At 41.5% G+C, this 288358-nt stretch overlaps 19 protein-coding genes and 2 non-coding genes across 50 annotated transcripts; 14 read left to right on the top strand and 7 right to left on the bottom strand.

The window, feature by feature from the left end:
* The first annotated feature begins 25651 nt into the window (after positions 1-25651).
* Positions 25652-27567, top strand: LOC108651952 (calcium uptake protein 1, mitochondrial). The gene has a single exon (XM_018101904.3). It carries the CDS (start codon positions 25712-25714, stop codon positions 27086-27088), a length of 1377 nt encoding a protein of 458 aa, XP_017957393.3. The 5' UTR covers positions 25652-25711; the 3' UTR covers positions 27089-27567.
* A 32870-nt stretch (positions 27568-60437) lies between these two features.
* Positions 60438-61987, top strand: LOC108649587 (uncharacterized). Its single transcript, XM_018098562.3, has one exon. The coding sequence runs from the start codon at positions 60531-60533 to the stop codon at positions 61887-61889; it is 1359 nt and encodes a 452-aa protein (XP_017954051.2). The 5' UTR covers positions 60438-60530; the 3' UTR covers positions 61890-61987.
* A 10423-nt stretch (positions 61988-72410) lies between these two features.
* Positions 72411-75332, bottom strand: LOC115562060 (uncharacterized). Its single transcript, XM_089256460.1, has 2 exons — positions 74954-75332; positions 72411-74004 (listed from the first exon to the last, which is right to left on the bottom strand). Exons 1-2 carry the CDS (start codon positions 74969-74971, stop codon positions 72691-72693), a joined length of 1332 nt encoding a protein of 443 aa, XP_089112586.1. The 5' UTR covers positions 74972-75332; the 3' UTR covers positions 72411-72690.
* Positions 75333-90475: 15143 nt separating this feature from the next.
* Positions 90476-120094, bottom strand: LOC108659285 (uncharacterized). Of its 5 annotated transcripts, XM_018112136.3 has the most exons (7): positions 101343-102139; positions 98524-99341; positions 97791-98400; positions 97550-97724; positions 93567-96353; positions 93085-93399; positions 90476-92411 (listed from the first exon to the last, which is right to left on the bottom strand). In XM_018112136.3, the coding sequence occupies exons 1-7, from the start codon at positions 102007-102009 to the stop codon at positions 92390-92392; spliced, it is 5394 nt and encodes a 1797-aa protein (XP_017967625.1). In that variant the 5' UTR covers positions 102010-102139; the 3' UTR covers positions 90476-92389. The 5 variants fall into 5 exon arrangements, with proteins under 5 accessions (XP_017967625.1, XP_017967626.1, XP_017967621.1 ...); XM_018112137.3 differs by lacking the exon at positions 101343-102139 and adding an exon at positions 119934-120094 and having other exon boundaries at positions 97791-99341; XM_018112132.3 differs by having other exon boundaries at positions 97791-99341.
* Usp12-46 (Ubiquitin-specific protease 12/46) lies at positions 113167-120091 on the bottom strand. Of its 2 annotated transcripts, none has more exons than XM_018112141.3 (2): positions 119934-120091; positions 113167-114910 (listed from the first exon to the last, which is right to left on the bottom strand). In XM_018112141.3, exon 2 carries the CDS (start codon positions 114593-114595, stop codon positions 113339-113341), a length of 1257 nt encoding a protein of 418 aa, XP_017967630.1. In that variant the 5' UTR covers positions 114596-114910; positions 119934-120091; the 3' UTR covers positions 113167-113338. The 2 variants fall into 2 exon arrangements, with proteins under 2 accessions (XP_017967630.1, XP_089120892.1); XM_089264766.1 differs by lacking the exon at positions 119934-120091 and adding an exon at positions 115013-115222.
* Positions 117147-118208, top strand: LOC149092035 (uncharacterized). The gene is made up of 2 exons (XM_089264792.1): positions 117147-117454; positions 117522-118208. Exons 1-2 carry the CDS (start codon positions 117443-117445, stop codon positions 118083-118085), a joined length of 576 nt encoding a protein of 191 aa, XP_089120918.1. The 5' UTR covers positions 117147-117442; the 3' UTR covers positions 118086-118208.
* LOC108649598 (uncharacterized) lies at positions 119016-119648 on the top strand. Its single transcript, XM_018098570.2, has 2 exons — positions 119016-119176; positions 119236-119648. The coding sequence occupies exons 1-2, from the start codon at positions 119085-119087 to the stop codon at positions 119513-119515; spliced, it is 372 nt and encodes a 123-aa protein (XP_017954059.1). The 5' UTR covers positions 119016-119084; the 3' UTR covers positions 119516-119648.
* Positions 120095-120538: 444 nt separating the features above from the next.
* Positions 120539-282621, top strand: Nepl15 (Neprilysin-like 15). 2 transcript variants are annotated; one of them, XM_018112140.3, is made up of 2 exons: positions 120539-122980; positions 282600-282621. In XM_018112140.3, exon 1 carries the CDS (start codon positions 120899-120901, stop codon positions 122954-122956), a length of 2058 nt encoding a protein of 685 aa, XP_017967629.1. In that variant the 5' UTR covers positions 120539-120898; the 3' UTR covers positions 122957-122980; positions 282600-282621. The 2 variants fall into 2 exon arrangements, with proteins under 2 accessions (XP_017967629.1, XP_089120884.1); XM_089264758.1 differs by lacking the exon at positions 282600-282621 and adding an exon at positions 148882-148902.
* Positions 123367-125541, top strand: Nepl14 (Neprilysin-like 14). Its single transcript, XM_018112139.3, has one exon. It carries the CDS (start codon positions 123416-123418, stop codon positions 125510-125512), a length of 2097 nt encoding a protein of 698 aa, XP_017967628.1. The 5' UTR covers positions 123367-123415; the 3' UTR covers positions 125513-125541.
* On the top strand, positions 126265-128843 carry Nepl13 (Neprilysin-like 13). The gene has a single exon (XM_018112138.3). The coding sequence runs from the start codon at positions 126378-126380 to the stop codon at positions 128676-128678; it is 2301 nt and encodes a 766-aa protein (XP_017967627.1). The 5' UTR covers positions 126265-126377; the 3' UTR covers positions 128679-128843.
* On the top strand, positions 134236-135768 carry rumi (O-glucosyltransferase rumi). Its single transcript, XM_018112142.3, has 2 exons — positions 134236-134503; positions 134570-135768. Exons 1-2 carry the CDS (start codon positions 134377-134379, stop codon positions 135661-135663), a joined length of 1221 nt encoding a protein of 406 aa, XP_017967631.1. The 5' UTR covers positions 134236-134376; the 3' UTR covers positions 135664-135768.
* On the bottom strand, positions 135819-137551 carry dgrn (degringolade). The gene is made up of 4 exons (XM_018112145.3): positions 137398-137551; positions 137088-137343; positions 136911-137030; positions 135819-136838 (listed from the first exon to the last, which is right to left on the bottom strand). The coding sequence occupies exons 1-4, from the start codon at positions 137443-137445 to the stop codon at positions 136381-136383; spliced, it is 882 nt and encodes a 293-aa protein (XP_017967634.1). The 5' UTR covers positions 137446-137551; the 3' UTR covers positions 135819-136380.
* Sec20 (vesicle transport protein Sec20) lies at positions 137562-138651 on the top strand. The gene is made up of 2 exons (XM_018112146.3): positions 137562-137773; positions 137848-138651. Exons 1-2 carry the CDS (start codon positions 137693-137695, stop codon positions 138448-138450), a joined length of 684 nt encoding a protein of 227 aa, XP_017967635.1. The 5' UTR covers positions 137562-137692; the 3' UTR covers positions 138451-138651.
* Positions 139038-140546, top strand: tex (THO complex 3 homolog tex). The gene is made up of 3 exons (XM_018112143.3): positions 139038-139263; positions 139343-139877; positions 139939-140546. Exons 1-3 carry the CDS (start codon positions 139174-139176, stop codon positions 140280-140282), a joined length of 969 nt encoding a protein of 322 aa, XP_017967632.1. The 5' UTR covers positions 139038-139173; the 3' UTR covers positions 140283-140546.
* Positions 163033-163104, top strand: TRNAT-CGU (transfer RNA threonine (anticodon CGU)). Its single transcript has one exon. It is a non-coding gene; the product is annotated as a tRNA-Thr (tRNA).
* TRNAT-CGU (transfer RNA threonine (anticodon CGU)) lies at positions 163439-163510 on the top strand. Its single transcript has one exon. It is a non-coding gene; the product is annotated as a tRNA-Thr (tRNA).
* Ktl (BTB/POZ domain-containing protein Ktl) lies at positions 168148-171422 on the bottom strand. The gene has a single exon (XM_089263871.1). It carries the CDS (start codon positions 171036-171038, stop codon positions 170346-170348), a length of 693 nt encoding a protein of 230 aa, XP_089119997.1. The 5' UTR covers positions 171039-171422; the 3' UTR covers positions 168148-170345.
* On the top strand, positions 177318-183767 carry Grik (glutamate ionotropic receptor kainate). Of its 9 annotated transcripts, none has more exons than XM_089265190.1 (14): positions 177318-177471; positions 177527-177688; positions 178572-178735; positions 178814-179420; positions 180152-180309; positions 180387-180608; positions 180691-180897; positions 181303-181387; positions 181452-181728; positions 181788-181989; positions 182051-182273; positions 182386-182501; positions 182620-182769; positions 183474-183767. In XM_089265190.1, exons 2-14 carry the CDS (start codon positions 177562-177564, stop codon positions 183696-183698), a joined length of 2763 nt encoding a protein of 920 aa, XP_089121316.1. In that variant the 5' UTR covers positions 177318-177471; positions 177527-177561; the 3' UTR covers positions 183699-183767. The 9 variants fall into 9 exon arrangements, 6 of the variants coding, with proteins under 6 accessions (XP_089121316.1, XP_089121317.1, XP_017969130.1 ...); XM_089265191.1 differs by having other exon boundaries at positions 177318-177476; positions 177533-177688; XM_018113641.3 differs by having other exon boundaries at positions 177318-177688.
* LOC108659213 (uncharacterized) lies at positions 188103-218308 on the bottom strand. 4 transcript variants are annotated; one of them, XM_018112043.3, is made up of 5 exons: positions 217590-218308; positions 189304-189563; positions 189052-189250; positions 188885-188991; positions 188103-188799 (listed from the first exon to the last, which is right to left on the bottom strand). In XM_018112043.3, exons 1-5 carry the CDS (start codon positions 217657-217659, stop codon positions 188668-188670), a joined length of 768 nt encoding a protein of 255 aa, XP_017967532.3. In that variant the 5' UTR covers positions 217660-218308; the 3' UTR covers positions 188103-188667. The 4 variants fall into 4 exon arrangements, with proteins under 4 accessions (XP_017967532.3, XP_089113369.1, XP_089113370.1 ...); XM_089257243.1 differs by lacking the exon at positions 217590-218308 and adding an exon at positions 204160-204272; XM_089257244.1 differs by lacking the exon at positions 217590-218308 and adding an exon at positions 191517-191540.
* Positions 191556-216748, top strand: hdly (hadley). Of its 5 annotated transcripts, none has more exons than XM_089257233.1 (8): positions 191556-191697; positions 209337-209509; positions 209578-209665; positions 209978-210359; positions 210431-210663; positions 210727-210774; positions 215639-215746; positions 215824-216748. In XM_089257233.1, the coding sequence occupies exons 2-8, from the start codon at positions 209357-209359 to the stop codon at positions 215985-215987; spliced, it is 1176 nt and encodes a 391-aa protein (XP_089113359.1). In that variant the 5' UTR covers positions 191556-191697; positions 209337-209356; the 3' UTR covers positions 215988-216748. The 5 variants fall into 5 exon arrangements, with proteins under 5 accessions (XP_089113359.1, XP_089113358.1, XP_089113353.1 ...); XM_089257227.1 differs by having other exon boundaries at positions 191637-191759; XM_089257225.1 differs by lacking the exon at positions 191556-191697 and adding an exon at positions 194084-194237.
* foxo (forkhead box, sub-group O) lies at positions 240877-280117 on the bottom strand. Of its 9 annotated transcripts, none has more exons than XM_089257287.1 (11): positions 279964-280117; positions 278386-278878; positions 269667-269941; positions 269346-269560; positions 252468-252760; positions 250688-250915; positions 250218-250461; positions 249951-250152; positions 249733-249848; positions 248984-249518; positions 240877-241435 (listed from the first exon to the last, which is right to left on the bottom strand). In XM_089257287.1, exons 3-10 carry the CDS (start codon positions 269869-269871, stop codon positions 249141-249143), a joined length of 1881 nt encoding a protein of 626 aa, XP_089113413.1. In that variant the 5' UTR covers positions 269872-269941; positions 278386-278878; positions 279964-280117; the 3' UTR covers positions 240877-241435; positions 248984-249140. The 9 variants fall into 9 exon arrangements, with proteins under 9 accessions (XP_089113413.1, XP_089113438.1, XP_089113420.1 ...); XM_089257312.1 differs by having other exon boundaries at positions 280063-280082; XM_089257294.1 differs by having other exon boundaries at positions 279737-280049.
* Positions 282622-288358: the final 5737 nt, after the last annotated feature.

The following is a 288358-nucleotide window of genomic DNA, read 5'->3' as shown; positions in this document are numbered from 1 at the left end:
CGCTCGATTGACGCCGTAGCCGTAGCCGACGTAGCCGTTGCCGGGGGAGCGACTTGACTGCCAAGTTCTTTCTTTCCTCCCCCACTGTGTAAATATTGAAATCGATTCAGTTTTCTCTCGTTTCTCAGCTCCAGGTGCAGCCTGCCGTCTGCCGAGATGTTCTGGCCAAGAACGGCAAAAGGCCAGGCCGGGACCGGGAGAGGGACAGGGACCGGGACAGGGGCGGCTTTCGTGGTTTCATCTCCTTGTTGTATGCTTCATGTTTGTGCCTAGCTGTTGTCGTCGTTCGCTCTCGCTCTCGCTCCGGCTCTGGCTGTAGCTGTTTATGCAAGTGGATTACGGTGTTTGGGCTCTGATTATAAATCATCTTTATAATCCGTAAATCGTGTTTGGTTAACATAATGGAATAAATTTATTTTATTTATTACAGCTGTAAGTTTTAATAAGATTTCCAGCTCTGACTTCATGCTGCCCGCCTTTAAAGGCAGCCGTTGAATGCATTGCCCGTTGCCCCTCGCTGTCCATTGCCCATTGCTCTCTGACATTGCTCCGGCAATTATTGTAAATTGCTCAGTGTCATTTACACACTTTCCACGCATTTTCACGCTACACATTTTCGGCGGCTGCGTTGCCAATGCCCTGAGCGGCTCTGTCTCCCTCTCTCCTCTCGCTCTATCCCTCTTTCGCTTTGCCTGTTGTCTGCTGCATTGTTCTGTTTCCGCTGTCTCTGCTGCTGCTGCTGCTTCTTCTTCTTCATCTTCTTCTGGCCTCTCAAGTGTCCCCCTACGGCCGTTGCGTTCACCAACCTGCCCGCAAAATGGCAGAGCCACAGCCACATTGCCTCATTGCCTCATTGCCTCACTGCAGCTCATTAAACGCATGCACAGCAAATTGCAAATATATATATATAAAGTAAAGCAGAGCGAGGCGGATAGTTGTGTAGGGGGCGTGGCAGACAAGGCCATAACTGCGGGCCAAAGTTGTTCACGCCACTTGCCATCGCCACTGCCATCAGCTGCTGTGCACAGTTTTCCTTTTTGTAATACTCTTTAAGAATAAGCTGCTGCTACCCTGCTCCTGCTCCTGCTACTCCTGCTCCTGCTGCTCCTGCTCCTGCTGCTGTGGCAGTCAGCTCTAAATTGTGTTAAGTCTGTGTTTGCCAATATATTAACACTTTAATGCCATATGCCTGCACTTTAAAGGTGATAATGTTACCTGGAATAGCTACCTCCCCAGCCACTAGATGCAGCCCATGTGCGCTTAAGCGGCGCTTGCTAAAACCATTTGGCCTCACATGTGAACTTAAGGTAAGTTCTTAACTCTCCTTAAGAGAGCTGACTAGCTTAAGGATAACAACTCTGCCTCTGATACTCTTCGATGTATACGTATGGATGTATACGTATGGAACTATAGCTTTTTCCGACCTATTATATCCTGGAGTGTTATGGAATAAGTTGTGGTAGTAGAATTAAATTCTATAAATGTAAGATTAATCAGAATGAGAAGAACAGTGGATCAGACTATCTTCATTAGATCGTCCTTCTGTCTGACCTCTTGTCCGTCCCTCTGTCTGTCCATGTGTCCGTTAATATGTCCGTGCTCGTATCTACCTTTCCGAGCATCCGTCTCCCCCTTTGGAACGTCCATCCGTACATCTACCGTCTATTCTTCCGACTCTTCTTTTGCCTATTCTTCCTTCTATTCTACAGCCTCTGCTTCCGTTTATTCTTCCGCCTCTTCTTATGTATATTATTCCGTCTACCAGTCCTTCTGGCTATCCGGCCGACTGTCCGTCCATTCATCCGTCTGCCAGTTTGTATGATTACAAAATTTAATATAAATTGATGCGAGCTTTTGATTGCAGAATATTTGCTGAATATCATTTAACTAGAAATCAAGTTCAATCGGTCTCTTATTGTAGACACCTTAGATAGTATCAGACAAGCTCACAGATAACTCTAGCTCTCCCGTACAGATTCACAGTATCATTCTGTCATTTCCCTCCGATTAGTTTACTCTTAATTGCTCTCTATCTCCCTTTCTGTCCCTCTCTGCTGTCTGTCCATTCCCATATATAAAGTTCCAAATGTAGTCGAGTCTCACTAATTCGCTAACGGACAATTAAGAATATGCACTCACATATGGTTTGTAAGCCAACAAGTTGCAAAAGAACTGCAGTTGGGCGAGCTGGAAAGTAGAAGACCACTTGCCACAAAATGCTGACGTTGATTATATCAAAAAGCCCCCCGAAAAAAAAGAACGTATGTAAAAAGAGTAAATATATGTATATGTGTATATATATTTTAGCAAACTTTGGATGGTTTGCTCTGTGGGTGCTCCACATACGCCCCGTTGGCTGGGCCAATTTATGGCTCTGTATTTGTCTGGATAGCATTTGGATTTTGAGCGCAATTTACCAGCAAATTAAAGCGCACTTTCACACACTGAAGCACCCACACACACACACACACAACCATACACCCAGACACATGTGGACCTAGCTGGCATATGGTTAGCCCCTTCCGATACCCTGTAAAGTTGGAGTAACTGAGGGATTTCATTTGGTAAGAATTTATAGCAAATCAGATTATAGTAAACTTGAACGAGTTTTAGTCTTTACTCAAAGTATTACACTAGGAATAGGGCGTGTGGCAGCTCACTTCTAGTACAGGGTATCTGCACGTCGATCACTGATACAGTTCGCGGCGCTGTTACTTGCTCTCAAATTGAAAAAGTTTTTGGCTTTTCCCGCTAAAAGTTATGTTGTGTGTGTTTCTATGCAATTTATTGAGAGACTACGCTCGCATTGACGCATATTGAGGAGAGCCCGCCGCTGCGGCGCTGATTTATACGCTCCTTAGCTGCAGCGAGGCTCTCGAATAAATATGAACCGCACACTCACACACACACACACACACAAGGGCCAAGGAAACGGGTCGCGACGGGTCGAGGCACTCTAATATCATATTTTCACTTTGAGTGTGTGCGAAACTAATTAAAAAGTATTTAATATCCGTAAACATGGCCAAAATAAAGTCGACTATGGCAAGAGTGCCAAAAAAAAGCATAGCTTAAAGTGGAATGATAGGCAGTGAACGACTAGGAGATGCCCTGGAGAATGGGTATGTAGACAGAGTCTGATATGGACATGTATGAATGCACACATGAGCTGCGCTGGCTATGCGGATAGCTCTTTACTATGAAAACTAGCTGAATTGAACTTGAGTTCTAGATGGAGGATTTTGATGAAACTTTGTATAGGCCATATAGGATATATAAGACACATAAGACATATAAGACATATAAGACGTATAAGTCATAAAAGACATAAAAGTCATATAAGACATATAATACATATAAGACATATAAGACATAAGATATATAAGACATATAGGACAAAAAAGATATAAAGGACATATAAGGCATATAAGACATATAAGTCATATAAGACGTATAAGACATATAAGACATATAAGACATATAAGACATATAAGACATATCGGACATATAAGACCTGTAGGACATATAGGACATATAGGACATATAAGACATTTAAGTCATATCGGACATATAAGGCATACAAGACATATAAGATATAAGGCATATAAGTCAAAAAAGGTATATCACATATAAGACATACACTCTATATGATTTTATTGCTTTACTTTTTGGGAGACAAGCACAAGGTAACTGACATCATTAATAATACCTGGATTAACAATAGCGAGAAAGCAAAAAACCAACTTAAAATTCTGGAAAAAACTATCAACTTACGTTCAGTAGGGGTCCTTTTATCATATCACCCCATTTCCATATGGATGGGAGAAGATCAACTCAGCTCACTATCTAAACATTTGCTTTCATTGCCCTCTCCGGCCTCTAGGCTAAACCAATATACCCTGTTCAGCCGTTTTTAATAGGTTTAGCGTATGAAAACTTTGTCATCGCTGTCATAAAAATGCCGCTTTTGCTATATGCCCGCCCCCATCTCTCTCTCTCTCTCTCCCCCTCCTTCTCCATCTCTGTATGTGTAATGCCAGCAGGCACATCATCAACTAGAGCAATGTGAAACCACTCAGTGATTGTCGTCTCATTGTTGCCCGACTGTCGCTCATGTTGCCAAAAAAAAGGGAGGAAAAGAAGAAAACTGTTGTTGTCCAGTGGATGATGGTTTTGGTTGCTCATTAGAAACATTGAAGTTGAAGTTGGCTGCCAAACGGCAGCAGAGGCCATTTGTTTGTCCCACTTTTGGCTCATTTTTCAGCGGAAATGCTTTGTTTTCGCCAAAGCTGAACTTTGTTCTCTGCCCTCTGCTGTGCAGTGCTCGTCGGGCAGTTAAAGGCTTTTCGCACCAGCTACAGCACAATTTGGCACCAAACATCGAATCCGAGTCCGAATTGCGGCTGGCGAGCTTTTTAATACTTTTGCTTTGCATATGCAGCAACAATTCCAATATGAAATGCAGTTGGCCCAGAGTTCTCCATGCAAAGAAGTGCGTGAAGCCACAAATACATACGAAATTGCTCGAACTTAGTTTTAGGTGGGGCAGGGGCATGGAGAGAGAGAGAGAGAGAGAGAGGGGAAAAAGTTTTCCCAGCTGAACGGATTGCAGTGCAGCAGTGGTGTTTCCAATGTGTAATTGTAAAATGTTTTTCTTTAACCAGCTGCAAGTTTATTATTCTTGAAAAGTGCCCGGAGTGAGCAGCGGTACTCGGACCCGGGCCAGAGACACTCGGACGGACATTTATCAGAGTGTATTTTTCGAACTAAATTGAATTGAACTAGGACTATTATTTTTGGTTAATATGTGGAACTTGTATATGATTATTTATGAGCTGGCAGTGCTCATGATGTGTAATAATAATAACGATCAGAGGAGGGAAAAGAAAAGAGCGATAGCGAATAAGATAGCAAAAGAGCACAGGAAGAGCAAATTTCAAAATAATAAGTGATTATTGAATAATAATATTATTGTATTAAGTATAACATTTATGCGATTATTTATTACTATACATAGTATAAGTATATTCATGCGATTTAACAATTCCTGAATTCAGGCTTATGTTGAAGAGCCCTGCTATATCTGTCTCAGTTTAAGATTTGCAAGTGCTAGCTCTTTCTTTGTTTGTGTAGGTAAGAAATGCAAGAACTGCATCACATTTTTAGAATATTCGAGTTGAAAAGCCTTGAAACAATTTGTTATTCTCAGTCCCTCAAACAATTGCTGAAATAATGATATCAGGAATAGACAGCTCTTGCTTGGTTCACTTTTTTCAACTTTTAAAGATTAAACGGCAAATCGTAATCAATATGGAAGCACTTAAATAATTATAATACCTCAAAAGACTGCTGAAATATAATTACTTGAAATGGTATCACAGTTGCTATAAGTATCGCAGTTGCTTGGTCTCTTGAAGCCCTTCTACTTCTTGACCTACTCACTGCATAATCTTAAGTTGACTCAACTGAAACACTCAGCTTTTCTACTTTACATATAAGTTCTCTTACATACAAGTTCTCTCTAGTGTCCATCTTGGGTATTTAATTTAAATGTTCAGCCCCAAGTCGAAGACCCGCACTTGAGAGCCCCATCAGGTTCGCGTTGAGTATTTGTTTAATTAGAACGCACTCTTATCGGCGAATCGGCAAATCAGGAAAAGCTGTGCAATTAAATGGAAATGCACGCGAATGAAGTGAAATATGATATATGTATGTATGTATATGCAAATTTGAATAAAATAACTGGAATGACAGGCGAGCGTACAGTAAATCTGCGACCGAAAGCAAGTATCTCATTAATCCAATTAAGCTAAATTAATTGAAATGCAAATCGACTAATGAGCCCGCTGCAGCGCACATGAATCCGAAGGTCGCACTGTACTTGTCTCCCTCTCTATCTCTCTCTCGCTCTCTCCTTGTGTAGGCGTGTGTGTGTGTGTAGTTTGAAGTGCATTAAAATATGTTTTAATGGCATGTCGGGACAAATTAGATGGCTGTGCGACACGCATACGCCGTGTTGTACATTGATGAAGCACTCCGATAAGACATCACGGCCTGCCACACAAATGCCTAGAGCGCCCATTCAGAGTCAGTGGAGCTCGTGCATGAGCGAAGTGGAGCACATTAATGCTCATGTGGAATGACCGCCGCGAGTTGTTAACAAGCTTATGTCCCTTGATTTATATATTGCATATGCGACAGCTGAGGCCAGAGCCACAGCCGAAGCCAGAGTCGTAGCCGTAGCCGTAGCCGTAGCCAGTCCGGCGTGCTAAGCGTATTAAAATTCCAATCAATTTATAGACACGGCTCAGCTAGGCATGCAATCAAGCACCCATTAGCAGTAGGTGGGCTATCCTTGATTTCTGTTATTATTATTAAGTGTCTGTGGTCACTGAGGACTTTTGATTTGTTTTTAAACCGTTAGGAAATGCGTTAATAGGGTATTTTGATTATGCGAGGTGCTATGTAACAAGATGAAGCTGTAGAATTCCTGAGGAGGATAAAAGGCTATAATAGACTATAAGACAAGCCTCCCTCTCTCTCTCTCTCTCTATCTGTCTGCTCTCATAATCTCAACGATCTCGAGAACTACAATGGTTAGGGAGCTGAAATTTTGTACATATGTCCTTAAATACAGTAGACTGTATAAAATAAATAATTTTATTCCTAATTGAATTTACTTTCCATTATAGTGATATTTTTATACAGAAGAAGAAATACGAAATTCGGCATATCATCATCATTAGAATACTCAAATAAGGGATACATATATTTTCTAATATTTCTAATAATAATAATAATAATAATAATAATTACAGTAAATAGTAGAGTCCTGATATGATATAAAAATAGGGATATGTATGCCCTTAAAGTGTCATCTCAATCGAACTTCTAAAGCCAAAATACAAATACACAGTAAAAACTGCTTTCATATGCATCTGCATACTTTCCCATGCAATCTAGCACTGAAGCAACCTCTGTCTTGAGCTCACGGTATCTCGTAGTCGAGCACTCCCTGCAACAGCAACTTGTGGAAATTGTGTGTTAATAGCAGGTGAGACATGCGGCTGGCTGGAGGTTATCAATTTTAAATCAACTTCAACTCGTTTAAATATTAACATGTTCCACTTGATTATTTGAGGCTGTTTTACTTGGCCTACGCGTCGACCTCACAAGAGGTTCGGCTTGACCTACTGACTTACTGTATGTTTATCTGTCTGTCTCCCTTTCCGTGTGTCCGTCAAAGAACTGGGTTAGCTCGGTCTCAACAACTTTCGGGCTAATAGTCCGATGTGAATCGAAATGCAAATAGTCAAAAACAAGCTGTGGGTCAAAAAGGTCCCTTATGATTATTAAATGCGTGCCACGCCTGCCGCCCACCTCGGGTCCGAGCATTTCACAAATGTCAAATGCCTAAATGCCTATTGAGCCTCCGCTTCAATCTGTTTATAGTTAAGGCAAATTGAATTGCTTTCAAATTGGCATGAAGCGAAAATCTGATATTAACCCATACTTGGGCTACTTTAAATATACATATATCTGTCGTTGGGCCGACTCTTTGATGCGGTTTACGATATTAATTAATTAGTTTACAGCTACGGCGTGAACACATCGAAGTCGGCTAATGGGATATAATGGCTTTGCTGTGACAGGAGACGTGTGCGGCAGGAGCTGGTAGAGGGGCTGGAAATGTCATATGAATATATCGTTGCGATGACATTCGATTGGAAAAGCGTTATAGAGTATAGGGTCTGCCTGTTCCATTGCCTGCCGGTTCTATCTGCCTATCCTCACTTTTATCTGCTTATTCTCATATGAAGTATTTGCAGCTAGACAAGTTGCTCTTCTCTTTGGTCTCTACAGTCATCTATGCTGATGAAGTTCGATTCGCATCATCAATCACATTTTGAAGTACCACAACATCGCTTAATGTCCTTATCTGAACTTAGCTTATCTGGGCAATCCCGAAAGCAAAGTAAGGAATTTTTATCTATAGATAGCGTAAAGATATGAACCATCTTTGCTTTTGGATTACCCCAAGAATTTTCTCAACATACCAAGGCGAGCTTAGCTCGAATTGCCGGGTATGTCGCAGTCGGTTAATCTAGCATTCACTTCTTGAGCACTCTGACATGATTCCCATTGAGTTATTTAAGATTTGTTGTTCGATCTCGAGAAAATTTATTTGAAATAAAAATAATATATAATAAGGATAGTACTATAATAAACAGGAATAAGGATAAATATATAAATATTTGTGCGAGGCTTGGAATAGGTCTATGTTCAAGTACAGAGATCTCTTCCTGGTTAGCTATGTATTGGTATACCTAAAGCATTTATCTAATAATGAATAGAACTATTAAGAGACACTCACTGTTCGAGCTACAGGGTATTTCCTAGTCAGTCAGTCGGACGAACAAGACACTCTGACTTGTTATTTATGTTTTCAGGACGTACGATTTAATCACATTAGCTACCCGCAGCTTTCGCTTGTTGTTGCCAGGCTACATGACTCGGCATTCTTCTCGTCTCACCTGGCTACACCTTCAAAAGGAAAATAATGACAGCGGATGCTGGATTTGATTGTATGCCAATATTTAATTAGGTTAAGAAACAGAAACCTTTCCACAGCCGTGCTCCGAAGTAATCTAATGAAGGCTTTAATTTTTCATAGCCAACTCATCGGGAAGGCTTAGCGGATTCAGCTCGCGCTACGCTTGGCTAATAATCGGGCGTATCTCTGGCAGCAGCTGCTAAAATATATACAAACAGGTGAGCCGAGGACTCTAAGCAGCAGCAGCAGCAGCAGCGGCAGCAGCTTGAAGCCGCCATCACACACTGTCATTGTTTCCGCTAAATCCGGCAAGAGATTTATCAGCCGAGATGTCACAGCGAGTGGATATTTATATGCGCTTCGCATGCGCCCGGCTGTTGCAATGGAATGAAGGCTGCGACAACTGATCGCTGGGGCCAGTGGCAGCTTCCTGCCAGCCGCACACGCCCACTTCCTCTCCTGCAACATGCGCAGCGTCTTCATCTCATTGAGGCAGAGGCTGAAGCTGAGGCTGGAGATTGGCGCTTGGGCTTGCGGGGGCTGCGAATTAGCAGGAATGTGCCTCACATTCCCATGACTGTCACTGAGCACTGAGCATTCCCCATCTTCTTAAGCTTCTCTTGAGCTTGCGAGTGTGTGTGTGTGTGTGTTTTGCCGCCTGCTGTCGGCTTCCGGCTTAAGCAACGCTCTGTCGCTTCCATTTTCATACCCAATGCCCTGCCAAACGGGAGTGAGTGTGTGTGTGTGTGTGTGTGCGTGTGTGCGTGTGTCTCTGTATGTGTGTGTATATAAATTAACATAATGTTTAAGTATATGTGACAAGCGACTTCTGCGATTCAGTTTACGTGAATTTATGTTCATTTTAAATTTATCTATGCATGTGTGTGTGTGTGTGTGTGTGTGTGCATGTGTGTTTCTGTCTCCTCGAATATCTTGCAATTAAAATGCTTTGGCTATAAAATGAAGCACAACAATGGTCCTCAGAGCGGACGTGCCTGACTGAGAGATACCTTGACTATCCAGTGCAAAGGGAGGATTCTGCTTCTTCGATTCTGTTTTCCATAACCCAACAGACTTTGCTGTCTAAGATATGTACATGTCGTAGAACTAAAGACTTTACTATTCCAAATGAGTTTATTGATTTAAAGTTCGTGTTGAAAGTGATAGAGGTATTCCAAATCAAAAACATCATTTCACTAGTCAAGAGCCTAAGCCTGGTATATGTAGCAAATCTTATATAATCATTCAAATGACTAAAATTTATTATGGATTTATTGACTTTAATTATAAGCAGGTTATATGAAATATTAAATTTTTTTATTAGAGATTATAATTAAGCTCAATTACAATTAAGGCCAACCTTAGAATTCAGCACTGGCAACTGAGAATATTTATTATACAGCTTATGGACAGCATATTTTAGAAGCATGTACATCCTGAATTTCGAGTGTCTTTAGCTTAGGAGACATCCAAAATCAGTCGGAGCACAGCATATAAGGATTATTGAGGAACACTCCTAACACAATGAAATGATGCTTCGAAGCTAAATTAATGAACCTAAGCAGCTTACGATATAAAATATATATATATGTTCATATATTCATTGTTCAATTATTTCTAGTACTTTGCTCCCTCGAAAGCAGAGCTCAGTCTGCAGAGTACGCATAAAAAACATTCACCTAGAAAGTTGGACTCAGTTATGACCCTATCATTTGACTATGAATCCATGTCTGTATCCCTATCAAATATATGTATATAGATACAATGTCTTCCCACTCCTTCTCTGCATATCACTTAAAAAAACCTAGTATAACCCGTTAGTTCTTTGAAAAGAGTATAAAATTGATATGTAATACAATTGGATGTCTCAATTGCAGCAGCAAATGAAAGAAAGCCTGTCGCAGATGAGTAATTGAGGCATAATCACACACGAGCTGGACAGCAAATCAATGCTCGGCATCAGATGTCAAAGTGTTTTTTACTAATTGAAGACTTTGCACCTTTTGTAATGCAGCACCGGCAAATTGCAGTGGCTGATGCAAATAAACTGGGCCTAGCTGCAGCACACGGCTGGCTGGCTGGCTGGCTGGCTCGTGCCACTGCCACATCTATGCCAACTGCCAATTGCAGCTCGAGAGCCAATTCAAATGCTAAACAGGATGGCAGGCAGCATCAGGGCCCTGCCGATGCTGGCTCTGGTTTCGTATCTATGCCAGCAGCGGGACTTAGTGGAGCTGATAAAATTTATTAGGCATGCGGCACGCGTATTTCATTTTGTTTACTTGTTTGGCGCGTTATTATCGCCCAACGTGGCGTATGATTAACATAAAATGACAGCGCCAATGCACGCTACCTGCGCTACATAGATATAAAGCGTCGGTCGGCATATCGGAATTTGGATTTTCGGCTGATTAACATAATTTTGTGGCGTATTACCAGAGAGCCAGATCGACAGCCAAACAGCCAAGCAGGCAGAAAAGCGCTAATGGCGGGGCTTCACCTCTGCAGTTGCCTAACCGCATGGCCTTCCGTCACAAGCATTTCACTTTTTATCATGCACACACACATACATATACATGCATAAATATATTTTACGATACGTGAACGGAATACTATCAATGTCTTCGATCATCGCTGTTCGCACTCCATCCCCATGGGAATGATGGAATCTGCCTTTGCCGAGCTCAATTTTTTCCTCTCTGCCAAATCACCTCAGCTCCCAGCTCAGGTTGGGCATTTAACTTTTAAAGACCCGCGGCACTGGCACTGGCACGGCCGATATGGGAGCGCCGCAAAGGCAAAAGCAAAAGGCGGGGAGCACGCATTGTTTTCCCAGAGCCGACGAGCAGGACAAAGCAATGACAAAATGAATGGTCGCTGCTGGGCAGCCAGATGAAGCCGCTGCCATCTGCCAAGACACAAAGGCGACCGTGGCGCGGCCAGACAATCAATGAGATATTGTGTGCGTATAACGGCGATATATGGGTGTAACTGGTATGTGTGATATCAAAAGGAAGCCAGGTACAAAACGCCATGGCCGGCACTGCCCGACCAGCAAATGTCCTAGCTGTTTGGACTGAGCTGAGCTGATGCATTAATGGAAAAAAAAGCCAATCATATACGACGAGGACGATTGTTTCTCATGGGGAACCCTATCTGATGTGCTTGTTGTTTTGACTGACCTTTAATATAAGGAAACGATTAATGGAACCTAGATTAAAGAAAATTAATATAACATTCAATTAAGTCTGTACTTAAAATGAGCTTAGTAATGAAAAATAGTCCCAACGAACTTGGCTTGTAGATGTAGGATCTTGCAAAAATTCTCTGATAAGAAATTCGATAGCCAAATGCATGTAATAACCAAAGCACAAGACTCTGGTGCTCAAATTGAATAATTAAACCGTTTCTCAATGAAAAGCTCAAGAAGTGTTTAAAAATCAAACAAAAATGTTAGTTATATATTTATTGCAAGGCCATACATATCAAATATTCTGCAGTTAGCTATAATAGTTTTCAAGTTATGCCTGAAAGTCGACAGTCGAATTAAGATTTATCTATATTAACAATATGTGAAGAGTTATCCGAAAAAAATAATGATGTATGTTACATTAGGTATAGAAGAATATACAGTTCATATTTGAGGACAATCGACCATATAGTTAACAAGTTATCTACATTCCAACCAGAGCAACGAATCGACTCAAGTTGTGCTCATCATTCAATCCTTCTCTCTAACCTGGATGGATCCTACCCAGTTTCATGCGTGCACATTTTCACCGGATTACAGGGTATCTCTAAAGCGGAAACTCAAACAAATTGCAACAAAAAGAAAGCAACGTTAGCTCGAGAGACAAAGTGCAGGCAACTCAGCGAAGTGGGATTTAAACATTGAAAAGCAATAAATTCCTAATTGAAGTCACTTGCGAGGCATTTGCTGAAAGTGAGCAAAGAGCACATAAATGTGCTTATACAATGATAGATACTTACGTATATCAAAGAACATTTGCTGATTTATTTATGGAGGCAATTTCAATCGAACTGCGAACTGCTCGCAGGCGATTTCAATTGAATTGGAATTCAGCATTTTGCTGAAACTCTCTGCAAATGTTCGAGGCGGCTGCAATTAAAAGCACTCGAAACCTAATCCCTGCCTTGTCTGGCCAGCAAAGCCAATAACTGACTTACAAGACATTTGAATTATGACACTGAATGCCTGATTGGCGGCCGTCTGGCCGTCTGGCCGTCTGGTCGTCTGGCTGGCCTAAAAACTGAAACTTAAACCTTTTGCTGCACTAATTAGCCGAGCTTGTGTAACGGGCTGAGCGATGCATCTGACAAAGATATGCCTTAGCCTCTTGGAGCTCAACTGATGACAGAGACAGATACAGAGAGAGAGAGACAGAGACAGGGAGAGCTGTTAGCTGAGCTGCTGTGCATTAATGCTGAGAGCTGGTGACATAGACAGCTCTGCCTCGAAGGTATTATTACGCCATTACGCATGCACTTAAGGCCTTCATTAGCCAGCAGATTGACGCTATTTGGTACGTAATTACGAGAATGAGGCATAGTCTGAAGTCCAGGCCGGAAGAGACAGACATGCATGGAGCTGGCACTGCACAAATCCAAATGCAGCTCAGAGGGGTGGCCGTCTCGCACGGCTCAGGGCAATCAGAGACTGCCAAAAACCAGCTCGAAAAGCCTCTCGACGACACACTCCCTGTTACTGGAAGTGACTTCCGTTTTGCTAGCTGCTCGCTCTCTCAATTGCCTTTCACTATGTTGTTTGCCAGTTGACCCCTCGAACGAGAAGGAAAATACAAAAACAAAAAAAAAAATCAAAAAGGAAACCAGAGGCAAAAACAAAAACAAAGTCTCTCCTGGCAGCAGCGTCTGCAACACGCAAATGCAATTAACACGCCAGCAGACAGAGCGGAAATGGAACTCGGCTGCTGGCCAATGGCCAGAGCCAATGGCCATCGAGCGTATGCCTCATATGGCCATTTCAAATTGGCCTTACTGCATTTTGCGTAGGCTTTTGACTTTCGTTTTCTGTTTTTCGTTTTTCGTTTGCTGTTTTCCGTTTTCTGTTTTCAAATTATCTGTCTGACGACCCCCAAAAAGTCAATTAGTTTGAAATTAACTTTTTATGAGTGTTTGTGTTTGCGTTTGTGTTTGGCCACCCAGCCCAGACTCAATTTGACCAAATTGCAGTTTTATAACCAACTTCTATTACTTAATCGCCGCAAATGCCCACAGAACTTCAAGCCTCGATGTGTGTGAACTTGAATTCCATTCGAATTGCATACGCCATACGTCGTTTGACTCTGTTCAAGGAAGTCGCCCCAGCCACTAAAGATCCTTGTGGGAATCTGCCTGAATGCATGCCAATCGAATGCGACTCTCACTGCTTCTCGAATTTCTTTTTCACTTTTTCCTGCATCGACTCTTTCAGCTCTTTTCACTTTAAAGTCCACCCGCTTAAAAGGAATTAACCAACTCTGAGTGCTCCAGTCGAAGCTGCTCGACTTGGAGCTATCCAGCTTATATCTGTGCCATATATATTCATACATTCATACATTCATACATTCATACATTCATATATTCATTCACTTCACTTATTCATACATTCATTCATACAAACATTCGATAAAGTTGACGAGAGAATGATAATTATAGAATGAGACTTAACATTTGATATAATTTGATTTAGTTCACCTTTATGAACTAGACAAGAGTCAACACTTAAGTTGTTCTTACCTTCATTACACCACACATACCGATGCAAGTCATACTTTCAGATCAGAATCAAATCAATTTTCTCTTTTTGCTATTTCATACATGAATAAATCTATGTTACATAATCAACCTACCAATGCGCCTGCCAGCTGATTAGCCTGGAAGTAACATCACACTAAATACAGTCGATTCAATCATCATTTAAATGCCATTTGAATATACTCATATACTCATTAAATGACAGCCCGAATGCTGAAGTTTATTAATTTGAATGTCATATTAAAGCGGAATTACCAAAAGTCATACTCGCATCGCCTGGTTCTTTTGCCCCAATCCACAACAAACATAACCGCAGTCTATCTCTCACTCTCCCTCCTCTCGCTCTCTCTCGCTCTCGCTCTATCTGCTGTGCAGATAAACAGAAAGAACAGAACACATGCACACAACTGCGTTCCTCATTGAGTGCAAAAAGCATTGTCCAGCACATGAACTATGTTGCAAATGACCAGACGTGAGCCCTCCATTAGCCCGGCACAGGCTGGCTGGATGCTTGTTGTCCTGCCACACCCACCCGCCCCCATCCGCACGCCTGCCTGCCAGCCTCGACTCCGACTCTAATAGAACTCTGTAAACGGCAACGGTGCGGGCCAACGAGCCTTGTTTGTTGCCTCATTTTTGATGGCTGTGCAAGCCCAATTGTTATACCCTGTAATGCTCTAGTATGATGGGTGCTATTAACTTGTTAGAGCGAGAGAATTCATAAAGAAATATCCGTTAAAATAGATTACATATAAAGTTAAGAGATATTCTCCCATTCCATATCATTACCCTCTAAAATAATCCCATTTTTAATCATTCATCAACTCAAATTCCTATTTCCCCACCCTCTTTGTGAACTAAAAGCGTGGTATCTGTTAGTCGTGCTCTTGCCTGTTTGACGACTTTCGTTGCTGCTGGCATCTGTTGGCCATGTCGTTCTATTGCTTCTCATATTGTTTGTTCCACTTGACCACTAAAGCATAGTTTTAGGCGCTAAAAGCTAAACACCAAAATTCAAAAAGCAGCTGCTCCATGCGAACGTACAGATGAACTGAGAGAGTGAGAAAGTTAGGGAAGAGATAGAGCTAGAGAGAAGGGGACAGTGCCCTGAGGCAAAGCACTTTGGTTCATAGCCCTGGCTGGATGATTCGGACTTTCTCAGGTGCCCGAAGCGGACATTCTGTGGCCCAAATTGCCCCAGCTGCTTCAGTTAACTCAATATTAATTGAAAATTTCCATTCACACACCATAACAGTAGCCATGCATTAAGCATGCGATTAGCTAGCCAAAAACTTCATTTTGGTTTTGGTTTGCAATTCAATTTGAAAAACCACTTCCCAGTGCTTTGATTGATCAACCAAACCCATATAACCTCTTCCCTTCTCCATGTGACATTGCAAATTGCGGCTGGGTCACAGCGCTTACACAGCCCAACAGGGTTACGCGTCTGATCAGCCAATCGAATGTGCTGCGAGCTCACGGAAGGCGCGCATGTGTAAGAGGAAGACAGACAGAAGTCGTCTCATTGAGTGAGAACGATGAAGATTTGTCACTTCGAGTATAAGAGTGTGCGCTAATTAAAGCAGCCAATCAAATGCTGAAAGTCGAAGAGGCGCTGAAGCTACACGATTGAAAGAAGAGTAAGAGAAGAAGTGAGCCAATCATAATCATTAGCTTGCGGCGCCTAGAGTATGCCGACAGCATGAGCAGCGTAGATTTAGTGACACGATGGAAAGAAGAAGAAGTAAAATGTGTGCGCATGTGGAAGAGCAGCGCCGAAAAGTAGCGGGAGTCTAAGCCGATGCGGCGACTCTACACGATAGAAAGAAGAAGAGCTAGAATCTGTGATCATGCGTGGGCCAATCAAAATCGTTAGCAAGCGGCGCAAGGAATGTGACAGCTGCAAGAGCGAAACAGAGCTAGAGTGACAGAGCTTAAGCACAGTGCAATGCATACTTACGATGGAAAGAAGAAGACAAATATAAATCAGTGCGTGTGTGTACTTTAAGACGAGAGGCAAATGTCTTCAATATGAAGGGATCCGCCAATTAGAACTCGTTGTGAATTGAAATTGCGAACATATTTAATATGAAGACGATCGTAATGTATTCTTTAATAATTTATATTTCGCTGATAAATAACAAATATTATTGGTATCACAGTTAAGCATTTGCCTAATAATTTCAGTTGAAATGTATGGAAATTATTACAATAGAATTATTTTGCTGTAATGGTATGCCTAATACCTATTCAATCATAACTCTGTTGACTTGTGCTATTATTGTTCAATATTTCGTATCTCTGCCCGTTGCTTCTCGCTGCTGCTGGCTTTCATAGCAATTGCAATTGACCACAATGAAATAAACCACTAAATAAATAATGCATAAACAATGAAATTGTGAATTCAATTCAATTGCGATTCCGATTGCGATTGCAATTGAATTGACGCGCAAAATGCCAAATGACGAACGAACCACCTTTGCCACGAACCACGAGCAAACAATTCGGCTGCAAACATGTAAATAGACCAACAAAAATTGCAAAATTAATTAAAAACACAAAAATGCGGCTCAATCACGGCGCCTTCGACATTCGGAAAACAATCAAGCGACAGCTAAAATAAATAATAAATTTTATTGATGCTTTTCATTAATTACTGCTAAAAGTTCAATTAAAACTTATTTATTGACACAATGAGGACATTAGTGCCGCCGGATGCTGCACGCTGTGAGAAAAACTCAGGTTCTATATTCTACATCGCTAACCGTTTGTTTTCTGCTACTAAAAAACGTAACCCCAATCGCCTAATGGCTTGGTACAGTAGTAAATCCCAGAAAAAAGTCTTAGAATTTCATCAGACAAAGCAACAGAGTTTCTCTTCTCAGCCAACAGTTTCTAGTTTGCAAATAGACCAGCTACCAGCTGGGCCCACGCACCAACAGAGAATCATACAATGCTAAGACTCACTTTGTGAACGAGCGTCAGCCCAAAGGCTGTCTCTGGGCGTAGCTTCAGGCCGTGAAGGCCGTACACAGTTTTTGCAAGTGGCCAGGAGCAAAAAATTGTTATTGGCCAACAGCGCAACAAAGCCACGACTGGATGGATGGATGGATGGAAACATGGTGGATGGCAGCGCGAAAATGTTTTGTTGATCTCAGGAGTGGGCGGCCTAATAGAAGGCACGGCCATCAAAGTGACTGAAGTTGACTGAGCTCTACAAAAAAACTCTACAATGGCTAAAGTGCGAATTGAAATTCACTTTGTATAACTACCTCGACTTTTGAATTATTTCGTTAAAGGTTTCATTGCTAACATACAAGTGAATGCGAAGCTCGATCTAGAATAGATACTTCTATAGACCAATTATCAATACCAAATACTTACAGTGCATTGTAAAATTAAATTACAGATTGCTGCCGATTACAACAACAAATCAATTCAAAATCAATATTCCTGCAGCAGTTGCGTGACTTCTGTCGAATTTGATGATTAATAATGAATTCGAATTCCATTTGATGAGCTTTTCTTGTCCACTTTTTAGCGACCTAGCCTATACCTTCCTTTTATGCAGCGTATATAGAGTCACTTCTAGGCCATCCGAGAAGCCCTAGAAGATTTACGTTCATCTGCCGCCTGACAATTATAAATGGCAAGCGATAGGCAACGACAGCAATTTATCTATGGAGTTGTGGGTGGGAGGCTCTGCCTAAACTTAGCTGCAGATAGAAGACCTCACCTTAGCTTACCTTAGCTCACCTTCCAGCACATTTCTTCTGCTTACCTCTACTCAGCATATCTCTCTCCTACCTTAGCTCTCCTCAGCTTAATTCTGCTGCTCTACCTAACCTCATTTTACCTTAACTCAGCGCTTCCACAATCTGTCAGCATAGAGGGTTCAGTAAAATATATAAAATTTATTAACGTAGGCAGCATAGATATATCTATCCATCCATCTATACGCCCTAACCACGCCCACGGCCCTGGAAACCAAACATTTGCGGCAACTTTGTTGGCAGCGCCTGCACTGATGAGTAGACGTATTAAATACGAGTGAACTTTCATTTGCTGCATAAAACGATGTGCATTCGCCCTATCTGCCGAGCTTCCTCTCTCTCCCCCTCTCTCTCACTCTGGCTGCCTGTTTATTGGCAAATTTAAGCGAATAACTTTCCGGGCAATTTCACAACATTGGCAAATGCTGCAGTCAAACGACTTTGCACGTCTCAGCTGTTTAAATTTAATTTGCTGTGCGTGCGGGCGGGGAGGTGGGCAGGCGGGCAGGCGGTCTTGCTGTATCCTTGCCTAGCTAAAGGTCTGTCTTTCTGCAGGTGTTTTTCAGGTCACCAGAAATCAACATTTTCTTCAGGGGAAGACGACGGCGACGTGCTGCAATCGAAGAAAATGCACTCGCCAGACATTCGAGCAGCAGCACAACACACGGAAGTAGTTACCGTCTTGCCAAATATGACAAATGTTGTTCCTTCTCTCTCCATTCTCCTCTGTCCCATGTCATCTGTTCCGCCTTTCGCCTTCTTTGGCACAACTTTGGCTGGGAAGTCGAGAGCAAAAGGCATAGCTGTAACGGCTACGACACGTAAACTGCATAAATATAAACGCAACATGGAAACGTGAGAGCTGCAAAACGGAAGCTGCTACCTCTTTCCTTCTCCTTCTTCTTCCTCTTCTGCTTCTTTTTGGCCAAGTTAAAGTCGGCAACTAGACCAACATCGAAATCAGACAGTTGAATTCCATCAAGCATGAATATTTTGTATGATTTGTATAGATCTTAGGAGAAGATCGTTTAAAAGACAAGGAATCCAGGAATCATTAACTGAGAAAGAACTGGGGTTCTACTTAAACTTTTCTTGGCCAAAAGTGGGAACCACTCCAGTATACATATACCTTAAATTTCAGTTCTCAATATACGCTCCCTCACATCTCTGAATTCGCATAACTGATTTTCCCCATGGTCTGCGTCTATTTCTGTAGAACCGAAAATGCGAATTGGCCTGGGGCAATGGGCTTGTGGAGCTTCCCTTGCGATGGCCATTCATATGCTACTGTGTTTCCGGCATGCGCATGGAATAATTAAAAATTAAATAATATCAAAATAAAGTTATGCCACGCTAAGACAATATTACAATTTGCGCAAACAACGGAAACGGAAGTGCAAAAGTAGGAATAAAAAGTGAAATCAATATGAGAGATTTCCCCCTGAGGCCAACTCAACAAACAGCATAGAAATGGGCGACAGACAGACGGACAGGCGGACGGACGGACGGACTGACAGAGAGAGAATGTCAGAGTGACAGAATGTCGGACTGTCGGACTGTCGGACGGACGGATTCTTTACACTCCGTGCTCGATACGGTCAAACGGAAAGAACGGCTGCCGGAATGGTTCGATGTATGCAAATGCTTCAAGTTTGATTAGCATTCGCAAGCGCCTGACGCCCGGCGCTTGGCGCTTGGCTTGGGGCTAGGCGACAAAACTAAATTCACTTCGCCAATTGACATGGCAAACAGATTGCGGTCGTAACTCGCCTCAGACTGTGACATTTGAATGCATTAACCGTAGCCCAAGTATAAAAGACGCATGAACTGTCTACGCTGGCCCTGGCAGACGTCGAGATACGCTGTTTGAGTGGGTGCTGGGAGTTGTGTGTGTTCTTATGGGAAATGATGTCAAGCATCACTAAGCTAGGCATCAAATTTAAAGGGAATCGTAATAACTGGAAAACTAATCATGATTGAGCTGTAATTATTATCCGAATTGATTCAGTAGGGCTAGAATCGATAATAACCTTAGTTATTGTTTAAGGACCTATTCAATCGGTATGAAAATATTTTATTATCGATAGAGTATCTCGATTCATAGTGTCTGGAATGATCTACTTGCAAATCGGCCGAATAGTAGCCGAGCTAGGCTCAGGCAAACTGCGATCATAGAGATAGAGGAATCAAGTATTGGAGAAATTATGGAATGAATGCAAATGAAATGTATCAATAAATTGCTAAATATATATTCTACTCTTAAATCAATTGAAATATATGTAAGCTATGGTTAGTCAGAGTTCGATACTGAAATATATAATATATATATAGTTAAATCAAACAGAAACAAAATAAAATAAAAACTAGCAAATTATGCGGAAAAATTTAATTGCAAATCTATAGAGCTGCTTTCCTATAGGTTATGGCATTTTTTAAGTGGATAAGAGCTACCGAGTTCGAGATATGTATAGAAATGCGTAAGGAAAACTTAGAAATAAATCTCTTTCGATTCAAAATTTTTAGATAACCTGTAGTACCATCGCTTCCCCGATACATTCCAGACGTTTAAGATGTCTTTCTGATATCAGACTCCAGTTGTTGTCCACTTAAATTCGTTTCACAGCAATCGAGTCTGTGGGATGAACTAAGAATTATTCATAGTTGACCGAATGTTGCCAAAAGTGCCGTTAGCCAAATGTGTAATGCGAGCATTCAGGCCCACTTACACCCAATCCATCATTCAATTCAAATGCATGCTGATTCTGAGGCGGAACTGATTATTTATGGCAGTCCGAGCCGCTCCGCACGCTCATTCATCAATAGGTATTTGGCTGTCAATGGCTAAGAACACTGGCTCGATTGCAGCTAGGCAACAGAGAGCCGCCTCGATTAAAGTCGATGGCAACTCGTCTCGATTTAACTGCTCACGCGCCATAAACTCAAAAACTTGGCCTGCTCAGCCCCGGTTGGGGCTCACGATTTATGCGTGCAATGCACAAAATTTAATCAAAGTGCGCAACCCTTTCAAGAAAACAAAACTCAAGCCGAAAAGTTTCATATTACAGCCCCGCAATGAGCAAAGTGTTTCAAATACATTTCACTCACTCGCAGTATTTCGGCACACACACCCACACACACACACCCACACGCGTGTGGGTGTAGTCAAAATATAAGGTCAGCTTTTTGTGATTTTCAAATTTTGGGGTGTGCCGAGTGGCTGCTGCACACAGTTTCAATGCCCATTCACAAGGTCAAGCGAGCATATTGGCTTTGTGAATCAAGTTGAAGATTTGGAAATTTCCTCTCAGCTGGAAAGTCTCTCACATTTCTCGCTTCTCTTATGAGCACAGTTTTGCCATGGCAGACGTGTATTGGACAGTCAGTCATACCCGTTCACAAGCTACTCACTTATTTTTAGCCATCGCCGTGGCCCCGAAATACAATTCACTTTGCTTATTTTCGGCGTGCGAATGCTGCCCTTCTCTCTCTCTCTCACTCTCTCTTTCTCTCCCTCTCTCTCTCTCACTCTCTCTCTCTCTCTCTCTCTCCATGCAACCAGCAAGCGAGTGAGCCCAGAGCAACAATAATAAAAATGTCGAAAACATAGTAAACATTAACGGGAAAACAATTTTCATAAATCTAGAATTATTACCACGAGCCCAAGCGAGTGCGGCACCAACAGAGACTTCGCTTACCACCAGTGTCCATTGGAGCAACAAATTCTGCGCATGAAAGATGCCCGAGAGTCGATTCTATGTCAAATGTGAAATAAAGACGACTAATAGATGCGCTGCCAAGAGCACTTAACGCACTATATCAGACTAAGAAGTGAGGAGCAATAAATGTGGAAATTATTCGGGTGAGCTCTACTTCGCCTCCTCTATCAATATTTATTTATCTACTACAACTAAATATCTGTAAGAGAGTTCAGATCAATGAAATTAAAGTAAGAAAAGCTTAGCGATTCTATTGTATAGAGTATGATGTTGTTGTTTGTTAAGAGATCTTTATATTTTGCATATAACATATGGCATACCTCTGTGATCCATCATTCCTCTTGACTTCATGAGACGGTCTACATATCTGAATAGTCTTCCTTATGCTAAGTTGACAAATATTAAATACTATGCAGATCTACATAGCTTTTCAGCTTTGGTTCCAAAGAGAACTGAGATTTACATAGTGTCTTTGATCTTCCGATGCTCGCCCATAAATGAAGTTCAAGCTTCCGCAATTCATAGGATTTCTACTCCCCCATCTCCTCTTCCGCACTTGACTTATAATAGTTCTCATCCACCGAAGTTTGTTAGCATCTATGAAATCCCTATGGTCTACTTATCGACCCCAAAAACTACTCTGACTTAATATATTAAGTTTTTCCCATATTCAATTATTATAGCAATGGAAATACTACCTCTGTAGAGTCTTCTGGAATCGTTGCCAATTGTCAAGTCTGTGATCCCCCTATGCGAATAACTTTTGCGTCTACAGGCAGCTGGGGAACGAAAAAAAAAAAGCATATTTACAACGCATTTAACAAACGATATTTGTTTCATATGCACAAGCTGTTTTGGGGTTGCTTCCAGATAAGTTCGCGGCAAGGGTCGATTCAATATGTATGTATAATTTTTGGAGGATTTGGCAAACAAGCTGCCGTCGCTGCTGCTGCTGCTGCTTCTATTGGTGCTACTGGACTGGGACTAAGCCAGCACATAAGTCACATAAATCACGCTTTGTGCTCGGCTGCAAGGCGATGGGGATGCGCCCCAGTTCGCCGTTCACTCTTCGCTCTTCGCTTTGCACATTGTCTTTTAATTCAATTTTGTGCAATCGGCTTTGGCTTCTTTGAAGTCCACTCAAATTTCAATAATTCCCTTTGCAACTAATATTCAAACAAATTAAAAAAAGGCAATAAAGGGGCGAAGCAGGGGCGGAGCCCGGAGTGTCGATTGGCTAAAGACATCAGCAGTCGCTGAAAAAGTCGGAGAGAGTCTATTGTCAGTCCACAGCGGGCGAGCGAATGCCACTTGAAAGTTTGAGTGCTTATAGACACACTTTTCAATGACTTATCAAAATCTTAAGCTGTCAACAATGCCAGACACAAAGCACGCAAGCACCAACACACACACACACATCGAAGACAACGGAGAAATTTGTTAGAGCTAAAGTGTGAAAAAAGAAATATTTATATATGAATTTTTCTTTGCCAGGCGAGGATTAAATGTACTCAAGGCTCTCTATGGCTTCAGCACGTATGCTCATGTGATAAAAGTACGGTAACTCAAACTAAAAAGAGAGATGAACAGATAAACAGATACTTGAGAGCTTTGTTGCTTCTCAACAGGATTGCCAAGGCGTATATGGATTGGCTTTACTATGAAAGGAGTGAGCGAACTGAAGAAGATTTGGGAAAATCAAATTAAATTTAGATACTGTAGCAATTAAAGCATTCGATTATATGATCAACAAAAACTTGGAATATCGATACTTATCGATGTTTGATAGGAAAACAGTTATCGATTATTTGAAACCTGCTAAAATACAAGTCTCTAGCTCCTTGAGGATGACCAGACCTACTGACAGACGGAATAAGATAGAGGCAGTACGGAGGGACGGACTTACAGGTGGTTGAACAGAAGGACTAATGTACGGAAGGACAAATGGATCAACACAAGAAAAGCAGGACAGATAGATGAACGAACTAAGAAGCAGATGATAAAAGGAAAGATGGACGGAAGATTTGAAGAACTGTTGGCAGAACTAGCGGGTCGGAATGACGGACGGATAGATAGATTTACGGAGGAATAATAAGAATACTCAATCACGTCTACATCGGACTCTCTTACTTCTCAGTTAAAATGAATATACCCTGAGTCCACACTTTAAATGGAATATACCAATATTTGTGGTCTTCGCTTGCATCTCCGATCCATTCAACTCTCCCACTCCCAACTACCTTCAAAGTAATTCAACTTAATCCAGAGAGAGAGACAGTGTGAAAACAAACCCTGCACAACCCCACACATGCCTCTAAACAGAGTATTCATCAAATTAGACCCATTCACAGTGTCAGTTGTCGAGCTGACGGTGCTGCAGTTGACAAATCTTTCATCTCAGCTCATCTGCTGGAAACTTGTTCGCCAGCCGCACTACAGCCGCACGGCACAAATGCTTCCGGATTTGCATATGCAAATCAGCGTCTTTTGTAGTTCATTAATTTTGAGCTTCCCGCAAAGTAGCCCTTCACCTGCACGTGTGCCAAACGATTCAATCCACCTCCATTATCCATCCATTTAGGCCTATGTGAGGCGAAAAAATCGCACAGCTCCAGGCTGTTTGTTCACAATGTGTTTTGCAATCAACTAAACAAACAAGTGCGAATGTTTCTGGCACGTATTAACAATATATGTATGTGTGTACAATACATGTGTGAACATGACATTTTTCCATGCCTTTCTGCTTCGCTAATTTTCAGCATTGTTATGCATATCTGAAATCGACAGGGAAGCAGATACAGGAACTGGCATGGGTGTTCATATGAGATATATGTGTGTGGGATCTTGTATTGTCAATAGAGCTAAAATAGTGAAATGTCATAGGCCTTTCTAAGCGAAAGTGGTGAAAAAGTAAATGAATATTATCTGTGGAAAGTGATGCGAGTGTCGGAAGTACTTTAATCTATTCAAGAAGAAGCATTTAAAACTTCAAAATGTGAAATATCCATTTAGCTGAAAATATTTTTGGACAGTGTAAGCGAAAATCGACATCTTAAGATATATAAAATAGTCTAGATACCTATAAGAATTTTAAATTGGTTTATTAAAATAGAACACATTATCGATGAACTGAAACTTGAGAGCTGTCTAAAACATTCCAAGTTAAATCAATCCAGACACCTAGATAGAGAAATGACAGGATGGGCGCATGGATAAACCTATTGATATATATACATATATGATCCAAAGAACAGGCTGAGTCAAAGATGATGCTAGATCACATGGACACATTGTTCAACGGATAAAGAGGCATGTTAACATAGTAACTGACAAATAAAAGGGAATGGAGGCATAAAAGCCTGAAAAGGCAGACATATGTGAGAATGGACAGATTGATGGATGAACAGAGGAACGAGCCTATAAAAGGGAATGATGAATGTACGTCTGTCCATTCCAACCGTCTGCTTGGACTAGCAAATAGTCCGATCTGCTTGATAAATAGATGAAAGGACAGACAGAAGATAGGATTGGATAGGATTGACCGGATGGAAGAGTAGACATGTGATCAGATGGACAGGTGAAAGGAAGGACACACAGACAGACAGAGATAAACGTACAGATGAATTGATGGACAGATTTACCAGTAGATAGACAGTGAATATATATAAACTCTCTATGAATAGCAATCTGGGATTTATATAATGTCAGCTAAAGTTAAAAGAAATCCTCTATAGCAGCAGCTTAGCCAAATACCATACAAATATTACAAGCCCTGGCTCAACTGACTCTCTAGATCCTCTCACGAGTAAATTAATTAAAATGAGATATAAAAGTTATTTGAAATCAATGTCAAATTCAAAATTTTTGGGATTCAAGCCCTAGGCAGTATTATGAGAGTCGCATGCAAAACAATTCTACGGAAATGGACGAATCAACATGGCAGCCATTGGCCTTTAGCCAAAAAACGTCTCCAAGTCCTCAAGTTTTATATGCTCCTAATTACAGCCGATTGCCTGAATTGGCCTAGAAACCTTACAAAGTCAAGCAGTGATGGGGGCGTTCTCCAAGATGAGCCATTGCCAGGGAGAAGGATGAACTTGATGCTAGAAAATTTCAAAAACCTGCTATTACTAAAGGCAGAGGCTAGTCACGGCTCAAGCCATTCCCATTTCCGCTCTCCGACAATACGGGACTACGAGAATCAGCTGCGATCCTACTCGACGCACAAGAAGATATTTTGCTACTTTGCCACGATCAAGGTGAGGAGTAACGCCGGCAAATGGATTGTCTATATGACGCCCAAGGATTTTGTGCGCTCGATGTCGCCCAGCTGGATGCAGCCGGAAGGCCTGGGGCTCAACAACTTTTTCATAATGCACAAGGACTCTGTGCAGCAGCTCAGCATCCGGGGCGTATCCAGGGACAGCGTATTCTACAAGCTTCGGCCCGACGGCATGCTCACGTACTCGGACTTCCTGTACCTGCTGCGGCTGGTGGTGCTGCCCGAAAGGTATTTCGAGATGGGCTTCGAGTTGCTCGATGGCGAGGGCAAGCAGATGCTCGACAAAAACGATCTGAGCCTGCTGCTCTTCGGCGCTTCGGACGGCCGCATGAGGCTCGAAACTTCGGTGAAGCATTATCTGTTCGGTGGCGATCCCGATCAGAAGCTGAGCCTGGACAGCCTGCTCAGGTTCAAGCGGCAGCTGTTCCAGGACATCATTCAGATCGAGTTCAATGCGCTGAAAAGGAAGTCGAGGAAAACGCAAGACGAAACATCTGATCGATCGGCGATCAGGATAAGCGAGCTGCGCTTCGCCAACCTATTGCTCGCCTACGCCCGGATGCCGAGACATCGGAAGAGGGCGATACTGCAGCGCACCTATGCGAGGTACGAGCACAACCGGCCTGGGGTCACGTTCGAGGAGTTCCTGTCCTTCTTCACGTTCTTGCAGCACCTGCCGGTCATCCAGACGGCGCTCAGCTACCACATCCTAGCCGGCGCAGGCGTCTCCCGCAGGACATTCAAGCGCATTTCGGATGTCATCGTGGGCGTGCCTCTCTCCGCGCACCTCATCGACATCGTCTTCACGGTGTTCGCCGATGAGCAGACCGGCCTCCTGTGCCACACCGACTTCATCGATATGGCGCGACAACGCATCTCCCGCTGCACAAGGCGCTCCTTTAAGCTGGCGCGAGTGCTCAAGAGCGTCTACAGGTGTGCAGAGCAAACGTTGCTCAGGTACCCCCAGTCCAAGAGATATTGTTGATACAACGCCCGAAATGCAATTTGCGCTCAAAACTCTCAAAGCCAAGGCAGCCACAGACAATGTAAAGTGCGCTCTCCTTCTCTCTTTCTTTTTTTCGCCCTCTCTCTGTCTGTCTCTCTGATTTGATGCACTTTTGCGAGCTGCTCACTTAACTCCTTTGAGTACAAACGCTTTTAGCGGAAAGAAATCTCAGCTGAAAGCCACTAACCGCAGTGGAGGCAGTCCTGGCCACGCCTCCCACCTACTCGCATATACATGTTTGCATTTAAGCCAGTGCAGAATGTAATTTGCTTTGCTTTCAGCGCTGCTAAACAAAGCAAACTTGTCCAAATCTTGGAAATTTAAGTTGTCTCTGCACTTGGAATTATACGAGTATGTCGGAAAGAATATTTATATATATAAAATATATGTCTGGTTCTGTTTGGGAGACATGCAAAGTCAATCAGTCAGAATATGCCATATAGATTACGTATTGATAATATCTAATTTTGTGTTTGGATAGAAAAGATCTCAGCGTAATCGTAAGAGTATAGTGGAAGATGTTTGAATTTATATGCATATATAAACGAAGCATATTCCAAAAGAAACGAGACAGCTAGAACCGAAACGACAGGAGCTCTGTACTGATTTCACTTTACGCACTCTAAATAGTCCATTACGGCCTCGATACACTCGATATAGGTCGTTGAGGGGAAGATCATTCAGAATGCTGATGGAAGTCCTTTGAATGGCCTTTACACAGAGACGCAAAACATTTTGCTTTCATGGCCAAATGCAATAGCATAAATCATACGGCGGCATATCAAGTATTACCTGCATAGATCCTTCATCGGGTACACGAGCTCGATTGATAAGAGGATGACCTATTTGTCTGAACGTCTGTCTATCTCTTTAAGCGAGATCTCTCTTTTCTCTGGAAACGGATATTATAAATTGGGTTGTATGTTATCATCAGAAGACTTTAAGTGGTAGAGGCATTACATTTGCGCTTTAAGTTTCTATAGTGAATAGATTGATTACCCTTTACTTCAATATACACGTAGCTTTCATAGTAGAGGTTTAATATTTAGTATAAAGGACACTTTTTCATATCATCATAAAGCTCTGAAAATGGCAGTAGCATCGTTCAACTAGCACCCAAGATCTCTGAGCTTGTTTCCTAAGAGGTATAAGCAGGCACATCCTATAGCACACATAGCACTGCACTTACATACGCTTGCATGTGTGTGTGTGTTCATGCATTTATAGGAAATGCCTAGCATGACTGTAAGCTTAACTCCTCCTTACTGAGCTCAGCATATCTGACAGACGTGGAGCCCCTCCTCCCTCCACTTTGTCCCTCACTTGTCTCACTTCCATTCGAGTCTGGTTCTTCGCAAACTGAAACTTTTAACCGCCCTGAAAAAAGCCACAAAATAAAATAAAATAAAATAAAGTGAAATAAAAGGGAACGAATTGAAAATCAATTAAAAGCGCAATGCAATAAACAAAATCTCCCAGCCATGAGCAGAGAAATATTTTTCTGTCTGCATTTGGCTTCGGGTTTAAAGACAAATGATAGAAGACGAAATTCTTGTTGCACAGCATTTCTATATTATTTTTTTATGCTAAATAAATTTGAGCCAAAAATATGTATTCAGTAAACTGCATAAAGTGTGCGTTCAGTGGGATTTGCTCACAAGCAAAATAAACAAAAATTTACAAACTTAGTGAACGAGGTAAACGGCATTTGGGTAAATCTCTTACACATGTGTAGTGAAATAATTTGGAGCTGGACTATGTGAGCCTATTTACAGTTGACAATTTCCGAATATTTATTGTGCTCTTGATATATTGAAAATGTGCAAGACTCAGGTTACCAAATATATTTATCTAGATACTAAATATATTTCAATAAATATTGAATCAAAGTCTGTAGAAAGTGAGTAGCCGAAATGTGGAGCGATCAAGCTGGGGTGAGATTATTTGCAATTATATTTCAGCAGTAGCTTAATCATATCGATGAGCTTAGAGTGGTAGAATAATCAATTTTATTTGCTTATTGATTATAAATATTTATATACACTCCACATATGCCTTAGGTAAGTAGACTGAGTTTGGTTTTGTTTAAGTATTGTAGCTATCAGCTCACTTTACCTCCAAAATGGTTTGTCCTTTGCCTTTCCTACATATTAGGCCTGCCAAATATATCGAAATAATTCATATTCCTATGCCAAGATTTAAGGTATACAAGAGATGCTATCTTAGAAATGGCAAAGCTGAAAAAAGATGAAGAAACTCAGTCAGCTTAATGGGGCAGATTAAGTTGCCTTTGAGGATTTTCAGTCAAGAAGTGTATCATTTAGATGTTATATGGAACAAGAGCTTAGCACTCTCACTCTCTCTCCTCTCTCTCTCTCTTCTTGCTAGTGCTAGTAGTCAATAGTTTAAATTCCATTTCAGATTAAATTTAGATGGATCATGTACCGCATAAGAATTATACTATGAATATATTGGGGCTTTCTGCATACAAACATCGTATAATTCCGACTTTGTATCTGACCTTGAAAGTTTGTCTAGAAGAACCGGAAGTCAACACATTCTCGTAGTGAAGCTCACGAACAGCTGCTGTATTTGTGTGTATGTGTATATATGTGTATATATGTGAATATAAGTATATAAGGAGAATCAGTAGAGAGATTAGAATATCAGCTCATTGCAGAACTCAGAGTGTCTCATAGTCGAGCATTATCTGTCGACAAAACCTTTAACCTGTCCTAAGCTATTTTTGGCGAATATGAAAAACTAAATTTTTGATTACAATTTAGGGCTACAATTAGAACTATTTCGTGATCAATCATCTTCTAGGCCATGAATGACCGAGTGCAGTGGATGCTGCATGCGGTTTACCTGCATATGAAATGTTCGCATGTGCACATATTTCGCATGCTCTGCTCGGCCAGAGCAATAAAGCTGCAATTCGAGTGTGAAAAGTGCAGCAAATTTATGCACACAGCAACAATTGTTGGCCAACAGGAGAAGAAGAAGCAAGGCTGTACACATACATACATACATATGTACGTAGGCTGTTTAAACCATTTTTTGTGTTAGATATTCAAGTTTTATAAATTATGAAATTTCATGGCTTTTGAGGGCAGAGCAAAATATTATTTCTCACACGTCTATGGCGAAGCATATTCTCGTGCATTTGCGCAGTTTGTATGGCTACGCTAGCCACGCCCACGCCCACTGGCCAAAGCCGAGACTTAGGCGGGTCTGCACTTAAACATAATTTACATGAATTTGGGTTGCCCGAAAATGTTCAGCTATCAAGGTTGAAAGTTGGCCAGAGCCAGAGCCAGAGCCAGAGCAGGAGTCGGAGTTAGGGCAGGAGCAGGAGCAGGAGTCGTTGGTGGAGCGCTTATCTGAGTTATGAATATGCAGGTGCTTATCGCGTGTCTGTGTGTGCGTGTGTGTGTGTGTGTAAGTGAACATAAGTGCGCTAGCCGAGCGAAGTTTGCACAAGATTTAAACACCTGCAAATTTTATTTATCATTTAAGCATTTTTGGGGGCTGTTGGCCAAGGCAAAAGCGCAACTGTTTGGCTTAAATGCCAGCTAAAAAGTGCTTAAAGAGAGCCCGCTTTGGCTTGATGGAGACAAATGAGCCCAGTTCGCGCTCATCATACGGCCAAATTATATGACCCCAATTAAGAATGTCAAGTGAAGACCTGTGCATCGTCTAAGCCTCCTTATCAATTTCGAGGCCAACAAATCCCACATTGATTTCCATTATCTGAGCCGTTTGTTGCCCCTAATACAAGATAATAAAAAGCGGAAGTATCTGCTCTCTCTCTCTCTCTCTCTCTCTCTCTCTCTCTCTCTCTCTCTCTCTGCTCTCAACTCAATTACCAGCTTAAACTTTGTCGTGCATGAAAATATACGCACACATATATAAATATATATAGATATGTATGTATGTATGTATGTGTTTTGACCTCTTTTATTGAGTTTCATAAAACGTGCCTCAAATTTCAAGTGACAATCAAAAGGGCATCACACTCTCCCTCTCTGATAGTCTCTCTCACTCTCTCTCTCTCACTCATAAGCAATAAATATTTAGTACAAATACATGAAAAGTATTCCGTTATGATGTAACCATAAAGAGTAATTGATAGCACTGTAAAACAGAAATGTAACTTTTGCTCCTTCACTGAAATAGAAACTTATTCGGAATCGGCTTTTCTCTTTAAGACCTTTCAGAACTTGAAATGAACAATTTTGTTTAAAGCGACTGTTATATGATTTTTACATGGCTAATATGCACAAGTATTACAGAATGCTTAATTTAAATTTAGTTAAATTGCATTCAGACTCGAAATCATATTTATCGACTCAATTACCAAACGGCTTGTTGCCTAGTGTAATTGGAATAATTTAAAATGCTTTTATATATATTTATATTTATACATATTTAAATACATACATATATGTATACGCATATTTAATTTAAATACTCTGCATATTTAATAAGCCGTCTAGTAAGCATGAGCAAATAAATATGTTTAATGCATATTTATTCCGGTTCATAATTAATTTACTTATTGCATTATGTAAATTAATCAAATGTAAATAATCAAATTATTAAATCGATTGATTTAATGAACTAAATGGGGGAAAAAAAGCATTTGAAGAGCTAAAAGAAACTTATTTTTATATATAAACTACAGAACTGATTGATCTGAACAAGAGTATATGTTAAATTTATATACTATTAGTATGATACACTTATTTCATTGGCATGTAAGTAATATGTGCATCGGATCTGCTTCAGTTTGACTCAGCTCTCGCTTTGCCGTCTTTCTTACGGTGCTTTTCTTCAATGGCAGCCAATTGATTCTCTTCGTCCAATGACAATCAGAACAAGCATGTCCGAATAGCCTCAGAGGCCATCTCGCTCTCGCTCAGCAACCTTAAGGCCTGCGTTCTGCAACAACTATATTTGTCCCTTTCTCACACACACACAGTAAGTATAGGAGCGCGTGCTTTGAGATGCAAATCACTTGGATGACATTCTTACATCAACTCAATGCAAGCTCACCAATACTATTGCAATATTAAGAGCCAATCATAAATTGGGACACATCAAATGCAGACTGTCTTGTTGATCTCACATAATCTCTTGATAATTACCATCGATACTGCTATACTCTATATAAAATAAATTTATTACTCATATATACTTATATATTATACTTATATATATATATATATGTCTATTTACTTATTTATTTATAGATATAAATCAGAATTGTCAACTTATTCTGAATTTTTTGATGCATGTTGGCAATTTTTGAAATAATTAAAAATGTATTTTTAATTATAGATTTTCGCTCACGCACAGGTCGAAATGTATTTGTGGCCAGGCAAATAATTGAGCAAATTTATTAAATGAAATGGAAAATATATTATTTCCGCAGAAAAATCGCATGCAATATATTGTCAAAAATATACATTCATATATATATTTGGCAATAATTGTGATTGAGGCACTCGAAATGGCGTTGACTTTCCGGCTCGAATCCGAAATTCGAAAATCGAAATTTATCTCAAATGAACCGCAGTTCTTGATGCAATTAAATAAATTCGTTCCGCAAACAAACCAAAGTTTGATGCAATTTTAATGAAGCCAAGCGAATTACAAACCAATATAAACAAACCTATTTGCTGGCATCAATTGGTAAATGCATAATTGATGAGCTCAAACCGAAACGGAAAGTTTATTTTAGGACTGAGAGAGGCAGCAAAAAGTACATTTCACGAATTTGCCGACTTTAACAAAGATCTGAGCGAATGATTAATGCTGTAAAATAAAAAATGTGTCAAGCGATTAAAAGCGACGCGTTTTATTTACGCCTATCATTTATCAAATACAACGTAAACACGTGCCAAAATCGAAAATGGCTCCGAATTCAGCTTTATTTGCCCGTTGGCTAAGCCCCGGATGTGTGATAATGCACAGCAGAAGGCGTTCGCCGCGCGCTCTCTCACTCGCACACTCTGGCTATCTCTCTCTCTCTCTCTCTCTCTGTGACTCACTCTCTTTCACACTCTTTTCCTTTCTCTGTCATATATGTTTTGCTGTTACCTATGTCAGCCCCTTGTCGCACATGGTTGCCTTCTGATTCGACTGACCTCGAAATGAACACAAAAAACACAGGTGAGATTTGTCTAGGAGGCACTGCACGACTACGCAATACCCTGAATTTGCTTTTCATTTACTAGATTTCATATAGATATATATGTATGTATATGCCTTAGCCCCCTCCATAAGGTCTTCGTTTTTCGTAGATATACCATCTAAATTTGAAACTCAAAGTATCGAGTACCAAGAGCATCGATATGAAAGACGTAAGATGAGATACCAAGAAAAACTAAAGAAAATTTATAGTACCCATTATACCAGTATATAGATTTCAAATTTAAAGTCTCTAGCTTTTGTAGTTCTCGAGATCGATGCATGCAAAGAGGACGACTCTGACGGATTCATGCCTCCCTCGACGCCTTTTCTCTGCTCAATCAATTTATATTCTTTATGAATTCTAACCCACTCTCTTTCAGCTGTCACAAGTATTTCGTCTACCCCTTCTTATCCCATACGCACTGCGTATAGGGCATATAAAAATGAGATCTACTGACGCACCCGAGTGGCCCCTTCCAATACACTTACCCGCACTCTCGCATGCACGGGTCATATGAAAAATGAAAGGCAAACTACGTATACAATAAATAAAGCCAGTGACTGTATCCGTGTTGCCATCGCTTTTCATTTTTTTGTGGCTGCGCTCGAACGACTGGCTGACTGGGTGACTGGCACATGTCAATCAGAGAACAGAGACATAATCTCTGCTTGACATGAACTTAAAAGTATTATGACAAATATTTCGCAATCTCTGCGCGCTGCTCTCTGTCTCTGAATTCACGCTACTGTATCAATTTTTTGCTGCCATTGCAAAGGGTTACCTCGACTATGCCGTGAAGGATGTAAGCTAAGGATGCTAGCTATGGAATAGATATCAACTAGAAGCATTAGACTAATATGTATAAAGCCAAAATAAGGATTATAACAATATCAAACAACGTGATAAGGATTAGCAGGGGAGACCTGTATTTCCATATTTTCTTTTTTTCTGTTCATATAGCTTTTCCTCTGTCTGCTCATCCTCTGTGTGCTTATGATTATCTATTCGATTGGTTCTGTCTCCGACCTATAAGAAACAGAGACCTAATTTAACTAACATTTAACATTTGCATATATGAGCATGCCGATAGAAAACCTTCTCTCGTAACAATCGATTAATATCGATATTAAGCTAATCATTTTAATATATTTTTCACATGTTCTCGAACATTAAAGTATATACAGAGAACAAGCATTCATTCGTCTATAATAATCGACTAATATCGACATTAAGCTTTACATATGTGAGTATATCTCTCTTTCTCTCTAAGTTGGAGGTATCGAATTCACTGCGTAAAGTACCCTAAACATTATACAGCCAATGTTTTCTATCGAAGATATCAACTTCATGCAAGCTCGCTAGCCCCGCATGTTCAGGGTATCTCCCACTTCGTTACTCTCATCTAGCAAACGTTAGTTTGTGGGGATAGCAGCTCGCTCTATTAGCTTCATATGAGCATAAGTGAGGGCATCATATCATGGGCATGCTCTCTCGCCTGCAAATCTGATGCCATCTGTATGTGGAGGGGCCATGCTGTGCAGCTCCCCATTGTTGTTCGGCTTGCGTCCTGCATTGTTGTGACGCTGGCTGGACCAATCCGTTCCGGTTAAATAAAAATCATTTCATTGCAAATTTTCTGTGTTTGACATGACCTTATTGTAGCCATGGCTGTAGCTGTTGCACTGCCTGCACAATACTTATCTAAAGGGCCACGCCCACGCTCACACGCTGAGTGGGCGGCAGAGAAAGGCGCGTCGAACGCATTTTCGCCCACAGGTAAGTGACGCATATCTCCTTTATTTTATTTTCTTCATTTTTTTGTTTTTTTGCTCTCTTATTTTTATTGGAGTGTGCGCCGGACATGCCGTAAATCAATTTTTTATTTATTATTTTATGAGCTGAAATCGGTTTGGATTCATTTTGTTCATTTTTGCCTTTTGGTTTTACATTTTACTCACTTAAGTTCGCATCGTTTGCATGCGTTGGCTGTTAACCGATTTAATTTACTGTGTCGCCCATCCACGCCCACAGCGCCGACCGTCGAGGCATCGCAGCACCGCAGCATCGGAGCAGCCCATCATCCCAGCACGCTTATCGCTTAATTGAGAATGTTTGCCCGGCAGTGGACGACATGGCACGTAATTTTGTGGTCATTACAACGAACGCCAGCAGCCGCAAAGCAAATAAATATGAAATATATTTCGTTAATGAATGTCTTTCCGCCGTAGCTCAAAGGGCAGACCACGGCCCCGGCCACGGCAACTATAATGCATATATGAAAGACCCAAATGTCAATGGGTCCTTTGTCCCGTGTAGTATATGCTTAAGCATACATGTTGTTTACCTGAGCGCCTCCTCCTCAGCAGCTGAGGCGCCCTTTTAGCCAGCTGCATGTGGGTCGGCGGCACTTGACTGGAAAATATTTCACGTGCATTTACAGGTAAATTTGTGTTAACACGCTCGACTGCCATGTTGATTGTTTGTTTGTTTGACAGTCGGTGCTCGTGATTTGTGCTGTGGCACACACTAACCAAATTTGCATATTAATTAAAAATTAACGAGACTCGATGGAAGAGAAACAACAAGAAATGAGAGCTTAATGCAAACGGTGCACGACTGGGAAATACCCTGAAAAGTTAGTAAGGACTCATACTAAAAGAGTACACTATAATAGTTCTTTCTTTAACTATCGCACTCTGAAATATGTCACGATTTAACTCAGGCTCTAGAGGTACGATCTTAGTGAAACTTTTAGGGATCTTAAATGATTGTACGAGTATGCTAAAAATCATGAATATACTAATGAAACTACCATTTAAATTCCCTAATTGTTTAACTGAACTCATTTCAAATTAGGTAAAGCATAAAATTCTTATCGATTACAAGCGAATGCAACGATTTATCGGTAGAAGGTAAATTAAACATTTTACTTTATATATATGAGAATCTGCATTGTAAATTTCAAGTCTCTACGTTTCGTAATTCTCGAGATATGAGCGATAGAGATCAACAGAGATGCACAGCCCAAGCCAGCTCTAGCTCTAGCTCTTGCTCTGCCTGTTACATAAATTTTGCTCGACTTCTGATATGCTCTCTCTGCATTATCAATCGAGTCAAGGTATAAAAAGCATCAAAGCCAAACATGCGAAAGCCACAAAATCATTTTCCCACACACAGAGAGGCACGCACGAATGGGCCATTCGATATGGTTAAGCTGTTGAGGGCTGCTGCTGAAATTGAAGCGTAAACTTGCCAAAGGACCTTCGATAAATGATTATTAATTATGTAAACACTCGTTATTTTCATAACGGCAAAACAACAACAAAACATTCAAAATTCATCCCCTCCATGTGATTTGTGAAGTTATAATTGCTTGGAAACTTTGTGTAATACTTTAGGCAAACGCATGTCGCACTGTTGCCGCCTCACTGGCTGTCTGTGAAAAAGTTGAGCAAATCCAATTTGAGAGAGGCGGCGAGAGAGAGTGGGGGAAATATGGGTAACGCATGTGGTTTTGGTTTTTGCACTGCGCAAAGTCAATCGAAACTTGGGGCGGGCACACGAGTCAATTGCATAGAAAACTAAAATCATCCTAAGTGCATGCTGCAATCAACTGAAAATGACTATGAAAAACTAATAAAATGCTCGGCAACGAACATTTGCCAATGCCAAACCGCAAATGTCTGGCAATTGATACGAAAAATTTAATAAACTCTCGCCTGAGCGAGTCTCTCTCTCTCTCTTTCTCTCTCTCTGTCTCTGTCTCTGCGAGTTAAGTAATTTGTGGGCTCATGCACAATTTGTGGAGGCAAAAACTGAAATTGGAGCAAAGTGCAACAGCAGGCTGTGGAGCTCCAGGGCCAGCCAAAGCCAAAGGTGGCCTCAAAGCTGATGCTGATTCAAGAGATATTTCCCATAAAGAAATATGAGGCATTCGTGGCCGGATTCCGGCAGTGTTCGCCCAGCATTTAGTTTGCATAGCTGCCTGCCAGTGGCATCGCCTCAATTCGAGAGCAGGCAGAACTAATTACTCGACTAATATTTGCTTAAGTACGAGGCATTTGGCCACGCTGACCAGACCACATAAATTCCGTCTTGGCTCTCATTAGAGAGCCACTGCAGCTGCTCACACGCACACGCACACACGCACACACACACATGAAGTGATGAGCCAAGTGAAGGGGCAAGGCGCTTAATAGGCCACTCACACATGCAGAACTAACAAATACATGACTAGGCTCAAGGCACGAATGGACAGACAGAGAGACATGTATGTCTATGTGTGTGTGTGTGTGTGTGTGGCATTAATACTGATAGATAGTTAGACAATGCAGCAGCAGCAGCAGCAATTAGCGTTGGCATTTTTGTCCAGCTTGGCCAAAAACTAAAGCTGGCTAGACAACTAGACAACTCGAATGAATATTTCAGCAAAACACGAAGCAGCAGCAGCAGCAGGAGCAGCAGCAGCAGCAGCAGGAGCAACAGCAGCAGCAGGAGAAGAAAAGAAATATTTTGTGCAAATCATTTTGTTGCCAGAGAAAGATAAATATTAATAACTCAGATGGAGCTGGTCAGAGCTCAGAGAGAGAGAGAAAGAAAGAGAGGTAAAAAAAAAGCAGAGCTGTACTGAAAAAAGGTGAAGGCTAAGCTGATCCCCATCAACGAGCTGCAGTCACAGCAGTTTCTGTATGCAGCTCAGTTCGCAGTGCAAACAAAAACCGGGTCGATGCTGTCACTGGGCAAACTGAGCCGAGAACTGAGCTGAGAGTCACAGCGAGAGCGAGAGAGAGGGGAGACTGAGCCAAAGCCTTTTAAATAATAAGAGCAGAGTGCGGTAGATATATATGTATGTATGTATGTATATACAGTTGAGTAAGGGCAAGACAAGTGAATAGTCGAATGGCTCTGTTGTTGATGACAATACGGCAATGAATGAAAAGCAATGAAAGGCAAAACAAAGTGAGCGCCAAATAGCCCCGGCGCATAATAAAGTATAGCCAAGGCTAAGCCGAGAGGTGAGCTGGGCGAGAGCAAATGTTTTATATTATGTGAGCGGGCGGGAGGGCGGTAGGGCGCGGCCACCCTTAGGTAGCTGGCTAACTGTATCTGTATGCAGAGCCACACAGTAACCGCCTAAACGGTCCGGCTTCACTGAATATTAAAATTCATACGCCATGTTGTACGGTCAAATCACTTTCAGACTATGGCCAACAACGGGCACGACAACGGCAGCGGCAACGGCAGCGGCAACGACAGCTACGACGATTTGAGTTTCTGGCAAACAGCAGCAGGCAGCAGGAGTAGCAGCAGCAGGCAGCAGGCGGGAGGCAGGAGGCGGGAGCATATTTTACATAAGACCGAACGAATACAGCTGCACTGAAACAATTGCACAATTTATGTGGCATTTAGCATTTGCACATCATTCAAGTCCAGCCCCACCCACTCGGCCCCAACCTCGGCCCGGTCACCTAATGCCTGCTGGCAAACTAACATGCTTCGTGCACCTCCCCAGCCCCGTCTGGCCTCAGTGCTGCCATGAAACGAGCCGTTAAGCATTAAAAAAAGAAAAATACCAGCAAGACTGGCATGGATGAGGGCGTGCCTGACTGGAAGATACCTGGTACACTGTATTAAAGGCTTTTGCTATGCAAGCTGAAACCGAGGACAGGCGCATTGCTCCCTTTAGGTATATGTAGTTGACGTGCTTCTTCTTTCCACACACCCATAATATAAAAAGTAGTTTAAGGCAACTCTGGCTGCAGATATACGATCTTAAACGAATTTTAATCGTAGAAATGCATGTATTTAATAGTCTGTTACTAGAAGTAACTTTTGTTGTTCAATTTTTCAAATAATGCCCAGTTGTATCTAAACCAATCTTATCTTATCTTACACGATAAACTTATCCTGATCTGCATATATGAAACAACAAACAGAGAGATGACTGTAGCTCGATCCGCTCAGCTCGTTTAGCTACAGTGCATAGACTCTTCCACCTTCTTTAATTAAAGAGAAGTTTCTATAGAGTCGGCCCTTTTATAAAATCTCCTGCATCAGAGTCAATTACTACCATAGAGTCTATCCCTTTATAAGGTCTCTTAACTTATTCCTCCTTGGCATTCCTCCAGCGCATTGAAGAGCACAATTCAAAAAGTCTTCACTTCGTAGACTTTTCTGTGAAATGACTCGTCTATGAACCTATCCAAGATGAAGAGCCTATTACATGATTGTAAATACATGAATTGATCACTTCGTAGAGTCTTCTGTCTAATATGTCCGTATGAGGAAACTTCAAGAGCACATCAAACTTTATGACCTTTCGAGTTTGATGTCAATGATACCTACCTATATGATCTATACTACATAGAATAGAACACGGCATAGAGTCTACCATTTTATAAAGACATCTGCTAATAAAGTATTAGAGGCTATACCCTCATGGAGTTTCGATGCCTCTACCTGCATATGAACTCTACCAACTGAAAGAAATCCCTTCATAAACCCCATCAATTAATAGATTCCCCTGCCTTTATGGGACCTATGTGCTCTACCAAAACACCCGACTGAAGGCATTTCCCTGCGATTCATGATGAGTTTGCAGGCCAGACACTCACTACAATTCATTTTCGAGCCGTTCTCAACACATGGTCGACAGCAAACTAACCTGCAAAAATATTACAAATTCAAAATGCTAAATGTGCATTTAACTTATGTATTTATGTAAATCCCTCGAAATTATTTTGCCCAGCAGTCCCCTGCACCCACACACAAACACACACACATACTCATACACACAAAGGGAAGCAACTCCAAGGACCAAGCCCAGCGCAGTCCGTAACACGGCAGGTTACAAAACAAACTGACGTCATTTAAATATACATATTTTCGAGGCTCTATGTGTTTAGTAATACTTTTTTGCTGTTGTCCTGTTTCTGTTTCTGTTGCTGTTTCTCTTGCTGTTAGCTGTCCTCGGTCGACAGCTCTGTCAATTGTCAGCATTTCAGATTGATGGCATAAGCCGTCCCGTCCCGCCCGTCCGTCCGTTTGCCAACTCCTGCGGCCAACTCTGGTCAATTTCCTATGCCAGTTTTTATATGATTTTTGCATTAGTTGGCAATATTTCAGCTTTTGTTTCATTTTCAATTCATAACTGTGAAGCCTCGCTCAGGTGTGCTTCGATGCTGCATATTTCACACACTCGCCCATTCAATTTGCACAATATGTGAGCCAGACCCGCACCGCCTCGCCCCGCCCCACACAGCCTCAGGTAGTTGCATATTTAAACGTGCTCGACTTCATTTCCATCATAATTTATTTACTGCCAAGCATCAAATAATTTAAGATAATGCAGTTAGACCAAAGTGCCAAATCCGATTTGGCCACACTGTCTTTGGCCTACAGTTGCATGCGAAGAGCATGCAAGTCCGTCATATGGAACCTGAATGCAAACAAACTTGGATGAATGCATATATGATGTGGGATATTGAGAGTGAGAGGGAGAGGGAGAGAGCAAGTCTTTAAGCTTAAATTTACCTTTGATTACCTGCGCTTTAAGTTTCACAGAGTTGCACTTTAATAGGAAACACTAGTCAACAAAGTTGAGTACCGACTGGGCATATGAAAGGGATCATATGGAACTTTCTTCAACCGATTCGAACCGTATTTGCCTCATCATACTGTGCTGTTTAATTAGCTGAGCGAATCCTTTAACCAACTGCCGACTCACTGAGGCACGACGTCTGTCCGTCCGTCCGCCCGTCCGTCCGCGCCGTCTGCCCTGTCTGATCCGTCTCGTCTGCGACGGGAGATAAAGCCATACAATGACGCGCGCCGTCCGCCATTGTTTATCCATTTTATGCAAATCTTCCGGGCGTCAACAGTTTTTTGCGCCGTTATCGCTGGACGGGCATAATTTGGCGAGTGAATTGAGTTACCTTTGGCAGAATCGAACACAGTTGTTGATGATTCCATTTAATAAGCCTTGAGCACGTGCTTAACGCTTAATCAAATAATTAAAATCTAAAACTATTCAAATTGAGTTTGTGAATTTTTACAGAGTCACCGCTCCAGATGCCCCAGAGCTGACAGCGAAGTATTCCGTTGCGATTCGGGGAATTTGCCGATTAGCAGTAAGCCGAAAAGAAATTAGCTTCAAGTCCCCTCCACCCACAGCCAGTGACATATGCGGGCAGGCAAAACTTTCACTTTTCGGCTGGATGTCGTGGGCATAACTGAAATTCAAGACTTTTGAATCGCTCGAGGCCGCACTGACACCCACAGCCAGTGGCCGAGGCACTCGCCCGGGCTGCGGCAGTGGGTAGGGAAGTAAATCCCATGCCCTGGGCTCTACACGACTTTGTCAGCCAGATTTTAATTCAATTACATCTGTAGCTGCAAGTTGTGTGCAAATATTATCATAGGAAAAATTAAAACGCAACCCCCTGAACCGTAAGCCCAGGCGCACCCGAAAAAAGGAACGGAATAAAAGAACTGAAGCACCCGCCCGACACCCCCCGGGCATGATGTGCGTGCGCCGTTATTTGCGCCGCTGCTCTCAGGCAGCTGTTTTCAAAGCAGCAACAAATTTGAGCAAAGCAGGAATCGAAACGGTGTGGGAGTGATCTAGTGGGGAGTGCACGACTAGCAGATACCATAGGGTATATATTTCAATATTCATGCGAAAGATAGTCAAATGGGATATAGATGTTGTAGTTGAACTAATAGAATATGTAAGGAGAGATGGGAGAGTGAAGAAAACTGAAGAGGAATGAAGACGATGAATAGATATGACATGGGAAAAGGAGAGTGAATAGAGACTGGAAAGAGTAGGGACAGTATATCAAGACGACTTAAGACTAAAGACAGCGAAGGACGGTGAGTAGGGAGTGGAGAAAGGTAAGTGAAGAGTGGAGAATTGATAGCGTAGGGAATTGAAAGTGTAGAGTTGAATGTGGAGAGTTGACAATGGAGAATGTAGAGTGGAGATGGAAGAGTGGAGAGTTAAGAGAGGAAAATGGAGAGTGAAGTTTGAGAGTTGAAGGTGGAAAATGAAGTGTGAAGTTTGGAGAGTTGAGAGTGTAAAGTTTTTGAGTGGAGAGTTGAGAGTGAAGAGCGAAAAGTTTGAGAATAATGAGTGGAGAATTCAGAGTGGAGAGTTAAGAGTGGAAAATGGAGAGTGCAGATTGGAGAGTTGAGAGGAGAAAGTTGAGAGTAAATAGCTTAGAGCGGAAACCTCAGAGCAGGGAGTAATAAGAAAGACGACAACAGAACATAGAGGAATGAGAAGATTGAGGATAGAGAAGAGAACTTAGCATTTGAATAATAGAAAATATAATAAGAAACTAGAAGACTAAAGTGGTATAAGGTATGAGGTAAGTGAGAGTGCGTACACAGGACCTAGTCTCCATCGAGTCATCTAATAATCCTGTTCCGTCACGCTTCTTCCTTAGCACTGCATATATGCATTTCAACAGCACGATATACCCTTCTCATCTATCTGCACTCAGAACTTTTCAACATCATTTCATACTCTCAAGCCGAGTTACAGCTCAACTTCATTTACAATACTCTTCGGTTGCCCTGGCATAGAGGTGAAGTGCTGCCCGAGCATGCTTAAGCTGCTTTTGTGTAAGCATACAATTTATATGCACTGTAACGATTCGCTACCACCAATAAATAATAGAGAGCAACCAACTAACCAGGTGCATGTTAGAAGTCTCTTGTTTTGGCAGTTTCGCAATATCTGGTGAGGTGACACCCATTAACATTTGAAATGGAAAACCGGCAGCAAGCGCAACAACAATCGGAATAATTAAAATTAACACAAAGGCGCTGAGCAAATCCGCCGCAAGTTGCCTGACGCGTGGGATAAGCAATAAAAGCGCTGGGAAAACTTCGCGCAGGAAATCGCTATGGGGCGAAAATCTGTAGCGGAAATCGAAATTTGTTAAATGGAGCAATCGATGAATTGCGTTGGCTCCATGACAGCCATGCCACGCCACGCCCTCCGCCCATCGTCCGCCGCCTCTTCACAGTTCGGTTTTACATTTTATCGCTTGTACGTTTGCACCATTTCAATTACAAACAATAACAATAAAATGTGGACGATGAAGAGCTCTGGGACGCAAACGGCTAAGTCGTTAAAGTTCAAGAAAGCGCGTTGCAGGAAAAAAATACGAATGAGCAGGCAGCGCTCGGGCAGCATCGACTGCAGCATGCTCGTTCGCCGAAGAAGATGAGAGGAATTTGCATATAAACCGGATCTGACACTACCTAACAAGCGAAAAAAATACGAGAAGGGTCCCAGGTGAGGCACTACCAAACGAGGGAAATACAAAACATTTGGAATATGTTTTCTTCATTTCGGATCTTAGCTCAATTATGAGATTATCCGTAGAGAATGTGAACAGTAACCCAAAAACCCAGTACAACTACCTCTCAAAACTCTGAGGAATACAGGGTGTTCTTACCTTACTAGGCTCTCAATGAATGTAGGCATACAACCTCAAGGTTTCATATATCATTGACGTCTATAAATATTTATTTTAAATTTCAGATCCCTAAAACCTAAGAGCCTCTCATGAGTGTGACTGAAAGTGGGAGGTAACCCAATCTAGTCTTAGGCTCTTACGATTCAAGAAGACGTAATATCTTGACATCATCAAACAGAAAATGATCTACAAAAGTTTATACATTCATAGTTCTCCCAATGGATAACAATCCCATGTTATTTCCAGTCTCTAGATCAGAGCGAATATGCCCTTCCAAACGCGCTCGAGCGCGCATGGAGAGCATAAAGAGTAGTGCAAGGGAATTAGTTCACACGGAAGTGGCTGTCAGTTGACCCCAGTGCCGAGGCGCCCACGCTGGTGTCCGGGTGCAAGGCTCGTGTCCAGGCGGGCTATTGGCGTACGTGCGGAAGGCAGTTAAAGGTGCGCAAAGGTAGATAAATATTATTGCAAAGCAAATTTAAATAAACATTTTTTCATTATCCGCTCTGGAGGGCAGCTTAAAGGGAATGTAAGAGGCAACGGAATTGCTTACATTATTTTTTGCCCATACTGGCAAAGTTTGAAGCGATTTGGCAGGACGCATCTCCCATTGATGGCCATCTTGGCTGAGCGGTCTTTAAGTCCTGGCTGTCTGCTGGCTTACGACTATTCATAGAACATGTCCACACTTAATATATGTCGACTCAAGCGAAACTCTGCGCACTAAACATAATTAATGGACCAAAGTTTGTGTGGGGGCGAGAGAGCATCTACTTTGCATTAGGCTGTCACAGTATGCCGACCTAAGAACTCGCTGTCCTTTGTTGCTGCAAGGACATCATGCAAAAAGCATACAACGCCATCCTATAACTCAAAACTTATTTCATTAGCAGTTTCCATCAACTCCCAAGCCAAGTCAAACTTGTATCGAGCCACTCGCCACTTACCACTCGCCACTTACCACTCGGACAATTGTGTTTCTTTTGCTCGATGCTCTGGTCAATTTAATTCAACGCTAATAAAACTTCAATAAAACGAAATTTGTACGAATTGCCGTTGTTCCTTGGCGAGTCCTTGGCAATCACCGCCGACGATTATCATTGACAGTCGCGCCGTATACGTGACAAACGCTGGCCGAGTGTTAATCTGGAGTCGTCGCAGCGCAGTGCGAGATTACAAGCAGAGCTAGAGTCTGTCTCCACAGCCAACAAAGAAACACGCACATAAATACATACCAAGAGCCAGCACACAAGCAAAACTTGGACATAAGACCGGGAAAAATAAATAAAAAATACAAGTGGAGCTGAGCCAGCGGACTGTGGGCGACTAGAAAGATACCGCAAGAGGTCCGCTAAGCGGGGCTTATGTTGAATTCCTAATGGTAAAAGCAATGCTCAAGATTCTTAGCTTAAAAATTCTGAGATTGGACGTATACAGAGGCGGACGAGCAGACGGACAAACAGGTGGAAGCCTTGCTATAGAGGGATAGATGCATTTGAAGATTGGAGGAATCGTTAGAAATAGACGGACGAAAGAACAGACGAATATCGAGGCTAATGCATATCATTAATCCAATTATTTATTACACACATACACACCAATGTAACTCATATACCCGCTTGGCCATTGTCAGGGCGTGCAGGGCATCAAGGAAAAGAGCAGTGAAAAACTTGATGGTCAACATTTTTAGTTGCGGTCGAATGAATAGCAAAGTGTATTTCGAGAACAACAACAGCACGCACATTAATACAGCTACTATCGACGAGGACACATACGTAGAAACAACTGTGTGTGTGTATATACAACAGATTTAGGGACTGCCTGGCAGAGGCCAGCGTTGCCTTGGCAACAGTTTCCTCTCCAGCTGAAAACCACTGATGGCCCCCTGGTTCATTGTTGACTCTGGGAGTCGGACTGGGACTCGCCTCACTTTTATTATTATTGATGACAATTTTGAGCGGACAATAAAAAGGCAGAGCGAACAATGTGTATTACTAGCACAGGCCTAGCCCGGGCACAAATCAAAATGGACAAACAAACAGAAGATTAAATACACTTGTGCTGCGCTGAAGCCGCTGAATTGCAAAATAATTCCATGTTTATGCATCAGCATGGACCAGAGCAGTTATTTGTAGAGAAAATCAATTTATAATCGAATATGCCAAAGGCAGCTGAAAAGATTTAGTTCAATTCTAAGCAAAGAGGAAGAGAGAGAGAGAGAGAGAGAGAGAGAGAGAGAGGGAGAGAGAAGGGGGGCAAGTTAAAGCTAGAGTCTAGGTGAGTTCATGGCATTGGGAAACTTTATCAATATCAAAGGAAAATTCATAATAAAAATCAGACTGAAGGCAAACCAACATCAACTACTGCGAACTGCCACTAGCTGGCACTTGGCTCTGGCATATAATCAAATAATGCGAGCAGGAAAGAAATCCAGATTTAGTGAAAAGAGAATTTCATTAAGTTGGCAGCAGCCGTCACATGAAACTGCGGAAAGTAAAATATAAAAGTTTTGCTTCTTCAAAAAATTTTTATTTATTTCCATAAAGCGATGTGTGGGAGCCAGGCCACAAAAAATGGCAAAGAAACAGAGCCACAAGGCAAGATAAATTACCGTGAAGCATTTATACATACACACATACATATAGTATATATGGGATAGGATAGTATGCTATACAGACATCTGTTGTCCTATTTGCCGTGAGCAGCTAAGATACTTTTGTAACGTTTTCGCTCTACAAAGTTAAGCCAACTCTGATGCAGCACATCAAAAAAGGGGCGCACACAGAGAGAGAGAGACAGAGAGGGAGAGAGAGGGCGAGAGAGAGACGAAAAAAATGAAGAAAATTTTGATAATTTTTGCTCCAGTTGGATACAAATGTCTGACAGGCACGTGCTCCATCAATTTTATACTTTATATTCTCCGCCTACTTAGTTTGCCCACACACACACATGCACACACGCACACACACACACACACACGCCTCCACATATTGAGCTGACACACCCAATTGATTAACCTAAGCCACACGCCATAGCAAAACTTTGCTGAGCTCAACCATGCAGCCCCAGCATGCTCCAGCTCCTGTCCCAGTCCCAGCTCCTGTCCCAGCTCCTGCCCGTGTCCCTAGCTCAGGCAGAGGCACCGGCAAGTTAATTTTGAATCGTTTATCAAATGATGCAGAGCTCAAAAAACTTGAGATGCATGTGCTGCCAGCTGCCAGACTCTCTGGGCTATGCAACTCTAGGCAGCGCGCCGCTCAGCTATCTGATAGCACATGGCATAATGCAAAATAGCAAACAGGTAAAAGCCAGCAAGTAAGATGATGCGATAGAGTGTGTTACACCGACTGATGCTCGCTCACGGTTTGCTAGAGCTACATGAAGAGTCAGCTTTTAGTTATTAGTTGTTGTAAAAGGAAGGATCTTAACTGAACCTATAAGAGTCATATATGGTTATACTCAAGCATGGTAAAGTTTCTTCTATAACTATTCTAGGACTACTAATTCTGGTATCTATATGAGTTGTTGTCTTAGAAAAATCCAGATCTTAACTGATCCTATAAGAGTCATATATGGTTGCACTCAGGCATTGTTAAATTTATTTCAAGACTATTTTAAGACTACGGGAATGTAATATCTCTTTAATCAACAGCACAAGCATACAATTTTCCCTTCTAAAGACAGAGATCTCATCAGAAAGAGCCCAAGATAAGTTTCAAGTTTAAATATTACCATGGCTAGTCGTTAGTAGAGCACAAAATTAGTTCCATGTCCAGTCTATGTGTTCTATGGTTAGTGACATTAACTAAGCAAACACATCATTGATTTATTTGCTCTTCCTAGACAGTTATGTCAAAGCCAATATGCCCCTTTCACTCCATCTCTGAGCGCGCATGGATGGTACATTTCAGAACTCACTGAACGAGAGTCAACATCATATATGAGGCTGGCAAATCTGTTGGCTCAGCTATTTGTTCAATTTAGGTTTGTTTGGAGCTACAGCTTAGGGACACGAGAAAAAAACTAGATGAGTTGTAGAATTTTCAATGGAGCCAAGGAGGAGGCCCCCGCCCGCCTCGCTGAGCTTAGCGGAATGGGAGTACTTGGGTAATTTGACAAGCGCTGATTTCTCACACAATGCGAGGGCAATTTAAATGCACTTAACGTGCGCTCGCTGCACCGCACAAAAGGAGAGGAATTTTTCATGAATTATCCTTGACACGTATATGCCTTGAGGCGGTGCTAGCTGAGCAGCCACTGACTGCTGAGGTGTAAACATTTGCCGCTCGACTGCAGCGCCCAATGAGGCGACACACAGACGAGTGTATAAAGCATCCGACGCCAGCGTGTGTGTATGTGGGGGCTTAGTTGGGGTTAACCCGAAAACAAATAACTGAAGTAGGGCCGAGCAGGAGTCGCAGTGACTGCGCTAGACCCTACCCCATCGGGCGCCGATTGGCAGAAGCAGAAGGCAAGCTGAAGGAGCATCGATGCCAGCTATCTCCAGTGGAACGCGAAGGCAGCAAACGTCTGACTGAGGCTTCTCTAATTTGCCATTAGGCAAGTGCAACCACAAGTCTGTGCAGCGGCTCAACTGCAGCCAGAGCCAGCCGTACAACGTGTTAAACAAGGCATCCGCTCTCAAGTGCGCGTATTTTCCGATTCATTTATCACAGCAAGAGCTCAGCTCACATTCAGCAGCAGCAGCAGCAGCTCAGTCGGGGCTAACAAAGCAACAGCAGCCTATAGAAGACCATTATAGCCAGGCCCGAGTGTGTGTGGGTGTGCGGAGTTTCAGAGCCAGTTAACGGAAAAATGCAATAAATGCAGCAAATGTGTTGCTTTGTGTGAGCTGCTGCTGTCGCTGCTGCTGTCGCTGCTGCTGCTGCTGCTGTTAAACGCATTTTATAGAAACTGCATTCATGCAATGCAGCCAACGCCCATTTGTATGCAATACATTTTTCCCCTCTCAGCTCTCCTTATGCCAGCTCCCACTTTATGTGAATGGCTTTTATTATAATCGTTTGCGCGCCCAGGCGGGAGCAACTAGCGCAGCGGCTCTTTAGCGCAAATTTCCATCACAAAACGATGCCAATTAGCGAGCGTTTAATGCAAACGATTTCGATTTTGCAAAAATAAGAAATAATTCCGGCCGAAGGGAGTTGGTAAACGGGCTAGACTAGTAGGAAACGGGACCAGACTAGGGCAGCCTCAGGTGGACTACGCACGAGATTCAAGTAGACGACAATAGGCGAGAAATAGAGTGGACTAAACTGGAGTACAGTACATTAGACTCGACTGAAGAAGGGTAGGATGGAGTAGACTAAGCTACATTGGACTAATCTAGCGTAGCCTAGACATGAGTTATGTTAGCCTACTCTATCCTAGCTTTACCGCTACTCAACTAACTTAGTCTAGCCTACACTACACACAAGTAGACTGGGATACAATCCGACTAGACTGGGTGACAGTTGAATATAAACAAGAGAGGACAGGAGTATCTGGGAAAAGATTAGAGACAATTTCAGAACTCTAGTGAAGAGTAGAGGTGATTACACTAGACTAGAGTAGAGTAGTCAAGACTAGACTAGAGTAGACTGGAGTAGGTTAGACTAAAGTAGGCTAGACTAGAGTAGACTAGACTAGAGTAGACTAGACTAGACTAGACTAGACTAGACTAGAGTAGACTAGACTAGACTAGAGTAGGCTAGACTAGAGAAGACTAGACTAGAGTAGACTAGACTAGACCTAGAATGGAAAAGAAAAACCAGAAAACTTTACTAAGCTAGCAAGATTGAGGTGGACTAGATTATACCAGGCTAAAGTACGCATGACTAGAATTAAGTATATAGAACAGGAGTAGAACACTCTCTAGAAGAAATCACTAGACTGAGATACACTACACAAAGGTGGAAAACATTCGTTTAGATAGGATCAGAAAGGTGGAAGACATGAGTTCAGACAAGACTACGCAAGGCTAGGCTAGACAACGCTGAAGTAGAGCAGAGTAAACTTTCCCTAAAAATCTTTAAAGGAATACCTTTACCTGCCTACGCACACCCATTTGCTCTACCAATTCGTTCCACTTCTTGCAGGTATAACCAAATTCCTATGTCACCAAATTTAATCTGATCTTCGTGTGCTACCCTAAAAAATCGTATTATATATTCTGCAAGCTTTAGCTTAAAGCTTAAACTTAGTTTAAGTTTGCAATCATATAATTTGCTAGAATTCTCTTTTTGCTAACTAAATTCAGTTTATTCAAAATGCCTTGCAGTGAAGGCATTTAGTTTTTCGAAACTTTAACTAGATGACGCATCGCCATAAACGTGTCAAAGAGCTGAGACAGAGACTGCCGGCGTGTCTCTAGGATTTCAATAAGGTATACATTAAAAACAAAGTCTGCTCGGCACAGCCATAAAACTTGTAGTATGCATATTAAGTCCCGCACGGGCATGTGCATGCACGCCAGACGGAGTCACCTGGGCAGCGCCAACGCACAAATTTGCGTCTCCAGAGCTTCGGGTCAGAGCCGGAGCAGCTGGCGCACACAAAATTGAGGATTATCTAACACGCACACAGAAGTTATTTGGAAATTTCTGGACTGCTTGAATATTTGAAGTTTTAAGTCAACTCTGCTAAAAAAAAAAAAAAAATTGAGGCTTTTGAGAACTGACAAAAGCAATTTACATGCAATCGCAGCGAAGGCCATAAATTAAAGTTCTCATCTCTCACTCTCTCTCTCTCTCTCCCTCTCTGTCTGTCTTTGACTGCGGAACCGAATTCGGGGCTGACCACATTCAAATTTTTCAAGCTACACAAATCCGCGCTGAATGGCTTTGGCACTGCAAAGCGCCAAAGCAAGCGACTTTGAGCGAAGCGAAGTATTTGCCTTTCAGATACCGTATTCCGTGCATCAGGCGGCCGGGCCTGGCCCATGGACAGTGCCGCCGCATGCTAGTACAGGGTATACCCAACAAAATTGCTACAAGGGTTAACATGGCCAACTGTAGCAGTCGTGGCAGCCACCGCAACAATTTCTACAGCCATGGGCAACTTAATTTCAATATAAATAAATAAAATTCATACAATGTTTTCAGCTTCCACATTTTTTTCGTTCTTCCTCTGCTTCCCCTCCAGCTCTCTTCAGCATCATGTGTTCGCGCTGCTGTGAGCAAGCTTTTTCAAAGACCTGCCCAGTGCAGTACCTTGAGCTGTTGGGGCACTCGCAACCGCTCCCACCGCTCCCTACGCTCCTTGCTGCCCCAGCATAAGCGCTTTAAAAGCAAGCAAGGCAGCTGTGGGGGAGTATTCGACTAACAAATACCTGGCATGGCATTTCTATTAAATTCTCACTTGCACAAACATATACGAAACCATACGAGAATATATAAGAATAGGTTCTTCCTACCCGAACTATCAGACATAGCCTGATTGAACTTGGTTTCTATGTGCACGATCTTCATGAATTTTCCTAGCTATGCATATGACAGTGTCAGGTATATGGGTACCAAATATCAAGAGTCTATGATGAAGAGTAGGTATATTTTCCCTAAGTTTTGTACAATATGCTATAGTATTAAGAATCTGTAGTATTGAAACCTAAACATGCATACTAAATTTGCTTAATGTAGCTTAAATAGTTCTTGAGATATGCTTCAAAAACTAAATATTTCTCTTTATAATGGAAATGAAATAGAATATCATAAAAAAATATTAAGCTTGCTCTGCTAGGGATACTCATGACTAACCACATTCAATTTTCCGGCACTAGCTCTTATAGTTTTCGAGATTCAGCTGTGCAAGGCATATCCTCGTTTACATCTTTTGAATCTCTTGTTACATACATCAGCATGGAGCCAATATACCCTCTTCACTGCTACCCAGTGTGTGTGTGTCAAAGAAAAGCTTGATTCAGCAGAAATGACCTTAAAGTGGGGAATACTTTTCGGAGCCATCAGTCGTGAGTCGTGCGCTCGCCTCTGGCAACCGCAAATGCCACGAAAAAATTAAGATAAATTCAATTTGCTTGGCTCCAGCAAGAGACATGCACAAATAATCCCATTTACAGTTCTTATGGCCAGCACACACATCCGGTCAACAAGTTGTTGCTTGCTCCCCTCCCCCTCTCTCTCTCTCTCTCTCACTCACTTGTCTCTGCTTAAGATGCTGCAGCATCTCTGTGCGCTTTTGTCATTGCCACATAAGTATAAATAAGTGTAGGAGAGCGTATGTCCGCATGGCCGTAGATGCTTACTGGAACGACTTTGGTTAGACATTGAAATTCAATAAGGACGACTGCTCGTGGCTTATATTACGCTGGCAGGACGACAAAGTCGTCTATGGCTGGCCACTAACATTGTCCTTATCCCTCACACACACACACACACGCCTCCTTTTCCTCCCATTCCTTCATCTCTTCGCTTTCTCTCGTCTTTTGCTTTTTATATGAAATTGATTTCCGCTTAGGGCACTTTGGTGTTGCTTACATGTTGCGTCCCCACACACACACACACACACACACACACTGAGAGTCGCAGGGACAGTGCCTGAATGGCATACGGATGGCGGTGCTCGAGTTGAGCTAATGCCTCCATCAGGTTTGCCAGGCGCTGGCAATTAGTTAATCAAATATGTTTACGCATTCAATTAGAATTTCGACTTTTTTGCCTTTTGTTTTCCTCTCGGCCGTTGCTCCGCCCGCTAATTGCTCATAATTGGGCGTTGCACATGCACCTGCAGTGGCCGCACAGTGGCTGCGCATTGCGACGCACGCTAATTAAAGGACACACTCAACGCCTTGAGGGCACATTTTTCTATGGCTGCCGCGAAATTAATTGGCCCAAGAAGATGTTTTGACTTTGCTGAAAACTTAATTGCAGGCCAAGCGCTAATTGCTCGCCGGATGCGGCAGCAAATTGATTGCGTATAATTATGCAACTCGCTGTGTTTCAGTCGACTCCAACCAACTGCCAAAGGCTCGCTCATAACTCGCACTTACGCAGGTGTCGAGCTTAGTTAGAGGGCTGCCTAGAGACTAGGCCAAGCCAGAAGGCAGCCGACTGGACTGGAATCTCCTTTGAATTGTGATTTTACTTGGAGGAGTTTGAGAGCTAGAATCAAGTATAAGTGCTCCAACTCCTCCAAGCGTTAGTCCTTTTAATTATTATTAAAATAGCCTATTATGCTTCCACCATTTGTGACAAAATTCTAGGGTCTTACTGAAATTTCCTCTTATTGAAATCGAAAAAATATATTTAAATAAATTTAGGCAAGGAATAATTATTTCGGATTATCATATAATCTCTAACTCAATGAGCCTTGAACAAGTTTGAATGGGTTAAGAAAATACCGACTCGATGCCGAAATCTATGCTATTGAAACTTTTGATACAGATATCCTTGCATATGAATATCCACCATCGATAGACTATCGATAGCAACTTCCTATAAAACTTTTTTCCAAAGAAGTCTCGTGTTTCTTACGACTATCTTATATAGATATATTTCATTTACGATACGACTATGATTATCTCAACCTGCCATCTGTCCACATTAATTGTGGGCGAGTATTCTGAAGTCGTTGACAGCACATGCTCTGACCCAGTTCTTATGTCTGACAATGGAAAAGAAAATCCCTCCTCATATGCTGGCAACTATCGATTTGGCTAGTCAAAAATAGACCGCAGAGCGCAACGCTCAAAATATTTTGCAGCTAATTGAAAATGGCAATAGCAATGTTAGCCAGGCTTTTTACGCGGTCAGAGAGCCAATAGAGAAGTATCTGTATATAAATCGTGAATAGAAAAAATCACATAAAAATAGAACGTGGAAAACTCCATGGATTTGGCGAGGCAAACTAAATAACAGTGCGTATGCTTAATATGCAGCTGCAGCCACTCGGTGCCCATTTGGCCAATCAATGCAATTTGCATACTCGCGGTTCTGTCTTCAATAAATCGCTGGCCGGGAGTGTGTTAAAAATGGAATTGCACTTCATTAAATAACCATCAAAACAACTCAATAAAACTACTCTGAATTTTCAGCGCACAGCGAATGAATTGCGGCTGACTGCATTCGTCCCTCCGCCCGCTCGTCCGTCTGTCCGCCCATTTTGTGTGTGTGTGTGTGTGGGAGTGAATCCTAAATGTGTGCGAAAAACACAAACTATAAAAATCACACAAACAGCGAAAACTTTTTCGATTCAACAGCGAATTACATGGCGCGTCTGGCCACAAATTTCTGGTCGCGCTCATATTTAGTGGCCACGCCTGACACGCAACTAATGGGTATCTATCGGCCCAAATAACTGCGCATCAATTGAATGGCATTTAATGAAATGCACTCCATCCGAAAGCCATTCGCTCTGCAGTCTGCAGACTGGCTGACGTGCATCTACTAAAAGCTCTACTTAGTTACAGTTCCAAATGCAAAGTGTCCGATCTGTCAGTCCGGACTATCCGTGTGGCCATCTCTCCTGCCAGCAGCAGCAGGAGCAGCAGCAGCAGGAGCAGCAGCAGTCATGCAGCCGTCGACGTCACGTCAAATTGGATAAACGGCTGGCAAAAAAGAAAACTCTTTACGTCAAGGGAAATTGTCATATGGACGTGAGTGGCTTGTGAGCTAAACCATTTTTAAGTCGCCTAAACTATCGAGAGGGGCGTGGCGAGGGGTCATTTTGCTTATGCTGGAATGTGTGTCACGAGCAGAGGTAGCTCTGCTCTGAAAGCATTATATATTCATGCATTTTAATAAGGAACAGCTAACGAGTTGACGTCGCCATGTCAATCCGTTCGTTTGTCCATATCTCGTCCCTAGAACTCTAGACTATGTACTTGAAATGTTCACTGTATTCTTGAAATCGATATTTATCGATAGTCGAATTCGGTAACCCGCTTAGAACTCTCTTCTTTAAGGACTATGCTCATCACATTAAGCTTTTCGGAAGTATCAAGAACCCAACTGAACCGCTGTATACTAAAAGTTGGCTAGAAGTTGAAGCCAAAGTTTCTTGGAATAGTTTTACAAGTGATAAAAGCTTAAATAATTTATAAAATATTATATAAACAGACAAAACCTGAATGTTACTTCTGCCATTCAGCTTAAATTTTGTTAAATTTGTACTGTATTTTATTTTTTTTGTATCTTCCAGTCAACCGTTTGCCATGTGGAGCACTCATACGTTTGCTCTTTGTTGTGGTCTTTTGTGGTATTTATTCTTTCTAATGCCTTGCATGAAGCGAAAAGAATGCTTTTAAGAGCTCAATTAATTAGACCCTATTAGGGTAAAGAAAAGTAAAATGAGAGAAGCAAATCACAATGTGTGCTTATTAAAGAAGAAAAACAACTTTTTTGTTTTGCATAAGTTAAATTTATCAAAAGTACAATATTTAAGAAGGAGATATACTCACTCACTCTCTCCCTGTCGCCCTTACGGTCTCTCTCTCTCTCTTTCTCTCTCTCTCTCTCTCTCTATTTCCCTCTCTCGCGCTCTCCCTCTGATTATCTATGTCTCCTATCTCCTCTGCTCTAACTCTCTCTCCTCTCTTCTCTCTATCCCTCTTTCTATCACGCGTTCTCTCTCTCCCGCGCGCGCGCGCGAGCGAGACCGAGCGAGTAGAGCGAGCGACGCTACCCTCCATCTCTCTCTCTCTCTATCTATCTATCTATCTATCTAGTTCTACTCTCTTTCCCTCTCTCTCTCTCTCTCTCTCCCGCACTCTCTCCCTCTTCCCTCTCTCTCTCTCCCTCTCTCTCTCTCCCTCTCTCTCTCTCTCTCTCTCTCTCTCTCTCTGTAATGGTCTGCACCTATCCAATTTTAGTTCTCCATACCTTTCTCCTCATCTGTGTTTCTGTGCCTAACATCATTTAATATTTCTCAAAGAACATGAACCAGCATGGAACCTGAATAAATTCCAACTGCTCGGCAATCAAGCAATATTGAATAAGAATTTCTGCTGCTTATTGTTGATGTGGCCAAACGAAAATCAATTGTCCAAGTAGGCAAGAGAGCCTTAGCCCGCTCGGTGGCCGAGTCGAGTCCCAGGCAGGTCGTTACATGCAGGCAAAGAGGAAATGTACAAACAGTTGTCAGGACAACATGGAGCGGGCAACGGGGCAATGCGGAGAGGAGAGGGAGGGGGAATTGAAAGGATCAAGAGGAGTCAATACAATAAATTGCATAGAAGCTGAACGCAAATTGTTGTGGCTGAATGTGATGCGTGGGCAAAGTTTTGTGCTTTGTCTTGGCCAGTTTGGGCATTGTCTCTGGCCGCATTCCTGTTGGCAATATGTGGTGCTATTATGAAGATTAATAATGTGGGGGCAGCGGCCACGGGTTGCCCGGTTGATGCGATTTTAATGAGTTGGGCGAGCCGAGAGATTCGCGAACCGCAGCAACAATTAAAGGACATCAATTAACATTAAATATTTCAACGGCAATTAAATGAAATAACTCGTAGTCAACATCAATCCGGCCACAAAATGGTGCGAGCCGCTCGGCCGGCCTGATTGCCATCCAGAAGACAGTCCGAGTGTAAAACTTTGTCGGTATTCCAAATGAAATTTTCATTAACCAAAGAAACCAAAGTGATTTGGCAGTTTACTCCCCCTCCCGCTCTCTCCCTCTTTGTCCATTCCTGCAACTGCTGGCAAGTTTTCAAGTGAAAAGTTTTCGACTTGCGCCAACTGGACACATGTTACAAAATTCGCAAATAAATTTCTGACTACGTTAAAGTTTTCACACATTCGAAATGCAAATGAAATGCGCGCGATTGTTGACAAGCCAACCAGCATTCGCGTTTGAGTTCGGGTTCGGGTTCGGGGGCAAAGTTGGAGTCGAGTCGAACAAAGTTGAACCGCGGCTGCATTTCTTATGAGCAGCCAAATGAAAATATTTCAAAAAGCATTTCAATTTCGCCAGCTATATACGTAATTGAAATTTGCATTTCTATGAGCCTTGCATACGAAAAGCGAAAAAACAAAGCCCGACCGAGCGACCAACCGACCAAAAAAAAAAACACACTGAACTTTGCCCAACTAAGACAAGCAGAAACGAACTTTACCAACGCCAACTGCCTGGCCTAAAACACCAAAGCCAAAGCCAAAGCCAAAGAAAAATCCACCGCATAAAAACAAAAGGAAAAAACAATTAGGCGCCACGTCGCGGAATTTTGATTGAGAATTTTCACACCCCAAAGAAATCGACAGACAGCCTCTCATTGCCGGTCGATTCCAGAGCCTTATCGAATAATAAATAACTCCAGCTAATGTAACAAGAGCATATACTTACTACACTTGTATATTATCTTATTATCTCTCTATATGTGTATGCACCCTTCAATCGGCACTCTGCCAGAGTTAAAAATTCGGAATACCTTCGTTTCGGCAGACTGCGAGGAATGCTAAAAACTTCCTCAATTCAAAGAAAAAAGAAAAACAACTTTATCTAGGGTCTTTACTGACTTCTAAATACCCTGGGGAAGAATCAATACAGGGAGCTTATATTTTAAAGAACTAATTATAGAGGCACTCATTACTAATCCAAGTAGAAGCCTGGGTTATCGGACCTCTAAGACACGAAGATATTCGCCTTGATCCCATTGATCCCATTGATCTCATTGACTCCATTGATCCCATTGATCCCATTGTTCCAATTTATACCATTTATACCATTGGTCCCATTGATCACATTGATATCATTGATGCCTTTGATCCCATTGATCTCATTGATCCCATTGATCCCATTGACTCCATTGATCCCATTGATACCATTGATCACATTGATGCCTTTGATCCCATTGACTCCATTGATCCCATTGATACCATTGACCACAGCGAACCCATGAACCCCATTGATTCTATTGATTCCTATTTATTGATATGTGTAATATTTTTGATCAATCAGTATCGATCAGCATATCAACAGCTAAGAAAATGTAAAGGCGACCGTTTCATTCCTACTTCCAGCCCTCTTTAATGGCTTTCTTGACAAGTATGGATGTCGCTCTAGCTAAGTATCGATAGCCTAATTGTTAGGTAACAATAGTTAACCATAGTGCTATCATCCCCAATTTCTATTGGTCTACTACATGATTACATATCCCTTTACATATTTCGATGCAACCATCATTACCCAATATACCGGTATACCCCTCTCGCTGTGTTTACGGACGTGGAAAATACGTAAAAAGAACTTTTTGCCAGCCAAACAACGTGAAAGACCGCAAATTGTTTTAAACCAGACCGAAGGCCGTACATGCTCGCGAACAGAGCAAAGAATAAAACAACAACAACAACAAAAACAACAAAATCTAAAAAACAAAGACGTATAAAAAGAGTAAAGCCGAAGCAAATATTAGTATTTGGGAAAGGCGGCAGCCTTGCGAACGCGGCATGCCCCAACTGCCATATAAATATATTCAAGCGAGTCAGTGGCCAGAACTAAACAGGCCCGGCATTGTAGCGCATTCTTGACCAAGACGGCAAAACCGTAAATTTTATTGCATGACTTGATTAAATTCGCATGCAACCCTCAGACGTCAAACCCAGCTAGACCTATGTAGCGCCCAGCCGGCCGGGTCAGTCAATTCAAAACAAGTCAGCGTAATGCAGTCCCAGATTGACCGACTAGCAGTTACCCAGCTTTGACTGATGTGTTTGAGTTATGCAGACTTTGTGCGTGTCATCTGAATCGGAATTGAAATTTTACATAGATCATAGCTGATTTATTGGAAGTGCAAAAAACTCTCTTGTTATTCTACATACCTCTTTTTACTTAGCGATATCGATGAATGCTCCCGGATGTGGGAAGAGAAGGTTCGATATACGGACGGATGAACGGACGGTTGACTGATGTAGGGACAAATGGATTGATAGGTGAATGAACTGGAAGAGGGCAAGACAGCTGAACAGACGGGGTAGAGATGGATGAATGACTGTCGGACAGACAATTGAATAGAAGGATAAACTAACTGAAGAACGGACAGATAAACAGATAAAAGATGGATGAGCGAACCATCAAACAGACAGACAAAAGTTAATTAACTAGATCAAAGATCCTATGGAAGCATCTATATGTTATATACATATGTCTGCTAGTTAACTAGATAGTACGATCAATGATCAATGATGCTTCCTCTATGGATGCCTTCCCTATGGTACCTGCTGCACCGCCTCCTGACAGACTCCAGCCTATCGCATAAATTATGAAACGAAACCGCATACCCCATTCATGCGCTTTCTATGAGTATTTGGGGTATAAAACTGAAAGCAAAAAGAGAGAGAGAGAGAGAGAGAGAGAGAGAGAGAAACACAATTTCTGGCTTTTTTTTTTCTTGGCAATTTTCCCAGTTTAACGTTTTAACGAAACTTAATGAACTTTCAGTGTCACAGCGAAAAGGGAATGAAAGGAGTCGAGACCTCGCACTCCGCCTACAGCGCGCCCAGCTCTCCCCCGCCCCGCCCACTGCTCGGCTCAGTTAATGTTATGATGGATATTGTGCAAGGCGAAAAGTAATTTTGAACTTTCTTAAATAATCTTTGTGTGTTGAAGCTATTATGAGTAACAAGTTTTCATAATTTTTTCATATTTTCATTTCTCTATTTTTCGTGTGTTGATTTTGCCGGGGACAAGCGAAGCGTCCTTCAGCTGCATTTAGTACGAATCGTTGCTTTAATATGCCTCACAAGACTTGAAAGCATTGCAAGTAATTAGAGGAAACAAATAGAAGAGTTGCGAATGCCAAACAGCACGACTAGACGATGCTCTGTAAATGTCTTTGCTGAATAAATACGGTAAAGCCGAGCTCCGGGAATACGTGTAGAGGAGCTACAGACTTGGCAGACTCTGTTTGGCGTAGTGAGTGGTCTTGGGGCTTTTTGCTGCGACGCTGTGCGAAATTTAACGAAGCTTAACCTCGTTCAATGGAAAAAAATCCACTTTACGTACACTTTGCGCTGTCATTTCGTGCGCAGCTCAAGCAGCAATTGTGCAAATACTTTGAACCAACAGAAGGAGTTTGGTAAGTGGTTGAGTCGAGTCGACTGCGAGCGGGTGGCGAACTTTTGCCAACTTCAAAATGCAAGCAAGAATGATGAATGAGCTGCAGGTAGTCCGCCTCGCCCACGCCACGCCCCACTCAAACACCCAAACACCCAAATGCCCAAATGCCCAAGAGCACAGCAGAGAATGCTCGCCTGTCAAAATGTAGAGTAAGATATTATACAGATTTCTTTTGGGCCGGGGCGAATTATGCAAGAAATCTGAAACAGATAAATCCGAAACGGAGAGTTGCGGAAGTCTTTGGCTTCACGTGACCATATGAAGAAGTGCAGCTGCGTAAAGAGCTGACAGCTTCACATGGCACAGATTGAAAACCTAACCACAAATGCCGGCGGGCGAGCCCAACCGCAAGCGTGAAATTCGATGCAGTTGTCGGCGGATCGATTAGACAGGGGCAAGGACGTTGGCGTAAGAGTGAAAGTGAGTGTAATTAATCACAGATAGAAAGAGATAGAGACAGAGAGAGAGAGCAAGAGAGGTAGCGAGACAATGAACTTGACTTTGAGTGCAATGACCAGACCTAACGCAACTCTATCGTACACATATCGTATTACCCATGCGTAGGGCGGGCTATATAAGCCCCGCCGCGTGCAGTCAATGCCACACTTGACGGCGACTATCCACAACGTGAGCAACGTCTTCCAGTGACCCGGCCAGCTGAGGAGGAGCCATGAAGCTAAGCAACGCAAACATTCCATTAATGATCAATGAGCTGGGCCGCAGGCCGGCGCTACTGCTGCTGCTATTGCTATCCATAACAATGAGCTCGACGACGGCGATAATGGAGCTGCCAATGAGCGAGCTGCCGCTGGGCACGCCCCTGCGCCAGCAGCACGGCCAAAGCAATTACCACGAGCCGGGCGCTGAGGCGCTGCCAGGATTAGCTGGATATGCACGACATTATTACGGGGCAGCCAGTGCAACGGGCTATGGCGATGTAGATGGCGATGGCGATGGCCAAGGTGACTTGGCACCAACACCATATGCAAATTATGAACGAAAAGCCATCAGTGGTCTAGCTGGCATCGCCCATGGCTTTGTGCCACACAGCTACAGCAGCAGCAGCAGCAGCAGCAGCAGCAGCAACAATGGAATGCAGTCGGGATACACGGATCGGGGCAAAATCGATTTTGTCATTAATGCGGCAAATTACGAGTTGACTGCCAATGAAGAGCAACACCAGCAGCAGCAGCAGCAGCTCCAGCCCGACATCTACTATCAGAGCTATGCGTATCAGCCGCGGGCATCGCAGCCCAACAACGATTATCATATTGAGCAATTTTCCAATTATCGCCAGCCCGCCTCCAGCAGGGAGCAGCAGCAGCAGCAGCAGCAGCAGCAGCAAATCACCAACGACAACGCCTTCGCTTATGCCAACAGGCAGCTGCGGTCGGAGTTGCCCGTGAAGCGCAAGCAGCTGCAGCAGGAGGAGCCCTCGTCCTCATCCTCAGCCTCAGCCTCACAGCTGCACCAGGAGGATCAGCAGCTGCTCTACTCGCAGGCGGAGCGCCACGTTGTCGACATGCCCCATCCGAATGCGCTGCCTCCGATCACAACTACGGTGCACCACACGCCCTCGAGCAGCAGAGCCATCGCCGGGCTGCCGCTCTCGAAGCACATCGAGGTCACGAAGCACGTGCCCGTCACGCACTACCAGCAGATCCACGTGCCCTACAAGCAGCCGCTGCAGCTGCGCATACCCCGGCCCGTGATCGCAGCCATCCCAAAGCCGATTCCCATCCGGATACCCGTGACCAAGGCCGTGGCCGTGCCCCAGCTGCAGGAGGTGAAAATACCCGTCGAGAAGGTCCGGCCCGTGCCGGTCGAGCGGCCCATTCCGTACGTCGTCGAGCGCCAAGTGCCCTACCGGGTGGAGAAGCCCATCGCCACGCCCGTCTACTACCCGTACCCGGTCAAGGTGCCCGTCATACGCACCGTGGTCCACAAGCAGCGCCCCCAGTACACCATTGCCGCCCAGCCACTGGCCCCCCTGGGTGGCTGGCAGTCGCCCAATCATCTGCTGGGATGAGCCCTGCAAGAGGTTTAATGTTTACTAGAATTCCTCTCTGATAGATGTATATTTAATACGTTCGTTTGATCTTTGATAATATATTTGATATAAACCGAGACTACCAAGTAAGAAAAGTCAGCCCGACTAACAGATACCCTGATGCCGACTCTGCTCAAATGTGGAACTGGTATCGAAAATATATAACAAAAGTCTAAATTGTATAGGGGAAACATGAAACTAACCAAGGAGACTGTAGCCCCAAAGAGATAGTTGTTATAACTTAACAAGTAAATTTCGGTAATGTTCTTATCAATAATACAACGAGTCTTCAAGCAGCAATAGAGTTTTCAATTTTGTGGAACAAACTCAAAGTTGAAATTCTGAGATCAACGCGTTCATAAATTCGTATTGCCAGACATACGAAGAGTTAGGTCCAAATCGAGTTAACTCGTCATTCTAATCAGGAATATTCTTTATGTTTCTGTTGAAAAAAGAAACTCTAAATTCCTTTGTTTGAGCCGCTGTACTTAGGATTAAACTCTTGCTTCCAAAAACAAGAAGTCAAAACTTTTATTCTAATACATCTCTAAGAAAAGAGACTTAAATCTATTTAAAGGAAAAGATCCATTCAACTACGTCTTGTTCGCGAGGGAACAAACAAGCAAAGGAACTGCGAGTAGATGTGATGGCGGTCTAGGGTATCTGGCTAGTCGAGCCCGTTTCGTGTGACTTTGGGCAGTTCTCTCGGTGTGCGGGTCGTTGCCAAGACACAGGCTTTTAGCCGGTGGGCGTGCGGAGCTGAATAATTGCAATTAGTGCCACAGAGAAGTGTAAAACTGCGAGAGCAACTCACAAACTTGGCTGAGCGTGGCCAAAACAAGACATTCCGAGACGGAGTCACAGCCAGAGTTGCAGTCGGAGTTCCAGTCGGAGCTAGAGTCAGAGGGCAAAGCTACAAAATGAAGAAAAGTAGCCAAGGAAAACTTTTTAATTGAGCTAAGATCCAACAAATGCGGCTAATAAATATGTATTGAAGTGCGCCATGGCTGGCAACGGGGCAATGCAAAAGGGTCCAAATGCTTGCAGAATGCAGCTGCTAATTGCCAAATGTAACTTCAACAACAACAACAGTGGGCAACAAATGCTCAAGTCGAGTTGAGCGCGTTAGCGAAAGAGCAACAAAAATTAGCCAAAATGGAAAGTCTTGAGTCAGCGAGCGCTTGAGGCGGTGCCTGATGAAATTCGCTGCGAGTTATTGCCAACTAATGAAATTAACACTAATTGACTCGGAAGTCCAATGCCAACACCGCCACGCCTCCTGCTCCAGCTGCCATTGCAGCATATTTGAGCCTGAAAGATTACTTCGTGTCTATTTATTTATTTATTAAGCCATACAAAACTGAACTTGGGACTCTTTAAAGAGCATGAACAGCTCTAATCAATGGACTCCTTGGAGAGGCCTCACTAAAAATGTCAAATCGAGCCTGGGGTGGCCGTATTCCTAGGAAAGCGGGCGGCAGCTAGGCCCGCCCCATTTATTTGTTAGTAAATTCACTAAGCGACATTCAAAACTTTAGTCGGAAGAATTTAAGCAAAGTGAATGCTCTCAATTCTGTTAATTTGTAGCCTCAACGATGGCTTCCGAGTAAACAGGGCGTACGCCTACTCTGAAAGAGAGAGAGAGAGAGAGAGAGAGTGAGAGAGAGAAAAGCTGAGTGGCTGTTACGATGAAAGGATACTCAAATTATGCACGACCTGATAAGCCCACACATTGAATAGGCCTAGCATAAACTTGAAGGGAGGAAGGGAGAAGATGCCCAACTTGGCAATCTGAGTAGGTGAATAGAAGAGAATTTTACCCAAAAGTGAGTTGAAAATGCTTTAATAGTATTTATAGTATAGACTGAAGCAAGCTCTCTCGCTCTCTCCCTCTCACTCTCACACACTCCATTTGTGCCATATTCCTTTCGCATAGCTCACATTACTAAAAGCTCATATATTTCAGCATGCATGCAGATAAATAATAAGCTGTCAGAGCGATGTCAACAGGTCTGCAGTTGCTTTTCTTTTAATTGTCGGTTTGGCATTGCTGCAGTCGAGACTCTGTTTGAGTTTTCCTTCTGTTTTTGCTGCTGTCGCTCATTACGCTCGCTTACCTCTGCTTGGCCACCTCGAACAATGACAAAAGTTTGAAATATGAGCACTTCATTGTCTGTCTCTCTGCTCAGGCGGACGCTGTCTCCCCGTGTCCTCTGGGTCATTGCAGGCCATTGCTGTGTTTGTCAATCAGCTGGCATCAGCCCGAGATCTGTGCTAATGCGTGATGAAGTATTTCAAAATGAACTCCAGCAATGAGTGAAAATGGCAGGCTGCATACCTGAAGTCGGCATTAATTGAAAGCTATTCAAAGTGAGCTGTTGATATTTGATACCCTAGGCGTTCATAGTGAATATGGCTCAGTAGGGTACATTGGTTGTGTGGCTGTGGAGTGGTGAAGAAGATATGACTAAATGAGGGTCGATATTCGATGCAGCTCTGTTCAGTGCATTTCTGTTCTTGTGGAGTGTCTTTAGCAGAGCGGTTGAAGAAGTTGTTCTTAGCTATCGATTAGTTTTAAGCCTGCTATAAAATCGATTTTAATTGATACGAATTTCCATATCTCGAATATATCTTTGAGCTTGCCCTTAGACTCTCTTTAGCGTAATCTAAGCAAGGAATTTTCATACAGATTTCATCAAGTTGTTGTCCCATTTTATACTCGTTGCATCCGAATTTTGTACTTCTTTGAAATTGCAGGGTATTTACTAGTCAGTCTTTCCCCTCAACAGTAATTCACCCCTGTTCTTGTAGCTCCATTGCAATTGCAAGGTATGTACATATATCCCAGTCGACTATCCCCCAACCATAGCACCCTTACTCGTTACACCTTTCTTTTCTGTTTCATTTGCAGGGTATTTACTAATCAGTCATTCCCCTCGTCAGTCAGTGACCCCTGCTTTAAGTCCCTGCATTCTCTAATTATGCTTCCCTGCTGCAATTGCAGGGTATATCCTAGTCGATTATCCCCCCACCTACAGCCTCCCTTACTCGTTGCACTTTTCTTTTCTCTTTCATTTCAATTGCAGGGTATTTACTAGTCAGTCTAGTCTTTCCCCTCGTCATTCAGTCATCCACAGTTGCTATAGCTCCACTCCCCAATTATGCTTCTCAATCGCAACTGCAGGGTATATCCTAGTCGATCAACCCCCCCACCCATCGCACCCTTACTTGTTGCACCTGTATTTCGTGTTTAAGCATCTTAATTGCAACCTTTAATTGCAATTACACGCTCGACTGTTTGTTTGCTTATGCTCAAAGTTTGAAGCGCAACTGAAAAGCTTTTCAAAATGTTCTCCCCCTTACGCCCTACCCCCCTCCACCCCTCTCCCTTCACCGAGCTACAGCAAAGACGCCTGATTTTATTAGTTGACATAAATCCTTTGGTGCTCGTGCTTTTGCCTTTTTGTGCTCCGGTCCCGCTCGTGGACCGTGAGAGCAGGCAGTGTGTGAATAGTTTATGATAAGCACTAGACATAATAATAGCTGCACTCGGAGCATGTGCTGGCCGAGGTCTATGCTGGGCGAGCGGCGCGTAAAACGCTCAAACATGAAATATCACTCATACGCCACCGACGGCATAAAGTGTGAAAAGTTGTTGCGCCACAAGCGCACCAATTAAACCCAACAGCAACGAGCGTTAAACACTAAGTAAAGCCGCTCCCTGTTAACGGCCAAAACAAAAAATTACAACCACCTGAGTCAACGTTTTATGTCCTTCATAAATTTGAGAAACCAAAAAACTCTAAAAGGGTCCCTCCAAATGGGTTAAAAGTTTTCGAAGCTGTGCTCTAGCAGAGAGTCAGCTCTCTCCCGCTCTGTCTCTCCCTCTCTCTGGACTGACTGTCATTTTTCTCACTCTCTCAAAAAAGAAGAAGACATTTCCTTTTGTCGCCCCTAACTTTTTTGGGGGGGGAGACTTTGGCCATTTAACCCTTTCAGGTTGTTGCTTTCTTGTTCGCAGAAATTATCAAAAGTTTCGAGTTGGAAGTGCTGATTAATTTTTAATGTTTATGTTTAGCAGACCGCTGCTCGCATTGCTCCTGCTGCTGGTGCTGCCGCTCCTGCTGGTGCTGCTGCTCCTGCTGGCATACGCCAAGTCATTTGCCACATTATAATGTCATTTTGATGGTTCGGCCAGGAGGCCTGCTGCGCCTTGTTCGAACACATCAAGCATTTGATATCTTGGCTAAAGCTGCGAGGGCAGTCTTAAAAGTATGTAGGAGAAGAACAGAAATAGAAATTTGCTGTTATATACTTTTATTTCTCAGTGTAGACTGATATTTGCTTGAAGAACTTTTCCATAGATAGATGCATGATGGATGAGTCAATATACACAGAGTTTTTACTAGACTAGACTAGTAGTAGTAGTATTAGACTATCTACATTGTAAAATCTATAAATAAGCCGATTTCTTTCTTTCACATTTCAGACAGAAGACTCTAGTTAATAATTCCCTTATAGATAGATGATTCAATATACACAGCGCTTTTACCTAGACTATCTACATTGTAAAATCTATAAATAATCTGAATTTCTTTCTTTTACATTTCAGACGTAAAACTTTAGTAAATAATTATCTTATAGAACTGCCAACTTTTTGGCACTTGGCCAATAAAATAAAGAAGCTTGTTCCCTTAGCTTTTGGCTGCTCTAGCACATGGGGCGTATGCGTGATAAATGAATTGTAAACAGAGCAAGCACTACTTGACATACACATACACACACACACACACACACACACATGCGTATGCATAAGTAGATTCACGCGTTTGCCAGCTGCCCCAACGGGCACTCGGCATCCGGAATTCGGCATCCAGTGGACATCGACTGAGCCAGCCTCATCAGCAGCGAGGTTGGTTTGTCAATTCGACCGCGTGTGCATGTTCATTGCGATTTGCGGCTTTCGTATTTACGCTCGCTCGCTGGCCCCGGTCCAGCTGTCAAACTAGCCGCAGTATTCTTAACGAAGTGGTTTTGCGGCTGCTGCAATTATGAATTTATGCGCCCTGTCACAAGCATCCACATATATGTTATATGTATATATGTATTTGCATGTATATAAAATGCAACTCTATACACACGGCGGAAGTTCACAAACCACACAATTGTTTGTTTGTCAATTTGACTGATTATTGCCACGAAATTAAAATTACTTTAATTTGCCGATTTCACTTTTTGACTACTGATGCTGCTTTAAAATGGGGTTAAATAGCCTTTACTTATGTATATGCCTACATGGGGTCTATGTTAGTTAGTTAGTTAAAGAGTTAATCTCGACAGTTCGACTGGGCTATTAAATAAGAGTCCTATATGATATATAATCATGGTTCGCATCTTTTAGCTGATAAGGGCAAAGTTCTTCAATATCTCAATCATATCAATGTCTTTCATTACTCTCTACCCCTTCTGACATTTGATACAGATTTTAATTTAGGCTAGGCACATCACTCGCTGTATTTATTTAGATCCTTCTCAAGCACACTCAAATTATAGCCAACCCAATTTTTGGTTAATTTATCGCGCATACGCCGCATGTGCCAAGCAAGCCCAACAGTAAAGTTCTGTACATATAGCATTGGCAGAGCGCCATCAAGTTGAGTATATTATAAAGTTGGCAATATTATAGTTGACTATATTATAGGGAAAACATGTCAATGCATGACCCTACATACGAGAATAGTTTACTGAAGTATCCTGTCTAATATCTCTCTATAGATGCATATATATAAATGATTATGATTCTAGGTAGATTTTACAATTCATGAAGTATGATTGCCTTAGACTCTTTTGAAGGTTAAATATACATAGCATACTTATACTTATACTCCCGTATTCTGCCACGCCTCCTCCTTCTCCTGTCCATTACCGTTACCGTTACATTGCCACAAAAAACAATACACCCCATTTAGCCATTCGCAGAAGTGCCATGAAAAGTCTCTGCCATTTACCATTTTCTAAGTCGATTCAGAGACATTTATATTCGTTTTTCTATTGCGCGCACAAATGAAAATTTACGCGGCAGCCAGCTGGTAATTGGTAACTTATTTAGGCCATTTGTATTCGGCAATGGGCTTTAGAGTTAGTCAGGTATGCGGGCAATACGTAAATCATTTTATCCAACGGCTGATATAATCCGCACATATGTACTTCACTTAAATAAGTAACTCCTATCCCTGCTCTGAGTGCGCCTGGGGGCGGGTCTGTCTGCACGTCGACGCGAGGCTGCTTGAGGTCGCTTCAGCACGTGCCCGTACATGTGTGCCGCAGTTAAGATAGCCGAAAGCCCCCAAAACCCCAAAAAGAAATCCTATCACATCGCGAAATGCGATGCAGCGATCAACCACACAAGCGACGGCCCCAAATTGTGGGCACATCAAGATGTAAGCAGCTTGAGATGGTATATCTCATTGAGTCGTGCCCATTGCAAAATGTGTGAAGAGGGTATAATGTCTGTGGCGGAGTGTATGGACCAGGCAGAGGAAGTGGGTAAGGGCGGAAAAGCATTGACTATTTATATAGTGTATATATGAGTCTTAAAGACAAGTTGAAATGTGTATATCTCTCAATTTATCATGTAGTGAACTCAGTGAACTTGTAAACTAGAAAAGTTATAGGGTCAGATTTGGTATTACATAGGCTTGTATAACACATACTATAAAAACCCTTTCGTTTTCTTTAATATCTTAACCCGATTCCATTGTAATGATAAATATGGCTATTTTCACTTGATTTCTTGGGCATATTTCAAGGACTGTATTATTAATAAGTACCAAGTTGAGTATATAAAGTCGAATGATATATACCAAGATTATAAATATTTCCTTTCTTAGATATCTCTAAGCAAATTCCATAAAATCGATAGGTATAACTTAATTTAAATATCAGAGGCATCAATTTTGGAATACACACACACTTTGCTCTTATATGCATGCTATGAAAATTGCATTGAGATCACACATCTAGAGCCCAAGTTCAAACAGTCTATTTCCCATAAAAGATAACACCAGCGCAGCAACTGCATATGTATGTGTTCTTTATATGTATGTGTCTATACTCATGAGCTGGCTCTACTTATCCTGTAGGATATCTGTAAAGCGTGTCAGCTGCAACTAGCGCCCATCGCAAGTGGGTTCAATGTACAGCCACACACTTGGCTAGGCGCAGAGTAGGGTCTAATAGCCGTATGCGTTCCACAATCAATAAAATGCAAATTAAATTGAATAAACACCAATTTCGTATGAATTCAAGAGTGGAATATTAACAAAAACTGAATGCGTGCTTGAATAAGCAAATGTGTGTGTGTGTGGGTGGATGTATGTAGATGTGTATGTGTGTGTGTGTGTGTGTGTGTGTGTGTGTTTCATTAGAGTGCTGTGCGTGCTTCACTCATTTTCATTATGCGAAAAAATCAAATTTTGAAAAGTTGCGCTTAAAATATTTCCCCATAAAATAACTCGCCCAGTGTCTAGAATTTGGAAGGCAGGCGTACAACTTTCATTACGCAAAAGTTTTTTAATAAAAGTACAAAACATAGTGGCTGCATATAGTACACACACACACACATACATACACACACATACGGGCAGACATTATTAAAAGCAACTGTTTTGTTTCCCACTGAATGTGCTTTATAATTGTATTTAGAATGTGGGAATTTTCGTTGTGTTCGGTCAACTTTGAATTGAAATAAATTTTATTTTCATATCTCATCCTCTCTCTCTCTCTCTCCCCCTCTACCTCTTTCCGCTCTCCTTTGTGTTGATGCAAAAACGAATTAAAATTTTGTGGCTCATAGCAAAGTATTAATGTGTTTATGGATATCAACTTATTATTAATATTATAAAGTTTCTGGTTTAATTTTCAAAGTAAACAAGGTTAGCAAAGCCCGAAATGCATTTGCCTCTCTCTCTCTCTATCGCTCTCGCTCTGTCATGCACAGCAAACTCTATTTAGTTTATTTCTAATCTGTTTTAGTTAACAATTCTCACCTGAGGCCCATTAGAGTATATATTTTGTGACTGTTCATAAATATGTTGACATCAATTCATACTGAATTAGAGAGCAGACGGAGAGGGAAAGTGGACAACAGGCATATGCAGCTGTATAATCATGTCAATTATCGATAGTCATTTAGTCAAAAGTGAAATGAATTGTCCATGAAACAAATCGGTGATTGCAAAACTCTATAGTTCTTTGGAATCGCTGTAAAACCAACTGCACAGTACTCGCTAAAGAATGAATGCATTAGCATATCGATACTTATCGATTCTGACGAGTGCAATAGGGGTGAGTGAAAGGGTTAACAAAATGTAGGATTCTAGATTTCAAAGATTTTTTGCAGTATAAATATATAACCATTCATTCCAGTATCGACATTTTGTGATAAACTCAAGAAGGAATATACATAAGGCAATATTTGGGGTAAGTAGGACCCACAAGACTATATACGTATGTGTATGTCAAGTATCAACTTTCAGCCACACAATTTCATTAAGGAAACACTAATACCATAGCAAACCAATATACCCATTTCACTTCCCTGAACGCGCATGCAGCCCTAACTGCAAATGAGGCAAGGCAGGAAGAATTAAGTATCATTAGACAGCGTTTGCTCATCAGTTGCAACTAACGATATTATGAGGAGGACCGTGAACTATGGCGTGGCGGAGCCATGAATTCCGCTTTAAAATAATTGAAATATAAATCTTAATATTTAATATTTGATGAGGCGACTTCAATATGCCGCTGTGTGAATGCATTAAGGTGGAGTCATTTCTATTCACAGTGGAGCAAAGCGGAAGCGCGCGGCCAAGAGTTGTCCGCCAGATATTAAGTGTAGACAGCAGCAGAGAGAGAGAGAGAGAGAGAGAGGGAGAGTGCGAGGGCAGGGCATATACTTTGTATGCAAAATAAAGTGCTTCAGAAGTCAGTTAAAGTGTGTCGCGCTGGCTGAAGCCGCCCAGCATAAAGAGCGTAAAAAATGCTAAATGATAAATAAAATTTACAACCGCAACAACAAGAGCGACATTGGCAGCAACAGCAGCAGCGGTGACGGCGGCGACAGCGGCAGAGGCAGAGCAGCAGCGCCGACAGCGACATGCGAGGAAGCGACAATGATATGGGAAACGGGGGTGGGTTTTGCACTGCCTGCATGGCCAGCATATGGTGGTGTGAGGGGGACAGCAGTGTTTGCATACTTGCCCAGCACATGGTGTGAGCGAGAGAGGGAGCGTGTCTCTTCTTTTTCTCTTCTTTGTGTTTTGCTGTGCTTGCTTTTGTTGTTGCTGGCGACATAATAAAATGCAATTTAGACATCAAAAATACAGTAAATAGAGCAAGCAAGCAGAGAGCGACGAGGAGCGAGCGTGTGGGAGAGTAAGCAGGACAGACAGAGAGACAGACAGCCAGACAGACAGGCAGATGACTGACAAGCGGCTGGCAAAGGCAAACGACGACCACACACAGCACACACACATACACATATATATATATAGGAATTGCAACAAAGCGAGTACGCAGAACAAGCCATGCAAATGCCTAAGTGTGCGTGCGAGTGTACAAAATGGCGGCAAAAGACGCGCAGTGCATGCAAGCAATTGAGTTTTATATTGTCACGAATGTGGGAAGATGAAGACAGCAGCATGATGAATGATATATGTATGTGTGTGTACGTGTGTGTGTGTGTCTCTGGCTGTGTGCTTATAAAATGTGAATAAGTAGGAATAATTTAATGACAGTTAATGTGCCTTTTAAATAAGCCAAAGCAAACTGAACTTGCAGTTGATAAAACTCTCTCTCTCTCTACATACATACATCTATATATGTAAATATGCATGTATGTGTATACCTAGCGTAGCTCAAGCAACTGTCACTTGGCCCAGGCAAAAGCACAGAGTGACAGCAGGTCAAGGCAGCAACAAAGAAGAGCACCAAGAGAGATAGACAGAGAGAGAGAGGAAGAGAGAGAGAGACAGCTAGCGACAGATAAGACCGGAGAAGAAAATTCTGTGCATTCCAAGCCGTAGCAACGGCAAACAAAAGGTGTGCTGCTCTTAATTTAATTAGAGTTTGCGTGCCGTTAGCTTTTGCTAGCTTAAATTACTTGAATTGCGCCATAGGCATAAGGATGTCCCGCTGCCAGAGCCAAGATGCGGATCTAATGGTCTGGAAATAGCATTTGCCAGTTTTCACAAAACAACAACAACAACAGCAACAGCAACAGCGGCAGCAGCAGGAACGTCGCCTTCATGAATTTCATTTCATTTAACACAATTTCATTTAAGTAAATAAAACTTAAATAAATATATATACAGTACATAGAGGGCGTAAGAGAGAGAGAGAGAGAGGGAGAGAGCGCGACTGCCTGAATGTTCGCATACATAATAAATGCAGCATTAAATTGCAGCTTAAAAAACCTCGAATGAAAATGAGTTAATGCGGTTTTTTTTCTTCTTTTTTTCGCTCATTTTTACTTGTTTCTGTATTCAGACGAATGCAAATGGTTGTAATGTTAAATGAGTCACAAAATTGGTATACAACACAGGATTTTGGCTTAACAAAATTAATTTCAACTCTGCGATAAGCGCAGCACGAACACATTCCAAGTGCCACGGCATGACAGCGTTTGCAAAATGCCCCGCGCCACGGGTCGTATGAGTAACGTAATTATTACATAATTATAGTGCTGGAGAGGGAGGGAGTAACGGGAGTTACGGGAGAATTACCACCAGCTCTTGACCTTGTGCAGCACCGTCTTAAACACGGGCACCTTGACCGGGAAGGGCTTGGGCACCTTGATGGGCAGATACTTGATGACCGTGTAGGGCACACGCTTCTCCACGGGCACGGGCACGTGCTTCTCGATGGGCACGGGCACCAGGCGCTCCACCGGCACCTTCAGCTCCTTCTCGACGGCGACCTGCACCTGCTTGGTGATGGGTATGTGGATGGGCACGGGCTTCTTGATCGGTATGATGACGGCATGGGAGATCGGAATTTTGACAGGCTTCTCGACGGGCACATGCTGCGTCTTGACATGCTTCACCGGCACATAGTTGATGATATCGACGTGATGGTGGTGCTGGTGCTGCTGGCCATGGCTGTCGTCGTGAGCCAGGAAATTGCCGGCGTGCTCATCGCCCTCTGATTGCTGCTCGTAGTCGGCTGGGCCGCTGCCCGCTGAGTCCGATCCGGCTGACGGCTCGCTCTCGGTTTCGTGAGGTGTGAAATAGGATGCGTGCTCCAGCAGCTGTTGCTGGTGCTGCTGCTGCTGGTGCTGGTGCTGCTGCCCCTCGGCATGGTGCTGCTGGAATGCGTCGTAGCCAGAATTCAGAAAATTCCCCACCGACATTTTGTCGTAGGCATAATGGCTGCCGCCCGCCTCCTGCGCCTCCTGCGTCGCGTGCTGCTGGTAGGGCGTCCACGCCCCATGCTCTGCTCCACCGTAGGCCGGCAGATAGCCAGCCGCATGCTCCGCACCAGCAGCTGGAAAATTGTAAATCGCCGAGTGCTGGCCGCTGCGACCCGCCTCCGTATCGCCGTAATCGCTGGCTGACGCCGCCAGCGCCGCAACGGCCGCATCCTCGTGCTGCTCTTCATAAATTGGTATCTCTTGTTTTGACGAGGCGGCTGCCAAGGCTTCGGTGTGCGTGGGCGCCACTGAGGCATAGCCGTTGCTAATGTGTCCCAGGCCCGAGAGATTTGTGAGCCCATTAAGCACAGCTCCCACACCGCCCCCGCCCCCACCGTGTCCGCCCAAACTAGACGAATCGCTCCTAAAGCTGCGGCGCTCGCCCTCCGCCCCATCGTACCGCAAGCCGTAGCGCTGCAGCATGGCCGACATGGATGACACGGCCTCCCTCTCGCCCATTGGCCGCCAACGATTATCGTAGTGCCTGGCACCGCCTGTGCTGCCATAACTGCCGTAAAGCGCTGTCTGGGCTCCAGCTGGCATTGATGAAGCTTTCGTCGACGCTGTCCCTGCGGTCGCCGGCACGGCAATCCACACAATTGCAGCGGCCACAAAGAGCGGCATCTGCGGAAGGGACGCTTAGTTTAAGTCCATGAAAATTATTTTAGCAAGTAAAAGTGTTCTAGTCGAGTGAGTCCGACCAGCAGATACCATGCAAAGGCATGCATGATAGAGTGTGTGCGTACATGCTGTAAATATATACATGCATTTGTACTGTGGTATTATTTTTGAGGAATTGACTCACTGAACTGGGATTCTAGCTGTCCGATCTTCATGAAACTTGCAGTGTATAAATATGATATCAAAAAGTGAGTGTGTCTTAAATTTCATGTCTCTGCCATTTAAAGTGACTTTGTATATACCATTTTGAGGGAATGGGGAGATTTATCCAGAATTAGTTTACTTTACCTTACCACAAGCCGAATTTTATGCCTCTAGCTCTAATGATCTTGACGGTATGCCTAAAAAGCCGAATCTATATAACGATATTTATCGATAACTACAAGATTAGATGTGTTATATAAAGAAAATATTAATCTTGTGATTCTTTTGGTATCTAAGAGTATATATTTAGAAATTTCAGGCTTTGACTTTTGTAGCTCTCGAGATCGATCCATTTATCTAGGCAAACAAACGAATATACAGACAAACGGACGAAAAAGTCTAAGCAGCTGATGCACCTACGCAAGAATATGTATCCTTTAATACCTCAATCACGTCTTCAAGCGCCTTTTACATGAGTATACACCTAGCTGATATACCCCATTGCGTTTTCCAATGCTCACAGGGCACAAACAGGCAAAACTCTTTTGATGCAAAGTGCTAGAAAATTGCGCAAAAATTGATAAAAGCGGGAACGCCCGAGCGCCTCTTTGACTAATGCATTCTTAATAAGCACCAAGAGATTAACAATTATTGTCCACAATAAAAAGCACTCGCCACTCGGAGGCACGCGGAGGTTGCCTCGTGCCACTCTCACAGGCTCTTCACGCCTGCCGCTCACTGGACTCACCTTAATGTTGTTGGCCATTTGGCTTGGATTTAGGCTCACTCCAGAAGTAGTCCTCGGGTTACTTGGCAGCAGACCTCGTTGGCTGCACGGCTGCAATGGAAGTGTCTGCAGTTTGAGTGCGGCTCGCGTTTTTATACCGCAGTTTGGCGCCACTAGGACAAGAGCCTCCAATGTTTTTCCTATTACACAATCTGCAATCTCGGAGCCGCAATTTCGCAGTCGCTGTTGTTGTTTGCAGAAGGCGGCCGACGCCGCCGACGTCGTGCAGGTGGGCCAAAGTGAGTGTCTTTCATTTGTTGACCTGCCCGTTCCTGGAGGCCTCTCGCTCGCTCCCACTGCAGCGGGCCCACGAGGAAAACTCTAATGGCATAGCATTTGATATTGCTATTTCCAATTTTGCGCCCATTTCTCTCTCTCCCGCTCTCTCTATCTCCCTCTCTCACGCGATCTCTTTCACTGGGCATTTATGAATTAAGTTACGCGATCAATTCAATGCTGCCAAAAACCGGCTGAGCCGCAACAAAACGGCAATCGCACTCGACTAAACAATAAAGTTCAAAGTCATTTTCCATTTGCCACGGCAGGCGACTGGTAGGAAAAACTGCAGGCGGCACGCGCCAATTTTGAATAGCGAACAGCCAGAGCTACAGTCAGAGCCACGATCACGATTTGCCCGACTGCTCCGGCTGCCTCAGCGTGGCCTTCATAATCAAAACAAACTTGCACTCGCTCAAAGTCGTCATCGTTGTCATCATATGCAAAAGCCAAGACGACGGCAGACAGCGGACAGCCGGCAGTCCATAGTCCACGCCGTCCGCAGTCCGCAGTCGACAGCTGAGCCCAGCTGAAAAGTTGTTTGGCCAGCAGCCAGCGACCCAGCGAGCGACTCCAGTTGAAGTGCAGCTCAGCTGGACAGACAAAAGCTGACTGCTATGACTGACAAAAGCTGCCCGCTGGGCATTGCAAGGGCGAGCCGTGGGCTGGCATAGAAGCAGGCAGATAGATAAATAGATGGACAGATGAAAAGGGTTAGGTCGGGGCCAGACTTGCCAGAGGCCGCTGAAAAGTAAGAGTCGTTTAAGATTTTTTTACAAACACAAAATTCCAGAGAGAGTTAAAGAAAAGAGAGGGAGGAGGCGTGAAAAAGATTTGTGATTGCCCAAGGCTCAGTTGAGTGCTAATTCTGCCCTGGGTTAGATTTACTTAGACTATTATAGTTTTAATTAAAAATATATTTTTTTGTGAAACTCTAAGGCAAAGTATCAAGTATTGGGATATTATATAAGGTAATTATCAAGTATTGGGATATTATAATATATGTCCATAATTATATATTTAACTATTTAGATATTATATATTGAAATATCTATATACATATGTATGTACTCTACAAGCCCTGCCTCACTTTTTTTGTATCTTTTACAGCCAATCATGCACTCATAGTTTAGTAAGCGAGTAAGATTAATAGGAAAAGCCATTGCCATAAAAAAGAAAACAATTGAGATATTAAATTTGTAATCAATTTATTTTAAAGCCATATTTATGGCCTTTTATATTAAATGATCATTCAAATGACTATAAAGTGGAATATAGCCCAGTTTAATATGTTAAATCAGCGCCCAAGGCCAATTCAGCTGATCGGCGCGAATCGATTTGTCTGCGCCTGCTTTAATACAGTGCACTAAGGCGCTTATATCTTTTTCAATTCGTGCCAATCTCCGCCTGGATTAACGATCATAATTCATAAATGTGCACTCATGCTTAAACTCAGCAATTGTGTAACGAATTGGCTGCACAGAGAAGCCGTGACCTATATCACCATCTGATATTACGGTATTTGCTTACTATTAATTCCATATAAAATATCGTATAATCACATGGCATATCTTGACAAAAAGTTTATCCTATATTCACGCTAGCTCAAGCAACTGTTAAGAAATATTACCTATATAAATCGGAAATAGTTTTGCTCTTGCTTGTTTAGTGCATGCAGACAAAGTGCCTTTGCCTCAGGCTGACAAAAAGCTGCCTGCTGCGATTGCGCACAGCACTGAAGCTGAAACATTGTCGGACGTTAATTTGCATTGTCTGAGCAAGCACTGGCAACTGCTTTGCATTTACTTTGTGCAAATGTCCAAAAAAAAGGTTAATTTTAATTGTTTTAAGACTGTTTTTTTTTTATTTTCATTTCAATTTTGTGTTTTTGCTACTTTTGGTCATTTGGCCATTGTTCAGTTCATGGGCCAAGCCAGCGAGTGAGAGAGAGGGGCGCGGCCGTAAAAAAAGTGAACGCCTTTTAAGTGCACCTGCAGACATGATGCTGCTGATTATATTTTACTCGCCAAGCGTAACAGCTCGTTAGTATTTTCAAGTGATTTCCACTTATTTTCTTTGCCCCAGCCTCAGCGCCACTTCAGCAAACGAAGGCGAAGGCGAAGGCGAAGGCAAAGGCGAAGGCGAAGGTAAGCGGGCCAAAAAGGAAGTGTACTGATTTGAAAGGAAACAAACATTTAGGTAACCTCGCTGACTGCCCAAGATATTTCTCTCTCTCTCTCTCTCTCTCTCTCTCTCTTTCCACTGGCCTCTCTCATTTCTTATTTTTGCTTGTTTTTTGTCTCTTAGCTGGAAGCTTTTGCTGCTGACTTTTATTTTTATTTTTTTATCGCAATTTACGCTTACTTCATTTCAATTACAATTACATGATTTCTTTCTAAAGTCTGGTTGTGCAATTTAATGGAAGTAAATGCAAGAAATTTTTACCCAAAATGATGCAACGCAGGTCAAGCCTTAAATTCGATTTATGGCCAAAGAGAAATGAGATGACAAACATCCCAGCTGTGGGGATTATGCGAATGAATGGAATTTGCAACTAGTAAAGATCTATTGCTATCTCTTTCCCTCTGTTAACTTAGTAACTAAGAAATAATGCTTAAGGTGATATGAGAAATTAAATGAAATTTCATAAAACATAAACATTCAGAATAAATAAAATATTCAGAATCAACCCACAGGCAAAATCCAATAATTTAATCAATAAATTTTGCATAACCAACAATATGAAATGTAATTTAAAATTAAAATGAGCTAGAGGCTTAGAAATTTCCAATTAATTTCTAATTAAATCTTAATTAATTGACTTAAGCGCATTAAGCTATGTGCATATATAAAGGAGAAACGATGAACTAAGACCCAAACTATTTAAATTTTAAATACCTAATACAAGACATAGATAAGGCTGTTCATAGTCGAAGGTGCCTGACGACAAGATTTCAGAAATATCCTGAACAATTGCTGCTTCAAAAAGCAAAAATACAAAAAAAAAAATCCAACATTCCAAATTAGGTAGAAATAACTTTATATCCATCTCTTTCATAAGGAATGCAGTTGCGGCGTTTGTGAAACTCTGGCTATCTCTGTAAAGTTCTATACATAAATATATTTGGGAACTGAGGGTTTCAATAGAATTCCATGGAAACGATAAAACTTGTTAATTCCATTAAGCAAACTTAATCTGTGCAATGGAGCAGCTCACATGAATAGACGAAATACATATAGCAAACATATGAACAGACGGACAGACGGACATATGGGTGAATGGACTGGACATAGTTAAACACACACAAATGGATAGAGATAGAGAGAGAGAGAGAGAGAGAGAGAGAGAGAGAGAGACGGACAGACAGAGAAATGGACAGATCATACAAACAGGCAAACAAATAAACGGAAGGAAGGATGTACGAAAATAGCAGACAGACAGACGAATGCTTCAGGCATACAGAGACAGACAGACAGACAGACAAATAGACAGATGATCAGACAGGTGGACAGATGGGGTAACAGAGCCAAAAGATGAGGAGAGATTGGATGGAAGCAAACAGGAAAATCGACGAAGAGACAGACAAATAAACAAAAGATCAGACAGGTGATGAAAAGACAGCCAGACGGATAGACGGAAGAGATGTGGAGACAATGGACAAATCAAGAAATGGAAGGATGGATATAAGAAAATCGACAAGCAAATTGGTTAATTGACCGAATGTAGTACAGGCAGATAAATAGACGGAGGGAAGGAATTGGAGATATACATATGTGGATGACTGCAACTATGTAGATCGACTCGGCTATGATTCCTGATCAAGAATGCCATCTGTCATCTCACCTTAACTGACCCAAACAATCTGTTGACTTTTTTCAGTTTAAATATAAATGCTTCCATGCCCCACTAGCAATCCCTTAGCATAACTAACTATCACAAATCTGATTCACACTTAATAATAATAAACTCTCACAATTCCGTTATTGCACTCTGTGTGCGAGGGTGCTCAAGGAGAGTGCAAAGAATCCTGTCAAAGATTATTTTCATCTGGCAATCAGTTAGCAACGCAGTTCGACCATCAGAGATACATAAGCTCACAACAATAACAACAACAAAATAACAAACATGCAACAAATGGAATTCATAAATGAAAAGAAGAAGCAGAAACAAATAGTAAAATGCTTTGGGAATATTTCAGTCGTTGCCTTTGAAACGATTCGAAATTCTATAAAACGCTGTGCAATATTTTTATTTTCGCTCAATGCTGCATATTTCAGGGGATACACATACGCATATACATCCATATCTATATAAATACACCTATATATATGTATATATCCATATATATCTATATCCGTATTGTGCGGGTGTGTATTTGAAATATTCGTGTAAAGGGCGTTTGCATTTGTTTTTATGCATTCAAATTTTTGCCGTTGTTTATTGTAGTCGCTGCAAAGCATTTGTAAATTTGTAGCGCATAAAGGATGCGAAGACAAAGAGCAGCCAGCAAATACACAAAAATGGAAACGAAAAGGAAACAAAGTAATATCTAAACAAGTTTGAGTGCGCCCAACGGGCATGCACGACTAGCTGATGCCCTGCATTTGTCGCGAATGAGATTGTAGTACTCGTATAGCAACACTGAGAGATATGCAGCCTTCTTTAGCTAACCAACTATGGCAAACTGACTGAGTGAACTTGGCTTCTAGCAGTGCGTAACTACACTCTCATAATGCATAATGCACTGGAATTAATATAATATACACCTCTTGAATATTCACTCCAAATTTGTATACCCTTTCATCAGCCACAAATTCAATAGGGTCTAGAGAGTCGTGGAAAAAAAAGCGCAGCCTGGCGCGTCATAAATATTTTCTATTTCCACAATATTTACAGACATGCACAGACTACTGGCTCTTTGAAGGCATTACATATACATCTACATCTATATATATGTGCATGTATATGTATGTATATGTATGTTTCTGTATATGCACAAGTATTTAGCGCGAATTAGCAGAGGGCCCTAGTCGAGTTCCCTAGGCCCAGCGACGAGCTGCGAGCATTCGAAGCAAACGTGGCACTTGCATTACACAATTCACTCTGCATTATATGTGTGTGAAGTGTCATAATAAGCCACGTTAACACACACACACACACACACACATAGAGTGGCAGAGGAGTGTTTTTTAGAGCCGTGTCGTTTCGGTTCGGGCTTTCATAAGCGACTAACTAATTAAGATAAGTGTGCCTGATTTTCATATTAATTGCTCCGCAAAAGGCGAAACCCGTTGCGCTGCTCTTATCTCAAATGCGTGTGGAGCTCCAAGCAAATCGTCAAACGTTGCCTGGTGACCGATGTCTGTGTGTGTGTCGAGACTAGAAGGAATAGTTGTTGGCAGTAGTGCTAGGGGAGAGTGGGATGGGGTGGGTCGGGGGGTAGGGAAATGGGACTTGGCGCAAACATGAGCAACGTGCGGCGGACGTTGCTTACATGAGCATGTGTTTTTAAGCCTCGTTGGGTACAAAACAATTAATTTTATGCCACGCCCACACTAACACACACACACACACACACACACACACCCGTGCAGCCTCCTGTGAAATGTGTACCACAGCAACAACAACCGGAAACGGAAGCGCACAACTCTTTGCGCGAATTAATCACACAACAAGCAAAGCAACAACAACAACAACAACAGCAACAACAATGAGCGACAGGCAAAGGACACGGTCACGCATAAAACGGTTCGCCTGGACATTATATTACTTCACTTCACTCTAGTCCAACTCCACGAGTGCGAGCACGAGTTGACTTCACCTCCGCCTCGGGCTGACGTACAGCCCGTACAGCAGTTGCCTTTCCCGTTCCCCTTCGCCTTCCCGTTCCCGTTCCCGTTCCCGTTGCCTTCAACGGCAGCGGGTCACTCAGCGCTTGTGGAGCCTCCAACCCTCAGCACCGTCCCTCCGCCTCTACAGCTCATTAAAATGCGTGCTTACACCCTTCTGGCAGCGCCAGTTTCTAGAGCAACGGGCCCAACGGGCCTTGCGTGATGCCGTGCTGCTTTGCTGCCTCGCTGCTAAGGGCGTAATTATACCCGCTCACGGCATGTGAAGGGAGTATATTAGTCTTCTTTTACTTGTTTGTTAAATGTTCGTTTTGCTTCGGTCTGGAAAGTGAATGGAAATGCGGGAAACTTAAGATCTTAGAACAAAAATGTTACCAGAGCACCGTTTTACACTACACTACTCTTTCTCTCTCTCTGCCTCTCACTGTCTCTCTCTCTCTCTCTCTCTCTCTCTCACTATCTCTCTCTCTCTATCTATCTCTCTCTTTCTCTCTCAAACCAACATATTCCACCAACACTCATTCCATAAGCCTGAACGAGCAGCGTGCAGTCGGGTCGACCCCTCTGTTTGTTGCTATGTGGCAACGCTGGCAACATATCTTGGAGTACATACCTTCTATTTTTGGGGCATATTTGTCAATCATTTTGCGTTTTATTGTTTTTAAAATGCGAGCACGAGCACGAGGCCAGCGCCAGAGCCGGAGTCAGAGCCAGACCCAGAGCCAGAGCCAGCGTCGAGGCCGAGGACGGCGTGAGGCGAGCTGCGGCAAGTGAATTTAATGGGCCTCGTTTTATAATGCAAATGAAATAAACATGATTTTTATATGATTTCGGTGCATTGTCTGGCCGGACTCAGGACTCAGGACTGGGGAGGCGGGGACTGAGGGCTGTTGGCCGGACAGCAGCTGCGCCGGAGTCCTGCCTTCTTCTGACGTGCGCGTTGGCCGTGTCAGTTTTATGGGTCGTCAGGCATTTGCCGAATGCGACATCTGCAACGCCTTCGAGTGTAATTTAATTGAATAATTAACTTTTTTATAGTTGTTTGGCTGTGTGTGTGTGGGAGTGTGTGTGTGGGAGTGTGTGTGTGGGAGTGTGTGTGTCTGTCTCTGTCTCTCTCTCTCTGACTCTGTGTGTGTATAAATATGCAAAACGTGTCATTTTAATTTACGACCATGATGTTTATGTAACCGCGACGCGACGTCAGATAATAAACACGCGCAATATTAAGTATACGCCCGGTGACACTTAGTTGCGTCTGCTGCACAGCTGAGAGACAAAGCAAAAAAAAAAAACACGCGAGCGCCAACTTTTCGTATTACTTACACCAGCGCCACTATCTTTAGTTAATTGAAGTTATAGTCGACTGCTTAAAAAACTTGGTAATAGTTTTATTCATACACTTACCGGGGAGGGTGCACTACGAGTTTCGAGAGGGTGCTCTGGGGGTGGCTACAACAGCTGCACGGGCGAGCATGCCTCACCATGCATGCAGCATGATAATGCTGTAGAGGGATGTAGAGGGAACATACCTCTTCATTATGTCTTTGGTGTCAGAAATGGAAAAACACTCTTCTTATCTTAAGTTATCCAGCTTCATTAGATCTATATTATACCTATACCGAATGATTACATCTTTCTTGTCTTAAGTATCATACAAATCATGCTTACATTACAGTTCTCCATTCTAAAGTTCATATGGAACTCAGTTTATTTTCTTAATTTGGTTTTCTTTGGACATGCTTGACCAAGTATACCACATAACATTTTTCGGATTATTGCCAATAATTTCGCTCTTGGGTGTTACTATCTACACATCAATCCAGTTCATTCCCTTTTTCATTCGCTCTATCTCTTATTTTATTTTGATCAAGCTTCTCTTGTGTCCATCTACATTCAAAACGATGCCAATACCAACTTCACCAGTCATCACGGATAGCACTAATTAAACATATCACTAATAACATAGCACATCGTGTTTCCTATATGCCCCACATGGCAATCAATGTGCGGCGACTGCAATTTCTCGCTTTAAATGAATGCTCATATCAATTGACGGTTGCGTTGCATTCGAGTGCATGATGCTTATTGACTGTCGAATCGATGGTTAGCCATTTGTCATGCCCCAGCGGCCTCCATCAACTACCTGTAGAGCAGCTGAAATGAAAATGCATTGAAAAACTTGTCGATTACGAATCAGCAAAGGGGAGAGATATATGTAGTTTTATCTAAACTAACAAAATATAATTTAAATGAATATGTAATTATATTTAAAAGAGCTTATATTTCAGACTTAAGACTATAGTATATCATATCTGTTCAAGCAGGAATATGGAATATTCTGATATACCCACAGCCAATGGGCGTACTCGAATGAACTTACAACATTATTATAAGAGCCCTACACTGGGGAACATATACACTTATAGTCCTCTCTGCCTCCTCCCATCAACTTAACTCCACAAAACAAACAACCCTTTGTCTCCCATGAATCAATATACTCAATACGTTTATATATTTCGACTTTTGAGTAAGGGAAATAATAATAGCATACGTAAGTATGCTCGCCAGATTGATTAAATCAATAATTACTTTGCTCTTATAAGGCCCGCAAGACTCAAGTTCTATATGCTACGCGATCCATGCTATCCCATACTTCCTGGGCAAACAAATACCTGGAAAAGGGTGGCCTGACGAATGCACCTGTCTCTTCATGTTGCCTGTGTTCAGGCTGTCTGCCGTTTAGGCAGCTCACCTGTGTTTGCTTACTTATATATGCTGTACTTCCAGTAATTCCGGGCATTAATTTATAATGCTGTAACTGCGACCAGCATAGGCATCTATCCAGGATTCCATGTGCAATTCTAATGAGTTGGCTTTAAGGGCCACAGCTGGAATTCAGTTTGTTAAGGCTAAGCGTTTAAAGTCTGCGGCAGTCCAATCGATAAACTGCGACTACAAGTGACAATGATTAGAAAAACACGAGAAAGTTGACACGGTATGAAATGCTGTAATACGAGATACCCTGCAGTTATGTGTTATGATGTATTCAAATTTATATAAACATAAATTTATAGACCCACTTACTTACAGACACTTAGTCTTGTTATACGTCTCCATAATGTGAAATAGCCTGACCAAACTTGGGTTCTAGTTGTACTATCCTAATAAAAATTTCCAACATAAGTCTCCAATACTTAGAATATTATTATACTTATATGATAATGATATATACGTACAAAATTTGGTATTTCTAGCTCAAGTGCTGTTCAAGTAATGCTCATACAACCAACATAAGAGTTCAATATTTATAGATATAATGAAAATAAGAACAGTTACATTATAAAAACAAAGTGCTTATACTAATTGAGGTCCATAAAAATATTAATTTCAAAATTCAAGTCCCTAGCTTATATACTTCTCGAGATTGTTGAGTTTAAAGTAATAGATTAAAGGGCAGAAGACTAAACTTAGCTGTATTTGTCATTCAGTCTAAGTTTATATTAACTTTTTAAGTTTAGTCGACATCAATTTAAAATCTAATCAAGCTCATTTTGTACAGGGTACAGGGTATGAAAAGGATTCGCTGCAATTGGCAAAGTTTGGCACACCCCCTGACAATTGGCTCTAGATTGTTGCACTTGTTCTGGCTCTACTGTTTAAGCGAATGCTTAAGCTTTATTTAAGGCATTTTTTCGTACATTTTTACGGCTAAATTGTGGGAGTTCTCCCCTTTTTCTGCTCTTTTTTTTTTTTTGGGAATGCGAGCAATATCTATAAACGTAATTGGATATGTGGCTTGACTCTGGAGCTGGAGCTGCGGACTGCTGTAATAATACTCCACTGGAATATTGGCCATGCATTTTGAGGAGTCCCATGACAGGCCCCAGCCAGAGGCACACGTCCCGTTTGCCGTCTGTGGGAGATTGGCAACAATTGTATGTGTATGTGCGGAGCCACAAAATGGCAGCCATAAAAAGTTTTATGAAAATTTCTAAGCGCGGAACTCGACTGGCCATCAATTTGCCAATTACTCGACTCGATGTTGAGTGCATGTAATGTGGCCATAAGCAGGCGATCCTTGACTAACTCCAGAGGGGGGAATCTCTTAAGCTGTTTGCATTTATCTGGGCGAGTGCAAGTGCTATCTGGCACCTTGTCTTTGCCTTTAACTATTGTCCTTTGGCCCCTACTGATTGCCGCATCTAATTGCCGTAATATCGCCCACTCGGCCCACGCAGTTTTAGCAGGAGGTGGGCCGCAGTGGGCTGGGGCGGACGGGGCGGGGCCGCACACAACAGTTTGCTTGGCTTCAACTTTTGGTTACATGTCAAGCTGGTCAAATGGCTTCCGCTTCTTGGCCATGCAACAGCTGCAGCTGCAGCTACTGTTACTTCTAACTTTCAACAGTTCGCGCAAGTTTTGTATTTCTAAAAAGAGAGAAAGAAGGAAGGTAAAACAAGTTGAACTGTTCATATGGTGGATGTGACTGACTTGGAATTACCCTGATTAGAAATCACCCTGTCTAGAAATTACACTCAATCAATCAAATGCTTTACGATGCAGACGTGCAGACAAGCCCTTATGAAATTGCGTCTCCTGCTCAGACTCAGCCCTATGAAAACAGACTGATGAAACTCAGAATCTAGATGCACGATTTTAATGAAACTTTAAGGCCTTTCATATAACATGTAAAGGCATATGCCTACTATACTTTACTATATACGATTAAAGTTTTTTCTTCAACAATTCATTAGATATAAATAACTAGTAGTCCACATATATTGTGTATTCATTATGGGATTATATTTACCAAATTTGATTTCTCTAATTCAATTCTTATATAAACAACTTGAAGTAGCGATACTTACAGATTTAAGGATAATAGTTGTTGGTATCAAAAAACGCTAATTATCATATGCAAGATATAATGCTCAGTAATTTACATCTCAAGTTTCAGTTCTACAGCTTTTGTAGTTCTCGAGATCAACACGTTCATACAGCCGGAAATGCAAATTAACTTAATCAACTCCGTTCACACTGTCAATCGAATGTGTAGATATTTTTACTTTTTACGCCTTACACACTTCATCTCCCGCCTTTCTTTCATATAGTTGGTTAGATGTATATACCCATTTTCGCATCTGTTCCAGGGTATATTATATAAAAAGACTTGAAAATTAAATGCAAATTCGTGCATCTTTGTCAGTTCAGTTGCGAAAACTTCTTGTTGGCCCGAAAAACTTGGTTATCTTCAATTTTTATTACAATATTGGCGCTGATTAAAGCAGAAGACGAACCCAAGGCAGGAGACGAAGCATCGCGTCGCCCCAAAAGTTCGGCATGTGTTGGGGCCATTAACTTGGCTTAATATTTGCGCAATTCGTGAGCCACCTTCATTTTGGCCATTTTGCACTTAGCTGCAGTTGAAGCATAAAATTGATTTTTAATTGAAAATTGTTTGCATATTTTGTGGCCGAGAGCCCCCGTAGCGGGACAAAATTGAAAACTGCAGGGGCCGCGGGGGGCGGGAGGCAGGGGGCCGGTGGCCGTTGGCAGTGTACTGCCAGTAGCGTCGATGGCGGTCGCGCACTTTTCAATGAACCTTTAAAGTTGGTTTGCAACAACGTTGTCTAATTTTGTGGCCAAGTGCGGCGGCCATTAGGCCAGCAGCAGCGCAGGGCCATCAATCAATATGCAGGCATGCGGTCGTAGCTGCAGGTGCTGGTGCTGGTGCAGGTGCAGGTGCTGCAAATATCAAATCAAACCACACACAGAACAAACAAAAATGGCATGCAACAATAACGGCACATTCGAGCCACCATAAAATGCTGGCCAAAAACACAACAAAAAGAGAAGACCAAAGAAACCGTAGCGCAAATAGCCAGCGAAGCGGGCCAAGCCAATCCACGCACACACACACACACACTCACATGCATGTGTGTGTGTGTGTTGAACTAGGTCAGGCTTTAACGGTAGTCGTGTGAAATTCGCCGCACCAACGGGCAGCAGGCAAAGGGGCGGTCCCCACGTGTAACGGCACTCGCCCGAGGCGAGCCGCCACACGCTGTGGCGACAGAGAAGCATGCGCAGCTGGCAGCTGGCGCCCCTCTGGCGCAATTCGCCGCGGGCGCGCAAATTCGCCGCAGGCCCAGTCGTGCCCTTATCAGCCGCCCCTGCGCGCACAGTGGGCGGCTCGCAGTGTTTTGTTTCTTGTCTTTGTTTCTTCTGCAATTTCGCTTTTGAATATCAATTGCATTTTATTATGTGGCGGGCTTCGCTTTTACTGTTTGCCGTTTTCAGTTTTCGGTTTTCGGTTTTCAGTTTTCGGTTTTCAGTTTTGGGTTTTTCGGTTGTGCATCGCGTGTCCGCAGGCACCTCCACGCCCCCCACGAAAAAAAAAAGTTGTAGAGAAGCCAGCAGATGCCACAACAACAAGCCACGACAGCGACAACAGAAGTTTTCTTTGCCATTTGGCTTTGTCGAGCCGTGTCGTGCCCTGACATTTGCCAAAAAACAACAACAACAACAACAACAACAATAGCAGAGAGTGGAAAAAACAAAGCCACAGAAAAGCTCGTGCAGCGGTCGCCTGTGCCATGTCTCCTGTCTGCTGTCTCCTGTCTCCAGTCATAAACAGCGCCGTGTCCTGCCCCGTCGGCTCCGTCTCCTGCCTGCTCCTGCTGCTGCTGCTGCTGGGCCATGTGCATGTAATTATTTTTGCGAAAAATATTTCAATGCAAATATTGTAGAAACTCCAAGTTGCGGTGCTCCTACTGCTCCTGCTACTGCTCCCACTCCGGTTCCTCCTCCTCCTGCTCCCTGCATAGTTTATGCACTTTTGCTTTTCGTTTGACAGCAATATATGTATATATGTATGTATGTGTGACCGAGTTTTTGGCTTAAATGTGTAACTGGTAGGCCGCCATTGAAGTTGGCCATATTCTTTTCGGCTCGCAGCCGCAAATTAATCAAAATTTTAAATTGTATTTGCCAAATGCCGCAATAATAAAACAACAATTTTGTATGCAAATTGATGTTGGAACAGTCGCAGCAGCAACAACAGCAGCAACACCAACGGAAAATGAGCAAACTTAATGGCCAACAAATTCGAAGTGAATTTTCTCGGCTAAATATTTACTCAACAACTGGCTGAAAGCCTTAACACATTTAGCCAAAAACTCTTCAGCCAGAAGCCCACTCAACCCACGCACAATATGTATTTGCAATGGAGTGAGAGAAGCACACACACACACAATGGGAGAGGGGAGGGGCGAGAGAGAAATTCGCACTGCCTAACGATAATTACACTGCTTAACATAATTACACTTTCCTTTTTTTCTGTTCGAATGCGGCAGTTGCTTGTGACTCGCATAGTTTTAGCTAGGCTCTGAAATTTATTTTTAGCTTTCTCTGAATATAGAGTTTTGTGAATGTTGCTAAGGATTCAAGTCTCAATCAGTTTGGCCAGATACTGAATGCCCTTAAAGTTGACTACAATCGATCAGGTGTGACGATTTGATGTGACTTGCCCTGTATAGTAAAGTTGAAGTAATATGATTGAAGTATACCTTGAAATTGACTCGATTCATGGGTCCTTAGAAGAAGAATCTTCAAGACTTAACTTTAACTATTTCTAATTGATTTTTTGTATTACATTTTGATACATATCTACTTTGAGCTCTTTAAAGTTATCACCATCTGATGGTATTCCGCAACCTCAAAACATAAACTCAGAATATTATATTCTGATCTAGTTTAGCTGTGGTCTCGGTGAGGCCTTCATTTCCTCAGTCGAAGCATCGTCTCTTCCAGTTTTGTGGTACCACAAAATGTTACATAAAATCAGGTGTACGGCATACTTGCTCCATTTCTCAAGCAAAGCAGCTGTCAAAAGTAAGCTGCGCATTCAAAGAGCAACTTTTCCTGATCCCAAGTGAAGCACATGAGCATCATCAATACAATGCCTACCCCACAGCCCAGATAATCGAATTTCATAGAAATTCTTTCAGCCTTACACTTTTTAACAGTTGCCTGCAGAAAACTTGTTCGACAGTGTTATCAAACACACACACACACACACACAAACGCCCAAAACACATACTCGCACACACACACGCGCACACATATAGATACGCATATAAATAGCAAATGATCGTAATTACATACCCTCTCCATGTCAAGACAGCATACATATGCAGACAGGGTATTTGCTAGTCGAGCTACTCGAATTTCTTTGGCAATTTGAAGTCAAATGTGAGCCGAGAGCTGAGAAAAAGGCGCAAGGCAAATTCTCGCGCTCTTTGCAACTTTTGCGTTAACATTATTTTATTTAATTAGGCAAATGTATGCAAACCCACACACACACACATGTACACATCACACACACACTCACACACACCTTCACACACATACACACACACATAGTTAAAAGTAGCACAACACATGTTGTTGTAATTACAACGAAGTTTAATAAAGATGCCTCTGCCTGCGCCCGGGCCTTGGCCCCTCTACCTCTACCTCTGCCTCTGCCTTTGCCTGTGACTACAGTGCGTATAATTGTAAATATACTTTAAGCACAATGTGTGTGTGTATGTGCACGTGTGTGCGTGTGCGTAAAGGTAGCAATGTATTTTAATTGTTAGCCATAAAACTTTAAAGGCATTTTGAAAAATTAACTACCCAAATTGGGGCACAAGTGTGCTTTAGCATCAACCAAACTCTACCGAATTTCCCGTGAGCTAAACGAGTTTCGATACAATTTAGTATTATTAAAATTTATTCCAGAGCAAACTAGGCATGCAAATGACATACATAGCTGCTAATAACTTATCTATGTGCAACGAAAATCTTTCATATCAAATATATCTAATTAAAAGTGAGTCAATGAAATGTTGATAGTGCTGTAGAGTCCTATTCTCCTCACATACACCCACATATTAGAATATTTTAGATAGATAGATTTTGTGGTCTTCTAAATACCTTTAGATGAACCTTAATATAAATTACTAACAATAAAAAAGTATGTGAAAGAGAATGAATGATATGGAGAGTGATGGAAATATGAATATCAGATTTTAGATATCTATTGGTTGGGATTTACGAGTTTGCGGCGTTTGCTGCGAACGGACAGACAGGAGGACGGGCAGATGAACCATCAGACAAACGCCAGGACGGAAGGATTCACCCAGCTAGTCGTCCTAATACAGAAAGTACTTATATACCGATTCTCAATATTCATTGAGTGATAATTACAATTATACGTAATCATAGGATACATAGTATAATAATATAGCAATGCTCGATTATCAGATTTCATATCATTAAATTAAAATTCTTAAAACTCAACAAAATTCTCGGTTTGCTTTTGATAATACTTTTTCTTTATTAATATTTTTTATTGAATTTGTGTTTTATACATTTTTTTGTTTCTTTTCTTGTTTTCTTTTTTTGCATTATTTATAATATATATTTATTTATATATATATATATATATATTTAATTCTCCCGCATATCCTTCTCCATGATACAGTTCACCCACAAATACATTATGTTTTCTTTTGCTTGTAAATATGATATACAATAAAAATGTCTATACAATTAAGGATACAAAAGTTGGTTAAATGTAAGGCTTAAACTAAAGTTATGTCTTCCAGTAATTAAGAATAGCAAGAGTTTCCTTCTCCTTTTTTGTTTCTAGTCAGCTTGAAGTACAAATCATAGTAGGCGTAATTAATATAGGCGTATTTATAGAGTACAATCTTAAATCGTACGATTTGAAATCACTTGAACTTGGGCTTAGGCAAAGCAAAAAGCAGACACAATAAACTCAAAGAAAAAACCAAAAAATCCAAAATTATCGTCAAATGTACAAAATTGCTAAGCGGTTTATCTGTCTGTGTGTTTAAGTGTCTTTCGCTAAATATATCAAAGGCAATGTAGAAATTGATTTGCTCAGTTTTGTAAAAGGCCAAATAATATGCATTTGATATCTCAATACACGAGTCAAACTTTACTTTCCAGAAGGCTCTTGACTGTCTCTAATCATAACTCAAACTGGCTAAGATATAACTCTTACAGTTCTTGAGATAATTTCGAATCAATATAATTTCAATTTTTGAATATGTATTCCTTGCTCTTAAAGATCATTTTGATAGCTGAAAGAACTACCTAGACTATTTTCAAATTGTTCAAATTGCTTATATATCAAAAATATCTCAACTGCTGAATGATAATTGAAGGGAGTATGGAGGGGAAACAGATGTTATGGACTACAGTTGATTAGTAAATTCAATAGATGATATTTCAGTGATATTAAAAGTGTTTTCGAAAAGGTAAAAACGGATTTATAGGTGAGGAGCAGTAGGTTCAGTTATCAAAGCGATCTTCTGGCAAAATAAATTGATATTCGGATACAGAGTCTTTAGCTCTTTTAACTCAAAATGCTCTTATATCATAGGCCTTACTCAGTCAAGGATCTGCTGGAAAGTATTATCTGCTGCTTGAATATGATATTTCATTAATTTTGTTGGCCTGTGTAATAAATATTATTATTCCTTGCCTTCAGGCATAATTATAGCAATTTTTGCCTCAATCATCGATTTGAGCATTACACATATTCTCTCTCTCGTTCGCTTATCGCGCTCTCCTTCTACCAGAATGCACTTGTATAATCAGCATTACGCACATCCTGCTCCCTCTATATATATATATATTATATAGGTATAAATTTGTGTTTCATAAATATGTTTATCGTTTCTTTTTGATTAGCTAAATGGAAATAACTTTTAAGTTTGCGTGTGTCTGAATGAGTGAGTAAGTGTGTGTGAGTATCTGTGTGTGTGTGTGTATATATACATCAAAATATTTGCATATTGGCATCTATGTCTTGTATAATTGTCAAAAAGGAAATCGAAAAGAAAATTTAGCTACCTCCGCTATTGCTTGCACTTGAACTGAAAAGTCAATCGAAAAATACTTTAGCACTCGCGACTGACCGCTGCTGCGCGCCCCTCCGATCTTACTTTGAGCTACCTCTCTCTCTCACTCTCTTTCTCTCTCTTGTATCACTTTACCCGGGCGCTGTTCAGTGGCCAGTTGTCTAAGCAAAAGAGCCGCGCAAAGCCTTAATCTATATATATTTTTTATACAATGTCTCATTGTTGTTTTCTTGTTTTTCTCGCAATATGCTTGAGTTGGTTTTGGATATTGTTAAACGCGCTCCACGCCCTTGTTTCGTGAAGGTCGCTTGGCTTCCATCTAGCGCTTCCTTTGTTAACGTACTCGCGATGTGGGTCTGCAAAGAATTTTGACGTTAGTAAAGTTCGCTGGGAATTTATATTTATATTTATAGAGTTGAGGCCTTTGTATAACGAGATTAGCGCAGAGACTTGATGTGAATTTTAGCTATTCTCCTTACTCTCCTTTTATTCCATTCGTATAACCCTCGAAAGTAATAATGGTCCAGTTCTGTAAACCCATTTCAAACCAGACTGTACTAACTGCTGACCCATTTCGGTTGCTTTATCAATCTCAGCTTAGACTTATCTGAGCCGCACATCTAATCGGAATATTTTTATTTGGTATCAGTAAAATCAATTTTTATTGGTATCATGTTGATCTTGGAAGAGATCTTGGAAGCTCTGTCAAGTTAGTTGATCTAGACTTTAGATGATATTTGGCTAAGACAGTTTATGATTTTCGATGCGTAATATTGACTTGAATGAAGATCATTTCACATCAGGATCTCAAATGAGCTCAGAAGAAGATTTGGCCTACTATCCATGTGATCTAACATCTATCGAATATGGCTAGAATTCCTCCTCTAGCACCTCGAACTATCAAGTATGAGTAAAATTACAATCAAATCCCATGTGGTCCTCAATGATTCATCGATGATCTCTCGGCTTCACCTCTGTCTCTGTCTCTCTCTCTCTCTCTCTCGTTAACTCAACTTCACTCCTGCTCACCTGGACGTTGCTGCAGCTACTTGACGCTTGGGTGTACTGGGCGTGGTCGCCGCTGGGGCGACGCCGCCGCGTGTCGTGGGTGTGCGCGCTCGTCCAGCCGTGGGCGCTGCTGAGGAAGTGGGCGTGGTGGCCAGGCTGTACCGCTTCGGCTGCACAATGCGGCTGGGAGATCGGGTGTTGCACTTGCCGCTGCTGGCCGCGTCGTGCACGGCGCTGACTCTGCAGATTTGTGGGGAGATAACATTAGCTGGCGAATTTCGTTTAGTCTGGCCGACAGCCGCAGCCGCAGGCGAGGCGGCGCTGGGCCTCGGACTTCTGTGGTCGCGGCGTGGTGTGGTTTACGGAAACAAAACACAAACATAAATCATGCCAAACGATAAATGTTCCAAATGAAAAGAAGAAGAAATCAAATTTAGCTCAAGGATTCCAAAAATCATAATTTCGAAAAACGAATTCCGTTTGTCTGCCCCACGCGAACTCACCTGCCCGCCGGATAGCTGACCGGCCGTGGGATGCGCGACTTCTGCGCCGAGTTGGAGTTGGCTGAGGTCGTCGAGGTAGGCGTGGATCCTCCGCTCTTGGTGGCCTGCTCGTTGGCCAGCTCCTTGAGCATGCTCGAGTCCTTGCTCATGAGCTCCCACTGGATCTGCAGGCGCTTGAAGCGGTTGCTCTCGATCTTGCGCTGCTCCTGCACGTCCAGCGTCTCGCGCCGCTGCAGCGCAGCTATGGAAATGTTGGGCGAATTCGGTGGCGTCGTAAAGCGCTTGGCCTGCCCTTGCTGCCCCTGCTGGTGCTGCTGCAACTCGGCCTCGCAGTTGGCGCCGTCGTTGAAGGAGACCTTCTTCTGCTGGCTGAGCACGCGGCTCACCTCCTTCTTGAGGGCCGCCGCGTCGTACTGCACCTGGCCACCGGAAGACTCTAGAATCGCCGCAATCTCCGCGTAATACTTCAGCTCCGAGCGAGGCAGCGAGGCCAGGAAGCTCTCCGCTCGAGCCCGTGCGTCCAGATCCTTGCGCGATAGCCGCTGCTTGGCGGGCTGCGTTGGGTTCCCTGCCGACTGCTGCTGCTGCTCCTCCTCCTCAAAGACCTCGGCCAGCTCGTCTGTGGAGCCGAGGGCGTAGTTGTGCGGCGGCTCCTGCAAGCTGCGCCGCTTCTCCAGCTTCGACAGCTGCTGCGTCTGCTTGGCCTCGATCATGGAATTGCGCTTGGTGCGCATTTGCGCCGAGTTCGCCTTGCGCAGGATGCTGCGCGGCATCGGCTGCGGCCGGCTGGCAGGACTCGTCTCCGCGCCCGAGTCCATGCGCTGCTGCTCGTACTGGTAGACATACATCTGCTTCATGGGATCCGCATCGGCCTCCGAGTCGGTGAGCAGCGTCGAGGAGCCGCGATACCCGGAGCTGGGCGGCTGACTAGAGCCCGAGCTGGAGGCCTCGTCCAGCTGCGTCTGCTGCAGGGTCTTGGCGCAGTCGCAGATGCTCGGCCGGCTGCGGCGGATCGGCGGCGACATGCAGAACAGTGGGCGCTGCGAGAGCTCCGCCTCCAGCTGGCTCGTGATCTGGCGCACCTCGGGAATGTGTTGCAGCCGCTGCCGGTACTCGGCGGGCAGCAGCGTCACCAGCGACTGCCAGTCGGCGATGTGCTTGAGGTCGAGCGTCTTGAACAGCTCGTTCTGGTTCTCTCTGCCGCTCTGGCTGCTGCGCTGCTTCCGGCCCAGCGAGCCCGTCGAGCTGCCACCTGCGCCGGCACCGGAGCCGGAGCCGGCGCCGGCGCTGTCCAGCGTCATCTTGTAGTTGAAGGGCGAGAAGATGACGTCGGTGCTGCTGCTGCTGGTCTTGACGAAGCCCAGGTCGGGCAGCGCGTAGTTCGGGTAGATCACGTAGATGGGCGCCTCGCACTGCTCGCCCAGGTTGTGCAGCTTGGCGAGGAACGAGGGCGGCACGCACCGGTACCGCTCGCTCAGGCTGCTGTGCGTCGTGCTGAGGGAGCCGCAGGAGGTCTGCATCGAGCGCGTGATCATCTCCGAGCTGGAGGCGCACGACAACGGCCGATTGCTCGAGCCGCGCCTCGGCTTGCCGCCCGCCTGCACGGGCACCTCGGTCAGCTGCTCCGAGTTGCTCGCCTCCGACGACTGCTGGCTGCACTGCGTCTGCGCCTGCGTCCTGCTCTGCGCCTGGGTCTGGGTCTGTGAGTGGGCCGCCAGCTGATAGAGCTGCGGATTGCGCAGGGGCATGCTGCGGCGGCGGTGCGCCGGCGAATTGGTGGCCGTCAGGGAGCCCGTCGAGCTGGAGCTGGCGCCGTCGTCATAGAACACGGCATCGCAGCGCGAGCGCAGCTGTCGCTTGGGCGTGGACGCCGCATCGCCATCGCCATCGCCATCGGCGTCGGCATCCTCGTAGTTGTCCTCCTCGTCGTGGCGACTCACGGCCGAGCCCTTGCCCGAGTCGTGCATGCTCTTCTTGCGCAGACGCTTCTCCAGGGAGCCGCTGCTGCAGCTGGAGGCGGCGGCGTCGCTCGACGGCCAGCAGCCCGAGGAGACGTCCATGCAGGTGAGCGCGCAGGCCTGGTTCTCCTCCTGGGCGCAGCTGTTGCTGTTGCTGCTGCTGCTGTTGTGGCTCTTCTGCTTGATGAACAGCTTGACTAGATTGAAGGCGGCCGGGTTCGAGTTGCCCGACGAGGCGGAGCCCGAGCCCGAGCCCGAGCCAGAGCCAGAGATGTGGCCATGGGAAGCATTCGAGCAAAAGTTCTGACTGCCCTGCGTGGAGGACAGCGCGCAGCTGCAGCGATGCTTGTGGCGATGCTGATGCGAATGATGATGATGATGATGCTGGTGCTGGTGCTGGTGCTGGAGCTGCTGCTGAGGCGTGGGCGTGGGCGTGCCATCCTTGTGCTGCTCGTTCGCCTCCTGCAGCCGCTCCGAGACGGACGCACTGATGGAGATCGGCATCTGGCACATGGGCAGCAGGTTCCTGGAGCGCGTCGAGCACGATTCCATGGTCGAGGTGCTTATCGCCTGCGAGACGTTCAGCGGACCCGAATGATCCGACTCCAGCTTGTCCTCCTCCTCCTCCTCCCGCTGCTGCTGATCCTCGCTCAGCATCTGCTCGCTGGACAGATTTGGCAGACTGTTGCTCTTGCGCACGCTGCACTGCGGCAAATGCCGTGTGAGTATGATGGTTTCTCCTGTTCCGCCTCCCCCTCCTCCTCCTCCGCCATTGTTGTTGTTGCCCGAGGGATACCTGCGCGCGGGCGAGACAAGAAGAAGCGAGCGTCTTTACACAGCGCAGACACAGCAACAATTTCACATTATAATTTTGTTTTGTTTTTGTTTTTGTTGGAAAGTTTACGAAAATTGGTTTTTGACTCGAGCAAAGGCGGTTCTACTACCTGCGCCTGGTTTCCCTCTCTCTCTCTATCCCTATTCAGTTTTTCCTAATCTACTTTCCCTCACTCGTCTCTCTCTTTCTCTATCTCTTTGAAAACATTTGTCTCACTCGAGCTCTGCTTATTTTTGCATGCCTCTCGCAGTCGTGCCTCAATTTACTGGACGTGCATATGAAACCTAATTGAAATCAATTGAAATGACCTCTCAGCACGGCCTGCATTCGCAGCAGAGTCGGAACAAGGGGACAGCGCAAAGTGGGTTTACTCAAACATCCGCCATGCGTTGCTCGACAGTCAAAAACCAATCTGTAAGTGCGAGTGTGTGTGTGTGTGTGTGAGTGTGTGTGCACATACAGTGATCCCTCTGTGAACGTACAGCTCGATTATCGCACTAGTCTAACAGACTCAACTTGATGTAACATATTTCCAGTACAAATAGTCGAATATTCCCATTTTACTTAGCGGAAATTATATTCAAGGAAATTCCAGAAATCAACCCTATGTGAAACCCTCTGCCCACATTTATTTTCCACGCCCTTGCATAGGGTTAATCTATGGAATTTCTTTAATAATTTTCGTAAATATAATGGAAATTTTTGACTATTGGTTTACCACTTCCACTTGAGCTGATGGCCCATCTAGCAAATCGAAAATAGGTTAACCGATTTTGGTGGCAATAAAATAGATAACGATTCCTGAAGACTTTATGAACCTGAACTTCAATCTGACATAGACTGATTCCAACAGATTTTAAAGATCCTCTAGACTATATTTGATATATTTGAAATCCTCCAACATAAACACAAATTCTACTTTCAAGACATTCTCTGAGGAGTTGAGCAAGAATCGACTAGGGAATGTAGGAGCGATTAGTGAACTTGATGGATTTTATATCAACGACAAAGGGCCCTCACCGCCACCCTTTATTCCCTCTATTTTAACAATCTGACAAGTTTACGAATTCCTCAAACTGATCCAAGTGCCTAACCACTTCGCTAGCAACAGAATTCCGAGTGTTCGTTCACAGCAGGTTTCACTGTGCGTGCAGAGTGTTGCTGTGCTCTGTATGCTTGCGTTGCCTCACCGCTGTAGCTGAGCTTTGGTCGGCGTCTTTGGTGACTTGCAGGGCAGCTGAAAGGACTGGGCCGAGCGTGACATGGATACCTCCAGGGCCTTGTTGCGCTTCACAATGTCATCCAGATTGCTGTGCAGATTGATGCAGTTCTGTTTGTTTCTGGCGGCGATGTCGCAGGGTTCCGCTGTAAACAGAGAGAGAGAGAACGAAATGAACATTGAGTAACACCAGCGAGGGGGCGAGGGCCTACCATAGAAACTGTCGTCCGAGTAGAGGACGCTGCCCTCGAAGGCGATGGTGTAGTTGTCCTTGTTGCAGGTGAAGATGATGTCGCCCTCGTCCGGGTAGGCGTCCATGTCCAGCGAGTCCACCGATATGTGCGACTCTTTGACGGGCGAGAAGAGCAGCTCCGACTTGCAGAATGAATTGTCAATTAGCTCGTTCGTGGATGTGGTCGAGGTCTGCGACATGTTGTGTGCCATGTGCTGCATGTTGCTCATCATATTGCTGTGTTGCAGCTGCAGCTGCAATTGTTGCTGCTGCTGCTGTTGTTGCTGCTGCTGCTGCTGTTGCTGCTGCTGCTGTTGCTGCTGCTGCTGCTGCTGGTAGAGCAGCGACTGCTGCAGGCGACTGTTGGCGCCGCCCAAGCTCTTGCAGTAGGCGGGCAGCTGGGTGAGCAGCGAGTGTATGTCCTCCGCCCGAAAGCTCTCCATGTCCACCTCGGCCAGGTTGGCGTCCAGGTTCTTGAGATCCTCGTAGTAGATGAAGTCGCCCATCGCGTTGTACGAGGCCGACAGCGAGCTGAGCACGCTGCGCTGCATGCCGCCGCAGCCATCCCGATAGCCGTAGTCGAGGAACCACTGATAATCGGAATTGTCGTGAGTAAAGTCTTGCGACGAGGCCAGCGAACAGTTGAGATTGTTGCCACCACCACCGACACCACCACCACCACCGTTACCACCACCACAAAGCATACCACCTACCCCCAGTTGCTGCTGCTGCTGCTGCTGCAGTTGCTGTTGCTGCTGCTGCTGCTGTGATCCCGGCGTAGTCGCATTGCTGTTGTAATCCGACTCGGGCGTGAGCACAGCCGCCACGTTTGTGGCTGCCATGGCGCTGCTCCTCACTGAGATGTTGTTGTTGTCGGGCTCGGCGATGTTGTCGAGCAGGAAGAGGCTGTCGCTGCTGTTGCTGCTGATGTGGTTCACCTGCTCGTTCAGTATGATGCTGCGCAGCGCGCTGTTGTAGCGATCCAAGTTGCTCAGGACGATGGCCACATTCTGCTTGAGGCTCTCCTCGCTCAGTTCCTCATCGCACTGCTGCTGCTGCTGCTGCTGCTGGCAGTGCTGCAGGTGCTGCTGCTGCAGCAGGCGGTCGTTCAGCTGCTGCTGCTTGTATCGCTGCCTGCCGGCCGTCGCATGGGCTAGCGTGAACAGCGAGTTGTTCGGGCTGTTCAGGGGGATGCGGTAGTGCTGCGGGGACTGCGGGGCCGAGCCTGGGCCGCTGGCGTTGGCCAAACTAGTATTGAATGCAGCCGTGTTGCCGTTGTATTGCTTACCCCCGACTCTCGACGATTGTTGCTGCTGCTGCTGCTGTTGCTGTTGCTGCTGCTGTTGCTGGGCTAAGCGTGAATTCAAATTGATTTGCGTTTGATTTGTATTAGTTTTGGCATATGGTTTGTGAGTTGTGGGTGAACTTTGTGGCGAGGTGAATGGGTGTTCGATATGGCGCTTGATGTTGCTGATATTGCTGATGTCGTTCGCTGTTGAGATGTCTGTCATACCACGTCGCAAATGTGTACCTGCAAGAGAGCGAATCGAATAGAGATCATATATCATAGGACCAAAAATGAGTTATAGTAAAAGGAATCTGATGATATATCTATATCTATATCTATATCGATATCTATATCTATATCTATATCTAGATCTAGAGGCGAAGCGATTCATATCTAAGCAGAGCGATACAGATCGAAGCGAGAGCGAGAGCGAAGCGGAGCGAGAGCGAGAGCGAGATCTAAGTCGATATCTATTCGAAGCAGATCGAGAGCGAAGCGAGATCTATAGCTAGATCGAGAGCGAGAGCGAGAGCTAGAGCATAGCTATAGCTATAGTCGATAGCTAGAGAACATATCATATCTATATCGAGAGCTCGATAGAGCTATTCGATATCTATATCTATATCTATATCTATATCTATATCTATATCTATATCTATATCTATATCTATATCTATATCTATATCTATATCTATATCTATATCTATATCTATGTCTATATCTATATCTATATCTATATCTATACCTACATCTATATCTAAATCTATATCTAAAATTACTCCAATTGAATGTTATCGATAACTTAAGTTATCGAAATGCCTCACTCTATCATTTCCAATTGATTTTATAGTTTATAGTCTATGGAACATTTATAGCTTCTAGTTAATGCGCATTAGCATGCCACACGCCCATTCCACCAGCACCCTCCCCCAATTAGCTTATTGGGGCATAACGATTGGGGCAGCTAATGGAAATCATGTTTTATGACTCAGCAGCGACGACAAGCGCTATGACCCGGGCCGAAGAAACTCCAATTTGACTCCGCTCTGCTCTCAATTAAATGTGGAGCCAGTGCTGTGGCATTCAGAGCGTTGCACATGCAACTGCAGAGGTGAAGTCAATTAGAGCAGGGCAGGTGCAAGAAGAAGAAGAAGACTTGCGTGACACGAGGTGATTTCTATTTCGTGAAGTCAGCGACAACTCAAACGAAAATTCAATAAAGATAAATAGAGCAACTGCATTATTACATGACTTATGTAAGATCTATGACATATCTCGTGCGCTAAACACATTTGATTGCCTAGGCAGATAAGACAATTGAACTAGCCGCCATTTTGTAAGAAATATGTAAACAAAAGTTGAGCTAATTAAGATTTCCCCGACTGAAAGATACGTAAGCATCCATTTAGACTTATTGTCTATGCATACTGAGAGAGACATACATATACCCAAGTGTACACCCACATGGATAAGCACACGCTTCACTTACAGCTCACTTTAAGCGTTGACTGTGACTTGATCTGCCTACAGCTACCCATAAGGGGTAAATAGCTCAATTGAACTCAGCTTCTAGTTGTACAATCGTTATGAAATTTTTATAGCACCATGCTGAATACTAAGTATGTGGATATATATGAGAATACTTAACATATTTCTTCTCTTCCCTAAATATACCTATAAATAATCATAATAATAGCAAATAAGATAGCTCTACTCGGTCAACTAACCGTGTACATGCTCTACTTAAGCATGCCCGACTAGCAAATACCCTGATCATAGCTAGATCTATTCAGCTCAACAAGAATATTAATGTATAGTACTTAAAGAATCTTTAATGCTTCGCTCTGTATATTACATGCAATTCCTTAACAAGTTCTACATTTTATTTACAATTGAGCTCTTATATCATATTGTAAACAACATAATTGCAAGTACAGTCGACTGCAGTTTGTGGTTCGAGATTAATTAACTGAGAAGGAATTCACTTAAAGTCCACTTTTACGTTATTAATGCCAATTCTGTTTCAATTGAGGAAAGTCTCAAGAGACTCCGCGGCGCTCGTTGAGTAAAGTCAATTTGAGCAAGAAATAATAATATTGGCCGAGCTCTTTGGCTGAGCAAATTGTTTGCAGAGGCCCCGAGGAACGAGTTCAAAGGCGAGCAAACAGAATTAAATTGGAATTGACTTAAAGACAAAGACAAAGATAAAGATTAAGACAAAGACTTAGGGCTAAGACTGCGCACCTTGAGCCACATTTGGGCCAATACGATTGTTGTTGTTGTTGTTGATGATGTTGTTTAGATTGTAGAATTTGTCCTGCTCATTGTTGTTGTTGTTGTTATTGTTGTTGCAATTGGCAACATATTGTTGCTGCTGCTGCCTCTGCTGCATCAAATATTGCTGATTGCAGGTGAGTCCGGCTGTTGTTGTTGTTGTTGTTGCTTTGCATATGTTGACGCCCTGGTCGCGCAGCTGCTGCTGCAATCGACGACGCTGCAACAATTGCTGTTGCAGCAATTGCAATTGTTGCTGTTGCATGCATTGATAGTAACGCAGCTGCTGCAGTTGCTGTGGCGTCAGTCCATTGTTGTTGTAATATTGCTGCTGTTGCTGCTTTTGCTGCTGTTGCTGCGGTGCATAGTAGTTCTCCTTGGAGGAGCTGTTGCTGTCACAGCCGCTGCTGGTGCTGCTGCTGTTGCTTGCGCTAGCCACATGTTGCCAGCACTGCGTGTTGCCATTGGCATCAGCAGTTGAGTTGTTGTTGTTGTTGCTGCAGCTGCTGTTGTTGTTGTTGCTGCTGTTGCGCGGGCATTCAATGCCGGCGCTGGCACACGACGTGCAGCGTTGACGCCGTTGCATTTTGGAAATGTCTACGAATCTCATAATGAAGGCAAGCAAAAGCAACAACATCGAGTTGCAAAGGCGCTACTCAAATGTTGCTGCAGCAAATGTTGCCAGCTGCTGTTGCTATCGTTGTAGTCAAGTTGCTATGCAAATGTTGCCAGCTGATGTTGCTATCGTTGTAGTCAAGTTGCTGTGCAAATGTTGCTGCAGCAAATGCTGACAGCGTTAGATGTTGCCGTGGCAAATGTTGCTAACTGTTGCTAGTCCCGTTTTGCAACTTCTCAGCAAATGTTTCCAGCTTTGTTCTGTTCTCAGCAAATGTTGCGCTGTTGGTGTTGCCGGCAAATGAGACTCGTGCTGCTACGACAAATGTTGCCTTCGTTTGTTGCTGCTGTTTTTGTAGTTTCTAAAATGTTGCTAGCTGCTCTGCTGCTGCTGTTGTTGCTCGCAGCTTTTGTTGCTGCCCGCGTTGATTTTATTTTTGGTTTATTGGACTGTTGTTGGCGTTACGTCGGACCAACGCAGTCTCAGGGACAAAAGACCCAATCGATGTGGCTGCTACTTCACTTCACTTGTTGCCAACTTGCTTGGCTCTGTTCTTATTTATAGTCATAGGCACTCGCTCCCCTTCTCCCTTGCTGCTCCTGAAGGGCTCGGGGCTCATTCCATTGATCGGATTCACACTTTAGCTTTATAGAATTTGTTTTTGTTTTTAGTTTTTCTTTTTTTTTTTTGTGTCTTTTGACTCTGCTCTTCACACTGCACTTTTTGATTTCGATTTTGATTTCTTGGTACTTTTTTCTATTTTTAAATCATTTTGTTTTGCCTCCAATGCGTAAGTTTCTCTGCACCAACTACACTCACATGTATGTGTGTGTGTGTGAGTGTGTGTTTTTGGTGTGTGTACAGTCACACAGTTGTCTATATACATAGATATTTATTTATATTTTGTTTTCATTCTGGCTGCGCGTATAGAAATGATATTTATGAGTTTTCTGCCAGCAGCGGCAAATTATGAATTCTGTTTTCTAGTATACAATTTCGACTGAGAATGGGGCACTACGGGTGCCTCTGCCTGTTCGTGGAGTTTTAGCCAAAACGAAACTTGCATCGAGGCCAACTGCCAACTGAGAGTCCTTGCTTTTGGCCATTTAGCCCACTTTGCCAACTCGCTAAACGGAAATGAAATTCGACTTCACTCGACGTTCACTGCAACGAAATCTATTTGAAATCCGACAGCCGCAGGGGCATACGGCTATACACAAACATCACGGACACTTGGACTATTTCAGCGACTCACACATACAACACACATATGCATATCGTATCGCGAATATCAACCGAATCGTGTGCCAAGAAACCAGGTGTTTTGACATTTTTGTTGACTGACATAAGCAAGAGATATTATATGCATATATCCACAGACATATTATGTGCATGCAGATAAGTTAATGTTGAGGGAAGAGACACGTCCAGGGACACGCCCTGTTGGCCACAAAGGAACATTGCAGACAACAACGCAAAAAACTTAACTCGTAAAAATCCCATTTCAAATGCAGCAGAAGCAAACCCAAAAGAAAGAAAAACCCAACTACAACAAGGAAAAACATATCGAATATTGAGGAAAACTCTCTCTAACTCTCTATCCATCTCTTTCACTCCTCTAACAAGGACTCTACTCATTATACGCGAAGCAGCAGCGGCAGCAGCACCCGCCGCAGCAGCAGCTACCGAGGCAACAGTAAAATGGCTGCCAAAGCTATATAAGCGCTGCACAGTGGGCCTCATAGCTGAATTGATGCTGCAATTACTATGCGAGACTTGAATTTAGAATTTATATAGAATATAAAAAAAATTTTGGTTTTTATTCAGCCCAGACACAAAGCTGAGAAATCTCCCATCGAATGCATATTCGGATTGATATGAAATTTACATTTGAAAATTTAAATTTAAAGTTTTCAGACTAGACTATTGTAAGCTATATCCAGAGGGAACCTACAAAAACTAACCTACCAAATAATATATACTCCAGTTAATAAAATTCTTATAATAGACACTGGGTATGATAGATCTACCTAATAAGAGATAGTTGTTCTAGCTGGAATTCAAAATCAAGTATATTAGATAGACTTGATAAAAAGTAGCTCTGATTACTATCAACCATAGTAGAAAAGAGATGGGTATAGCTCATATCTAAGCTACAATAAATAGTTGCTCTAGATAACTATGATACATATATAAGATAAAGAGTTTAGTTTTGCTATTGATAGTAGTGCTGTGGCCAGAATTGGGAAATTCTTTTTGTAGATAGCTATGTTAGCTAGTTATAGTAGACTTTTATGCTAGCTAGCTAGCTAAAGAAATAGATATGCTATATTATAATTATAGCAGAAAACTATGATAGTTGCTGTGATTATTTATATATTTATATATTATATATCTATTCTGATTATATATCTATTCTGATTATATATCTAGTCTGATTATATATCAACTCTGATTATATATCTATCATAATCTACGACAGATAGAATGTGTATCTTATGATATTGATAGACAGCTACAATAGCCAGTTCCCATAGATTAGTTAGCAATTTGAAAAGTGCACCAAGTGCAGCTGAAGATAATAGAATATATATATAAACGATGTCTCGTCTTAGCAAAATTCCTCTAAATTTCAACTAAAAACCAAATTTTCTGTAATTTCTGTAATTGCCCCACTGTGCCCACTATACACACAAGGGCTGCCAGCAGAAGTTTAGATTAACTGGCAGGCAGCCAAAACGAGCAGCAACGAGGAAGCACTGCGGGCTGCTCTGCTCGGCTGGCCTGGCCTGGCCTGGCCTGGGCTGGCTGAGGGCGCTCGCTGCTGATTGTCCAGAGGAAGGAAAGCAAGTTAAAAACGTTTTAGCACACGCAATCGATAAATACATTTGCCATTTGCCACAAATCGCTTTGCCTCTGCCTCTGCCTCCGCCTGCCCCTCCCCCCTACCCACTCCTATGACAATCACAAACAAGAGGACTTAGCCATGGCCTCAACCAGCTGTAAATAGATCTGGGAGGCAATTAAAGTCGTGATATGCACATGTGCACCTTAGGTTCAATCACATTTCGACTTGGCCACAAAATGAAATATTTTCCATCTCTATGTGTGATGCTTTTTCTCTCTTTTTTTATGCCTTACATCTGGCCAAACTTTAGCTGGCTGCAACTGGCTGCGAGCTGCCTGCGCCCATGCATTCCTTGCTCTATAGAATAATAGAAAAGAGCAATTTGTAGTTCAACGCACTTGTTGGCCTACATTGCAGTTGCTGCTGTTGCTGCTGTTGTTGCTGTTGCTGCTGCTGTTGCTGCTGCTGCTGCTGTTGCAGTGGCCCGTTTCAGTTGCCCGCTGCAGTTGCATAAAATGAACAACTTTTACTCTTTAGATTCAGCTAGCTCTTCTAGCTCCGCTAGCTCTGCCTTTGGCTATGCATATGCCATTGCATGCCTTTTTGCTCTAATTTTTACTCGGCCTCCGCCTCAACTTCCTCTTAGGTTCTCCTGCTAGCTCTACCTTTAGTTCTAGCTTAATCTGTAGCTGTACCTATGCCTAAGTCTTCTCCTTTCTCCACTCTCCCCTTTCTATCCATTTTCTCTTATCGCAACTCTATTCTCAGTCTGCATTCTCTCATCGCTCGTCGCTTATCGGTTTACTCTGTTCTTGGTATCTTCTCTCACTTCTCTCTTCTATCTCCTCTATCCTTCATCTCCCTCGTCCTTTATCTCCACTATACCTTTTCTTTCTCTTGTCAGTGCTTCTAGTCTCCCACTCTGCTCCCTCCATCTCACACCTCTAATCTGCTCTCTCCAGTAGCCACACTTTATCTCCCGTCTCTCGACTGTCTTCATTATCCTCTATCCTTTCGCCTCATTCTCTTATCAGTCTACTTCTCGTCTCATTTTCATGATTCTCCATATTCCCCTCTTTCTCACATATCTCCTGTCTCTTCATTTTGTTTTCCTTGCTCATTCTCCTAAAATTCCTCGCTTTTTCTTTCACTCGTCTATCTTCTCTCGCCTTTGTTGTTACTCTACATTCTCTTCTTTCTCTCCTTACCCACCTCACTCACCTCATTTTACACCCTCTTCTCCGTCTCCCACCTCCCCCTCACAGACTAGTTTGCATTCTCAATCGAAACAGCATCAATTTGCTTGGACCCATATCAAAGTCTGCTCGACAGCAGCTACCGAAAAAATGCCTTTCGCTATTCTATTTTTTTAGCCAATTGCATTTGGCAACAATGCGGAAGGCAGTTCACGCGAATGCTTCCACTTCTGGCCAATTACATAGCCGTAGTCGTTGCCAGAAGACTTCAAGTAGAAGTAAAACTTTCCGTTGGCCACACGCAGACAAAGAGACAACAACAAAAATACAAAATAAATAAAAAACGCATTTCAGCATTCGATTCGATTCGTTCCATGGCTGTGGATGATCTCATTTCCAATTGCAGAAAACTCATATTCATTTCATATACACTTGTATATATGCTATATACATATATGTATGTGTATATATGTGTATACTCTTTATATATACAGTAGCCACACAGTCACTTGTCAACCGGCATTGCACGCAGATAAGATGGTTAGCTTCATGTTCTTTTTTTTATTTTCGTTAATCAGAGACACAGACTGAAGCACAGTTAAACACACACACACATGCATACTTTGTATATGTGTGTATGTAATTCATAAATTGAACTAATATATTTGGCATGCTGCCCGCCCACACACACACACACACGCTCACTCGCAGACACTTGAAATGTTGCGTTCAATTTTCTTTTTCTTTTCTTTTGTTTCTTTTAGTTAATATGATTAACAGCTGCTTCGGTCGTCCGTTAACGAAATTATCATTTTGCACAACAAATTATTTGTTATCGAAAGCAACATTTCTATATACATTATCATCATAAACACGCACACATACATATAGAAGAGGTTTCTTTTATATATATACATTTCAGAAACTTTTCATATTTTTCCACAACAGACGCGACGCGGCGCACATTTTCACGGTTGCACAAGCCCAAGGAGACTGAGACTGAGACCGAAACTGAAAATACACGAGCGCCGCAGCAATGCGTTCGACCACAAACAACAGCAGCAACAACAACAGCGAGCAGCAACGCTGACGACGACTACAAAGCGACGACCGCCGCCGATGTGTGGCAGCGACTCTCCCGGTCTCTATCTATGTGTGTGTGTGTGTGTGTGCTTATGGGGGCTGCTAGCATTGCCTCCCAGTGTGTAATCTCTCTCTATGTGTGTGTGTGTGTGTGTGTGTGGTGCTTGCAAGTGCAAGTGAAACAAGTAAGAACATTGCAGAACGGGCATTCCACACTGCCCAATACACGCTCTGGCTACACGTTTTAAATTACTTAAATGATATCCGATTTGCTCCTGCTATGCTATGCAATATATCCATAAGCAATTGCCTGTGCTTCACATACATAAGCCCAATAGATCTAGCTGTAGAACTGTAGATCAACTCTCCTATAACTCTCCTCTTCTGTTCCATCTGTAAAAACGGAGACCAATACTCTGCCTGCCAAAGATTCATAGATTCACACTGAGCAATGCTGACAGTTAAGGGTTTTCCTAAAAAGTATGAGTCTATATAAAACACTTGTCTGAAGAGATGATGAGAGGTAGAGCGCTAAAGATTTACACTTGCTATGATGAGCGGTGAATAATATTTAGTCAAACTGATTCTTAAGACAATTAGTCGAAAGCAAGTTGCTGTTGGGAGTTCTAGCTCTTAATGAGTGCAAGATTTGGATATAGATTTGATTTAAAATATTTCATTTTATCTATCATATCATATCATACATATCAACAACCTCAACTCTATATAGGTTAGTCCTATATACCCGCCCGCATGTACTTCACAAACGAAACAGACAAAGAGCATGAAAAGCAACCCAAGTCAACCCAAGGCAGCCAGGCAGGCGGGCTACAAAGCATCTGAGAGCTGAGCGTCGTACGATTATACAATGTGCGTTCGAATTAACCCCAAACGAATGAGGAGTCAAAATGCCGTACATATAATAATAAGACGTTTATAGATATATATTAATATATAAAAACTCTCAAGTTCTACAGAGTGGACTAGCCAGTGGAGATGGAGATTTATGCTGCCTCTAATGGGGCACACGATAAACCATTTACTCGTAGCCCAAACGAACTCAAGTGCGGACTGAGAACGTCCTCAATGCCATGAAAACAAATGAAGTACTTCGATAAGCGTAAGACTCTCGCTGGAGACAGAGGGTCAGGACAATGCGGCTCGAGAGTGCGCATGTGCGCGTGCCTCGACTGCAGCGAACATCTGCGCCCCCGCAGCGCCCGGAAGGGAATCGGCATGCAGAAGGCGGCTGCAAGTGCTCATTAACGATGACAATGGAGGAAGAGGAGGAAATGCTACAAACTGTTTCCAATAAAGCAATTACAAATGCGCATAAATTTCGAAGAGAACCCAATAAGGGCGTAATGTTATGGCACTGCATGGGAATCTGGGAGAATACACAAATAAACATGTGCAACGTCTCCCTTTCCCCAACTCCAATCACAAGTAGAGCTACAAAGTGAATATTATGCATTATTGATATATTTCGATTTATCATTTATGCTCTGTCTGCTTAGATATAGTGTTTATTACTGATATGGGTGGAATGACAATAGAACGTACATATATATTTATAATATATACGTAGTGGTGATCATATCATATCATATTATTCATGAGACTATTTATAGAGGAAGCCGACATTTGATTTACTTGATTGATATAATCGTCATTTATATATGAAATCTATAGAAGAGATCAGATCGAGTCGTACTGGCAAACGGTTATATAGATATCATTTGCCGTCGTTCCACGATTCCACAGATAACAGCTATTCAAACTTCATCACATCTATACGTGTCTACATTTCAAATTCCGAGTTCCTCTATACTAAGAAAGTGATCAAAGATATAATACTTCTTAGTCTATACACGTCTCGATTTACTTCCCGTATCAGAACAAACAAAAATCTTAAACGATTATCAAATGAGTTTTTGCAAATGACAAATCCTAAGTTTCATTGCACAGAACAAATATACTCTTGCACTTCTACTAGTATATTATAATACAAGAACTTTTGGCTAATTTATCAATTACAGTTGACAACAAACTTTTCAAATTTATGTCACAAATAGTTCTAGTTATCTCATCGAGCTCTGCACATTCTGCGAATGGGATTTTTATGCTAGTTTATTCACAAACAGCTGAGGTATACTAGATGAGTAAGGTCATTTTGATCATCGGTCAATTGTGTAAACAGCAGCCAGAGATGCCTCTTAAAATAGTAATTTAAACGAATATGAAAAAAAAACAAAACGAGCGAGTAGCGAAAAGGGAAATTTATTGAGAGTAAAAGAATAAAAGCATGCTTTTAGGTGCTTTATAAAAATACTTGAATAGAGTAGTACAGGGAAATTTATAAGATTCCGATTTCAATTGCATATTTAAAATTTTACTCTCTATTAACGAGCGCCCACTGTACTTGGTTCTGACTGCCAGCTCAACTGTTAGCCATGACTCATCGGCCTCCCACACTCACACTCACACTCACTCACACACTCGCACTCATCTATGAGACATTCATTTCACCTCCCACCTCGCATCGTTGGCTGAATTCGCGTTAAGCTAACGCAAATTAGCGAAAAAACAACTTTGAACTTTATTCCGACCACCCTCGGCTCAGATATATACCACATATATGGCCTCCCACTTGCCGCCAGCGGCGACAACTCGGCAACGAGAATAAATTTAGTCTCCTCAATTCTGTGTTTATGCGAGAAAACGGCAACTGCATTGGTCAGACACGGCTCACATGGGTCCTTACAGCATTTGTTTATCTTAACTAATCTATCTTTAACCAAAGAGCCAAGAGTTTGTATAAAAATATATTTATACTTAGTTCAGTTCAGTTCAGTTCAGTTCAGCATAGCCTTAGCCTAGTCTTTCAGCTATAATTTCTATAAAGATCTATATAATATCTCAATCGATTCGCATAGCTTTCTTCTCAATCTAATCTGCTTGCATATCTATATATTACTTTGAGAATCGATTGACATATTTAATATCGTAACGCATCGTAATTATGTCAGCAAGCGAGCGAGATTTATGTCTTCTTCTGGAAAGCAAGGGGTGATCTTACTCCAGCAGCAACGGCAGCTCGCACCACATGTGGTAAATAGCTAATTAAAGACATGATGACCCCTTTTTGTGCTCTCTGACAGAGTAATGCTCATTGAAAGAGGGAGTTTTGGTTGGTTAGACATGAGAAGAACTGGAAGCGACCTTATAGTGCATAGATTCTAGAACAATGGGATACAATGTATGATCCATGTTTACGATATAATGTTCAGTTCAAGATTTCTCTGTTTGTCTGTCTGCCCACTAGTGGAATGATAAGCTGATCATATTACCTAGTAACTATTTTTATTTACCTAACATCGATATATATCAGGGCAGTTAATCATACCAAATTCTTAGAATGAATATAGGTAGTTCTAAGAAATATTTATAAGACCTTTTTCCGAATTAGCATACTTCCCTCGTGTTCCACGATTGATTCATTTTAAATAATTTTCATACGAAACATTCATTCAGAAGCAAAGCTCAATCAATTGACTTTTGATAGTGGGTAGTATGAGTGGTAAGAACAGGTATTACCAATGCAGAAATGCTTGGAATTGTGTGGCTTCTGTCTTTCCAGACAAGATTCCGACTCAGATCAGCAGCTCTCGGCATATTTTAGGGCAACATCTAGCCAAGCACTCCCAACCAGAACACTCTTGCTTAATTACATATGCTTTATGTCCGTCCATTTGCCACGCCCATCCACGTACAAGTGCTGCCCGGGCGACAACAAATGAGATACTGAACTGTTGCCATAGATTTTCGTATTGTGGCCCGATGGGCGGACAGCTGCCACGCCTCAGCATATTGACAGTTCGTCATATATAACGAAATGTTTTGCTTGAAACTCTATGGGGAAACTCTAGCTACAAATGACTCTGACATATGTTGCAACTTCAATGGACACGCCCCTCGGCTGCTGATGTCAGCTAGATTTTTCAAGACTGACAGCCAGAAGGCAACAACAACAGCAGCAACTAAATATGTCACAGATAACATTGCTCAGATGCCAACAAACCCAACTATCCCATCCCATGAACCAAAAAACATTCAAGCTATGAAAATTGCGTAAAGTTTTTCCTTTCGTCAAGTTGAGTGAAAGTCTTTTTCCAGCCGCCGTGCGTAATAACCGGGCGCACAAATGCGGAATTGTCTACGCGCTCCATAAGATACAACTAATCAATTCAGTGCGCTGCGGGACCAACGCAACGGGTTCGGCGACAACCAACACAACAACAACAACAAGTTCAAGCAACAACAACAAGAAAGTGTGCTCCAGTCGGAAGGGTACGACTAGGAGATACTTGCTTACATATAATATAGGATATAGGAGCATGTGACCGAAGCATATTTAGATACATATAGAATATGATTCAGAATAATACTTTTGGGATGAAAAAGACGTTTCTATAGATCCAAGTAAACATACGTTTCGAGTAGTTCACTATACTAGACCAATTTTGGAGCGATCTCTTAAATTTACCGAGATATACTGAAATAAGAGATTGATTGCTAAGGATGTTAAGTATTGACATGAGGCCTTGCAAAAAATCTTCACCTCCTGTAAACTCCATATATGCTTAGCTCTACAATCCATACACGAGCCCAATATGCTCCTTTTGGGCTCATAAACGAGCATAAAATGCGTCAATTGGCCACACACATAACCATTTATGTATATACATATAATGGAAAACGTTTCCCAATCAAACACACATAAACTCGCAGAGCCAAAACTCCAGCTTTGATATTTCATTAGAGTTCCAACCGGTTTTTGGCACTCACCCGTAGTTTTCACTTTGGCCAGCGACATCAAACGAAATGAAGATTGAAGATCGTACTTAAGATACAATAATTGACAAGTCTCCAAGACCTCCAGCCACAAAACAAGCGACAACAAATTGGTTAACTCCGAACTCCACTCAGCTGTCTGTGGCTAATGGAGTTTTTTCTTTTTCGAATAAGTCAAAGTGTTTTCACATTAACATTAATAGTTTGTTAAGCTCTTGACAGTTTCAATAAGTAAAAGTGAGCCCGACTAGGAGATGCCCCAAGCCATTAAAGCCTAAAATATATATCAATGTCATCCACGTATTCATAAATCTACTCCAGAATTAGTGGCAGATGATCTCTCTTCTCTCATAGTTCAATTGATGATATTCAATGCTGATCAATGTTGTGAAATAAGCTGATACCGGGAGACTCTACACGTGATCATCGCCAGCAGAGGATCACGTTTTATATACATTGCTGGAATATCGTGTAATTCGCAACTAAAATCATTCAATACTCAGAAAAACAAACTCATAAAGACTCAAGTGCAAATGGATAAGTTGAACCTCATAAAAATATAGATATATACTTCATATATGCATATCATCTTGACTCAATCACCCTTCCCTCAGCCTCTTGCATATATTTTAACATTACTTTAATGTTATTCAGTTCCCTTTCCCCAGTTTCAGATAGATATCATATATTATTATATCATATCATATATATCATATTATAGTAAACGTGACTAAAAATAGTTAATCAATTTCATACAGACAGCAACATATTATGTCTAGCAGCTCGACTAGCTACACGTAAGCATGAGCGATCACGTGGCTTGGGGTAATATTGACTTTTATCATAGTATCGATGCAAATCAACAGACTTGACGATCTGACGTAGTTTTGATTGAGCTGCCCTAGACAATAGCCAGCTGCATGGCTCGTGGACGCCCATGACACAGCTGTGACTAAGCCAAGATTGGAATTGCATTAGCTGTCGCCACTTGGCCAACTGAGCGCGAGCCAAGCGCAATACAGAAGAAGCAGAGGCGAGTTCCACTGAAACGCGAAGCGTGGCAATCATTTAGTAATTAGCAAATTGCATGGGAAATGATCTACTCATGCAATATAATGTATATGAAGAGATAGATATATGCACAGTCAGGCAAGCCCCTAGGCAACACTGACCTGCCGCAAAAGCAAAGACGAAACGCTCGCTAGAGATTATCAATGTTTATTATTGTTATTATGAATATAAAATGAATGAACATAGAGTTCCGCCTTGATATAGGCCGGGAGATTATATAGTAATACAATATAAATGGAGCTTAGAAAACTTTTTACTTAAATCGAAAACAAAACTTTTACTTAAACTTCGAATTTATCTAGGCAGCGCAGTCGCGCGACTGATAGAACAATATATAGCCCGTTTCGGAGGACTTGTGTATGTCCGAGGTGAGGCCGTAGAAGTCCTCAATGGTCGAGGCCTCGATTTTGTCAACCATGTCGTCATCGAAGAGCAGCCAAAGCCCGTGACTCTTGACAATGCTTATGTAATGGCCTCGGTTCGGGCCCGAGCCGCAGTGTATGACGACCGCGGTCAGATCGTAGAGCCTATCCGGATTGACAGCGTCGTCCGAGGTGTTGAACAGCCGCAGCTCAAGCGGAAAGACCACCCGATGCGACACCTTGATATGCCGATTGAATTGCTCCATGTACTTGAAGCGCTTCAGGTGCAGGGCCAGTATCATGGGCAGCTTCTTGACGCGCATGCGCTTCTGCGCCTCCTGGTAGCTGCAGCAGTTGTCGCACTTGAACTTGTTGTCCGAGCACAGGGTTTCCGTGTTGCTGAAGCAGCGCAAGCAGTGCGTGATCGACGTGTTCTGATCGACGTCCACCTGCAGATCGAAGAAGTTCTCGTCCTTGCTGCTCACGGTCTCGCAGTTCAGACACCGCGTCTCCGACGTCAGAATCCCCTGAAAGATCTCGTGCACCCAGGTGGGCTCCGTGTTCGCTCCATTCGTCTGACCGATTGGAGTTGTGGTCGCTGTCACGCTGCCATTGCCGTCCAGGACGCTCAGCGAGCCCGTCGAGTTGCTGCAGTTGCCATTTGACGTCGAGGTCGATGTGGAATTGGATGAATTGGAGTTCGAGCTGGACTTTGCATTCGCAGCATTCCCATTGCCCGGAGCTGCGCCGCTGCCCAGGACCGGCGCAGTCGACGACCCGGCGGCCGGCGTCTTGCCACTGTTGCGTTCGGCGAGGATTATTTCATTGATGTGATTGATCAGAAAGTTGAGAAACTCATGGGCATCCTGCTGCATATAGTTGTCGAACTCCTCCTTCTCCTTGCGCAGCCGCGTGATGAACTTCTTCGGCGCTATCGAGCCGACCTTCTTCTTCTGCGTGGCAATGCTGTAGAATAGGTCCGCCAGGCAGGAGAGCAGCGTTTCCTTGGGCCTCTTGTTCTTGGCCTTGTACTCGAGCACCTTCTCGCGGAACGGCTTGCAGAAGTAAAGCGCCTGCAGCACCGAGTTGCTATAGCATGTGTTCCCAAAGTTAACCAGCCCGAAATAGTGCTCGTTGGGCGGGAACAGTTCGGAGCCGATCTCGCGCTCCAGCTGCGATACGTTGGCGCCCATGGTAGCCAATGGCGCTGCCGCGGCACAGCGGTACAGAAAACCCCACACTGTGTATGCTTACGTGTTTTCTCGTTTTGTTAGCCGATTCGATAAGTCGATAGGTGGCATTAATCGCTTATCGTTAGCGTTATCGAAAAATGTGTTATTGTTATCTTTCTCTTGTTTCTCTCTGTCTCTCTCTCTCTTTCTCTGTATCTCTCACTCTCTATTGAGCCTATGCAGCTCGACTCTCGACTTGTCTATAGAGATCTTTTTTCCTGCCAGCCGCGCAAAACACTTTTCTATTTACTTTTTCTTTATATATTTTTTTTTCGTCTGAAAATAAATAATTTTGAAGAGGGGAATCACGTGAGTTTCTTTCGCATAAACACAAACAACAAAAATAATAAAAATATTTAAGGTCTACTGTGCTTTCACTTGATCCTTCTCTCTCTCTCTCTTTTCGTTTCGTTTGCTTTGTTGTTGTTCTTCGACATTTAAAACTAAGATTTTTTAACTGATACAAAAAAAAGAAGTACTTTTAATAACTAAAACGGGAAGTGTGAAAAGAAAATTTTGGTTTTGAAATATTCTCTACGCAAAAATCCCCTCTCTCAAAAATATATTTTCAAACATTTGTTTTACAATTTCAAATTTGTATTTTCAAGTTTTTAGAATTTTCATAGATTTTTCCGTTAGTTGTCAAAATATATTCAAATTTATGGCAGAATTTTATATGTTAAAAGCAAAAAAAAAGTATATGTAAAATGTAAGAAGAAAATTAATGTTAAGATATTGGTCTTATCGGAACTGATTTTTGATTAATGTGATGATACTCCAAATAAGATTTCCTCTTAGACTTGATGTCTCAGAGAATCAGAAACAAAATCGAAATATCGATATTTATCGATATTAGCTACTTGTCCTGATTTCTATTCAGGTATTTCGTTTAAGGGTTTTGCGTCTCCTGCTACCTCTCTATTTGATTGCCCATCTTCGATAGGTTCAGCCCAAGAGATGCTCTTGATAAACATTTATTTGCATTGCAAAAGCGTGAGTCATGGTCAATAGCGAATCGATACACTTTACATGTGATATTGGATCTATTAAAAGTCGCTCTTGGATGACTAAATGTACTAAAATAGTAGAATTTTTAATGACAGTTAATGGCCGGAGCCGGTGACTTTTCTTTTCTGCCGAGAACCGTTGGAAGTGCTCTGGGAAATTTCCGAGCGACTGCAGCACGAATCACTGACGTACGCCGATCTTACACCTGGCTACGTGTCGTGTGCCATGGGCAATGCACTCGACACCTAGACGCGACTATAAAAGTCAACGTACAATCAACTCTTCAAATCAATTCACAGTTAATAGCAAGCAAACAAAGTACCAGAGACACAAGTGATAAGCTAAACGCTAAGCTCCAGCGAAAATCCCCCAGCCAAGCATCAGCCGAAATCCCCGCAAGGACCAACAGCACAAGCAACAACCAGTAGAGACTTTTCTCCAACAGATCTTCACAACTTCATCGCATTGGAGCAAATTTCTTTAACTCTCGTCAACAGCCAAATATATGCTGTACTCCAGAAAGAAATCAACTACAATTGCGATCGGTATCCAGCCGAGACAGTAAACCATCTATCCGGAAAACTACTAAAGATTCTGGCTTAAGCTCAGCTAAATATGTTTGTTTGCTAAACATATTCTAGACTTATAAAGGCATCGACTACAATTATGAACGGTATCCAGACGAGACAGTAAACCATCTATCCGGAAAATTACTAAAAATACTAGCCTAAATACCAAAAATCAACATGTTTATTTGCTAAAAATATTCTTAAGCTTATTCATAAGTTGTAACTGATATTAATCAAACCAAATAGCTTTGCCGTGATATATTAATAGTTTTAAATTATTGACTAAATATGTTGCCACAAAGTTAATTTTAAATAAATCACATAAAACCAATTTACAGTATTGTTTCTTTTAATTTGACTCAAATATTCTTTAATTAAATGAACAATCAGCCCTAGGCCATTTAGCCTGCATTTCCATCTTCTCAGTCGGGGGCGAAACCCCTTTCCGACGTTTTCCTCATTTGCCCAACGAAATTCCCAGCCCATTGAGAGCTACTCACTTTCAGGCTTGATGAAATTCAACTGATCAAATGACGCAAAGGCATACAGTTAGATTATATTAGCCATCAAAGTTTACTGATCTTAAACTCATTAAAATCAAGTCTCTAACATGTTTAAAACGTATATTAAATCATAATTGTTTTAGTGCTTGATTATTGTTGCCCGCCAGACTGAGATTCGTATTTATTGTACTCCCCTCCTTTATACCCTCCTTTGAAATAGTTCCTATAACATCAAGTTGAGCTTATCTCCTGAAATTCTTCATAAAATATCATATTTCATGTTCAAGTCTTTACATGCTCTAAAATTTGTTGAGAAACTAAATGTAAGTTGTACTTCAGATGTATTTTTTGGCAAGAGCAAAGCAAAAAACCCTGGAGAGGCTGGCCTAATATTATAATACACAGTCTTTAAAGTCTGACTTAGAACCAATCTAGTTTCATATATATATCCGTAATTATCTAGGCATTTTCCCCATAGAACACCAAGTTTTTCAATTCATTATTTTCCCTACACTCTACTGCGCTCTCCCTAGATTCACCGACAACTTGCCTAATTAGTTCGAGATTTTTTCCCGAAACTCTATTCGACTATTGAACTGCTTTGGATCTGTAACGCCCAACGTCGAACTTGTTCAATTTCAATGGGTATTTCTATGAATTGCTAACGATGCATTGAGGACTATAAAACTTGCTGAACTGTGAATCGAACGAACAGTTCACCAGCAACAATGCAGCCAGCTGTAAGTATTTAACTGTCTAATCAACTTTAGCGCATACTTGTATTCATATTATTTATGACTTCTCTAGATTTTTTATACGATTGTGTTGTTGGGATTGGGATTGGCGGCAACAGAGGCACGCCCCCTTCACAGTGCAACAGAAGATCCCTCAATCAAATCTGACACGAGGGTTAAGACGGAGATGGGAGTTCATATGGATATCTCTGAGCATATGGAAACAACAATGGAACCCTTAAAGCCAAAGTCTGTCACAATAAACCCCAGGGCTCAACAAGAAAAAGATCGGAATACAGCACTTTATAAAGAAACAACAACAACAAGCCCAGTAAAAGCCAAATTCTCCACAATTGTCTCAACCCCAGCGATTACTATTCAACAACGAATAGATGAGGATGCGACAACAGTAAGAAATACCAAGCCTTCTATGCCAACTCCCAGCCCGAAGATCAGCGCTGCAACAGTGTTGGATAACGACAAATCCAGTCAAAGCAAGACTACAGTGGAAACCATCAAGTCCAGTTCCGCTTCAAGCTCTAGGCACGATCAAAATCCAACAACTGATATGACACCCATTGGAATTGAGCCCAGATTGAGTGTTACGCTCTTAAAAATTCTAACACGTCTCGGCTAAGTTCATTCAGAATAATAATCTCACTAATTGGATAAAGTCAATTACATATGCCAATTAGCTGCATTTCGACCGGGAATCATCTAAGAGCTTACATCAATTATATCAGAATGTACTTAATATAAATCTACATAGTATTAAAGTGAAAACTTTTCCAAAAGTCTACGTGATTTTCCCCTCAGTACTTTAATTGCGCCGCTATTGGTGTTGCTGCTAGTTATTAATGTCAGTCTTGTCTGTCGCTCAATGCAATCGGAATATCGAGCTCTCAACACCAACACAGAGCAGGTGCGACTAATTCAGACGGGCATAAGCGACTGCATAATGCTGGTTTATGTTATAAAATATAGTTAAATTTATGGAGTTGGCAGAGATTTATGCCTGTAGAGTTAGTCACTGTTGTAGATCCTAGCTCTAAAATTTTCTTCTCTCTTTCCCAAAACTCTTTAAATATATAATCACTCCAGGATCTAGAATTTATATAAGATTTTCCTACGTATGAGGTTTACACACTTATCAATCAGCTGTATTCCTGAATATATCATTCAAAGTACAATTGTGTTTGGCTCTAGATATATATAGTAATTCCCCATTTGCCATGGGCATTCAAGCATTCCAAGATCTTAAGTACACAAATATCAAGTCTCTGGCTAGACCTCACGCAAACTGCATCACAATCAATATACCCGTCTACCTCTCTGAACGGGCTTCAGTGCATTAGCTTACGTTGGAAAACTTGTTTATCTGATAGAGCCGTAGAATAAACAGTGCGGAATGGCTAGCTCATTCAATAATTTCTGATTCCGAGTGTCTCAATTGCAACCGGTCCAACTAGTTTGGATTACTATATGGAATCACGATCAGTAGATATATTGCACGGCATATATCAAATATGGATAAACATTTTCAGACACGTTTAGTGCATTGTAAGAGCTTCAACTAGAATGTTGAAGTGAATCGCAATTGTGAATTGTGAATCGAAGTTGTGAAATAGGTTCGAATATGGATATTTCGCAGTTATTGTGCGTCTTGCTGTTGCTTTGCGGGTACATCAAGCATAATTATGCCGCGACCAAAGTATTCTATGAATTTCAGTAAGTCTAGTTGACATTTTAGCAAATGAACAAACGTAATTCTCTATTGACATTCTTAGCATACGTGAACCGAGCACTGAACGCAACGAAACGGCAGTGCTAAACACTCCGAACAACAATGAAACAGAAGTCAAGCCCAATTTGATTATAACAGGCAAACACACCTCGAGTGTGTTACTCGATAGCAAGGATGAAAACTCACCCAACAGCGTCTATACGGAGACAGCGTTCTACACAGCCGACGAGAACGGCTATCATGTCACCTACAACGTAAGCATCCAGCCAGCTGTACTGGACCCACAGCTCAATGGCGTTACCCTAAAAGTGATCGTAGGCTAACGGCAATTAACAGTATTATGCAATTGTCAATGAACGGGAGCGGGGAGTTACAATATACGAACAACTAATGTCTGAAGATTACAATTATTCATTCAAATAAACCAGTTCAACGGACTGAGTCTATTTTACAGTATTGAGAAGCTTACTTTCTAACTCAATATCGTAAACGATATTCATGTATCGTATCATTCATATAATCATTATTACATATCGTATATTGTTAACAGTGCCCATCTATCATAAGCGGATTAACTATACCAATACCAATTTGCATATATCGTATACGATATTTATATATCGTAAGCGGAATCGAACAAGTCATGATATGATTTGCATACTTTGTCAACAATATTGTATTATCTTAAGTGACATTCACATATCGTATACGATATTCATAGAGTAAAATTAATTTTCTTACCGTTTGTGAAGTTTCTTTTATTGCTGCGTTGCCCTTCACACAATGCTTGAAACAATTTCTAGTCAAACACTTTTGAGGCAATTCCGCGTGAGCTACCAGAGGCTGCTTCAATTAGGGAGGCCGGTCGTTGAAAGTGTTACAGAAATTCGAGAAGAATAAATCTATTGTTTTTCCTGCAAAGAGACAACCAAAATTGTAAATAAGGGATACATTAATTAGACGTAAACAGTAGACAAACAAATAGCTTAAATGAGGAAAACACAAATTTTCATTATTTACTCATTCACAATTTCTCGATCCCAGCCTTGGCGAGCGCTGGGCAACTGAGAAAGTCATAGAATCATTCGAACTAAAAGCGAGAGGCAATGCAAAATTATGAAAACAAGAAAAGCAAAACAAGTGAGAGTGCTCCAGGCGAATGGGCACGACTAGCAGATACCCTAAGTCTTAGCTAAGGCTGTGCCTGCAATCAGCTTGGACTTTATCTATCGAGATGGATATCCCAAATCGAGAAGAGAAAATATTCGATTGAGCTAAGCTAGGTATTTCAAGATGTTCCGTTCTTTCGACAAAATGAAGTTACTCCATTTGCAACTTTTCAATGCTTACAGGGTATACGCCACGTACTACCTTGTGGGTCAAGTGCGCGAGAGCCAACGAAAAAATAGTAATAAACAAACAAAAACAGTGATGCTGCCCGGGCCGATCTAGTGAGAGTGAGTGAGAGAACAGCGAATTGAATTGGGTCAGCGGGGTTATTAAAATGGAGAGCAAAAAATTTGTTGCAACGGTTAATAAAGCTAATTAATTAATCAAGCGACGCAAACTGACGAGGCTAGCGCGGCTGGCGAGGCGGTCGACGATAAGCAGTTGTCGCCGCCGCCTCAAGTCAAAAATCGACGCAAAGCTCAATTCGAGCTTAGTTTTCTATCAACAACTAAACGGAGCGCATCAGCAATACGAGAATGGATCTAGGCAAGCAGCTGCTAATGGGCGTGGCGCTGTTGGCGCTGGCCTGCAGCACTACCGGGGCGTATCCTGCGGCGAACAACTACACGACGGACATACTGCGCCTGGCCAAGGCGGCGCACATCAAGGCCTACCTGAGCACGGGCGAGCCGAGGCCCTGCGAGAACTTCTACAACTTTGCCTGCGGCAATTGGCCGCGGCTGCATCCCGCGCGGCTGCACAACAAGAAGACGAACTACCTCGAGGAGCTGCAGGAGCTGTTCGTGCGCAAGAGCGCGGACATGCTGAAGAGCAGCAAGACGAGTGCCGACAGCAGCGCCGACCGCCTGCTGAAGCGATTCTACGTCTCCTGCCACGCCCAGGCGAACGACACGCGCTCCGCGCTGGAGGCCCTGCTGCAGGTGACCGACTTCCGCGGCGGCTGGCCAGAGATTCGTGTGCCGTCGTGGTACTACTACGAATACGATTGGCTGCAGGCGGTGGCCATGCTCAAGCGGCGCCTGGGCGTCGATATATTCATTGGCCTGGACGTGGTGCTCGACTACAAGGAGGAGAACATGCATCGGCTGAAGATCGGCGCGCCCCAGCTGCCCCTGGGCCATCGCCGCCAATACCTGGACGCGGCCTTCCATGAGGCACGCGAGCGCTACGAGGAGGCCATTCGCCAGAAGCTCGAGGGCTACTTCCCACAGCAATCGGAGCGCTGGCAGCACGAGGTCGCCGCCCAGGTGCTGCAGATCGAGCAGCAGCTGGCCAAGGGCTTGCCCCACAATCCGGCGCTCACGCTGGAGCAGACGACGCGACTCCGCACTGCGGCCGAGATGAAGGCGGCCTACGGCAGCTACGTGGACGTGAGCCGCTACTTGCAGATGATCTACAACGACACCCTCTACGTGGACCTGTACGAGACGCCGGAGGACTACATGTCCAACCTCGTGGATGTGATACGCAACACGCCAAAGCTCCACCTGGCCAACTACACGATCTGGCGTGCCCTGGACACCCTCGATCAGGCACGCGTGCCGCTCAACGCTCAGCCGGGCATCTGGTGTGTGCAGCTGGTGCGCCAGTACTTCCCGCAGCACCTGGAGAGCCTCTTCCATCGCAACTTCAACAACATGCAGATGATCAACGAGCTGCAGTCCACCTGGGCGGACATCAAGCGCGTCTTCCGCGAGGATCTCCAGGCATCCACCGATCTGCACTGGCTCACGCTCGAGACCCGGCAGAAGGCCATTGCCAAGCTGGAGGCCCTGGAGCTGCAATTCCGCAACCACGACGACACCCAACTGATACGACAAGTGCACGGCCTGAATCTGCACCAGGATCAGTTCTATGCGAACCTAGTCAAGGTGCTCCAATGGCGCACCCAGCGACATCTGGCAAAGCTCGTCGAGGAGCCGCGCCTGACGGACAAAGTGTACAAGGTGCCGCACTATGAGCTGACCACCAACAAGATGCAAATCCCGATCACCTTCCTGCAGGCCCGCTTCTTCTGGGATCCCGTCTACCCGAACGCCCTGAAGTACGGCACCATCGGCGTGCTGCTGGCCCGCCAAATGCTCCACGGCTTCGACGAGGTGGGTCGGCGCTACGATCGACACGGCTACCGCAACAACTGGTGGGACCTCACCTCGGAGACTTCCTACTTACGTCGCGCCCAGTGCTTCCAGGAGCAATACGCCGTCTTTGTGCAGTTCAGAGACAAGCCCGTCCAGGACAAGGGACTGCTCAGTCGAATCGTGGCCGACAACGGCGCCCTCAGCATCGCCTATCGCGCCTACTCAAAGTGGCTGAGGAACTCGCCTGAAACATCGGCGACTTATCAACGCGAACGCCTGCCCCTGCTCGATCACACGGAGAACGAGCTCTTCTTTTTGGCCTATGCGCAGCTGTACTGCTCCGACTATCCCGAGTCCGTTGAGCTCTTCGAGGAGCTGCCAGAGCCGTTCCGCGTGAACACGGCTCTTTCCAACTCTGAGCAGTTTGCACAAGCCTTCAGCTGCTCCAAGAGCGATAAGCTCAATGCTCGCTTCAAGTGCGCCATCTATTAAAATGTTTGCCCAGACATAACATTTCTATACACACACACACACACATCTACATATTAATATACATATATTATATTCGAAAAGTCCAATAAAGCTATGCACATGTTAGACTCTTCTTGATTTCATAGGGAAGAGAGAGTATACTGATGTTAGCCTGCCTGATCGTCTCTCTCTCTCTCTCTCTCTCTGTCTCTCATTCTTCTTATAAGCAAATAAGATATCTCTTGAGCTCTAAGAACTATAGAACTGATTCCTTTCTATACCAATGCATAACACAAGTTAATCTCCTTTTCAACCCAGGGTATCTATCTACTAGTCGCCTCTGCTTCTCGCTGTTTGCTCTCCCTCTCCCCATGATAACCTCGGCATGAACTACACCGCTCTTATCTGCCTCTGTTTGAGGCCGAGCTCTGCGGCGAGCGTCGACAGCAGTAGTTGAGAGCAACTCAAAGATGCAGCAGCATGTTAGAGTCTGGCTACATAAAGGTTCTGCTCGCGCTGGCGCTGACGCTGATGCTGATGCTGCTGCTTGCTGCAGCTGGTCAGGCACCTGGCGATGATGGAGTTGGCTTTCAGCGGGTCTACCAAACGGAGGAGACGGTGCGCCAGAGCAAGGCGCAGGAGATGCGTCGTCAAATCAATCTGCACGCCGATCCCTGCACAGACTTTTACGAGTACGCCTGCGGCCATTGGGGGACAGAGGCGACGCCGCAGCTGAGGGCCGAGCGTCGCATCAGTGTGGAGCTGCAGCGCCTGCTGGAGGAGTCGATGCACCGCAAGGACAGTGGGCTAGTGCGCCAGGCCAAGGAGTTCTATCAGTCGTGCCTGGTTGCCGAGGCGCAGCGCAGCCAGCAGCAGGTCTTCCTCAGCGAGTTCATACAGCAGAATGGCGGCTTTCCGGCGGTGCCAGGCGCCAAGTGGAGCGCGTACAATCGGGACTACAACTGGGCGCAGATAGCCGGCAAACTGAGGCGGCACTACGGCATGGACATTCTGATTGGATTGCGTGTTAGCTACAACTACGCCAGCGTGCAGGAGAACAGCATCTACCTCAGCGAGCCCTCGACCCTGATACCCAGCGAGCTGTGCAGCCAGCGACGTCTCAATAGACTCGATGCGGCCTATGGGGAGCTCGAGCGCCTGGTGACGGAGCAGCTGCGCACCTGGCTGGCCATGGGCAACGAGGAGTCGGCACGATTGGCGGCCGAGATAATTAGCTTTGAGCTGGAGCTGTGCGGTGGGATGCAGGGCCTCGAGCCATGGGATGCTGAGCTGCATCTGTACTCGACGAACTTCACGCGCAAGACTCTGGCGGAGCTGGGGCAGCTTTACGGCCTGGACCTCGAGACCTACGTGACGGCCGTCTATGAGCAAACGGTCTTCAGGCCCGTCTACATGGCCGCGCCGAACTACTACCGTCAGCTGCAGCGCACGCTGGGCACACGCAACGGCACGCAGATAGCCAATTACATAATGTATCGGGCAGTCGGCGCGTTGACGTTTCCGCTCGGGGACACGCCGGAGCACAGGCCGGCCCTCTGCTTGGACAGAGTTAGGCAACTGCTGCCCAGAGCGCTGGGGGAGCTCTATGCGGCGCGCTACGCCCTGGAGGAGGCGAAGCAGCAGCAGCTGCTGCAGCTCTACGATCACCTGAAGGAAGCACTCAAGCATAGCGTCAGCGCCGAGTGGCTGGAGGAGGGCAGTCGTCGCATCGCCCAGCGCAAGCTGAGCCTACTGCAGCTCTCGATGCCCAGCTATGAGCAGCCGCTGGTACTGAAGCTCCAGCTCGAGCGCAACAACTACTGGCACAATCTGAGGCAGCTCATGGAGCAAGTGCAGCTGCAGCAGCAGAAGCGAGAGGCCGAGGAGAACCTGCCCCTGCCCACTGACCCAGTTGAGGCGTACGAGACACGCGTGGTCTATCGGCCGCTGCAGCGGCGTCTGGAAATGGGCTGGGCGCTGCTGCAGCCCCCCGAGTACGACGAGCGCTACGGCCATGCCCAGCGCTACGGCACGCTGGGCGTCAGCCTAGCCCGCCCGCTGGTCTCCGCCTTCGATGAGCTGCACTGGTCGAGGGGCCTGCTCGAGCACGACAATTGGGACAGACTGACCGCCTGGAGGTACCACAACCGCAGTGAGTGCTTCGCTCGCCAGGTCGAGGAGTACCTGCAGCGCAACGAGACCGCAACGCAGCAGCTGATAAACGACAGCGCCGCCCTAAATGTCGCCTTCAATGCCTACCTTAACTGGCTGAGTCTGCAGGCGCCCAACAACGACTTCGTCCGGCTCAGCAAGGAGACTCTGCCTGGCCTCAACTACTCCAACACGGCGCTCTTCTTCCTCTCCTTTGCCCAGCAGCGCTGCCAGCCCAGGGACAGGGAACAGCACCAGCTCTGGCCCCAGCCATGGCCCCCGCTCACGTACAGCGCCAGGCAGACGCACAGCTGGACCCGCCTGGCAGTGAATGGCCCATTGCGCAACCTGGCCGAATTCGCACGCGAGTTCCACTGCCCACCTGGATCAGCAATGCATCCACACGACAAGTGTGTCATCTACTAATATACCTACATAAATGCACCTTTAATAAAGTATTTTTTACCCACTCGATCTCTCATGATTTTCCATCAATGCCAACAGCTCGAGAAACAGGAAGTGCTCGACTAGTAAATACCCTGAACTCTACATTGAGCTGTTGCTCTAATCTGTTCTAGGTTTCTTCTGTATGCATTATCAGCGCCTGCGCTTGGCCTTCACACAACATGAGCAATAGTTTAGCTGAACTCGGATTCTACACGATTGAGTTTCACACAATATTGAGAGCTTGGATCTCTAATATCAAATATTTTAAAGGGGTTTTCATTCAATATATATGTAGATGTCATATTAAAATTAAATTCGATTTCTTCAAGCTATTGATATTTATCGATATTCTTCTTCCAAATGACTTATGATTTATCTGTGTATTCAAAACATAATCATATACATTTTTAATATGATCTCCATAGCTTTTAGGTTTTTTAAGCTATTTTAATATCGATATTTATCGATTGATATAATCTGGCATAATTTATCTAAAACAAATGACAAACTTTTTAGTGGATTAAGTATCCAAGAATCTATGAAATGACAAGTCTATACCAAAACACCTCAGCAATCGATAAGCCTGAATAATTTTGCCTTTCGATAACAGTTACATTCATTGAGAGCCAGCGACGTGCGAGGTCGCCGTTTGTTTGTTTCTCTTTGGCTCTCGCAGCGCTCGTGTCTTTGGCGATAACCCTAGGAACCAGAGCCGGGAGTACATTGAGCGCACACTTGACCCCAATTCGTCAAGTTCATGAGCGGAAAATTTATACGACTACAGAATGCTTATCAATCCATCAAGCAGAGCTGGAGCTAGCTCAGTTGATTCTGGAACGCTAAAATGAGAACTACACGATTTGCACAGATCTTTGCGCTCTGCCTGCTTCACCTGGCCGGCGCAGCTTCTGGAGCTGGACCCGCGTACAGGTACAACAACGTCAACATGAATCGTGGAGGCGGTGCTGCTGCCGCTGCTGCCATGCACATTCATGGACACGGCCACGGCAATGGTAATAGCAACAGCAACAGCAACATTGTGGACAGTCGCCAGGAGCAGAGAATACGCCAGAGCATGTCCAGAGATATGCTCAAGTATATGAACCTGAGCTCAGATCCCTGCGCCGACTTCTACGAGTACGCCTGCGGCAACTGGGGCCGTTATCACACGCGTCAGCTGCGCGAAGGTGAGTTGATAACGGCCCAGCACTTGATGGAGACTCGCATTGTGGAGCAGCTGCAGCAGCTGCTGACGCTTCCCCTGTCGGCCAACGACCTGGGTCCGGTGAGCGCAGCGAATGTGCGGAAGGTGCGCAGCTTCTACGACTCCTGCGTGGCCGTGGAGGCCAATGCGGCGGAGCGCCGCCAATTCCTGATGAAGGTCTTGCGGGAGCACGGCGGACTGCGGAACGTGGCCAACTCGCATTGGAAACACGACTACCACTGGCTGCAGATGCTCGCATCGCTGCGGCGCAACTACGGGCTGGACATACTGATCGGCTTCGACATCGATCTCAATCTGCAGCAGATGAGCGGCAGCAGCGTTTACCTGGGCGAGCCTCGGCTGACCATCATACCGGCAGAGCACTGCAACGCGCTCGCCACGCGGCAGGCGAACGTGCGCGACGAGGTCTACGAGCAGATCCAGCAGCAGGTGGCGGACAACATGCGGGACTGGTTCGAAATGGAGAGCGGCGAGGCGGCGCGCTTCGGCGGCGACATCATTCGCTTCGAGTTCGAGCTCTGCAAGCGCATGCGCGAGCAGGAGACGCTGCCTCCAGTGGAGGCCAGCACCCCGGAGGTGCCGCCCGTCTACAGCGGACGGTCGCGCGTCGGGCAGGAGCGACTGCGCCAGCAGCAGCCTGGCGGCAGTCCGCAGTACCCGCGCATGAAGCTGATCGAGCTGACCGCCAAAATGGGCACCTGGCTGGACTTTAAGCTCTTCGTGGAGAGTATTGTGGAGACCGGTTATCCGGACTACGTCTACCTGCGCTCCCCCAGCTACCTGGCCCACCTGGTGCGCACGGCGAAGAGCAACAACCAGGTGACCATTTCGAGCTACATCCTCTACCGAGCTCTGCTCGAGCTCAACCAGCCGCCCGAGGAGCAGGCGATGATGCGTCCCCGCCAATGCGTGCGCGTCATGCAGCGACTCTTCCCCCAGGTGCTGGGCGACATGTACCAGCGGCACGTGCAGCGCGACGAGGTGCAGCACGACATGGAGGACGTGTTCAGGGACCTCGTCAAGGCCTTCGATCAGCAGCTCCGGGTCGAGTGGCTGGACGACAGCGACCGGCGCACAGCCCGCACCCGCCTAGCCCAGTACCACACACAGTTCCCGGACTACCAGGGCGTCGATCTGGCGGGCTTGCACTTCCAGAAGAACGAGGACTACTGGCACAAGCTGGAGACGACGCTGCGCTACAATTCGCGCGAGTATTTGAATCAGCTGCGCGGCAACGACTTCGGGCAGATGACGGAGAACTCGCTCAACGCCTTCGAGGTGCGGGCGGCGCTGGAGCCGCGCCAGCAGGCGGTGCTCGTCGGCTGGGGCCTCATGCAGGCGCCCTACTACAGCCACTACTACCCGAAGGCCTTGAGGTACGCCCTGCTCGGGCAACGCCTGGCCGCTGCCCTGCTGCAGGCCTTCGATGACGAGGGCTGGAACCGACATCCGCAGGCGACGGCGCCCTGGAACGAACTAACCATGTCCGGCTATCGCAACGCCACCGAATGCCAGCGTGCTCAGTACAGCAACTACTTGTCGAATCAGCCCAGCGAATTTCGCAACGCCACGAGACTGAGGGAGATCATAGCCGAGACTGGGGCTCTCAATGTGGCCTTCAATGCGTACCTGAGCTGGCTGGAGCAGGTCGACTCCAAGATGATACCCCTGCTCCTACGCGAGACACTGCCCGAGCTGAACTTCACCAACACTCAGCTATTTTTCATCTACTTCGCCCAGCTGCGCTGCTGGGCCAAGCAGAACGAGGAGCCCCCCTCAGAGGCCATGCCGCTCCTCCAGCACACGCCCCAGCGCTGGGATGTCAATGGGCCGCTGAGCAACTCCGAGGAGTTCGGCAAGGAGTTCAATTGCCCTCTGGGCACCAACATGAACAGCGGCAACAAATGCTTGATATTCTAAAACTTAGCCTAAGATAGCTTGCAGCTAAAGCGGGAGTGTCTAGAGTATAAAGTCTATGCTAGTACGATAAGGCAATGATAATTAATAGTATGTATAATTCACTCATGCTCATTATATCTGTGAGTTGATAGAGTTTAAAGCAAATACACAGATGTTTAGGCTAATTGAATTTGTCTTTTACTTGAATTTAATGGATATTCCAGGGTGTAACAGGAAGTGAGTATAAAGCATATAAGAACCGACTGCAAAATACTCGTCCAAAAAAAAAAAGACAACCAAACTTCTACATAAGAGAATATTTTCTGATTCTAGAGAGTTTTTTGATCCAATTTAGTTTAATCTCTAGCTTGTCTTCATGTATACAGACACAAATCTATGCAAAGCCAAGTATATTTAGTATTCCATAAGTATTTCTAGTTTATCTTTCTAGTTTGCATTTTACAAATAGGATAGGTTAGGCGTAAAGTATATCTACTGAAAATGATCTATGGGAACCTATCGAAATTTCATTTCATAACACAATATTTATGTCAGCAAATACGAAAAGACTTCTTCAACATAAATCTAATAAATTTTTAGGGTGTGACAAGAAAAGCGATGGGTCTTACATACAGCCAACCTATATATACATACACATATACATGTGTATATAACTATGTCAACGTCGATGGCGGCGCAGTTGAGCGTAGCATGCGATTCGGTTTCAAAGCAGAATTAAGCACTTGAACACGCACCGCCAGGCAAGATGGATGCAGAAAAAACAATATTGAGATATGTGCATGTATATCAATATATCTCTCTCTATATAGATATATAAATATACCAGGCACATATGTGCTTATATAGTCGGAGAGAAACTGCGTATGTAGGTCGTTGCCGACCTTCAACTGACAATCGATTGCTTGAATGGCGACTATTGAAATCGTTTTGTTTCTTTTGTGACTCACGTACTTCCGTCTTATAAAGGATTGAATATGGATATTATTACAAAAATGGAGAACAAAAACATATGGCGGAAAGCAACGGATTCACTTAAATTTAACAAGTTTGCAATGTTCTCTGTTATGAACAACGGTTCCTTATCAATTTACCTTTAAATCGATTGATATTAGTCATTTGGAACAGTCCATTTAATACAAAGTTATAAATATATTATGTTACATATATGTGGTTGGGCTTATGTTTTAAATAAAGCTGTGCGTGAGCGTATCTGAGTTCCTTACACTAAAACAAAAGCAGAAGAAAAAACTCTATTGCCACAGTATTGAATTACGCATTGAAAAACAATATGAAATCCAATTATTTATAACAACTTGTGTGAATCATATGAAAAGAAATAATACTCAAAGCGCGAGTGCCCGACTGGCAAAGACCTGCAATCGATACAGCTAGTAGATAATAATAGATCATTGGAAACTGCATTTGGTTGGTGTAGCTCTTAAATCATTTGAAGTTTGTTATCGATTTTTATCGACTTTCATTCAGTTCCACTGACGGATTCTGAAAACAAGAGCAATGAACAAGAGCCCATATTTATTATGAAAAAGCCCATAACTTGAATTCGTAATGATGAATAATATCCGTTGACATTTAATAATTTCAGCTGCATCAATATTACAGGGAAAATCTATTGAAAAACAGCTGGAAATGCCAACAAGTGATTGTGCCAGCACCTGAGTCACTCTTTTCAGCTAACAATACGAAAGGTGCACGGACCAGAAATAGAATAGTCTCCCGGGCTCTTGAGATACGTAAATCAAGTAGACAAAGCCTCAAATAAATCAAACAAACCCCATGCGTAAGTTTCTCAGCTGCAGATGACCCAGTTTCCGACAGAGCCAGAGCCCCTCTGCACATAGATAGATACCCCAATGATCCCTCCTCGGAGTGATGTTTGTCTGCTTCGGGCGAGCGCATCCACTTGAGTTTGCTATCTTGGCATTATGTATAATACGTTATTTGATTTACACATTTTTGACCCCAATGCGAGAATGTTTTACATTTATTTCAAATGTTTGGGGCGCTTCTGGCTGCAGCTCTGATCAAGTGCTAAATGGGTTTCCTACCAGAGTTCATTAATCCTAAATGATGAACAAGTAGCGTTATCTACAAATGTGTTTCGGGAATACTAAACAAAATGAGCTATCTGTTATGGGACATACTTTTAGAGTTACGAATGCTTTACACTAGACTTCAAGAGCTCGTGTAGAAGAAATCAGTGGAAGGGAATACGATATTATGCAATGTACGTATTGTTTTCCAACGGGGTAAATTTGGTTTACTTTGATATTAATTCTAACCTAATCCAGAAGAACTACAGGAATAAACATCGGAATCATAGCACATTAAGTATTCATCATAAAAATCAAATTATATTTTGTAGTACAGTGTAATCACACACACTTGCAAACAAACACATATGTATGTATATACACACTTCCAGCTCGTGTGTAGGCGGCGATGACAACTCACAGACTCTTCATATATGGCCTGGATATTCAAGTATGAAAACACTTTACATTCGAGTTTGGCAAACAATTAATAAAGAAACTTATTTTGTTATTCAATTATTCGTATACAGGCAACAAATTTTTGGACACGAATGCGAAACTTCTATTTGGCCTTAGATATTTGCATAAATATTTACACTTGGAAAAATAATTACATCTAGGAAAAACAGAAAAACAAAATGTAAATATTGAGGCTACGCATAATTAATTCATTGAACAGAAATTAACACCGTTTCGATCCGGTTAGGTGGCAGCAGAGCAATTGCGACATAGCTGAACCCCAGCCGAGCGAACAGCTGGTTCATGTTAAGGTGCGAAAGAGAGAGCGCGCGAGAGAGAGAGAGCGCGCCTCAGCGAGAGAGCCCCAGAGAGCGCACATACATATTTGATAAAGAGAAAAATCGATTTTTCAAAACAAATTCAACCTTTTGCCACTGCCACGGGGTTGGATTCGAAAACACTTATTTAGAGAATGAAATTCTTATTAATTATGTATGTTTTCAGCTGCATGCAGACTTACGGTAAAATATGCATATAACGTAATCGAATGAGCTCCGTTACGAGTAACACTTTGCAGCACACTTGGCCATTGTTTTAATTATATACACATGACTTTCGAATCGATAAAGCTCCAGCACGTAGTTTTTATAGAACTGTGCGATAATATGCATACGTATACGTTTACATTTATATGTACATGCATATATAGATATGTGTGTGTGTGTTTAAAGAATATACATACTAAACACTTGCAAATTAATCAGTGTGCCACACACGAACTTTTCCTTTGGCACTTGCCATAGATTGGCATTAATGTGGAAATGCACTACGCACTGGAAACGAAATTCTCAACACGCTCCCAGAGAGCAAAAGACAGCGAAAGACACAGAGAGAGTGCAAACGTTGCGTTATGGTGGGATAGAGCGAGGGGTACTGCGGGTGTGGTGAATACAACGAAACGCGCCTTATGCCCTGTATATACACACACACAATGATTAATCAATACGTGCCGCAAACAAATAATCAAATGTTATTTATACTTTGTTAAGAGCACCAACCACTTTGTTTAAACAATAAACTTGTTTTTATTTTTAACTAATAAAATAATCGAATAAACGCAACGACCGTCCGAACGAACAATCCCAATAAACGGGCGACGCGCAACCGTCGCTGTGGGCCGCTGCTTTGTAACTCATCGAGGCGTTCGCGCTCGCACTCGCACTCACGCTGGCATAACTTGACCAACATAACAGCATAAGTGCAGAGCAACGGAAGAGAGAAGGAAAGAAAGAGAGAGAGGGAGCGAGAGAGAGCGAGTTCTTAGTCACCCGTTGGGTGGGAGTGCATGCAATAAAACAATGAAATTGGAACATTATGTGTGACACAGAGTCGGGCTACCTGATAAGCTACGTTTGCTGTTAGCGTACCGGGAAGCCAAATATCATAGCAGATCGTCTCGGAGTACATGTATGTCTACATAATTAGCGCTATAAATGGGCAATTTAAGCATGTAAACAAACAATGTAGTTTGATCAATGAGTAATACATGTAAGGAATACCCCCAACCAACCAACTGAAATTTCAAGAAACTTTCAATGCGCAGGCCCATCAAAAATATCTCTTTGGAGCATGGAGTTTGGGGTAGCATTAAAAAAAACATCTATAATATATTATTTATGTTTATATTGCATGCATAACAGTTGAATAAACTCTATAAGCCTTCTGGTAATAAGATAAGACAACTGGCCATTAAAGCCAGCTTTTACTGTATCTTCAATATCGAAAAATAGTAAAAAGCCGTGAGAGCGAAAAATACAATTCGAAAACGAATTTCTTTAAGAGATTCGGAAAAAATGTCGACAAGATACTGTTAAATGGAAAACACAAGATAAACAGAGACGTGATAAAAACAAATGCCACACCAAAGCACAAAAGAAATCAAACAGCGGCTGCCAGAAGCGAACAAACGATGCAAAGCGGAACGGAAGCTGAGCTCAAAGCCAACCAAAACGCGGCAGCGAATTAAATTAAATCACAGCAGTGGCAGCCCCTCTCGTTCCCTCTCGCTCTCTATCACACACACACACACACACATGGCTGATGCAGACGCCAATACGAAATTGTTTTTGTTTTTGTTTATAGCTAAATACAATATATATAAAGTAAAACTCCAAAGACAACAGCATTATACTAATTAGCAACACACACACAAATAAACATTCATACACACATATGTATGAGCAATTCACACAAACACACACATACAAAGTTGCACCTACAGGTTGATTGGATGAAATTACCTCTTTTGCATTGAATTGTATTAAGCAACTATCTCGACAAACATCTGGCGGGCTGTTGTTGTTGTTGCGGCTGCTACTGCTGCTGCTGCTGCTGCTGCTGCTGCTGAGTGCGCTGACGCTAACGGCAAAGGCAAAGGCAACGCCAACGCCTTCGCCTCTCCCACTTTGTTGTTGCGAATTCCAATTCGCTCTTGCAGTTTTCCAATGTGGGAACGTTTCGTTTAAGCTTCGTTTCGTTGCCAAAAATTACGATTTTTGTGTTGATTTTGTTGCTTTTCATATATTTTCTTTTCTCTTTACGTGTGTCTTCCGCTGTTCGATAATTTACTTTTGAATAGTTACTTCTGCGTGTGTGTGTTTGCAGTTATGTCAACTGTGCTTGCTCTTTAATCTTCGATTCGTTTCATGTTTTGTTGTTGCAAAATTCATATGTAAATTATGGACAATGGAATGAATGTACACTCGCGCCTGATTCGTTTGACGTGCTTTCGATTCGACTATATGCCACACGTAGAACAAGGCGATCGCAAAAAGAAAAGTCGTTTAATTAATTTGTATCGTCCGCAATTTGTCGTGTAAAATTTATATATTTAATACGCAAACTTTCGACGTAGTGTTGGTTTCTCTTCACTTCATCGCGGCCAGTGTGTACACCCCGACATGACTGCGATAAATAAACTCCAACTGCCAACTGTTACACGCCGAATGTGACCAGAGCGATATTGCTGCTGGGAGTGTGGCTGATTTCAATCCGCTAGCTCATGCAACTCAAAGAAACGGTCTGTCTGACGGCGTCGCAGTTGCAGCAATCAGAACGGTTGTGCTCACGTTGACGCACACGTATCGATAACTTTTCGCAAAGCGGCAGGCCAATTGTTTATTCGAAGAATGAACAATGTTTTATTAATAATTTTCATACTAACCTTAAGCCAGGCAACATGTGACACACAATGTGATGCAACAGGGCAATCAGCCTGCAATAAAAATGAAGGAATAGAAGGGAAGCAGAATGCAAGTAAGTAAACTCAGTTCTGTTTGCATCGACTTTATGTGCTATTAATATGTTACTCATTATTTTTAGAATTTGATAAATTCACTCGAAACATAGAGAAGGCGTTAGCCAATTACAAACCATGCACTACGGACGCAACTGACGTCAATTGCACCTGCTACGCGGCAGGCATCAAGCGAGATCTGGCCCCGTACAAATCAACAGGTTTCACCCGGAAGATGATCGAAGACGCCGGCAAATATGGCACGCGGTACAAAATCTATGGGAATCAGTTGTTTAGGGAGGATAACTGTATGTTTCCGGCGCGCTGTCAGGGCATCGAGCACTTTCTGCTGCAGCTGCTGCCGGAGTTAAAGAACATGGACTTGGTGATCAACACTCGAGACTATCCACAGCTGCATTCCTCCTGGCAGCACAAGGGACCCGTTTTTTCGTTCTCGAAAACTACAGAGTATCTGGATATCATGTACCCCGCCTGGACCTTCTGGGCGGGTGGTCCGGCCACCAAGCTGCATCCGACGGGCATTGGACGCTGGGACTTGATGCGCGAGAAGCTGGAAAAGGCAGCCAAAGCGATTCCATGGCGAGAGAAGAAGGAAATTGGTTTCTTTCGTGGCTCACGCACTTCGGATGAGCGCGATTCGTTGATTTTGCTATCTAGGCGAATGCCTCAACTGGTGGAGGCGCAATACACCAAGAATCAGGCATGGAAGTCACCCAAGGACACCCTCGATGCGCCGCCAGCGAATGAAGTCTCCTTTGAGGATCACTGCAAATATAAATATTTATTTAACTTTCGCGGCGTTGCGGCCAGTTTTCGCCTGAAGCATCTGTTTCTCTGTAAGTCCCTCGTGTTCCACGTCGGCGACGAGTGGCAGGAGTTTTTCTATCACCAGCTGAAGCCTTGGGTCCACTACGTTCCACTGCACAGCTATCCCAGTCAGGAGGAGTACGAAGACATACTCAACTTCTTCAAGAGCCACGATGAACTGGCTCAGCAAATCGCCCAGAGAGGACATGAATTTATTGTTCAGCACCTGAGGATGCAGGATGTCCAGTGCTATTGGCGCAAACTCCTGAAACGCTATGGAAAGCTGATGAAATATGATGTGAAACCAGATAATACAATGAAACGCATCAGAGGCGGCAGAGATGAGCTGTAGTACTCAAAGCTTGCGATCTAGAGATCTAAATACTTCATAGGAAACTCTAACATGTTCCAATCCATAATGCAATACGATTATAAAATTGAACCATTCCATTCTATCTCAATTATTGATAAGTAATAGTACCTCCAATATATTTAAAGAAAAGCCAATTTTACATTTTTTAAAACAATTTTACTGGAAATAAAATTAAAAAAATGATCTCTGTTCTCTTATTTCATTCCATTCCACTAAAAGTAATTATTTATGGAAGCGAAATCCGTATAAGATGAAAAGCAGGTGCAGCTTTTCTATCTTAGTTATAAATATCTAAAGAGTAGATGGAATATTACTTGCACTGAGTATTACCATTTGTGCAATATCATTCTATTCCATTGATAACTTAATTACCTTATATATATAAAATGCTAAATTTTTACAACGATTCTACTTAAAATCAAACTGTTAATCAATTTGATTGTTCCTTTAAAGTGGAACCATGAATTAAAAACAATATTTCAGCTATTTCAAATAAAACTTTGGTGGTTTGTGTTAGTTTGTTTAATGCTGGCGATGGGTTGATTTTAATGAATGATATTGCTGAACGTTGGGTTGAGTTTAATGAATGATATTAGTTCTGTGTAAATGTGATTATTTTGTGATGAGATGGAGCATTCTATTTACCGTTAACATCTAATATAATTTATTTAAAAACAAAAAAAAAAAGAACGCAACCTATAGAAAAATACGAAATAGCGAACGCTTGGTCGCGCGCTTGTTGCAGAGTGGGCATTTGTGGGTGGTAGAAATGACCGTTTCGATGCAAGACTTGCAGAAGATGTGACCGCACTTGGTCGAGCAGGGCTCGCGCAAGCGAACGCATTCCAGGCAGACGGGACACTTGTAGGGTTCAGGGGTAGGCTCCGAATCATCTAAGCGTCCACGCTTTGACTTCGAGGCACCCCCACCATCAGGCTCTGCAGCTGCTGCCGGAGAGTTGTTGACATGTAAACGGCGCCGGCTCTGAGCTGTGGACTCATTGCTCGAGTCCGTCAAATTGATGAAAGCCGGAAGACGACGCGACGGCTCCGGAGTGCACAGATCGATAACAGCCTCGGGAGTGCGAGCTGTTTGGCTGCGACGAGGTGGAAGCAAGTCCAGAAGGGACAGATCAATCACCTCTCCGGGCTCATCTGTAAATGATGAATTCAACGAATTTATATTCAGTGAAGGCTAGGCATCCTAGCTAACGTAGTAGCACTTACTGCTGCCGGTTGCGCGATTATTACGGCGAGTAAATCGAACCCTAGGTGTTGAACTGGTGCCCACCGGGCCCAGGCCTATCTGAGCCAAATTATTATCCACTTCCTCGCAGTAGAGTTGAACTAACAAAATTGTAAATGTTTGAAAAATTAAACTATTCAACCAAGTCGGCAACTTACTGCTCGCTAGTTCAGCTTCAAGAAAATCACGCTGTAATGAGAAGCGCGTTGCCTCCGGCAGGCCATCACCGGTTAAGTCTAATGCGTCAGTCGAGGGCTCCTCCTGAGTTGAACGATTGGAACTGGCGTTGGAATTGTCCGACGTCATGTTCGACTCAATGGTATTTTCGGGGCTAGAGTTTGACTCGACAGTATTTTCGGGGCTAGAGTTTTCCATTAGTCCGAAAATGGGAGAGCTTACGACGGCTGCAGATATCTGCAAATGGCACAGCAATAAAATGAATTTCTTAATTTTCAGCACTACACTTACCGCTGGACTCAACGAGTCAGAAAGTGAAAAATCTGAAAAATTGGACATGTTACTCGGCTCGTACAAATTTCAAAACTGAGTTAGAAATTTGGGCGGCCACATCAAAGAAAAAACATTTATCGAAAAGCAGCTGTTGACAGTCTATCGACTTCCGTGAAATCGCTTCGAGTGTTGAAAAACGGGCCTGTTGCGATATGCCAGCTATCGATATGCCACACGTCACATCAAAACAATACTTTGAGTGTGTAGCAGAAAAACAACAAAAAAATTGGGAAATAAAAAAGGAATTGCAGTAATGGACAAGGACAGATTCACGCTTCAGTCCATACGGCAGGACTTGATTGATAACAATCTGCAGGCAAAGGCCATCATCCAGGCAAGCGATGAATTTTATTCACACAAACATAAACGTAAACATAAACACAAACCATGCAAATATTTCGCACTCAGGACATACTCAACAGCAGATCCTCAATCGCCGAGCTGGAGGAGCTCAACGAGGCGGGACGCGCCAAGCTGTCAGCGATACGAAAGAATATCGAACGGCTCGATGATTGGGCCAGGGACATGGGCGATCCCGCACTGGCCACCGAGGTGGACACACATCGGGAGCAGTTCTCAAAGACTTTACAGGCATTCCGCAAGGCCAACGTCTCCACCATGCTGGAGATAGAGAAGGCCAATCGAGAGGAGCTGATGGCCATCACAGGCGAGAGCGACCTCAGGCAGCGCTCCACAGGCGGCGCGCGGCACAATCGCAGCAGCCTCGTCACGCAGGAGAACGACGTCACAGAGAAAATGCTGGCCATATCGCGCCACCTGTCGGAGACCACCCAGAAGAGCGCCGTCACGCTGGAGACCCTGGTCGCCTCCTCCCAGAACGTGGCGGCGACCAGCGACGAGCTGCACAACACAGCCGGCAGCATCACGCAGTCGGGCAAGCTGCTGAAGAAGTACGGGAGGCGCGAGTGCACCGACAAGATGCTGCTCTTCTTTGCCTTCTGCCTGTTCCTGGCCTGCGTCTTCTACATTGTGCAGAAGCGCCTGTTCTAGATTATCGAAGCGTGTCTGCCTAGCAGCCGGAGTTTTGCAATTAGTTTTTAAATATAGTCGGTATATGATATCATTCGAGATGTGGGTGCAAAATGCTTTGCTAATTTAAGAGTTATTAACTGTAAACGCACGTATATATACATATATTTATTTCAAATCACAACTGTAAGTTTTTCTCCTTAAATAAATGCAGAGATTGGATGAGTTCAGTACGGACATCTGGGAACGTTGCCGGGATTTGTGAAGCCATTCGTGTTGACTACGCGGCAAATCTCTTTGTAGGATCTCTCCTGGGCTCTGGCTCTGGGTCTCTGGGGCTGTCTATAGGCTGGGGCGGCGGTGGGATAATAGTAGCCTCTCCTCGGCTCGCTCTGGAAGAGCTGATCCAACAAAGTTCTGCCACTGCTGCAAGACAGCAAAGAGAGACAGATGACGAAATATATGAGTAAAGTGCGCATTTTGACTTTTTGCGGAACTAACTTGAAATGTGCTGATTCGAGTGGATGCTGTGCTACTTATGGGTTTTCTATAACCTTGCACTATTTAAAAACAAAATTTATTGCTGGCTGATAACAGAAATTGATTCAAAAGCGAAATTGAGCAATTTGCGAAGTTTTACAACACTGCCCAGCCGGCGTGCCACAGCTGACAGCAAGCGGCGGCCGCACTGACACAATTTGTTTGGTTTTCGTTTGGTTTGCCGGAATAGATCAAATACTTATTATGAGTCGCAACGAGCAGACATTCGAGGATCTGAAATCCTATTTTCGATCACACAGCAAAATACGCGAGCAGCGGCCGCATATGTCAAAGGTGAGTCTGCCTGCCAATGCAGGCACTCAGCATGCCTTGACTTGTTTTGCAATCTGCTTCTTCTTCGTGTCCGCCTTAGGTGCACTCGGTTTGCTGGAATGCAAATGGCTGCCACTTGGCATCGGGATCCTTTGATAAGACTGTGGCTGTGTACACCCTGGAGCGGGATCGCTTTACGAAGAACAACGTGTTCCGCGGCCACACAGCCTCCGTGGATCAGCTGTGCTGGCACAAAACCAATCCGGACCAGTTCAGCACGGCGAGCGGCGACAAGACCGTGCGAATCTGGGACATTCGAGTGGGCAAATGTGTCTCGGTCACCAACACAAAGGGCGAGAACATAAACATCGCCTGGTCGCCCGACGGCAAAACGATTGCCGTGGGCAACAAGGAGGATCTGATCACGTTCATTGACACGCGCACCAACAAGATCCGCGTGGAGGAGCCCTTCAGCTTTGAGGTGAATGAGATCTCGTGGAACAACACGAACGACTTGTTCTTCCTGACCAACGGCATGGGCTGCATGCACGTGCTCAGCTACCCCAGTCTGGAGCACTACATAACGCTGAAGGCGCATCCCGCCAACTGCATATGCATTGAGTTTGGGCCCACGGGTAAGCGCGGCCTATGCTTACATAAGTGTTAAAAGTAAATACTAAGTAAATTTGATTTCAGGCAAATACTTTGCCACGGGCTCAGCGGACGCGCAGGTCTCCCTGTGGGATGCCAACGAGCTGGCCTGCCTGCGCATGATCAGCCGACTGGAGTGGCCAGTACGCACCATATCCTTCAGCCACGACGAGCGGCTGATAGCCTCGGCCAGCGAGGATCTGCTCATCGACATTGCGTACACGGAGACGGGCGAGCGAGTCACGGACATCCACGTGGATGCCTCCACTTTCACTGTTGCGTGGCATCCCAAGCAGTATCTGCTCGCCTATGCCTGCGACGAGAAGGAAACCATTGGCGATCGTCGGCGCGATGTTGGCAACGTCAAGATATTCGGATTTCCGGAATAATCACGGAAATTCCAGTTCGATTTGAATGCACACGCTCAACAACCAAACGTGTTCTCAGTTCAATGCAGGCCAACAGGATTTATCATTTAGGAATCAATTTAGACTTCTGTAATTAGATTTACCTACGTCTGTCTTGTTTTTAAGAGATTCTACGGCCAATAGATGTTTGGTAAAGTTATTTATTGCATGAAAACTTGTTGGCCTGTGTCTTTTACGTTAAGCAACTAATTTAGGCAAAATAAATATGTAATTTTTCTATACGAATCACTATTGTATATATGTATGTATGTGCATGTAGTACTGAAAGTTAAGAGACTTACTGTTAGAATTGATATTGTTTTACAATAGTATTGAATTACTACAGTTAAAATCTACTATAAAGTCTTCTGCTTCGTTTATATTTTTCAGTAAAAGTAATTCCAGAGTTCCACTTTCTATCTATCTATGGATCATTAACAGATAATCTACCATTAATACTATGAGTTTTTCTTACTTTTCAGCTGTTAGACTTTAACTTTGATTTTCATATGATACCTCTGTATCTATCTAAATTTTAATATATCATATTTTAGACAGTAATATTTTTGTATTCAAGATCCACATTCAGCTACATCAGATTCGACAATAGATACATCCTTATATTATATATGCATATTATATTTTTAAAGAGCAAAACCGAATGCCACATTGAAACAAAGCAAAAGCTAATTATGACAAAATTATTCTGGCTTTATCGCACACAAATAGAATACGTAAATTAGTGGAGATGCTGCACTCGGGCATAGCTGACTGCATGATACACGTTCACAGCTGAGTAAGAAATGAAAGTAAATGAATGGAATAGTCAATGACTATTTATGTAAGATATTTCCAGAATAAAAGAAATTGTATAATTCTATTTATTAAAAGACTTATATTGCTAGGAGTTAGTTATGTTAACTTATAAACTATAAGAGAAACTCTGTATTTTTTTTTTTGTAATTATTCAAGTCTCTCCATTGCACATACAACTCTAAATAGAAGTACTTCCTATACAGATTTTCTATTCCCATCGTTTATCCAATATACCCCTTTTCCCTCAGTGAACGCGCATGAAACCCATTTGCAATCAGTCAACGACCTAAACCGCAACAGCAAACCGCAGGAGCCGAGCAAAGCAAATGCTTGTTATATTTCAGGGTCTGGCATGTAATTAAAAAGCTTTGCAATTTGCGAAATGTTCCACGGGCTGCCAGCCTGCTGCCTTATGGCGATAGTGGCTCTCGGCCCTTGGCTTGTCTTTGCCGTTTCATCTGCTAACTTGCAAGTGAAAATGACTGTCATATCTCGTAGATACATATATGAGCACACATCTCCTCGACGTACGTAGCTAATATGCACCCGTGTAACTGTATACCTGTGTACCTCTGTGCACCTCTGTCTATCTCTCTCTCTCTTTCTCTAGTCGAACTGTTTGTTGTCGTGTAACTTCAGGTCGAGTGCCCTCCAGTCCTGTTGCTTTGTCAGCACTTCTGCAGCTCATTATGAGTTTTTTAATTAATTAGGCATTCGGGCATGACAGCACGTCCTTTTCATGCTTGTTAACTCATTTATAATCGCAAACAATCAGCTCGAAATCATTGTGCTCAGAGGATGTACAACTATGGATTATGCGAGGAAACAAATTCAATTGAGTTCTAAAAGACATTCAGATTGAGATGGAGATGGCCTGCTCTCCGGCAGACGGACAGACAGACTGAGCCAACAAAATTTTATGCATATTTACATAAATTTAATGAAATTAATTGTTATACCCATTCGGAATGGCTAAGTAGGGCATATTAATTTACATTTAATACAAATAATTTGCCGAATCATAGTGAGAAAAGCGAAGTATAAGTGTAGAAGAATACAAGTCTACGAGTTATTATAAAGATATAAGCATAAGATTAGAGCTATAGAGCGGATAGAATGTAATGCCAATAATGCTAAAATGATGACGGTATAAGAGCTTAAAATAGTGCAGGGGATTATGTGGGTTAAAGTAGTATAAGAGTCAATTTAAGGTGATAATATGAGATCAGTTTAAGTGTAATTATAAGAGTAGAGAGGGTAATATGAAAATGTATATAAATGAAACGACTATGAAGAAGAGACTATAAGTATATAAGAGTTTAAGGAGTATGCAAGGACTTGAGGCATATACTCCCATTATTAGATTAAAATTACATAATACTGCGACATCAGAGATAAGTTAATATAAGACGAGTACAAGAGTGTAGAAGAAGTATACGAGGAATATATATATACAGAACGATTTGGTAATATAAGTGAGTGTAAGAGCAGAGGGGTAAAGAATATAAGACAAAAGAGGAGTAAATAGAAGTATTAGTATAATAAGAGTAGACGAGAGTAAGAGAATAACTAACATTCGATCTGAGTAACCAGGAAGAGAGAAGCACAAGAGGTATGGAGGCCTATATCAGCAGTAGAATTCAAATTACAAGCCCATAGCATTTCAACTTTAAGTAACTTCTAGTCGGTCACTTCCAGCAGTTCTTGGCGAAAAATGTTCGCTTCCTATCTCCATCACCGACCAACATTTTCCGAGACTTCCAACGTATATACATGTTTATATGTATGTAATGCCACTCTAAAATTTCTTCAATGAAATTCTCTTCCGAAAAAGGCCACGTCCGATATATGTACATACATAGATGTAGAACTTGATTATCGGGAACCTAATGGATTGTGGAGGGGGGTGCGGGATGGCCAGGGCGAGTCTTACAAATCGGCTGTTGGCTGTTTTTATAGGCGCCTTCAATCCACTTTGTAAGCCATTCTATGGCAGTAAAGTCCCCCAAGTGAGTGGCTCTAATATGAAATTGAATTTAAATAAACGCAGTCGAGGTCGAGCAAAAGCCGACGGCACACGTTCCGAATCTGATTTGATTTGTTTGCTTGGGGTTATGGGAGAAGGCGGTGCGATTGGGAGGGGGATGGCTAGGGGGAGATGAATGAGGCAGGAGCCGATTCGCCCAGCACTTAGCCAAAATTTAATATGCAACCATCTTTGGCAGCAGCGAAATGGAAGGCGCATGCAATCAACCTCATCTAGAGTAGCAGGAGACGCAGCAGGAGCAGCAGGAGCGGCAGCCAACAGCTAGGAGGTGGCACCGCATGCTTCTATAGAAAGTAAACGTGCTCTAATATACACAGAGTTAGCTTGTAGTGTCTTTACGTAACACTTTAAGGTGTATATGTACATATACATACATATGTATGGTTAGAGAACTGGTAGGGAACAGTGAACAATGAAAAACTCAAAACTTTCTATCTGTCTATTTCTTCTAATTTGTTCGCCTATGTATTTCCTTTAAATATTTCCCTACGTATTTTCTCTAAGTATTTTCTCTAAGTATTTCCCTTAAGTATTTCCTCTAAGTACTTAAGTAAGTAAGTAATATTATGTAAATAAATAAATAGTATTTCCCTTAAATATTTTCCCCACTTATTTCTTTTAAGCATTTCCTTTAACTATTTCGTTTAAGTATTTTCTCTAAGTATTTGATTGAAGTCTTTAATACCTGGCCGGAGATCACACATTTCACTTCACTTCACTTCACTGCACTGCACTTTACTGCACTGCACTGCAGGACTGACACCCACCAGACCTGAGCTGCTGCCCTTTATATAGGGCGATGGTCACTCCAAGCCTCAGTCGCGCTCAAGTGAGTTTTACGTGACCGATGGGAGCGCTCTCTACACACATATAAATACTAAATGAGTACTGCTGCATACATCTAGGCAACTTAAATGATCTTCTGAAGTTCTTGTTCGTTCACTGCTTTTGTTAGGCAGACAGACAGAGAGACAGACGGAGGGGCAGGCTGTGCGATAGACAGGGAAAAGGCTTAGGTACATTCATACTTTTAATCAATGGGAAATAAGGTTATAATGGTTTTGTTGAAATGTATGTAACAGACAGAAGGAGGCTTGGCAGACCCCACAAAGTATATATATTCTTGATCAGTCTCAGTCTCAGTCTCAGTCTCAGTCTCAGTCTCAGTCTCAATCTCAATCTCAATCTCAATCTCAGTCTCAGTCTCAGTCTCTCAGTCTCAGTCTCAGTCTCAGTCTCAGTCTCAGTCTCAGTCTCAGTCTCAGTCTCAGTCTCAGTCTCAGTCTCAGTCTCAGTCTCAGTCTCAGTCTCAGTCTCAGTCTCAGTCTCAGTCTCAGTCTCAGTCTCAGTCTCAGTCTCAGTCTCAGTCTCAGTCTCAGTCTCAGTCTCAGTCTCAGTCTCAGTCTCAGTCTCAGTCTCAGTCTCAGTCTCAGTCTCAGTCTCAGTCTCAGTCTCAGTCTCAGTCTCAGTCTCAGTCTCAGTCTCAGTCTCAGTCTCAGTCTCAGTCTCAGTCTCAGTCTCAGTCTCAGTCTCAGTCTCAGTCTCAGTCTCAGTCTCAGTCTCAGTCTCAGTCTCAGTCTCAGTCTCAGTCTCAGTCTCAGTCTCAGTCTCAGTCTCAGTCTCAGTCTCAGTCTCAGTCTCAGTCTCAGTCTCAGTCTCAGTCTCAGTCTCAGTCTCAGTCTCAGTCTCAGTCTCAGTCTCAGTCTCAGTCTCAGTCTCAGTCTCAGTCTCAGTCTCAGTCTCAGTCTCAGTCTCAGTCTCAGTCTCAGTCTCAGTCTCAGTCTCAGTCTCAGTCTCAGTCTCAGTCTCAGTCTCAGTCTCAGTCTCAGTCTCAGTCTCTCAGTCCCCATGTGGCATTGATTTAGGCAATTAGCAATTTGCAATTAGCCGACAGTTTTGTCATAATTCCTAATTGCCATGTCGCCCACTCTGTTGTCACCTTTTTAATGTGCCTCTTGGCCAAAAGAGTGTCAAGTTGTCTCTGAGCTGTTGCTCCCCCAGTTTGTGTTCGCCAGCTGCGCCTCCTGTCGACTCTCGCCCAACAAGCGAACGTGATGAGTATATTTGGGTATATTTGGAAAGCTCATTCCTATACTCCGAGATAGTATAAGAGTATACATGGTATAGGAGTATAAGAATGTGTGAGCATGGGACCATACGAATATTTAGGAATAACACCATAAAATTGCATAGGGTATAAGAACATACGAGTGTATGAACATACGGATAGAAAATAAAAGTATATGAATAATGAAGTATAAGACTTTATAAAAGTGTAAGTGCAAAGGAATATACGAATAAAAGAGTATACGATTAAGCATGCATGAAAGTATAGAAGAAAATATGCCTAGAAGATAATTAGTATAACAGAATAATACTCGACGAGTATAAGAGTACAAGTAAGAATAGCAGTGGAGTATGAGTGCATAAGAATATTATAAAAGGAGTATAGAAATAATAGAACATATATAGCATATAACAATATATGTAAGTATGTGAATTAAAAACTATAAGATAATTCAAGAATAGAGTTGGAAAGGATCAGAACCACAATGGACTCTAAGATGTTCTCTAAGCAGAGAGAAGACGAAGAAAATATGAATAACTTTTTTTTAACGCAAACAGGTATTGTGCAGTCAATCATAGCCGCTCGCTTGTTCAGTTTTTCCTTTTCCTGCTCGTGCCTCTGATTGCGTAATTGCGAGTTGTTTTTCAATTATCAAACAAGTGCCTACAAGGGTTCTGGAGTCGCATAGGCTCCAGCCATGAGACAGGCGGAACTCTGAGAAGCAGGTGAGCACTTGCCTGCTGTTGGGTAAACGCACAGGTGAAACTCATGTTGAGTGTGTCGAATGGCTAGAGCTGTTGCCTTATGTTCGCTTGAGAATCAATATTTCATTTTACTTTTTCTTTTATGGAAATTCTCGCATTGCGAGGGCTCATCAAAAAGTAATCAAAATCCTACCTTTTCGGGGTCAAAACTAAAAGGAAAGAAAAAGCCTTTTTTTTTTTTTTTGTGTTGCCTCGGGGGTTGCGACGCTTGCTGAGAGCTTTATGAAAATGTAAGCCATGTTTTTCTTACATATTTGTGTTTGGGTATGGGCATGGCTGTATGTGTGTGTCAGTGTCAGTGTGTGTGTGTGTGTGTGTTGTGTTATCGCATACCCAACGTCTGATTATCATGTGACAATGAGCTCACAAAATAATATCAGCATTTGCACATTTCTTAGCGAGACAAGTGTGTGCGTGTGTGTGTGTGTGGGTAGTTGGGTGTGTGTGTGTGTGGCACAGCTGTTTATGCCTGAAGCCGTCTACAAGGCTAACAACTGCTAACTGCACGCGCCCAGCCCAGTCGACAGGCCTGCTACAGTGAAGACTGGCATGAAGGAACAGTCAGGGCTTTAGCTTATGTTAACTGTTAGGCAGTCTTTACACTAAACCTGCTATTCATCTCTCGAGACTCCACTGTATGCCACACTTGCATCTGCTCTCCTCCTGCCCAGTGGGGAGATCTGTTGAATATGTGCCTCGTGCAGCTGTCCGTCAGGCGGGCGTTCACTGTACTTGACGTGCGTCAGCTCGCATTAACTTTAACTTCCAGATTCCAGCCTCAAGTTGCGCCAACTACTGTAAAATCTTTGGCTTCCTGCCAGCCGGTAAAGTCATATTCAATATTTCAGAATATTCAGAGTTCCAGCTTCGATGGGGAAATCAGAAATCGTTTGGAGCTCCGTGAAATGCGCTCGGCTCAAGTGCGGCAACAAAAAGCGCGTGTTTACACCGAACTTAAGGGCCTTTATTGCAGAACTCGCTGAAATCCAATTTCGCTTATTTATGTACAGGGTTAATTCGCACATAAAGATAAGGCACAACATGGGCTGCCTACAACAGCTAGATAGCGCAGGAGTCGTGCGGCTGCTGCTGCTGCTGCTCCTCGTGCTGCTGCTCCTGTAGCTGCCACTGTTCATGCTTCTGCTCCTCCACAGGCTCCTTCTACTCCTGCTGCTGCTTCTAGTTCTGCTTTTGCTCGTGCTACCATTCCTTCACTTTTACAGAGATCCTCCTTCATCCGCCTGCTGCTGCTCCTACATTCAATTTCTTTTGCTGCTCCACAGGTTACCTCCTCATATTCCTACCCCTGCTCCTGCTACTATTCCATCTTCTTCTCCTACTCCTTCACAGGTTACTCTCTCGTGCTCCTGCTCCTGCTACTGTTCCTGCTCCTATCTTTGCTACTATTCCATGTCTTGTATAGAGTTCCTCCTTCTACTCTTTACCCTCGCCTACCCCTCCCTCTATTCGTCTGTCATAGCTCTTGTCTGGTTTCTCCCCCCTCCTCCGCATCCTACTCCTTCATAGCTGGCACCTGCGCCAAAACACAAACTTTTCTATTTACAGCCCATCAAGTCGGCTTCATTTTCGTGGGTTTTCTTTTGTTTTCTTTTGCTTTTTTTGGCTCCTCTCATCTCTCAGTTCAATTTGGTGTGCGCCTTTGTCTATTTCAGTTCACACTTGGTTGACTTCGCCTCGCGCACTCCTCGCACATTTTATGCGCTTTTTACAGTGCGTATCCCCGTTTTGCATGTCGGCTTAACGCTTCGCCTTTTATTGCAGTGACAAAAGGAAAAGTTACCTGAGCACGTCCTTACGACGTAGACTTCCTAATGCAGCATCAGTCAAAATGTTCTGCCCTTTCAATTATTGCAAGGGTATTGATAGGGTATATGTGCTTTGCCGAATTGAATGTGTAAAGGGAATTGAAGGACAAGGAAATGGATGACTCTAATCAGAAGAGTAGTGTCTAATTACAAGGGAGGCCAATGGTATTTTGGAAAACTAGTGTAAGAACATGAATGGGCATAAGAGTAAAATATCACAAGAGTGCAGCTAGATGAGATTGTAGATTATAAGAGTATAGTAGTAGATTATACTAGTATAGGTATATGAGAATAAGAGTACAGTTATATGAGTATAGAATATAGGTAGAGTATATGTATTTATGTATAAGAGTATAGGTATATGAGCATAGGACTACGAGTATATTAGAGTTTAATTATAAGAACATAAGTATATGACTATACGATTATGAGAATGTAGGTATATGAGTATACGATTATAAGCATCCTCCATCTATCATATCAAGATTTGAATGGGATACTCATGCATTTATGTATATTTCTAGTGTTACTGCTAGTCGATATATGAGTATATGATTATAGATATACGATATATGAAGTATAAGAATGCTTTCATCTATCATATCATACATACATTTACATATATTTCTAGGGTAACTGCTAGTCGATCAGTCTCTCGAAGGCCACTCGGACTTCCTACATTTGTCTTCGGTTGCTATGCCATGCACGAGTTGGTCTTTGTTTGTGAATCATTTCTCTCGGCTTAGTCAACGACCTTCGCAACTATTGTTCAATTCACACTTAAATTTTCAGAGTCGTTTCAATGCCTTTAAATGGTGCCACAAATGAGGCACCTCTGCTCCAAGGAGCTTAAGTCAGACAAATACGTTATGGGCACGTGCGAGTGTCGGAGAGTGTGTATGTGTGTGTGTGCTCACAGGGGGGAATTGTCCAACTGAGGACACAATATGGACAACATTCTTAGCTTAAAGCTTTGATGAGGAACATTTCAAAAATTGCTTCGAAATTTATTCCTCGCTCTATTGCCAAGTGTCCCAATGGGACAATAGGCGCTATGCACACACACACACACACACACGCACACACACACACACACACACACACACACACACACACACACACACACACACACACACACATACACATGTATAGCTCGTGACTTGACAGTTCATTTCGTTCCGGCTCACATACGAGTCTGAAATATTTGTAGTACACACAAATTCGACCAAATGCTGCTTGCCTATGACCCAAAGGCTATGCTCTTTGTCTCCGCTTCCCTCTCCCTCTCAGTGGCACTCTCTATAATACTCACTCTCTCTCTCGTACACCCTCCCACTCCTTTTCCTCTTCCCAAGCTATCCTCTTGTAAAGCACTCACAGCTGACCCCGAATCTATTTTCATTCGAGACGTATTTTCTCTAGAGCACAGACTGCTTATACTTGCTCCCAAGTTCCAAATGAGCTTATTAGTTTTGCACAGAAGTCGAAACTGTATGTATAAACTCATGTGAATTTGTCTTGGGTTATCTAGTTAGTAGTTCTCTAAAATTTCCAGTATAAGTCGAGATGAGGATTTTCGCATTTCATTTAGCGTGTATTAAGCAGCCAATGCAGCCCGTTTGCAAAGTCTCTGCTTGTTTGGCTAATAATTTATTGGTTTACCGAATCAAAGTTGCGCTGGGATTTCCCATTTTTCTAAACAAATCAAAATTTAAAATGATATTAGATATAGAGCTTACCAAAAAATGAGGAAGTTTTTGGCTTTCCTTGAGCTGCTTCAGCTAAATAGCTAAATGACTTTAACTTGTTGGCCACTTTCAAGCTAAATGCTAGAAAATGAAGTTGGTAAAAGAAAGTTCAACTTCAAAGAATTCGTAAATTGGTAAATTCGTGAATATTTGCAATCCAATTAAACTTGGTAACAAGGTGAAATGTTAGATAAATGTTAAATGAGCCTAAAAATAGGCATTTCATTATTAATCCGGCCAGGCCCGCCTGCAATTGTTGGCGCCCCTTTGGGCCAGGTCGGGAGCAATTCATCCCAGCTGGCATCAATGCGATGCGATGACATCGCAAATTGCTTTGCCAGCAACTCGAGCCGAAACTTTCGCTTGGCACAAAACTTTTCCAAATTAAATTATTATTAGTCTCTGGCTGAAATCAAACTAATTAACGAACCGTTTGCATCTGCCCGCGGACTGCGTCGCATCTTCTGCCAGACGTAGCGAAAAATGAAGATAATTCAAAATCCAAACAAGCTGAGAACAATTTGAGCGGAATAAAGCTGCGAGGGCAGTGGGAAAAGGTGTATGGCAAATGGACATCCATATTATATCAATTAGATAAGTAGTTCAGCAATATGATTCAGATATGATTCCTGTTGTTACCAGGAAATGAGTTGTGATAGATCTGTATATCAAATTTTGTAGCTCCAGTCTCTTGAAGCAGTTGAGATATGAGGTAAAGGACTCAGGTCTAACATTATTATTAATGGATCTTATTATTGAATCTCTGTTTAGGTTCTATAGTCAAATGAGCGGAAGGACTGCTAGATGGCAGGATACACGGGTGGACGAGATCTGGCTTAGGAGCTTGATCTAGCTTTATGGATCTTGATCTGAAATAAACTTGATGAACCCAACAAGCTATTACACTTGTCTAAGTCAAGGAGTATTCTTATAGTTGTGTTCTTTCATACTCATATACATATTGATAGTAGTCTATTCCTATAAACATATTTTCCTATAGTCCCATACTCACATGTCTTATACTCACATACTTTGTCTTATACTTGTGTCTTTTATTCTTACCCTCGTGCACTCTAGCACTCTTATACCATATACTAGAGTATACTCTTATATTCTTATTTTCCTATATTCCTATTAGCTTCTACACAAAATATGTTAATCTCTAATCTTATATTTTCATCTTATATTCATATAGCTCGCATACCTTTACTACCTTATACTGCTATAACTCAATCATCTTGCACTCTTATATGCTGATATGCTCATATATTATTGCACTCTTACAATCTGGAATTCTGGAACTCCAATGCTCTTATATTCTTGCACAAACTCTAATTAGGGAACTTATTTGGAGAATCCGAAGCATTTACAGCCTTTAGCCCCTTAACTCATACTCTAATATTCCTGCACTCTTATACTCCTGTATTCTCCCTCAAACTCTGACTAGAAAAGTTATCTGCAAAAGCTGAAGCACTTACCGCTTATAGCCCCTGTGATTCTATGAACGTTAAAGAAGTCTGAAAATCCACTTGGAACTGCTCGAAAAATGGCTGAAAACTCGAATTTTTGTTTGTCTTCTGAAAGGCTACTTCAGTTATTATGAGAAAAAAGTAAATGAAAACTACATATTTACACACTCAGATATTTATATATATGTATGAGTGAGCTTCTGTAGTAAGCCACTGCAAAGCCTGGACAGCAGCCCAAGGAATGGACAAATACTCATGTGAGCGGGAGAGCTTTGCTTTTTAAAGGTATTTGCGGTCGTTGCTTTTCCTTTTTTCTCTCAGTTTCGGACAGTTGGTCAGTTCGTAAAATCAAAGTTGTGACCCGCAAGTGTTTTACCGTTTTATTGGCAGCGAGTGGACGAAAGGGCCACGCCCACACTCAGTGAACGAGTGACTTTATGGCTGGTGAAAACTTTGCCATTTGGCCAGGAAATGGTTTTAATCTAACAACAAAGTTACTAAGAAGTTTGGATGGGGGCCGAGTGGACTTGAGCCAAAGTTGAGATTAAATTGTTGTGAAATGTTTTCCCATTTCGTATCGAGCCACAAAATTTAAGTTGCCCTTGAAATAAAACGAAATCCAATTTCATTTTGTTTGTCTTCCACTTGCCCCCCATCACTTTCGATAACCCAAAAAACATGGTGAAATAACATTTTAACGCATTCAAACATGCCATCAGGCCCCGAGTTAAGGGCCAATTTATATAAGTAAATCTCGAGTGTTTCTTCCCAGAATTGCCGCTTTCCGAAACTCCCTTTTGCTCTATGCCAGCCAGCTCGAAGGCACACCAAAAATAAAAAAAATAAAAAAAAGCTCCTTATAAATTCTAAGCGCCCGAAAAAACGAGCTGCAAAAGTTGGATTAATTAAATGCTGTGAGCTGCCAAGCAAAACCGTCAAATAGCTAAAAGAGTGGAATGGATTTTCTTTTCTTTGCCTTCTTTTCTTCTGGCTTTCTGTTTTTTACTTTCAATAAAAATTAATTAGCGCTGTGCGCTGAGTCTGAAGCGTTCGGCATTAATTATGACGCCGGCCCAAAAACTGCGAGTCCCAAAAAATCGATAAACCAGTTTAAGCAGCGCCCATAAACGTTCTAAGACGCTTTTAAGCCCGATTGTCAGGCCAAAGCACTTTAAGGCCGAGCAGCTCGCAGAATCCTAAGCTGAAATGTGATTAAAAACGATTAAGCTGGGTATATTGGCTTGGAGCATCTGCATGGCTGAGTTCTCTCACTCCACCTATGTCTTATCAGTCTAGCTAGTCTACATTGCTCTCCTTCCATTCCTAGTTTGAACTTAACTCGAGAACTACAAGCGCTAGAGACTTGAAATTTTCAATATACATTTCTATATAGTCATGCATTTACATCTTAAAATTTTTATCAGATAACTCACATCATTATTAAATTATCGATAAATATCGCTATTTTTCATGGGTTTTCTGAGCATAACTGTCGTAGCTTAAAAGTTGAAAACTTCTCAATTGGGTTTATATATTTCTGAGATCAATGTAAGGACATAAATTATGATAAATATTTCATAGACCCATTCACTGTTATCAATATCTACAAAAACAAAAATTTATTCACACAGTAGCCACTTGTACTTTGGTATACCCGCATATTTGAATGCCAATGGCGCACACTAAAAATTTGATTGAGATCGTACTACTACAACCGAAGGGCCATGAGGCTATTGCTCACAGAAGGATGCTATAGGGGAGTACAAGCGCAGTCTGTGCATAGAAAAATTATATTCAAGTAGGCATTTATTAGTCGGACACTCTCCTCTAAAGCAGTTATTATGTCTCCCTCTCTTTCTAGTTGTTCTAATTTACATTTTATTTATGAATTCAGCTAAGCATTAATTCTAGACTTATTTCACTTAAGTTTATTCCTCTCTGGGCTCACAGAGACAGAGAGAGAGAGATAGAGAGAAAAACAATTAAAATTCAAAAATATATATTTAAATTATTTCAGTCTGCGGACACTGACGACGGCACTTAAGAGTCATGAAAATATTATTATTCTACTTGTGGGCGGGGCGCGTCCGTTTGTCTTCCGCCATGACCAACTGAAATGACTTTTGAATTTCTAATTAATGTGCCGATAGGACTTTTATGTACATAATATAGATTGGAGCTGGGACAGCGAGGCCCGCCGCGACCAGAGCGAGGCCAATTGGGGGCCAATTCGGCGAATGCCTTGAGATTGGCATGGAAGCATCAAACAGATTTCGCTATCGCGAAAAATTGTCATGCACAATGTAAGTAAATTCAAAGCAATGCAAATCTCCGGGGCTCAATCAGTTTATCGATTTAATGCTGCTGTCATAAAATCTAAAATTTCAAATTCAACACGAATAACGATGCGCCCGACTGATGGCATAATACTCGCTCACAATGGGAGGATGGCACTTCCTTCCTAATGGTTCTTCAGTTGAGTATTTATCCATTTATCAATGATAATACTATATGTGGCATATGGCATATGAAATAGCCTCTAAACATGAATGTTTTCTTGGAAATTTCTACTCTTAAAGTAAATTTTTTTCTTATTGATTTGAAGGACATCAAAAAAAGTAATCAATAATTCAAAAAGATATTGAGAAAGTATATTCATATACTTAATATTAAATTCCTTTAGAGATTCAAGGTCCGAATTGTGCATAAGTACTGAGAGACGAAGAGGAATGGCAGGATAGGGATGGACGCATGATGGATGGAGGAATGGATGGACAGGAATGCATAGGCAGAGACACTGAGGAACGGATGGAAATAAGCAGAGTGGTAAATGGGGAAACGTATATACATTCAGCTGTTGGTCTTTGTAAAGTATTAAAGCATTCTGAAATCTCCATCTTACTATCAAAATAAATATATATGAGGATATATGGGGATATATCAAATTAAATCAAATGATGCTCAAAACCAATATGCTCTCTACAATGCCAGTGTGCGCGTATTAAAATAAAAGTGTTATGGGGTCGATGCAGAGGCCTGCCCCCTTCTCCCACTTTGTTACCCTTTCGAATTGCTATATGCGTTTCGCAGGGCTATAAAAAGTTGAGGTGACCTAAGCAGCGGAAGGAGAGAGTGGGAGGGTGGGAGAGAAAGGAGAGAGAGAGAGAGTGAGAGAGGGGCCCGAGAGAGGGAGCCCCTGCCATAGGCGAGCCATAAGAGCCATAACCGAAGCCTTACACATTTTTTTTTTATACCTAATGCGAGTCATTTTAGAAAATTCGAAGAGCTGCACGAGAGGGCGGGAGGCTGGGGCAAATGTGAAAGGATATTTAAAGGTCATGCAGCGGGATGGTTACCTTGAGCAGGCGTCGCGCTGCGTCTCTATTTATTGATTTGCCATCAACGCCTGCCAATGCCCATGCAACGCTTTCGGGGGCAGTATGGAAATGACCCAGCGATATATATGTATGTGTATATATATATATATATATATATATATGTCTATCGCTAACTTAATAAGATAAATTCTTTAAATTTCGCTGTGTTTGGCTGTGCCCTAATTATGTCGTCTCTAGTCTCTGACAGGTGAAAGTCTCGCCGCGCCTCAGCTCTCGTGGGGGAAAGCATTAAAATGTATATTGCGGCAGCAGGTGGCACAGCATCAGAGCATCCCCATCGCTTGCCCTCTCTTTCTCTCTCTTTCTCTCTCGCACTAGATGATTTATTTGCCATATCTGGCATATCTCGTGCGTTCTTAAATTTCATAAATTTCTACGCTTCATGGCGAATTTATGCTAACAAAATATCCCCTTTTACCTTTATCGTTCTCTGAAATCGTATTGAGAAACGATTATTCTTGTTATTTTTGTTTCCTGTACCGGAAACCCTTCTCGAAATGCTCTTATCGATTTTGACATTGGAGCACGCCTCTTGCGCGCCATTATTATTTTACTTTAATATTACTTCAGTTGGCTTAGACAAACAAAGAAAGTCAGCCCAGGTTATTATAGACTGAATACATAGAATAGGTAGATATATTATGTGTATCAAATCAGAATCAACAGCAGACAAGATTTATCATTGCTCTGCTTATTTATCTATTATCTTATTTATCTATATAGCTTATTTATCTTATCTCTCTGCCAGAGATTCCATGAATAATCTATAGTCACATGATATGGCTGCTGCAGCTTCAATTCAATTCAACGAGTTCCATTTGTTTTTCAGTTTGTTTTCCCATTAAAAACAATATAGTTTAATTAATTTTCCTGCGAACTATTTGCGCGCACGCTGAAATGCGAATTACATCGAGTTTTAATTTAATTTCTATCGAACGTGGCGAAAATTAATTTTCCATTTGTTGTACACGTGTTGGCATGGAAATTGGCATTTTAATTGCATTATGGCTAAAACTAGTTGGCAATTTTAGTGCCTGGCATACACACGCCATAAGCCGAGCCATGCAAAAAAGGATTCAAATTTAGTGAAATGTGCAATGGCGAAAATTCTGACAATAAAATAAATTAGATGCTCAACAATTGTCCAATGCAATTCAACAGCTGCGGCCAGCTGCATTTCCTGCAGTCTATGGACGTCTATGGCCTCTAGCTGAATGAGGGGAGCAGGTGAAACGGGCTGATGCGAGTGCCAAGAAAATCCCATTTTGAAACTCTCGAAGCTAACAAGTTTGCTATGCAATTGACAGAGAGCGTATTGAAGCCTTATGAATGAGTTATCAGAGCAAACGAAGGCAAGCGAAGAGGTCGAATTGACTTTGGCTTGTGATAGATATTTTATATGCATACTGATAATCAGAGTAATGATAATGAGAGGCATAATGATGGCATAATAATGACAATGGCGATGAGAGGCATAATGATGGCATAATAATGACAATGGCGATGACAATGACAATGACAATGACAATGACAATGACAATGACAATGACAATGACAATGACAATGACAATGACAATGACAATGACAATGACAATGACAATGACAATGACAATGACAATGACAATGACAATGACAATGACAATGACAATGACAATGACAATGACAATGACAATGACAATGACAATGACAATGACAATGACAATGACAATGACAATGACAATGACAATGACAATGACAATGACAATGACAATGACAATGACAATGACAATGACAATGACAATGACAATGACAATGACAATGACAATGACAATGACAATGACAATGACAATGACAATGACAATGACAATGACAATGACAATGACAATGACAATGACAATGACAATGACAATGACAATGACAATGACAATGACAATGACAATGACAATGACAATGACAATGACAATGACAATGACAATGACAATGACAATGACAATGACAATGACAATGACAATGACAATGACAATGACAATGACAATGACAATGACAATGACAATGACAATGACAATGACAATGACAATGACAATGACAATGACAATGACAATGACAATGACAATGACAATGACAATGACAATGACAATGACAATGACATGACAATGACAATGACAATGACAATGACAATGACAATGACAATGACAATGACAATGACAATGACAATGACAATGACAATGACAATGACAATGACAATGACAATGACAATGACAATGACAATGACAATGACAATGACAATGACAATGACAATGACAATGACAATGACAATGACAATGACAATGACAATGACAATGACAATGACAATGACAATGACAATGACAATGACAATGACAATGACAATGACAATGACAATGACAATGACAATGACAATGACAATGACAATGACAATGACAATGACAATGACAATGACAATGACAATGACAATGACAATGACAATGACAATGACAATGACAATGACAATGACAATGACAATGACAATGACAATGACAATGACAATGACAATGACAATGACAATGACAGCATATTATAAATATATAGATAATATGTATTACAAGATAATGATAAGCAGATTTATAATGATAATCAGGATGCTTATGATTATCATAACTTTTTTCATTAAAATTATTATGATTATGATTATAAATTGTTGATGCAAATTCAAAGGACGTAAATTTTGCATGAATCAAAAAAGGTTCGCACTTTGTAGCCGTAAAGGTAAATTAACTTTGCCCCCGCCCACGTATGTTTTGTCAGGCGTGGGGTGTATATATATGTGTGTGTGTGCGAGGGGGAAGTGTACGTATTTTAGTAGCTTGTTTTTGTTTTAACCCCCCCAGAATTTATTCGTATTTGCTTGCGCCAAAATACCGTTAAAGCAGCTACAAAAACATTTCATTTGGGAAAATTTAAAATTTATGCATTTTCATTTATAAGTTGAGAAACTTTCCAAAGTGTGGGTGGAAGAGAGAGAGTGTGTGTGTGTGCTCACTTGTGTGTGTTCCCTTCTCTCTGTGTGTGTGTGTGTGTGTGTGCCGGTCTTTGATTTCCCGATTCGCTCTTGAATTGTTCTGCCTTGCTAACTTCGTGGCTGCTTTTCATTTTCCTGTGCCCCATGACAATTTACAATCGAAGCTCCGTTGTCTGCCTCCGCCTGTTCCCGTTTGGGCCGTTCCTCCCGCTCGCTTCACCCACAATCTCGCTAGCCCCCTCCCCTGATGCGTGTCATTAATTTGCCCGTTTCAAAACGTTTCGTTTTTTTGTTGTTTTTGTTGTTGCTTCTTCTCTTCATGCCGATTAGATTAAACGCGCACGATATCCGCATCCGCCGCCATTTTCGCCCCGTTTTTCCGCCATCTTTAAAAACGTTTCTTTGATATTTGGCTTTTTGCCTTGGGAGCTCGTGCAATTGTCTCAAATTGTTTTGTTTATAGAAATGCTTAGTTTTTTAATAAAATAAAAACCTTTAATGAGGTTTGCCTCCGTGAAGGACAATCAATTATGCTCCACATGTGTGTGTGTGTGTGTGTGTGTGTGTGTGTGTGTGTGTGTGTGTGTGTGCGTGTGTGTGTGTGTGTGTGTGTGCGTATGAGCGTGTCGCTTGCAGTTAATCGAATTTATTAGACCTGCCATTTGTTATCAAGCTAACAAAGTGTACAGGCTCACACAGGCCATCCGCGTGCCCCCCCTGCCACCCCCCGGCGCTCCTGTTGCTGCTGCTGCTTCTTCCTTCCGCTGCCAACAATAGGTTCATAATATTGCCAATGGATGGCGTGTGTGTGTGTGTGTGAATGTGCGTATATTGTTGATGTGCTATAAAGCATGCTCACACACACACGCACACACACACACACACACACACTCACTCACTCTTTGCCAGTAGCCAGGCATCGACGCTAATATTTATGACCATGTCCTTGCGGCATTTGTTAGCGGACAGGCATCGTTTCGTATACCATATGCACACTCGTATATATACATACATATGTACATATAAAAGTATATATATACACATACATATATACAGCTGAGCAGTCAGCTTAATCTTTATCATCGTCGTTAGTATGAATATTAACATGAAAAACTTTCCACTGGCTATAATTCAGCCGCCATTGCGCCGCTTGTTGCAGCTGTTGGGGCAGGTATAAGAGTTTATAGCTAGCCTCTGAGAGTCGAGAGAACAACAAGTCAGATGCAGAGGAGTCCGAGTCGTTTAGTGCCCAAAATGTTGTTACCGAATTGCTTGTAAATTACATTTACTTGGGGAGAATATTCATACCATTCATGCTTCAATTACAAAAGTCTTATATCTACTTAATGGATGAGCAGCTCTGAAACAAATTTCAGCTAAGCGAAGTGCTGAAGCTCATATTTATCTACCACTAATACGTATGCTATTTATATTATTAAAGTAAATTTGTTTAAGCTGACAATCAGACTTATTCTTATACTTTCGCTTATTTTTAAGTGGTTTTGCACATTTACTTATACATACTCTTATGCTTTGATAATTTTATCATTTTTATGCTTGTCTTTACACTTTGGTAGTCTTTTATTTTTAGGTGGCCTTACACTCTTACCTGTTCTTCTACTTTGGTAATCTTATACTCTTAAGTGGTCCTACATTTTTACTTGTATATGCTCTTATTACTTTACTTATACTATTACTTATTCTTATACTTTGTCTGTCTCTTAATTCTAAGTGGTTTTACATTATTTTCTTATCCTATATCTTTCACTCTTGAATACCTTTAAGTGGACTTACGCATTTACTTATACTTACTTTTATACTAAATCGTTTACTTTGTTGATCGTCTTTTCTTACCCTTTTAGACCCTTATACTTTTAGTCTAATGAAGTCTTATATCTGTAATTTTTGTATACAGTCTTATACTCTTATACTGTTGTACCCTTATACTCTTATACTCTTATACACTTGTACCCTTATACACTTGTAGTCTTATACTCTTCTACCTTTATACACTTGTAGTCTTATACTCTTGTACCCTTATACACTTGTAGTCTTATACTCTGGTGCCCTTATACACTTGTAGTCTTATACTCTTTTACCCTTCTACTCTTTTAGTCTTATACTCATATACTCTTAGAACCTTATACTCTTTTAGTCTTATACTAACACACTTTTATACCCTTAAACTCTTATACTCATATGCTCTCATTCATACTGCATACTTATAGACTCTTATAGCAAAGACTCTTATCCTCTTATACCGCTACTCATAGTACCTTATATTTTTATTCGAATACACTTACAATATCTTTTTAGAGCTCCCATCTATTCTATTATACTTTGTTAAGGATCCGACAATTACAAATTAGTTCCCTCGCTGGCTGACAGCCACACAAAGTAGACAATAGGTGTGCCATTTTGCCATTTGCAAGGTGCTGGTGCCTACTGTGCCCATGTCGGCATCCACATCCACATCCACATCCATGCCCGTGTCCATGTCCATGTCCTGGCTTCCACATCCACATATGGTTTGTGTGGTTCCTCTGTCATTCCGGCTCTCTCTCTCGCTCTCTCTCTGTGTGTTGGTTCTTTGTGCCTGACTGTTTGTTGTTGATGTTATTGTTGTTGTTGTTGTTATTGTTGTGTGCGTCCTTTGTGCTTTTTATGCTGCTCACTTGTTGGGGGCGACAAAAGTCGACATGAAACAAGTAAAAAACGTGGACGCCGAGCAGTAGCCGACTGCCTAATACTCGCCTTTGATAAACGACTAAATATCGTTAGAGCGTAGTCTCTATTCCCAGTTTAGACTGATATCGTAACTCTTGAACAGAATGTTTTTGAGGTTCATATGATCTTTAGTATATTTGGTATACTAAATCAGTTGTCATACCTCTAGTAGCATCTAATTGCCCAAGCCAATATACACGCAAAACTTCCTTGAGCAAGCATAAACAGATGGTAATTTCATTACTCAAATGCAGAAACACAAATGAATATATATGTATATATGTATGTAGGAGCCTGAATGGGCATTGTGTGAGGGGAGTGAATGAGTGAATCACTGAATGAATGAGTGAGTGAATCAGTGAATGACTTAGTGACCCGCTCAGCGAGCAGCGCGTCCATTTGTGATTTGTTTGCTTTGCCTTTATACAAATTTCTGATGCACTTACTTTTTAATTTACTGCGGCATTCAGTGCGTCCCTCCTCTGTTAAATGCTGTGCATCCTTTATTTGCTATTTCCTCCCTGGGCTTCCCTCAGTTTTGGTTGTAGCAAACGAAAGCCGCTTAGTGCTAAAACAAAGCGAACAGCCACTCAGTTGAGTTTTCGGAGTGGTTTCCATTGTTGCCTTTGTCATGCCGTCTTTTATCTTTTTTTGTGTACCCCGAACCCTTTGCAAATATAATATATATGCATGTAAATGAATAGCTCTTCAAACTAAAGCTATTTTTGAGCGACATTAATGAAATACAAACGAAAATTACAAAAGCGAAAATTTCAATTTTTCGACTTTGACAGGCACAAAGAAGTTTGATTCATGAATTATTTAAAATTGTTAATTTATTGTTTCGAGAATTTTCATCTGTTCTTGACTTTCCTATATAGTTTTTATATATAGTGAAATTTATTTTGAAATTACCTTAAAGACGTACAACGATCTCTTCGAGATCTCATTAAATTTCTTTGCTTTATTTATTTTGCTAGACTTTAATTGTTTCCATTGTTTAATTAGCAATCTATCTAACTGAATAAATATCAAGAGTCGACACTTATATTGCAAACCGTAAGCTTTAATGAGTGAAATGGGCAACGCTGAGCGATTTGTTGTCTATTTGGGTAAGAAAATTGTTGAGGTGTGGGCGTGGGAAAAGTGTTCTTTAGAAATCGTTAGCAGAGTAGACTCAAATACAGAGGGAAAAGGTAAATAAATTAAACTCTTAGTATTGCCCAGCTTTGCTGGGTATAAAGGTACACAAATTAATACTAAGGCAACCGAAGCCCAAGGGAATAATTAATTGATGAAGGAAGAAGTAGCAAAGACAAAGGCAAAACAGCTGTCAGAGTGTACGATTAATTGACTTATCGACCTCAAGATTTGGCTTTCAGATAACAAATATACAGTTATATATATGTGTGTATATATGCCCATATGTGTATGCATATATAAATCTGGGAGTACCTTCATTTATCAATGGTAAAATCGACTAAATCAATGAACATGTGACTTTTATCTTGTGCTCATTAGCTAAAAGACGCCGCAGCAAAGCTCAAATGTTGCACAATATGCGAGGGATGTTCAAGAAGATTGATTTATGATTTTGTATGCCAATCCTCTTTTTTTATTTTAATTTAGCATTTGCAAGTTCCAAGTCTATAGGTTTAGTACATGAATGTATTTTATATATACAAATAAACTCCTTCTTGCTCTTCAACTATACCCCATATACTCTTAACCCTCTGCCCTCAAATTAAGCGTAGCCGCAATATTAATTAGCTTAAGCTATTTAACACACTATTCATATTACTTGTCATCTCTGATAAGCCCATTATATTCATATATTCCCAGTCTCTATAAGTCCCGCCTACAAATGAAGCTCTCAGGGAAATGCCATTTGCTCATAGTATTAGAAAATACTAAAAATACTCATACTGAGTACAGTAGGTACACACAGACTTCAGCTAATTAGCATGTTGATTTTGTGTTGTGCGAGAGGGGGCCGGGATGAGCCAGTTAGTTAGCGGGTGTTAATAGCTCGTTAGCGTGTCACTATCACTCACTCGCTCACTCACTCGCTCAGTCACTCGGTAACTGTGTTGCGCGTTCAATTTGCAACTAATAGAATTGTCACTCACATATCTCATACATCTGTTTGCCCAACCCCTACTCCTGTCCCTGCCGCTGCCCCTGACACCACTCCTGTTCCTTGTCCCAACAACAGAGAACAGACAACGTTGACTGCCATCATTCATGTCGCTCAAACAATTGTGTTGTCGGACAACTGAATTTGTCATGGTGGTAAAGTAGAAACAAAGCCAAGGCCACTGTGCAAAGAAATGCTGCAGCACTGAATGAGATAGATATATTCAATTAGATTGAGATGAACAGCTTCCAGAGTGCATTAGAGTCGCAGGGATTTCGAGTGAAAAATCTACACTACTTACATAGGTCCGCTGCTGGACAATGACAATCCATAAAAAATTACTTTACTCTTTTTCAATCATTAAAACATTTTTATTGTCAATTAACAAGTCTGTGATACATCTACAAAATAGTTTGATAGTTCTGCCCGTACACAAACGTGATAAGCTCTTATCACAACCAGACCCTTTCTCTACACAGTTTTCATGCACTATTTGTTTATTTCATTTTTTTTCGCCCTGAAATGTATATAGTGTATACATATACCTATTAATGTATGTATGTGTAGGCATATAAATGTGGAACACGCTTTTCTCTTACGCGTTCAACATTGAGCAAATCGGTTAGCAATGCGCACACTCATTTCATTGACTTGATTCTGTACTCGTTCGTTCTCTCAGAACACAGGGCGCTCACAGTGTTGTTTTGTATACGTCATTGTGCAGCGCTCAACGCATCGCCTCTTTAGCTCAGTGGTAGAGCGTTGGTCTCGTAAACCAAAGGCCGTGAGTTCAACCCTCACAGGAGGCAGTTGAAAATTCGAAATTTTTTAATTTAATTAAATGATATATGTGTTTAAGTAAAGTTTAGAAAATAAAAATTTTTGTGTAAAATTCTATTTTTAAATTGTTAACAATTTTTTGTTGTTATACCAAATGGTGTATACATATCTTCAAACATAAACATATTCTGTTATAACAACTGCGCATGACGACTATTCTCAACATGTGTTAACAGAGAAGCGATCTTCACAGCTTGTTCAGCTGTCTTCTATGTGTGCTGTCTCTGTCTCGTTTTCACTTATCACAATCGTGCTGCCTTGCTTTGCACTTTGTATAGGTCTTTTGGCAGCGCTCTTCTCGACGCCTCTTTAGCTCAGTGGTAGAGCGTTGGTCTCGTAAACCAAAGGCCGTGAGTTCAACCCTCACAGGAGGCATCATAAATTGGAAGTTTCCGTTTTTTATTTTATTAAGTATAATTTAATGGAAAAAGTTTTTAGAAAATAATATTTATACGTTGTCAGAAGTTAAAGTTTGTTTTTGTACGCCGAACTTCCAGTTTCAGCAAATTCAACGACGCAAAAACTTTATGTTAGGGGGAAACAAATAAGGAGAAAAACGTGTTTTGGCGCCAATTCAGTAGAATCATCAAGTGGCGCTCTGAAGAAACCTAATTGTGTCGGAGGCATAAATAGCTCTCATGCGCAATTATTTGCCTCTACTGTTATTTTACGACCCACATACACACATACATATGTATGTATGTATATGCACACACATTCAGACTCATACATATACATGGGCGCACGTTCGAGCCTTTAAAACTAACGGCAAATAAGAGTTGTACGTTCTGTTTTGGAGTGTAGCATACGTATATGTATGTATAAGTATACGTGTGTATGGTAAGTGATGCGGGCGCTCGTAAAAACTAATACATATACATACATAGCTGACCCGTGCTAATGTCCATGTGTCTCTGTGTGTGCGTGTGCGTGTGAGTGCGTGAGGTACACACGCAATGACATTTGTTTGCGGATGTTGGGAGCGAAATTAAGGCAAATGCTTGTGACGCCATTAAAATGGAAAATAAAAATAAATTCAAGCATGCGAATAAATCAGTTGAAACAGCTTAACCTTTAATATAATATATGGACGCCCAGCGGGAATGCTTTTAATTAATCTAGGGCGTGTTTGCTTTTTGAAGCCCGGCGCCATTTCTGCCAAGGCTATTTACGCTTTATGTTAAATACTTTCTGCCAGCTGTTAACAACTGTGGAATTCAACTGCTCTGCCTTTGTCTATTTATACAAAACGGGTTTTCTTACAGGGAAGATCCTATATTTGCGCCAAGTGTTGACATATACTCCATGTTGGTGACACGGGTTCAAACCTCGCTTAAGGATTTTGAAATAAAAATTCCAGTAAATGATTGTTCCTTTTTTTTTTTATTTTTTAAAGCATTTTCCAAAAACAGTTGTTATCTTCCTCTGTTATCCTTTGAATTATTGTACATTTATGAAAATTATTTATGTATTTTTCTTTCACTTTTACACGTGCCAAGCTTGTTGTTGGGGGGTTCAATGCTCGCTTATTAAACTCTAAAAATTTATTAAGTTTGAAATTTTTACAATTTAGTTTAGATTAATTTTCATGGCGCGAGCAGTTTTTGACAGAGCTATTCACAATTAATTAAAAAGAGTTTAACAAGAATTGAACTGCTTTCTTATCACTCTTTCCTTGTCTATTTATAGATGAATTGTTTTGCACTCACACGCAAGCTTTGTGTTGTTGAAGCAGTGCAATTAGTTAGTGTGACACGCACACGCAAGAGCTGTGCTTGTGGTGCGAGGTTCGATCCCCGCTTGGCGAAGTTTTTTAATGCAGTCTTAAGCGAAGAGCTTTTGACTCGGCTTTCAGTTGAGTGAAATGTGCAGCATATGAGCAGCGCATTTAAGTAAGTGAGCAACGCATACTTAGCTCTTTGAGTGCTGTGAACTGTCGTAAGCCACGCTTTTGGCCTTTCCTTTTCAATTAAAAAGTTTTTAATGTCAATTAATGCGGTGCGAGTGCTATGCGAATATCTCAAATTAGGCCCATCATGAAAGGAAAGTTTACCTTTTTGCACTTTTGCCACTTCCGTGTATAAAAGGGCATCACTGAAAATAACTCATCTTGACGTTGAGTGTGAGCGTGTGTGAGTGAGCTAACGGTAAATTAATGCGATATTTGCGCCTTGGCCAAAGTGTGCTTCAGCTTCAGCTAAAGGGCTAACAAAGTGGGTGAACGGGAGTGGGGGGAGAGTCGCTTGCGCTCACAAATTGCGCTCAATTCAGTTCGCTGACATAAATTTAAAGCGCCTTTCGCCACGACCTAGGCGCAAATGCGTATTTATGAATTAATAAGGCAGCTGATGGAGCCTTGTGCTCGGCATTAGCCCTGCTGGGGCTGAAACTAATTGAAGGTGACAGACAGGGCGACAGACAGAGACAGAGACAGAGACAGAGCAACATTGTTGCCGGCTTAGCTGCCTCTGCCGTTGATAATGAAGACGGACGGACGGCGCCTCTGATGCCTGCCTGCCTGGTGACGTCCTGGCCAAATCAAATCAAGGTAATTTAGCGTAAAAGACAAAAAGGCATCATTTCATCTTCATACGCTCACAGACTGTCATGACCCATCTGAATTATGGGCGTGGCATGGCTGTCTGTAATTTATATGCGTATATCTAACCTTTTCCTTTGCTTATTTACTTTATTTTTGGGTTGGGATTTTTCGCTGTGCCTGACATCTGCGCACTTTGCATATTGTGTTAGTCCTGGGCATATATAGTCAATAAACAGAACCCCCTAAAAAAAAAAAAAATGGAAAAAGAAGCGCAGTACGTGAGTCGCCTCAGGTAGAAGGTGCTTAGTATGCAGCTGACGCAGGCAGAGACACACTCACACACACACACACACCAACACACCTCTACCCACACCTATCTATCCACTCGTCTGTCTTTCACTGCCTAATGTTTCCTGATTTCAAAGAGGACGAGCGCTGCAGTTTCTTTTCTTTCGTCTTTGCACTTGCTCCATTTGCTTTGACTTTGGCTTTGGCTTTGGCTTTGGCTTTAGATCTGAAGCATGCTTTAAGACGCACACACACTCACGCACTCACGCACTCATTCAGCATTTGCCTTTCCTCGTTTAATTTCAACATTTCCATACTCTAAATACATTGATATAGCATAAGCAGGGTATATCGGTTATGTGCGTATGTATGTGACAGAGAGAAGAAGGCGGGGATGATGTGATGTGATATAAAGTTTGTGTCCTCTGTAGTATAAGTGTGTAAGAGCAAAAGATTATAATGTTAAAAGACAAACAGGGATATACGAATGCCTATATGTACTCATAAGATTATCTGAGTAGGGCTTTAAATTGTGTTGAGGTATAAATATATGAGAGAAAAGAGTGGATAGTAAAAGCGTATAAGAACATAAGGTATAAATATAAAAGTATTATGATACCAATATTACACCAGTATGCAAATATAACAGTATAAGAGTATTAAAGTGTGCATATAAGGTAAAAGAAAACTAGTTTACGGATTACTAAGATTATGAGTATATAAATAGAGCAGTATTGGAGTATAATTATAAGTGTATTCTTACACTAGACTAGACTAGGCCTTAAATCTTATATAAGCATGGAAGTATAAGACTGAAAAGTCAGTCTTTTACCCTACTTTTTTATAAGAATATAAGATAATAAAGGTATAGTAGAGCAGTAGTTCAAGGAAATAATAGTAGACGAGGAGTATTCGATATTAAAAGTGAGTTACAAGCATAAAATGAAATATATGGGGCAAAAGAGTATAGCATTTAAAGAGTATAAGAGTTTTACACATATGCTACTCTATCATAACACAGAGGATTGGTCTAAGCTGTACATATGTTACATACATATACACACCTACTCACACACACACACACACACACCTACATACAAAGAGATGATTTGCGTTAATAGGTCAGGATAATTGCTAGTCAGGCACACCCGACTGGAGCACTTATACTTATTAGCACTAGTCATAGCTCGTTGTTGGCTCTGCTGCTGTTGGATCTAAGCTGGGTGCGATGCGCGCGTGCCGATAGGACTTGGCGAGGGTGTCCTTTGTGCCATGCCCCCCTTCCCCCTCGCCCCTCCCACTCGCGCTGTCGCTTCCTCGCACTCGACTAGCTGTGTGTAAGTAAATGATTGTAGTCTGCCTTGAATTTAAACAAATGCCAGATTGTTGTCGTTTTTTCATCTCGCTGCCTTTTCAGTTATTTAAATTATTTGTTTGTTGCCGTTTCGCTGCCTTCGACATTTGCGGGGCGATGCCCACCCAGCCTCATGCACCTCTTTTTGGTCGACTGTTCAACGTTTCCTGCATTATTAATGCATTAATGAGTTTTTTGTTGCTTTCTTTGTTTTTATTTTCTCATTTGGTTTTTCTGTTTTTGTTTTTTGTGCGAGTAGTGCGAACAGTTCATAAATTTGATTGCAACAATGAATAAATGAAATGTCATAAATATCTAATTAAGACCCTGTCGCGCTGACTGAAAGCAATGCCAATTAAATTGCCAAATTGAATTTGTGGACAGAGCGTGGTCATCGCCCATCCTCGCCCTCGCATTATTTATTCCATTGGGCCTTGGGCTCTAAGGATATATTGGCTATGGCATAAAGTGTGTGATGGGTTGAAGAAGGCGGGCCAGATGACCTGTTGTATTATCTGCGACAGGTCTTCAAGCTTATTTCTGAATGTCTTTTGCTTTCCTTATATCTCGAGAACTATAAGAGCTCAAGTCTTGAGAATCGAACTATGTATTCTTATATAGTAAATCTAATAGTATATAAATATTTAATATTTGATATTTGATTTTCTGAGAATCCATAGCTGGTCTCGGTTTTTTGAAGATTAACTTTTGTATTTGAAGCAAACAAATTTATTAAGAGCAATTTGAGGACCTCTGTCAAGTCTTCCCAGTGTCACCGATTTCAGAAACCATCCAACATCGACAAGTCAATTGAAATAATGCCATATCTAATGTTATAGTTATTTTTATTGGTATTACATATATTATTTATATTTTTACATAGTTTTAGCTTTTGGTTTGTTCGCACTTTGATAAACTTGTTGTTGACCTCTACATAGCGTCTACATTTGGATTCATAATACATTTTAGTTTTTGTTTCGTTTTTGGAGCTCATTAATACATTGTTCATATCTTTTGCTTCTTCTACTTTTACTCAAATACTCATTCAATGCACTTTGAACTTAATACTAAACATTTATAGATATATATATGTATACATATTTATATATATCATATATATTCAATATCGACAATTGATTTGCATACGATTTCGATTTTTACACATTTTTATTTGTTCTTCCAAGAATTTTTCAAATCGAAAATCATAAATAGAAATGTTCTTTATTATTTAGTTAAAGATCGTTGATATTTTATATAGTTTGATTGTTATCCGGTTTCAAGTTGAAACAATAAATTTTGTTATTAATTTTTTTCTTTACTTTATTTCAGCAAATTTTGTTTAGTGGAAGTTTATTAGATCGAATATTTCTTGATATAGATATAACACATATTTAACAAATCGAGTAGAAGACAGAGATAAAATATATAAATATGAGATAAGCCATAAATATATTCAACTATATAATACTTCGTTCCTTAAAGCCGCTAAAGTTTCAATAAATTATTAAAAATTATGATATTCAAATTATAGTAAACCTATTCAAAATTTATATTTGTAAACATAAATCTTCAATATCTTCATATATCTATAAATTCTGATTCATTGATTTTCTCTATGCCAATTTTTAAATGAATGCATAATATACTAAACGAATTTCATTGATTTACTAGACAATTGGATGACAATCTCCGCTTACATTTTGGCAAGATACACATACATATATACTTATTAAATTGTATTCGATTTTGCAATATTTATAATTTCATCCATTATCCTGACTAAATTCTCAATTATCTATTTCCCAAAGCAGTTCAAATATTTTCTTGTGTGGCTTTTATGCCCTGAACCCAAGTGCGATTTATCATATAGAAGTACTCGATATCATAACGGTCCCTCTTTCTCGAAAACTATAAATGCTCAATGTTTTAAACTTGAAATATATATTCCGGAATATCAAATGCAATCGTAAGTAAATTTTCATTTTCAAAAACCCAATTAGTAGCTCAGGTTTCAGGGCATTTTCCAGTAGCACATTCACATCTAGAGCCGTATTACTGTTGTTGTACTATGATATATACATATATAACATATAAGTATACATGTATGTATTTAGTATAATATTGAAATTGATTTTGCTAATTAGTTTAATGCTTGAACTATTTGTGGAGTACATTTGTTATCGAATAGTCTAATACTCTAAGTTTGCAATTCTCTTAATCGGTGTGAGTAAGAAGTCGTTAAAAGTAAATTTCCTTTTACTGGTTTTCCATTATGCTGGTTGTGACCCGTATTTAAATAGTTCCTTGTTGTAGTTGTGGCCGTAAGATCGCTGATAAATTCTTCCGAAACTGGCCCTACCTTATATAAGTATAAATTTATTATGTGTTCTTGTTGTAAATTTATTTCTAGATTTTCTTCAAATTACGATCGTTTGTTTGTTTACTTCTGGTTTCTTTCATTAACTCGCTCATTGCTCAATTCAAAATTCTAAATTTTCAAATTTCCCAATTTCCTGTTTCTGTTTCGGTTTCTGTTTAGCCTTTTACGCATCTCATATAGGCGTAAATTTCAAATGTTATTATTCATCAGGCTGTCTTTATAGGATTCCATAATTTCTCGTACATTTCATTAGCTTTGATTGATTGGTAAATAAATGGGCTTCTGCTTGGATTGTTCTCGGGTGTTTGCCTCTGAGGGAATTGTTTACTTAATGCTTACGCTTGAGATGCTCTCATGTTGGAATATATATATATTAGGGTGGGCTTAAATCATGCCAGATATTGGGACGCTTTCTAAACAACACTCTCAACTCTATCTCGATGTTCGGAAGAGCTACTCAGATTTGTTCCCATACAAAAGAAAAAGAAATTGGTAAAAAAAGAATATATACGTATATAGAACTTATCGATTTCGTTAATACTTGTCCGTTGCCTTGGCAGGAGGCGTGTTCGTGTTTTAGTTTTGACTATTACTTTTGGATCGTATCACAAGCTTAAGAAGATTATAGGAAACCCGCCAGCTCTGCTTAATCCCGTATGAAGACAAATTCATTGTAGTGATTCCAGCGATTCTCCTCCGTGTCTACGCCGGGCTTGGGCTCGGCCGCGGAGCCAGCCGTGCCGGAGCCGCAGCTGCCGGCCATGCGATAGCCGTGCTCGTGCAGATTGTCGAACGCCTGCTCGATGAAGCAGTGCTTGAGGAAGAAGCGCGACGTATAACGGTCCGGGCCGCCATGGTCCGGGTCCCGGGACTCGTTCAGCGTGTCGCCAAACACCTCGCGGCACTGCGCCACCCGCCCGCAGACCAGAATCCGCGACAGCTTGCGGAACTTGACGTCGGCCAGGCCGTCCTTGCCGAACTGGAAGCTGCCGCGATAGCCGATTGTAATGCAGCCCGGCGGACGGGCATCCCGATCGCCGCGAATGCACTCCAGCATCGCCGTCAGCTTGAAGTGCTCGGCCTCGCGCAGCAGGCGCTGCCGTTCGCGGAAGCCCTCCGGCAGATTCAATGCCTTGTCGCGCAAAAAGTCCAGTATGTAGCGGAAGAGGACGCCGTCGCGGTCCAGAAAATAACGGCCCTTGCTGTCCTTGGCCAGGGAGTCGCGCCCCTCGGGCCCCTCGAACAGCTCGCACAGCAGCGTGCCCTTCTCCTGCAGCAGGGTATTCAGCGTCGTCGTATAGTGCACGCCGCCCACATTTAACTCCACGATTTCGGGCATCTCGATGCTTGTGCTTCAATGCTCTGCTCTCAACTGTCTCTGCACTTACTGACTGTGTTTACAGTTACAATTATTTACCGTTGCCTTCGAGCGCATATGGCAAGCCTAAAGGCTTTGCTTGACTGCTGTCTCTCTGTCTCTCCCTCTCTCACTCACACACACACACACACACGCACACGCACGCACTGCTCTGCTTACTGTTGCTGCAGTTGCAATTTTTTTTTTTTTGGCGCTGTTGCTGCTTTTGTTGTTGTTGTTGGTTTTGGCACGCGTTTTGTTCTTTGCTTGAACTTCGCTCGAACGGTTCTTTTCCTGTTTAGTCCGCTACGCGCGTCCGCACTCGCTCAGCTCTCGAATCGAACTGCGTGGCTGCTCTCGCTGGTGTGCTCTACAAATATGTGTGTATGCATTGTAGAAACTCGCCAAAAGAGAGCGCCAAAGAGAGAGTGCGAGAGCGTAAGCGAGAGCGAGAGCGCACGATTTGCGCACACGTTACATTTGTTTTGTTATTGAATAATATTTTTGTTTAACAAGTGGTTAAATTCTACAAATTTCGGGCATGGGCAACTGACGTCTATATAATGTATGTATATACATGTATGTGTATGTATGTATAGGCAGCCTTGAGAGTTGGATGCGACTCCTGCCACATAACGGTATATGTATGTAGGTAAGGCCGCGCTCTTTACAGCACTCATACGCACCGTGCGCCACATCAAATTTCAGGCAATCAGAAATTGAAACATCTTTAAACCTCAGTTGGCCATTTTCTTTTCCACTTTTTTTTTTGCAGGGCTTTTTTTGGGGCGCTGACAATTTGACACCTTGGCACTGACATTTGCCCATTTGCCCATTTATTCATTTCGCCATCGCTCAGGGGCAGCAAACGTGCCTCGCACGCCTAAACGCAACTGGTTGGCCTCGCCCCCCGCCCTCCCCTCCTCCCCCACTCGAGCCCAGACTCTTGCTCTTGCTCTGGGTCTAGGACAGCGACTGGGGCTGAGGCTGGGGCTGGGGCCTCGTTGGCTGCCTGCCAAGTGGACAGCCTGTTGGCAGCATTGTCTGCTTGGGCCTGGGCCTGGGCCTTACACTCACGCTCACCTGTGCCACCTGCAGCTGGCCAGCGTTAAAAATTCATGCGCCTGTTGACAGACACTGAGCATTGCCTTGGCGACTCAACCCGGCTGGCCATCAGCTTCGAGGCCGTAGTGCCACCACATTAGACCCATTTGGCCCAAAAACTAAATAATCATCTCAAGTACAGGCTGAACGACTACCAGATACTCTACAGTAGGATATTCTAAATGAGGCATGAAATGAAGATGAGATAAGGTACTTAAGAAGATCTACTCTAATCTGAATACTCTTCTCTTCTAAAAGTCTTATATTCTTCTAATTAGTATGTATCCGCTCTTATACTTGGGTACACATATTAACTTCCTTATAGAGACACCGCTGCACTTTTATACTTTTAAACAGATCTACTCTGCTGATATTCTTCTCTAATATGTATCCACTCTTATACCTGTACACAGAATTACATACGTATGTAGTCTTATACTTTTATATAGAGACAACCATGCAGTCTTATACTTTTAGACAGATCCTCTTCTACTTTTATATGTATCCACTCTTAAATATGTTTATACTCTCTCACTCTAATACTTTTAGACGGATCTACTCTGATATGCTCGCATAGTTCTGTACTCTACTCTTATACTCCCATACTCAATTACAATGAAACGATACTTTGCACTCGTATACGAGTACAGTCAAGTGTTACAAACTCTTCTACAGATCCTGGTTGAATTTCTGCAACATCACAATCTATTTACCCACTTATGCTATGTCCAGGGTGTTCCACACAATACCAAATCTGGATCTCTTTCACCAGCTGTCTGAACAGCATTAGCGCTTTGACTTTAATGTCGTTTGTGCTAAACTTCAACTACAACAAGCAGCGCACACACTCACACACATACAGTCACACACACACACACATACTGCTATAATTGAAGTAAAAACTTTTGCTCTCTTCAGGCAAACGAAAAACGCAGTTTGCTCGCAGCGAATAGTGTTTGGAGAACAAACCCAGAGCAAACCCTTTTTTTTAGGGCTCATTTCATTTGTTTGACTTGTTTTCGCTCGCTCCCTGAGTTGGTTCATTTCCGCATCCTGCTGCGCCTCGCAGCTGTCCCTGCTGTCCCTGGGAATTCATGTGTTGTTTCACTCGCTTATCAGTCGCCTACGTCTGCCGCGGTCACCTTTTCCCGTTCCCATTTCCCATTTCCCATTCCCATTCTGTTTCCCTTCCCATTCCCATTTTCCTTTGCGTCTTTGCGACGCAGAAATTGCGGTTTTTTAGGAACGCATTAAGATGGTAGCAACAATTTACGCGCCATTACGCGGCACGTGTTTTGTGTGTACACAAGAGAGACAGAGACAGAGAGATAGAGAGAGAGAGAGACGGGCAGAGACAGTGATAGAAGAGAACATAAGTACTTTTGTGGCCAGTGGGGAGTGTGTAGTGGTTCCTCCAGCTATACGGCTCTTGTGGCTGCTGCTGCGGTCTGTGGCTCACTCACTCGCCCGCCGGGACTCAATGGAGCTCCAGGCTGGAGCTGGAGAAATCGAGGTGGAGCGTTGCGCAATCGTCCCCGTCGGATGCTTTTTGGCTGCCTGGAAATTGATTTTGTTTGCCTATCCTTAAGAGTGTGTGTGTGTGTGTGTGAGTGTGTGTGCTTGTAGCATTTTGTTTTGGCAACACGAGTCGAGCTGTGTCTCTGCCATGGCCAAAAGCCAACAAAATAGAAGAAGAAGACGAAGAAGAAGAGAAGCAGAAAAAAAGGCGCTCACGTGCTTTAACTGATTTGTTTGTTTACCTTTTGCCAAGGCTCATCATAATTACCTGTAACGTAATGCTCCATAAGCACTTGTAGCTCTGCGGGCGCCCAATAACAAGATATTCGTATAAAATATGCAAAATTCCATCAATATTTATCATGTTTAGCTTACAAATTCAACAAAGTTATAAATAGCTGATTGTTGCGCTCTTCTGTATCTGTATATATAGTATAAATAATCTGAGCACATATTGAACAAGAGTAGAGAGGGAATATTGGTTTAGGGCTGTGGGAAGAAGCAACAGTTCCGCCGTAAGCTTGAAAATTAGGATAAGTAAGATTGTAAGCTAAGTTCTCAAGATATTTCGTATCTCCTGCAATACATTATTCTTTCTCAGGATCTATTCACTTCGGTCTATTCATATTTCTAGATTAGTTGGATTCATATTCCATTCCATTGCTCATCAGCTAGTTCTACTCATTTCCATCTGTCAATTTGTGTCTGTCAATCTATCAAGGTCTATCCTAGTCCTCGTTCTACTTTTGTTCTAGCTTGAGTTCTTATTCTTCTGGCATGAGTTCCATTCACTATATCGAATAGCTCCACTCGTATTCCATCTATTCGTCTATCTGTTCCATTGTTCCATTTCAATTCCCATTTACTATATCAGTTCCATCTGGCCGTTCGCCCGTCAAGGTATCTCCTAGTCTGAGCCTCCCGGCTAGAGCGCAATTACTTGTGTGCCATTACATTACTCATTCGCACAGTTGCACACAAAATACATGGAAAGGAACGCATAAATCGATATCGAAAATAGAAATTCGTATCTCAAGGTTTACGTATGTCAATCAAATCTTTGGTGCAAATTGCGAATTTGATTTCGTGTGCAACGATTTCGCTCAATGCCAATACCAATTCCAATTCCAATGCAAATGCCATGACAAGTAGCACTTGTCAACAAGCGAATACCAGGGCGAGCGCACCCCACACACACACACACACACACACACGCACACACATCCTAATACACTCAAGTTTCCATTCTCATAAAGAGACACAAATACATTTTCCCGGGAATTGGCAGTTCTTAAATATTGACGCAACTAATGTTGGGGGAATTACAATTGTTGATATTGTCGCAGGCAACGGGATGGAATGGACGGAGCAGGGGATGGAGCAGGAGATGGCGATGAAGATGGATGAGCAGGAGGAGCCGGAGACCGATTAGCAGAGTAGCTGCTATTGATTTACACCGTGGCTGATGTAGCCATTGATGACTCTGTGGCCCATTGTACACAACGGATAATTACCCCAAGCTGAAGAAGCTGAACAGACTCCGGGCCGCAGCACAGCACTCCAGGAAACGGGAAGAAAGGAACCGAATGGATAGAGATGAGTAGAGCGTGATTAATGCCAATTAAATGGACTGATAACGATGGCAAATCGAATTGGGAAAAAATTATTAAGGCACAAATTGGAGTTGATTTATTAGGATGGGAGAGATCTGAGTCAAAAAGCAGCCAAAAGTGTTCAAATACAGACTCGATAATTCAGAAGAGCATGTCCCATCGTCTTGGAGGATCCTCGCCCTTTATAAGCCATTAGTAATCTAGAGTGTGCACACGCAGACATTCCATACTCCTTTTCAGAGCACAGCCGCATATAAAAAGGCTAAATTTGTCTTGAAAAAGGCTAAACAAACAGCTGAAAATAAAATATATTTGCGTGTGCGTCGGAGCTTCTCGGCTGTGTGTGCATCCTCCAGATGCACGAGCTGCTGTCTCTCTGCAATGGAATGCAAATGTGTGACGGGCTGCTGGGCAATTTAACACTATGCAGTGCTCGCTCGCAAGGCGTGAAGGCGCCGCGGGGCAGGACGTGCCTGGCAATAGATTTAATGGCACTCGCTGCCTCAGCTGAGATGGGCTGCGCTGCACGCTGGCATGTAAATAAAAAATGCATAAGTATGCAGCGAGCAGCAACAAACAGAAAACGTGGCGAAAAGGAGCAGAGGATGGAAACGTGGGCAAACATCGCAGTATTTGAATAAGCGAGTGAGTGTGAGTGTGAGTGAGAGAGGGAGAGGGCAACAGCGAACAGAGACAGGCAGTTTGTCTGAATGTGTTGCTATCGTAGAAGCTGATTTTATTTACTGCCTTCAGCAACAGTTTGGCAGCAGTGAAAGCTTCTCTTCCTCTATTCCCCCCACCCCTCTCTCTCTCTCTCGTAAATAATGTTGCATGCTGCAGTGGCATTGTGTGCGAAGGACATTCCCGAAAGTGCTCGCATGTTGCCGTTACATGTAGCATGCGGCTATAAATAGACGCATTCGTTAAAAATGAGAGACTCTTGCTATCCACAATTTAAGTGGATTATTCAAAGCTGACAAAGTTAATGCCATCCATTCAGCCCCAGGCCGCATGTGTGCTTGACGCCTGCTGCTATTGCAAAATGTTTAACTTTTAATATGGAAATCGCATTAGGAATTATTTTTGCCAATATTAAAATTGCACTCAATAAGGACTAAGCTAAAATTGCACAGGCAAATGACTTTGTTAGGCGACCTGCTTTGTTTTCGCATTGCTACTCTTTTGAAACTACAACCAGTTGAGAATTGTAAGTGCAAAGCATTGCTTGAAACAAAGCCAAGCTTGCTTTATAGTGGGCGACCTAACGAAAGAGTTTCAAGTACCTGCCCATAGCAAACGTTTGCCAGACAGAGAGCAAAGCTGTTGCTTACTCTCGCTTAGCGGCAGCCCAGCGCAATTCGCCTTTCATTTCAGTCACATATCCTCGGGCAATTCGCCCCATTCATTTGAATGACATGCCCACAGCGCAATTCGCCTTTCTTTTCAAACATATGACGCTCCACATCACAAATCGCCATTGAGAGCTTAGCTGCGCTCTGCTCATTAAAATCTTGTGCAAGGCCGAAGGCGAATTCAAGCGTAGCTGCAGAGGCTATGCTTTTCATCTACGTCATTTACACGCATACAAATGCACAGTAAAGAGCTCAGCTTACAAGTTCTGTTTTGTTTTGCTTGCGAGATATTCTGCAGCGAATTCAGGCGCTGCCGATATTTGCCTTTCAACTAAATCATATGCGCACAAAAAATTTATTCATTTGCTGTTTATATTAACAGTCGTAAATACAACAATTTCAATTAAATTTGCCTCGGCCATAAAGACAACAGCAGCGAACGCAACAGCGCAATATAAAAGCAATCATTTTATGAGTGCGTTTAACACACGTTTAATGAATTACTACAAATTAATTACATTTCATTTACATTTACAATTCAGAAATTGCTAGACACAGCGAATTTGCAGCGAATTCAAGGCACAAACAGCACAGCACAATTCGCCGTCTCGTGCAATCGGCGCCTTGCTGCAAGACATGTGGCGGCGAATTCATGCAGGCATGTCAGCACTGGCAATTCGCCTCTCAACTTAATCGTGCCACTAATTCGCCGCCTATATTTATTGCAGTCGTTGCAGCGCCAGTCGTAAATGCAAAACTATAAACGCAATTTATCTGCGCCATAAAAGTCACAAGCAAACGCAAAATTGCAACACAAAGGCATTAATTGTTGAGTGCACATAAAAACGTAATTAACCAACTGATTAATAATTGTATTTAATAGTTTCAGCAGCTGCAGCAGCAACAATCGGCAATCGCATGCACGGGCGACTCTCAGTGGATGCTCGGCCCAAGGGCCAGCTGGGCAGCTGGAGCATTTTGCTGATTTCTCTATGCAGCCTCACAAGTCTCCTGGACAGCTGTCGGGCCGAACGCACCAATGTGGGTGAGTTGAGCAGTTGGGAAACAAACTTGAAAGCATTTTATGGCTTTTTCATTCGAAATTATTATGCAATACGAAATTTCGGTTGTTTGCTATGCAAATATGCCGCTCACTTGTGTGAGTGCATTGCTCAATCCAAATGTGCGTGTGTGTGTGTGTGTGTGTGTGTGTGTGTATTTTTATGCCCCACTGAAACATGTGGCACGGCATAAGCAGCGACAGCAACAACAACAACAGCATCATCTGCGGCATTCTACAAACGCGGCGAATTGGTCGCAGCATTTGTTTTGGCCATATAAAATAGGTAAATAGAATTTGCATAGCAAAACAAATACAAAGCGGAAAAATGGCGAGCTATATATAGCTCTACTCATGTTTAATGGCTGCAATGTGCTTTTACTCTGATGCTAGGGCTAAGTGAAGCGACAGCGAGTACACATATTTATTTTGTGTGAGTAGAGCTAGGGACTCTAAATGGATTTTTATAATGTACTCCAATTTGTATAATAATATGCTTTCTACGGATAGAATTGTATATGTTGATACCTATTATTACAATGCGAGCATCGAATTGAACAACTTCTTGAGTAGAACTCAATGGGAAAATATCATATGGACCGAGTTATACGATAGAAATAAAATCTATATACAACATAGTTCTGCTGTTATGATATGGATTTATATCATTCACAGTCATTTTCATCAAACTCTTCAAATGAATCCCAGTTGATCGATTCTACAAATACAAATACCTATACAAGTCTATATACGACACACACATATCAGACTCATTAGGGCAATCTACGTTATTTCATTTTCAGCAATTATTCCAGAGTATTGTTTTATTCAGTCTCTCCATCTCTTACATATTTTTTGTTTACCTCAGGTCTTATTTTTGAAAACACCAATCCGGATCTTGAGAAAATTTTCCACCTGGCCATTGAGAAGGCGAACGAGCAGAACGAAGAGCTGAATCTGCACGGCGTGGCCGTAGCCATCGAGCCGAACAACGCGTTCGAGGCATCCAAGAAATTGTGCAAAATGCTTAGGGTAAGCCGATAGACATACGAGTACGCCTCCAGTAGTTCTCCTCTATTGAGCACTATCGTGTTCCAATATCTGTTCTAGCAACATCTGGTGGCTGTCTTTGGGCCCAGCACGAATATGGCGGCGCGCCATGCGCTAAGCATCTGCGATGCCAAGGAGCTGCCCTTTCTGGACACGCGCTGGGACTTTGGCGCCCAGTTGCCGACGATTAATCTGCATCCGCATCCGGCACAGGTGGGCGTGGCCATCAAGGATTTGGTCACGGCGCTGGGCTGGGAGAGCTTCACCATCATCTACGAGTCGGGCGAGTATCTGGCAACGGTTAACGAGCTGCTGAAGATGTATGGAACGACTGGGCCGACTATAACACTTAGACGCTATGATCTGGATCTAAATGGCAATTACCGCAATGTGCTGCGACGCATACGCAATGCCGAGGACAAGTCGTTCGTGGTCGTCGGCTCGCTGGATACCCTGCCCGAGCTCTTCAAGCAGGTGCAGCAGGTGGGTCTGCTGACGAGCAGCTATCGCTACATCATCGGCAATCTCGACTGGCAGACGATGGACCTGGAGCCGTACCAGCATGCGGACTCCAATATAACTGGCTTGCGACTCGTTTCGCCCGTGAACGAGCAGGTGCTCGAGGTGGCCAAGGCGCTGTACGAGAGCGAGGAACCATTCCAGAACGGTAAATCAACCCTAATCTTCATTTGATCACTATTTCAATTTGTCGATTCACCCGAAACGGATTCAATTTCTGCACACTCAAAATGATATATGCAAATTGCCATTGAACCATTTATGGATGTTCTGTAGCCTTTTTGTCAATTTATATACCCTGAAAAAGGGCATTTTACGAGGTGGATGGACTATGGACAAGCGTTTGGTAGAGCACATGAGAAATTTGTGTTAAGCTAATATGCAGAAAAAGTTGAATCTATTTTGTCATTACTATCTGCTCTCTTCTACAGTAGATGGCCTGTCTGTCTGTCACTTTGAGCAAGTAGATCTCGAAATCAAGAAAGCCTATAGAACTGAAATTTCGTATATATACTCTTGCATGCCGTATGCAGCTAAGCTTGAATAGTTTTCTTCGATAACACATCACATTTCCGTATTATCGATAAATATCGATATTTCGTTAGGACTTTAGAGCATTCAAGGCTACATCACGTGAAGATAAAAAAATTTCTGTATCAATTTATGATTTCTGATTCCTAAATATTATAGAACTCTCTTAATGCTATCCAGCATTCAAGCAATGTAGTTCAAATAGTTAGGGACTGTAGCAGGAACAAGAAAAGCTGTTTTGTTAAATACATACATACATACATATGTATGTGAATTGCTTCTCTCCTTAGTATTCACACTTGAGGGTATCGCCTAGTCGGTAATTCTCTCTGATTTGGTTCGTTGCAGTATCGTGCCCTCTGACCAACAGCATGGCCCTCATCTACGATGGCATCCAGCTGCTGGCCGAGACATACAAACATGTTAACTTCCGACCCATAACGCTCAGCTGCGGCGACGACAGTGCCTGGGACAAGGGCTACACGCTCGTCAACTACATGAAGTCGGTGAGTCGGAATATGGCAACAGAATGATTCATAAAACATAAACATGTGTACGTCTGTGTGTGTGTGTGTATTCGTAGTTGTCGCTGAATGGTCTCACGGGGCAAATCCATTTCGACTATGAGGGACTGCGCACGGATTTTCAGCTGGAGGTCATAGAGCTGGGCGTCTCGGGCATGCAGCAAATTGGCCAATGGAGCAGCGCGGATGGATTTGAAATGAATCGCCCGGCCCCGGCGCACACGCTCGAGCCAGACATGCGTTCGCTGATGAACAAGAGCTTTGTGGTCGTCACAGCGATTGTAGGTGGACGAGATGGATGTTGTATGAAATAAATATCCCAAGAATTTCTCTCGCTCTCTCTCTCTCTCTCTCCGAGTGCAGAGCGAGCCGTATGGCATGCTGAAGGAGACCGCAGACAAAATGGAGGGCAACGCGCAATTCGAGGGCTTCGGCATCGAGCTGATTGACGAGCTCTCCAAGAAGCTGGGCTTCACCTACACCTTCTACCTGCAGCCGGACAACAAGTACGGCGGCATCGATCCCAAGACTGGCGAGTGGAACGGTATGCTCCGGGAGATAATAGACCACGTAAGTGTCTGACTGAGCCTCATGCCTCATGCCTCATGCCCATAAATCCAAATCTAACTGCCTTCAGGCCTCATCCTATCAGGCTTCATCAATATTTACGAGCTTTCTTTCGTTCAATCGGCTTACACACATCTAATCGATTGATTATCATGATTATCAATTTATTATTAATTCACTTTATTTCTCATGATTTATTAAATTTGCAATTCATTTGACTCTTTTTATATGGGGGCAACAATGCAATCCGTTCAGGGTCAATAAATTGTGTTTAAAAATTCATTGCGTGCTCCACTGCGTATGCGCAATATTTGCAATTATTCATTCGCAATTTCCAATTAACCATGTTAAGCGAAAGTAATTGACAATTAATGAGTGCAATGCAATTCTGATAACATTATTAATTAGCGCGCTGACATGGGCATAACTGATTTGACCATGACGTCAGAGCGAGAGAGCGGCGTGGACTTTACCATTCCCTTTATGAATCTAGGTGAGCTACCCCACTCTACTCATCGGCTCTTTTACCCTCGTCTCTGCTCTTCTCTCTTCCACAGGCATTGCCATTTTGTTCCGCAAGCCCATGAAGGAGCCGCCCAAGCTCTTCTCCTTCATGTCTCCGTTCTCGGGCGAGGTTTGGCTTTGGCTGGGTCTCGCCTACATGGGTGTCTCCATTAGCATGTTTGTCCTGGGCCGCATGTCCCCAGCCGAGTGGGATAATCCCTATCCGTGCATCGAGGAGCCCACTGAATTGGAGAATCAATTTAGTTTTGCCAATTGCCTTTGGTTCTCCATTGGTGCCCTACTGCAGCAAGGCTCCGAGCTGGCTCCCAAGTAGTTACCCTATAGTTCTATGGCAGGAAAGGTCTTTCAAGTTCTTCGTTTTCATGCAGAGCGTTTTCAACACGTGCCGTTGCCTCCTCGTGGTGGTTCTTCACGCTGATCTTGGTATCCTCCTACACGGCCAACCTGGCTGCCTTCCTCACTGTCGAATCGCTCGTGACACCCATAGAGGATGCTGAGGACTTGTCGGAGAACAAGGGCGGAGTCAACTACGGCGCAAAGAATGGCGGCAGCACCTTTACCTTCTTTAAGGTGACTAGCTGATAGGCATTTTAGAAAGCTGCAGTATATACAATCATTTTCCATTTTCCAGGATGCCAAATATCCCACCTACCAGAAGATGTACGAATTCATGAAGGACAATCCGCAGTACATGACGAATTCCAATCAGGAAGGCGTCGATCGCGTCGAGAATAGCAACTATGCCTTCCTTATGGAGTCAACCACCATCGAGTACATCACTGAGCGCCGTTGCACCCTCACCCAGGTGGGCGCTCTGCTGGATGAGAAGGGCTACGGCATAGCAATGCGAAAGAGTAAGTAACTCCCCTTGTCTTACTTACGTCTGAGTAGCTCCTAGTCGGGCACACCCGACTCTCGCCTAAAGCGTGCTCAGTGCTATGCATTATAGATATGGGAATTTTGCAGACTGGCCGTATCGCGATGTGTTGAGCCAGGCCATACTCGAGATGCAGGAGCAGGGCCTGCTGACCAAAATGAAGACCAAGTGGTGGAAGGAGAAGCGCGGCGGTGGCGCCTGTTCGGTAAGTGCTCACATATCCGAAAAGACTTTTGCCTTTTCCCACGGGTATGAATATGTCTGAGTTTGAGTCTGAATCTGGGTGTCTGTGTGTGTGTGTGTGTGTGTGTGTGTGTGCACAGGATGCAGGCGACGAGGGTGGAGCTCTGGCCCTCGAGATAAGCAATCTGGGCGGCGTTTACTTGGTGCTCGGCGTGGGCGCCGCCTTTGGCGTTTTAGTATCCGTGCTGGAGATGCTGCTGGGCGTCAAGGAGCGCAGCACCGAGAATAAGGTACTACAATCAATGCTTGAAGGCTTTTTAGGCAACCAATACGCTTTACTACGTAGTCAGCCTCAATGTTCCCACACACACACATACCCTCAGAGAGAAATATTTGAGAGCAAACACAACTGTTGACATTGAGAATGACTGCAGGAGGAAGTCGATTCGGATGCCTCCTCATTGGGCTTTGCGAATCTAGGCGGCGTTTATCTTGTCATGTTCGTGGGCAGCTGTTTTGCCAGCATTTATGGACTGATTAACTGCGTGCTCAGCAGCTACTGGACCGCACGAGAGAACAAGGTAACCAAGCCGCTAAGCGTGGAGGCTCTCTATAAATATACATATATAACCACAATCTATCTATCTATATATATGTATTTATATAGACATCTACTCATATATTAACAGCCGGAGCCCGTTGGAGGGCGAGTTAATTGTGTCGTGACTAAAACTGGGCATGCGAAGGTCAACATGTAACTTAAATAACGAATATTTCTCCACAGCTTCTACGTGGACTTGTGGAGCCACTCGAAATACATTAAAATCGCAATTTAATTTAAATGCAGACTTAATTTCCTAACATACACATTGAGTCCTTAACGCATTCGTTCATACATTTGTGTAGTTGTTCCCAATGCTTGGCATGTTAATTTCAATTTATGTTAATTTAACAATTAAATTTAAGATATTAACAAATATTTGTACTTGGCTAGGTAAACTTCAAGGATGAGCTGCTCGACGAATTGCGTTTCATTATCCAATGCTCGGGCAATACCAAGGCGGTCAAATATCCCAAGAACTCTGGCAGTAGCTCCAACTCGAATGCCAGCTCCAAGTCGAAGGGCTCCTCTCTCTCTGTGGACACCCTGCCAGAGGATCCATCGGATGCCGACGTGGAGGCAGTCCGAGAGAGACGTGCAAATCATGCTAAGAAGTAGCCGACATTGAAGATTTATCAGTGTTTCGAGAACTTATTTTCATGGTTATTAAACTTGTTGCAAAGTTTATTTGTAAGCTTTTTTAGTTCAAATATTTGCAGGCACACGAAAAAGAATAAATTTGCCAAGCGTACGGATGAGCCATCTATGTGTGAAATATATAAGCTTATGATGAGCTACTGTGAATTTGTGCGTGGCGCCATCTATGTGTGATATTGTAAACAAGCCCAAGGCAAGTGCCTGTTAGTAAGTCTAGCAACACATAGATGGCGCTGCTAAAATTACAAAAATAAGCCAATTTAATGCTTCAAATGAAATACACTTTTTTTGCATATTAAAAACACATTTTATATATTTTAAATACCAATATATTTAATAGGTTTTTATAATATTGCATATTCGAATATAATGTCATATATGTAATAACATACACACACAATATATTTGTTGTTTGTTTAGTTTACTTTTGATTTTGGTTTTTGTTTAGGTTTTAGTTTTCTTTGTATATCCGCTTTCCGTTTCTGGTAGACACTTAGAAGTTGAAAAGGTAAAATTGTACGATGTTTTCGTATATAATATATATGTATGTATATATATGTATATATATAGGTCAATGTATTATGTATATGGTATATACCCCTTGTTTGAATGTTTTTGTTTGTTCTTGTTGGTATTTACGTTGGTATGTGTTTGCTTCCGATGTGTTTGTATATGTATATATATATGTATAGATTGTATAATACAGGATTAAACATCCATTGAAGTAAGTATTAACTAGCTATTATGTATTGCAACACACATCAACTAAACACGCACACATACTCTCCCACTCACGCACACACACACAGACACACTAACACACAGACACACAGTCAATCAACTAATGAGGCGTTAAGATATTGCTAGTATTTTCTTAATACATTTTGATTAATTTAAGTTTGTTTTGGTTTTTGTTTTTTGATTACTTGAACTTCTTTGCAAAACATTTTGAAGTTCGTTATGATATATGCATATATATATCTAGTATATATATTTTAGATATCATTTTCATTGAATTTAGTTTGCGCAACATTTAACTACACAAAAACTCTGAATAACATTTAAAATATATTGAATGAATGCTAAATAAATTATATCTTATTTATATATATATAATATATATCTTATATATTACATATATATTTTAAAGCCCAGTTTCTTTCTTTCTGTAACAAATAGATAGATTGCACAATATATAGGATAGAAGCACAAATCATTCAATATATGCGGCTTTCAGTTTTTATATCAAGAATCAGACTATATGCGGCATCAGGCTGTACTATAACAAAGTTTTTTATAAGGTCGGTTAGAGTTTTCTATGTTAAAAATAAATATTATCGGCGTATCCTTTTCAACTTTATTGGGAGCTACTCTCTTTCCTTGTTCCTTCACACCCTGTCTCTCTCTCTCTCTCTCTCTTTTCTAACTATTTTCCCATCATACTCAAACTTTCGAACACTATTAATCTCTTATTTTCTCATTTTAGCCAAGTCCTTTCTCCCTCTATTTCTTTTGCTCTTTCTCACTATCTCTATCACTGAGATCCAACAGAGAGGTATTATTCCTTCCATCTTCTCACCCTCTCTCTCCCTCCCTCTCTCTCTCTCTCTCTCTCTCTCTCTCTCTCTCTCTCTCTCTCTATATATATATCTCTCTTTCAACTATCCCCTCTTCGCAAGTACAGTCTGATTCTTGGTTTAGTAAATTCGCTAATCCTGTGTTATGAATTGAGTTGTGCGATCTCTTCGATCATCTCAAGGTCTTCTTACATATGTATGTATATCTGAACCATTTCAAACATAGGAGATCTATTATGGAAAATTGATTTATAACTAGAGTTTGTCTGTTTGTTGATTCTGAAGGGACTGTACATATCTAATCCCCTCTTTGTTGATCATGGATACTTTCGGTGGGTGTGTCAACGTTGTAGTTAAAAATATAGATGTAGTATAGAAATATGTTTTCGAAATTATGAGATAGTGCTTGGTAAGTCTCATATAGTTTTTATATTTTGGTGGCTTTTTGTGTATTGAAATCAAATTGAAAAATTAAGCAGTGTTTGGGTTTTTGGTTCTTCTTCTTCTTGTTCAAATGTGCAAATTGTTGTAAGCTCGTAGAATTTGTCATTGGTCTCGTATAAATGTAAATGTATTTGCATATATGTTTTGGTAAGTAAGCTTAAACATAGGTTATATACCTGTACCTAGACATAGGACAATTCATTTTGTTTACTTTTCGAGTTTTAAACTTAACGACTTTTTCTAGGGTCTGTCGGGTGCTAATTACACATTGCATAGGACTTAAAGCTTTTAAATATTTTGCTAAACATATAGTTACATACCTATATCTTTGATTTTCATTTTGGTTTTGGTTTTGGAAAAATAGTTTTGCTACAAAGTGTTTTGAAGTGTCAAAGGAACCATAGCAAATGATCCTGAGTTATTTGTTGTTATACTTGCATATACATATATATATTTCATAATTATACGAGTATAATTGGTGTTTCCTTCAAAAAGTGTAAAGAAATGTAGTTTTAATTTAATGTTTGGGAACATTTCCCTTATATTGTCTAACTATACAAGTTATTTAAATATTCATACTCGCTCACAAAGCTGGCAAAGGCTATATATCAGGCAATTTATGTTTAAACAAGTAAGAAAGCTCTAGTCGAGACTGCTCGACTACGAGATCCCCTGAACCCTACAAGCAACTGATATTTCAAAAATAATTAGCAAACTTACACGCACACACACACACACACGCATACATACAAATACACGCACACACACACGCATACAAACAAACACACGCATACACACACTCACATATACAGGCGATTGTGCTTGGGTTGAGCTGCAGTGTTGGCAATATAATGAGAACTTATTTGTTGAATAATTTAATTTCTAGACGTACGATCGTAATGAAACTTTCAGAACGTAATCATAATGTTAAAATGTATGTGTATACCGAAGCTCAAGTCTCTAGTATTTGATATACGACTTTTACAAAGATGAGGGTGAGGGGGTGAATTTAAGGGTGGGGGGTAAATTTTAACAAAAACCGAAATTGTATAAAATACATCTTTATATACATTTTAAATTTGGAGACTCTAGCTTGAAAGATGTAGGAGATATAATTTTTAAACAAATCTTCGATAAGGTTTTTTATCGATAAAAAAGTATCGGAATGAGTTATCGTTTTTTAGTGATAAACTCGATCTGCGCGTGATATATACGGACATTTTAAAAAAAAGTTGAAGTCTCTAGCTCTTATATCTTCTGAAATCGACGCGTTCATACATACGGACGGACGGACGGACGGACGGACGGACGGACGGACGGACGGACGGACGGATGGACGGACGGACGGACGGACAGACAGACGGACAGGGCCAAATCGAATCAGCTTGTCGTCCTGATCAAGAATATATATACTTTGTGGGGTCTGCCACGCCTCCTTCTGCCTGTTACATACTTTTAACAAAACCATTATACCCTGATTTCCCATTTTCAATGGGTTCAGGGTATAAAAAGTTAGGTTAAGAAGGTGGCATATTGGAAAACAGAAGAGTTGGGTCTACAGATTAAGTAATAAGTTTAGGGGCTACGATCAGCTAGAGGATGACCTAGAGATTACCTTCTTTACCTTCTTTTGTATTGTGAACGAGTATTTGGTCAGTCGGTTACGCCCGACCACAAATTGCTTACTTGCTTAATATTGAAATATGCCTAGAGATGTATATAAATAAGATTTTAATTTAATTTAGATTTACTTTTAACTAGATCATAATTCTGAAAATGGGAAACAGAGCAATACTTATTGAAAGAAACAAATAAAATTTTTTTAGAATTTAAAATATATGAAATTAAAATTATTTCATTTGATTTCTCTTAAAAATAAATAATAAATATTTAAAAATTTATGAAGTTTTTAAAATGATTTAAGAAATTGCTTTTGATTCCAGAATGTTTATAAAATGTATACAAATGGATAATCTATCAAATTTTTTAAATTTAAGAAGGATATTCATGAAACTTTTAAAATTTTAGCACATTTTTTATATATGTAATGAAATGTTTAAATTAAACTTTCAGTTTGAAGTCATGAGATTTTATAAAATAAATTTATAAAACTGAAATACCATTAACTTTAAAATTGCACAGAATTCATACAAAATAGAATATAATTCTGTTCTATCTTCAATAGACGTATGGATATGGCTGAGGTACACATAAACACATGTATGTATGTATGTATGTATGTGGCTAATGCTTTATATTATGTATTCGTGGAGGATATTTAATACTTGAGTTGTACATCATTCGCGTAAGTTAAGTTTAGTTTTTGTTTATTTTGTGTTTTAGTTTTGGTTTTGTTGTTCTTGTAGTTCTTATATTCATCTCAAAAAGTCATTAAAATAAATGCGTTTCTTTTTGTTTTGTTTTGTTTTGTTTTGCTTTGATTTGGTTATTCTCTCTCTCTATCTCTCTCTCTCCCTCTCCATCTGTCTCTTAGCCAAGTTTTATCTACGGTCTTTTACTGCTGGTGGTAAATAGTTTGTTGTAGTTTTAGTTGTTGTTGTAGTTAAGTAGTTTACTTTTGTGGTGGGGTAGGTGTTTTGTTGTTGTTGTTGTTGTTGTTGCTTTTGTTTAGTTTGCCTTTCTGTTTGGCTAAAAATTATCTAAAGATTTGTATCTAACTATGCAAAAAAGTTAACGTTCATTGAAAATTGTTAAACATGTTCGGAAGATGGCAGAAAGTCGCATATGAAATCCAGTACACAGACACACACACTCACACAGTCACACACACACATCCGGTCCGGTCCGGTCCGGTTGGATTAGTGTGCGTGTGCCGCATTGTCTGCTGTCTCCTGCTGGCCCTCTCATATGACACTCATGCGACGCCTGCCATTTCCGGATGCCTCGGCTCAGTTGGAGTTGGCCAGCGTTTCATGGCACACCTCCATGTAGTCGGGGTCGTGCATAATGCCCTTTATCATGTCCTTGAGCATTGTGTACCGCGGAAATATCGGATACATCTTTGAGCTGCCGTACTCTTCCTGCGGGCACAAAGAGAAAGAGAGAGAAAATAGGGTTTGTTCCCTTTCAATTCAAATTCGATTGCTCGTTGACTCGTTCGCTCACCTTTAGCACGCGTATCAAGTGCCGCAAGCCCAGATACTTTTTCAGCAAGCGATATAAATCATTAATCAGCTGCGTATTCTCGAGCTCAATTTGTGCCGTTGTCATGTCTATTGGCGGTTAGATGGAGCTAATCAGTGTTAATCACTCGACTTAACGACTCAACTTACGTTCCAGGCGCTCCATGCGCTCCCTGCGCTCAGCCGCCTCCTCGGCCAGGCGGGCCGAGGTCTTGACGCCCTCGCCCGACTTCTGGGTCTTCTCCATGATTGAGCAGGCGCGCATCACGTACGAGGGCACAGTTTCCTGCTTCTCCTGCCGCGGAATATCGACTAACGTCCAATACTGAGTCTCCAGCCGTATAACTTCCTGCAGTCACTTGCTATTAGTATTGTCAAATCACATCACTCTAATCGGTTTACCTTAATCATTAGCTTGAGCATGGGATAGCGCTGAAAGATGTTGCGATGGCTCTTCGAGTCGCCGTATTGGTTCATTAGATTAATCAGTGCTTTCTTTACCGTGTCGTAGGACTCCTCGAGGCGCAGCCGTAATGATCTCAAGCGTTCGTTCGTCTCGATAACCTCATCGCGCGTCATGCCGCTCGGTGCGCCCTCGTCCTTCACATCCTGCACAATGCGGCGCACGCTTTGCGTGAATTTTCCAACAAAATTTGTGGTTGCTAAAATGAAGAAATTAAAAAAAATTAAGCATAAACTAAAATATAAGTTATAGTATTGTACGGAAATTGCACGAAGCACTGTCATTCACGATATGAAAATGTCAGTAGACACGTGCATTAACCCCAGTGGATTGCTCTACGATTCATGCGGAAATTTTTCGTCTATGAAAGAGTCGAATCATTATGCCATGATGAGTCGCATTGGAGTATTAAAATAGATTACATAGACTTACTTAATTTATAAAAGTGACCTCAGCGGGGTTTGAACCCGCGTCTTTGAGTTGTGCGCGCAACACTTTACCTGCAACACCACACCCTTCATCATTAACATTGCGGCTAACTTACATTTTCCCGAACTGCTTGAGTATTTCGTTACGTGTGCATTGTTGACTTTACACACATATACACACATACATATACAGTTCAGAGAGCATTTATAAATAACTAAGAGCAAGAGACACGTATAATAAAGAGAGGATCGCAATGAAATATTGCGCCGCTCATGCTATCTCGCTTTGCGCTTACTACGAGCATGACATATGCCAACATAAATATTTTATGATTTTTAGCAAGGCTGTGAGGCAGTTTTGTTTTTTGTTTTATGCATATATTTATATTTTGTAATAAAATAAAAATTAAATAAATATCTGTATTTATTCAACACACCCCAAATCATTTACCCCAGTGCGGGCTCGAACTCGCAACTCAGCAAACACCATTTTAGCATAGCAAGGCCATAGCAAATAGAATTTTGTTAACTTTCATTTGCATATCAAATATAATTCTGTGTGATTCTTCATACAATACAATATACATATACTGGACACAAATATTTATACAAAGCACAGATTAATTACAAATACATATTTGGAAGTAATCAGGAAAAACCCCATAAGAAGGCGGCCATCTGCCATGAATCTGTTACTCATGAAGTAATATATTTACTATTGCTATTTATTTTAACATGTTTTTATATAATCTATATCTTTATATTTAATAACAGTATACCTGACAAATATACTTAATAACAGTATAAATTACTGTGGATTATATCTGAGGTATAAGCCATATATGCTGTTAAGATATACGATCGATAGAGCGTTGCTTACAATACAAAGTCAGCGTCGTAACTTCGTGACTCAAAATAATATTTCTCCTATCAGCATTTGAAAATTGAAAAATTTAGATGGATTTTTAAATCATAAAATTGTTTAGCAGTAATTAGTGTTCACAATTGCATCGTAAATGCAAAATTTATTCAAGTGCATGGAAAACGTGACTTTTTTATGTCGTTAAGAAATCGAAAAGGTTCATATGAGTCGATAGAAGCATAATAATATACATATACATATACATGTACATATATGTATATGTATACCAATAGTGTATTTAAAGAGCTCGTACGATTCAAAAATACAATGTTTGCATATCCGATTCGAATACTTAGAGAACGCTTTACAGTTTCCCAAGATGATGATAAAGAACTTAGTCATACTGAATCCAATCACTGAAGCTGGTAACCTTTGTTCCATTAGACATACATTTATAAAGTGACGTAAATAAAATATGAGCTTTGGATCCTAAGTTAAACCTAGTTGAGATTACCCGACTCTTAGATACCATGATTCCTTTAAATATGTTTTACAATTTATGCACAGTTGCGCATAATACGATCATTCAGTCTACTCGGTCATTAGGGGTAATAGGCTGATTGAACTACGATTCCGAATGTGCGATCTATGTGAAACTTCCAGAAAATAATTATGCTATAGATATGTAAAGACATGCCAAAAATATATGTAGATTGTACTATTCCAAATATGTTTCTTTTGTTTACATTGAACAGAAGAGACAGAGAGCTGGATCGACTCAGGTCCAGATCATGTTTCTATATGCTTTGTGGCCACACCTCCTACCGAATGCTCGCAATCAATATGCCCAGTTTGCTCTCACTTGCAATTGTTTCAGACTATAAATACGAAAAGATCTTGGAGCGGCGAGAATATTCTTTCCGCTCGCCTTAACAGTCCGACAACAACTGAATACAATTATAAGTTCTTGCTCGGGAGAGAGAAACATTCAGTATACAACGATACGTTCAACAACCAGCAACGACGGTCGAAAACAAAAAACGGTCAGTGACAAGAGCGAATTAAGTATAAGCAGAAAACAAATAAAAATATAACACTAATAAATGTATGGTAATATGTATGTGTGTATGTTCAAGTGTATATAGACCTACTGCTGTATGAAATAATATACAAACAGAGAGCGCTCACGCGATATTCGAAAATGAAACGACAAAGAGTCAACGAACGCGTTCTTTATTAACTTCAATTGATAATAAAACATAATTTTTAATTGAAACATGTTCTAAAACAGGGTAAACAAATGCTTACAGTGGAGCGGGTGGAGAGGTAGAGTGAGAGAGATAGAGAAAGAGAAACGGATTGGTAGCGAGAGCGAGAGATGGAAAGTAAACTCACAAAAAAGAGGCAGATACTGAATTGGTTCAGTAACACTGAAAGAGGCTGAGAGCAAGGAGGAGAGAGAAATCTCAAGAGACTTTAATATGTTGGAAACTACATATATATATGTACATACATACATATATGAAATATATAAGTACACGCAGACCTGCCTTCTATACAGAGCTCAATGTAGTGCATATATTTAGATCATTTAGATCGTAAACAAACAATGTAAGCCTTTTTGCCATATTTTAGATTTATTAAGGCTAATAAAAGGTAAGCCCCTTTGTATTATATTCAAATCTGTAGGGTCTTAGAACATTTTCATATGATATCTTTCAATTCGATCTGTTAGATCTTTAGCTAATTACCTAAATTTCTTCGGTAGTGTTTACTTTAGCTCTCCTTTGCTCTTTTAGATCATTGTCTCATGCAGTAATTTAATGTATATTAAGATCGTCAAGTTCACAGCTTTATAGCACAGACTTTTCGACTGTTTACTCCAGTGAATGTTTAGATCTCTTAGATCATAGCTAAGCCCTCATTGTCTTACGCAGTATTCATTCCACTGCACATATATTTACCCCTATTTGGAGTATATGAGTTCTAGTTTACTTACAGTTAATGCTCGGCCTTCTGCCTTTGGCCTTTTGTTGCACATTAAAGCTAAAAGCTGCAATTAATACGGGTCGCTATCGCATGCTCACGATTTCTGCTGATTTGCATATTGAAACAGCAACAACAACAGCAAGAAACCCAACAACAACAACAGTTTCTTTATCATATTTGTGTATGTAGCTTTTTGCCAGCTTTGCAAATGAAGCCAGCCGGTCGGTTGGCCACAATGAAATCATTTTTTATTTTGAGAAAAAAAACAGTTAAATATTCTCTTGTTTTTTATGGATAAAATTAAATATTCAAAAATGCTGTTAGACTGTTGCAAAAAAGTATTAAAAGCAATATTTTACTAATGTTGCATTATCGTATTATAGCCATTAGGGAGTATTTGTGCTCCGACAGAAGCTTAGCCTCTGGCTCTGGATGAGGTTATCAGCGTGTTTATCTCAAATATTGACGTATATAGCAACTGCGTATTGTGTGCCTGAAATGACAATATCCCAATTAAGCAAATATGAATTGAAATTGTTGTTTGCTAAACTCGTTTCTCCACGCAACTGGACCAGTGGGTAGAGTGCAGCCTCCCTCCAACACGCTAACACAGCACTTATCACACCCAGCTCAGATCGCACGTGGAAGTATGCATTAAATGAGCGCGAATATGTATTCATATGCACAGAGGCAACCAAGCAAAGAGCATCTCGCGAGTCGCGACTTGTTGAATTCACTCTCACGCACACACACACAAACTCCATCTCCCTCCCGCACACTTGCCTTTGCTATGCATGCAGTAGAGCATTGGCATACACTTTGTCTTACTCTCGCTCACTCACTCACTCGCTCGCTAACTCACTCACTCACTCACTCGCTCACTCGCTTGCATGCTCTCCTTCATGTTCGCTCTCAATTTTTGTTTAGTTTTGCTTTGCGCTCACGACCTTGTTGATAAAATTTGCCAAAAAGCTGAGCAGTTAGTTCTACCTGGAGTTTGTGGGTGCCGTTGCTTGTTCTGAGAGGTGGGGCAAATGTTTGACTGCTCGAATCAGTCGCGCGTTTCAGCAGCAGCAACAACAACAACAACAACACACGACAACAATGGCTAATGAGCAAAAGCGGCTTTTGTTTATCTTTAGCATGTCTTTTTTTGCTGCTGCTGCTGCTGGTACTGCTACACCCGATGCCCTTGCTAAGTCCCTTGCCTAAAGTTCACACACACACACACACACACTAAACCGGTTTTGCTAATTTGGTAAAGCACACACACACACACGCATACAAATAAGCAGAAACTGTTTTTTTTTTTGTTTCTTCTCTTCTTTTTGTCTTGTCTCTGTTGACAGCGGCAGCCTAAAGCTGCTCACACGCACACACACACACGCCCGCACGTACGCACGTCTCTCTCTCAGTTTGAGTATATACATATGTGTGTGTGTGTCTTGCTGCAAGCATAGGGAAATATGCACAGACAGCAACAACATTGAGCCGCACTGAAACGTTACTCCAGCTCTTCATCTCTACTTTGTTCGTTGCTTGGCTTACTCAGTCTCGCTTCGTGTTTAACTGAATGCAGATAGATTCGTATTGAGTGAGTGAAGTATTTATATCTTGAAGATACATTTAAGCTGCTGCACGTGTAGACAAGCTTACTTAAAGAGCTTGATTGAAGAGATCATCAAGTTATTTAATAATGTATATACATACATATACATATATATGTGCATATATCACAAACTGATTTCGAGCAAATTTTTATATATTTTTTCTAATTTTCGCGTTTTTTCGGATTTTTGTTTTTGTTTTTGTTGAATTTGTTCAGCAGCTGCTTCGTCTTCTCATAGAAGATAAAAAACGATAAATAATATCTTTAGTATCTATAATCTCTCTAGTGACGCAAGCATTATCGTTTTACTTTATGTTGACGCCTCGTAGGCCATGTGCGAAATGGGTTTTTCTTTAATGTTTATTCGTCATTTAACCGTGCGACATTCATTTGGCGTTTGGTAAACATTGGGTGAATGCATGAATCAGTTTTTTATGTTCTCTTTCGACGCATTCCTTTAATAATTGCCTCTTACCTGTCTGAACGAACCATCAATTATTTTTACGATTGACTGATTAGCAATAACCACAGAAACGTGAGCAAAATTCGACGTCAATTGGCAGAACCAATAAATCTCGATGGTTTTTTATGTAAATATTAATTGGAGATTCCTTAAATTTCTGAAATACGTCATTTTACTGCTAATTGGGAGAAATATCAATGCGACATCTCCTTGAATGATGCCTTGAAACTTGACCTAGACTTAACTGTGTATTTAATGGGCCGAAAGAGGCGTCTCCTTAAGGAAGATACCTAAGCTTAGAAGGTAGCCCACATTCGGGTATTTCCCAGTCAAGCATGGCTGACTAAATGACACATACTTGTTTCGCTATTAGCATAACTGTACTAAACGAATTAGTAACTACAGTTCAAGGTCTGCAAGACTTTATAAATTTGTTATAGATGCTGTTCTATCTTAAGTTATAAATTTCAAATTTCAAGAAAATAATAATGAGATAATTACAAAAGAATGAATATTAAAATTTCGTATGTGTATGTGTGTGCATGCAAATGATTTGCTACAACCCTCGATTGCATCTTCAGCAAGTGAATTCCCAATGTATTTCTCTAATTAAATTGCCAATCGCTGAAATTCAAATCTATAAGCCAAATGGCCAAATGGCCAATGGCAAATGGCACGTGACAAATTGCTTTTCATTTCTCTCGCCTCATAGACGAAATATAATTAATCTAATGAACAAGTTGTGCACAGTAAATTTCATACAATTGGGCCGAGGCAAAGAGTGAAGTGCGAACAATCCAAATCTAAATGAGCTGCCAAATTATGGGAATTATCAGCCAAGTGTAACAGATCTCCATGTAGTTAGCACATCCGCAATCAACTCGCTTTATGCGGACTCCATTCAAAGCGTCTTTAATTTTAAGTGTTCACGGCCAATGCACAGACAAGCGGAAATTGCGGCTGTGGCTGCCAAAAGTTTGACAGCATTAGATCATGATATATAATGGCTAATTCTAGACCAGAGTAAGACTTTGCCATTTGCTAGTAGGCAATATAAGCTGGAGCATAAGATGAATCATATAAGCTAAGTATCGATTCATTCAAAACTAAATCAATTAGCTGTACTAAGGTGTCTCTGTGGAGAAGTTCCATATGGATCTTTACAGTAACAGCACTTTACAGTACATGCTCAAAGACTCCCTACCGAAGCAAAAGTGACAGAGTGGAGTTGCCCACAGCTCAAGACTAGATTCAAGTCAACAAGAGTTAGCAGTTGAGTATACTTTCTACGAAATGCCAACAGAAAGTTAAATGACCGGCTAAACAAACTCTTTTCTTTGTTGTCAAACCGAATTGGACATCAGCTACAATTCCGGGCAAACGTTTTAGCAATTTATCTTATTTAACCGCCCACTGGGCGTATGCGCAATATGTTGTCTAGGCACGCTTCACTATGCGTGATACATCAATTTCTCTCTCTATCTCGCTCTCTCTCTCTCACTCTCTCTCTCTCTGTCTCTGTCTGTCTGTCATTCCTTTTATACCTGTGTCAGCTGTCATTAATCAGCAAACTAAATAAGCATAGAACGCCTCACAAATCCTAGTCGCACGTGCCCCAAGTTGCCCGGCCTGATAGAGGAGGGGGCGTGGTCAGGGCAGAGGATAGTGTTTGCTCAGCGCGTTTTAATTAGTTACCGCCAAAGAGCATAGTGCTGCTAATTGACCACATTGGGCATACGACATGGCCACACCCCCCCCTCCTGGCTACAGCCCCCCTCCAAAGACCGACGCGTCGTCAAAAAGGCGTGTCAATCATTGGCGGGCAGCACGCAGTTGCGGCACGCGTTTGATTTATTGAATTCGTGTCGCGAGCTAAATCGTCGCCGCGATGACAGAATGCAAACTGCATTCGTGACCCACAAACTGAGTTATGGATTGATGATTTATGCCCGGCCAGGCAGACGACGAGCCACTCGTGGGAGTTCGTGTAAAATCGATGACAGCCATCGCCGCGGATGAGCGGATGAGTCATGTGCAAGGCCCAAACAGCTAATCAAATAAGCAGCAGAAACAGAAGAAAACAATTCCAACGCTCCATAAATATTTACTTTGTGTACAAAAGGGAATGACATTTATCTAATTAGTGTATTCATACACTGAGCTCATCTCTGGGTATATTGACTGAGGGACTAGGTCTGTCATGGGTGTATGTGTGTATGTATGTGTATGGGTATAGACATGATCTATGATCTATTTTTGATCGTCGTGAATTGTAAAGGCTGCATTCCTCTATCTTGTGCTCATATATTTTACATTATCGATCGACATCCTATATCGATAAATATCGATGATTTGACTTGCTAAGGCATCACTTGGGAAACCCAGCTCTCCGAGTTTTGCGAATTTCCATACTGAAATACATTTACTCATCATTCCAGGAAACTAAAAACAAATCATTTTCATTGTTTCCAAAGTCAAGATCGCGCTTTGAGTTTTAATAGGGTCATTAATTTAGCGACTGTGAAACTCAGTCAACCTATTTAGCATAATACAGTGGGCATGTTTGTAGAGAGGCACGTGTGCCTATACATGTGTGTGCGTGTGTGTGTGTATGTGTGCGAGTTTGTAAGTGCAATAATAGATATATCCATAGATATACTCTCATTTGTTTGGCTTTATTAGATAACTCTTATGACATAGCAAAGTGGAATGACAAGTTCCGAAAGAACTAGCTCGACTCCTAAAAGAACTAGTTATGCCATCAACTGGCCTCGAAATAAGCATACGTAATATAATGAGCGAGCTGACGCAGCTCGATGTCTCATGAGTAGATCAAATGGAAAAGAAACTTAGAGTCTAGCAGAGATAATGATGAAAGCAACTTGTAAATCTCTGGTAATCAGCACTCAGTTCTTGCCCCAGTCGAGGGTGCGATGGGGCGTATGCGTAATGCGTAATGCGGCATATTGTTAAATTCAATTGCTGCTGGCAAATTGGATCAATTTTGGGTAATTCGGCGCGCAGCATTCGTTATGCAGACATTAAGTTCAGTGGAAGTGCGAGCATTTGAAAATTTAATATGCTCGGCGGGCCAATGCTTTAGCGTCGCTTAATATTTGATGTTTGCAGTACCTTTTTTTGGTATGGCCCTCGAGGGGAGCCAAGTACAAATATACATATATATACATATAAATGTATATTTATGCATACATATACATATATATATAGTTATATGTGTGCTTTGGCATAGCCTGGGATTTTCATTAAAACTTTAAGTCACATTTGCTGTTCTGTTCGCCATGTAGTTTGCATTATTTAAGCCAACGCATTCAAAATGGGCTCAAAATAAACACACATCAGGTCACGCGTGTCTCTCTCTCTCAGTTGTCACGACCCTGAAATAGATGCGTGTGAGAAAAACTGCCACGCCCTGTAAGCAAACATAGGCCAAACAGCACCCACAGGCACTTGTTGAGGCCAACGACAGACCGACAGGCAGCAGCCTACAGTGCCGTCCCCCTACAGTGCCGTCCCAGTCTGCTGCTCAGCTCAACCCGCTCCAATTGGAGCCGCAATTCGACAGCGAGAGCAGCAGCAGCAGCAGCCGAGGAGACAATGCGATGTTCTATCCATGGCCACATCGATAGACAGACCATAATTACCAAATGCCAAACTGAAATTCTTTTGCCAATAATATACGAGTTAGAAGTGCGGCAGCATGGGCGTGATAGGCTATTGAATACTCATTCAGATAAGCTTGTGAATAGGTTGAGTAAATAGATTATGTAATAGATAAATATAATAGAATATTCAAATATATCGTATGCACTATAAAGATAATATAGATTACATACATTATATAGATTATATATACATTACATTACAAACAATATTTGGATTATGTGCTATATATAGATTATGTATGGGTTTCCCTAGAGCAACTTGAGGGTATTTTGTATAAAAAACTTTATCATATTGCTGCATCGATATGCCACGCCTCCAATGGGTATAGCAGCTGAGTAGAAAACCATTTATTTAATAGGCATAGCTGATTTTTTTTTTTTTGGTTGATTATAATCTGGTTGAGATATACCTATATGTAAATGCTTGAATACCTTTCGAATTCAAAGTCTCTAGCTGCAATAGAGCCTTGACTAATTGCGTTAGCCCTGAGAACAGTCGGCAAGAGCCTATATATAGGAATCTGTATAGAATCAGAGCCACATTTTAGTTTTAGTGTTCATCAGCAGAGCACTCAAGCAAGTTATACAACACTGACACTACTGTAAGTAGCGAAAGAACGCTCTATGCCAATATTTACTATAGATCGCATATATTTATATACATCATATAGGTACATATCTATAGTTAAGCAAAGGTGTTATATATGTGCAAATAGAAAAACCAATATGCTCCTATTTCACTTAAGTAAGAGGTATAACAACATCAACCAGCTGTCAACTTACGCAAACCGAACAAGCAGGACAGACATATCCATGCACACACAACTACATCGCACACCAGCAAATATATGTATATAGTATATATAGTATAGTCATATGTCAACAGAAGCGAACGCATTCAGCTAGCGAGACAAATTGACAGACAATTTAGCTGTCAATTGTGCGTCGCACGTTTGGCGGCGGTCGTTCAACAAAGAGAGAGAGAGAGAGAGAGAGAGAGAGAGAGTGAGAGAGTGAGATGGGAATCGAGTTGAGGTGGGGGTGTGAGTTGTGAGTGCTGTCAGCAGCTCCAGTCGCAGTCAGAGGACAAAACTTGGCATTAATTTGGCGCGTCTTTCGTGCATTGGTCGAGCGGCCTCGAATGCAAAGCAACGCAAAATGGAAATTGCCATTTGATGGCCGTTAAGCTGCTCAGCAACAAGCCAACAGCACCAAAATGAGCAGGCGAGCACAAAGAGCTGCTGTACGAGGCAGGGGCAGGGGCAGAGACATGGCCTGGGGGAGGCGTATATCTGGCAGCAGGCACAGAGGGGCAGCAGCAAGGGCATGAGCAGGAGTGGGGGCAAGTCCAGAGCCATAACCTGGCTAAGGGCAGCCAGGCAGCAGGAGTAGGAGCAGCAGCAGGAGCGGTAGCAGGAGGCGCATCAATGGCTGAGTAGTGCTCAGCTGGGCAGTAAATAAACAGCTGTTAGTCCAACACGACTTTCACACACACACACGCACACGCACAGCGTCGACATGGCTATTAGGCCAATTGGGCGTGTCCCATATACAACAGCGTGTATACGACAATACATAAAAATCTTTGGCTTGGAGCGAGCCGTGCTAATCGGACAGATGCCTCAGCTAATCTCAACTGTGCGCTATGCAAACTAATAAATATTTTGTGGCGCCACGTGGCCACTTCAAAGCGACCACAAGCAGCAACCGCAACCTGAGCTCGACTCTGTCGAGGCACTCCATAGTTGCCATAGTTCGCAGAAGAAGAAGAAGAACAGAGTGTATTAGTGCTGTCAAATGTGTCGTCCTCTTGGCTGCTCCACTCTCACTCCCTGCATGAATTCATTTGCAACTGCCAAAAATGCTTTAAAGTTTTCCCCCGTTCTCTCTATTTAATATATGCATGAGATTCTCAAGGCTGAAACTCGATGTTTCACACAGAATTTCAAGTTTGATGTATCTTTTATTAACCACTAGTCAATATGAGATGTCCTCCATTTAGATTTGATTCGAAAGACTTGAAGGTGTGCAGTTACGCATCAGCTCTACTTCTATCTATCCTATATCTTATATTAGTTTGGAAAATCACAGAATAGATCAACTCTGATCACCGAATCTCCATCTACAATTCCAGTCAGAAATTTAGTGGCTCTACCCATGGATCGCTTGGCGAAAAGAAAAAACATATATTAAGTTTTGCTGGAACTGTAAAACATTTGTTTTTTATATGGTAGTTTTTGATGGAACTTTCAGGCTCTCGCATATATTTGAATATAATTTAAAATGTTTGGGCTCGTAAATTGTAAACTCGACGCTGTCTTTTGACCTTCTGAGCGAACAACTTTGGCAATTAGAACTGCAGAAGTGGTTCTCCGCCCTTCTGAAGGAGCGCAGCAACTTTGAGACACTTGTAACAGCAGCAGCAGCAGCAGCAGCCAGCAGCAGCAGCAGCAGCAGCAGCAGCAGCAGCAGCAGCAGCAGCAGTAACAGCAGCAGCAGCAGCAGCAGCAGCAGCAGCAGCAGCAGCAGCAGCAGCAGCAGCAGCAGCAGCAGCAGCAGCAGCAGCAGCAGCAGCAGCAGCAGCAGCAACAGCAACAGTTGAAGCAGCAGCAGATGCTTCAGTTGTTGTTGCATTTGTTGCTGTTTGTTTTTTTCTCTGTGGCCATTGCGATGTCACGTCAGCTGTCCGTGGCAGGATGCTGTCCTGCCTGCTGCTATGATTACAATAATTATCAAAAGCATAGAAATAGAGAACACTTTTTCTAAATATAGATATCAAATAGACAAAAAAAAAGTAAAAAAGTGCTGCTGCGCTATCTAGAGCTCGGGCGATACATGTGCAGATTAATTCTCAAAGTTGCAGCAGATTCATTATTCAGCTCTTCAGCATTCACAAGCAGACAGAGAACCGAGCACCGAGCACAGAGCACCGAGCAGCGAATACATTTGCAAGCCATAAGCCGCAGCGAACTGAATTCACATTTGGTTTTGTATTGTTTTACTTTTTTGGCCCATTTTGCGAGCACAAAGTAAAGTTTTTCTGTTTCCCTCTATCAATGTGTGTGTTGCCTTCCCTCTCCCTCTCTCTCTCTTCTCTCACTCTCTGTGCATGCGGCACATAAAAATCACTTTTGAACAATAATAAGAAAAGTTGCCAGTGTTTGGCCTGCGGTTCAGCCTCGCAGCTAAATCAGAAAAAACACAAGCAACAAGAGCCCAAGCACAAATAACAGAAGACGATGATGATGAAGAAGATGATGAAGGAGAAGGGAAAACAAAACAGCGTGCATAAATGAAAAGACAAAGGGCATAGCCGAGGCGAGGCACAAATACTCTAACAGGGCTCATTGAGAACTGCAATTCAGGGCATATTAGTTTTGTTGAAGCAAGAGGTATGGCCCATTCCACTCCAGCATTCATATAGCTGAGTCTAGGTCAGCCATCGAGATGATTCAGACTGGTTGAATGAATTCATCGATAATGATGATCATTATGGAATGATCACATCAAATATGAATTTCTTTCAGGCCACTTTCGTATGCTAATTTAAGAGCACTGAAATTAGAGTATGAGAGCTTAAAAGTACTTAGTATAAGAGTCATTGAAGATGAAAAGATGCGAGTATAAGAGTATAATATTACATGTGCCTGGGGAGGAACAGTTGACTGCATAAAAATATGTAGTATATATAAAATATCTCGGATATATTGTATATATAAACTCTTCGAGAGATTTGAGATAATTATAAAGTTGATCTGCAAGATCTCCAGCTTTAACTGCATAAAAATATATAGAATATATATATTAAATATCTTATATATAACTAATATATAAAATCTTCGAGGTATTCGGGATAACTATACAGTTGATCTGAAAGATCTCGAGTTTTGAATCGTGTGCACATGCTCAAATAGCACGCACGGATCATGCATTGAAAACTCTTTTCACTGCTCTGAAAATCAATAAGAAACTGTTAAAGTACTACATTTTAATATATCCCGCACATTTCCATTGCGAGAGTCGTAAAATTTGAAAGTCAAGTTCAGCCAAAGTGCGCACAGATAGCGAACGCCTTGACCTTGAGGTTCCCCCGGTAATCCTCGACTAGAGCACACTTACGTTTTCTCTTTGTGATTGGCTTATGATTTTGATACTAAGTAGCATTTTGTCTGGGTTATATATACATGTGTGTGTCTGCATCTATATTAAAGATGCGCAAAGCTGTCTGAAAGCATACGTAGTCAGATGGTCTGTCCCTATAATGTATATAGGACTGTCGAAATTGCAAAAGATTTTAAATGGAAAGTGACCAAAATATAAATAAATCATCGCATTGAAAGCGCAACTGGCATTGTGCCAGTGGATGTCATAACGCATACGCACTGTTGAGCGACTTAATTTCGTAAAGAATTCTGGAAAATGAAAATGCACTCGTCAATTTTTCTTCAGAAATCGCCAGCACAAAACACTTGACACTGCACTACAAAAGCCCATTGAATTAGTCATTGGAAAATACAGTGCATTAATCTTCTCTTTCCCATCACGTATACGCACCGAGAAACGTTCAAGTGTCATTAGGAATGCTGATGAAACGGAAACATGCTTCAATTAGACTGCACTGCCTCAAAGGGGTCTCTGAAGTGCTCTCCGATTGCACACACGCTTTGAACTTACTTCAAATGAATAGCAGAGCTCATATTACGTATACGCAGCATAAAAACCTTTAGGTTAACCCAGGCACTTGGATGTGGCTGCATCATTATTCTTTCCCTAATTGATAATTGCCTAAATAATTCGATAGAAATGGACCACAGCTGGCACGGCTCCAATATTCACATAACGTATACGCACTATTGGACCAGGCAAACTAATTAACAGTGGCACAGGCACAAAAACACACGCCAATTACAGCCCGAATGAAACAGGGCCCATCTCTGGATCGGTCATCGATTGGGCATCAGCATAACTTTCACTAATTACGAACGCTGCGTTCGCACAGATTTGCACAAAAAGCCGATTAGCTGTCCAAAGGACATTTCAAATGGCATTTGCATTTGTGTGTTGAATTTGCATTTTGTTGATCCCCTTACACGGCAACAGCAACAGCAGCAGCAGAGACAGCCGTGGCATCAGTTTCCATGTACGTAAGCGCATATGACAGGACGACACTTTGACACATGAATAGAATTGAGGCAAACACAAGGATGGCGCATACATTCAGCTGTTGCTGCCGCTCCTGCTGTTGCTGCTTCCTTTTTCTGTGGCCTCGCATTGTAAGCCACTTAATATGGCAACGGGTTTCAAATTCATGTCACGCCTGACACTGACAAAACATGTAACAGCCTTGCAGCCGAGCAATACCGACTGAATAATACACGCTCAGAGCGCAGAGAAGCTTCGTTTGATGCTATGGCTAGACCTGTTGAATAGAGTTAATACTAAATTACACAGAGAAACGAGATGATCCACACCAAACATTTAAGACTCTATTAGACAAGAAGATAAAAGTGTTAGGCAACTGCGCACAATTTCACAGAATTATATAACATATTCCTATTATTATTATGTACTATTATCTATTTAAGAATTTTTCCAAGTTCCACTCGAACCACAAACAACCCGAGCCAATATGCTCACTTTCATTTCGCAAGCCGACGAGCTTAGCTCGCTTAGCTCGCTGAGCTCGAGCACAACAATCAAGATTTAAATATTTAGCATTTTGTGAGATTGAAAAATGTGAAATAAAGAATTTATGTCTTACCTCGCTGCATAGCTGTGTGAGCTGAGGCTTTAGTTTAGCTTTTAATTAGTTTTCCTCTGTGTCTTGAGCCGACATTGATGAGTTGTCATTGTCTAATCAGTGTTCATATTCCGATTAATTGTTCTTCCGTGCCGCATTTGCGCAATGCTCTCAGATATTTCAGATTATTGTGAAAACGAAAACTGAACTGCGAGCTGGTCAAGCGTCTCACCTGAGGGCCGCTTAACTGGCAAATACTGCAAAGGCTGGGCCGAGCATCGCATAGCCAACGCTGGCCAGCTCACAGCCCGTTGGAGCTTCCCGTGCGCCCTGCGCCAGGCACACGCCTGACTGACTCGGCCCTAAGCGACTATTTTCTATACCCTGAATACATTCAAGAGGAGGGGTATATCTACATACATATATGCTATGTAGATTCGACACATTTTTGCAGAGAAATAACTCCTATAGAGAATAGATGTGAGCACTTCGACTGCTAGTTGTGCTCTCCAGCTACCATTGTCTCTCCCTCTCTCTCTCTCCCTCACTCATTCTTTCCCTCCCTCAGGTAATGGATAGCTCATTGTCCTTCACTCTATGTTAGCTCGCTCTTTGGATATATCTCAGTTGCCCATCTGATTCTATTTCTCCCTCTCTCACTGTCTCTCTTTCTCTCTCTCTCTCTCCTCATACTAGCTCATTCTCTCTCTGGAGATATCTCGATTATCCATTGCCTGCATCTGACTCTCTCTCTCTCTCTCTCTTTCTCTCTCTCTCACTCTCTCGCTTTCTCTGCCTCTCTCTGCCTCTCTCTGCCTCAGGTGATGAGTAACTGATAGTCGTTCACTCCCAACTTTAACTCTGAGGTGTCTCAATTGTTGCTTTGGTCTAGCTGCCCATTGTCTGCATCTATCTCTCTCTCTCCCTCTCCCTCTCAGTCTCACTCTTTCTCTCTCTCTCTCTTCTATCACTCTCTCCCACTCTCTCTCTCTCTCTCTCTCTCTCTCTCTCTCTCTGTCTCTCTCGCTTGTTTGGTTATAATATGAAATAAAATCAAGATTTTCATCTTCTTCACTGGGTCGCCATGGCTGGCCAGGCATTAGCCTATCCAATTGAGTGCTTCCATAGCCAGTGCCAGTGCCACTGCCGGCACCACTCAGTAAACAAGTGGCCGAGTGCTAAATGTATGCCATGTTCTATTAATAATTTGATTTCTGGGTCATAATATTAAAAGTCCTTGCTTTAATCGAATCGAATCTAAGCAAAGGCATAAACAAATGTTTGCTCAACTAATTCGATTCTCTATTGATTATTATGCACATTATAGTTGGCAAATCGCGTTTATATCGCTCATAGAAATCAACCAAAACCCACTATATGCATAAGAATAATGAACACTTTTTCTTTCTGTGCAAAACATTTAAAAAATTGATGACGACTCCAATGGCAATGGGTCAGCCGTAAAAAGGGGAATTCAAATGGAAAATCATGAATGTTTTATGCGTACGCGTTCGCAATGTCAAGTTGGGTGGGAGCAGAGATGAATATGCATAGATTGCATATATATTCACATTACCTCAGCTCATAGAGTCTTTAGAGTGAAGTCGAGAATAATTACGGAGCATAAATGCCATTGTTAATGATTTAACGCAAGACTAGAGACGTGTCTACCGAACCCAGCTGGTAATGTCAGGGTTATAGATAGGTATAGCTATAGGTATATTACATAGCTGAATTGCTTAGACTTTAGACTTTGTGGAACATATCTATACACAGATTCATAGTATCACGAGTATTATGTAGTCACTGTTGCCTTTTTACTCCCAATTTCATTTAAAATTTTTGTATATTTCTATTATGCCTAGTGTATTGGTCTAAATTCTATTTATGTTATTTATTATTTATCTTACATTTATCGCCTTTGATGTTTGCATTTTTATTATATTTGGGCTTTATACGCAGCCTGATGTGCTTCAAGCCACATCAGTGTGTTCCCATTTACTCATACATATTAAAAAGCCTATGCGTTGTTTACACACACACACACACACATACATACACACACAAACCACAAATCCTAAAATTGCAGTATATACATATATCAACTTATACATCTAGATATTTGTGGGTGATTTTGTGGCCGAGCATATTGGAAATGGGAATTGAAATTGATTTTCGAAATTGATTTCGTTTGAAATCGCAATTTTTTTCTATGAATTGCGATTGGTTTTCATAACGTGTAAATAATTTGATATTTAATATTTTATTGCATTTAATTAAAATTGGAAATGCCATCGTAAAAACATGACAATGATGAAGTCAATGATGAAGTTTTAGCATTGCATATTTCACTCACATTTTACACAATTTGCCGTTTGCATATTTATGTTTTTTCTTTATCGGTCAATTTAACTCAATCTCTCGCTCTCTCGCTCTGCCTCACTCTCAATCTCTGCCACATTGTTTATCTTTCTCGAGTACGTACTATAAATGCGTGAAAGCGGGTATATTGGCTTGTAAGAATCTTGATTGGGACTAAGAGAAGTGTTTAGCTTGTCCTGTTCACTCGCCTTTAGAAAGGTCAGTGTTAATGGATATAATATATATGTCTCAGGCCTTTAGTCTGGAATCTAGGGAACGTATAGATAAAATACCTTACAGCTAAACCGATGAAATCGATAATTATCGATTGTTTAATAGATAAATTCGTTGTATATAGGAATATCTATCTTCTGTTTACTTCACTGGCTACAATTTAGAAAGAATACCAAGAGAAGAATAAGTCATCAATCTCTTTCTGTTTCTGCTAATTCGACAAAAACTCTGCTGACGATGGAACCAGAGGGTTATTGATGTTGCTACAGCCTATGCACACAGCATGCTCACTTTTATGGCTGCCTATACCTTCTTTTTTCTCGCATTGTTGATTGTTAATAAAAGATTCTCATTAGGTATAAGCAAATAAGATGTACTCGAATTCATCTTGGGTTATCCCCCCCAGTTCGCGCCGTTTCACTCAATGTTTGAGCTTCGCATTGTTGTGCTGTCTCCGGGCTCTGGGCTCTGGGCTCTGGGTTCTGGTTACGCCGAAAGAGATTCACGCCCTGAAATTGAATGCTTTATTTGCGCTAATTGGTTGTCGTCCTTTCGCCGTTGTCCTTTTGCCAGCGCGCAGCGAAGCCAAGCTGCGGTCTCATATTACCAATCCCATAAATATAATTCCCTGTATCTGGTGTCGAAAATTTAATTAACCTATTGCCAATAGGGAAATCGAACGGGCATAAAAAGTATTTAAAGACTCCGTTAATGGAAGCCCGGTTACTAATCATTTAGGTAACCTATTTTTAGAGAGCTGATAAAACATATTTAAGGCAATGCGACTCAAGCTCTAGAAATTTTTTTTCGAAACAATGAATGCTAAATAATAATGATCTCTTCAAATACTCTACTTACGAAGCCCTGAGTCATCGACTCAATGACGTCACAATTTATACATTCTGCTCTGAGAATATATAAAATGTGATTCAGGTTCGTATAGGGAATGCCTGTTGATCGATAAAAGGTGTTCTTATCATCAAAAATTGTTATGCTCATTTCACAAAAATGTTGTTCTTGTTTTCTTTATCTCGAATTGAACGAGAAACGTAACAATTGACAGGCAATTTCTCACAAGAACAGAAGACACGGCAAACGTCAGTCACATATCACAAATATTTATATATATTCAAGTGCTGGCTGCTATTCCAATAAATTCAAGTGTTCATAACCATTTGCGATTTAGTATTCACTTAGCCATCGTTGCGAAACGAGCAGAATATTCAAGAAATACAATAAACAATATAGAGTTTGAAGAAAGTATCAGGGAATAGAATCACAAGGCTTAAAAAATAAATTTATCTCATGTGAGTATAAATTTAAGCACTAAAAATGCATTTTAAAATATTAAAAAAATAATAGATATTTAGGGAAAAATTTGAAAGCAAACTAAATAATAATAAACAAAATACGCAGAAATATTTTAAAAGTGAATTAAAAGTATAAACGAAAAACCCTCAAAATGGCAAGATTTAACATAACAAAAAATATTAAAAAAAAAAAAATTTAATAATAAATAAATGTGTAAATTTGAGTTTTGAATCATTTTTAACTCTCAAAAGAATTGCTCACTTATGAATCTAATAAATCAAAAATAAATATAAATAAATATTTCAAAATAATTAACTACTTTTGTCTGAAGGTCAACTGACTGACAATAAAAAAAAAATAAATAAATATAAAAAATAAAAAAAAACACACAAATAAATATTAAAGTTAAAATAAAATATATTACTCTTCAACATAATTTGAAAAATAATTAAAAATGTCAATAATTTTAAATGAATATCTAAAAGTGAAAATATAGAACAAAATTGTAACAATTTTTCTTCACACTGCAATTAAAAACTTTAAGAGAGTTGAAAATTCAGTAAAGAAACAAAATTGAAATGATTTACATATTTAATATTGTGTTCTCCCCATTTAAAATAAAGATCGAGAATACAATATTAAAGGAACGTCAGCAAAAAATATATAAAAATATTCAATAAAATATATCTAAACGAACTCACTTCAATTTGAAAACATTTTTCTTGCTGCATCCACTAAGTAATATTTATAACATAAGTAAACAATGCTCAACTTATGTAAATAAGTTTTGAGTCTAGTCAAGGTGCATGCATGTGTGCGTGTATGTGTGTTCGTATGTGTGTACGTTTATATGTGTTTCGACTTTAGAAGCAAGCACAGTTCTGTGAGCTCCACTTCAAAGTCTAAACAAGTCTGACCACTTTGGTTATGCTGGTTAGTGGCAAAGGGCGCCACAATAATTCGAAAGCTTTGTTGGATAGAGATGTGGGCAGAGGGGAGAGGGTAGGGAGCCGAGGAGAACAGATGTCGGAGCAAAAGTAATACAAAAGTTAACCACAAGACGAAACATGTAACAAAAAAGCAAAAACGCAAAAACGCAAAAATAAAGGGCAAAAGAAAAATTATTATGCTAAACTTGATGTCTAATTTAAAACAAGCTACAAAGTCGGGCGAGAAGCCGAAAACAGAACCACAATAAAATTTGCAGTTGGCAAAAGTTTTGGGGCTCAACTAATTGAGATTGAGTTGGGGCCAATAAAACTTGACGAATGATGATGAATTTTCATTTTCAGACCGACTCGAACCTAAGGATATGAACCGAACGACGCAGACTAAACTCTGCCATGCACTCTCAGTGCTGCTGCTGACGCTCCTCCTGCTCTGCGTGGATCGCACAGCGAGTCGCCCCTCGACCGACAACGAGCCCGACAGCTCAACCTTGCCGCCTGGCGTTGACAATATTGAGGTACTTAGACGAGCTGCGGCTGAGACTTTGCTTCGACTCCCACTTGAACTATATTGCTTCTTACACAGATCCATCATGTGGAGGTCGTGGATGGCATTCACCGCGAGGATCATCCGGTGATCATGTACAAGGAGGACTTTGTCAACGAGGATTACGGTAAGCACTGCAAACTGAAGGCATTTGCCAAACGGCACAGCTCAGTGGGAATTAGTAAACAAGAGCGAGACGAGGCTTTGCCGACAATTTAAATGAGTTTAGTTTGAAGCTGAAACGGGAATTGCTTTATAATAATATAGAAGATAACTTATTATAAACAGATTTATATATTTTTCTTTAAATAATCTATTTTGGTGTATCATAGGATTAATCGTATCACCACTAGTTGCAGAGCCCCCACTAGACTGATTCGTTGATAATGTTTCCGCCTTGCTGATAACTAAAGTTCCCCAACTTTTATTACTATTCCAGATCCGACCAAAAATGAGACCAAGTCCATCTACCCCAAGCTGTACAAGCGCACACAGCGCACAAGACATCATCATAGTCGAGCCACTGCGCAGCCAGCGCTGGAGGAGGAGAAGATTATCTTCGATGTGCTGCCCGAGACGCCGCTGATATTGAGCGACGACGACGATAAGAGCAAGCAGCGCACAGAGGAGCCGACGAAGGAGGCCTCACAACACAAGTATCCCAAGAAGTATCACAGTCGTCATCGTCGCCACGCCTACAACCAGAATGTGCGCCACTTGTATAGAAACGACCTCTATGCGGCACAGCCAGAGCCCGTCTACTATCACTCAGTGCCCGCACGACACTATCTGCCCATTCAGCCAGTGCAATACTATCAGCGGTAGGTTCTTAAGAGAATGCACTAAAGACTGCAGCAGATATTGATAAGGAGTACTTGTATATCATATATAGCTATCCAACGATTGGCAAGCCGCCAAAGTACCAGGGAAAACTCCCCTTCTGGCGGACTGAAGCGCCGCCCAAGAATCCCGAAAGTATCGGCACTCGTTTGGATACCGATGATGAGAACAGCCTCTTCCACAACTCCAATCCGGCTGACGCAGACTTCTCTGTGTTCGATCAGCCGCCGCCGAGCAACACGATTGCGAACCAAAACACCAACAACAACTTCTGGCCCGTGCAAGGTAAGTCGAGGTCTTGGAGATTTATCATATTGGCAAAATCGTAAATTGTGATACAATTCGCAGAGGTAGAGCAGCCACCAATTTGGAGTCCAAGTGAAGCTCGCCGACCAGGTAAGCCCAACCGAGCCAATTAGACTTGACTCTCTTTGAGTTCGCTCTCGTCATTCATTAACTTGGCTAACAATGAGCTTCTTTGTGCCTGACAACTTGGTTAAACATGTCACTCGGATATCTAGTTAAGCCCTTCTCTCATACGCTTGTAATTATTTGTGTGCTCTGTCATTCCGTCGAGCTTATGTGACTAACAATCATCGCTTCTTCTTCTACTGCTTCTACTTCTTCTTCCTCTTCCTCTTCTTCTTCTCTGTCTGACTGACTTTCACCTTCTTGTTACTACGCCACAGCATGGATACCAACAACGCAACCGCCACCGTGGGCACGCCCAACCAGGCAGCCAACCGCGACCAGCGCACCACCGCGACCCACCACAGCCAAGGTGTCCAAGTGTGTCTGGGCCATTGTCAATTGCTGTTCGCAGGGCAGCACCAAGATTCGTTACAATTGCTTTGAGGAGTTCGGTTGCCATGGCGCCTTCTGGGGCGTGAATCCATGTGCCGAAAACATTCGCACCAACGCGATAGCCAGTCTAGCGTGATCGATCGATCGCTGGGCCGATTGACCGATATGTCGATGTAGAGCGAGGCAATCAGCGAGAGTCGCTCGACTGCCGGAAAGTATTTCAAATATTTATAGCTATACAGGAAAACAATTTAATTTATTCTAAGCATTCATTTTATATTGAAAATAAAGAATCATTTTGATCAACAATCAATGCGATGCGGTGTTTGACTAAATTCACCAATTTCGATAATGCATGATTATTTAATATACTCAGCACTTGATGAAACTCCGTCCGTCTGGTCAATATCTCTGTAAGTGTGGTCGTTCTTCCGTCTATCTGTTCAACTAACATTCCGCTTATCTGTCCACCCCTCTGTCCATAAATCTATCTATCGATCTGTTCGTTCGCCTCTCCATTCCTATTCCTCTTTACTTCTGTCTATATAAAATCAAACTAGAGACTTGATATTTGGCTTAAAGGTGTAAACGTATATACATAGAAAAGGCTTATGTATATACATATACATAAACATCTATCTACCCAACTCTCTCTCTCTCTCTTCCTCTTTCTCTATCCATCTCTCTTGCACAATTTCTCAAATCAAATGAAATCATAAACTTGTGGTAGTAAAATGCTAAATCAATTTCTCTATAATAATAGTTCCATAACTTAAATGATTTTTATACCCCGAACCCATTGAAAATGGGAAATCAGGGTATAATGGTTTTGTTGAAGAAGGCGTGGCAGACCCCATAATGCCCTATCCGTCTGTCTGTCTGAAAGTTTAATAAATGTACCATCCATCGAGTATCATATCATTCAGCTTCTGTCATGCAGTCTCAGAGCATTGAGCTTCTATCATAACTTCGCTAGAAGACTTCAATTAAGAGCATTTATATATCTATTAATCATATGATTATGTTTTCTATTTCATGAGCAATGAGGATACATTTTTTTCCAGCTTCATACTATGCAGACTTTGGTATTAATGTACTTTGCATTGAGTCTTGTAGCATTCAGCTTTTGTCAAGCAGCTGCCCTAACTCAAGTTTCAAGATTCAAATTCACCAGAAAAGTTGAGCACGGTTTCTTAATTATACAAAGGGCTATGTCTTCTATTTAAGGGAGCAAATTCTGATCAATATTCCCACAAATTTCATAGAAGTACCATCCATCGAGTGTCATATCATTCAGCTTCTGTCATGCAGCCTCAGAGCATTTAGCTTTTACCAAGACTTAAGATCATTTATATAACTAAATTAAGAGCATTTATATTACTAAATTATATTACTATATCATGAGCAATGTTTTTATAAGCTTCATACTATGCAGGTTTTGGTATTGATGTACTTTGCATTGAGTCTTGTAGCATTCAGCTTTTGTCATGCAGCTGCCCTAACTCAAGTTTCAAGATTCAAATTCACCAGAAAAGTTGAGCACGGTTTCTTAATTATACAAAGGGCTATGTCTTCTATTTAAGGGAGCAAATTCTGATCAATATTCCCACAAATTTCATAGAAGTACCATCCATCGAGTGTCATATCATTCAGCTTCTGTCATGCAGCCTCAGAGCATTTAGCTTTTACCAAGACTTAAGATCATTTATATAACTAAATTAAGAGCATTTATATTACTAAATTATATTACTATATCATGAGCAATGTTTTTATAAGCTTCATACTATGCAGGTTTTGGTATTGATGTACTTTGCATTGAGTCTTGTAGCATTCAGCTTTTGTCAAGCAGCTGCCCTAACTCAAGTTTCAAGATTCAAATTCACCAGAAAAGTTGAGCACGGTTTCTTAATTATACAAAGGGCTATGTCTTCTATTTAGGGAGCAAATTCTGATCAATATTCCCACAAATTTCATAGAAGTACCATCCATCGAGTGTCATATCATTCAGCTTCTGTCATGCAGCCTCAGAGCATTTAGCTTCTACCAAGACTTCGCTAGAAGACCAAAATTAAGAGCATTTATATTACTAAATTATATTACTATATCATGAGCAATGTTTTTATAAGCTTCATACTATGCAGCCTTTGGTATTGATGTACTTTGCATTGAGTCTTGTAGCATTCAGCTTTTGTCAAGCAGCTGCCCTAACTCAAGCTTCAAGATCACATTCACTAAAAGAGTTGAGCACGGTTTCTTAATCAAACATAGGTCTATGTCTTCTATTTAGGGAGCAAATTCTGATCAATATTCCCACAAATTTCATAGATATACCATGAATCGAGTGTCATATCATTCAGCTTCTGTCATGCAGCCTCAGAGCATTTAGCTTTTACCAAGACTTAGATCATTTATATAACTAAATTAAGAGCATTTATATTACTAAATTATATTACTATATCATGAGCAATGTTTTTATAAGCTTCATACTATGCAGGTTTTGGTATTGATGTACTTTGCATTGAGTCTTGTAGCATTCAGCTTTTGTCAAGCAGCTGCCCTAACTCAAGTTTTAAGATTCACATTCACTAGAAGAGTTGAGCACGGTTTCTTAATCAAACATAGGTCTATGTCTTCTATTTAGGGAGCAAATTCTGATCAATATTCCCACAAATTTCATAGATATACCATGAATCGAGTGTCATATCATTCAGCTTCTGTCATGCAGCCTCAGAGCATTTAGCTTCTACCAAGACTTCGCTAGAAGACCAAAATTAAGAGCATTTATATTACTAAATTATATTACTATATCATGAGCAATGTTTTTATAAGCTTCATACTATGCAGCCTTTGGTATTGATGTACTTTGCATTGAGTCTTGTAGCATTCAGCTTTTGTCAAGCAGCTGCCCTAACTCAAGCTTCAAGATCACATTCACTAAAAGAGTTGAGCACGGTTTCTTAATCAAACATAGGTCTATGTCTTCTATTTAGGGAGCAAATTCTGATCAATATTCCCACAAATTTCATAGATATACCATGAATCGAGTGTCATATCATTCAGCTTCTGTTATGCAGCCTCAGAGCATTTAGCTTTTACCAAGACTTAAGATCATTTATATAACTAAATTAAGAGCATTTATATTACTAAATTATATTACTATATCATGAGCAATGTTTTTATAAGCTTCATACTATGCAGGTTTTGGTATTGATGTACTTTGCATTGAGTCTTGTAGCATTCAGCTTTTGTCATGCAGCTGCCCTAACTCAAGTTTCAAGATTCAAATTCACCAGAAAAGTTGAGCACGGTTTCTTAATTATACAAAGGGCTATGTCTTTTATTTAGGGAGCAAATTCTGATCAATATTCCCACAAATTGCATAGAGTGTTATATCATTCAGCTTCTGTCATGCAGTCTCAGAACATTTCTTCTGCCATAAATTCGCTCGAAGATATAAACTAAGAGACCATATACATTTATATACATATGTACATCATTTATATTTCAGTGAATCATGTATATGTTTTCCATTTCATGAGCAATGAATTCACATTATTGTGGCTGGCCCTAATGTACCTTACATATAGTCTTGTAGCATTCAGCTTTTGTCATGCAGCTGCCCTAACCAAGTTTCAAGTTTTGTTTTTGTGACAATCTAGAAAAGTTGGCCCACAGTTTCAGAGGTATTAATGTGGCTATGCTTTAGTCTGAACGAGCAAATCAGATTAATATTTCCACAAGTTTTTTTAATGCACCTTCCATCGAGTCTCGTATCATTCAGCTTTTGTCAGGCAGCTGCATTAACTACATCTTTGGGGATTTCTATATATGAATGCATTCGTGCGTGCCTGTGTGTTTTTGTGCGTGTGTTCCCTATGTGAGCAGAAAGACGCGAAGAATTATTGATATATCAGTTCCTTGCAGGGTTCAGGGGATTGCGTAGTCGAGCAGTCTCGACTAGAGTCATTTTACTTGTTTCAAACTCAATAAAAATAAACTGTTAATCAAGCTTGGACGTGCATGATAGGTCAGTAACAGCCGACTGAAATGATACAGACATTACAGACACTATTTTGTCATGGATCTATAACTCTCTTATATACTATTTATTTTTCCTGTTTAATTTTCTTCTTTCCTCTTAACGCATCTATTATAAACATATGCTGTCCTACTGCACCGTCTCATTCAATTCAAAGTTGCTTGATTCTAGCTGGAGTGGGGCTTTATCTAACCCACATCAGCCGCAAATGTGTTGCATGCAACCGTGGCAACAATCGCTTTTGTTGCCACAGTTACTAACTGCATAGTGTTTGGTGTTCAGGAGTGCGGGGTGCGGGGTACCGGGGCTCTGGGGCGCTGCACCCAGTGCCTGTTGGAGTGTAAATGCATTAAGTTCTTATTGGTTGGCTAATCACCCGCATGCATGCGCTCACACTTCCATTTCTTCCACTTGCAGGCATCCGCGCGCCCGTCTTCCAGTCGCCCCCCTGGCCAATAACGCTCCAGCCAAGGCCCCAGACGTTGCCTCAGCCACAGCAACAGCCACGTCCCATGTTCCGACAAGGTGAGCTGAGTACACATAGAGCCATGTGTGTCCGAGGGGCTTTGCCAACTAAATCGATTTGATTTGTTATTTCGCAGATGCCGTGCTATTCCCGCAGGAGTCCAGCTTTGCATCAGGCACGGCCTGTCATCGCGCCTCGCAGCTCTGTTGCAGCCTGCAGTCGCTGGGTCCGCTTTACGATTGTTTTCACCGCCGTGGCTGCCAGCAACATCTCGCTGAGATACTCTCTACTTGCTCTTAGTCTCTTAGCAGTCATTCGCCATGAAGAATCAAACTAAATATTTTGCTAAACTGCTCCACACAAACCTCGACATCAGCATGGATCTGAATCACTTCAGCTTTTCGGCATTTGCTGGCTCAACAAACTCGCATTTCGGGCTCATTTGAAAAACCCTTTTAGAGGAAAAAGCTTTAAGGATAAGACAAACACTTCTCTTCGCCATTATCCTTAAAGTTTTAGAAAAATCCTTTTGTCTCGCAGATATATCTGTTCTTATAAGCTGTTCTACTCATAAGCTCGCTTCTCCTTCTCAACAGTTCATGTCTGGTTAACAAATAGAAACTTTTCTACCATTTCATAGAGTAGAAGTACCCAGGTACTCATAAGCCCCAAGTCAAAATTCGTCTCTATCCCTTTCGGATGTGGTTGAGCAATTGATAAGACTTTAATATTCCTGCTCCTTCAACATTATGGGAGTTTTCTCAACTCCATATCATCAATATGTTACTGGACTATCTCATCTCTATCGATTCAATATGTGCTACATATGCCTCGCTTTCGTTTTCCTAGACCTTGACTACTATTTTAATGCATATTATGGAACAACAGAAATCTAGTCGAACGCTTTGTTTACACAGCTCAACAAACAATTGCTTACACACCCACACACTCACACAATTATAAATTTAATACTCGTACTCGCCTAACATAATATTTACTCGTAATTTAAGATATATATTGTGCAGACTCTAAACCAAAACTAATAAATGCTCACCACCGTTTGTTGTTGTTTACATATATACATATGTCTATATATATACTATAAAGTATATATATATTTCATCTGCAGCCGATTGGCATTCCACTTGCGCTGGGGCCATCCTCAACGCCTTCACATGTTCGATTCCCTCGACAGCTGGCTGACAACTTGACAACAAATCTCAGCTGATTTAATTTGTCAGCCTAGTGTCACTCGCAATCGCATTTACAGACCTAGCAGCGACCCTCTAAGCCGATTACGTTGCGGTTTTAATAATGCCACGCCTACTCCGTTGCCATTGTCTCTCTGGCTTAATTGATTTGTGTTTCGTTTGTTGTGGTGCACAGAGTTGGTCAGTTCTGAATGGAAATAAACTGATTGCCGTTGCTGGGGCAAGGCTTAACCTCTTGTAAGTGGCTTTAAAGGGCGTGGATCAGTGCAGAGGGTATATAAGAAATGGATCAGCATCAAGTGCCGAGTCAATATTGATAAAGTTATTCTATTTGGGAGTATTGCTAACACTTCTATATATTGTTTATACTACTATAATATGATCATTCTCTTCTTCTACATCCTATGTAGATCGATAACTGCTCAACAGCAATCGATAACAACCGATAATACAATTACGAGTGAGGTAAGTAAAGTGCTTCCCAAATAGATAAACATATTCTTATAGACTCTGAAGAACAGGCGAAGAATTCAATTGATGAAAATAAGAGTTATCCAAGTCAGGAAAGTGACCCTCAGCTGTATTTGTATTGCAGAGCACAGACAGAGTATCACCTGGTCAGGCACTCCCCACCAAGAGCACTCTAGAGCACTAGATATTGTTACCATCGGTGGGTATTACAAGTACTTACCGCTGCCGCTGTCATATGATCTGGAGGTGGAGCCACTGGTATTGGAGCGTTTAATCTCACGTCGACCCATGCTCTCTCTGTTTGTGGTTTCTGGCTGACAGGTGGTTGGGGCTGGGTTTGGGGCTGGTGCTGGTGCAGGTGCCGGAGCTGGGGCTGTGGACGAATTGCTGGCCACGTGGCACGTGGCAAGTAGAGCACAAGCAGTCGAAGCAGCCGCTTTTGCAACCGCAGAGCTGTAGCTGGTGCTGCTGCTGTTGTTGTTGTTGTTGTGGTTGTTGCAATTGCTGTGGCTGTGGCTGTTGCTGTTGCAGCTCGTGCCGGGATTGCAGTCGAGCGCTGGTGTGGAGACTGCAGCGGTGTATCGATTGGCCAGCAAGGAGCTGGCGGTGCGAGTCGGCGATGGGAACTCGAAGTAGTTGAACTGCTGTCGATTGCTGAGCAAATTGATGGCAGGCTTCGCTGCCAAGCTGCTGCTGTTGCGTCTGTATTGTGGATGCTGTTGCTGTTGCTGCTGTTGCTGCTGTTGCTGCTGTTGGTGCCTTTGTTGGTGCTGACTGGTGCTGGCGTTTGCTTGGATCTGATGCGGCGTGGGCGGCGGCGGGGGACAGGCGCTGCTGCTGTTGTTGATGCTGCTGCAGCTGCTGCTGCTGTTGGAGTAGGACGATTTGCGCAGTGATGATGGTCTCAACCCTTTGACAGGGTACAATGGGTACTATCGCCCGGCAACGCGTACCCAATCGCGGTGGTCTCGCTCGCTGTTGTACCAAATGCCTGCAACGAAAAGACGACCAGACGAGAAGCGTTAAACAACATCATCATTATCTTTCTCATCATCATCATCATCATCATCGTTGTTATCTTCATCTTTATATTTATTTTTATTTTTATCTCAAGCATCGATAAGCACATTAATTCTGCTTGCAGATTAAAGGCAAAGTGCACTTAAACGCTCAGCTCTGGCGCGTGGCTGGCATTTGTAACGCACTCTGCGTATACGCAATGCCCCGCCCCGTTAATGCTCGTAAAATTCAGAGCGCGCTGCCATTAACCAAACCGTGTGGGCCCGGCCTCCGCATTACGAACAGTCAGTGCCAATTTAACCAAATATTTGGCACATGAAATCATTTTGTGCTAATAAAATTTCACAGCCCACTGGGCGGATCATTGATTTGCTGTAAAACGCACAAAACCACAAAGCTGACCACGAGTCACCCAGCCACCCCACCACCCCACCATCCAATAGCCTTTACAATTTGCGCTTAATGTATCTGACATGTAGGGTTTGCCCCACCAGACACTGAATGAGATCAACAAAGTTCATAAGTTTCGAGCAAGCGTTAGTAAAAGTTGCACATCAACACTTAATGGAAATCTGGCTAAAGCCTAATAGAGTCGAGTCGAATCGAGTCGAATAATGTGCTATTAGCCAGGACAATAACCGAGTCGAAGCCAGTTCGAGTCCCACTAGAACAGCCTTCGAATTGGCGCTGCTTACTTTAACTGACGTCTCAGTTTTATGATGCAGCATCGCTACGCTGGAAAATGGCTTAAGTGTCGCAGTCGGACATGCTTGACTAGATAATACCCTGTACCGAATATAACAGGGCTCTTCCATAGACAGACTCTTATATACATAAGTATGTGTACCACTTGCTCTTCATATAGTTCCTTCCCCACTTTGACCAAGTGACCGATTCTACTGGAGAACTCGTTAAATGACCTAAATAGATATTCAGGACGTGAATATGCTCATTTGTGAGCCTTGAGTCTACTTCACATTCTTCATTCTTTACATTCATTAGGAATATCTACATTGAAATAACCATTTTGATATTTTTATCTCTTATAGTATTCAAGTTATATGCCAAAAACCAATTTGAAGTATCGATATTTATCGATAATAAGCAAATATTAAGAGACTTCGAATAAAAATGTTTAATCGACGCTGCCCACAGTATATACGAATATGTATTTGATATTGTAATTAGCTAGATCTAGTATTTCTCGAGATCGACATGTTTAATAGGACGCGCTAGTAATTAGGTCACAACGATCTGCTTTGACTCAGCTTCCCCTGTTGATTAAATTTATATATATGTTTATACCTTATGGAGTCGCCCTCAGTATCTATCTGTCGCTCTGTTTCTCTCTTACTCACTCTTCTTTGCTCCACCTGTTACATATACTTGCACAAACCTAATATAACCTGTTTAGTCATCCATTTGCAGTGACTTCAGGATGCATAATGCATGGAGCCCGAGATTTTAGAGGCATGCAACGCAATAGGAAATCAAGCAACGTCGCACAAGTGGAAATCTAAATCAATAATAATAAAATGATATTAGAGTCCTGCACAGACCAAGAGAGAGAGAGAGAGAGAGAGGGAGAGAGAGGAGAGCGAGAGTGCTCAACAGGTAGCATTTGCAACGCAATATGGAGAGTTGATTAACTTAACAGAATCGAATCAGCTTGCTATTGGCTTGCCAATGACAAGTCAAGTGCAGCGTCTATTGAGTGAGTTTGATGGAGAAAACTAGTTTTCCTGCTATTTAATTATGTTGTGCATCCGTCGCATCCGTCGGTCTACCACAAAAGCAAATGAGGTTCGAGCAGGGAAACCACGGCAAGTGCCACTTGCCGCTCGATGGAGTGGACAAGGGAATGTGCCCAAGGTGAGCTGAAATACAATTCCATTTAAATGTCATGCTACGGCTTCTAATAAGCAAATGCCAGACTCTGTGCGTCGAGCATGAGGCAAGACATGAGCGAGAGAGAGCAAGACAGAGTCAGAGACAGGAACTGAGACAGAGAGTGAGGCACAAAGTCTTACCACGAAAAGTTGTACAGCTTCCGTTTTCATTTATTGAAGCGAAGCAACAAGCTGATTTGCTCATTTGCCCAGTCAATAGCAGAGGTCGCATCTATGGGTAGGTATACTTGTAAAGCTCTTGGCTCAGCTCAGCTGTGCACCAGAATATCAAGGTTGAATGCTCTAATTCCTATGCAAGCGGAATAGACATAGAAAGAGAGCAACACACAAAGAGAGAGAGAGTGAGAGAGAGACAGACAGAGTGAGAGACAGAGAGAGAGAGTGTATATACGGAAGGACGAAACTCAGTCTTCCACATGTTGCCTCTAATCGTTGCGGATTTGAATTTCCCTAATACGATGCCAGCTAGAAGAGAGGCACAAGGATGACACCACACACACAACACAGAGAGGGGCAGCGAGGAAACAAAACGAGAAGAGAACAAATATGAAGGGAACCAAGTGCATGACTAGCAGCTACCCTACTTAGAATGTTAATTTGATAGGAGACATGTTGTATAAAATATATATAGACAATGAAATACAACAGAAAAATATTAACATCAGAATATTAAGAAATATGCTTTGTGATTTTATATAAAGTGAAGTGAAGTGGAAGAATTATATGGAAGATTGGTATTCATATTTATCATAGGGCATTAGAACAAATTAAGAATGTTAGCTGTGAATCAAAATATATAGCCAAATAACTGAAGCTTAATATCGATTTTTATCGATTTTCACGATTTGGAGATTTGAGGCCTTGCTTTGCAGCACTTAAAAACTCTTTGAAAATCACTAAATCTTGTTGGTTTCATGAACGAAGCGTTCATGCACGAAAAATGACAAAAAGATGGACTGGCGAAAAGGTAGATGGAGAGATAGAGGAATAACATCGACTAAGCTGCTGTTCGCTTTAGCAGAACCTATATACCCGTTGCTATACATTTTTTATGACGAAAAAAAACGACGTCAAACCCAATGAATCTCATGCTTCGGTTCTGTCTGGCCAAGCAAGCTAGATCAGGCAGCCCGGTCCGGATTAAAGCATCAAATTGTTAGCTGATGGCTTTGCCTACATAGATCAAAGCATGCCACAAGCCTTGTCTCCATACACGTGTGTGTGTGTGTGTGTGTGTGTGTGTGTGTGTGTGTGTGTGTGTGTGTGTTCGTATTTCGTATTGTGCTTCATTTGTCTATAGGACTCGACATCATCGTCAGTTATTCACAGAAAGAGAGAGAGAGAGGGAGAGAGGGGGAGAGACAGAGAGAGGACAACGTTTTTTAATCAATTGCTCAACTCACTCCATCAATAAGGCCAAAATGTTAGACAGGCAAAATGAATAATGTCTTGGCATTGCCAATGCTTCTATTATGATTGTTGTTGTTCTGTCGTTGTTGTTGAATTACTGCTGAGCAAGTGGAAAATGTGAGTTTCCTCTTTGTTGCCTCCGCATTCGCATTCGCTTTCGCATTCCCGTACCCATTTCATTTTGCCATTTTGCCCCGTTTTCCTTTTCCGCTTCCTTAACAGTCGCCGTTATGGCATTTGCCATATGCCCTGGTCACAGCCTTTGAGCATGTCAATTTTTTCGTCTCAATGAGCCAGCACAATAACAACAACAATATCAGCATCACCTGCGCTTCCCTAGTGGAGCTGCCCCTTCGAAATTTTAAGTTCATATACAGTTAAGCTCTGCTAAGCAGCGAGGCTATTAAAACGCTGACTCCTCACGGTTCAACAGCTAAATGGATTTTATGACCCAATCCCATTACGAATGTGAATTCAATTTAAGAGAGCTGAAAGGCTGAAAAGGAATATTTGGATTATTTCTTTTAATTTCATCAAATTTGAATAGTCAGCTTTATTATATTACCTGAATGGCTTCAGTTTTCTGACTATTCTTCTTCTCCTATCTATCTCCTATCTCCTATTCTTCATCTCCTATCTACCTCCTATCTTCTATATCCTATATTCTATATTCTATATTCTATATTCTATATTCTATATTCTATATTCTATATTCTATATTCTATATTCTATATTCTATATTCTATATTCTATCTCCTATCTCCTATCTCCTATCTCCTATCTCTTATTTCCTATTTCCTATTTCCTATCTCCTATCTCCCATCTCCTATCTCCTATCTCTTATCCCCTATCTCCTATCTCCTATATCCTAACTCCTATCTCCTACTTCCTCTCTTCTATCTATCCTATCTCATCTCTGTTATCCTTTCCTACCTATGCTTTATCATCCACTTCCTATCTTCCAGACCATGTCTCCTATCTTCAATCTTCTCTTTTCCTTCATCTTCCTTCCATTTTCTATATTTCATATTAGATCATTCACTTCCCATCATTGATCTTCCATCTTTCATCTTCCATATTCCGTCTTCACTTTGCCATTTTCAATCTTTCATCAGTTCCATCTCTCATCCAGTAGGTTAGGGTAACTGCGAGTCGTTTAGTCTCTACGATTCATCGTCCACTTTCTATTATTATTATGCATTAATTTTGATAGCTGCATGTTTGCACGTCGCATAATCATACTTTGCCGCACAGCTGCGCAAATGTTATTTAATTTCTTGTAAAAATGAAAACAAACAACGCGGCAATGAAGGTGAATGCAGGTGAGCCTACGGCCTATTTAAGGCTTTGGGCTTTGGGCATTGGGCTTTGGGTTTTGGTAGTTTGTAACTGGCATTTGTTGCTTGCGGCACTCGCCTCGGAATACTTTTTGCTATAATTTCAGCTGAGTGCCTGCCTGGCTGGCACATTCCAAACTTGGCTTTTACATAGTTGTTGGCCTGGCTGGGCGTTGTCATAGTTAAGCCAATGTAAACTTTTTTAATTTGCAATAATAATAAAAATTCCATTTTCGGCTGCTGTTGCTGCTGCTGCTGCTGGCAGAAATTTTGTAGCCTCGCTTCAATTTTGTAGCCACTCGCCATACAAAATAATTCAACAAGTTTTATGCACAGGCAACGCGCATCGCTTGAAAATATTTGTGGCTCCTCTTTTGTCTTTTATGACAGCTCAAACACACAAGTGAGCTGGCAAGAGAGAGAGAGAGAGAGAGAGAGAGAGAGAGAGAGAGAGAGAGGGAGGGGGAGTGAGTAAGCTAGCTCAAGTGAATCTCACACTTGCCGGTAGCTCAAGAGCCGTTTGATTTATGAACTTCATGTGGCAGCAGCAGAGCGCCACAGGTAACATTTAAGGTTGGCTGTTTAAATGCACAAAAGCTTCAATTTACTGCAAAATGTAGAGCAACTGCAAATTGCAGATAAGAGAGTTCAACTCTCTATGCCGCTTGCCCAGCGAAAGCCAATTTATAACAAGCTGCACATCATCCATTAGAGCTCCATGGGAAGAGTAATAATGCAATTATATTAATCTTCATCTGCTCGAGCTGGATATCAAATATAATCATGAAATGGTCTGTTAGTAATAGCAATGATTTATGCTTTATTTTGCTCAATTTCATATGAAATTGTTGAATATTCAACACGTATTTAATGCAATGCGTTTTGGTGCTTTATATGTGCTTTATAGCTAATGCAAGCGGATTTAATTAATATATTTCTCAATGCATCTCGATTCAATGTGAATATTTTTCCAATATATTTAATCTTCTATTAAAATCTCTCTCATTTCAACATATTTTATTTCAGTTATATCTGCAATTTTATTTCAATTAATTTTAATCCACATATAAAAGTAGTAAAAAAAATCATTGCCTACTTTTGTGCGCAGCCAAGGCAACGCGGTTTAGACTCGACAGACACACGATTATTTATATATTATTTATGATATTAATTGAACAAATTGAGTGCTACTAATAGAGAAATCATTCTTGCTTAAGAAAATAAAAAGCTCATCGAATTACAATAAACAATTTCTGTGCTGAAAGCTTATAAAAGTAATAAAAAATATTATGATTGAAAAATATGCTCACATAAAGTATATGCAAAAGAAAGTCCGTTTTTATAAAAGAATCGAAAAAAATGGCAACTGAATAGTGAATAATTAATGGAAATACAATAAAGAATAACACTGTAAAAAATATATTAAAAACCTATAAGCCGTCAATTGCCGATATATCTGGCATGATTTGAGCGTGCCCATTGAAAAAGTCTTTGTATGAAAACTATTTTTTTCCTAGTGAGTAACAGAAAAGTTTTTAGTATGATAATAAAATATATGAAATACTAATTAAAATATTAAAGGTTTGCTGGTTGCTTAACTAGCAAATTGAGTGTCAAAATCAAGTCAAATAATGACTGCTATGGAGCAGGATTCGAGCTGAACAGCTGCCTCTACTGAACGCTCAATCGTTATTTTATATAACTTGACATCCTAGCCTGAACCCAATATAACAGTTTAAAAAGGTTTTCATTGCAGACAATGATACATGTCATGCAGGCATGAATCCAAATTTGTTAAATACAATATAAAATATAAAAATAAATATCGAGTGATTCCATTCAACACTTGAGTCGATTGTTCAATTAGTAGCAAGCAATTGAGAAGTTTCGCTTTGCGGATTAAGCGACAGAGCGCGTCATAAGCAGGCACATCAACAAGGGGCAAACACACGCGCACACATACAGAGAGACACTCCCATAGCGACACACAAAGGAGCACAGCATGTGGCATGTGGCAGATGCTTTAAAGTTAATGCTGCTGTCGCTGTTGCCGAAAATCGATTACAAAATGGGACACGAAATTGCGACAGCAGGGCCAAGGAGGCGTGGCTGAGCGAGCAACATGTGGCACAGCCAGGGCCCGGCCAGAGCCGAGCTGCAAATATTTCAAATAAAAAACTCAAAGGAAATGATGCCGTTTGTCGATGGTTTTTCCTTTTGTATTGCACATTTACAGCAGCAGAAATTTTCTTTTTCTTCCTCTTCTCCATTTTTTTATTGTCAAATGCTGCGGCTGAGTCTGGGTTGATTGAAGGGTTTTTGCACTCTGTGAATGCGTAAAAAAAAACTGGTGTGAAGCAGCGAGTGTGTCTCCCCTCTCTCTCTCTCTCTCTCTCTCTCACTCTCTTTGTTTGCGTGTGTAAGTGTGTGCGTGTGCTGATAAACGCTTCGCACACGCATGAACAGTTAGCCTACCAGGTAAACTCTGTGCTCACGCAGGTAAGCGGGGGAGGGAAGGGGGCCAACTGTATTGCTTCCGGCTTAAATAAGCGAAGCTGCACGTCCTTCGCCAGCTGCCAGCTGCAGTTTGTGTGCGTTTGTATGTGTGTGTGTGTGTGTGTATGTGTGTGTGTTGCCTGACGACCCGACCATTATGAGCAGCTTGTTTATTTAAGTTTCACGTGCAAATAAACTGAACGCAAAAGCAGCTAAGAGCATTGCAGTTGGCCGTGATTGACCGCTCAATGCTCGCTCGTGGCATCAAATCTGATGTGTGTTGAATTAATGGGTTCTATATATGGTATATCATATAAAGAGAGTTCTTTTAGAGCTTGTAATAAGTATGAAATTTTGTCAAGACACGCGGAGGCGTGGAGAAAAGGCGTACATATATAACTGTTTATATTTATATCAATATTAGAATACCAAAACTTTTGATGGCTGTCATAGAGAAATATGTGCATTAGATATGAGAATTTCATAGAAGTATATGAAGAAACTCCTTTATTAAACTTCACTCAGCTAGACAAGCATTGCACGCAACTAATATACCCTCTTGACTCCGTAAGTAACCACAACAAACAGTGGATCGCCGCAGTAAATGCCGTTGTTTTAATTAAATTTTAATGAAATTAAGCAAAAATATTTTTATTGTCCACTCGCTGTGTGTGAGAGCTGCGAAATGTGAGACTTGGCGCAAATAAGTTTATGCAAATGTCAGCTGGGTCTAAATAAAGATTGCCGAAGAGAGGAGACGAAAGAGAGAGTGAGAGAGAGAGAGAGAGAGAGAGCCAGCTGTGCGCTCAGCTGTAAATAATTTACGTTTATTAAAAATAACACGGAATAATCATGCACAGGCGGCGGCCGAGCAGAGGGCGAGTGGCATCAGTTGTCGCTGTCGCCGTCGCCGTCGCCGTCGCTGTCGCCGTCGTTCTAGATTAACTGCATAGTTTAGTTAGTTTGGCTCAGCTGCTGCCAGTTGCCCAACAATTGGACGCCATTGGCTGCCTCTCACTCTAGCTCACTCACTCGCTCCTGTCACTCTCTCTCTCTCTCTCTCTCTCTCTCCCTCTCTCTCTCCCTCTCTCTCTCTCTCACTCGCTGTCGCCCCGCTGGCAGTGGCATCCTGCAAACAGGTTAATTGAATTTGCTGAATGTGTTGAATGCGTCGCTGGACACGAACAAGGCGAGAGAATGCAGCCGAGCAAGGGCGATAGAAGAGAGGGAAGGAGGAGATGTCTACGGACAAGCGCTGTTTAGTAACGCATGCAATTTGGATTGCTTGCAGTTAGTCGCTGCTACCCATCGCCCCTTCCCCTCCTACACTTTTTCTCGTTTATCTGAAAAGTATTTGCTTTTCTTTTCGCCTCTTTCCATCAACTCCTTCGCCGCATGCAAGCGAGGTCTGTGCTGAAACGCATTCAATCTGAATCACCAGCAGTTAAGCCATTATCCTCTCCCCCACTTTCTCTCTCCCTCTCTCTTTATCTTTCTGTTTCTCTTGTTTATCCAGAATTTCGCTTGCCAATTTCACGCCTTTTGTGCCTTTAAGCGAAACTTATTTCGCAATGCTTCCCATTCGGAATGCTTGCGGTTCGGCAATGTAAGTATCTCTTCTTGCTGCCTACCTCTCTCTCTCTCTCTTACTGTACCTCACACTCAACCTCTCAACGCATACTTATATTATATATTACCTTATGTAATATATATATATTATCTATTTAATTTCACTCCTTTCCTTCCTTCTATTCCTGTCTCTGTGCATCTCAACTAGATATAACTCTCTGTCCCACCGCATATCATAAATTTCTTTTCTGTTCACACTCAACCATCTGATTATCATATCATTAGCTACTACCTCCCTCCCTCTCTCTTCCCTAACCTCTTTCTCTATGCCTCACACCATCTTACTTTCATAATTTCAACTTTTCCACAATCTGCAATGACTACTCTCTCAATCCTTCTATATCCCACTACTTTCCTCTCTCTCTCTCTCTCTCTCTCTCTCTCTCTGTCTGTCTGTCTCTCTCTCTCTCTCTTATTGCTCAACCATTTCTTTTCACTATTTCCACACAATATTCTTCCACCTTCGTCAATTTGCATACAAAAGATCTCACAGCATTTCCACTACACCAAATCCATTTTATGCTTGATTTAAGGACAACATGCAATGCAACCTACTCTGCAGGTGTATATGTATGTATGTGTGTGTGTCTGTGTGAGTGTATGTTTGTGTGTGCTATATGTAAAGTTAATTATTCTACGAAATGGATTCAACACTCGCTGCACGTAACGAGGCGGCAATGTACAAACTTTTATCGCCATTTCTCTGCAATTTGGCGGCCATCACAACGCCCTCTCTCTCTCTCTCTCTCTCTCTTTCTCGCTCACTCACTCACTCGCTCTCTGTGGGTGTGTATATGCATTAACTTCATTAACACAGCGCAGCACTTACACTGGACCCTTTCCCTGCCACACCCCACCTCACCCCTCACCCCTCCACACATCCCAGTCATAAAATATGATGTGCTCTCGCCCTCTGTCTATGCGTATGAAGCAGCTTTGAAAATTTGCACGTCATACGCACACAGTTTTTACGAGCGTTACGCAAATGCCGAGGGCGCAACAGACCAAAGGGTTTGCCAGCCCTTTTTTTTTTTTTTTTGCCTACTACACACACACTACATGTGAGTGTGTGTGTGCGTGTGTGTTTGTGTGTGCTTTTTGAGCGACAACAACTTGAAACTTTTACGATGTGTTTTCAACAGTTTCTACGTGACTTTTCACTGAGCACTGCAGTTGGCACTTCAGATGTTGCCTCTGATTTCGTTCACTGATAGCTCCAGTCAACAGTTGGCAGTTGCCAGTTGCCAGTTGGCAGTTGGCAGTCGGCAGTCCGTAGTTGGTACTAGATGCCTTCCACAAAGACCACTGACTATTATTTACATGCTCGCTGTCAAGCACATGGGCTATCCATGGCCATGGCTCCATCCGCTTGGCCAGCTCCACAGCTCCACAGCTCGTGGATTGCAATTATAATTGCTGGCTGCATAGCCCAAAAACAGTTTTGCTCTTCAAGAGGTGCTGCAACCACAACAATGCTGCAAGCAGACATTCCGAGAAACGCAGAGAGCAGAGGCGGAGGTGGTGGCAGGGGTGGGGGCGTGCTGCCACAGAACCCAATTACATTTTTCATTTACTGGTCCATAAATCACAGCTAGCAAATGCCGCAGAATGCATTTGCACACAAATTATTACATCGAACAAAAAGAAACTAAGCAAGCAGAGGGCCAGAGGGGCGTGCCTGACTAGGAATTACCCGAAGCTCCAGCAAGACTATTTGTCATTGGCGCATAAACTAACTCTTCCAGCTTGCTGCACAGATTCGTCAAAGCCTAATTGATTATGATATGCAGCTGCATCGACTGATTACACACTTAAAATTCTGTTCTTAAAGGGATTTATCAACACTGAAGCTAACACGGGATCAACGGAAATTCCATTTGAAATTCCCCAAAATTTTTGCTACTTACAAAATCTTGCAACTGCTGCTTTAAGCCTTCATAATGTTATTAAAGCTAAATCTCATTATTAGATTTATTTCAAAAGTTTTCTATTGGGAATATATACTCCCTAAACTGTCCACTTTGCTCAACACTAAGTGCATATGCACAAAATTGTAAACATAAATTGCTCCAAAATAGTTAGAATTTCCCCAAAATGTGCGAAACAATGGCAACGTTAATGGAAACTGGGCTAATTGAGCGCTGAAGAGGCAATTGAACTGGAAGCGTCACACAAAGACCACATGATGCACGCCATTGTGGTGCAGCCTGTCTGTGTGTGCGTGTGTGTGCGTGAGTGTGTGGATAAGTGTGCATATATGTCTCTGTAATTAGTAGCACGCATTGTAAACTGAAAATTGAGCTGGATTGGAATAAGCAATGAGCTGCTCAGGGAAAACTGCGTTGGGAAACTCTTTTGATGCAACATAATTGAAACGTTGATGTTTTGGAGATGCAACAAGCAGATTAAAATGGCATTTATGGTGCTCTCTCTTATGCTCGTTCATGAAGTGAGTGGATTATATTGAGTATATATTGTTGAAGACTTTATATGGTTTAAGGTCTTCAACAATATATACTTAATATACTCCACTAATAAAATAATCATTTTATTATATTATTCCCACAACGAATCTTCTGAACTTGTTCACTTTCTACTGCGTTGATTACATTCATCGATATGTTTAACTATCGATAGATTTATTTATACGTATATCGACCATCGTGATATTCCCTATTCCCCTCTTATTGGCCTACTACTACTAGGTATATTAAGTAATATATATTTTTCTCTGTCATATTTGATAGATATTGATAGATATCCTCGATTCCCTTTAGAGATTCATCATTGATAATTCCACAGTTTTTGGGCTGGGAACGAGTCTTTGAGGATTTTCCAGCATTAGCAGTTCTTAGTTCACACAGACTCATATCAATCTCTCTATATAAATAAAATGTATCTATACACATATACATATATCTCCATCTCTCTCTCTCTCTCCCTTTCTCTCACTCTCAGTCTCTATCTCTCTCTCTCTCTCTCTCTTTCTTTGTTATCGATATATTTATAGACAACTTGTGGATATCTGCGTATGGTATAACAATTTCTTACTATTCCTTTCATCCACTCCTAAGCTGCTCTCTAGCCGCACTTACTTATCCATACACACACATTTACACATATACATATATTCAAATCAACATCTGCACATACCAAATATATGTAGTTCTTTGTGTTTTTTGGGCCACTGCCGCTTACAAGCTTTGCCATTTTACTCAAGTGATAACAAAATGCGAATGTGGCAAACAATTTTTTATTTTCAATTTTTCGTTGCGGCTGACATGACAAAGTGCCCTCCGAAGGCAGCCGCACAATGGGGCGTGGCATTTGCCAAGCTAAAATATTGCCGTCGCCGCTAACTTGGCAGGAAAGGGCAATGACAAATGGCAGTGCACGACTCGCAGTTAACCTATTTGCTGTACCCGCCTACTTGCAAGTCTCTTCAGCTTGATTTTATCGATGATGGCAGATTATTGTATAAGAGACAGAAATCACCTTGCTTGAATCACCTGCTTCAGTTATTATCTTCCTCTTCCTTCTCCCGGTTACATTCATGGTCATATAGTCCATATACCCTGCCTGAGAAGGACTACTGTATGCTATGTATATGCTGATAAAAGGATATCGATGTCGTTGCCTCGGCTCTGGGTAACTACAAATTCCATTCAATTCAATTCGTTTCGATTACAGCAAAGACGTTGTCTAACTTAAACAGCAGCTGCAGGAGAGGCTCCTACTCCTGCTGCTCCTACTCCTACTCCTGCTGTTGCTACGCTCACACCTCCACTTAGTTGGCCGAAACCCTGCTCAAGCCTTTAGCCAAGCATTTGCCGGCTGTCTGCACTGCCCGGCCTGACTTCTCTGCTCACCTCGGCCAAGTTGCTAAAATATTGATGAAATTAAGGTTTAAATTGTTAATTAAACGCGAAGGCAAAGCAGTTTAGCTTCAGTCCAATCCCTGCTGCTGCTGCTGCCCCTCCTTCTGCTCCTGCTGCTGCTCCTTCTCCTGCTCACTGGATTTGACTTCCATCTTCGTTTGTTTTGCCATTACGGCTTCTAAGTACTCATTAACATAAGCCTCCGTTGTCTGTCTCCCCTCTCTCTCTCTCTCTCTTTCTCTCTCTCTGTCCTCTTCCCACCCTCCATCAGTCACATTTAAATCAATTTTAATAAAAAAAATCTAGCAAATTTTCATAAAATAGTCCCATTAAACATATTGTCGAAGCCGAGAGCTCCATAAAACCTGCAGAGCTGCGGCGCTGCCAGCGACGGCGCTGCGCGTAAGCCTGAATATAAAGGTTAATTAAAAAATAATATCAAGAAAACAACGAACTGAACAAACGTTCTGCTCCGACGACAAAGACCAAAGAATTACGCATAAAAAGCCGCAATTGAGTTTTCAAACTTTGTGCGCCAAGCGAGTATATTGGTTTCGATGGGGGACCATAAAAGTTGACTGAGAGAAAGTTTTGATGAGAGAGCTCAGATATAATCTATATAAGATATAGTCAATCCCTGATGGGCCTCATATGATAGGCTTACAGTAAAGCCCTGTTAAGTGTCGCTCCCTCACTCTCTCTCTCTCTCTCTCTCTATTGTGCCTCTCTGGTGCACCTCAACGGGCATTGTTCAGTCGGCTATGTCTGACCGTGCTCTTCTCTTTTTCGGTCCACTTTCAGCGACTGCTAACCGTACTGAATACCATTTTCGTGCAATATATGCGTAAATCTCAACAAATTTCATTTGCCTGTCGTTCGGGTGGGTTCAGCGTTTGTCCCCACAACAACAACAACAACAAGATGGAAATATATAGAAAGAGCCAAAAAGTCATATACGAAAAACGAATGTCAAATAAAAGCGAGTTAAGTCAGAAAAAAAGAAACATAATATTGACTTGAATATACCCTGTTCAATAGGCCTTGCAGGAGAACGGTTAATAAGTTTTGGTTATGCTCGATACTCTGTGAAATAAATTTGATATATTAAATGGTGCCATACTAACATAATATGTGCTTACGAGTCATATTATATTTTTCACGAATATATCAAAGCTTATTCCTGTCATAATCATAGATCAAGATGATAGAGGAAGATAAGAAAATCTTTATAAGAAAACTCATAGAGCTATAGTTTTTTGAGTTGAGCTAGAATAAGAAAAATTATATTAGATACGTTTTCTAAGATGATTTGCATCTAAGATGAGCTATTTCAAGTTCATATAAGTAATCCAGGGTGAATTAGATAGTTCATCTTCGATTCTCTAAGCTGAATTGACTCAATTCATATGACTCTATGATGAGCTACACAAAACTAAACACAGTTATCTAAAATGATTTGACTCTAATAAGAATTACATATATTAAGAATGATTTGAGTTACGTAAGATGAATTATCCTACATGATTTATATATATAAAAAAAACTTGACTCAATGGTGCTGGGTAGTTACCAACAGTTAGCTAAGATGTCTTGTCTAAGATGCTTTACATAAATGAGTTTGGCTGAGAGATTTACATAAATGAAGCACTCTAAAGTGCTTAACCAACAAATCTTGTCTAAGAAAACCCAATGAAACGACTCTTCTCAGAAGCGTTATCTGTAGGCAGCTGAAACCAGAAATCTTCGATTTTAAATTCGAGTGAATTTCTCTAAAAGCTAGTTTCGCTATCCCCACATACCCTATACTTATGCAGTCAATACTCCATACTCAAATACGAATATTATTAAAAATTCCAAGAAATTATTTGTTGAAAACATTGCGGCCGCAGATGAGGCGTATGGAAATAAGGCGCTAACATAAACTGAAAAGGCACCAAAAATGTCGGCAACAGGAGTCATAAAAATACACACACACACATACAGAGAGAAGGATGGAGAGAGAGAGCCTCATATATGGAGGTTGGGTACTCAACTGGGGTCTGAGTCGAAAAGATTTTGAAACGCTTTGCTGCACTGTGTTTCATTAGCTCTGCATTTGGGCCACAACGGCTTCCGTCAAGTTTTTACGAGGCCTTCGCTTGGCGCTTATGGAAATCAATGCACACTCATCTCAGGGCAGAGCAAGAGAGGAGGAGGCAGAGAGTGGAGGAGAGAAAAAGCTCGACTTAAGCAGCGAGTTGATTGACGCAACGCACGTGTTGTTAAGCCTCGCAAATCCGTTGGCTGCTTAAAAGGAAATCAGTTATAATTGCGCCTTTTGCTGGGCTGCAGCTACAAAGATACCAATACATATATACATATATACAGATATAAATATGTATGTATAAATACATACACTCATATCTATATCTATCTGGATATGTAAATATAGTTAAAGCTGCGCCCTTAAGCTGCTTTCATACGATATTCAACTTTCATCTATCTCTATCTCTCTCTCTCTCTGTGTCTCTATCTAGCTGAAGGTGTTGCAGCGAGGGATAAAAAACGTTCAACTCACCCACCTGTGCCGCCCCCCTCAGTCCCAGCTGAGCTCCTGCTGCTGCGTCTGCTGCGCCTGCAGCTCTTTTTGGCTTGATTTGCAACAAGTTTTTCTTACATGAATTAATGTTTTCTTTTTGCTGCAAAATTCTTTTCTCTGCTCGCCGCTGACCAACTTTGTTAACGACAAAGCAATGGAGTTGCATTGCAGCTGGGCAGCACCGACTGCTTAATACTTGCTCTAGGTTAGTAAATAACTGAATTTGAGAGAGAATTCATAGGCATTTCAAATTCTAACGATTCATTCGTGCCTCAACTGCAAAGTCTCACAGATGTTGCCTTTTGGACTGGACTGATGAACCTGTTATTCATTAGCCTCGTCTCCAATGAGCATACTATGTGAATAATAAAACAAAATTTATATCAACATATTTAGCTTTTTTCTAATCTTATTCTGAACAGGTGGGCGGTTCCTGGTGACAAGCTAATTTCCGAAAATCAGCCTTGCGGCTCAATATACATATATCACATATATATCGAGTTTATAGAGTCCATAGAATAAATAAAAAATATATTCTCCAATATAATCTATAGTCTGTAGAGTCTATGAAGTACTTGAAGCATTTAGAGTGCATAGATCATATGGATGACATAATTTATAGGCTTTGTAGAGTATATCAAGTACATAAAATGCATTTAGTATATGTATATAGTCTACAGCGGTTATGGAGTCTATAGAGGCTATAAAATCTACCGAGTCCACAAAATCTTTAGACTGCTCAAAATATATATAGAGTCCATATTGTCTATATAGTCTTTATAGTCTATAGAGTCTGTAAAGTATATATAGTCTATAGAGTCTATGGAGTCTATATAGTCTATATAGTCTATAGAGTCTGTATAGTATATATAGACTATAGAGTCTATAAAGTCTATATAGTCTGTAGAGTCTATATAGTCCATAGAGTCTATAGAGTCTATATACTCCATAGAGTCTATATCTATAGAGTCTATATAGTCTATAGAATCCATATAGTCTATATAGTATACATATATATTCTATAGAGTCTATGGAGTCTATATAGTCTATAGAGTCTATGGAGTCTATATAGTCTATAGAGTCTATGGAGTCTATATAGTCTATTGAGTCTAAAGAGTCTATAATCTAAAGGCCACACAGAATCTACAGAGTCAATCGAATATATAGAGTATATATACATAGCCTATAGAGCACAGCTGTTATAGCCTGCTTTCAGATAGACCAACAGACGTTGCATACAAGAACCAATATGCTCTCTTAACACACTCAGCACAAGCTGAAGAAGAAGAGAAAACTATTTTCGCAGCGTTTTTATGCAATGCCAAAACAATTTCTCTATTTCGCACTTAGCCAGCAATATATGGCAACTGTCTGACTGTCAGTGTGTGTATGTGTGTGAGTGTTATTGTGTGTATGAATGTGTCTGTGTGTGTGTGTGTGAGTTGAAGTTGAAGCTGGAGTGTGAAGCTGCTTTGTGCACTTGTCAAATGTTTGGCGCAGCAGCAAAAAAAAACTTGCAAATAAAAGAGGCAGAAGATAAGGGGGAAGGGGAGAGAAGAGAGTAAGAGCAGGGGGTAAGCGTAATACCGTACAAAGTAAATATAAAGCACATTAAGTGGCATTTAACGGTAATGCAACAACAGCAACAACAACAACAACAAAGGGCAGCGGCAAATGTATGAGAGTCAATGCAAACAAGACATGTGTGGCATGTGTGTGGCAAGTGGCAAGTGGCATGCGTGGCATGTGTGGCATGTGTGTGGCAAGTGTGGCACGTGTCTCGTCTTGTACATGCTTCACGCTGATTAGCATAATCAGCCAATGGCAGCGAGTCCAACAAAAACTATTCACTTACTTATCATTTTATGCCGCTTGGCCGTGCGTCAATCCTAACGCAGAGCTGAATAACTGTTGCTTGCACTAATCACACACACACACACACACACACGCACACACTTGCACACACACTCACTCGTCTAGCTGGCTGATCGCAAGTCAAATTCAGTTTTGCTTGAGCACTCGAGACGCGACTGAGCCTAAAGCTGGATTAGACCAAAAACGCGCGCCTTAAAGCCAACTCGAGTCGACTGAATTTTAATCGTACAACAATTGCAAGTGCAGGCTCTGGCTCCCCTTTTCTTTTTTTTTTTTTTTTTTTTGATTGCTGCTGCTGCTGCGGCTGCTAATTTTGTTGCTGTTTAGATTTGTGTTTGTTGTTAGCGCGCGGCAACGTGCCACCAGAGCGAGAGCTGTCGACGAACTGTGCGTGCCGTGGCTGAAATTTCAACAGGCACACTGTTATACGGCCGTACGCTGCGTATAACAGTCGGCTGCGTTGCACAGTGGAGTGCAAAGCGTATTTTGAATGCCGACGCACACGGCGTATGCGCAATTTCCCAGCACCACAGCGAGAGCGCCAGGCGGCCAGTGTGAGAGAGAGGGAGAGCACAGCGGAGAGCGAGAGCGAGAGCGAGAGAGTGAAATGTTTATGCAGCGACAGCGCAACAATTTGTTGAAGAGCAACTGAGCCTGAGTTGCCTTGCCTCAACTTGTTATACGACGACAGAAAGGCGAACGTCGCGTCGTCCCCTTCCTCATCCTGCCCCTCCGCATACCCATCCTGCCCATCCTCATTCTTCTGTCCTGTCCGACGTGTGCGACCGGAAGCAGAAAGTCAGCGCGATAAGCAACGCCAGCTGCTGGCAGCGCGCTGCGAACTGCGAACTGCGAGCTGCGAGGGGCCGTCCCCTTCTTAGATTTGCTTTTTTCTTTTTTTTTGTGTTTTATTGGCAATTCGCAAAAAGGCGAAAGCAGCTCACCTTGGCCGAGCCTTGACAATTGTGCAGCAGCAACAGGAGACGCCGCAGCCAAGGCGCAGCACAATTCTAATGCACGCCCAGCGACTGCCAGCAGAGTCTATTAGCTTCTGTCAATGCTTGCCAACTTGCATAAGACTTTGGTATGTCAAAGTGCTCATGGGCAGGTGCGTCTTGAAGAGTGTAGGCGTGGCAAAAGGGGGCAGACCTAGCAGAACTATTACTATTGAACTTGAATGAATGAAATGGAATGGAATTTGAAAATTATGTATGTACATATGTATGTATAAGCTTAAGCTGCCAGCTGGGAATACCTCGTTCATACATATATTATATAATATATCATCTTCATCTTTCCGTAAGTATTTTACTGATGGAGGCTACTTAGATGGGCTTGATGGAAGAAACGACGCGACGTTGCGATGTATTTTATAATTCTCCAAGAAAATATTCTAATCATAATTGATTTTCAAGGATCCCCATGCCGTATGAGGCATTAGTGTTTGCTCATGTTCCTAGGAATTGATCGTGAATTCCTTGATGATCTATTGTGGTCCCTTGAAGACATCATGATGTGGCCCTCAAGGGCATATTCCTGATGCTGCATATTAGCAAATTTCAATTGTTGTCGAGAGCGAGTGTATGCAATGTTGCGCTAGTTTTCCTCAAACAGAGGAATAGAGAATAAAACGGTCAAAAGTTATTTGCATGCTATGATTGTGGGTGAACGAGCTTAACTAGTAGATGGTCCATCTGATTCCATTCTTACCCAAAAAAGAGTCGTCAACAACGTCTTTTACAGCCTAGCAGCTAGAGGCTTAGACTTAATGTAGGTTGTTGAGAAAACTATGAGTTTCCAGCTTGATAGAGACTAGACTTAAATAGTATGTAGTTTGTTGAGAAGACTATAAATTTCCCGCTTGATATGTCAAATAATTTACAGAGAGACTTACAGATGAATCACATTTGCATAACTTATTTATGTACATATTTAAATGCAAAGAATGAGTAAAAAATGTCTTTAAATTGACGAAATCGATACAAAAAATGTTAGTAATAACTGTAATGTTATCAAATATACACAGTTGATATACAATTGCTTACAGCATTGCAAAGAGCCCGAGGTGGACTATGCGTCGACATCCTAGATAATGAATAGTGCATCTGGATAGTCTGAATCGAGCAGAGTGTCTTTCCTAACTCAGAGTTCTTGCTCTTCATGATGATATTGAAGTATATTGAAGAAAGGGAACATCCACTTCTTCAACATCCCATGTTGCACTTGTCACTGCTTCTAGTGGGTATCTTAAGGATTATGGATCTCCTTCCAAATGGTTCTACAGACATAGCACATTGCATACATAGCTCCCACAACTTGAGCTGGGTGAACGTGCATCGAGCAGTCGATGCCACTCGACTGCAGCATCCTCAGTTGTTGCTGTGCCGCGCATTAGCATAATAGCAAGGAATGGCGCTGTGTGGAAAATTGAGTTTGTCAGGCTGCAACTTTGTTTCAGGCAGCTGCAGTTTGCTTTCAGCAAATGCGGCGTATGAGCAACGGCATGAGCAAAGGGCAGCGAGCAACGGGAAAGTCGAGCAACTTGAGCAACTGTTGCTCAATAAGCGATTTAAGAGTGCCAGGACTTCATTTGGGCATCTCTCGGAGCCCGGCCTGGGCTGAGCAGTCATAAATATGCATGAGCGGAGCCAAAGGGTTTCAATTAAATTTAACTCAAATTGCGGCTGCCTTGGCCTGCCTGCAGGACTTTTTGGCTAAGGTCAAGAATTTGCCAGCCAAAAGAATTTATTTGGGTTTTTGCATTTATGATGAGCAGCGGCAGAGGCAGCGGCAGCGGCAGCGGCAGCAAATGCAAATTAAGGCCAAGCTGGAAAGTGTTGAAAGTACGAAATGATTTCCAAAAGCGAATCAAGCGACAGCGCAGACTTCCGTCTTGACACGAGCTGGAGCTAGAGAACACCGGAGTCCGAAGTCCGGAGTCCGATGTCCGCAGTCCGGACTCGCTGACTTAGACTTGGGTCATAAGTCCACGCAGATCCGGTTCAAATTGCTGCACGCGCAAATACACGCACACACACACACACACACACACAACTAGTTTATTGAGGAGCCAAGCCGTCCACGGGCAAACATGAGCGTAAGAAGAAAAAAAAAACATAAAACGTGCGTTGCCTGCAAAGGACGTTGATTACGCAACAGGACTCTGACTCTGACTCTGCCTCACTCTCTCTCTCGCTCACTCACTCTCTTTGCCGGGCTCCCGCTGTGCCTGCCACGCATCCATTGAATTATTTCACACACACAGGCACACACACAGGCACACACACACACACACACACACATAGACAGACAGAGAGAAATCCATATCACGCCCCTTAGCATCTTGGCAGCTTCTTGGCAGCCTGGCCTGGGTCTGTGTGTGGTTCTGGGTTATTGAACCGCAACACCTGTTGATTTGGCTCATCAGATATAAAACATTATATAATGCCCGCAAACAAAGCCATTTTATGGCTTATGCCAGACTCGGCAATGGGAGCTTAACGTATCGAGCAGCAGCAGCAGCGCAGCAGCAGCGCAGCTAACTGATGTCTTAGCCAGATAGCAGTTCGTTGTCGATTCAAATAATGTTGCACAATATTTAAGTGAATTTAAGCTTTCGCCTGCCACTCAGCGCAAATGCAAATTCCTAATGAAGCAGCTAGCGAAAGAATCAAGTAAAAGCAATTATCTTAAAGTTGTTAAGTAAAAAGTTGCTAAGAAGTTTTTAACAACAACAGCAGCAAGAAGAACAAACGACAGTTGGCTGTCCAATAATTACTCTCAACGAATACGCTAACAGAGGCCAGAGCGCCATCTATGCGCGATGGTTACAATTCAAACATCAGTCAAGCTTTCTGTTAACCGAAGCTGTCTACCAGCCAACAGATGGCGCTCTCTGCTGTAGAAAAGCATCAATCCACATTGAGATATTCGTTTCATCATCGCTTTACCTGCAAGCCTTGCTGACATATATACTCTGCCGATTTGGACGTCAATTAAAACGGGACTTGCACAACAAGTATATATTCCAAACTGAAAACCTCTCGCACTTAAAGAAATACTATATGTAGAATGAATAAAAATGAATAAGTTACCAAAATTTGTTGTTTACTTTTTATTATCTTCGTTATCTATACGTATATTTGTTGTAATTGTTTTAAATATTATAAACTACAATTTGAATTGTACAATCTAATTAATAATTAACATTTAGCCCATAATAGTACACAAATGTGCGCAATAGCTATAGCTATAGTTAGGTATATAATATATATGTATGTATATATACATAAACATGTCTACATACATATATATTATCTATCTATTTTTATTATTATTTTTTTTTTCGTTTTTATTTTCTTCCTTTTGTTTAGTTTTCTTTTGCCTAGCAACATTTACATTTACATTTACTTAAACATATATTTTTATGAATTACATTCAATTTGTTTTGTGTTTCTCATCTTATTCTTCTTCTTCTTCGTCTTCATCTCATCCTCCTTTGTTTTGATTAACATTTTATAGCACTAGAAACTATTAGAAACGAACGTTTAGAGCGCACAGTTTTAGTTTTGGTCTACACCAAAAATGAAAATGTCCTTGAAATTGAAATTTCTATTTATATACAGAGTAGTACCAGAGAGAATATTACGTATATATTCATATTCATATGCATATTTATATTCCATTTGCAGTTATTCTGGAACACAATTTGTCGCCCTTTCGTTTGAAGCATTCTACAAAAGTTTTTTTACAATTACAATTATACGTACATATGTGTGTGTGTGTGTGTGTGTTTGTCAATTAAATTAGTATAAATTATAATAGTACAGCTGCGAAAGTTATAATAGCACCAACACTCACAAACATAAAAAATATAGAAGAAAAAATTAATTTCCATTGCTTTGCATTGGGATAAAATTTGTTGTCAAAGAAGAAAATTTGCTTCAATAGAAAAATTCCTCAAGCTGTTGCAATTATTTTTGCACCCAGTGTAAGGACAGCTGCGTAAATTAGAATAGCACCTGAGCTCAAAGAACTCACCAAACAAATTAACAAGATTTTTGAATATTGGTCTAGTAAATCATTAAAGGAAATATAGAAAGGAAATAAAGGAAATATAAAAAATATAGAAAATCAACCGAACAGATAGACAAAAAAACAGGGCTGAATCGACTCAGCTCTTCGCCCTGAAACGCCTTTATAGGGTCTGCCACGCCCACTTCTATCTGTCACCTGCATTTCAACATAATCATTATGCCCTGATTTTCCATTTTCAATGGTTTTCCTATGCTCGTCTAGTTGATGCTATTATCGGTTTCGCCCCTGCAATTTGTGCTAATTCACTTTTTTTTTAGTTTTGCTTTTGCTTCTCTCGCATTTTTAGTCGAATATTATTTTTGTTAAATTTTGTTGCATATTTTCTCGTTTTCTTATGTTTTTTTCTATTTGCTATTTTATGTACGTTTTACGCTTTTTTGTTTGTTATTTGTGTTTCACTTTACGCTAAGGTTATTAAAATTAATATATACAAGTCTTACGAACTATCAATATTTGCAATGGTTTTTCCTTTTACATATTCATTTATATATATATATATTTATATTTAATTAATTCTTTTTCTTTTTCTGAATGCAATTGAAATTTCTTTCAAAGAAATTTCACAGTAATTTTCTCAAAAGATTTATTTTCGTTTTGCTTTTCTCAATAAATTTGTTATTTTTGTGTATTTCTTCTTCTTCTTGGTTTTGTTTTGTTTTTAATGCACACAGAATTCTACTAATTATAAGCGCTAAACATTGGATATTAGTTGCTATGGTACGTTCCTATATATATATAAGTCTATATATATATATGCTATACGTATGTATGTTATGTATGTGTGTTTGTGTGCGTGTGTTTGTATATATTTTAAATTAGAAGCGACCAGATAAATCCTGAAATGAAAGAAATTTAAACAGTTCGAATTAGTTAATATAGCAAAGGGATTGAAATGGGGTATATTGTTTGATTGAAATTATATGCAACACATAATTGAAAGCAGCTAGATATGTACATATGCTCTGGATCAGTATGATAAACTGCTTTGATCTAGATATATATCTTTTTAAATCAAGCTAAACTCAGGATCCTCAAATTTCACATCTATATTCTGCTATGGCAAGCTTTAAATCATCTTCCCTTTGAGCCTTTTCACATTCGCATTTCACTAAGAACCAAGCATAGGTATAATAGAACCTCAATCAAGTTATTAATTCAGCAATCTATCTCTTGTTTAGCTTTTAAAAGCCAGCAGAGAGAGGAAGGCGGGCTCAGCTAGACAGTTTCTGCGCTCATATCCGTTCCTAGTCTATATAACAACGGATGCAGGCATAACTGAGCTTTGATTCTTATAAGTTCCATCAATCCATCTAGCTATCTGAACGATCTCGGAAACTACAAGAGATACGAACTTGAAATTTCGCTTTATGTTCATATAACTCATTCTATATGAATTCCACCACCAAGCCCAACACCATGCTTCGCTCTACTCCTTCAGGGGACAGTCCGCCAAAGAGCAATCAACACTTCATCAAGTCACAATCACAGCATGTTTCGCCAGAAATTGTCCGGCTTTCGCAAAATGAGGGCGCTAATTTATTCATTTAGCCATTTGACATTCGACTTGGCTGGCGTCAAAATATTCATAAGCGATAAGCAAATGTGAAGAGAGAGAGAGAGAGAGAGAGAGAGACAGGGAGAGAGATAGATGAGAAGGGGCAGAGTCGTGGCCATAAGCCCCTATGGCTAGCATTTTTTGCCCATTTCTTTTGCCAATTTTTATGCAAATTTGCAAAAACTAGCAAAAGGAGGCCTAGCAGGCCATGAAATGCCGTTGTAAAAACGAAGAAGGAATGGGAAAATGGAAAGTGCTAAACATTTGGAAACGAGAATTTAGCTGCTGAGCGCGGCGATAACAATAAATTTTAAGGGCCGCAGCAGCTAGAGCATAAAAATCAAAGCTTTATGCTTATCAGTCATTTTATTAGTTACAGCTTTAAAAACTTACATTTTATATGTGTATATTCCTTGGGCGCTTCATAAGCAGCAATTGAATTTTATGTGCGCGCCTGGGGCAAAAAGTATGAAAAAAAGCATTGCCTACTTATGGGCGTCGTCAAATAAGTTTATTGCCAACACTTGCCAGCCGCGTCGGCCTGTGATTAGTTGCCACGCCTCTTGGCATATTTGCATTCGGCACACACACACACCGACACGGTTGCTTAACTGTTTGCCAGCGCACCTTGACTCAAGCGCTGCAGGCCTTGCAACTTTATTACAAGCGCGCGTGGCTTGTTTGCTTTATTACTTATTACCAGCCAGCTGGCAAAGGTGTGCGCTTGTGTGTGTATGTGTGTAGTCTCTCTCTCTCTCTTTTGTCTGACACATCATTATCCTTTGTTCATGCAACAAGTGCGGCAAGTGTTTGCCGTGTGCGAAATGCTTAAGGCTCTTAAAAGCAGCTTGTACACAAGCCCTTCTCCTATCTCACTCGCACTGCATGCATGCATGTGTGTGTGTGTGTGTGTGTGAGTGTGTGTGACAGCATTGTGTTTCAACACCTTCTCCTTCTGGCAGCTGCTGACACTTGGAGTGCGAGCGCCGAGTTAAGTGTGTGTAAAAGTACTTGTGGTTGACTCACACACACCCACACACATACACACACACACACACACACATACGCCCACACACCCAATCTGAGCAACATTTTTGGCTGTCAATTAGTCCGTCTGTCACCTTGGCTTAAACCTAATCAGTTTTCAGCATTTTCATTGAGCCAGCGCGAGTCGCCTGGGTCGCTCGAGTCTTCGTGCTCTAGCTCAGAGTCTCCAGAGACTCGAGAGGCTAATTCAATTTATTCCGCTAGTCAGGCGAAAAAATTGTCCCCAGACATTTATTAATGATGCGCGCGCATTAAATTTTAATCAATTGTGCCCAGAAAAATTACAATAGCTACGAAAAAAGGCAAACCAAATAGATTCGAGCAGAAAACTTGTCGCTGGCCGCACAAAAGTTGACTTCGTGCATTATTTAGCGAGTTGGCGGACAAGTTGCAACACCTACAGAAAGTGCCTCGAGCAGGCCAAATGAAATACAAGTTCAAGCTACACAGTGGGGGGTGCAGGACTAGCAGATACCCTGGGCAATGAGTTGGGGTATACGGATCAAGCCATCAGTTGACTTTAGCTCATTAAGAACTCGTAGCTATATAGGTTTCCATTGACTCAGCACTTATACTCTACACTCTTATAATAGTGGGCTCTTATAATCATCCACTCTTATACTGTTACACTATTATAATCGCCTGCTCGTATTCCGCAATAATCGTATGTTCGTATAGTAGTAAACTGTTATAATTTTATATATCTATACCCTTAAACTGTTATATTCTATGCTTTTCTACTATAACAGTACTCTTATACTTATATATTTCGTTTACTTTCATAGTCCTTTACCCTTGCATTCTGATAGACGTATACCATTATACTACCCCAACCTTAAGACTTAATATCTTATACTGCTATAGTCTTCTACTCTTATACTTCCTCCTTTTATCATATACCCTTTATCTCATACATTTACACCTACTCTTACACTCTTCCAATTTTCTGCAACTCTTATGGCATTATCCTTATATAAAGTTCACTTCGTATACTCTTACAGTCTCATAGCATTCTCAATCCTATGCAGACGAACAATTATCCTGATATTGTATAGCTCTACGCCTCCTTCTGCTTGTTACATACACTCCAACAAATACAGTATATCCTGTTTCCACAGCTTCCATCGGTTTAGGGAATAAAAAGAAAAATTAAAAGGAAAAACTTTTGGGTCAACGTTGCCTAGGCATAGCCCACAATGCCTACAATATCAAACTCCCGCACATAGAGAAAAATGAAACAAAAAAAAAAACAACCGAAATCGCGCATTTTGGTTTTCGTTTTGATACTCATTGACGAGGGTGCAAAGCAGTATATTGGTTTTGTCTATTGCTATGCGATGCTCGATTGAACTTGAAGAACTTAAATTTGGTATGATATAAGAATTGAATCTGATATATGATATCTATGATAGCTTCTAGTTATTGTTTACAGAGAATACCTACATATTTTACTAGGGGTACTCCCTGCTTTGAGACCCTATTAAAACAATATACTTAGATTCTAATATATATTAGATAACGAAAAATCAGATCCTTGCAGCGCTAGAATATGCTCTATAGTTGGAACTAAAATTCACATAAAATTAGCTGCATTTCATCACATGAGCGGGTATTACGCAGTCGGGCATGCCCGATGCTCACCTATTTTATCTGCTGCTGCTGCCGCTTTTCAACTAATAAATTGCCCTTAAATTCTTTTGTATTTCACGCGCGCCTTCACCGGGGCAACCGGAGGGCAACGCGTGCTAAGAGTGTGGAAAAGAGAGTCATCTCTCTCTCTCTCTCGCTCTCTTCTCTTAACTCTGCCCACTCTCAGCTCCGCTGCGGCAGCAGCTGCAGCCATAATTTCTGTGACTTTATTATGTGTCAAGTCAGAGTCAATCTGTGAACAATGATGATGAGGACGACGACGACAAGAGGCGGGGGGAAGGAAGGGAATAGAAGCTCGTTGAGCAGCTACAAATTTGCGACTTCCGACGTTTTGCCATGGCATGGCGCTTACATTGACATGTGTCGCGCGGGCGGCTTATTAGACCACGCCCACCGTGCCCATCGTGCATTACCTGCAGAGGCCGATGCCTACTTTGGCGGTCATTAAATATGCAGAGAGGCAGCAGCCATGCGGCATTTGCATAATAAAAATGAAAACGAAAATCCTGGAGAACAAAAGAGAGAAGAAGAAGTGGAAAATTCTAAATTTCTATATTGAGACAGTTTCACTCGGCTTTTTCTACTTCTGTTGCTGTCAAAATTATAAAAGTGAAAGATGTTTAAATGGAAAAAATGTAAATCTAACGCGCAATGCCTGCGCTTGCAATTCAAATTATTCACTCAAATGAAGCAGCAGCAGCAGAGGCAGCGGTAGAGGCAGCGGTAGAGGCAGTCAAACACAAAAGTTTTCTGCACTTGGCATAAATTTCGAACAATTTTCCCGCTTCTCGCCTCGATTTCCCCCTGACAAAGGACGATTTGATTTTATTTTATTAGCACATCACACGATTGGCGCCACAACTTGACAAAGTTACAACTTTGTCCTGCCACTGCCACTGCCACTGCCACTACACCTTGCCTCACTCCCGCTCTACCAGCCCCTCCCCCAACTTGGAAGTCTTGTAGAATCGCCTTTTTTCTGGTCGCTTTGCTGTTCTCTAATTGTTGGCTTACAAAACTTAATGTGGAATTCAATTTGTGCGTACTGCAACCAGCGGACGGTGCTCGGGCATGGGCCGAGGAGGGGGTGCAACGTTTTGAAAAGTTTTTCATGGCATTTCTTTGGGTTTTTTGTCGCCCCAATCGGTGCCCTTGCCCCAACCGCCAGCAACTTGGGCACAAAGCAAAAATGCACACTGACAGCTCAACTGACAAGAAGTAGATAGAAGTAATGAAAGTGGGTAGCTGGTAGTGGGAAAATGAACCGCAACGGGTATGCTCGACTATGCAAATGTGCTACAAGTGAGATTATAAGATAAGAATGAGGATTATTTAAGGCCAAGCTTAGGCATTATCTAATTAATTATACAATAAAGCTAATGGAGCACAAGCGGGCATGCTCGACTATGCACATACTACAAGCTTATATATATGATTGTCTTAAGATTTCAGAAATGAACTCAAGAATCTTCAACTTTACTATCCACCTTACTATGATAGTGCATGCTCAACTAAGCAAATACGCTACAAGTGAAAACATATATACGAATATTAAAGGGTCTTCACCAGATGAAAAGTATCTAAAACTACTTGAGCAAGAGCGGGCATGCTCGACTATACAAATACTTTGTAGGCATACGCAGCAGACAAATTACTAAATGAAACAAAGGTCAATCTTCCCAGTTTATTATTCAATGTTGTACATATTTAAAGTGACTACCACAAACGGGTATGCTCGACTATGCAAATACTCCATGTAAATAAGCAAGAAAACGAGTTAAGTGACCTGAAATACGATGAAAAATGTTTAAAATCTTATGGACCACGCTAAAGTGTATTGAAAATGTCTATGGCAGGGCATGCTGGACTAAATAAAAGCTCTACCATCTCTAATGCATAACTAAGTTGAGCATGCTCGACTACATATATACACCTTCAGCTGCCTTGAGAGAGCATTGAAATCAAATATTAATATTTCTTAAACTATCAGCTAATCCAGCTAATCGCCCCCTTTTATACCCTCTAATATGCTTACACAGTATCTGCTCAAGTTAAATGCTCAGTGAATCAGCTAAATCGCTCAAATGCCGCCCACGCTTCAAGTTTATCGAGTTGAAAGCGCAGAAAGGCTTGAAGCAGAAATGCTCAAACTGGAAAAAAAGACGATGCAAAGTAATTTTTCAATATTAGCTGCACTTAACACACTTGATTTGAGCGAGGCAAACAGGTAGAAACAGGTAAACAACAGCAGCAGCAGAGGCACAGGCAGCGGCAGAGGCAGAGGCAGAGGTAGAGGCAGCAAGTATTAGGGACAACTTGCGACGTGCATAAGTCACCCTAAGGACGTAATTAATTTTTCAGCATTTGCTCTACCACACACACACACACACAGACATCTATATACACACACACACCTACACAGGCTCAGGTTGCCTTGACGAATTTGCGCCGCGGCCGCTAAAGGACTTTCGGAGCCAAGCCTCGGGCCGCTTGGCCAACCAAATTAGCGCGGCCATTACACGTGGGTGGGGGGGGGCGACAGGTGAACGCAGTCCTGGCATAAGGACACTTGAACGCCAACGGCCACAGTCAGCGCTGCTGCTGCTGCTGGCTGCCTCGCTTCTACATATTTTATGACTCCCGTAAATTGACTTAATTTCCTATAATTTTCAAGCACGCGCCGCCTTTAAAGTGCCAAATTGAATAAGACTAAAAAACGTAAGCCAAAAACAAAAAACCAAAAAAAAAAAGAAAGGACCTAAATACTTTAAACGTGTATTCATCATGTTTTCATTTTATACCCTAAGTATGATGAAAGCTTACGAGTCGGGTATATTTATGGGGGATAATCAGCAGAAGGAGACATAGCAAATCACTTGAGGGCTACTAAATGTAGAAGACTGGAGGAGTATAAGATAACGGTAATAAATTACCGATAGTATAAGACAAATATAGGCCCACAAGTATTAAGGTATGACACTCTAGGAGTATAAGAGTGCTAGAGTACATATGTATATATGCATTTTAGATTATATTACTATATTATTATGAATATTATATTACATTATTATGAATATAAGACTGTAGCATTATAAGACTGTATAGTATAAAGAACATATAAGGCTGTATGTAGAAGAACATATAACAATATTCGTTTTTTATTAGAAGATCTTATAGTATAAGAGTCTAAGTATAAGGGAGCACTAATAAAAAAACACGAGAGTGTATAGTATGATCACATTATAAGCAGTATAATTGTATAATACATATAGATTCTAATGTGAGGATAACGAAAACAGAGTGCATCGATACGAGTATAAGAGTTCATAAACATGAGCATAGGCATACTCTTATGTTCTATGAGTTTTAGGATATAGAAAGTTTTGAATAGAAGACTAAAAAAGAATCAATGTATTTATGTACTCACATGAGTATAAGAGCATTACATTATGATAGTATAAAACTAATATACTATAATATATTGTAATTAAAGCTTTAAATAAATACTTTTAAAGTGAATATATAAAGTATTTCAATATTTTCATATCTATTCCCGTTTCTCTCTCTATATGCAGGATACTTAGGGTATCTGGTATTCGCACCCTTACTAAGTACTACAAAGGGGAGTGAGTGCGGGGCACTTGACATTGTATTATGATAATTGAACGCGTGTAATTGCCCTCAAGTAGCTTCTGAGCAGGATTCCACAGTCAGCAGTCAGCAGTCAGCAGTCAGTGGTGAGGCAGGAATCCAGAAATGGCAATGAAATGGCCATGAAAGATTCATGGAGCGAAGGCAGCAATCAAATGGACTAAACTAAGGCGATTTGTATATAAATATATACAGATATTTATATATATATATATATACGTAAGACTTTGCTTATAAAGTGAAAAAATGTAGGAAATCAGAGTGAAAAGAAATTTGTGTGGAAGCGTGAGTTTTCTTCACGTTTTCGGGGTGGCTTTTCAGCTGCTTCCTTTGTCGTCTTTCGCTTGGTCTCTTCCTCTCTTTTTTTTGCATATTCATAATGCTTTACATTATTAACATAATTTATGCATAACTGTCACATTGAATTGCTTTTAAAACTTGATGCAAATGCGAAACTGAATCGGAGAGATGCTCTACTTACTTTGTAAACTGTAAAGGCAGCTCGCTGCAGTTATTCCTCCTCCTTCTCCTACTTCGCCTCCTGCTCCTGCTCTTTGCCATCCTTCTATTAGATTAAAGTGTATACAATATATTGTCCTTAGCTTAGAGGCAAACGATTCCGATCTCAAAATCTCCATCTAATGCACCCACGACGGCGGCGAGGTGACCACGCTAGGCTGTGTATACTGTACACGTGCATTCAGATTTGCGCTCGCTGTATCCAGACTGTTGTTGTTGTTATTGTTGTTGCTTAGCAGCAACTGTTGCTGCTGCTGCTGCTGCTGTTGTTGCTGCTGCTGCTGTTGCTGTTGCTGCTGTTGCAGTTGCAGCTGTGCCTGCAATTGACTTAGCTGAACGTTTGCACTGCTGTTGGCAGCAACGCTGTTGTTGCTGTTGCTGCTGCTGCTATTTGTACTATTATTGGTTAAGATCACATTCGTAGCATTCGTATTGACCGCAGCCAACGGTATATTTATGTCCAGCATTCCATCGTAGCACAACTCCTGATGCAGCAACTGTAAGAGAGATGAGCATGAAGTTAGTTCAAGCAACTGAGTGTGTTCTAGTCGAGTATACCCGACTAATTTGGCAATTGAATTGAAATTGATTAGCTAAATTGATATCAATATCAATATCGATAAGTTACTATAGACAGTCCGGGACTGCTGGGACTTTATATTCCTTCTATATATACCTGTTAGTTCTGAACACCGTCTCCTTCACACTTACCTCTTCGACATTGCACTCGAGACCGCCCTGAAAGTTATCCAGATTAAATTCTTCAATGGGTTCACTGTTCAGCGCCTCCAGGCATTGCCCTATCAAAGTAGAGGCGCAGTTATTATCTGTTCAAGCAGAAGCACATAGAACAAATAGAGGAATAGACGAGAGGAAAACTTTTGCTATTGCTGCACGGAGCCAACTTCAATAGGAGCCAAAACACTTACCCTCCAGCCCAGAAGAAAGCTGTTGCTGTTGCTGTTGCTGTTGCTGTTGTTGTTGTTGTTGTTGCTGCTGTACGAGTAGTGCAGCATTATCGGCAGCAGCTTCGAGCAGCACATTGCTATAGGTGTTGAGAGAGTCCGAGGAGGGCTCGCTGTTGGGATACGCAGGCGACATTGTGGTGGTAACTGAGTTGGGTGAGAGGCCCTGCATAACGAAAGATTATCAGATGATGCTGATCTAATGCTAATTCTCCTCACTCTGTCACTCACATCTCGCACTGGTGCACTGTGCAGACAGCCGCAGTTGAGCGAACGATGCAACAGGCACTGTGCCTGCCCCTGCTGCTGCTGCTGCTGCTGTTGTTGCTGCTGCTGCTGCTGCTGCGCTTGCAGCGAGCCGTAGTTGGGCGCAGAGACGGGTCCGTTGAGCGCATAGCCCTGCGTGTGCTGTGGATGCTGGGGCGGCTGGTATGGCGGTGGCGGTTGTGTAGGCAAGCCCGATGCGGCGCTGAACCTGCTCCAGCCGTACGATCGTTGGGTTGCAAAAGAAACAAACAGACTTTGACTTTATAGACCAGTTCGAAGGAACCTCAAATTGAGTATATAGAGTATATAGAGTGCATGCAAGGCATTCACAAGAGAGGCAACATAAGAGAGAGAGTCACACACACACACACACAGACACACGCACACACATGAAACAATAAACAGCAATGAAAATTATAAAAATGAAAACTGACCCTTGCTGTTGCAGCATATCGGTATGTAGTTTCAGCTCATCCGCCATGGAGCCAGCCAATTGATCAAACACCTGGACCTGCGCTTGCGTCAATGTCGTATTTGGATAGTCAACCGGAAAGCCCCAATCCGGCTCCAGATCCAATGCGCGAATGGGACTCAAGCGTCCACAGGAACTGGCATTTGATGAGGCGCGCTGACGAAAATCTGGCGACAGTTGATAGCTGCCGCTGAACCGCAAAACGATATTCATAAATGTAAGGAAAGGAAGCACGAAGGCAAACCACAACAAAAGGAACAGAAAATAAACAAATTAAAAATCTTTCAATAAAAATTAACTTTAAGAGAAATCATAATAATACTTATATATGCATATTGTAATCATCTAATAACTTATTCTCTTTTATCAAAAGTCAGTAATCAATTTACTTGATCAGGTATGTATTTAATTAAGCAAATCGAGCAAAGCGAGCATTCAAATCTACTTAAATAAAGTCTATATTAAAGCAGGAACGGGTTAGATGAATATATGTAGAACAGACTAAACTACTTTAACAACATGCAATTCCTTAAGAATAATTATTAAAGTGTATTTATATAAATAAAATATTAAAGATATATAGCATAGAATCAAAATGTAGCTAAGGGTGTACTTGAAAAACTCTTCATAGCATTTCTTCTTTCCAAAAAAAAGTTAACGTTGATGTCATATAAAGACTGAAGTAACTAAAAATCATAAAAGCCACAAAAAATGTTATGAAGTTAAAATTCTCTGAAATTGTGATTCTTTATATTTCCAAAAATATTTCCATGGAATATTTCTATGGCAAATTCTATTGAATACAAAATATCTGTACAACTGATAAAGAACTGCTAAAATATAATTCATGAACATTCATGAACAACATTCATAGGCTCTACTTTCATAAATTGTATATAAATATATAGTTGTATTTTGTAGAACTATAGTTCAGCTGTATTACCAAGAATAGATAGTAAACACACCTAACAATGTATAGTAAGATAAGCTACAATGTATCCTAAGATAATCAATAATACAATAAGCAACAATGTAACTTGGAAATATAACACCCACAGACTATAATTTTCCTATTCCAACTGGAATTAGTTTCCCACAAGTACATTCCCACTACTAGAGATAAGAATACCATGTAATAGATATATGAAACAGATATGTATTTGTGACAGTTCAATTTTAGCACTCCAAAAATAAATTTGTTTCCAGATTCAAGCTGTCTATCGATAACATTTCAAGTATTTTATATTTATATTCGCATAGATATGCTCAGCCTGCCATTGATTAGTGTTAAATATCTATATATAATCTTAAAATACAAAGCAAATACGAAAGGGATAAAGTTCTCCAAAGGATCCACTCAATAAATTCCGTTTTCTTAGAAGAATGGAATGAATCTAACTCTATCTGTATTTTATAAATAGCATATATCAAAGTATACATTGTACATAATATATAGTAAATATAGATATAGTTGTACTCATGAAATTAACAGTGCTGAGCTATAAGAGACTCAAACGAAATAAATAAAATTAATAAATGTACGTCTATGTATATCTAATCAAATTAGGTTTATCTAAATTGGCAATAAATACTAATTACTAATGAAGTTATAACTGTAATTCTAGATAATATCAAATAATAAAATAAAATGCAAAACTACTTAAACTGCATTCTTAATCCAAAATCTAAGCAACTGCTCTATGGATCTTCTTCTTCTTCTTCAAGTTGGCCTCAATAGTTACCTGTGCAGTGGACTCTCTGGAAAGTGATCGAGCCCCTCGCTGACGCTGCTGCTCGGCGAGGGCGTGGCATCGTTGAGACCGACAACGCCGGCCTGCCGCAGCGCCTCGACGCGCTTTTTGGCCCGGCCGCGACGCTTCTCGTAGCGCGATGTCTCCATGGAGGCGGCGCGGCGTCGCACCGACTTGCCCGGCTTGGCCTCCGGATTGAGCATCCACCAGGATGATTTGCCGGTTCCCTCGTTCTGCACGCGCATGAAGCGATTGTGCAGCGACAAATTGTGCCTGATGGAGTTCTGCAAAAGAAAACGATGTGGAAAAACCGAAAATTAGTTAAGCTGCGCCAAGTTCTGCTTCGTTTTGCTTCGTTGTCTTCGATTCGCAGAAATCGCAAATCTAAGCAATTCAATTCGAGACGCGCCACGCCGCTGATGTAACGACAATTTGTAAGCAATTGCGTTAGCTTCCTGCCAAAGCGGAGGATGAGGGGAGGAAGAGGGGTGGCTGAGGGTATGTGAGGGTTTAAGGTCTTGTGCTACGTTTCCTTTTCCCGGTTTGCCATTCAATTGTCTGACGACATTTTTATGGTTTTTTAGAGCACACACACATACAGAAAGAGAGAGGGAGAGAGTGAGGGAGAGAGAGAGTGAGAGAACGCGCTCTAATTGGAAGACGTCTTCACTTGGCTGTCGTCGTTCTGCCGCGTTGTCATCGTCGTTGCCGTTGCCGCTGTCGTTGCCGTCGCTGTTGCCTGTCGCTTAAGCTGTCAATTCATATTTTATAACAATAGTCATAAATATCGTCATGCGCAACGTAATGACAGCAAAATCGACGAACCACACAGAACGAACTAAATGGCGAGACTAGCATCGACCTGCCAATCTCTCTGTTCCCTTCCATCTCTCTCTCTCTCTCTCTCTCTCTCTCTCTCTCTTTCTCTTCCTCCCAGTTGAGGTGCAGCAAAAAATGAAGAAAAAACCAAGAACAATTACAAACCAAATGAAATAAAATAATCAAATACATTTTAGTGTGGATTTGTCATCGATTACAATTGAGAGAGTGGGAGAAAGTGAGCTGAAAGGGTGAGTGCTAATCGGGAATGCCTGACTATGAAATACCTTGTGCTACCTCTCTTATCTTAAGCAACACACGCACACATAGCATACCAGCTGCTATGGAAGGTATCGAAAGTCTTATATAAAGTAGAGTAGAGTAGGATTGGACTGCAGAAAACTCTAGCAAATTTAAATTAGCTCTACTCAGCACACACACTCCATCCAATATGCTCCTTTCACTAAGTAAATAAGTAGTGCAATATTATAAAAATATATCGACTGAGCACGCTCGAGTGATACGCGGTATCCAAAACTAAATGTAGCATTACAAAACTAAACTAACTGTAAAAGCACAGTCAGAGATCTACTACCAAAACCAGAGCCAGAGCCAGAACCACAGATTCAGATTCAGAATCCAAACAAAACTCAACTTCGATTCAAATTGCGATGCGTCGCGACTTCAGTCGGCACATTGGCGCCATTTATCACCGTTTTGCCCCCAACACACACACACACACACACACAGAGAGAGAGAGATACACACATGTGTGTGGGTGGCTAAACTAAACCTGTGCACAGACAGCAGACAACAGACGGCAGACGAGCGACTGCCAGTTAGGGGCAGACAGCAGCAGCAACACCGGCTGCGCGCTTAGACCTTCTAATACTTTTTTTTTTTTTCTGGTGCGAGTCAAAAACTTTTACTTGGCGTCCTGTTGGCGTCTCCTGGCTACATCGTAATGACATTTCGGTTTTAGTCTCACACTCCCATGCACAGAGAGAGAGAGCAGAAGAGAGACACACTCATTTGTCACTTTACCCTTTCTTGAAGTTTGTTCCTTGCATAAAGTTATCATTTTTATTTAAATGCCTTAAGTGCCCTGCCCTGCCCTGCCCTGCCCTGCCCACCCTAGCACCGTACTCTAGCCTCATCTTTGCCATATAATTTAAAGAGCTTAACGTTTTTATTATGCTAATACGCCCAGATCAAATTATCTGGACAGGCAACATTCTATTTGCGCATAAACATGCATAAATTAGTTCAAATTAAGTTTCAGACATATGTATCTGAAGGCTAAGGGCTAAAGACTTAACTCCCACATTCATTAAACTCGATTGAGTAGAGCGAATATTAAAGGGGTATATTGGATTTGGGAAAAGTTAGCTGTGGTAGATGAGGTATTGGTAGTATTACTTAGAGTTCTAACTTTTTCATACGATTAAGGTTTACCTTGCTTATCTAGCAATCGATCTTTATCTAGTTCTAGATCTCCTGTTTAATCTGCTCACCAAAATTCAAATCAAATGTGAAATTCTTAAATTCACAAATTTAATTCGATTAAAGTTTGGGCAACTCATAGGCATTTCGTGTCACGACGCGTCGCCGGCACGATTCCGCTGTCAAGTTGACTTTAATGCCATAAAAACCTACACGAGCAATGCTAACAAATGGCATTTATAATTTATGGCACACACTTCTATGAATATTCATAAACTTGAATCTGGCCGAATGACTGCGAGCCGAAAAGAACGATAGAAAAAAATTCAATTCATCTAACTAATTGGCGCTATAAAATTTTTGGAATATATTTCGCCTCATATATAAAGCAAGACTTTGAGACTTCCAACGAAAAAAAATAAATAAATAAAAAGAAATAGCAAACTGCGACCACACGCTGAGAGAGTCGAGCTCTTAGAGATTGGGCCTGGCAGGAAAGGCAAGTTACCAAGGGAGCTGCATTACGTATATCCTGGCAGGGGCGAAAGCGAGATGGCGCAGGAGTGGGAGAGGCCTTACAATGCGTATGTGGGTCACACTCGAGGCAAACGCCGCCCCCCGCCCCCCGCCCAATCAACACACAAATATGAAAAGAAAGAGCCTGGCCTGAAAACCAGCAAATCAGAAAAGAAGCAAAACAAGTAAGAGGACTTTAATCGGCAGTGATGGACTTTAAGATACCAACACTTTAGGTATACTGTGAATCAGTGTATAGACAGATTAGTGGTATTCCTTAATCTACATTCTCTAATTTCATACTCATGTACAGCCATAGAGAAGTAAGTCATATAATCTTATACGCAAATGGTTACTAAATATTCTCTTATGCTCTTATATTGACATCCAGGAAACACTCAGCTCGACTTTGACTTTATGTGACCTGCAATGGATTGTATACTCTTATATTCTTATACTCATATAGTCTAGTCGTATAACTATATTCTCTTCCAGTCCAATACATTCAGTACAATTATGAGTATCACTTACTCCTATGCTCGAATCGTTATATACACTAATGCACTTATACATTTCTCCTAATATGTGCTAAAAGTCCTATGATCTATTAGTCTTATACTCCTTTCTCTACTCTTCTAATATTTGATTACTTCTCACACACTTCTTAGCTCTTATAAATACTTCTTATACAGCAACAGCTAGAGCTGAATCATACACGCATGCTTATACTTAAGTACACTCATGATACTCAATTACTCTTATATTCCATCATTAGTATAATCATGCATTCATCTACTTCCAAAGCTTACACACACTTGTTTAAGGTCTTATACTCACATTCTATTATATTATATATATATATATTCATTATATATATATTCTTATATCTATACTTTAATACCCACTTATAATTTGATACTCTTGCAATCGTCTATTCACATCTCTTATACTCAGACTCACATCCATCGCTCAACCATAGCATTCTTTCGATCAGCCACGCCCACTTCTGTCTTCTGCACACATTCTGCAATCAATATACCCCACTCAGCCACTCACCGTTCAATCAGCATATGAATAAAAGGAAAAGCATAAACTACAATATATGAAATGCCAGCTCGATGGCTTCATTGAATTTGCTTGCAACAAACACAAATAGGCGAAATTCTGAAATGGAAATTTAATACGTATATGAGCACAAGTCCATTTGTCGCCAAGGATATTCGCACGCACACACACACACAGAGAGAGTCGCATGTCCTTTTGTATACGCACACAATTAATGTGCACCGAGCGTGAATTACAATGGAACATCATTCCCCGGCAAATCGGTTGCCTGGCATCAGCCCGGCCCTCACGATTTGACCCAGTTATGCAGAAATAGTGAATGCTGCCGATGCCAATTACATTTATTAGAGCACAGTTGCTTTTTTTCTATATACATATATATTTTTTTCTGCTTTATTTATTAGTCAGGCCGAGCAGCGCTCTGATTCATTTCTCTATAATTTATAAGAGTAATTGGTCCTCTGTTTGGGGTCGCAGGCGCGCACTACAATATATTGAATCTACCCAAGCGCGCTTCATTTCACCCAAATACGCATTCATATCCATGTTTGTGCTCATTGAACTTGATGAGAATGGGGTCGATGCAGTTGCTTAGAGTTTATGTAGCTAGCTGAGGGAGATGTAGGAAATTCCAATGCGACCTCAGCATATGCCTACAATCCGATCAAAGTGAAATACTTGAGTTTCCGGGTATTTGCTAGTCGTGCATACCCCGCTAGAGCACTTTGACTTGAATTTTTGGCTTGCCTAGCAAAAGCTTGCCCATGCTGGGGTAGAGTCCCCTCATTCCATGGCTCTGATACCCCACATGATGCGAATATACGTAATGCGCCTTCATCCCAAACATCAAATATGCATATTTCATATTTCAGATATCGCGGGGCGCCACAAATGACAACATGTGGCACTAAGTGCGCCCAACATGCAACGCACTACACGAGCCACAAGGCAGAGTCAAAGATAAATTAAACAATTTCGAAGGAGCAAGTTAAAGCACAGTAATTAATATCGTGTTTCGTTTAGTACATGCTCAGATCTATATATAGATCTCTACATCCATGTATCAAATGCTAATGAATGAAATTATAAGCAGTGGCAAATTGTCGTCAACGGGGAACACCCGAAAGTAAATGCCAGTTTCGACAAGCAGCAAAAAAAATAAAAAAGAGAGAGATGCATATCTATATGGTATGTATGTATATGTGTATCTATGTGTGTCCGCATAAAAGTAAAAAATAATAATAAAGAAATCGCGCTCGAATGCTAAACAGCTGCAACAATTCTCACACACAAATCAAATGAACCCAACGCGCTGAACTCAACACACAGAAAAAAGGGGAAAAAAAGGAGAGAGAGAAAAAAAAGATTATTCGCATTTAGATGTGAAATTGAGATATAAATTTTGAAACGACACCGCATGCCTGGCTCTCCAGGTAACAACTAACCACCCACACTCAACCCCCATTACCTCTGCACGCTATACACCAGTTGCCCTAATCGAGCCAAGTTCAATGCATTTAAAAATTTAATGGGCTCTACTTCAGTCCACGTTTCGCAATTCAATTCGATTGAATTGTTTCAGCCAAAAGCTGTAAACACTTTGCCCCGAAGACTAAACAAATTCTTTCCGTTTCCATTAGATAGCCGAAGAAGAAAGAGAACAAAAACAACATCGAATTGAAGGCCTCCGTCTGGAGCAGCGTTCGCACGCATGTTTATGTTTACTTCAGTCTAATTAATTGTTTAAACATTTCTTATGCCTGCTACCCATTGAAAGAGATTGAAAATGGGGTAGATTCACACGCAGATTGGCAAAAGTGAGCAGATATCGCGTAAAATATGCAAACTATTGCATATAAACTGACCTCAACTCATTGAACTCGGCAACTACAAGAGCTAAGGGCTTGAAATTTGATGAACATATTACTAGATATTAGATACTCATTTCTACATACATATGCACAGTTTTACACCATAATACTTTATCCTAGGGTATCTCGACGTTACGTATTTCGCAACTTTACTCGTTTTTGCAGCTCATGACTTCGCACGATAGGCTCTCTGAAATTTGACTTTTGTGTTTATCGCCTGTCTGAGTACAAACATCGTATGATCAGGCAGACCATCAGCATCAACGCCAGCATTTACATTTCCAATTTCCAATTCCCATTAACTTTGCTTTTGACACCTGCCATTAATCGCTTGGCCATTTGTCATTATCAGACCATAGGCCTCATCATGACTAATGGTTCATTATGTCGACCTTATTATGTCTATGTCTATGCTTTCCCACTGATATGTAATGAAAGCTGATTAGATAATCACACGCAAAAAATGACCTATTCCAATTGGATACATAGGCACACAAAAAAAAATGAGTTAAAGCTTTGCATATCAAATGAGGTCTCTTTAAGGCCCAAGCTATTGTAAATCAATATTTGCGCAATTTTATTGTATCCAAATATGATTTGAGGCCTGCGAAACTTGAGCAATGGCAAAAGTTCGTGCTCAACTGCCGACTATCAAATGGGCCAATGATGCTGATATGGATTACCATCCAACTCTCTCTCTCTGTCTCTCCCTTCATCCGTCCGTCCATCTGCTGCGCCCCCAAACATTAAAAACTTGGACAAATATTGTTAAGATATGCGTACATAAAACTAGCAGCATTATCGAGCCAATGATGATGTGATGATACGGCCATGATATCAAAAGCAAAAGTTTTTCGCAACACATACAGATTTGTATATAAATATATGTATGAGTGTGTATATAACTGTATACATATTTACTTCGGTTTATGCTTTGTGGGGGTAATGGGCAAGCAGGGTATATTGCTTTCATTCAAATGTTTGGGGTAGGCGAACAAAGGCATAGCTGATGCAATCTAGCTAGAGTATACGATGTTAAGAGAGAGACATAAGCGATGCTACACAAGTGCACGAGTTGGGTACGTGTCCAAAAGGAACTCAGCTTCAGAGTTAAAAAGTTGTAATCGCATAGTATAAGACTTCGCTGACAGTATAAGACTTCTCAGACTTGAAAGTAAAATATATAAAACTAAGTCAGTATAAGAATTAGAAGTATAGAAGTATAGGAATAATATAAGAGCTATAAGAGCAAAAGACTTGAAACACTTTGAAGATACAAGATAAAACATATTCAATTTACTACAAATTATCGATAACTATCGTATAACCGAATTCAATGGCTGGGTATCTCCTAGTCGAGCATGCTCCAGTAGAGTCACTCCCACACCAGTTTTCTCATTTTTTCATATCTTTGCAAAGTTTTATGAATTTGAGTTGGCGACAAAGCCAAAAGGAAAGTTTGCGATTAATCGCTGAGGCAGTGGCTGTGGCAGCGGCGCCCCAAAGGCAGCGCCTAGCGGAAACAAAAATAAAGCCGGAAGCGAACTATAACGGAAGCTGTACGCTGAAATGCCCAATTGCAGCTGGAATCAATTGCACCTGCACGAGGCTTTAAGCAGAGCAGCATAGAGCGGAAAACCACCAAAATGAAGACTCATTCTTAAATTGGTAACAAGTATTGCGTGTGTATGAGTGGGTGTATGTGTATGTGTGTGTGTGTTTGTTTAGTATGTTAGTCTGTCTGCCTTGGGTAGTGCACTCCATAAACAGTTCATAAGTGTCGCGCGTTTTGTCTAGATGGCAAACTGAATGGCCAAAAGGTCCTGCAATACAATCAGCCAAAGGGCCAAGCACAACAAGTAGAGAAAGCGCATGGCTATGACCAGCTATGAGATACCCTGTACAGGGAGTTAGGGTATGTACTTATACGCATTTACTCTATCAAGATCTGTTCTTAGTGCCTCTTTATATATAGAGTCTGTGTATGTCTACACCCACCTCCTTCAGCCTCTACCTAGTACATACTCTAGCCAATCCACCCCGTTGAAGCATCTAACATGTGTTCAGGGTATATGAAGAAAAAACTTTGCCCATTCAAGTAGCTACAATAACAACAACAACAACAACAAAATCAAGCCAAATTATGTACAATTTGTGCGACGCCGAGGACATTGCCCCAAACAAAAATATAAGAAGAAGAAGAAGAAGAGGACGACGACGACGAAGAAGAAGAAGAAGCAGAAATGTATGCAATTGAAATGTTAGCGTATTGAATTGAGCTGCTTGCCACAATTTGCGGCAAGCAGATTGTGTGCACGAGTTTGTCTGTCCGTCTGCCTGTCTGCTTATGGCACTCGATGACATTCATTAAGTACAGTAGTAACTCGCCATGCACTGCACAAATCCTTCACTCTGCTGCTTAAGCTGCGCCCGCTGGCCAACGCTTAGCTCTTGATTGATTATGTGGCAACATTCTGTAGCACATAGTTTCAAGAGTTCGGCTTAAAGCCTCTAAATATTGCGTCTTCCACTCCAAGCGAAATTTATGAACAGCTTCGCCCATTCGAATTGCTGAACGTCTGTCTGGGAGACAGCAGAGCTACCGAATTGGAATTGCAGCTACGCTGGTAGTTCTCGACACGTTTAGCGTCAAGTTCATAAAATGTATAATTTTATTAGCCTTCGACAGAGTTGGGGGCAGTACCAGGCTACCTTGTGTTGCCACAGCGCAGATCTAGCGAGAAAAAGGCCAAAGTGTGCTAGCCGTAAATGTGCTTTAAGCCATAGAATTTGTAAATCTCTCCATTTGAGGATTAACTCTATTGCATATATACTAGCATGTCTTCCATCTATGAACTCCCCAGATTCTATAATCAATATACTTTCACCTAATCGAACACAGAGAACAAATTAAACTCAGGTTAATATCAAATTCACAAGTTTGCATTTTGCTTTGAGTAAAAAGGCTAAATGCGCAGCACTGCTCGGCAATCCAGTGCCTCACATATGACCCACACATTCATCATCATCAGCCAGCCAAAGGCACATAAAACTCTATCTTACACCAAAGTTTTTATTATTATATCTCTTGCTCCACCTCTTTCACTTTGACTCTCCTTCCTTTCCGCCCACTCCCCCTCTCTCCTTGCCCTCTTCGATCAGTTATTTCTCCAATTTTTATTATCTCTTTTTTTTTTGCATTATTATTGCATTAGTATTTATTACTGGTAGCAATTTCAAGCCCCTCGCTCTATCGGATAATTTCTCAATAAAATTTTAATTTATTTTGTCATTAATTTTGTTCTTTGTCTTATTCTTTATCATCTTATCTGTTTTTTTATGTATCGGAACGAGTTTGGAAGTACGTTTGCCTTCCACTAATGCATTATTTATAATTTTTCAAAGTTCATTAAATGCCAAACTTTTTTTATAACCTTTATATAATCTATATATACTGCGCTCTTAATTTAATGAAGAAGAGCAAAGCTCGAGCTTTCAAACATGAAAGGGTAGAATGCAAAAGAGAAGTTATCAAAGGAGTGTGGAGGAGGATTTTTATGTAATATCTATAATCTCCATCTATAATCTCTCATCTTCAATATCTAAACTGCTATTAAGATATCGATTACATGAAATTGCTTCAAATTTAAAGAAATCCCCTAGTATTATACTCGTATACTCAAAATCTGAAGTACTTATATACCGTATAGCGTTGACATATCATAGACAAATCCCATTATACCTGTATAATATTTATAATATTATTTATATATTTCTCAAATACTTCTACTCTCCGTTTCTTCTACTTTACTCTTCTACTTTTACTCATATATCATATTATATCAGGTCTCATACACATAAACAGAAATACTCTTCAACTCTTATACCCTTCTATTCTCTTACTTTGAGTTCTTATACACTACAACTCTGCTACCCTTGTACTCTTCTTCAATACTACTACTGCTCATAACAGCTTATAATATTATACCATAATACTCCTGTATAGACAGCCACAGATAGGTAGCACTGCTTCGAGCCCCAACAATTCGGCAATTGATCCTGCTCAAGAACACACCTAGACCTCATCTATCCACCTGTTACATACACCTGCCACATAAACAACACAAACACCTCATTTTCAACCCCATTCACGTGAAGGATGTGTGTCTAAACACGTTTTCAAATTACGCTTTCAACACCCACTCAACGCCTTCTCCCCCTTTTTGCATTGATGCCATATAATTCACCAAAAACCAAAAAAAAAAAACGCAAATTGCGCACTTCAGCTATATATAGAAATATGTATGTACATATATATTTATATATACATACGTATGTATGTCATGCTGGCTGGGACTGCCAGACACTTGAGAATGCGAAACGATATTTGGCGCATAAATCGTGCAACACTCAAAAGTAGCTTTATTTTACATTTTATGGCGAGTGCCAAGCAGAAACGAGTCCGGGTACGAGCTGCACCCGGGCATTGACTGACTGCAGGATACTCGTTCAGTATAGGGAACTAATTCGAGTTGTATTTTATAATTAATCTAACTATAGAGCAAGAAAACATTGACTCAAACTCTCAAGCAATGATAGCCATAGATGTATACCTCAGATTTGCCACGCCTCCCATGGGCGTAAACAACTGACAGCAAACCAATATACCCCCCTTTGGTCACATTCTGAACGCGTATAACAATAAATTTGATTTTACGGCCTAAAGCAGACGTTGGCGTTAATTGATGCAACAAATCCGTGCGTTCCGTTCAAAATTCCACTATTTCGTTTCGACTCGTGTCGAGTCGAAATAGTGCAACAAATGCCACTAACCTCAGACAATACAAAATCGAGTGCGACGCAATTAGAAAATGAGAAACGGCTATAAAAAATCTATTGCGTCTTATGATCCTAAATAGATATGGAACTCATATTCGCACAGATTCTCACACGTACTCAAATAGAATAGAATAGAATGGAATAGAATATTGAAATATGAAGAGAACAGAATTTTATTAAACTACGACTACTCTACGTCTCCTGTCTCCTATCTTATGCTTACATGTTTAGAGTTTACAGATTAAATCCCACTTCTATCTCAATCAGAGATTTCATCAGAATTTCGACCAAAATGATGCCAAGATTGATTTTAAGTTTATTATCAGCACACGATTTAAAAATCCACCATTTTGTAGCTGTCAATAACGGCAATGCCCAAAAGCTTAGAATGCGCTGCTTTAGTTTCCAAACCTATCCACCTATCACACATAGATTAGATAGACTAATCAATTTACTATGCGCCTTTATATTTTAAGCTTAATTAGTTAAGATAGTCAATTTAATGGGAACTATAAAAATGTTAATAAATTACTGTAACAAAAACTAACACGAAAAAAAAAACATATGTAGTAAGAGAGAGAAAAAAAAGCACAATAAAAACGGAGGCACGGCTGCTTCCGCGTCGCCATCGCCGCCGTTGCCGCCATTGCCAATGCTGCTGATGTCGCTGCTGACGTCGCTGTCGACAGCGTAAAGTGGGCGTGTGACAGGCGAGCCGTCTACTACGCAATTGCCGGTACAGTTAGACGACGACGACGACGACGTCGACAACGACGAGAGCGACAGCGACATATCAGCAGCAGCATATTTGACAACAACAACAAATGCAAAAGCAGAACATACAACAACAACAAAACTATGCCGCAGCCTGGCAAAGAGGAAAAGAGAGCGAGTGAGCGCGTGAGCGAGCTAAATAAAGATCAGAAGAGTTCGACAAGAGGGGCCTGTGCAAGGTTAATATTTATTTATAAATAAGTATTATGGATGCGCGATGTTTGTGCGCTCGTATTTAGAACGCACTTGCCAAAGAGACAGTGAGTGACAGATCTCGCGCTATCTTTTGTTCGGCTCTCGCTTCCCACTCTCCTCCTCTCCTCCTCTCATTCCTTCTACGGTACAATTATTTCAATATTTGCACGTTTCATTTTATTGCATTTGTCAAATGTAAAAGAAAACAAAAATATTTCTTTTTGCTGCTTTTGCTTTGTGACTTTGCACACACACGCACACACACACGCACACACACAGCTTGTTATTGTTTTCTTGTTTTACAAAATGCGCCGCTAAATGCATAAATGGAACTGGACTAAGCACCGCTAGTTAAATAGCGTGTAAGAAACAAATATTTTTTATTGCTGCTCTCTCTCTCTCTTTCGCTCGCTCTCCTGCTGCTGCGGCTCTCTTTTGCGTTTCTGTTGTTGTTTGCTGCTGCTGCTCTCTTTTGCGTTGTTGTTTGCATCAGAGGCTGGCAGGCAAGCTTTGCCTACGACTCTTTCACTCTCGCTCCCTCTCTCTTTCTCTCTCAGTCTCTCTGTTTTGTGTTTGTTGTTTCTTGTTTGCATGCTATCTCGCTTTATTTTGAGGCCATTTGATAAAATATGCAAGAGCGCGCGGCAGCTGCAGCAATTTCTGTTTTTGTTTTTTTTTTTTTCCACTTTTCACTTTATTTTTGCAGTTTTCGCTAAGACGCAGTTCGACTCGGCACATGGCCACGCCCCTTGCCGCTGCACCCGGCGCCTGACAAGTGGCTGCTCCAAGTGTCAAATTGATTACGCAAACGACATTGGTTAAACGCAGTTAATGAATGGAATCACTTAAGAGGGGGTGGCGCAGGGCGCTTGGGGCACGGTTTATTGCATTTTTATTTACATTAATGAACTTTCATTGGTCTTTAGCAATGCACATATACATACATACGTATCTAGATAAGTGCTTCGATTTAACTTAACGGCGCTTATAGGTAGTAGTAGCGTGTGAGATTAGAAGATTGTATGAATTGAAGTGGAGCTCCACCCCCCGCGACCTATTGCGATTAATACGAATTTACACTGACAAATACATAGTGAGAGGGATAGAAGGAGGAAGAGAACGAGAAAGAGAGAGAGAGGAATGGGCTCTTCTATAAATTTTCCTCTTAACTAATGCAATTTAGCTATGAAAACTATAAAATATTCAGCCAAAAATATATATGTACATACAGATATGTATATTTAACACTTTTAGAAGCAACGCCAATAAAGAATATATGCATACATATACAGGTATACCCATATACACATACATACATATATATGTATGTATATGCTTATATTTATAAACCCCTAACAAACGTGCGAGTTTTTCGTTCCTCATATTTTTTTTTTCAAGCAAAATCCACAAAAAAAAAAAAATACTCATTGACGACCACTAAAAAAACTTGGCACAGGTTCAATGGCCAAATGCTGCACCGTGGGTGCTAAAGACATATTTTCTAGAAAAAAGGGAAACTAAATTTAGTTTATCAAGGAAATAACAGAAGGAAGCAAAACTTTTATTCATATCATCAACTAATTTAATTTTGACTACACTCTTTGGCCATGCGACCCACTGTGCTTCATTTTGGCTTAAGCAGAGAGAACGTTGAACGTTGCCACAGACCACGAAGACAAATTTAAAATTCCACAAATGTCATTTCAGTATTTTTTGCTTTTATTGAAGAGGAAGCGCCTGATGCGAAGGTGTTGCAATATGCCAGAATGCGGAGGAAGATGGGGAGAAGAAGAAGGAGGAGTGGGGGAACTGAATAACAGAAGGCAGAATGCAGTAGAGGAGGGCGAGAGAGTAGAGCGTTGGTCAAAGGAGGCGAGAGTAGCGTAGGAGACAAGGAAAGCAGGATAGAGATGGAGAGAGAGAGAGAGAGAGAGAGAGAAGGAAGACTAGGAGCAGCTCCAAAAGGAAGCAACTGTCAACTGGCGATTGCTGTGTGCTGCATAAATTAGCCAAAGCCACGTAGAGTGGAGACTGGAAATAGGCAGCACTATAAATAGTAATGTGTGCATTTCCAGTTATACACTGAGCGAAATTCAGCTAACAAAAGGTTTAAGCATATTTAAATATTTAATCTATTAAAAGAAATTAATGTTCTCTTATTTCTGATAGCTTAAATATATAATTAATAACTTAACTAATCATGGACATAATAAGAGTAATGGTAATAGTAGCATTAGAAAAAACAGTAGCAGTAGTAAAAGTAGCAACAGTAGTACTAAAAGTAGTAGCAATAGTTCTCGTAGTAGCAGTCGTAAAATTAGTAGTAGTAGCAGTAGTAGTAGCAGTATTAGTAGTAGCAGTAGTAGTAGTAGAAATAGAATAGTAGTAGTAGTAGTAGCAATAGTAGTAGCAGTAGCATTATTAGCAGTAGCAATAGTAGTAGTAGTAGCATTATTAGCAGTAGCATTATTAGTAGTAGCAATAGTAGTATCAGTATCAGTACTAGTAGTAGCAATAGTAGTAGTAGTAGCAGTATTAGCAGTAGCAGTGTTGGTAGTATCAGTAGTAGTAGCACTAGTAGTAGTAGCAGTAGTAGCAATAGTAGTAGCAGTAGTAGCAATTGTAGTAGCAGTAGTATCAAAAGTAGCAATAGTAGTAACAGTAGTAGCAGTAGTATCAAAAGTAGTAGCAATAGTAGTAACAGTAGTAGCAATAATAGTAGCAGTAGTAGCAATAATAGTAGCAGTGTTGGCAGTATCAGTAGTAGTAGAAATAGTAGTAGTAGTAGTAGCAATAGTAGTAGTAGTAGTAGCAATAGTAGTAGTAGTTGTAGCAATAGTAGGAGTAGTAGTAGCAGTAGTAGTAGTAGTAGCAATAGTAGGACTAGTAGTAGTAGTAGCAATAGTAGTAGCAGTAGCAATAGTAGTAGCAGTAGCAATAGTAGTAGCAATTGTAGTAGTAGTAGTATCAAAAGTAGTAGCAATAGTAGTAACAGTAGTAGCAATAGTAGTAACAGTAGTAGCAGTTGTAATGTTCGCCATACTTAATAGTAGTCGTCAATATATGCAATAGTCGCAGTTGTATTACCACACGTAAATAGTATTACTAGTAGTAGCCAATAGTAGTAGTAGCAGTAGCCGCCATACCAGTATTTGCACACAGTATTTGTTGTTTTTTCTTGTTTGTCATTTGCTGTTCACTTCAGTTTTTGGTGTTAAGTCGACTCGTGTTTCAATGCAAACTGCGTACTTTCTTTGCCCAATCAGCAGTTTGTTCGTTTTTCCATAGAACACGAATCACATGTACATTCCCACTTCCAGACACGCATACACTCACACACACACACACTCACTCACTGTTGTTTTAGTTTACGTGGCATTTACTTTATCAGGCTCTTTTTAGATTTTGCCGCTAATCGACGGCCAGAGAAAAGGGATCAAAACAACAGTTAGACAGCCAGAGAGAACATCCGATCGGTCGACTACTTCCTCGAAATCTCCAATAGTCACTCGCAGTTATAAACAATAACAAAAGGCGACGGCATAAGACCGACATCATCGAAAGATATGAAATGAGTAGAGTGAGGTTTCGTATATCGCTCGATCAGCGAATTCTATTTAAGGTGTACGACAAACAGTCTAGACCAACAACTGGGGGAACTGGGAGTGAGTGGAATCACGTGCATGACGCACGGCACAACATGCGAATGCCAATTCGAATTCGAATTCGAACTGGAATATGTTTGTGAGTTTGAATTCTATGGAAAACTGATAAGACTTCCTATTAGACCCGCATTCCAAATAACTCTATTGATGATAACTTTTTTATTAATGACTGCGTCTTATACAAATAGGTGTTACTTATGTATATTCCATTGAAATGTGCCAAGTGTGAAACTGAATTTATATAATAATTGAAACAAATGTCATTGACCCTGAGCTAATTTGATAGCAGGCAGTAATTACTATATGTACGTACATGCATATAAACATCTATCATAGATAACATTCAATAGGTATTCAAATTCGTTAACTGATTTGCAATTGCCGTTGCTCAGTATATTGAAAAGTAAAACTTAAAGAGAAATCGAAAGTTTTGAAGAACATCAAAGCTTGGATCGCCGTTACTCTCACTCTTACTCTGCGAGAGCGTGAGAGAATGAGCGTGTACGTGTAATTGCTGTACTATTTACATACGCACGTGTGTGTGAGGGAGACAGTGAGTTGGAATTGCTTTACTATTTGTGTTTTGTGTTTGTATGTGTGTGAGCGAGTGATTGAGTCTGCCTACTCTTCTCTATTTACATACATACGTAGGTATATGTGTGTGCTCTATTTGCGTACGCATGAAACTCTCGATGAGTGAGTGCAATTGCACTGCTTCATATGTTTGTATGAATATGTATATGTATAAGTTGTTGCTAATAGCAGTTTCCGCGTGTGTGTGTGTGTGTGTGTGTGTGTGTGTGTGACTGTAACTGCTCTTCTATTTACGTATGAATGAATGTAAACAAAACGTAAAAAACGTTTTTGCTACTCAAAAGCGCATTAATTGCAACTGCCATGGACCGCAGCAGAGTGAAAGAGCGAAAGAGACATAAAGAGAGGGAGATGTGTAAAGAGAAATGGTAAGCGAAACGACCATGTGTAATATTTCATGTATTTAGTAAGTAACATGCACAACAAGTGGCAGCAACAATGCAAACACAGCAAACGACGATGACGACGTTGGCCACTGACCGACACACACACACATTCACACACACACACAAAGAGCGAAGCACACATAATAAACGACAAATTAAAAATGAAAAGAAAAAGAAAACAAGTAAAGCACAGCAAACAACGCAACAACAAAAGCATGTGAAAGAAAGATGGAAAGAGAAAGGTGAAGCACGGCATTTGAATGCTGTCTCTGTCGCACCTCATCACTCACTCTCTTTGGCCATGAACTTGACCAATTTCTTTGTTTGCTGCAAAAAGCACGCAATAATCGTGAACCGGAACCGGAATCGTATCTTGGAGCTAGTCAAATAAAGCGAAACCAGTTTATGTCGTGTAATAGCTTAAATGACATTGGGCGCACTTTTAATATGAACTTGTTACAGTGAACTAATGCAAAGTGAGTTGGTCTTTGAACTAAATGAACTGAAGATATACGTATTACATCTATTTGGATTAGTTAAACTGCTCAGCTGCATCAAGTACAGCAAATAACTATCGATCTGCTGGGATTATCGTTAGAAGAGAACTAGTTCATAAAACACATATGGAACCATTGTAAACTGGCAAAATCTTATGAAAAATTCCCATTCCCCAAAATCCATTAATATTCTCGTAGCACTCACCTTCCAGCCGGCGCTGCTATTCGAGTCGCCTTTGTCCTTAAAGTATGAAACATTCTGCACCATCCACTCGTAGATTTGGCTCAGAGTCAGGCGCTTGTCGGTGGCAGAGCCTATGGCATGCGTTATGAGATCGGCGTAGGATAGATTGCCCCAGGCATTGCGACGGGATGAGTTCTTTTTGGCCGCATTCGCGTTCTGCATGGCCTGCTGTGGATCTGTGAGTGCGAGAGAGCGAGTGGGCGTGGAATGAGAATCGAGTGATATCCTTGAGTGACTCGAGTCGAGTTGAGTTGAGTTGAGTTGAGTGAGAGAGGGACTTACCGCCGTTCGCCAGCTGCTGATTGCTGGCCTTGGTGCTGTCCAGCTCGTCGACGGGCTCGGGCCGTGGACAGGGCCAGGTGTTGGAGCGGGCGCGTGTTTGGGGCTCGAAGCCCGCGTCTGTGGGTAGGTCCCCAACTAGCTGGTCCATTTGCAAACCGTTATCCGAACGGGGCAGATTGGGCCATTCCTGTGCAAAGTCATCCATGATGGCAAACAGTTCGTCCGGGAGTTGCAGCTTTCTGATTTTTCTCTCACAGCTCGCCCAACTCAAAGCTGTCAAGTGTAAGAAAGAGATGACAATAGAGTTCAGTTCAGTTGAGTTAATTTCAATTGAATTGCAGTTAAATTGAGCTTTTATCAAATGAATACCGCTCATCACCGCCCTTCCCCGCCCATTCAATTGATCTGCTCATGTCAATTGGCATCGTTTGCGAATTCCATTAAATCATTTTATTATTAGACGAGAACACGAACTGACTCTTACGTCTAATGGCCCAGTCATTTCATTATAATACGCGCTTATGATTAACATGGACCTATATCCAAGCATTTTAACGTACTGAAAAGCTATATAGAACGAGTTACAGCGAACTTGTGGGGAATGATTGACTAAGATATACCCTGAACTTTGCCTAGAGCTGCTATATAACTTTTGTAATAGATGGATTTTTAATATCAAATATATAAGAGCTTGAATAAGCCTACTTATTTCTTATTGATCAAATATCATTCTATTCAATTCCTTAAAATTGTAACAAATTACATAAATATCCCTCAAATATTCACTTATAGGCTCATTAAAAATTCACAAAACTAATATACTCTCTTCATTCAGATTAGCTTTCAAAAGTTTTTACAGGTAAAACTGTAGAGCAACGAGGGCGTGTATAAGAGAAAGTATTTGTTAAAGAGCGTGTAAGAATATGTAAACATAGACATGTGCATACACACATATATATATTCATTTTTACTTGTTTATGTATTCCCATAATCAAATGGAATCTCGCGCGATCACAACTGACAATGGAACTGACGATAATGCGGATGATCTAGTCAAGAATGCATTGCTCAATTGAGCACTATTGGAAACGAGCATGAAATAGACGCTGCTGTAGTAAGTACATTTGGCATGCCATAGCCAGACAAAGAAAGAGGTATTATTAATAGGGTAAACAAAATAAAGGCCCCGAAATATTTTTTAAAATATTTCTATCAATATAAATGTTAATATATAGTATATATGTATATATATGTGCGTCTGGCTGTCAGTATGTCCGCATTATCAAAAGTCTATTGACACTGGCCGCGCTGTCTGCATGGGCACGCTGATAAGCCCCACTGAAGATTGACTGCAGCTTGACGAACTTTGCACGAATTTCAAATGTTATCTTCTCACTCGCACGCACACTCACACATCTCTCTCCCTCTCTGTCCTTCGCATCTCTGCTTTACCCCCAAAAATTGCCCGTGGTTGTCTGCCAAGTCGCTTATCAGCCAAAAGCTTTGAACACAATTTAATTCCATTTTTCGACTCTCTTAAATTTCCCACTTTAGCAGCCGCCCACAGCGCACAAGAGATCAGCAGAGAGAGCACACAAAGCTTTGCGCTCATTGAGCGCTTTGCACGCAAATTTCAAATGTGTGTAAATTGCTCTTACGCACTAGGCAAATAAAGAGCGCACTCACACACACACACGCACACAATGTAAACGAACACGACGCAAAATAACGGCCGTTGATCAAAGCAAAAATTTTTCGTCAAGGAGGGTATATTGCTTTTATTATTATTATTAGCTATGTTAGAAGTGGTGGGTATGATATATACTCTTAATTATACATATATAAAATCAATCATAATCGAATATACGTCCAATTTGAAGCCATGAAATATCACAAGTAACCTTGGTTTAGTGATGCATACACTAGTCGCGCATACCCCATTTAATCTGTCTTACATTTCGTTTCTTTTGCTGCTTAACATTTCTTTTGATTTAGTTTTTGGTTCGCATAGGCCTAAATCTATGTATACATGTGTGTCTCTCTCTCCCTCTCACATTGTCTCTCTAACTGTGTGCGTGTGTGTACGTGTGTTTGAGCATGTAGGAGGAGGCAGCGCTGGCAATGGCGACAGCGAAATACCTTGAGACAGCACCGAGCACAGAACACGGAAGTGAAACAAACTAGAAAAAGGTTGTTCTTGTTAAGCATACGTCATGTCCACAAGAGAGAAAGAGACGGGTAGAGTAAACTTGCGTTCTTCAATTTTACCTGTGCTCGAACAAATTGTGAAATTTCCAAATGAATTTTAGCAAAATATTTATTAAAATTTACGACTGTGAATAATGTGTTTCTTTTCAGTGAAAATTAGATTTTGAGATTTTATATTTTCATTTTCACACCTTTAGCAGCTGGAATAGCCAGAAACACAGCTGAACTGCACCTCAAACTGACCTTAGACACAGCGCGAAAAACGAGCGACAGAAATCAACAGAAACTAAAACAAAACGTAAAAAATACATTGAGCAAAACGTTGAGTACCGTATAAAGCCTATGCATGACACTATGTTACATACATACATATGTACATCAATGCACACATACATGCACAGCTATGCTCATGAATTTAGTAGTGCTCTCAATGTTGGATAAGATAATTTCGTGGTCAATGCGATAGTTGAAAAACACGACTATATACATATGTATATACGTACATATGTCCATATTATGTTTGTCATTAAAACATCTACTAATAATTTGTCAACAGCTTAATTGCTCTTCTGTCAACTATTTTTAGCTGCATCTGCAATAGGCATTCACAATGGCTTTGCTATTCGAAAATAGATCACAAGAATGTTCACACTTGACATATGGATCTATATGTAAATACATACATACATCCACACATAAATCCATACATACATATGCATGTGCATACATCAAACGGGAAAAGTGCGCAAATTTGCGTCGCATTGGCTACTTGTTGCTGCCAGTTAGAGTGAAACAGACGGCAATGAACGACTAGTAACTACCCTGTACGCAGTGTAAATTGATGTATGCATAACATTTTCATCAGCTGCAGTAATCCATTAAAGCTATCGATTATAATCGAACTGAAACAAGCTTGGTCTGCTTCATTCATCTAGTTTATACTTATGTATATACCCTAGTTCTTATACTCTAATACTCTAGCACAGTCGGCTCTTATTGCGTCTAAAAGATTTAAGCACAACAAACGCAAATACGAAAACAGAAGCAAAACGAAAACAAACCGAAAGAAAAAAGTTGGAACTGAGAATTTCGAATATGCTATTGCCGAGTTGATCTGATCTCGCTGCGTCATAGAAATGTTATTGTAATATTCCCAGCATCAGCATCATTATCATTAAAATCAAATTGAATTTTAATAAAAATAAAATAAATATTTTAATATTGTTTGTTTACAACTGACGACACTAGAGACAACAAAAAACTAGAACCTGTTCAAGAGACAATCTAGAGAGCAAATAAAAAATATATATGTACATATCAGTCGATATATATAGGTATATCTGGCCATATTACTACCTGCAAATGAGTCAGATTCATTGCTTCAAGTGGGCCGCGCAGCATCACGCAAATAGAATGAAAAGAGAATCAAAGACAGGGGAAAATAAAAACAAAAACAACAAATAGTGGGCGAGAAATTAGCATCTGATATTTTTGGTACATACTATATAGTTAGTTCTATATCTGTGCATTACACAACAGATGATCGAATGCCCGAATTTGTCAAAAATAGAAACAGAAATAAACGAAAGAAATTCCCAGAGGCGATTTTTTTCTTCTTTTTTGCAATTTTCAATGTCAAACAAACAAAAAGAAAGCAAAAGTTTGCGGCGACAGCAATACAGGTAAAAATGTTTCCAGTAGGCAATGAACGACTATCAGTTACCCTATAGACTGCTTTACTTCGCTTTCCATAAGCCCTGAGCATTTGTTTCACTCTGGAACTAGTTCTTTAGGGTATCATTGGTATTCAATATGGGTTGCGCACCTTTTTTATTTTTATCTATATTTTTATCCACTAAGTTTACTCATTGTTAACTAGAGGTTTCGAGGTGAACAGGTTCTCCAATAAACTGGTTCACAAGCTACACTGAATAACGGAAATAAATCTATGCTAATATAATAAAATAAATCTATCTTACTATTTTTTGACTTGGATACATCAAAAATGAACTGGTTCATTTATGTACTGAACCAAGAATCCCAAATGAAATCAGTACAATGATGAACTGGTTCCCTAGTGAACTAGCTCGCTAAGACACTTCCTCGTAGATTAGATTAGATTTTAGACACGATTTTGAAGATTTATTCAATATTAAAAGACAGTCCATTATATCTACATATATGTATCTACAACCACATCTTTCCTCAGATTTCATGGGCAAAGTCTCAATATCCCCTACTTAATGAGTGTAGAATAAGAGCAAAATAAAGCAGGACGCAAACACAAAGAGCAATGGCAAAAAAAATTTATAAAATTCTGTTACGTAATTTAGCTAACAGTTGTTTTACTCTCCCTCTCGCTCTAGCACTCCCTCTCTTATTCACTCTCTTATGATATGCTTAAGAATATAAATATTAGATACACACACACACACATATACACACACACACACACACGCGTAGAATTTGATAAGCAAAAAGCGAACACATCTGAAAGAACAAAATTTATCTGCTGCTTATCAGAGTGGATCTCAGCTAAACTCGGTTCTTTTTTTTTTTCGTTTTTTCTGTTTTTTGTTTTTACCTCTAGCAGATGTTTTCAAACTTCCTCACGAACGATGCTCGGATGATCCGAGTCGAGTCGTCTCATGTGATTTTATATATACATATATATAATTTATATATATATGAATGTATATATTATGCACGAAGCTCAGTTAGCCCCTTGCGCACATGGCCCAGGTTCAGTTACGTGGAAGTAAGAGAACGAGTCCACACATACACATACACACATACATACACACAGCACACATTCACACACGCATAAAGAGATAGAGACGAATGCCTGGCATAACTTGTCAAACAGGATTATTAAGCAAAGTATGTCAGCGTTGGCTTTGCTTTAAAGACGCCATCTCAAGTGTAAGACAGAGCGAGAGAGACAGAGAGAGAAAGACAATCTAAAATAACTGACAGCTGGTCAGCTAAAGGCAGCAGCAGCAGCAGCCACCTTAACTGGTCACCCAACTCCAGTTCACATGTAAATGATGCTGAGCCAGAGTCTCTGATCTGGCTGATCACACTTGATCGAGCGACCTTTTTCCCGTTTATTGGGCGAGAGTGAAATCGTAACTTTCCCAGGAATATGTAGAAAAAGACTCAGATTCATGAGCGAGCTGAATCTAGCTAGTGAAACAGTTTGCATTCGAAGCTCTAAATGAATTCAAGATCATATCATTAAGAAGATATCTTTAGCATGAATTGGTTATCTTAGTGAACTAGTTCTTCTTTGAGCTAACTAGAAGTTCGAGACATTACGAATTTGTCATAAATAAGAAAAAATTAAATTGCAATTTTTTTGATTTATACATAATCATAATTAATCATAATAAATTATATAAATATTTCATAATTTATAATAGCATATATATAAATTATAATGCAGACACTTTTCATATCTTTTGCACTTGATGCGCTTTATCATATACACATACACACACACATACACACTCTCTCTCTACACTCATATCGCAGTCAGTCACACACAATGCGATAAGACACACATACATGTGTACATAAATAAATATATACAAATTGTCTGTTGCCGTTGCCATGTGCCTTTAGCCAGTGAAAGTCCAGTATGGTCATATAGGCACAACTCCACAATGTCTAACTGGATGTATGTAAATAAATATATACACATACATAAATATATATATAGATTATACACACACACACACAACTACCTTATCAATCACTAGGTATTCCCTGACATGAAGCCTAACACAATGCTGCAATGTTAACATTTTTCTGTTAAGCGTAAGTGCCAAAAGCCACTTGCCATCTCGCTCTTTCTCTTACGCATGCAATTTATGCCAATTCACTCACTTACACTTGCATGCATACATACATGCGTGTGTGTGCTACTTTGCATGATTCTGTCATTAGTTTTCATTAGCTGCTGGTCTTAAGTAAATCATCTTGACACTCGCTACACGCGCCCATTGCACTGACTCGCTCTCTTGATTGCACGCTCTCTCTTGCGCCTCTCCCACTCGCGCTCTCTGCAACAAAGTTGTAACCCACCCGCCGACACTGTGCTTGATCCGAAATGGAATGCAAAGAAAGCAGCCAAAGAGAGGCTTATTCTGGTTTTCGCTGCGCTCTCTTTCTGGTGCGGCACATCGATTCAATCAATTGAGTTGTTCGGCCATGCGCAGAGGCGTAGCGCATCTCTGCTGTCACATAGGCAATGCTAATAATTTATTAACTCGATTATCGCGGAAGCGCATTCAAATAGAATCTTATTGGAAGTGCAATGTGTGCCGGCTCTGTCGCACTTGTGTGACGCTCTACACGTGCCGTTTGGGAAGGTCAAAGAGAGAAACACGCGCGCTCCACACCCAGAAAGGGGTGCAACGGCAGAGGGGCAGCGGCATTTTGTAATTGCAAATAAGAATCGGCCAGAAGCGTTGCGATCTTTTATACTATATGTATATTTATTTATTTATTAATTGTTGCTTTTTCAATTTTCTTTTTCTGTATAAATCAAAGTCGCTTTGTAGTTAAAGCAAATCGACTTCAATGTGATCAATCAATTGATAAATAGATATAGATATATAATAGTGAAATCTTTATAGATGCCTCGCACATTGTATTCTTTGAAAAACCTAAGCCAAACATATATTAAGTATATAATAAATACACAAAAATTAATTAATTAACACCTATTTTCCTCAATTCTCATTTGATTTCCGCCTCACTAAAAAAATGAAATTTATTTGGCAAACCTTTTCCATCACACACTATCTCAAACACAATCTATTAAAACCCGCTCGCCAAACACTCAAGATATCAGCAAATGGCATAGCAGAGTCATAAATACACGCACACACATGCAGAAACACACAGACACACACACACACACACATAGATACCACCAGCAGCTATAGATAAGGCATTTACATAAACATTTATATAAGCACGCTCTTTGCTTATCACTCTCTCTCTCTCTTTCTTTCTTTCTCTCTCTTTAATTCTTATCAGACACTGATCACTATTAGAATCGACCCATTTAATAAAAACATTAGAGATTAATCGCACTTCAATGTCAATAATATGTGAGGAGATTACAAAAAAAAGGACAACATAAGAGAAAATCAATAATTAAACATAAACGTCTAACATTTACCGTTTAATTAGACTCAGACTTGCTATATGAACTTCCATCATAGTTAAATCAGACTGTTTTCAGCTATTAAACGCTAACTAATAAGCCACACAGCCGACTGGAAGGGTAAAGCGAGCCAGAGCAAAGTGAGAACGAGACAGGGAACGATGAGAAGGAGAGGGAGGGATGGGAGGGGGAGCGGTAGCGGGAGAGCGAAGCGACACGCGCTATAGTCGTCGCTATCAGCGCCGTATGCTATTTTTAAACACATTATCAGGCGTGCTCTAATTAAGATCTCTGCACTGAGCTTTCAAACAAAATGCTCACTAATCAAAATCGAAGCGCTGCAGTCCAATATGAATCTCAGGCACTCCAATCGGAGTTATACGCATACGCGCAAAAAATATTCACGAATATTCCAATAGTTAAGAGTCTTGGCAATATTTGAATAAAATTCTCTCTTAAATCATGTACTTATAGGAATTAATTGTATTCATGTTGGAAAGATTAAATAAGAGAGTATTTAGAAATCCAATTGGAATGGTCTTAGTTATATGCACAACTGTTATTAGACTATGTAAATAAATAAAATATTCAACACTACTATTTAACACTGCTAACTATAATTAATTGAATATGTCTTTAAAAAATATATATTCCTAGTAGAACACAGCTAAATAATCGACTTAATCCTATTACCATGATCTACAATTCAATATTATTTGCACAATAAATTATTGGATAAGTCTATAATATATATAATCCCATTAGAATATACCTGTAGACAAAAAGTGTCCAATTGGAATAATATTACTTGACTGCACAAATACGTCATACTAATAAGTTATGCCCGTTTGTAATATCAATTCCTATTACATCGTAACGATTAAGTATCCAATCGTAATACTACTCTTTTAATGCATTAAAATAATTAATTGATCAAATCAAATTAGAATACATCTAAATGATATAGAATTTGCAAATCTCTATTTTAATGCACAAATGCATAACAATAATTGATTGGCTAATAATTTACAGATACACAATGCATAACTATTATTCATTTGTATATTACTTATTGGATTACGTTAAAGTAAACTGATTTTCTAATTGGATGGCGCATTGGCATTGTGCACATTCCTATTGGAGCCCAATCAAAATAATCACATAATAAACTCATTCACCAACTAGAGTATACTATTGTACATAGATAGATAGATGCCGTTGAGAATTGTAACTCCCTTGGTGACACGCCTTCAAGGCGCTAATTGAGCACAAGTCTTGAATGTGCGCATTCTCTTATTAGACTGTAGTATGTGCATATTTTAAGTATTTACCTATATATTGAGCCAATGGGAAGTTGCCTCTGAGTTTTGTTGTTGTTTCTTGTTGTTATTGTTGTTCCCTTTGAATTAGTTGTTGTTGTTTTTAGCTGATATTATGCACTGTTTTGTTTTGTTTTGTTATTATGATTGAAATTATTTGTCAACACTTTTACGTGAGTCGTTTTATAGTGCACTTATTTATTAATTAAATACACGTTTCTTTCATTTGTTGTTGTTGTTACTTTGAGCAAAACTTGTGCCGGTTTTGTGTTTTAATTATTCTTCTTATTATTATTATTATTATTATTAATATTTAGTTTCGTTTGTTTCTTTTTCTTTTGTTGAGGCTAACTGGCATAATTTTTTGCTCTTTCTCTCTTTCTCACATACACAAGCTCATGTATCGATAAGCATATGTATATATGTGTGTGTGTATTTAGCTGCTCACACTTGCATAAGTTAAGCACTTGTTGTTGGTATTTTGTGGGCGGCTGTTGCTGTTGCTTGAGCTATAAACATACAAATTAAAAACGATATTTACTTAACGAATAAAGAAACGAAGCAGGAGCAGAAGAAAACACAAAAAAAAAAGTAAAACACATACAAAAACAAGAGCAATAACAAGAGTAAATTATGTAGAAATGTAAATACGTATTAAACGAGAGCGCGCACGTTGCGAAAAGAGAGACAGGCAAAGAGAGCGAGAGTGGGCATCTAAAGAGAGGTGAACACGCGAGATCGCGTCACGTCACCAATTCATGCCAATTGGACGCATACAGAAATTAATTGGAATTCGTATAAGAATTCAATGAAAGCGTGCGGCGCAGTTGACGTCGACGGCGAAGGCACACAAACACATGCACGTTCACTAATGATCCACACACGCTCACGCTCATACGAGCAAACATCTGTACAAAAGCTTATGCAGATAGAACACACATGTTTGCCCCTGTGTGTGAGTGTGCCTGTGTGTTTAAAGTTCAAATGGAAAAGTTTATATGTATACGTGTCTGTCTGTATGTATGTACACACATATAAGCACGTTTACTGCTTTGTTGTTATTTTCGCCTTAGTCAAATTTGAATTTGAGCAGCTATTTTGATTTCGCACCAATGTCTATGGTTATATATGTGTGCGTAGCTCTGCCGGCAGAAGTAAATTTCCAAAATACCAAAAAAAAAAAAACACGCAAAAGCTCCAATGAGAAAAGATCATTCCAGCCTTTGCTACGATATTTTGTTTTTTTCATTTTGTTGCTCTTTTTCTTTCAATTTTTTACTACGCATTCCTTCATACACTATTTCTTATTATTGCTCTTGCATCTGTGTGTGTGTGTGTTTGTGTATTTTGTTTTATGCTGTGTTCACTTTTTTCTTTCTTTCACATGTAGTAAATGTTTTGATTTGGAATTTTGCTAAACTCTTTACTTTTGAGTTCACTCATCGTTCGCCTATGGAGTAACAGGGGCGGGGCGGAGTTCAGAGAGCGGAGAGGTAAACACGTGATCAACCGTATCGGTTTTTTCTTTTTCTTTTTGGACTCGAAAGAATTTGGTGACGTTGGGGGTTAAGTAGCGCGCTAAACGCTGATCGACCTCGTGGCTTTTAACCGCAAACGCAACGGAATCTGCTCGTTAACTGCTTTCTAGTTGGATGCGAACTGACAACTGATTGGTATACGAAACGCTACAAACCGAAGCAGCGGCAAAACGACAGCAGCGTCGTCGTCGTAGTCGTCGGCGACAGCGACAACGACGAAGCGACACGAACAGCCAGCCAGCCACTAGCGAACCAGGCAGCGCGCCCGGCACGTCGCTCTCTTTTGTGTTGGCTGTGCGATAGTGTTGGTGTTTTGTGGTGGTGTGGGCTACACACAGATGTTGTTGGGCGCTAAGAGACAAAGCTCGCTCTCTCTCGTTTGTTAGCTGTGTGCATGTGTGCAGTGCTGCCAACTTTTTACCAGAATAAAAAGCTGTTTTTAGATGGAAGAAACGGAAAAAAAAGCTGAAAATTTTTACAAAAAAGCCTAAAAAAAAGCGGTTATTATAGTTTGATTGTTTCTTTTTTTTTTTTTTAATTTACAAGATTTTTAGCATGCTATCTAATTCTTCGCGACTAGCATCGGTTTCAGAATCGTACGACCTGTTAGTACCTATCATGCGAAGATAATTTGAAGGAACTTTGTATTCATAGCAGCATTTGCCCAGTCTTCGCAAACCATATCTGTGTGTTATATTAAATAAAAAAGTAATATATATATCGGTATCATCTTTTCACTCTCAATAAAATATTACCTTATGCTAAGAATACTGTTTATTGTGCTTAGGCTCATTGAGTTCCTTAACTTGGACTTTACCAAGTTAAGCTGGCTAAATACGCGTTCCACCTCCGCGTTGGACCATGGTAATGAAAACATTTGCAGGGCAACAGCTGCCAAGTCAAGGAATCGGCGGTTGCCGCCAGAATCCTTGTAATTGGAGACTTCATTCCAAAATTCGGAGCTGTCATTAACGTTTTCCCACGTAACTAGATTAATATCATAGTACTGCCGCTCAATGTCGGCTATTCTGTCTACTTGGAGGTGTTCCAACAATTCTGTAATTACTTTTTTTTTAGTTGACACAATTTTATCAACGGAAAAAACGTCAATGTTTTTTAAGATTTTAAAATTGTCGGGGAGACTGCAGATAAAATCAAAATTATTTAACGGTCGGTAGAAGAATCAGAAAAATTGGTTACCTCTGCTTTAGCTGCTTGATAAGTTCAATAACAAAAGAAGAGCAGCGAGCACGAATTTCTTGTTCGAGGCCTGCATCGATATTTAAAGACTTGATTTTCTTTTCAAAATCATACCCTTTGTACATATCGGATTCTACATGCTCTTTTCTTACAAGTGGCAACCGCCATGTTAACCATGGTGCGCGCAGAGGTTTGTGCAAGACTTAGCTTAAGTGTGTGTTAGTGCTACATATCCGAACGATATACATATTAGGCTAAGGCAATTAGCATTCGATATATACAAAAAATATATACAATATTTAATACAAAGTACATGTTTTCAGTATTAAAAAAAATCGAAGTATTAAAAAAAATCGAAAAAAGCCTAATTCATTTTCAAAAAAAGCCAGAATTCCCGCTTCCCGCAATTCTTAAATATTTCCCGCAATTTGTCTTCGGAAAAAGCCAGATTTGACGGGAAAAAAGCTGAATTGGCAGCAGTGCATGTGTGTGCTTGTTTTGAAATCCACATATTTGAGTTCCACAAAAATGCACGTTTTGTATTTTGGCGCTCACATATTCTTACAACACATACCAGAGTACACACACACACACACATCAATTGAGTAATAAAGCCCCTAGTGTGCGTGTGTGTATGCTTGTACAAATGAATATATGTATGTATTTTCTAGTTTGTTTTGCCTGCCATCTTCTTTGGCGATGATCTGAATGTGGAAGCGAGTCGTTTCCAACAAATTTCCAGCATGCCACTGATAACTGGCAAATGGGCCAAATGTTTGTTATCTGCGCGCGCGCGCGACGCGTTCCAGTCGTTGTGGGAAATTTACCGAAAAATTGCAGTCGAACAAGATATACAAGAAGAAGAAAAAAAAAAAAAAAAACAAAAAACAGAAAAAGTTTGCTAGGCACGCGCATTCATAACACGAATTTTATTAGCGGCCGCCAGCCAATTTCGTCGCATAGACTGGTTCGTTCATTTGTAACCGGACATTTGAGTTGTTAATGTGGCTGCCACATAAATTTCACAAATGACGCTGCTAATGAAGTCTAGACGCCTGAGCTTAAGTAAGGCTTAGCGCTTTATGGCCCAGACTGCGACACAGATGCAATATGCGAAAGTGCTCGAGGCTCGAGGCTGTGCGATCGATGGCAATTTATTGGCCAGTTATCAATTTTTAGTTCTATCCGTTCACTGCTGTGTTTCGTGTTCTACTTCTTCAACAACATTGCTTCCCTGCTAAAGCTCTGCTAGGCAATGTTATCATGCTCGTTTTATAGTTGAACCAGTTCAAAATGCTTTTAACTTAAATACAGCATATGCTAATTATGAGTATTGTCTTCAATATTGGAAGTTTAATATGCTAATTTGTCATCCATAACCGGATAATAACTTTATTATATTGTGCTGCATTCACATTTATTTATTATTCATTTATTATAAACCAGAAATCTGAACAACCTCTAACAGCGCATTTATCCTGCGCATGCATACACACACACTTACACACACGCACACATACGTATGCATGTACATACATAGTTTACTTCAGTTGTCAAACTTTCCAGTCGTCATCGTTGTCGCTAAAATTAGCCTGAGGCTTTGGCACAGGTTTGACGGTTTTGTGACGTCACAAGCATAATGGGGCGGACAACAAGTGGCGTTTAAGGCGTAGCCAATGCTGGTGCGCCCCCACGTTACCTTCCACAGCGCATGCGCCACTGTCGCTAACGCCATTGCTGTCGCCGCTTCTGTCTCTGTCTCTTCCTCTCTGCCTCTGCCGCTGCCGCTTCCAGCTGCCTATACCTATCTCTACCGCTGCTAACGGAGCCAGGTCCAAAGCTTCGTTCCAATAATTGACGACGTAGTAAAAAATTAGCGCGACGTCGGCTCAATTGGAACTAGATGGGAGTAATGATATCAGCCGCGTCGAGTGGCCTTCAAAAAATTATAATTTCTGTTTAATAGCTACGGCGACTTCGGCTGGAATGCGATGAGAGGGGCAACGGTAGAATAGACGTAGCCCTGACTGTATATATGTAGAATGTTTGCTCTCAGTGTGTCTCGGTGTGTTTGTGTGCTTGCTCGCTTGTGTGTGTGTGTGTATGTGTGGCGTATCGAATTTGAATATGGGTACTAACAATTTGTTGGCTGGATTGGTGTCTAAACTGGAATATAGATTGGCTATTTGCTATGTCTCTCTCTCTCTCTCTCTATCTCTCTCTCGGTGTGCTGAATGCGAAATGAGCTGAAATATTAAATTTTATTAGTCTTATTTATGCGAAATATAGGAGTTAGCAATATTGAATTAACTGTTTCTCATTCTAGCAATTGCAACTATGTATGTATGTATATATGTATGTATGTACATAAATTGCGTAGGAATAAATGAGAGCTGATTAATTAAGCGCCGTATGCGGTAATTGATGCAATCTGTGTACCAGAATTGACGCAATTGAGAGAAAATTTGTAATTCAAGCCACACCCCCCGTTGTCAACTGCGCCCGCCTCTAGCGCTAACGGCTAAAGGCGTCAATGAAAGTGCGACTTAGTTTGAGTCTATGGAAACTGGAAATTCTCGCAGCGCTCGCTGATGACGTCGCTCCATATGCAAATGGCAACGGGACACGCACACACGTACGCATAGGCAGCCGCACACATGTGTGTGTGTATGTAAATTTGATGAAGCACTTCCTGATGGCGCGCTAGAAGACGCGCCACAGCTACCAGATATTAAGATAAAAGCAAAAAGAGCGTGGCGCTCTTGTGGAATGGCATCCACAGCGAAACATCATCGACAGTCCACAAGCTTCGGCTTGGCATCCACAACAGCCACAAACTGAAACGAACTGGCGTTTCGCCAACACAAAAAACCACGTGGTCTCTCAAGTTCATAGCGGAGCAGAATAGCGAAAATAGACAAGGCGTAGAAAAAAAAACTCACAAAAAAGAGCGAAGCGTATAAAACGATACTTATACACGCTTACTCGTAAATACATGCAAACATATGTGAATGAATGTGTGAAATGTGTCAATGTGTTTGTATGTAAAATCATACGTACTATGTATGATTGTATGTATGGATATATGGTATGCACATACATACAAACATATGTACATATGCCATGTGAATTGAAGAAAACCACATGCTGTGCGAAAATATTTGGATTGTTGAGGGAGGGAGCGGTAGAGAAGTAACAACGATGACGATCCACTAGCAGAGAGCGCAGAGAGTGCAACAAACAGGTTAACTGCCGGCAGCAATGAAAACAGAAAACAAAAACAAAAGCAAAGAAAGCGGAAATAAAACACGAATACTCGAATAGCATTTTTTTCTTTCCTTATTTTGTAAACAAACCAGAGCACTTTGACTGGAGTTCAACCAAAAAGAGAGAAAAGCATGCGCGCGCGCGAGATCAGTGAAGAATGGCGCCCACAAAAAAAGTAAATTAAATATGAAGCTAAACCAGAAATACAAACACACACACATCAGCTGTGTACGTGTGTGGCAAAGTGCCAGCTACAAAGCGGCGCGAAGTTAGAAAACAAAATTAAAAACCTAACCTTACCTAATGTGGTATGAAATGACACGCACAGCTACACACACACACACACAGCAATACACCGAGCAGTCGCTCACATACACATACACATAAGTAAAAGTAGCGCAAAAACGTGGCTTATGCCGCCGACTGCGGCAGCGTTAGCGACTGCGATGTCGGCGTCAATTGCGTCGTTTAAAATACTGAACGAAAAAGAAAGAAAAGCAAAATAAAAAGCACCAACAACAATCGCATGTTGCTGCTGGAAGAACGAAAGCAAATAGAACTATGAACATAAAATAACGCAAAGAGTTAATGGCAGAGCGAGATAGAGCTACATATGAGCTATGAGCTACGGGTGCCCAATTAATGTGAATAAAAGAGAAATGTGAATCTGCTCTCCAATTTATTTACATAACTACATACATAAGTGTACTTGTATGTGAGTGCGTGTTAGTTGATAAGTATGTATTACAGCTAAATAAGTTAATCTAGTACAAGCTATTAAGCTTTTTTGCTGATTACCACAGACATTGTGTTCCACAAGACCACTTGTATGATTTTTTACTTACACTCCACAAATGTTCTCTGCTACTCACACACACTCGCACACGCACGCACACTTGCAAGCGCACACAAACGTTTGCTCTCTCGGGGCGGCTGACAACTTACTTTCTCTCGGCTTTTCGTTGCGTGCGCTCTGCTTCTTACGACAAACTTTTCGCAGCTTCGTTCGTTCGTGCGTCGTTCGTCTCACTCAACCCCCGAAATGCATTCGCCCGCTGACTGACTCGCTTGCACTCGCTGCGCTGCCAAGGGCGTGCGACAAAGACACATGACTTTGCCTGAGACTTGCCTATGACAGGTAACGGTAATACGTATACGCAACCGGGCCGGGGGCAACTGAATGTCTTGACACACATTCGTTTCGGCTGTGGGTCGGATGGCTGCAGCTGTGGTCGGCCGCTGTCGGCCGTTAACTGTTGGTTAATATCACCTCCAGGCAGTCGGTGGGTGTGGCTCTGCCGGCTTTCTTGGACCCGGTCCCGTTGCAGGAGTCTGCGCAGCGCGTCCTCTGCTCCCATAGGTCCGTTAGCGGCGCTTAATTGTCGCCCGGTTGGTGCCCGACCGAGCCTCCTGGTTGGGCAGCAGCAGCAGCAGCCGAGGCGAACGCCTTCCACGGCCTAGGCGCCCCGCTCGCAGGGACAGCAGCCGTCGGGCTTTGGCCTCAGCTCAGAGCAGTGCCGACGGCTTTCTGCTCAGGGGTTGAATTCTGCTGCCTAACGGCGTGTCCTTGGGCCTACGCACACACACACTGACACACGTCCACACTCATGCCCACTCATACACATTTACAGTTAAACTTAACGCAGGTAGCTTTATGTCTGTTAATGTTAGCAGCTTGTATTGTGCCGTTATGTCGAGCCGCCTCGTCATCGTCGTAATCCTTCGTGTCATCGGCTAAGCACTTATGCTGGCCATGGCCAATACCATAGGTAGAGTTATAACACGGCAGAATGCGCAGCATAATAATCATACGAAATTACGCAACATCAAAAGCTTCAATGCGCTGCCATATCAACAAGTGCCCCCCTTAGACACTCAGCGCCCCCCTCTAACGGTTACCTATTAGCAAATTGAGTAACGCCCATTATGACTGTGGGCAGCAAGGAAAAGATAGAGGGAGAAAGAGAGCGGAAGAGAAGGAGAGTGAGATAGCTGTTGCCTTTGCTAAATTTAACATCTGGAGCGCTAACTGACCTGATTTAAGCTATTAGAAAACAACAAGAAGAAGAAAACTATTAATTATACTCCAAGTTCTGCGAATAATCAGCAGATATATTTTTTAGAATTAAAGCAAGAGCTTTTGCACTAGAAATGGGGATTTGATCAAACAATTTTACCTTGGTATTCGAAAGAGCATTTCATATGGATCAGAGGCTTATTTAAAAGTCATGAATAGAATTTATGTACATATATCAGGCTAAAACTATTTTTCAATTACTAAAAATTAACTGAAAATGCGTTCGTTAAATAATAATCTTTATTTATCTTGATTATCTTGATTATTTGAGTTCAGTTTTTCATCTAAAACAAATTTAAAACATATCATAGTAAGTGGAATAAAAATGTAGATGTTTTAATCTTGCCCTCCACTGTTCAGACAATGCTATGTTCATATATTAATCTAGAACTCGAGCCCTTTAATCTGCTCTTACTACAAACTTCCCGGAATTTCTCATAATATAAACATTTAGAAAGTGTAAAAGGCAAAAACTTCTTCTGTTATATTTCACTTTAGTTTTCTTATATGTAAATCGACAGCTTTGCGGCTCAGCTCTAGCTTGGGCATACTATATTTATGCTCCACATATGCTGCCCAATTGCCAATATGCACGTGGCGGCGGCTGCGGCTGCAAATTTCATGGTTACATTGAACCTGTCACAATGGGCGCTGCATTCGCTGCTGCAGTCGCAGTCGCCGTCGCAGTCGTCGTCGCAGCTATTGGAAAATTTTTGTTTCGTTCGACACTTGCATTATCTCTGTAATATTTGCCCCGTACATGCATGTGTGTGCGTGTGTGTGTGCGCCTTTGATTACTAAGAATACTTTTGTGAACGCACCAGAGTTGAGAGCGCGCCAGAGAGAGATGGAGAGAGGAAGAGAACAAGCAAGCGGCAAATGGGGTATGGAGGACCGCCAGCAATCGTCTTTCACATTTCTCGGCCTTGCTGATTATGCATGCACACAGACGCACATGTGTGTGTGTGTGTGTGTGTGTGTTTCGTATTTGGGCTTGATGCACTTCTCAATTTATGACTGCTGCTGTACTGGTAAGTGTAACTGTAATTGTAACGCGTCATGTCACACGCACGCACACACACACACACATTAGCTGTTGCCAGCAGCTCTTTTGTCGTAATTATAGATATTTTGCGATTGAAGTGCAGTCCGGCGGACTTCTCGCGACCACCTCACCCCACACCACTCCACCCCACAATGCATATATAGAAGCCAGTAAGTACATATTTATATATAACGGCATATCGGTGTCTACTTGTATGGCATTTGTGCCGGTTTGTGTCTGGCGCCTCGCTGATAGCGCTCCTTGCCTCAAGGAATGCGATCATAGTCTGGCGTGATTGTGATGAATAACGGTATCGCAGACTCTAATAATAGTACACAATTATTATTATCTTATGGAAATTATATTTTAAAGACGAATTAAAACAATTTTATGATACACAAAATGATAAAACAGGCTAATAAATTGTTGATATACAATTTATTATTAATTTCTGCATACATATATGTATGTATGTATGTATGTACATAAATACATACATGTATATTTGTCAATGTTTTTCTTTTCATTCTACTTTCGTATTGTATTAAAAATATATATACATATACTCTTTTAAATTTCTACAGGGTATTGTCACGTCGACTACTCGCCATGAGTATTCAAATTCATGTTGCTTAAATATGTTGGCAGCAAAATGAACCACATAATAGATAATAAAAAATATGTTTATGTTTATTTATATATTTCTCATACTTTTTCTCACATGAAATCCAGACCAACTGATGCCAGGATACCTTATCCTAGGCAACCAATAGCCACTAAAAGGCTTAGATAATCCATTAGTGCCAAAAGGGCCGGCCAAACGGCACAACTCGATGACACCCAGCACAAAGGGAGCAGAGGG

This window comes from Drosophila navojoa, chromosome 2 (assembly GCF_054131105.1).
Source record: "Drosophila navojoa isolate 15081-1374.11 chromosome 2, UAZ_NAV_1.0, whole genome shotgun sequence".
NCBI lineage: Eukaryota > Metazoa > Arthropoda > Insecta > Diptera > Drosophilidae > Drosophila > Drosophila navojoa.
The sequence above is the reverse complement of the archived record's forward strand: the minus strand, read 5'-3'. Positions and strand labels throughout refer to the sequence as shown.

Bases quoted from the DNA above. Each gene is read 5' to 3' on its own strand.
- LOC108659285 (XM_018112132.3), bottom strand. From the start codon at position 102,009: ATGTTGTTGCTTTTGCTTGCCTTCATTATGAGATTCGTAGACATTTCC. The intron at 97,725-97,790 runs GTAGGCCCTCGC...CTCTGTTTACAG, and splicing joins CTCGGACGACAGTTTCTATG to CGGAACCCTGCGACATCGCC. The intron at 92,412-93,084 runs GTGAGCAGGAGT...AATTCTTTGCAG, and splicing joins GTAGCTGCAGCAACGTCCAG to ACCCACATCGCGAGTACGTT.
- rumi (XM_018112142.3), top strand. From the start codon at position 134,377: ATGAACAATGTTTTATTAATAATTTTCATACTAACCTTAAGCCAGGCA. The intron at 134,504-134,569 runs GTAAGTAAACTC...CATTATTTTTAG, and splicing joins AGAAGGGAAGCAGAATGCAA to AATTTGATAAATTCACTCGA.
- Ktl (XM_089263871.1), bottom strand. From the start codon at position 171,038: ATGCCCGAAATCGTGGAGTTAAATGTGGGCGGCGTGCACTATACGACG.
- Usp12-46 (XM_018112141.3), bottom strand. From the start codon at position 114,595: ATGGGCGCCAACGTATCGCAGCTGGAGCGCGAGATCGGCTCCGAACTG.
- LOC108649598 (XM_018098570.2), top strand. From the start codon at position 119,085: ATGGATATTTCGCAGTTATTGTGCGTCTTGCTGTTGCTTTGCGGGTAC. The intron at 119,177-119,235 runs GTAAGTCTAGTT...TGACATTCTTAG, and splicing joins AAAGTATTCTATGAATTTCA to CATACGTGAACCGAGCACTG.
- hdly (XM_089257233.1), top strand. From the start codon at position 209,357: ATGAACCGAACGACGCAGACTAAACTCTGCCATGCACTCTCAGTGCTG. The intron at 210,360-210,430 runs GTAGGTTCTTAA...TATCATATATAG, and splicing joins CCAGTGCAATACTATCAGCG to CTATCCAACGATTGGCAAGC. The intron at 210,775-215,638 runs GTAAGCCCAACC...TTCCACTTGCAG, and splicing joins AAGTGAAGCTCGCCGACCAG to GCATCCGCGCGCCCGTCTTC.
- tex (XM_018112143.3), top strand. From the start codon at position 139,174: ATGAGTCGCAACGAGCAGACATTCGAGGATCTGAAATCCTATTTTCGA. The intron at 139,264-139,342 runs GTGAGTCTGCCT...TGTCCGCCTTAG, and splicing joins AGCGGCCGCATATGTCAAAG to GTGCACTCGGTTTGCTGGAA. The intron at 139,878-139,938 runs GTAAGCGCGGCC...ATTTGATTTCAG, and splicing joins CATTGAGTTTGGGCCCACGG to GCAAATACTTTGCCACGGGC.
- LOC108651952 (XM_018101904.3), top strand. From the start codon at position 25,712: ATGAGAGTCGCATGCAAAACAATTCTACGGAAATGGACGAATCAACAT.
- foxo (XM_089257287.1), bottom strand. From the start codon at position 269,871: ATGGATGACTTTGCACAGGAATGGCCCAATCTGCCCCGTTCGGATAAC. The intron at 252,761-269,345 runs GTGAGTGCTACG...TTTCTTTTGCAG, and splicing joins ATAGCAGCGCCGGCTGGAAG to AACTCCATCAGGCACAATTT. The intron at 250,153-250,217 runs GTGAGTGACAGA...TTCGTTATGCAG, and splicing joins ACAGTGCACCAGTGCGAGAT to GGCCTCTCACCCAACTCAGT.
- LOC108659213 (XM_018112043.3), bottom strand. From the start codon at position 217,659: ATGGGTCGACGTGAGATTAAACGCTCCAATACCAGTGGCTCCACCTCC. The intron at 189,564-217,589 runs GTAAGTACTTGT...TCTTCATTTTAG, and splicing joins ATCATATGACAGCGGCAGCG to CAACCACAAATTTTGTTGGA. The intron at 189,251-189,303 runs GTAAACCGATTA...AAGTGACTGCAG, and splicing joins TGCTCAAGCTAATGATTAAG to GAAGTTATACGGCTGGAGAC.
- LOC108649587 (XM_018098562.3), top strand. From the start codon at position 60,531: ATGAAGCTAAGCAACGCAAACATTCCATTAATGATCAATGAGCTGGGC.
- dgrn (XM_018112145.3), bottom strand. From the start codon at position 137,445: ATGTCCAATTTTTCAGATTTTTCACTTTCTGACTCGTTGAGTCCAGCG. The intron at 137,344-137,397 runs GTAAGTGTAGTG...TGCCATTTGCAG, and splicing joins CTGACTCGTTGAGTCCAGCG to ATATCTGCAGCCGTCGTAAG. The intron at 137,031-137,087 runs GTAAGTTGCCGA...CAATTTTGTTAG, and splicing joins TGAAGCTGAACTAGCGAGCA to TTCAACTCTACTGCGAGGAA.
- Sec20 (XM_018112146.3), top strand. From the start codon at position 137,693: ATGGACAAGGACAGATTCACGCTTCAGTCCATACGGCAGGACTTGATT. The intron at 137,774-137,847 runs GCAAGCGATGAA...TTTCGCACTCAG, and splicing joins AGGCAAAGGCCATCATCCAG to GACATACTCAACAGCAGATC.
- Grik (XM_089265190.1), top strand. From the start codon at position 177,562: ATGCACGGGCGACTCTCAGTGGATGCTCGGCCCAAGGGCCAGCTGGGC. The intron at 177,689-178,571 runs GTGAGTTGAGCA...TGTTTACCTCAG, and splicing joins GGCCGAACGCACCAATGTGG to GTCTTATTTTTGAAAACACC. The intron at 178,736-178,813 runs GTAAGCCGATAG...TATCTGTTCTAG, and splicing joins AATTGTGCAAAATGCTTAGG to CAACATCTGGTGGCTGTCTT.
- Nepl13 (XM_018112138.3), top strand. From the start codon at position 126,378: ATGAGAACTACACGATTTGCACAGATCTTTGCGCTCTGCCTGCTTCAC.
- Nepl15 (XM_018112140.3), top strand. From the start codon at position 120,899: ATGGATCTAGGCAAGCAGCTGCTAATGGGCGTGGCGCTGTTGGCGCTG.
- Nepl14 (XM_018112139.3), top strand. From the start codon at position 123,416: ATGTTAGAGTCTGGCTACATAAAGGTTCTGCTCGCGCTGGCGCTGACG.